Here is a 277,829-nt window from a genome sequence, read left to right on the forward strand (position 1 = left end):
TGCCTCCTGCGAGGAGGGATTAAGGGCCCCAAAGAAGTCTCCTCACCACCCAGCACTGAAACTTGCTTAGTCTGAGGCAGGACGTGGCCAGGCGATCCCAGCCCATCACACAACCACCCCTGGCTCTGGCTCACACCAAAGCACAGGGGTTGCGTGGTGCCAGGCCAAGCTCCTTCCTCTGGTGACTCAGGCTTGCTCTGCCTCCAGGCTAGCTGAGGGCAGAGCGCTTTGAAAGAGGCCTGGCACGGTGGCCGCCTCTAGCAAATCATTTACCACCTTCCCTCCTGGCCTTACAAAAGTAAAATCAGAACAAAGACCAGGAAAAGCCTTAATGGAGGAAGGAGTTCTCTGCTGCCTACTGCAATGTTTCTCTGCTTTAGCACTTGTATCACTCTCCAGATAAGTTCACTATGGCAGGGAAATCACTTTTGTATGCTCAGCTGAGGGTACAGATAACACCATTACCCAACACCAGGTGGGTGCCTTCGAAGGACGACTGTCTCCCCATCTGCAGCTCACGATTGTTCTGCCCCCCGTCACAAACCTTCTCTGTATTTGTGTATTTAGCTGCTGCTCGGCACCCTCGCAGGCCTCTGCTGATTAGGTGTCCTCTCCTTCTCAGCAGCAAGTGTCCAGCGTCTGGGAGGCAGTGCTAAGTAACGCGGGGGTCTCCCAGCTGAAGGACCAAGGTGGTCTGAGCAGACCATCGCATCCCCATCACCTACTTAAGGAGTAGCTTGTAAGCACTGGCACGACCCACCCATCCCCACCGCTTTCTGCTGTTCTCCGCAATGAACCGAGCTCTTGCCTCTGTAACTGAGTCAGCAGCGAAAGGGCTGCCGGCTGCTCGCTGTTCTTCTCGAGGAAGGAAACAGAGGCTACAGATAAACGCGCCGCAAAATTAAAATCTGTCGGAAGGCGCTGGCTGCCTTGCCCTCGTGGGTCGCCTGACACACTGCCCCGTCCCTGCCCCACTCCCGTGACGCAGGTTAGGTAGGAAACCGAAACCCACGCGGTTTCCCCGCACAGAGCCAACCCTGCTTGTCCGCGCCGCGGCGCTGCCCACAGCCAAAATGGCAGCGGCAGCGGCGCCTCCCGCCGGCCCTGCTCTGCCCACAGCCAAGATGGCAGCGGCCGCGCCTCCCGACGGCCTGACACTGCCCACAGCCAAGATGGCAGCGGCCGCGCCTCCCGACGGCCTGGCACTGCCCACGGCCAAGATGGCAGCGGCGGCGGCCGCGCCCCCCGGCGGCGCGGCTCTGCCCACAACCAAGATGGCAGCGGCGGCGGCCGGCGGCCGGCGCTGCCCGCGGAGCGACGGGGGCCGCGCGCCGCTGCCGCTGCTGCCGCTGCTGCCGCTGCTGCCGCTGCTGGCGCTGGCGCTGGCGACGGGGCGGGCGGGGGCCGTGCCCGCGGGCGGCATGCTCTACCCGCGGGAGACGCCGTCCCGCGAGCTGAAGGAGCTCGGCGGCCTCTGGAGCTTCCGCGCCGACTTCTCGGCGGGGCGCGCGGCCGGCTTCGCGCAGCGCTGGTACCGGCAGCCGCTGCGGCAGGTAGGGGCGGCGCGGGGCGGGGGGCGCCGGGGGCGGCGGCGGGTGGAGAGCAGCGGTGGCCTCGCACGGCGGTTACCGGCGCTCAGCGCGGTGAAGCGAGGACAGCGTTGCCCTGGAAGAGCGCCCTCGAGCTTCCAGCGAGTGAAATCCGCTATGTTCCGTCTATCCGCAGTAACTGAATGCTGCAAGAACAAACTAGTGTCGTTTTAAAATGCTGTCAAATTAACCCCATTTCCTAAAAGCAAGAAGTAAGATGCTCTGCATGCACATATATGTGTGTCCATCACTTCTCTGTTAGCTCCTGGGCCAGTTTTGCCGTATTGTGGAAGGAGATGAGTGCCAAGATACAAAGCTGCTAGAAATTTTGTGAAAATAGATGTGAAAGTAGGCAGAGAAGAGGGATCCTGGACATGTCCCCCACTAAAGGGAGGGCCGAGAAGTGTCAGCTCAACCTGCTTTAGACATCAGAGAATCTCCTTAAAGGAGACCCATGGTATGGGCATCCCAGTGTGAGATGCTAGAAAATCCACTTCATCAAAGATTCTTTGCTTTTAGGATTTTCTGGTGTCTAATAAAGGGGCTGAATTCTCTCTGCAGTGTCGGTGCAATTCGGTGCTGAGTCAGCCACGCACATGATGCTCATCCCGCGACACCCAGACTTTCCTAGTGCCACCGTTCGCGGAAAGACTTGCTTGAGAAAGGGGAAGTGTCCCAGATGCGAGCTGCTGCAGCGTTCCTTTGTGGAACATCACAAGCACTGAAGGTGCTAAAAATGGACAGCTAGATTTTGCAATAGCATGTGGTGACCAGAATTTTGTAATAGATTACAGCACTGCTGGCATATAATCCTTATGTTTAAAAAAGTAGCTGAATCAACACTGTTGGAAAGCAGTGAAAAAAAAAAAGCAGGAAATTTATGTTGCTTTCAGGGAATGAGAAAGCCAGAGCCATCCTGTGTAAATAGATGCAAACAGCCTCCGCAGACCTTATGGGGGGGTCTGGCCCAGAACATCCCCAGACTCTTGCCACCCTTCTCCTGCAACTTCAGCTGATGAGCAGCACCCCGTGCCGGTGAACTGACACGGCAACATGAGCATTACACTCTAAACAGCTAGAGCTGTGCAAGAGAAACTACATTTTGTGAGTAGTTTCAGACTGAACAATGACCTGGCTGTGTTTTCTCCAGTTCTCAGGTTCTCCAGCACCAAACCTATTAACTATATTTCCTTATTGCAAACCAGGAGGGGAAACAAAGATACTAGCGGCTTCACCTGGTAGGAGAAGGCATATACTCAGCATAGGACCTGTGACAGAATACGCCAGTTTCTGACCAGGTATTTCTAGGGAATTCCACTTTGCAGAGGACACTTTGATTTGTAAGGCTGAGTCAAGTGGAGAGAGACATGTCCAAGAAGTGTAGGTGGGACAGCCAACTCAGTAAAACTTCTGTCAAATTCAGCGTCTTAAAATTACCTGTTTCCTCCCTTTTTTTGCGATTTCCATCAGACCGGTCCTGTGATCGACATGCCGGTGCCTGCCAGCTTCAATGATATCACCCAAGACCCCAACTTGGAGAACTACATTGGCTGGGTTTGGTATGAGAAAGAGGTGCTGCTTCCTCGCCGTTGGCTTCAGGAGGATCTCAACACCAGAGTGGTGCTCCGCTTTGGTAGTGCCCATTACTACTCCATCGTGGTATGTTGCACCAGCAGTGGTGCAGGCATTTCCAGGATCATGCCACACTAAAATCTATCCCATGTTCAGCAAACATGGCTTTGCTCATGTTTTTATATCAGGTTGCTGTTTTCTTAATGCTCAGCCATTTTCCTCCTGGCCACTGCCAGTTGCAGCTGCTTTGAAAGGAGGAGCAGACCTTGTCCTTCTGAAGTGAGGAGAATTTGGGACAAGAGCTTGACCATGTTTCCTGGGTCTCTCTTTTATGATCCTCCAATACTGGGACTAGTAACTAAAACATTTTCTTGTTACACACCTGGAGAGGACAAGGTACTGAGCTGCCCAGAACACTTAGTTTCTCACAGTGATGCTTGTGTGTGACCCAGGCCTAGCTCCCAGTAAGGGAAGGGCTGCTGGACTGAGCCCTCAGAATTAAGAGTGCTGAACAAGGTTCAGCGTTACTGGGAATCCCAGCTGCCCTTTGCTGTGCTCCTTCCCCTCTCCCTGCTACGCTTTCCGCAGAGACCTAACCTTGCCGCTTGGACTCACAGGCCTCTTCTCTTGCAGTGGGTCAACGGAGTCCAAGTTGCAGAGCACGAAGGGGGCCACCTCCCTTTTGAAGCAGATATAAGCAGCATTGTCCAGGGCAGCCCGGGGATTCCCTGCCGCATCACTGTCGCGGTCAACAACACTCTGACACCTCATACTCTGCCTCCAGGGTCAATTCAGTACATGAATGACGTATCAAAGTGAGTTGGTAGAATGCTGTACTGCTGATGTGGTCAAAGGGATGGCAGAATGGGAATTTATTCAGCTGCTGTTTCTTAAGAGCCTCCGAGTAATTTACAAAAGCATGGGTTGTATTCATGACTGTGTTCATCAGTCAAGCAGGGAGGAGTTTAAGCTTCAATGTTATGAGAAATCTACACTGAATTATCGCATCTGTTTTATACATGGGGATCTGAAATTAAGTGATTTGCCAAGCTGAGTCAGTGGCAGATTAAGACACTTGAATTCAACTGGAGCTGCAGCTATCTGCTACTCTGAAGGATCCATCAGACCTATTCAGTGCATTAGATGTTCATTAACTGGTAATCACCATAGCATCAGTAGCACTGCTAAAAGATAAATCCATCCTGTTGTGAAGACTGTTTTACCAGCATGTTGCTAGCATCCATATGCTGCCTTCAGTTCTTGTGTAATGGAACATAATGTCTCCTGTCTTGCTCACTCAGGTACCCTAAGAACTATTTTGTACAGAACATCAAGTTTGATTTCTTTAACTATGCTGGAATCCATCGCCCGGTCATGCTTTACACCACTCCTTCTGTCTACATAGATGATATTACTGTGACAACTACTTCATCAGAGAACATTGGTAGGTCCAGAACAATTACCACAGCTACCTCAGGCTCCAAAATGGAGATGACAAGAGCAGTAGAGAAAATTTCCTGCAAAGGACTTTTCGATCAGATTGAACTTGTTTTGTAGCAGCTTTCTCTTTTAGCCTCAGCTGCTGTTTTGCCCAGCTCAGCAGTTTTAAGAATACAGTAAAGATTTCCAAAGCAGTGGGAAAAAGTATAAGTACTTGAAAGACACTACAGTTACATGAAAGCATGTTCAGGTGCTTCTGGAATTAGAATTTCCCACTAGGGACAGTCTTCCTGCCACTTAAAGCAGAATTATCTCTAAGTAGCAGAATTATGTGATGTGCAAATCCTCCTGGAAACTTCTGGACCTCAAGACAGACAGGTCATGCTTCATACAATCAATCTGTGCCTCTCTACTGTTGCGGTACCTCTCCCTCCCTTTTTAATGCCACTGTATATGAAAACCCTACAAGTGTTTATTTTCCCTTCATACCAGTTTCTGACCCTCTCTTGTTGTCTTTGAACTAGCCATGGTGCAGTATCAGGTATCGGTAGTCGGCAGCGCACTCTATTCCTTGTCCCTGAGTTTACGTGATCAAGAGGGCAAAGAGGTTGCTACAGGTGATGGGTCAGCTGGAGAGTTAAAAGTCCTGGATCCAAATCTTTGGTGGCCTTATCTGATGCATGAAAACCCTGGATACCGCTATTCTTTAGAGGTAACATGACATTTCTCCCTTTGTGTGCATTTCCTCCCACTGTCCTAACAGGATTAAGGAACTGCCATATGGCCCATCTTCCTTCCTCTCCCTCTCCCGTGGATGCTGTTCACATGACCAGAATGGCATTGCTGATCATGCCGTAACCAAATCAAGCTTTGCCAGTTTTGTGTGCTGAACTGAAAGATCAGTCAGTGAGAAGAAGAAGGGGTCACGCATGGGGTACATGAAAGCATGCATGCACTCTATCAGGTACTCGCCCGTCACATTTAGGGCCTGATCCATCTCTTGCAGAAGGACTGGTTGAGACTGTACATGGGAAGAGATATTGCAAAAGCTGAGAGCAGGGTCTCTGAGGAGCCCGCTGCTAATCTCTCTCACATACTCTGCCACGCAGCGAGCTTTCTTCCCACTCTGCAAGACACAGGTTCAGCTTCAGTAGCACAAGCCTGGAGAACTGTTGTGGGAGTCAGCGTTGAACAATGATGCTTAGATGCAGAAATTAGGGCAGATCACCTGCTGCGGGTTTCCAAAGGCTCAGGTCCATATCGCCTGTGAGTAGACGACTTTGCAGTTGCCTGGTATCAAGGTGCAGGGGAGAAGAGGAGGTGTAACCTTTGCCTTGCCAGCGGGGATGAAAGGGCCTGGATGAGAGAGATGAAGGGAGACCGCCACGCTTGGGACAAACAAGTCGCAGAAGGGTCGTCCAACTCTCATCCTTCACCCTCCAGTTCCCCAGCTTGGATTTCTACTTTCTATAACTGTTCTTGCTCCTTCCCTAACGAGTTACGTGGGGGCGAGAAGCAGCGAGGCGGCCGGCGCAGCAGTGAGGAGCAGGCAGTGTGCCGAGGCAGGGCCGGGAAACGGCAGGGAGGTCAGGGCAGCCCCGAGGTGTGAGCCCCAGGGAGGCCGAGGCACCCTCCGGGCTCGCGAAGGCCAACGTCTGCGTGTTTCCCTTGGGAACGCAGGTAAAGCTGCAGGCGCAGGTGAACGGGGCGCTGCTGGAGGACATCTACACGCTCCCCGTGGGCATCCGCACCGTCCACGTCACCAGCACGCAGTTCCTCATCAACGGGAAGCCCTTCTACTTCCACGGGGTCAACAAGCACGAGGACGCGGACGTAAGTGCGCGGGCGGCACCCGCTCTTGCCTCCCCTCTCCACCCCATGGGGCTGCTTCCTCACAGCCTTCTCCCAGGCTGGGAGCTGCCAGTGGGGCCCGGGTGAATTTTTACTAGCGTTGAGGGGATGCTAGGCTCAGGGGAGCCCTGCGGCAGCGGCGACGCCCCGTCAGGGCGTGTGGGTGATCCCTAGAGGTGTTGGCAGAGGAGCCATGGTTTCCAGTTGGGAGCTGCCCCAGGAAACATGGGGCCAGGTGAGGCCTCGGGCGCTGAGGCCGCCAGAGCGGGGAAGGGCCGGTGCCGGAGGGCTGCGAGGCCTGGCCTGGCCACAGGGAGGCCTCAGCCCCACGGAGGTGCGGGGCGGCCGGGCAGAGCGGCCCCCCTTCCCTCCCACCACGGCCACCTCCGGGTGCTTCTTCCCCAGGGCGTCACCGGTGTTTCCTGGCAGGGTGGCGCAGGGCCCCCCACCGCTCCCACCAGTCTGGGCCCCTCCGCCCCGTCCCAGCGCCAGTGGGCGACACCCGGGGCAGGGGAGCCGTGGGGCACCCGCCCCGCCCAGCCTGAGCCCACCACAAAATGGCTGACGCGCCTGAGGGAGCCGGGCCACAGCCCCCTTCCCCACTGCGGTGGTTCTCCCGCCGTCCTGGGTCTCAGTGCGTGTGTGGCCACGTACTGGTCTTTGATGCGCAGAAAGACAAATACCACACATAGCATTTGTGTGGCTGGAAAGGGCGCACTGGAAAGGCGCTGGGGGCGAGCGGGGAGAGGTGGTTTGCAGCTAACGCGTGATGGGAAGAAGCCCAAACCCTGGGGCTCGCGGGGGACTTTGCGACCTCGCGTCGGGGCAACAGGGTGCCATGGCCTTCTTCCCTCCCCAGATCCGTGGCAAAGGACTAGACTGGCCCCTGGTCATGAAGGACTTCAACCTGCTGCGCTGGCTGGGGGCGAATTCCTTCCGCACCAGCCACTACCCCTACGCTGAGGAGATCATGGATCTGTGCGATGCCTACGGCATCGTGGTGATCGATGAGTGCCCCGGAGTGGGGATTAAAACTGCGTAAGCACTTGCTGGAAAGACCCTTTCCCACCTTTCGCTATTCCCGTGAGCTGCTTCAGAAGACACTTTCTCTCCTTGTCCCTTCCACGCTTCCCTGCCTCCCTGCCTCCCTCCCATCCTGGGGCTCGCCTTGGCCTGATAGTGGAAGTACTTTGCTCTATTTAGAAATCAGCCCATTGCGTTTCAAAGCCTCTCTCAGTGCGACTGGTGAGATTGGGCAACCAGAGGGCGTTTTGCCACGTGTTCACAGCTTCGTTTGATCAAACTTGGTTAATGAGACCACAGTGTGGCCCTGAACTGTGTAGCAGGCTTTGGAGATACAGGGCAGAAACCTTGTTTTGTGTCACCTGCAACAAGGCTTGGCTGTGCCTATACACCCTGATACTCAGGTTACCACAAAGACAGGCCAAGGGGATGGATTTCATACACTGACATAGTGACCTGGTCTCAATTCCTTTTGTCTTTAAGGGAGAGCTTTGGGAACAAGTCGCTGCAACATCATCTAGTCGTGATGGAGGAGCTGGTCCGCAGGGATAAGAACAGGCCCTCAGTCGTGATGTGGTCAGTGGCCAACGAGCCGGCTTCGCAGCTGCCCGCAGCTGCTCATTACTTCAAGTAAGTGCACGTGCATGTACACAGATCTGAAACGTGAATCTTTGCAGATAATGTATCGTCTTTCTTTGGGGTGGTACAAAGTAGTAGTAAAAAGAAGGCAAGCAACTTTTGGGAACCCTGGAAAAAGTACCCATAGATAAAAATGAAAAGTGCAGCTGCTGCATATACTGAACATAGTTTGAGTTCAGAACCCCACAATGGTCTCAACTGGTTATTTTTGAACCAGTAAAGCTCTGCAGAATTACCACGAGTCTGTTTGGTGTGAGCGTTTCTTCTTGGGCTAAGGGTCAAGGAAAAGCACACCTCATGAGAACTGCTCATTCCTTGCTAGCTTATAGAAGCTGAGTGCTAAATTCTGTTTGCTGAAGTCTGAAAATTACAGCAAGGTTGTAAAAATGCCTGACCTTTAGTTCTGAAGATAAGTTTTGTTCAGTTAGATGCTACTTATTTGTTCCACAGGGGGCTAGTGACACTCAAAAACCACTGCTTAAAGTCCCTGCAGCCCCCTTGATTTTAAAGAGATTTAAGCTTTGGCTAGCCAATAGTAATCTCTGTCAAATGGGGGGTAGCAGACTGTCCCAGGTAGCTGTAGGCAAATTAAGAGCTAACTCTGAATTTTCATTCTTCAGAATCATCCATCCTACTTCAGTTTTGAGGTAGAAATAGAACTTGATCTTCCTGTAGTCTCTCATCTCCCTCATTTAAGGTTTCTCAGAAGCAGCAAATTTGTGATTGCCTTGCCTGCCAGTGGAGAGGGCTAGGGCCTAGTGGTTTTTGCAGGAACACTTCCTCAGAGCTGTTCAGAAGCTTCCCATTGCCCTTCTCATATTTTTATCTTCAAATTTTCAGCCCATTCTCCAACTTTCAAGCACTGGCTCTAGCAGACAAATTAATGGGCCTTTGGTATATTTCTGCTCTTGTCTTTTTTCAGTTTGGATAGCAAGCAACTTTGTGATGGATAAAGGTCTTATTGTCATATTTTTACTCCTACAGGGATGGCTAGAATTGCAGGCAGTTTAAAGGGTTGAGCACCCAGTGACTTGCAGTATTTGCTTTAAAAATACTCTGTTAAATCACAAGCAGCTCCAAATGCCTGAGGGGGTGGAAGAACAGGGAGCTTGAGGAAATGGGGTAGCATTTGGCGAAGTTGTTTCTCCTCACTGTTGTTGAACTCTTGTTTTACTGTTTGCAAACAGGACAGTGATAGCTCACACTAAAGCTCTTGATCCCTCCAGACCAGTAACCTTTGTGACAGAGGCTAATAACGCTCTTGATCATGGTGTAAGTTTAACTTATTTTCTAGCTTTTTTTTTTTAATTTATACATTAAATTTCTTCTTCTTGTCAATTGTTTTAAGTTCCTTTCCCCCACCTCCCCAAATTTACAGCAGATAAGAGGGAGAGGCAGAAGAAAACTTGTATTTCAATTTCAAGTACAAAGTACCTTATCCTGTAGTTGCAGTCTGGCAAAAATCTGTAAAAGAAGAACAGTTGCCTGTCTTAAGTATGCAGGATCAACCCCACTGGATTCTAGCAACATTGTCATGCTTTGCTGTTCTACTGTTTGTGGCTATTAACGCTTAGGCCTTTCACTTGCAATTAAACTAAAGCTTAAACCTCTTTAAAATGCCAACAGTCCTCATAGAAATCTAAAGAAGGAAGCTTTGCCTTAATTCCTGTTTTAAACTGTTCTAGATCCTCTTTGGCAGATGTCTGTTCAGTAATCTTAAAACCTCTTCTAGACTGAGTTCAGCTTCATAATTAAAGTCCTGGAGCTGTTTAATTAGGCCAACAGCAATTTTCTGGGCTGGCTGTGCTTTAAAACTGTCCATAGCATGAACCAAGAATCTTTAACACATCTCAGAATTTGTCTTTGGGGTAGTTCCTACATAATCTTTATTTTTCAAGTTGGTTTTTTTAACACTTTATCACCACTGTGCAACTAACATTCTTTTAGCAGGTGAGTTTGTAGGTTACATGTACATGATACCACTCCATGTACGAGGATATACTTCATGTTTCTCTCAAGCTGTCCTCCAGGAATGGCCTTTTAGTAACTCTAGGAGGTCCCCTTTCAATGAAGGGAAAACCTGATAGCCTTAATTTTTAAGGCATCATCCAGTAGGGATATGCTCCTGGATATTACTGTTGCTTCATGCATGCATGCAGACTGACATCCCATTCCCACTACCACGTGACTAGCCTAAGGAGACATGGGGCAGGGGGAAAATAATTAAAAAAAACCACAAAGAACAGGTCTTATACACTGATGTGATGTTAGAACTTTTTTCTTTTATTACAAAACATGTTAAGAGAACATTGAACAAGTTACATATAACATCACTTTGTCTTCAGTGGGCTTCATGCCCTTTTATCATATTGTCCATGTGGTAGAAATGGCATACAACTTGCAAAATGCTTACTCTTGTATTGCACCATCGATGCACAAATTTAGTTGCTAGTCAAAATATTTGAGTACTAACTTGATCATCACATTCCAATGCTCAGAACGTATGTCTAAATGTACCAGCAAGCCAGAGACATCTTGGAAACTCAAACTTTAACAAACCTGAGGCTGAAATGGGTTGATCTTGTTTAATTCTTTGCTGCAACTTCCTAAGTCTGTAAGAAAATGCCAAATTGACATGCCTTTACCTTGTTCATTTTATCCTGCTTTTTTTTCCCTAGAAAAGGAGTTACTTTGGGAGGGCCTGAGTTACAAGGAAAAAGGCTTTATTCTAGGTGTAATAAAACTGCATTCCTTGAAGTTAACCAAAAGGAGGATTTAGCTTTATGAATGGAGGTTGCCTACTTTGAACTCTATGACAAAACGCTCCCACCTTGTTTTTTGTAGGCTCCTTATGTGGATGTAATCTGTGTAAACAGTTACTTCTCCTGGTATCATGACCCAGGCCATCTGGAGGTTATTCCACTACAACTCATGACACAGTTTGAGAACTGGTATAAAACCTACCAAAAACCCATTATCCAGAGTGAATATGGAGCAGACTCAATTCCCGGACTTCACAGTGTAAGTGTTAGAGATGCACTAGATGAAAAAGCACTGTTCTTAAGTAGTCCGACTCATTTGTATTACTCTTCTAATTAAGTTTTGCTGACCCTTTAATTCTGAGATGCATTAGATATGCGTCCCAAAGACTCCAGGATTGTTATCCTGCTCCACTGAAATCAATAAGCTTTGCCACTGACTCTAACAAAGGTAAGATTCTACCTAAAGAGGAGTTTTTGGCTTTGAATAAGAAGCTGAAACTACCCTCTCCTAAACCTTGCTCTAGACATTTAGTTTTTGACACTTGCCAACTGCTGGTTTTAACTCCACTCATATACTGTTTAAAACATACCTAGTAACACTTCTGTACTTGGGTCTTAAACTGCAGTCCACTTTTTAACAATTAATCATTTTGACAATGAGGTTACAGCTGCTTGTTAATTTATACTTAAATGTGGTTAAACCTCTAAGAAGAGGCATTCTGAAATCATCTGTGCTTTGGTTTTTGTAGAAAATGCCTACTAGGAAGATATGACACTGGGAACAGGACATTCTTTTCACGATACAGTCCTGCATAGCAGAGGGCAGCACTCCTAATCCCATCATGAGAAAGCACCATCACCAATCAAAACTGAATTTCTGCCCCCAAAGTATAGCTAGCATAATGTTTGTATTTTGCATATGTTTCCCCCTGCACTTTCATTAGATGCTAATTGTCACTAAATGGCCACTGTTAATGCAGTTGCAATGAAAAGACCAAGCAATTGTAAAGCTCGTCTTCAGACAACTTTCCATTTACAGGAGACCTGTTAACATATGGAGCCTTTGATGAGATACACTGTCACATCCATTCAAGCTCATCTTTTTTCCTGGCTATAGGATCCACCTCTTATGTTCAGTGAGGAGTATCAGAAAGCTCTGCTAAAAGAGTACCATTCAGTATTTGACAAAAAAAGGAAGGAGTACGTGATTGGGGAGCTCATCTGGAATTTTGCTGATTTCATGACTAATCAAGGTAAGCTTATATTTATATTTCAAACAACTCTCCATCTTCCCTGTGACTTAAAATGGCGTATGATATAAAGAATATTTGTGCTGTAGGGCAGGGCAAAGGGACCCTCTGCTTACCGTGATGGAGCATAGCTGGTTTCTGTGACAAAGTCCAACATGACCAGAGCCAAGAGGAAAGGTTCTGCCTGTACTTAATGCATCCTCTTTCTCCAGCTTGAGCTCTCAGATGTCCCTTCTGCAAAGATGCTATCCCAGAACATGAAACAATGCATTAGGGCAGAAAGCAAGGGAAGCTTGCAATCAGACCCAGATCACTTCTCTCTTGGCAATCCTTAATCCAGAGCTTCGGTTAGCTTTTAGGAAAGTATCTCACTTGCTCCATATTTCACCTACAACTGCCCTTAATAACAGAGCACCTGAAATAATGTATTGATAACTTGCAGTAGAGCTTCAACAACACAGGACCAGATGCAGAAGGGTAGACAACTGTCTTATGACACTCAATCCACTGTTAATGAATAAGTGCATTCACAAAGCATGGGGCATTACTTACTCTACAGTGCAAACAGTCAGCTAGAAATTAAATTATTACAACTCAGAAGGAGACCTAGTAAGGAACAAGGTATGCATATAACACCTACAGCGAGTTAGGGCAGTCAACAGTCAGTGTTAATTTCAGGCAGGCAAACACCATTAAAAATAATCTGTAGAGCACCAATATAGGTATTAGAAAGGTAAGTTGTCATAGAGAAGCAGTTAGAAAAGTAGTATTAATTTCAAATAGTAGGATGGAAAAAAAAATTTAGATGAGTTACATATATACATAAATAAATACAGTTCTGGTCTCTCAACATGTTGTAGTTATCTTTTCTAATTTCCTATGAAGACTAAAATAGGCAAATAGGGTATGGATGCCACTAAAGAATAATACAGCCAAATAGAGAGGGGTTAATAATTGACATTTTCACCATCAAATTATAACATGAAGTAATAGCAGAAGGAACTTCTGCTTTAAAGACACTGTGATTCAGTTTATGGGTACACTTGAATTAAATGTCTTTGACTTATTGGTTGTAAATGCAATGAATTGCATCTATATTGCTCAGTTACAGCAATTAAAATCTTACCAAGATGATGCAACTTATATTTGCCAAGTTCCCTGTTGTACCTGACTTTCTGCAGAAGGTGCATAGGTCTTTTCCACCTAACCTGATTTATTTCATACATTGTAACAGTTTACAGTAAGGAATATAAGAGCATTTTTGCGTATACTTGCTTTATTTTATAACTTCTCTACAGGGACCACACGTGTTTTGGGGAACAAGAAAGGAATATTTACCCGCCAACGACAGCCAAAGTCAGCTGCATTTGTTCTTAGAGAGAGATACTGGAAGATTGCAAATGAATCAAGCTGTCTTCCTCCTGTAATAAAATCACATATCCACTTTCTGTAATGAAATCTAAAAGTATAATGGTTGGAGTCTGTGCTGAACTTGTTCATTAAATTTGTTTAAATAATATTTATGCTTGACTCAAGTCTTGCAAATTAATGCAATCTCTAGTCCATCTGAAGTAGTTATCAACTATGAAACACAAAGCAAGTCAGGAATACTAGTTTTCTATGCCTAGCCATCTCCGTAGGCTTCCTGTTTTTCAGGTACTAAAATGAATATTCAACATTCCAGGGAGCTGAAGTTAGAGATCCTGACTGAGGTATCCATTTATGACCCTCTCCCCACCCCCCCAAAAAAGCATGATACAAATGAATGCTGATGATTTCTGAATCCAAATTACTCTAAATGAGCATCACAACCCTCCAATGCTAGAGAGGTTTTCCAGTTCTACTCCTGTAACTGTTAAGCTACTAAGATCACAGCAAATTGTCCACAGGATTACTGAAGAGCAAAAACGTATACAGCTTCTCTTGTTAGAGCTGGATAGAACATACGTGGCTGGCTGAGAAATTCCGAGAGTCAACAGCCGTCAGGAAGAGTGTGAATCACTACTTCGGTAAGGATACCCAACATATTCCAATATGATATGGAATTCATACTATAGCAGCAAGGTAGAATATGTCAGATAGGTAGGTACCTACATCAACTGGAGTTTAAAACTATTTTATCACAGTACCAGAACTACCACTATACGATGCAGTTTTACCTTCCAGTATGGAAGAACGCTTCCTTCATATTAAATTGTCACTATGGAACTACAGTAATAGCATTCGAGAGGGTGAATTTGTCTGACTTAAGTCTTTCTGATGCTGACCTGGAGCATTCTGGGGTAGAATGACTTGTAGATTAGTGTGCACATACCACTTTAGACAGTAATGTAGTGTACTAACTTTCCCTTGCAGGCAGCACACCAGTCTTAGAGGCTCCTAAGGGCTAGGCTTTAGACTGCAATAGTTTGTGTCAATACCCACAGAAGAGCTCAGAACACTTCACCTGCAAACTTCTTGTTGCAAGCTCTCAAGGTTGTCCCAACAGCAGCATCACCCTTATCAGAACCACAAAATTGGAGGCTTCTTACTGAATTCTGGAAGTTAGGACAATTAACCAGTTTCATTACTCTGATTCACTGATACCACATAAAATAGTATTGCTATGACTATTTTTTCCACAGCTGGCTCTTCTGCCAGCACCCCAAGAAAGTGACCAAGACATCTGCCAGTATGAAGAAAAATGTTACTGTGTTGCATGATGGCCAAATTCCTTCCTTCAGAGGTGATACATTAGAAGCCAAGAAAAGTTTCCATTGCCACATGCAGAATAAGGATGTACACTTATTGCAGATTTCAGAACAATTTTTCCTTGAGTTTCTAAGGGAAAAGAAAAAATGTACTACTAAGATTCCTCATGGTTACACTGTATTAGGTTTACAGATTTTCTAGTTAACTAAAAACCCAGAATATAAATATCTACCCATATCGGAAAGACAGTCACTCAAATGTTACCTTGTACAAGAGTGGATACCATATATAAGCCCACTAACAGTGTTTGAAAATTGTTTCAACTTCTTGATCTCTAGACTTTAACTTTAAGCTATTTCATTCCCCATTTCAACACTGACAGCATGACATACCAACAGCAGCCACATAAAAACACAGATAAAGATTTGACATGGTTTACGCATTACAAACCAGGGCTCAGGTCCCTATGATATACACAGGACTTGCAGTTGCAGAAGAGAAAGCTATACTTTCATTCAGTCCAACAAGACAGATGCAAAGTTTAATATCCACATTTATGGTAAGCACACATTTCAGAGAGTCTCATTTCCTGCTTATGTTCTTAACAGCTCAGTGCAAGTGTAAGCCCAACCCGCCTATCTAACCCTTTCCCAAAGTACCCCCCGCCCCCTTCCCAAAATCCAGGAAAATATACAGCAGTTTTCAAATACTTTGTGATCTTGTCAGAGTGGAGCTAAAGCAGACCTATAGAACAACGGAAAGCAGGAAGTGATTAAAATAAAGCACTTAACATTTTTTGCATGTTGCTTAAAGAACTGTAAACAGTAAAGCCTCCAGTCAATGCTGCTCAACCTTTACGCACCCATGTGCACACAACATTCAGCAATACACAACAAAGCTGCAGAAATTCTACAAACCAGTATCTCTGGGGATCCAAGTGCTTTAACCCTTCTACTGCTAACATACAACTTCTTTGAAAAAGATCACAACAATACATTTCTAGGAACAGAATTACAGTACTGACTTTAAAAACAGTTTCTAAGGCTCAGACTGAGTCCAAAAAGGCCTCTGCTTGGGTTCATTCAAGCTCTTATGTTTGGACTGCATGAATGCAGCATAAGAATGATTGCAGCAAGACATCCACAGATAATTTCTACATTTATTTTTTATACCAAAAAGTTATGTGCAACAAATAAAATTCATACATATTTACATTGTTTCACCTGTTAGCAAAATTGTATCCTAACCCTCCAATAGAGAATCTCTCAACCTATATTGATAAAAGGAACATCTGCCCAATGACTCCACTTAAATGGATGTTTAATCTGGAGTTTAAAGCACTAGTAATAAATAGTTGATGGAACATACTATACAGAACAAACACCTAATATTTAGGCCATGCTTAATACAGTTTTATGATAACAGAATACTTCATCTTTTCTGGACCAGTTTTGTCTAGATCATATTTAAACATTGGCAGAACCAAAGTTACTAGATCTCTCTAACTTTAGCCCATATAAATTTGGAGTCACAAGTGCTGCCTGAAGCACCTCGCCAATCTTTCTGAACAATCAAGAGACTCTGTACAGCAGAAGACAAATACATACTACAGTATGCAGAAATCTCCTAATTAGAGAGATCTGTTCTCACCTTGGATATTGAAGGTGGTAGGGAATGTTTCATTGGCCTTAGAGTTGCAAATACTTTACAGTAAGAAACTTTCCAGAACATTCATTTTCTAAATGAGACTTGAATGCTTCGTTGGCCTTAAGAGTAGTAAGTACCTTACAGTAAGAGGATTTCAGGAATGTTTACTTCCTAAACAGGTTTTGGGATTTCATTCTTTTGCCTCTCCAACCAGCCCCTCCCTGCAGAACCTTTGAGAGCAAGGGAGGAGGGAAGTGTCCCAAATTCAGAACCACTGTTTGTATCTTTTTTCTGACTTTTTTCCCCCCAAGTTCTCATGAGTGTTGAAACCACAACTAGAATCTGTGTAATGATACTGCCCCCCTCGTCCCTCTTCCAAACCAGGTATTACTTACTAGCAGTTAGCCATACTCTTACATCCTCAAGATTTCCCAGGAAGCTTACCAGACATTACATTCTGTTTTGTAAAGGTCACATTAGCATCAAACATATATTTGCCATGACATTTGTTTTGTCTGGGGTATGCAGGGGGGCAGCTGCATGAAGCACTTGTCTGATTTCTGTCACATTCCTAATTGTAACCTGAGCCATTTTACTGGAAGAAATATGCTGTTTCTATCATTGGCAGCAATGAGGAAAGAGTCAAAGAACTGGAAGCAAAAAGGTCCAAATTTCCACTGCGAATATTATTTTGCCCTTTATTCATGCCAACTGCATTTCTAAAGCACAAAAGAGAAAGTAAAAGAATTAGGGCCACTTCTAGCAAATCACTTCCAGTAAAAAGTAACCGTAAGAAAAGCACACAAGACAGAAGTTCACAATTAAGGACCAGATCTGCAAGATCGTGCACAAAGTATAGCTGCAAGTTTTTTCCAGAAACCAAACTAATTTTGCATTTGATCCCTATGTGCACACAAACAAGGACTGCAGACACGAATGGCTGAAAATCTGGCCCTAAACGATTTTACTCAACAAACTGAATTAACAGACTATGCCCACACAGACAAGCACAAGACACAGTGAAGTTAGTCAACACCTATGCTTTCAGTTGATGGGGCTTTTTTCCTTTTTTGGTGTGCATTAAACCAGAAATTGGACCAAGTGATCATTGATTATACTTGTCTCCATTGCTGCTTGTTCTGAGGTATTAGCACTGCGACTAACCATTTCAGGCAGCACATGTTCACCTCTTCCTTGGATGAAAAGATGCCTTAGTGTAGATCATAGGAATGCATCAAAACAAATCTATACAACACATTAAACAGCGGTATTGCCTCAAGGCTTGTAAGAGGACAGAGTAAAGCCTTGAGGGACCAGTTTAACATCGTCCACTCCCCTCACATCAAAGTTCAAGGCATTTAAAAGACAGAACTAAACATCAAGACAAGCTTTAACTATACTCTGATCAATACAAAATGAATTGTTGTCTAAAGCTATTAGACAAGAGGGACAAGTAATTTAGTGTTACATGCAACAGATGTTACTCATACCACAGAACTTTATACATAAAGCAGTTTCCACCTACATCCTGGATACAAACTAGAAAGTTACCTCAGTAGTAATTTAGATACTATTTTGTGAATTCAGTCTAAAAATCCTATCTTCTCTACTGAACACTGCATGTTTCACAGTCAAGTTTATTCTCAGCAACGTAGTGTTTATAATCCACTCAGCAATACAACATAAGTGTCTCTTAGACATTCATGTTTAAGAAAAAACTAAACTAGTTAAACTAACTCTTTAAATAAATGGGTATGCAGTTGGAACTCTTCGTATTTAGAAGCTGACAAGGGCAAAAAGCAGCACAGCACCAATTACAGAAAGTAGCCGAACCTATTTGTTTTGGTGTCACGGAGTCTGAAACATAAGTATTTTACTTTTCTGGATCATGTCGTCAACCTTCCGTCACATCGATTTAAGTTAACTGAAACAATATTGCTACCACTTCTCAGTCTAAAAACTAAAATAGATATCTGAATACCTTTCTATGCCCAGCAATTTTGTTGGGGTTTTTTTTCCTCCTCTCTTTCTGTTCGTTCATTTTCCAAGCAAGGACACTTCTGCCTGCCAAGTTCAACACAAAATATTTGAATATTTGGTTTAAGATTTCAAGACAGAAGGCACTTTTAACATTCAGCCTTAGAATACTGAGTGCAGAAACAACATTTACAATTTTGTTCAGGTGCTTAAATCTGTAGTTTAATTTTTTTTTAAATTAGTTGTTAGAAAGAGCAATGATAGCACTATCACATTTTGTTTTCAGCAGCGCATTTACTTACTTATCCCACTAAACAGACTGCCCTTCCAAGGGACCTTGTGTGCATCTGTCCTAAAGTTCATTTCCCAATACAGCACAAACCAAAGATCCTGACCAAGATCAATTAAGTATCTGCTTATTCAGTGCACTACTTGGTTATTCCACTCAGCCAGTGGTTTCCACTGCAAATTGCAATCCTATACTGCAGCATTCATATAACATCAAACATTAGTAACACTGGCTGTCTGACAGCAGTTTAAAATGAAAACATAGCTCTGCATGGAAATTAAGCCATTACAAAGAGATCTCTTTGACACACCAACCCCCAATCTGTATATAATATCCCAATGGTAGCTTTCTATTGACCACATTTAGCTATTTTCATTCTGTACAGAAGTTAATGAAATTGTGGTTTAATGAGTATACTTCAGGTTTCAGTTTAATTCCATTTTCATTTGTGGAAAGGAAAAAAAAAAAAAAAAAAAAGGAACAAACCCCAACCATCATTTTTGTGAAAGCACTAGCAGAGAGTGCAGCAACAACATTTTCTCTATAGAAGTCACTCCTTCCATCGTCTCAGTCACCTCTCCGCTGAACACTCTAAGATCTCCTAGGCTAACAAAACTGATTGTACAGTGAGTTCTCCAGGGATGAAACCAGTATTTCTAGTTTTATTTACAGTATAAGTCCTAGTCAAATCTAAGTCCATCAGCTTAAAAAAATGTAATACACAGACTGTAAACATGGCAACATTAAATATGGTAATGCTATTCTAGAATATTTAATGTCATGATCACATCTTGTTATACCTGAAATTGAATTTATATACAGGATATTTTGTAGCAAGTGTTACCCACTTCACAAGTGGAGGGGGAAGAGGGAGAGTCTAGTTTTGCTGTGGCTAAAACTCCTTTAAAGTAAAGTTAAAGCTTGTCTTTGATTGTATTAGAGCTTTCTTTCATAACCACACTTAAACTGAATATTAGCACAAAAAATTATCTAGGGCCCCTTCCAATTTATAATTAAAAATTCAGTTATGATTCTCAGGGAAAGTGTCTGATATGAAGAATAAAAAATTACTGCAAAATAAACTTAATGGAAGTTGGGTCTTCAGACTGTCAGTCAAAAGTTCAAACAGGCGTTATTCCTGTTTGGGTTGGAGTTGCCGTTTCCAGGCCTCGTTCAAATAAACTAGTCGTTTGTAGTTGATGATAAAGAGAATGAAGTTCAGCAAATATGTGATGACGCAGACAATGCAAAATTCCTTCAGCACGAAGTACAGAATATATGCCAAGTACAAAGACCCTACTACAGACACTATGGAGGATGTCATGAGGATTAGAGCTGCTACTGCACTTGCTGTCATACCTGCAACAAGAGAGAGAAAGTTACTACCACAGCTCTCACTCCCCCATTTCACACACAGTAAAAAGCCTAAGAATTTGAATTCAACTCAAGGCTACTTGGCAAGATTGTATGACATACAAGTCTGTTCAAAGTACCATGACTTCAAGGTGATTGACAAATCACTATTTGGAGGGGAGCTTCTAGGTTCTCTATGACAATCCCTGGATAAGAGGTATGTGTAATATTTACCATCTTCCATATTCCTAAGTTATGGAAATATTATAGGTTGGTCAAGTTATGTCTACAAATATTAATAGCTTCATGGCAGACAGAGTTAGAGAAAAGAAATCTGCATACATTTTATTCACACACTACAGTTCATGCATTTGTTCATGCCTACTATACATATTGCTCCTACAGAACTTGTAAATACCATTTTTGTTTCCCCTCTTCTCTATCCTGTAATCTAATGTTATATATATTTAAGCAAAAGTGTCTTGATGCTTGCATTATTAATAGCATAGCAGGAGCAAATGAGATTGCTCTTGTTATCAGTTGGGTTTTTAAGCCCTTTGCACTGACGAACCATTCGACTGGTGCTAAAAAGACAATAAAGAAGTCACTTGCATTTTATCTGGTCTCTTGCAGACTCTGCAATGTGTAACACACTTTCATAACCACAGACCTCTTACACATTTTAGGCTATAAACTGAATACTTACCAAGTAACATTTGTAGTATATAAAACACGAGTCCAAAAACACTGTTTGGCTGATTTATTGCACTGTCCTTTCCAAAGATGGAACCCAAGAGACCAAATCCTCGACCCCATCTGTAAAACAGGGAAACTAATTAACTTGTATTTGGGCACCTATTGCTTTACATCAGTATTTTCAATTCATCATTTCAAGAGCTTGCAACAGAGGTGCACTAGATAACTTTCATCAGTGATGCACAGGATAAAGTTTTATTTGACACACTGGCAACTACCAAGTTCACACTATTGCAAGACTTTTCCCCAAATACTGCGTCAGCTTCCTCAGCTTGTAGTTCAAAGCTCTTTTGTCAAATAAATACTTTTTTCTTTGATGATAGCTTTCGCAGTTCTCTCCACTGCATTAAGAGCCTGACACATGCTCACTAAATACAGAGCTATGGGAAAATGGTAAAACTGGATAACTATTTGTTACCACCTCTCTTGCCAGCACATACCCACTTGCACCAGAGCAAGCACACCAGAACTTGTGTCTGTGCTTCAGCCGTTCTTCAGTCTAACACATTAGCAGAAAGCCAGATTTGTCAAGCAGAGAAGCTGGGAATGGTAACATCTTAAATTGCTGTAACAAGATTCACAGATCTCATTTGTTAGAGCTCTTGCACAACACAAAATGTTGAGCTAGCATCTTAACAACAAAGCAGCTTGAACTTGCTAGTGGTAAGGTAAGGGCTGTACAAGCCCTACAAAACTGCTCCTGTAATAAGGTGGATAAAAGATTAAATTAGCAAATATAGTCATGCTAAGAACCAATAATTCAATGTCCTAAAGTAGAAGACTTCGACATCTGTAAAAGCAAAGTGAGGACCACATTTATTAGTGTCACCTGAAAATAGGAAAAAAGTTAACACTACTTTAATATGAAACAATTCACTTACAAGAGAACATTTGGATATCTGCCTGCACATCTTTTGAGCACAAAGCCAAGGGCTACATAAATGTAAGGCTGGGTCTACATTACAGCTGCCACATAACTACCTAAAAAAAGTGCAGTCTCCCAATACCAGAGTAGTTCTGGCACAAGCATCTAGCATGCTACATTTATGCCAACAGAAGTGCAGTTTTAGAACAGCTTATTCTACTAGCAGCAATGGTTTTATTAAACTAAAACAAAGCATAGGTGTACTCTGTACACTGATATAATTCACCACAAATCTGAGACCAGTGAAGGGCTGCAACCATCCTAGGGACACTTCCTCATATGAGAAAGTTGCCACAGTAAGTACAATTTCATACTATCTCATAGGTACTTGAGCAACATTTTCAAAATGTATTCAAGCTAATCCTTTCTATTCAAGTTTAATAACTGGCTGCAAGTAACTATTACACCCAAGCCCTGTGCTGCTGCTCTTAAGAAACTGAACCGAGAATTATGCACCAATTCCCAGAAAATGTATTAACTGCATAAAAAGTAAAAACCATACAAAATTTGAGACTAAGCTAATGGAAAGTGAGTGACTGAAGTGAGACTCATGTAAACATAAAGCTTCAACGCAGCGTACACATCACATTTACTATGAGAGAGTTCGAAAGACTGACGCTTGCTTTACCGCGGCTACGCTGCCCCACATCCCAGCACTGTGGAAGGGTTAGAAAGATGCAACGTTAACCTCTACTTGGAAGAGCAGCGTAATACTCACTCTCTTTCATCACAGGGATCCTAGGGCAAATTTGGGGCTAATGCAAATCATGAGGACACAGCTGGTTACACACTGTCCCTGCAGCGTAAGGCAGCTTACAGCCCCTGCGGGCTTATAGGACGGTCGGTGGATGAATCAGCATTATAAAGCAGCACTGCAAGTTCAGAGGAATCCTTCTCAGCTAGGACCAGACTCCACCCACAGACAGTTATCTGGATTTTCAGTTAGAACTTTTTATTTTAAAACCTCACTTTGATGAAATGGTTACGACATGTTTGATAACTGTCATGTTGCCCAACCACCAAAGGCACTATCAGAGATCCAGATAAATGCATTAAAGGTATCACTGTTTCGCACTTAATAGGTGATTTTGAATTTGATATATTACATTCGGCTGGCTATCTACAAGTGCAATTAAAATATTCAAATTTCCAAGTAAGAATTTTTTGTAGGGTAATGTTAAACTCTGTTTAAACACGCACTCAGACTTTCCTTACTAAGGGACCGGAAGCATAACTCAAAGCGTGACTGAAGACTGGTTCCACATCAGCCAAGGTCAATCCAACTGCAGGATGCTGAAGTCCTACCCTCTCTCTGCCCTGGCTGAATGCTCTCACTTATTCTGATCCCGTGTTGAACCATTTCATCCACATGAGTCAGCAAAATACTAACAATAAAAATGAGTTATTTTCTGCCAGCTGAGCATGCTGAAACAGCTGAGCATAGGGCCTGAATACACACTCTTGCACCATCTCGGAGGATCAGTCTGCCACAGCTAGTAGCTGAACTGTCCAAGGGTGCTCTGGAACAAAAGCCCAAACCTTGCATCATTTTGAGATAGGCATTTACCCCGCACTCTTAAATTTGCAGTCTGGCACAACCTGATCAGAAGCCAACTCTGGCCCATTTTGAATTGCCTGAGACTCCTCACTGATCTGAATACTGAAGGGCACTTTCAGAAAACATGGTCTTGCAAGGACAGGAAACTAGCAGTTTTTCCTCAGGGAAAGCATTTCTAATCTTTAGAAGCCTGTTATTCTGTTATGTTTGAGAATGAATTCAAGTTTAAAACACCAGAAACTATGGACCACAGAATCTTATCCCATTGTTATCCTGAAAGTCAATGAAATGTTGCTAACGGAAAGATAATGAGTTCGAGCCCTTCGTGACAGCCGGTGCCCCCAAGTGATGAGTTCATAGCTGCAAGAAGCCGATGTGGTAAAACCATTTCCCCCCTGCAATAGTTCATTAAGTATCTTGTTGGCCTTGTAGCAGATTTAAGGACATCAGGTATTAATTTTCAGTCCCTGGAGAACAGCTCCAATCCTGCATTTTATTCCACACACTCAATTGTAGCAGAGAAGCCTGTCGTTCAAGACACAAAGCATTTTTTCAGCTTTAGAGGGTTTCATGTGTGAGGAAGTTTTCTACATCAAACTGAAATGCAAAGAGTTTAGACTTTGTACATTTCTATCTAATTTCTCTACGAAAGAGACTACTTCATCCCCTAATTCTATCAAGAAGGTCCCCAAAAAAACCACTGAAATGAACAAGCAACCAAGTACTTTTGCAAGCAATTGGGGTAGGGAAGAGGACTTTGAACATCATAAAAAATCTTCCTGCTCATACTTGACTTATGATAACTTTGAAAGTCTAAAAACATATGGCAAACAAACAGCAAAAAGAAAGATTGCAGTCCTAAGATTAGAATAAACTCCCGAAGGAATAAAAGGTCAGTACAAGCCTTATGAAGTGCAAGGACTATAAACTGCTTAGAAGTTCTTCAGGGAACTTGTCTTCGTTCTAAATAATATATTTTATAAGAACAGACTATTGTTAACTCCCATTAGTGTTTTTTGGATATAAAGTCAAATAAACTACATTTAATTAAAAGAACTGATTGCACAATAAGCTAAAAACAGACCAAAATCAACTTTTTCCTGCTCCTGGTTTGATGCCCCATCCCTGAAGCAGCCAAGTGTTCTGTTGTGAAAATAATGCCAAAATCATTCTGCATGATTCAGAGCAGAATTAAAAATATAAATATATTATACACACACACACACACACGTGGCACATCTACTTTTACCGCACCCAAGTTTCACTCCTATAAAGGGAAGGCTACCTGAACTAACTGCAAGGAAGTTTTAAAAGAAACCTCTGAGATGTCTAACTGTACGTTTCAACTAACTCAGACTCCCACCCCCTTCTGCTCAAGATGACATAGCCTGTTTCATTTCTCTTGTTTATAGTTACAACCTCTGATGTTCTTAAAGGAAAAAATTATGCCCTCAAAAAGATCTGCAAATTTTGTGAACACTGATTCAATTGCAAAAAAAGCCAAGACAAAGTGTTTAGAACCGTTCATATAGCTTCCTAACATCTATAACTCTGAATAATATTATGACTTTTATTCACAATATCCATCCCTTTTATCAAAAATAAGTCTTCAAGTTATCATCTACCCTCTAAACAGCACCCCTTTGGGTTTGTGGTATTTACCAAGGCTTAGAAACATTGCACTTTTAGGAGCGTAAAACAGTATTTGCACACACCTGACACTTCTTAACAGAGGAAGACACGAAGAACTGATGTTGCTTGATCCCCAAATGATGCATCTTCAACAAAAATATCAGATACTGTTAATCATTACCTCTTTTGCCCAATTATGAACATCCTTAATGTTCCAGAACAGCATGCTGTAGCAGCAGGCTTACACACTAGACATGTTACTGTAATTTAGCATAGAGACAGTACCACTGGCACAAAGGCAATGAAGAGAACTTCACGCAGGACACTAATACTGCATATCTTGGTCACTTTACAGAGGACAAATAAACAAGCTCCATGCTTTACAGGTTAAAAGCTGCAAGAGTTATCAGTGTTAACTAAATAAAGAGAGAACTCCAAGACTGCTGAACACAGCAAGTCAAGAAAACATATATATTTGGCCGGGGTAAGATTATTAACTCAGCCACTTTCTGTAGGAAATATTATACTGCTATTTCCAGCCAAGAGCTCCAGTTCTTACAGTTATAGTAGGAGACACTTTTGAGAGCTTTTACAGAGTTCATTCTCCAAGATGATCTCCCTGATTTCAATCATCAATAAAGAACTAGCTTAAAAAACTTCTGAAGTGGAGTTTCAGCTGGATCAACATATTTAGTAGCTTACCTTGAGGCTTTCCTCCATGAATGTACCTAGACACTGTCTGAACATATACTTTTGACCTCCACAACATCCTGTGTTGATGAGTTCCAGAATCATGTTGCTTCAGTCTCACTTGGTAACCTTTAGTTCTCATGTCAGGAAAGAAACCAATGATTGCACATTCGTCTTAAAATGAGAATAACCATACCGGATCAGGTTAAGTCCTGCTAGCTTCAGTACCGTGTCCCTGACATTAGCAAGTAGCAAATGCCTTGAACGAGGCAAGCGTACGACACTTCTCCAGTTCACGTTCTAGTCTCCTTAGTGTCTAGTTGAAAGTTCTACCAAATCCTTTAGGAGATCAGGTATCAAATGGCATGTGCGGGAACGCTGCGCATTTGTGCTGTGGCAGGTTTTCCACCACATTTCTCTCTTCCTTAATTTATAGGTTAGCTGTAATGAAAACACCAAACTATAATCAGCAAACCAATGATATTTTCAGAGAACTATCTGTAATAAACCCAAATTGTTTTCTGAATAGTACCACCTTTTTAAAGCCCATCATTTCAGGATTATTTTTCATGCCATAAGCATTATTTTGCTATCAACAGTAAGTAACCCTGAGGAAACAATGTATACTATTTCCTAAAAGAAGCCTGTACTTGACAAGTGATACGTAGACATTTCCTTGAATGGCATCCGACTTCTGAGATGAGTTACAGTATAGAATGAACGTTCTGATGCGGTGAGTAAAGCTGGCCTATGCTCACACATTGCCTTCAGTGAAAAGCTGATATAAATGTCAAAGGATCCAGAGCACATTAATACTCAGTAATGTTAAGAACTTTGGTTGCAGCTTCTGCGCAGCTTCACTAGAGGATTTTGGATTAAGCCTAGTTCATAGTTACAAGGGCACTTAGGCCACTCTACCAGTTTTACTAAATCAAGTAAAAGCTTTCAATTAGAAGCCAACAGAAAAAAAGGCGATTAAAAATCCCATTTGCGAGCTTGCCAAGAGTGCTCAAAGAATTTTGATACATTTACTTTCATTTTTAAATCTATTAGCAGTATTTGCCATTAACAACTAAGATTTTCTTCTCTATAACCACTGTGTGCTTGCGACTGAAGGATAACTACTTTATAGCAGACTTTAGGGAAGCACTGGTTATTTGAGCTACAAGTCAACAGCAAAGTATTCCTTCTACATAATCTCTTTTATTAAGCTTTCATAAACTCAGTCCAATGTGAATTACAATTGACAGGCACTTTGTTAAATTTACACAGCATCAAGCAAAATAATTCTCAGCACTACTACAGATTTCAGTCAAGTCAGAAATAATATATCTATGAAAAGAAAGAATACATGTGTTATAATTCAGATCACTGTAAAGTTAAAAAGCCTTATGTGGACATGGGATTTGTGTATCTTATGAAAGATGCAGCCTCAGCCAGTATGTATTAGATCAGTCTGAAGTATTAAGCCACCAATTTTCCCTTAAAGGAGGGGGGGGGGGAAAAAGAGAGAGAGAGAGAGAGAGAGAGAGAGAGAGAGAGAGAGAGAGAGAGAGAGAGAGAGAGAGAGAGAGAGAGAGAGAGAGAGAGAGAGAGAGAGAGAGAGAGAGAGAGAGAGAGAGAGAGAGAGAGAGAGAGAGAGAGAGAGAGAGAGAGAGAGAGAGAGAGAGAGATATCATTTGAATGATTAGCTTCTGCTGCTTTGGGAACAACTTGTTTTAGGACAAACTGGGTTTTCTCTAAGTGTTCCTATAACACCCTCCTTCCCCAGCACACACAACACCTCCAGATCGTCTCTCAGTTCGCATCCTCTAGCCTCTTTGCACCTTCCCTCCCTCAGTCAAGTCCATTATCTATCAGTTCTGTCCAAATCCTATTTACATGGGTGCTGACTGTCTGGCTGACAGACCAAATGGGACTGATAACCTGAGCTCACACTGTATTTTCCCCCTCTCAGAAGGGATACTACTTTGAGTCCCTCTCCCCTGCCCTTTGGCACTGAACGTGTTTCCACAGAACTTTAGAAAATTCTATTCCTTGTTAAGTTTTGCCATAAAACTTAGAGATTATTAGAGATAAGCAATGGATACACAACGCGGGGAATTTTTTTTCTAGAAACTAGGCTAAAAAAAGCAAAAAATAACATGACCTATTCTAGCCTGAAGTTGCTTGAACTTTTTTGGCTCAGTATCCTTAGCTGTAAAACTTCCACGGTACTCAGCTAGCTACAGTTATGCCAATTCACTGAAATTCCTCGTTGTATTTGATCTGCAGCACTCCGAAGCAGAGCGCTTGGCACATGAGACAAGACTGTGTCTACACTCATCTCCACCTGTACAATCAACACAATAAACTAGAGATCCTAAACACTTTCCTCAGAGAGCAAAAATGAACTTTTCCACAGAAAAACTGCAAAAGCATCCTTATAATGGCTATCTAGCAATCTGCAGACCTCAAAAATGCACAACAACCAATTTTAAGCCACAAAACAAATTTCAGCTCAGTCTCAAAAGGCCACATTTCCATTAAAAACTACTTTGACAGCTTAAGAACCCCAAATATGACTCATGTTGAATGACTACCAGGTGCTTCACATACCACTCTTCAGCCACTTAATCAAAGTTCTATGTTTTTCTGCGCAGAAACAAAGATGCCTGACAAATAACAGTAACTTGTCTCAGGTTAAAGAAATTGATGACCAGGGAAAAACAAAGACTTGTAAAATAAGTAAGATTTAAAAAAAGCACATGAACCTTATTTGCCTCTGCTCGTTCACAAGAAGCAACTACACAAGCTTCTCCCACTTTCTGTACAACAAACACTACCTTCACCATTTTTCACCTTACTTCAGTCACTAACAATTGCACTTATCAACCTCAAATCTATTTGCACACTTGCTATCAGGTACAACAATAGAAAAAAAATGCTAGGACATCAGGAACTTACCATTAAAATGAAAGATAACTGCTATATAATGTTCTTAACCTGGAATCAAGCAAACTTGACAGACATCAAGTTTACAGGAACTGCCCCACAACAGAACTGAATGGAAACCTGCAATATAAACATCAGGTTACGTATGAGGTCAGAGAGGTTTTGCTCCACCTCCCATTTGTTTAGATAATGGGGTTGTTCTTGTCAACTTGATCTTTGCTATGGTCTGCACTCTAAAGTTGCATCAGAACAATAGTGTGAACAAGGTGTGCTTCACTAAAGAGACAACACTGATAAAAGTTGTAACTTCAGTATGTTGTAATATAATTGCATCCCCCTTCTGCAGAGAAATAAGCTATCCGCCCATATAATCCCATGCTGTGTGAGTGAAGTACTATGTCACACAACCGAGCAGCTCAAACATAACATTTACAAAAGTCTAAACTCATTGTTTAAAATAATTTATGAAGGTAAGCAGAGCAATGCAGTTGTCACAGGCCATCCTTGGCAAATCCAGTACAACAGCTGTGCATCTGCACAAACCTGTCCACAACACAAGCAAAAGTTTACAGATACACATTTCCCAGAAGGACCAGCTTATTATGGTGGCACCACCACTAAAAAACAGGTATGCTTATTACACTTTTTCAGAATAGGCATTTTAGAGTGACTCAAGTAAAAGATGACAGGCAATCTAAGACCTTCTAGATTATCACACAGCTCAGCATAGGGAATCCCTAAAACACACTGTCCATCAAATCATATCCGAATGAACACTGATTCTTAAAACCCTATTGCTACTCTAGAACTTCTTCAGTAAGCCAGCTAGAGACGTTAACCTAGATAAATATTGACTATTTCCAAACCTCCCCACTTACGCAGTTGGCCGAGAGCTGCAAATATTGCTAAAGATATACAGTGACATCTGCCCTTTGGTCATTATGGTAGCTTATGATAGCTACCATAAGTCTGTCTTAAAGTTGTTACAACATTAACACACGCTGCGCCACACGTTTTCCTTCAATAAGAGCCATCCAACAGCCTGCTCTGCAGGAACATTTGATGAATCAAAACAGAAAGCAGGAACATGCCAGAAGACCTGAAAACCACCAGTGGCATGCAAAAGAACAAGACAGAACGCTCAGGGCCTCTGCATTACAACTTAAATTTCATTTTTTATTTTAAGCCATTCCACCATCAATAATACTTGAAACTTGTCTATTAGTTTAATTCCCTCTGCAAAACTATTATAACAGCCAAAGCAAAAAGATCTTATGGTAACTGCTATTTCATTATAAATAAAGCCATTCTTGCCACTTAATTATTTCTAAGTAGAAGACAGCAATTCACTTAAAACAACTACAGCAACTGCCAAATGAAAATATTATGTATTTCCCCTATGTCTTGCTTTGTTCTTGAAAAGTGATAGTGATCATTATATTGTTCTTAGTTGTTTTTCTTTTCAAACCACTTTGTGAACTTTTGCTAGGATTAACAGCTTGAAATACGCTGAACATTAATATTTTGAATAACAAGAGGTACTACGAAGGCAGTTCTCCAGTACAATCTTCTGGATGAGTCAGTCTCTGATACAAGATTTTCCATGGTCCTCCCTCTGCACACTGGTAATCTTTACAACATTTCTGCTCTCATCATTGTGCCAATACTAGATTTGGCTTAAGGGCAGGATTTGGGAACTCAAACAGCTTATTAGGGAAAAAACCCTCCCCAAAGACCAGAACTTAGTTACAAATTAACTCAGCTCTGAGAGCAATACACTAATTTAATCTATACGTTTAGGATTAATCCATACACCACGACGTGCTTTTTGAAGTATAATCCACTGTCGGAGTCAACACTCTAAGTGCAAAGGCACGAAAGGTTATTACATTGCAAATTCCATCAGCAAATTCAGACTAAATAAAAGGTCACACAACAGAATGAACGCTCTAGAAGCTGGTAAAAGCCAAAAAGTACAAGTTTGTCATGTTTAACTCTGTAGAAGCTGACTATACACAGCTAATCAAATAATTAATTTGAACTGTCAGTGTAATAGTTTAATCAGAAAAGAAATATCTGAAAGATAAATTTGCATTATATGCAAAAATGCTGGAACAACCTTTTTTTGAAATTCTACCGTCTCTGTGGAATTTAAATTATAGTTAAAAGTTCCTTTCAGAAATCAAGTTTCAAAGAAGCTTTGGACACATACCAGTAGCGAAGAGGACTATTAAGAGGGGGGAGAGGGGAGGGAGAATGAGTGAAGGATAGGAAACCGTGGCACCACAGAAAAAAGATGAATTCCTTTCAAAGTTAAATAGCTTGCCCTGTTGTCTTAGTTTTAAAGGAATATTCCTTTTTTGTCCATGTCCCATGCAGCACTGAAAGCACATTCTTCTCCAAATATGGTTTGACTGAACAGAACTCCTTTTCCAGACTCCTTTTACCCACCTGCTCCAGCTAGCATGAGCTATCTTGACATTTGCAATACTTCAATCTTTAGACAAGATTCTCCTAGCAACTGCTAGCTAGATTTTAGTTGATGTTATCCTTAAGTTACTATATTATGGGAATTCTATATCATAATACGAAATTCACAGGCCTTATCGTGGCATACTCAATATTTCAACTGCAGCAATACTAATGAATACTGTAATTACCAAGCATTATTCCATAAACAGAAATATCTAAAGATGTAATTGGAACTACTTTGCTTTTTCAAAGCTCTTGGTAAACATGTATTAAAACTATTACTTGAAATTCCTTGCCTCAAGAGCAGAATTTAAAATAATAATAAGGTAATGAAGACCCAACTCTATACAAGAACACATACTGATTTCCAGTCCAGAGGTTACTTAGGTGCTTAAAAACCTAAGATCACATCCTCATTTATTTATTATTTTAATTAAAACCACCTCTATAGCTGTGGTAAAAGTTAGATTACTAAGAATGCTTACATGGTTTATCTCAGTAACCTATGCATCATTCTAATGTATAAGCTTAAGTTACCAGACAATCATTTAAATATTCTCTTTAAATTGAAACTTCTAACTTTAAAACAATTCTTTAAAAGAGATGAGAACAAGCATTATCATAAACTAAAGATTATCTGATGAGAGATAGAAAAGCAGAGTTAAAACCCTCATTCAATCACAAGACCTCCTTTCAAAGAACTGTAGATACACATCTCCTTGTAATGTAACACAATACCAGCTCTATCACCACAGAACTAGTTTTAAGAATTAGAGCTCCCCACATGTTTTGTCTCAACAAATTAACTAGCTGCCACCTTCACAGATTATGGGTGTATTCTCCCATGTAATTTTATGATAATATAGCAAGTGCCTTTATAAGAACTATAACAGCTTATACATAGCTTAAATTAAAAAAAAAAAAAACTCAAGTATTCATTCAACTAAAGGTGCTATCATAAAAATTATCAAAATTCTCATTTTCCCAACGGAAAGAAGGTGTTTTGAGAGCTTACTAAACACATCTGCTGAAGTACCCAAACCCTTCCCCTCCCCAGCTCCTTACCTCTAGGTATCTTTCCATCTGTGTATGTGTGTCTATATACACACATATACATAAAAATGCACACACACACAGAGATCACTTTTGATATTGCTGGACAGAACTCTTATCCTTAAGTATTTCAACCAGAGAAATATGTTTTCAGGAGGCATTTCTCAACTTAATAACACCTGAAAGTATTTCATGTAGTATATTTATAATGATGATATCTGTATGCAAACAGCAAATACATTCTTCTCACTAATATGATTAAATAAACCAGCTGCTTCACAAGAAGTGAAGCCAGCAGCATATTAAGATTTATATTCTGGAGCTTCTAAAAGATGCATTAGGAGAACCACTGGCCTTTAGAGAAAAGAAAACAAAAAACCTCTGCCAAAACAGTTTTATTGCAGACAAGAAACCTGTAAAATAAACCAAGACTTGTACCGGGCTTTTACTGCCGAAGCATACAAGTCCTCCCTGAATTAAGCACTTCTTGCTTATCACAAAGGCAATCATATGCGCTGCTGGGAAAGGCTATAATGAAAAAGCAATTCACACATTCCTATTAAAATAGGAGAAAGTAAATCATTTATGATTGCACATGTTTATGTTAGCCTCAGCCCACAGTCACACCTACAGCATTTTATTCTAAGGTGTATTTTCCTCCTAAACTCCTGTCGCCCTAGCTCATTGCCGAGGATTGCCACACAGGCACTGCGGGTGCCTCGCCCTCCCGCCCGTAGCGATCTCGAGCAAAACAACTCCCACCCACCCCCTCCCCGGCCTGCCCCCCCGGGGCCCCCGCACAGCTCCGGCCGCCGGCACCCGCCTCGCCTCAGGGACCCCCAGCGGGAAGTGCAGCCCCAGCGGGAGGCTCCCGCCGCCCCGGCCGGCAGCGGGCCGCTCCGCCAGGCCCTGCCGCCGCCCCCTCAGAGAGCCGCGCCGGACCCCCGGCAGCCCCCGGGACGCCGGAGCCGCTGCTCTGCGGCGCGGCCCCGCCGCTCTGCCCGCCCGCCCGCCCGTCCGCCCGCAGCGCCGCCGGCCGCGCTCAGCCCCTCCTCCCGCTCCCCCCGCTGCGGCCTGAGGCGGCGGCGGCGGGTCCCAGCCCCGCTTCACCTGGAGGTGATGGCGGCGGAGCAGCGGACCCGCTCGCTGAGGTCGCACAGGGCCTGGTAGTGGAGGTCGCGGCCCTTCTCCCGCTCCAGGTGGCAGGCGTAGAGGGAGAGGAGGATGCCGGCCGCGCACACCGCGGAGCGGGCCACCCGCTCCCAGCGCGGCACCGACACTCGCAGCAGGACGGGCGCCGCCATCTTACCCCCTCCCTCCGCCTCAGCCCGCGACGCGCGCCCGGCGGCGCCCAGCCGCGCACGCGCGCCCCACGCCCATTGGCTCGCCGGCCGGCCACGCCCCCTTGCTTCCCACCCGCCGGCGCCGGCGCCGGACGTGGCGCTCCGCGACGACGTCACGTCAGCCGGGGAGGAGGGGAGGGAGGGGGCGTGCCGCTGGGGCGCCACGTCCAGGGCGGGGCGCGGCGCGCGGGCGGGCAGGGGGTGGCGGCGCCTGGCGGCGCGAGGCGCCTCTGCAGGGCGGGGCCGCGCCGCCCCCAACGGCTCCCCGCGACCCCCAACGGCTCCGCGCCTGACGGGGAGTCTGCCTCTTCCCTCCTTCCTCGCCTGTTGAGGGCCTGTGATGCCTCGCAGAGTCCACTGTGAGAGTTCGGGGTGTGCCTGTGCTCTGGAAAACCGGCAGAAAAGAATATTTAATTCTGTGGTTGGTTCTAGCACAGGCCTGGTGGTTCCAGAGGAGCTGGCACTGGATTTCCCCCAGGCTCTGTGAGGTTTTTATCTTCGAGAATGTGTTCTGCACTTGAGCAGCAGGATGTCATCATCTGTTTCACAGATCTAGGATCACATTCGCATCACACCTCTAAATATAGCCAGCAGAACTGTTAGTCAATAGCTCCAGTTAGCGTTAGACAGATACAACCGAAGGCAATCAGTGCTGTATCACGTTTCTGCCTTCTGTTTCTGGCTTCTCCCAGAAGTAACACCAGTACCTGTCTGGTTATAGCTTAAGAAATCATCTACTACCTCTGGTCTGCAAACACTGAGGTCATCCAGTAGCTGAGGAAGAGCAGGCTTTGCTTATCATAAATATCTACCGTAACCACTGTGTTTGCTTTATTTAGAGAATGGCCTCAGGCTATTCCTTCTCCTTCCCTTCGCCTTTTCCGAAGTATGCGCACGCTGCTCCTCATCAGCAGATGGAGGAGGGGGTCAGTACAGTGTGAACCTCCTTAAGTTTTCCCAGGGAACGCAGGACAACAAAACACAATGGCAGCATTCACACTGAATCGTGCCATTCATGCTTTCATTGTTCTCTAAAACAAAACTAACTCATGAAGAAGCATGACTTCAACAAAAAGAAGGAACCCTTTCCTCAACGGAAAAAAAGGGAAATGGATAATTATTAATAAAAAGTTAATAAAACTCAGAATAAAAAAAGAGTTGCTTGATCTCTAGTTAGCATATGAACTAAAATATCTCCTGCTCTCTAGGCTGCGCCTCCTATTAACGGGGACAAAGGGAGAGAGAATGGGAAAGGGGTGGGGATGACTGAGATAGGAGGGGCAACCGAAAAAAATTGCAACAGAGAGACTAAAGCTAAGAGAAAAGGGTGAGCTTGATCTCATATTTGTAGCTCAGCCCTAAAAGAAGACAGTCTAGTCAAAGCAGCCCTAAAACAAGACAGTCTAGTCAAAGCTTTTTTTTTTTTTAATAGCAAATAGGGAGCCAACTGTGTTAGAGTCCAGACAGCAACACAGTTTCCCTGGAGCTGTTTGGAAGCATCACTGCCACTGGCAGCACTGGATGGAGGTGCGGGACTGAGCTCTGATGCTTGCCCCAGGTGCAGCCCGCTGCCTCTCATGCTGGGGCAGCCTTGCAGGGAGTGAGCTGTTCTCCAGCATCACAGGCCAACTTCAGGAGAGAAAGTGCCAAATCTGAAGTAAATTACTGCCTGTCTGGAGTGTAAAACTCCTAATGCTTCACAGACATTTGACAAAACCAGAAACCAGAGCTGTTTAGGAGGAACTGTGTGCCAAAATGGAGGGAGGCCAAGAATATGAGAAACAGAAAGAAGATGCAGAGATCAGCTTCTGCAGTAATACTAACAGTCTGAACTTACACAGGTGCCCATGTTCCGAATCATGATGTATTATTTGTATTTATCTCCTAATTTTTGACATAAACAAACTGCTTTTCTGATTCAAGCTGTGCTTTGGATTACTGTTGCTGTATTACACTGACAATATCACTTTCTATATAAAACAAAGTCATTCTGATCAGACAGTTACATGCCCTTGCATACGAGATGTTGAAATGACTGGTCTTAATTACCTGCCTACCTTACACAATTGAAGAAATTGTGAACAAGTGATTTTTTTTATGTCTGAATAATGGCTTGATACTGGAGTGATGAGGTTGCAGTGCAGGAATCACATTTTGTGTATGAACTTCTATATGTACATTAAGGATAAAAGGAGAGGTCCTTGCTTATAATGGGAAACCGAGTTGTTTGAAATTTCACTTTCTGCTGATCCTCATTTGAGGGTATATTAGCTCACTAGGTCTAATCCTATATATATTAGTCAACTGGACTCCTTTCATTATTTTCATGATATTAACTGAATAAGTAGAGATCAGATTTCAGTGGAAAGTTTTAACTAAGGTGTATCTATACCCAGGTAGTAAGCTCTAGGGACTATATTTTAATTATATTCCTGTGATAGAACTGTTGACTTTTTCATTATTAAATGATTCATTCTTTTTTAAAGCTCTGCTAAGGTTCATAACTCATAACAGATTCCAAAAGTCATTTGTGTTTCATCTAAAAAATTCCCTCCTTTTATCAAAGTAAATGCAGTACATTTCATTTTATCATAATGACTCTAGATCTTGTCTTATGACTAACAGGATATGACTTTTATTTATTCCATTCCATTTATTTTCACGGTGATCCACTCCCTAGGTTGTACAATATCTCTGTTCAGGCTGTCCATCTGCCTTTCACTATCACTCTCCAAACTTCCTAGTTTTTGGGGGCTTTTTTGTTTTTTTGTTTTTTTTTTAAGAAAAGCAGCCATCTTCAAAGTGCCCAGACAAGCAATTCACACGTGCAGATCTGCTCCATCTGCTTGGGCAGCTGTGATGGAACCAGGCCTTGCTGGAGCAACTGACAAACCTGGTGGTGCCGTGACATATCCCATATTAGAGCTGCTGCTTACAAAAATGGTAATTTCAGTTGCTCTTTCTGCAGTATGTGACTCACCAGGAAAAAACAGAAAATCAAAAAAAGAGGAGATCCCTCAAAACAGGGACAGGGTGGCTTTATGCACAAACCCAAGCAGCGTGTGCTGCTGGCCTGTACAGCAGCCTCTTGTCCTCTACATCTCAGCGTAGGGCTGAGGCTGGCCAGAGGTGCCTGCTCCTTTTTGGGTGGTATCACAGGTCACCGCATCGCAGATGAGCCACGTCCCCGCTTGCAGGACCCCGGCCACCATCACTGCTGCTGCGACCTTCACGCGGACGGACAGGCTCCTGCGCGTGGTGAACCTTGTGAGCGAACCAGGATCAGCTGAAACTGGATTTTAGAAGAGAACTTGAACTAGCTTTACGCCAGTTGGAAGTGGCGGTAGGTGACACATCACAGAGCGAAGCTGCTTAGGGAGCAGGAGGGAGCTGAAGCCTTCCCGTTTCCCGGCATTGGCTAACTGCGTTTCTGTGAACGTTTTCGGTTTCGCTTCCGCGACAGACCGCAGGGGCAGCTACGGCCCGGGCTGGGCGAATCTTTACGCAACAGGTACCGCTTTCCCGGCCCGGCCCTTCAAGGCCTGGGCCGCCTGCGTGCCCGCAGGCCCTGCTCCCGCCGCAGGAAGAGGCAGTGGTTACACCGGCTTCCGTACCGGCTTCCATACCGCCCGCTCTCGCGATGGCGCCGCCTCAGCGCGGGCCGCGCGGCGGGGGCGGGGCGGGGCTAGGCACCGCCCCCTCCACGTGACCTGGCGGCGGTGACGCAGCGCGTGCGGGGCCGGGTGTCGGGTGACCTTCAGCGGCGGCGGTTGGTGACGGTTGCGGCCGTTGGCGGCGCGAGACCCGGGTTCTCCTCACACTCGCCGCGATGCCGAGGGGCAGCAGGAGCCGCACGTCTCGCGTGGCGCCGCCCGCCAGGTGAGGGCGGCGGGCGGACCTCTCTCCCCTCCCTCCCTCCCTCCCTTCAGGGCCCGGTAGGCCGCGGGCGGAAGAGGCCTCTGCGCCATGCCGGGGATGGCGCACGGGGGGAGGGTTAACGGGCACCGGAACGGGGCGCCTCGGCACGGCCTGGCTGCTTTGGGCCGAGTTAGTGGAGCGGGGATGGCGGCAGGGCCCCGTCGTCCAGCCTCTGAGCATTATATCTAGTTAATCCCTCCTTAATTAGTCTAATGCCTCGGAATAAGGCAGGCTCGGGGGGGGGGGGGATTGGTCTTTAAAACAAAGATCCCCAAAATAAAAATTCCGACCCGAAGCTGCTGTGTGTAGATCACTCACTGGAAGAATGAGTCCTTGCCATGGATGCACAGTGTCCCAAACCAAGGATCGCAAATACTCATTGCCTGCAGCCAGCAGGCTCTGCAGGTTTGAGCTTGGAGCGACGGTTTGAGTTTCTCCTTATGTCGTTGCAGTCGGGCACCGCAAATGAGAGCTGCACCCCCGGCGCCTGCTGCTCGGGCCCCTGTCCCAGCAGCGGCACCGCCTTCTGCTGTGGCTTCTCCTGCACCGAAGCAGCCCGGCCTCATGGCACAGATGGCCACAACTGCTGCAGGAGTTGCTGTAGGCTCTGCTGTAGGCCATACCATAGGTCATGCGCTTACAGGAGGATTTGGTGGAGGAAGTGGCTCTGAAGCTGCAAGGCCCGATATTACTTATCAGGTAAGAGAGAGTACATCTGAGGCCTAGCAAGGCACAGTTAACTCGAGAGATCAGTTATATATAGGTTAAGATAATTGCTGTAGATGTAATGACCACACAAGTTGCAGTGGAAAAAACTAGGTAACTCTAGAAAATTAATCTTCAGCTTAATTGCCACAGTCACCGTGTATCCCTCAGAAGTAGTTTGAAGGGATGCAAGTGATATGTGACTGTGGTAATGGGGGTATTAGTGGGTTTTTTTGTTTTTTTTTTTAACTCTAATACTCCTCTGATTCAGACAAGGATTTCTGTATTCTAGGTCTGATGACGGTAAGTCAAGATCAGTGTCTGAGATTACATTTTGTGCTGCTCAAGCATTAACATAATGGTGTTATATCTTGTCCAGATACTATGCAAAGTTACTTAAGTTTTTGTAATTTAGATTGTTTTCTATTCAGAAAGTAATACAACATTTTGACTAAAATGCATGGAAGAAACCCAGCAAGCAGTACTGGGGTTGTGCAGCTTCATGGCTCGGAACTTTCCAAAGTGTGCTTATGGAAATGTCTGCTGTTTCAGGAACCGCAGGCAGCTCAGCCTGCCTACCAGCAGCAGCAGCAGCAGCAGTTTGCCCCATGCCAGTATGAAATGAAGCAGTTCCTGGAGTGTGCGCAGAACCAGACTGACCTCAAGCTGTGTGAGGGATTCAGCGAAGTACTGAAGCAGTGCAGGTTTGCTAATGGTAAGCAGACAGCAGTACCAGACAGCAGCTAAACGAGCTGAATAGTAAAATTTATCTTGGGCATGTGTCTGGTATTTAAATCTGTTCTGTTAAGAGCATGGATGGGTACAGACCAGATACTCGCATGGAAACTCCTCTGCTTGCTTGTTTTGGTGCAGTACCTGCAGCTGGAGATGGCGGGGTGGGGAGAGAGTGAATTCCTGAAGCTTTTAGGGCTGGTGCACAGATTGCCGCTGACCGCTTGGGAGAGCGGAGGCAGCGTGCTTGGAGAAGAGAGACCTGTATCCATAGCCTTGCCAGCCCGTCTGCTGTCCTGGAGCAAGTGCCTGTTTGGCACAACTGCCAGACCTACTCCGGCTTGAGCGGAGAATGGGAGATTCCCAGTGCGTGTGTCTGGTGGACACTGCTAAAGTCTCCAGCTAAAAGTGTCCCAGCAAACAGATGAAGGGAGGAAGGGAACATCCTGGTTTACAGCTGCTTTCTAGCAAGGAAGGCTTATGGATTCAAATTTAAGTATGATTAATTGTGATACCTTTTTATCTTGCAGGTTTAGCTTAAGCCTTCAGAACATGGAAGCTGAGAACCATCTTGCAAGAACTGACTTAAGGAGAAAAGCTTCAGTAATAGTCTAAAGCTGTCTGATACTGTGTTAGTTCATATAGTCACACTTGTCCACCTCATGGCTTGATTTCTGCCATAGCTTCCACAGATGTGATACAACTCTCAGCAGCAGATTAAATCAGCACAAAATGGAAAAATGAACAATAAAGCAGAATGAGCTAATTGGGGTTAACTGGTTTACTGATCATTGCGTTGAATGTAAGTGTGATACGATGTCTAAATAAACTTCTGTCTCTTGGAGTGCCTTGCTTGAGGGGCTTTGGACTGGTGGTTGGGAATCGGAGCCTGAGGGCACGCGGGGGAGAACAGATCTTAGCAGGCTTCTGCGCTGACAGGAAAGGTGCCTGAAGAGGCTGGAGCTTCAGCAGTTCAGTCGCTGCCCTTCGGCGCAAGAGTTGGCTATACTTGCCCAACATTTCTTACAACATCTCTCCCCCTTAGCGTTTGAAGGGCACTGGCCACTTCTGTCTATTAAAAGGGGTGGTGACAAGATTGTCGTGGTTTACCGTGATGCTCTGTGTACATCAGTAGGCCTCAGTTTAACAAATTAGCATCCTATTATGTTTTTAAATACAACCTATTTCAGAGTCAAGAGGTTCTCAGAACCATCTTCCCTCTAACAAAGATTGCTGTGGTCAATGATTACATTACAGATCACATAATCTTAAAATTTACTGCATCACAGACTTAACGGTGCCTGATAAGCAGAGGCTGCGAGCTCCCTCCTGGGGGGAGGCTCGGTCTGAAGCTTTCGAGAAGGCGGCTGGAGGTGAGCTGGCCTTCTCCTGGCACCTTGTTTGCACAAGTGACACCGCCGCCGCTGTCACGTGAAGGAAAATCACCAGCTGTGGGCTCAAGCTGTTGCTGTGTCTTGCAGTGCAAAACCTCCCTCTCCCATCGGAGGGAGCAGCCAGTTCCTGTCCTGCTAAAGGAGCTGCAGCAGCAAAATACCCGGCCGTGCGCCAAGCTGTCATCGCCGGCCGTCCTGCAGCCGCTGGTGGGAGATTACAAATAACAGGAAAAGGGGATTCTTGCAGGGAAGGGGAAACAACCTTGCACTGAAAAGCTTACACGGAAAGGGAGGGAAGAACCGTAGCTTCCTTCTGAATTTCCTTCCTACTTTCCCCTTTGTTTTGCTCTCTTGTTCCCCTGGTACTAAAAGCATTTTAAAAATGCTTTCATAGTAATACCTGTCTTTCCTGAACTATGTTGTGCTGTTACGTATTCTGCCTGTTCCTAAAAGTGCTGGATCTCTGATCTACAGTTCTGGAGGCGAAAAGACACAGTCTTACTCCAAATACGGAGGGGTTACCCCAAAATTGGGGGTGGGGGGGGGGGAGCAAGGACAAAATACCAGATAACACAAGGGAAGTTACGTTTTTGATCACAACAACCACATCGCATCTGCCGGGCGGCCTGGTCACCCCGTTGCTGAAAACCACCAACTGCAGCGGAAGAAACAAAACAAGGCAGGAGGGAAACTGCGAAGCGCCCGGCTGCCGGGGCCGAGGCCGGGGGGGTGAGCAGAGTGGGGACGCCTCCCGCAGTGCCACCGGCTACTCAGGGAGAGCCACCGCGCCGGGCAAGGCCTGGGGAGCGCCGCTCCCTGCTCCCGTCCAGCCGGTTGCTGTAGCAGCCAACACAGAAGGGGTTAAACAGCTTCGGCGAGGAAGTGCCGCAAACCCTGCCTCGGCGGCCACCCGTGGCTCTTCCGCGCACGGCCGCTCCCGATTCCCGCAGCAAATGTCCCCTGCCCACCGGCCCCGCGCAGCGCCCACCCGAAACGCCTCTCTGGGCGCGGGCAGCGGGGCAGGCCGGGCTCCCCCGGCACCCGCGCCTGAACCGACATTAAAGGAAAGCGGCGGCGAAACCTGCCCGAGGCTTCGGGCCGCCGCCAAGCCGCGCTGCGGGTTATTTTTGGCCGCGGCCGCGCAGCGGCTTTGCTCCGCGCTGCCCGCGCAGCCCCGGCGCCGCCGCCCGCCCCATTTCCGATCAGTCTCCGGGAAAACGGGGGCTCACGGCGGACGGCTGAGCCCCTCTGCGGCGACGCGAGGTCAGTGGCGGGCGGCGGGGGGGTCCGGGCGGCGGGGGGGGCCCGGTCGCCGCGGGGGCTGCTCGGGCCGGCTGGTCGCGGCCGCCGCCGCCGGCATTTTTGGCAGGGCTTTAGCACGGGAACGCTCGCCTCTAGGGGCTGTTTTTTTTTAAAAACACCTATTTTTTCTCGCTTTGTAACCAAGCGGGGGGAGGGTGGTTCTGCAGGCAGGGCGACCCCCCCCCCCCCGGCGAGACGTTGCCGCGCGTGGGTTTTTCCCACGGGTCGGACGCGGCCCGGCCCTAGCGCCAAAGCGGACGGGGGCTGCCCCCCCCCCCCCCCCGGCCTCGGGGTTTCTCCCCCCCGGGGGTTTCTCGCCGTGCCGGGATATTCCCCGGCGCAAACGCCGTAACCTTAAAAAACCCCTTGGCTGAGCAGCGAGGGCCCGGCCGCAGTCCCAGCGCCCAGGCTCCGCTGCTCCGGCCCCGACTCTCCCTCTCGGTGTTTGTTTGCTGGGCGCTAGCACGGGCCCGGCCAGGAGAGCGGCTCGGGCAGCGGGGTGAAACCGGGCCGCCTCGCTGCTGTCAGCGCTTGCACCCGGCTCCCCGGGTAACCGCAGGGCGTTTCGACACTCTCGTGTCTGCTCACAGGCAGATTTGGTTTTTTCCTTCTTTTTCGGAGGAGAAGGAGCACAAATCTAGGGCTTCCCTTCACGGAGCTCCGTGGATGCTCCCCCCCGCCCCATTTCCAGTCCTCCCCCATGACAAAACCAACCTCCAAGACTTTGAGTTTGAGCTTCAAAGAATTTGAAGGGATTTTTTTTCTTTTTTTCTTTTCTTTTTTTCCACCCTCCTCGGCTGGAAATGCTCTTTTCTCTACTCCCTGATCCTGCCTCTCATTTAAATTGCCAGCCTTGACCTGGTTTGGCATTTAGTCTATATGAATAGCTCGGTCACAGTATTTCCTGCAGCTAAGCCTTGTAAGTTAACCCAGCTGCAACTGAGGGCAACTTGGAAACGCTTTTGTTAGACCTTCCTGCTCACCGGGACCTGAACCACAGCCCCAATCCTTAGCGCCGCGCCGGGCCAGGCGCGCTTTGATGATACGGTTTAAACGCACTCGAGATGTGCAGCCTGCCTGCGAGCGTCCCATCCCGGAGAGACGAGCAAGGCAAAACCTGCCGTACTGGGGATCCCCTGCCCGGCTCCCGTTTCTCCCGCAGGCAGCACACGCGGCACGCTGTCACCCCAAAGCTTTATAAAAAGCCACTTTTCACGCTAGATAGTCTTGGGCTGCACTTTGGGGGCAGCTGGATATATATAAACACTTTCTATATTTAAATTACATATAATGACAATGTTTTGACCTTGGGGAAAATATAAGTCATCCAACAGCAATATCAGCATTTGTCTCCATTAACAACAAAAAAGCATGCAAAAGCCTTCCAGCAGTTTTTGGGCACGCTTGGAAACGGCCAGCAGCAAGCTGAGCCCATGTGCAGCCGCCGGGGAAGCCGGCTTTTGCCGCTGCCCTGTCCAACGCGCGGGCACGGGGCAATTCAGAGATGCTCCGCACTCACCATCAGCCCCGTCCAACGCGGCAGCCCCGGGGCACCGCTGCCGTTTGCGCCGAGCAGCAGAATAACCCCCAGTGCTGCTCCGCACGGGCGCCTCCAGCTCAAAACTCATTCTCCTTCCTCGAGCCTTTTAACTCCATTTTAAACACTTTTTTTTTCCCTTCTCCTACTATTTCTTTCCTCAGCCAAAAAATCCAGACAGCTTTGATATATTAAAAATATTAATAATATAATAATGGCCAAGAGCCACGAAGGCCGTTCACGCCCCCAGAGCCTGCGTGATGCCCTGCTCCTTCGTGGGAGCCTCAGGCCTCCCTCTTGCCCGCGGCTCCGGCGGGATCTCCATGGCTCCAGTGAGATCTCCGTGGCGGTGCTTCCCCTTCCCCTTCCCCTTCCCCTTCCCCTTCCCCTCCCGTGTCCGGAGCCCCCCGCTCCCCTCCGCGCTCTGCTCCCCTTGCAGCTCCCTGCGGCCGGTGAAGGAGCTCTCCGCACGCCGCCGGGCGACACGCAGACATGACCAAGGAGGAAGAGCTGCCGGACTGGAATTCGTCCAAGGAGTTTTATGAAAAATATGAGCCGAAGGAAATTCTGGGCAGGTAAAGCATGGTTTCTGCAAACCGCCCTTTCATGCGCTTTAGGATCTGATCGGAAGAGCGTCCGAGACGCATCGGGTATGAACGGGGCCCTGAGCAGCCCGGCGGTTAGGGACGGTGTTTAGGAAGCGTTTTCCATCAGCCCAAAACCTTGCAGCCCAAGAGAGCGCGGCAGAGCGAGACGCACGAGCTCAGCTGGGGCACGAGGTCCAGCGCCCAAACGCCACTGCTTTGCCCCTGCTTAGGAAAGTCTTGCAGAAATATAAGGGGAAAATATAAGAGCAGCGAGCAGTGGCAAACATCAACACCCCAGGACACGGCCACATCACCCTCGCTGTAACTAGCTGTTAAAAAGCAACTAAAACACGTGCAAACGGGGAACGGAAACCGTGCCGTCTTTGCCGCGTTGGTCCCGCAGGGGGGTGAGCAGCGTCGTCCGCCGGTGCATCCACAAGGTCACCCGGCAGGAGTACGCCGTGAAGATCATCGACATCACGGCCGGCAACATCTCCCCCAAGGAGGTGCAGGAGCTGCGGGAAGCCACCTCCAAGGAGATCGACATTCTCCAGAAGGTCTCGGGCCACCCCAACGTCAGTAAGTCGGGCACCCAGGCGGGAGGTTTCCCTCCCCGTTTGCTCCTCGGGGCACGCCCGCGAAGCGTTTGGGGGCTGAAATCCCTGCAGGGGAGAGACTCCTTCCTCTCCCTGCTTCTCCCCGATGGCTGATAAAAGCCGCTTTCCCGCGGAGCAGAAATCTAGACGGGAGCCCCCAAACGAGGGGTTGGAGCAGCTCTGACAGCATCCCCTTCCTCAGGGCTGAGGGCGGAGGGCGGGAGCGTGCTGCACCGTGCCGCGTTGACCGTCGCTCTGCTCTCTTGCAGTCCAGCTGAAGGACAGCTACGAGTCCAACACCTTCTTCTTCCTGGTGTTCGACCTGTAAGTCCCGCGCACTCGCCCGGCCCCGCGGCCGCGATTTGCCTCCGGGCAGCCACAGCACCGCCCGCGCTGCTCAGGTTTCCCCTAACCTTTGGCGAGAGCCGTTACAGATCCCCGGGGCTATTTATACGCCCGGCCCTGCCGCCTGCCCAGCGCCTTTCCTCCTGCAGAGCCCACGAGCCCAACGCCCCGTTTATGCCTTTTACACCATTTTTAAGGCTCAGCTAGCGATTTTTGTTTGCATGGGGCACCGCGAGCCCAAGTGCGGCTCGCGCCCATCCTGCCCCGCGGGCAACCTCCGCTTTGCCCCGTGCGCAGGATGAAGAGGGGGGAGCTCTTCGACTACCTCACCGAGAAAGTCACCCTGAGCGAGAAGGAGACCAGGTAAGGCGGGACGGCGCGAGCGAGGGCCGCGGCGGGGCCCCGCACCTGGGAAAACACCCGGGGCCGCGCGTCGGGGCGGGCGAGGAGACGCGCTGTCCCCGTCCCCAGGAAGATCATGCGCGCGCTGCTGGAGGTGATCGAGTACCTGCACTCCATCAACATCGTCCACCGCGACCTCAAGCCGGAGAACATCCTGCTGGACGACAACATGAACATCAAGCTGACGGACTTCGGCTTCTCCTGCCAGCTGTGCGGCAACGAGAAGCTCAAAGGTGGGAGGCCGGCGGCTGTTCACCCGCGGCCGAGTCGCCTCCCCGGGCCGGTCTCGCGGCTGCGGGGTCTCGGGGACGGACGGACATCAGGGAAATCGCCCTATTTCCCACCCCTCCTGTCCTCCCTCGTTATAATCCACTGAGAAAATTCAATAACAAGATGCAACGAGTTGCGGTTATTACCAGCTCGCGCTGGCACTGCTAACGTCCCCTCCAGCACCTAGATGCCCTGCAACGGGGTAGCGGGAACCTTCTCCGGTCTGTTCACGCTCGTCCCCTTTCTCGCAGAGATCTGCGGCACGCCGGGCTACCTGGCGCCCGAAATACTGCAGTGCTCCATGGACGACGAGCACCCCGGGTACGGGAAGGAGGTCGACATGTAAGTGAGATGCGTCCGCGTGCCGACAGCCTTCCCTGGCCTCCCATCCCTCTGCCTGCCCTTTGGGAACAAACAGATCGCGGTTTAAGGCACAGGGACGACGGGAGCTGCCCAGTCCTCGCGAGCCAGTGGTGACAGCCTGGAAAACGGCTGGGGCAGACTGAGACCAATGGCTGCTCAGGAAAAACTAAAAGATGCACCAGAAAACCACCACTCTGGGATTAGGAGGGGCCCCAAAACATTTTCTGGATATTTAAGACACCCCGTCACGAAACGTGAGCCAGAGACAGCCCGGGGAGAGCAGCCGGCCACGAGAGCAATGCCCACCCTCATCCTCGCAGGCGTTTTGCCACTATCTCTGGTGGCTTAGGCTCAACCTTGCAGTGAGCAGAGCTGCAGACACTCAAGACACACATGGGCATTTCAGCCATTTTTCCAGCACTGTTTTTAGCTTAAACACCACCATTAAGACCAGCCTCTGAGATGGGAGGCCTCAGCCAGGTCCCACCATTTCACACCCATCCACAGCTTCTCCCTCCCCTAGGGAAAAGGAAAAAAAAACCCAAAATAACAAGAAAACCAAGCAAGGCAAATACCTCCAACCCACAGCTCCACACCTCCAGCTCAGCCCCAAACCCCCCACCCCTCCCCAAGAGCAGGCAGCACCCCTGCTCCCCATTACCTATCAAGCTAACGAGCCCCAGGAGGAAGCTCAGCCACCCTGATTAGAGGCTCAGCAGGGCAGTTTGGTCCTGGTTTTCTGGCACAGGGTGGGGGGTCATGGCCATCTGGCTGTGCCGTGGGGCTGGGGGTCTCGCTGGTGCCCGCAGGTGGAGCACGGGGGTGATCATGTACACGCTGCTGGCCGGCTCCCCGCCCTTCTGGCACCGCAAGCAGATGCTGATGCTGCGCATGATCATGAACGGGGACTACCAGTTCGGCTCCCCGGAGTGGGACGACCGCTCCGACACCGTCAAGGACCTGGTAGGCGCTTCCCAGTGGAGTGGGGCTGGAAAAACCCCGGGTGGGGGGGATAGCAAGTGCCTGGAGGAGATGTTGCCATTGATCCTCCGGGTGCCCATCAGGAGCTCGGGGTGACAACGAAGCCCCCGGGGCAGGGCATGGAGGGGGATGTGGGTGCACGGGGTGGCGGGGTCACGCTGGTGCCCTCCTGCAGATCTCGCGGTTCCTGGTAGTGGACCCGCAGCGGCGGTACACGGCCAGCGAGGCGCTGGCCCACCCCTTCTTCCAGCAGTACGACGTGGAGGAGGTCCGGCACTTCAGCCCCTTCCGGAAATTCAAGGTGAGGTTGGTGCTGGCCGCGGGGTCCTGGCGGGCGCAGGGTAACGTGGCATCGCCAGACCCCGGGACCGGCAGGAGCCCAACGGCAGGGCTGAATTTGCTGCGTTTTGGGGTTTTCGATGCACCCAGACTTTGGTGGGACTGTCCTTTGTCACCATTAAGTGCCAAAGTGGCCCTTCTTCAAGCAATATCTCGCTTACTTTCTGGCACGTGCTAAGGGTTTTTTCACAGCAAGGTTTCACAAAGGAAATCTAACTGCAAGAAAGGAGAATTAAATAAGAAAAGGGAAAAAATGCTCCCTCCCCCCCAAAAAGCTTTAAAAAGAAAAAAAAATCACTTCCAAGGGGAAAGCAATTAGCCTGACTGCACACAAGGTGCATCAAACATCCATAAAACAGAGGTGTCCTTTGCCATCTCTACAGCCTGCAGTTAAAGGCATCACCCACCACGTTAGCTCAGCCATTTGAGGCTGATGTGTAGTGATGAAATTAAGGGTGAACTTGGAGAAAGCTGGCGTCACTCACAAAATGTAAATATCTAAACATCCGTGCTAGGAGCTGGGCCTCCTCCGCGCTACAGCCGCAGCTCGGGACGCGCTAGGACAAGCCCCGTTAAGCTGAGGGACCTGCCGGCGTGTGCCGGGGGTTCCCGCTGCTGCGCTGAGAGGCCGGCTCCTCCTTTGCAGGTCATCGGCCTGACGGTCCTGGCCTCCGTCCGCATCTACTACCAGTACCGGCTCGTGAAGTCGGTCACCCGGGAGCTGGTGGTGCGCGACCCTTACGCCCTGAAGCCCCTCCGCAAGCTGATCGACGCCTGCGCCTTCAGGACCTACAAGCACTGGGTGAAGAAGGGGGAGGCGCAGAACCGGGCCGCCCTCTTCGAGAACACGTGCAAGGCCATCCTGCTGGCCCTGGCGGCAGAGGAGGAGCTCTTCTGACCGCCGCGCAAAGCTGTGCCTGCACCGCGTCGCGCGTGCGCGTGCGGTCAGAGATCAGGCAAGTAAAACCTTTGGAAATCAACCACCAGTTTCTTCCGCTTTGTCTTAGAGGAAAAGAGCACTGGCCTCACGTCGCTGCCGTTTGCTGGGGCCGCGTTTGCACGTGGTTGTCGTGTCAGGCTCTGATTTGTCTGTGGGTTATATCACTGTTTAAGCTTTCTCCAAAATCCCATAAAGGAACTGATTTGGAGATGCAGCCGCTAGTAGAGCTGTAACAAAAATGCAGTGATCTTGCAGCAAAGGCTCAGCTCCAGGCACCCAGCTCTGGACCTGACCTCTTTCTTGCTCTGAGGGAGTCACTGAAGGGCAAGAGAAAAGCAGCACCAGGAGCTGCTGTCCTGACCCACCAACGGGCCCAGGGCTGCTGTCAGATTTGGGGACAGAAGGATGGAATTGAGCAACTTCAGACCAGTGAGGAGCAGCCATCGCAGCGAGCCTGGAGAGCTCGCTTTCCAAATCGAGCCATTCCCCGTGATGACAGACATAGTTCTCTCGCTAGGACCCGTCGCAGTGCAGCCTCGAGCCGATAAGCTGCTGGTAGCAAACTGCAGGTACAGCGGGAAGGGGAGTTGCAGCGTGGAGCTTGTGGCAGGGAGCCTGCATGCCTGGCCGACAGCAGCCTGAGACCTGAACGTCATCGTCTCTCTTCTGGCTGCCAGCTAGTGCATCTGCTGGGCTGTGGTTCCTGAACGTGCTCCTTTCCCCCAAGTACCAGGGGACATCCCCTCTCCAAGCCCATTAAATGCGTGGGGCTGAGCAGCAAGCACTTAGTACATAGCAGAGCTTTCACTGAGCAGTAGATACCATAGTTCACATTGACCCATGCACCTCAGGCAGTTTTAAGACAAATTATAAACAGTCCACAGCTGGCCCGTAGACCTTACACGGTCATAATATCTGAGAGATTTAGTTTATTGATTTCTGCATCATCCACGCGCTTGGAAATGAACACAGGGCGTTGCTACTGTTCTAGGGCCAAAAAGGACACGCTGCTTGACTGAGCCCAGGATGCCAAGGGCTTGATGTGAAGCCTCGTGCTGGCGGTAACGACAGGCCTGGTGGTTTGGGCTGGCACTCATGCTCCAGCCCTGCAATTCAGCCTGCTGCTCGAGCAGCTCCTCGGAGCTGGTTTACACTCCCTCTGGCTAGTCCTACTGGGGCAGACAGAGGTGATGAGGGACCAGCACAGGCAGAGAGTGAGGCATTGCAAAGCCAGAGGGCATGGGTAGACACAGGAGCTCCTGGCTTAATGCTGTGCACTGGTGGTCTCACACACATGCACCCCTTTGCCTAGTTAAATGGATAGCGAAAGGAAAAATATGGTATTTAAAACATCAAGAGGACATTAAAGACAACCCGCTCCTGTCGGTCATTCCCAGCTCTTACTCAATGCCCAAATATCCCAGTGCAGAAATGAGTTTTAGCTGAAAGTATTTATTTTCAATTTTTAAAACTGGCAAGTTTAATGGAAGTTTGACTGCTGGAATTACTGTTCATCTCCACAGGAGAAAAAAAATGCCTCCAGGTCTTTCCAAGTGACCTACTCAGAGCTCAGTTTTGGTCCCACTTTTCTTAGCTTTGTGATTCTGTATGTCAGCAGCACAGCGGAAACTGAGGTTATCAGAGGCTGAATCTGGTGTGTTCCCCATTCTAGGATGGAAAAAGATATCAAAAATGACCAATTGCTCATAGTTAACATTTGAATCATTTTATGTGACCCTGCATAACAGACTATGAACATCTTCCATGTACCATGAATAGCTTCTAGCAAAGTACTAAATACTTGATGGAAAATGCACACAATTTGAGAAGCATTTAGGAATGTATTTATAGCAGTAAAATTTTTAGCAGTACTTACAGTATGTTTTCCTAAACGCTTCTCAAAAAGACTGAGTAGGAACTGACAGATGTCTTTAAAATAAAACACCTTCTTATATAACCAAGGAACAATGAATCACTGTGAAGCAGCACTTGGGCACTGTACAGACCTACCTTGTAGTAACACAAGCTTTATGATTCGCAGATCCATCTGCAGTGTCAATCCAAGAGGCACCTCTTAAGACATGCATTTTCTGAGCACGCTGCCTTGATGAAAGCCCACGAGTTAGGTATTCTGATGCAGTCCACTCCCAAGTGTTTCCTAGCAGATCATAAAGCCCTGAGACAGAAATGTTTTTGTATTAGGATTATGAGAGCACATACGCAAAGGCTGCAAAAGCACTTTGCTGTATGGAGTTTGTATGCAACACTCAAAGCGCCATAGGAAAAGTGTGGTTAATGGCAAGAGCATGGAGCCCCTGTTTACAACAGGGCCTTCCACAAATCTCAGCTTAAATGAGTCCCATCATTTCCCATCTGCATAATTGGAGAATGGCATCTGCTTCCCTCAAAAGAGCGCACTTGAGTTTTTCAGATAAATCATGTGCTATTTGTGATAACTCAAACAACAAAATAATTGACTGCTATTAAAAGCCTAGAATGGTCTGGTTCATTGAAGTACATCCGGTGTACTCCAGCCAACTTCAGTAACAACCACCAATGCTCTTGCAAGGCTCACTGTTACTCTCTCAAGATGCTGATATAATCCCATTTCATATTTTAAACTCTGCTTCACCTATAGGATTTTATAATTACTGTTGAATAGCTATTAGCAAGCAGATGCCAGTCTAAAAACCAAAACAGGGATGTCTATTCCACACCATAGTTGTTTTGAGGAGAGAACGCTGTCACTGGTGAAACACCATGATAACCATCTTCAGCTGTATCAACCCTCGGGAAACTGCCCTGTGGGAAGAAAGATCATTCTAAGTAAAGACCCACCACAGAGAAGATGATAAGTCTTGATCTTTAGAGAACTGTGTTGTACTTAAATAGTGGAAATAACTCTCTGTTGCAAATTAGCCCTACATAACCTTGTGTCCAAGACAGCAGATCAACCATTTAAAGTTCTCCTGAGGAAAAGACAATACACTTTCCTAAAAACTTTATGTCTGAATAGATTCATTCTTGAAGAAGCAAAATCCCAGTTTCCCCAGGGAAACTAAGGTGACACTGCTCCATTCTAAGGATACTCTGGTTAAAGTACCAGGAGATGATTTTCAGTACTTTGCAGGTAAGTCTATATTGCTTCTTAGCACCATGCAATGTGCTTTGACAGCCACACGAATTCTGTGATTGTGTTAAAAAAACACCATCAGAACAGCTCAACACAGACAGAATGGTTTTTAGGATCTTACCTGCCACAGGTTTGTACGGTTTGGCTGAAACTTATTTCCCCAGGGATATATTCTTTCTGTCAAAGAGGAAGAGAGACAACCAGTTATTCCCTACAAGTCAGTCCAGCTTCTGGATTTGTCTATTTTTAAATAGGCTTTTATTGCTGTCCTTTTCTGCTCAGCTTGGGACACCGAGAAGTTATATGAATGGTACCTACTGGTCTAATCACTACAAACATCACCAATGGGGCAGAGGGGAGAATGGGAGCCAGACACAACTTCTCATTTACAAACCATGCCAGGGAGTCCCATGGTAGCTACTGCACCCCGACTGCTCACAGGGGTTGCTGTATGCCAATACCAGCATGCACCCGCATAGTGGGTCGCTCCTTGCCCCAGCCTGTGAAATGGTATCTTTATCTGGATGAAGTGGTTCACTTAGGAAGACTGATTGAGAACATAGAGAAACCACTATTTAATTGACTCTCAGGCCAAAGGAGGCCATTCAGTCCCCCAGAACTAACATTACTTGATGAATTGGTTTGGTTTAAGAAAAAGGTTTGTCTTACATACGCTCTAGGCCTCCCCTAGCAGCAAATTCCCACTCCTCCTCGGTGGGAAGCCTCTTCCCTTTCCACTTGCAAAACGCCTGTGCATCATTCCAGCTCACATGCAACACTGGGTAATCGAGCCTGTCTTTTATACCGGAGCCAGGACCTGAGGGCTGGGAAGAATTGCATTGAACAGATTTTAATTGCTTTTACAAACTGTTCCATTAAAAAGGAAATAAAGGACAGTTCAGAGCAAGGTGGGGAACCTGCAGCAATGGAACTCAAGATGTGCTTTTTCCCTCTGTTTTTACGAGGTTCAGCATACATTAAACTTGTGTGCCCCTAGCACTGTTTGGTTCTTCCCTCAGCATGCAAAGGACTCTCCATGACTGATTTTGTGTTAGCAAAAGTTTCTACAATCCATTTAATTTAGCACCAAAATGGTTAGACTCTTGATCTAAGAGTGCTTTTGCCAATGGATTTTGAACAGCTTGTCTAAAGCTGCCAGAACTTCGAAATCTATAGTAGGGTTAGTGGTAACATTTCATGACATTCAGGACAACTTTTGAGTAAGAGAGAACAGTGAAACTAATAAGTATTCAGTTAATAAACTACTGTTTATTCTTAGCCAAATCTCCCATGCCCCAGGCTGGTCCTAGACTGCCCAACCCAACACAAAGGTGTAACCAGCCATCTCTGAAGGGTGGAAGGGTTGCAATGAAAAGCTCTACTCACCTGTCGCCAAAAAGCCTTGTCTATAGGCAGCCACCAAGGTGCAGACTGAGAAAAGAAATGACATCAGATTAATGCCAGAGCGGTGACCCCATCCAAAGCCATGCACACCTAAGTCATCCTATAGCAGCATGTGTAAAGAAGAGTACTTGTCAGTCTGGAAATGGTTAAATTCTATAGTTTGATCTGGTTTAGAGTAGGGAGTCGAGGCCCATCTGTTTTTAAAAGTAAAACAGATTAAAAAGCCCTCCGTGTTTATTTTTTTCTGTTTTAAGATTTGATGAATAGAATACTTTGAAACACGCTTTACTTTCTCTCGGCTCATTGGAATATCTAATAAATCAAATTTGACAAAGTTTGGAGAGAACATAAACAAAAGCGGGCCTTAAATCAGGCCAGGCTTAGTCCTGCTGTTTTCAAAAGCAAAACAACCAAATGTGAGAAAAGAACAGTGAGGAAGGCTAGAGTGTTAAGTGAGAGTTAGCTGTTACTAAGCAGAAAAACAATACCTATTGCAATCTGCAAGCTTTTTCACTCATGTTTTAATTTAAAACAAAGATGTCAGACAGGAATGCCATCTCCATCATCATGATTGAAAATCATCCCCTTGGGGTGCTGCCCATCTATTAAACCTTTCAAATTCCAGGTTGGATTTACCTCCAGTTTTTGGGTGACTTTTTTTTTCAGCTCTTCAGATACGAAATCCTCAAAGACAAAGCTCCAGCCAAATGCTTCTGCTTCTGTTTTGTATTTCTTTTCTCTAACAAACTCCCTGGCATAAATATAACATGCTCAGGTGTCTGGGTAAGAGTTCTTCAAGAGTAACACCACCAAATACAGCAATCTACATATGCAACGAGTTTAGAACACGGCAAACACATAAGAACGGCAGTCACCACAAATCTGTCAAGAGCCCCAGTTCCTCCCTAGTACAATCAGCTTGATAGATTGGGAGATGTAACTGGTCCAATTTGGATCTGTTCACAGATCTGCTCATCAGTTTTTATATTACTTTTGTTGGTAAAATCATCCTATACCTTGATCTTTTACAAAATGTAACAATTGCTCAGACCAAAAAACCCTTAAAGCCACTGAAACCTACAGCTGCTATTACAGCTAAATGTGCCCCCCAAATGTAGCAAATATCCCCATGCTCTTGTGTAATCTTGTCCTACTTATTCCATTTGTTTCCTCATAGTCTCAGAATGAGTTTTTGCTCTATGTTACTGGCCAGGCTACTGGCATGTGGAAAAGATGCTTTTAAACTGTCAAGGGCTCAGGTGGACAACTAGAGGCATTTCCCACAATACAGTTACTAGTGCTTTATACAAGAACTTCCAAAAAAATAAATTCCAAGGAGTGGCCCAGTATTTACAAATGGAAACTAGAATCTATAGTAATCTGTAACAGCACAGCCCTATTAATAAATGCATATTGGCAAGCTGCTCTGGTAAGACACTTTAGCCTGCAGCTGTAAAGGTGATTTATTATAGACAGGCCTATTTTTTTGTTCAAAAGGTAGCTGTCTGTTGCTGGGCTGGTTCCCAGGATCTGAAAGCCACAACACCCACATCCTTCCAGCAATGCCTGAGCTATTGCGACCCTGCAAACCTAGCAAATTCAAACCTTCAGCCTTACCTGAAATCCCTGTTTGTGATGGGGTATTTGTCAATAGCAAATGACTTCACAGTCACCTCCCTGACAGGCCCTTCTCCATTTTTATTCTCCAGGGAACTGGATCCCATTTGAAACTTCCCACCAGGCAGCTGCACCATGTTCGCATCCTTTCCAAAAGCTAAAAGTGAAGTAACTCAATATGAGAACATTCATTTTTAAATACAAAACCACAGGACAGCATACCTTCTTTGCCAGTCATTTTACACACTGGAAAAAGGGTGCAATAAAGTAGTTAGTAACAACGCTTAGCATTTATATAGATATTTGTTGTTTGTAAACAGCCTTTATTATAAGGTAACACTTTCTGTTTCTCTCTTGGAAAAGGAACAGCTCCAGGCAGACCAAATCAGCAAGGCAGTTCCTTTAAATAAATGCTTTGCTGCAACTGGGAGAAGAAAAAGAACCTGAACGGAGAGGCGTAACTGATTTTAAAGCTCAGCTGCAACAAGATGAACGAACCAAAGCAGAAGGATAGCAGAAGGATAGCAGAAAAAGCAGTACAAGCTCATTAACTCACCTTGCAGAGCATGGCTGCTGCCTAGCACACAGCAGCAAAAAGTAAGAGCTAGCCGCATTTTCCAGGGAGCAAAGCCAGGCAACATCAGGGACAGATGCCTTGCGAGAAGCAAAATGAATTAAGGAGGAACTGAAGAGCTTTGACCCAGAAGAACTCTAGCCCCAGGGAAGTGTTTCCGGGCTCTGCTCGGGGAGGGCAGCAAAGCACTTCCCTGCGCCAGACCCGCCTTCCCGCACAGTGCACAGCCCAGCCTCCATGTGCTGGCACCCACGTTACTCCTGGTGATGGCAAATGGATTTTAGACAGCCATCTAAAATTAGGGAAGGAAGTGAAAATAAAGCCAGCAAGGAATACTTGTAACAGGCAGAACAATTGACTCCAGCAAGCATGGCCTTAAGGGTACCTGTCTTAGGAACTACTTTACCCTTCTGTTTCCTTTTTTCACCCCCTAATAAAAAACCATGCAACTACAACAGCTCAGCCCACCTGCCCTAGTTATGCTGCTCGGCTTGGTTGGCACCAAATAACTTTATAATGTCCATCCTTGACAAAATAGCTCCAACTCAGTAACGAAAGGCATATGCTCCCATTTTCACTCACACCCCAGCCCTCCCTACTCCTCAGGCTGCTTGTCTAAGTGCCCTTTTGAGTCTGTTTTATAGTTCTTTTTCTACAATAAGAAACTCAACTCACATGGAAGTATTTGAGATCATGTATATACATGGAGAAAGTTTGCTTTTCAACTGTATCCAAAGAATAAGCCTAAAACACTGAAGAGTCAAAACGTAGGTGTATTAATACAAACACAAGCCCCATGCTGAAGTTCAGCTACCTCTTGTGGTAGGTTTGAGTGCAAAAAAATCTTTCATGGTGTTATTTGCAGAGCAAAGACAATAGCTTTTTAAATATGCATACCTTAACCATTTTAGAGCAAGTGAACTAACTCCGTTTCATGAGAAGCAAGTACAGAACTATGAAATAATTAGTTTAATTCAATAGGGGAAAAATTCCAGCTCTGAATCCTACCTACTCTGGAAGCATGCTGTTGTCCAAGGACATTAGAAAACTAGCAGTATTTTCACAACCCCATCAGACCAGGAACTCCACCATGGTGAGTTCTGGATCTATAATGAAATCCAGAATGCACAACTGAAAGCTAGAAAATGCAGTCAAGCCTTGGAGCCCACCACTGTTCACTAAGGTGATAAACTGAATGCTGAAGACTAGGCCTAAGGAATGCAAGGTATTAAGTAACTGACAAAAGTAAAGCACAGAACATAACAGTTTATTGGGTAAAAAGGACAGCAACTTCAGTTGTACACTTCAGTGAAATTAAAAATAAATAACTGATTTCAGAATCAAATATTTGAATAGTTGTTAATATTTTGAGTGGCCGTGTTTACCAAACGGGTGTTTCTAGTTACAGTAGAGTAACTTCCATTGCTGTGAAAATCCACTAGAGCTAAGAAAAGACTGCTTTCAGGTGGACTTCTTCAAAGTTATTCCATGGGGCAATACTACTCATGACGATCACCACTGATGGCAGCAGATCCGATTCAGCCTTTAAGGGACGACATTCCAGCTCGCATAATTTCATCAACCAAGAGAATATTGCTAGCAATCACCGTGCTAGAAATATTAAACAAAGACTGTTAGAACATCCATTTTGATACAGTTCCTCTAAAAAAAATAAAGTCAGCTTCCTCTCAACATAACTTGATCCCAAATTACTGCATCAGCTTTGATGATCAAACTCCCATTACTATTTGAAGTGAAATCATTGTAACATTTACCATGAATGAAGCAGTTGCTTTTTAACATTGTAATTATCCCAAATCCCAGCTGCTGCAGCTACCATTGGTTCACCTGGGGAAGAGACAAAACAATCTTTAAGTAATCAATAACTGGTTTACTTCAAACTATGACCTGCTAACATCTGATGTACTTGCTGCAAACATGAAGTGTCACTCTGTGCTTCATCTTCACACAAAAATTAAGCAGAATGCATAATATATATATATATAAATAATTACAGTACACACAGACTGACTGCAACAACAGTACATCCTACTGAAGTATTTTGCTTCATTTTTCATGCAGAAAGCTATGCCTGACTTTAATAACTGCAATTTTATGTTTCATTGAAAGCAGCAAGAATTACTTGTTGAACAGCTTCCAAATGATTACACGGAGCTGAACCAGACAGGTTTGCCTTCTTTGAACAACACTCGTGTCACTCAGAAGCATTATTTGCCCATTTTGGAGTTACTGCCAAACTGCTTTTACTAGACCATCCTATATTTTGGAAAGGTTCCTACCGGTGTTCAGATCAACTCCAGTAAGTTGCCCTGATTCTGCATGTTCTGTCTGAACCTTCACTAGTGTTTCTTGGGGATCGTAACCAGAGTTCTGAGCGAGAACCTTTGGGAGAACAAAGACATTACTTTATGTTGTTAATCTGAAGTGGACTCCTGCAGAGAAAGCTGTGTTTTAGAGTGCTTTAAAGCCACTTCATTCAGGAGTTCCTTATACCTTAGGAATGATGAGAAGAGCATCAGCAAAAGCTTGAACTCCGAGCTGGGCTCTTCCTTTGACATTAGGTTTATGCTTAACAAGAGCATTAGCTACTGCTACTTCTAGTGCACCTGCTCCTGGAACCACACATCCTGTAAGAGAAAAGATATAATTGAGAAACTTTACTATTTCTACAGTAGTTTGATCTCTTCCTTCATCCCCAAGAAGACACTGTGTAACTGATCAGCTACTTACTAAAACTATGTTATCAACCACTTAAAATATACCACTATTAAAGAACAGTAACTAACACTTCACATGGAAATATATATAGTTTGCTTTATGACTGTGTCAGCTACCAGTTAAGCCAATAAAAATTCAGCCATTTTGAGATGAATTTCAGCAGAACTCCAAGTCCTTAACATGGATAAGCAGAGTAGAGACTTACCATCCTCGATAGCATTTTTAACAGCACGTAGACCATCTCTTACTGCATCCTTGATTTGTGTGAGTGTATGCTTATTTGGTCCCCTGATCAACAGGGTAACAGAGCGAGGGTTGTCACATTTCTCAATAAAGGTATATTTCTCTTCACCCTACAGAGTCAGGTACTTGGTGTCATACATTTGCTTAATCAACATATGCACATAAAATTAAAAAATAAAAATAAAAAAAGAACAGACTTTCAGATTTAGTTCTGAAGCAACAGGTTTCCAAGAAGTGATGACAAACTAAGATACATGTATTTCTTTATCCACACAAAAGCTATGTACATTAAGTGCCTAAAAGCATAATATGGAAATAACAATAGGAAAGTTATGACAAGAGCAAATATCTAGGCAGATGTTTACATACAAGTGGACACTAGGATGCGAAATGCTGCTAGTCTTTATTCCTACTCCAGTATTTCTCTTAAAACACATAACAGAACAACTCCTTGCACAGACACGGCAAGACAAAAGAAGAGTAACACCAAGAGAGATCTACAACAGCATATTTAACTTGACTCCAGTTGAAAGTTCCCAGTCATACTTACCAATGTATACTCATAGACAAGCCCTGCGTGTCCCAGACATTCAGGAGTGAGATCCTCTACAGAGTTCATAGCAGTACCACCACATGCAAGGGTCAGTCTGAAAGTATTTATACAGGTTAACGTTTGTTTTAAACTAAGCAAAATCTCAAGTCACTGAAGTAGCCCATTATGAATAACCGCGTTTCAGCGCACGGAATATGATACTTGTTAGGCTTGGATCAGTTTGTTTCTATTTACTAAAGAGCTCTTCACAAAAATCAGCCTGTAGAATTAGACCTCTTCTACATGTGTCTAGATTTGAAGCTTATTGATAGCTCAAACTCCACTTAAGTGTGCTGAACAGATGTTTCCATGATTTATACTAAACTACCTGGTATTACTCTAGTAAGAGCTAATAGATTGAAGTAGACTCTTAAATTAGTGTGAGTCCTTAAAGGTGGATTCAAGCCAGACCTGATTCACTGTGTGAGTTTGGAACAGCAAGTTATTTACTCTCTCTCCCCAGGAACTGACCTTTCCATGTTTCTCCTTTTAGCTCTGCGCAAAGCAACTATTCCTTCTTTTGCAAGTGCATCCAAGGAAAATGGGTCAATTCCCTAGAAACAAGGCAAGTGACTGTCAGGAAGAAGAAAACGCTAAGAAAAAACACTCTCCCAGTCTGAAACTAACGGGTAAATTCTTTCTCAATGCTTCAAAAAACAACAAACAAACAAACAAAAAACCCAACCCCAAACCCAAACTCCTCCTCAAACTTGAATAGAGACTACATATATATATATTTTTTGTAAGTACATCAGCTGAAATTCAATTATTTTTGCCTGATGAACAGCACAAAAATGAATCGAACAGCATGCAGCTTCCCAAGAAGGCCAACATCTCAAATTCATTTTCTAGTTAGTTATTATACCTATTCATCTCACCTTCTGGTTGATCACAATAAATCCTTTATCTGAATCGCCACATACTCTTTTTTTCAAGTCTATGATTTTGTTCACTCTGTCTTCAATGAACTTTCTTTCTGCTTTTACAAGCTTCTCTCTTTCTTCTGCACTTTTATAGAAGAATCCAGAGCTCACCTCTCTGAGGGGTAGGGAGAATCAAAACAGTAACTACTTGTCCTCTGTGCTGCAGAAATAAACTTAAAAGCAGATTAAGGACTGCCTAAGGAATTCTTGCAGCAAGATTCTAACACGTTATATATAACATCCTCCCCCTCGCCCCATTCAGAGATTTTTCAGTGCAAAAAATAAGTAACACATTTGTAACAGAGAACTCCAAAGCACATTCCTATATTCACTCTACAGTATAACATTATACCCGAGGAAAGGACTTCCAACCATCTTTCAGTGAGACAACAAAAGAAACACTGTGGAGCTATGCCTCAAACTGACATTTACAGTCAGTTTTATCTGAGTCAGTTTTATCTGAGTCATCAGCTTTCCTCTTCCAGGAAAGGACTGCAGAGAGAGTATCAGTTCTTCCATTCCACCTTCTACACTACCTGCTGCCTTGCTCTAGAATAGATTCCATGCAGCGCTTCAATACTTATTTAAGTACACCTTAAAAAAAAAAGTTTTGAAAGACAGGAGTATTTTCTGCTCCTGGCCTTTCTGCTGTATACTTACGTTTTCTCATATTCTAGAGATACATTGCAAGTAAGAACATAAGCATCTTCCACTCTTTTCTTCATGTCAGGATGACGAGCACCATGATCCAAAACTAGTCCCCTAATCAGCCTGAGAAAGTAAAAGACATTTTGTATGTCAACACACAGAAAATATGCATTTCATGACAGTACAGACTAGTTGCAGACAATTGATGGTGCAACTAGTCAAACATGAATTGCCAATATACTCATGTTAGAGGTACACAGAGATCATGTATCCCACTTCCATGGGCATGCCCATTTTCATGCAAAAAGCATACCAATCAGAGTGTGAAAAAGGAATATGCTCTTGCATAGTGTCTGACTGCATTAGCTACTGAGGAAAGCTAAGGCAGAATTCGTCCATGCCACTGAGGTACAGTCAAGAACCTACAGATTTTTCAACTAAATTAACTACAATCCAGTTTTCATTTACCTAATGCATATTTTGTACTTGTAATGAACAAATATAAGACATAACCATGCCAGGAAAGCATTACTACTGAAAAAATAATATATAGCATTGTTATAAAGCAAATAAGCAGCGTCATCCACTGCTATTCAAGGAGTCTCTTGTCAGGGAATCAGGTTTAGTGACTGGGGAACTTCTGCCCTCTAGGATCAGCCCTGAGTTATCATCTTTTTGCCTTCCTTTCACCCCTTTTCTAACGATTTTAGGTGATGGTAGCTTTATCAAGACACCCAAGCTCTCCTTTGGGGGGGGGGGGGGGAGGGGAACATCCAAGCTATACAAATTTCAGGCAACCATTAAACTGAAGTTCAAGGATATTTGTTTCATTCTTACGTTGTGTCAGTTTCAGATTTGTGCTTCATCTCCATGATCTCTACCATGTAGAGATCAATGGGTTCATCTGGTTTCCTGATTGCCAAAATAGAATCTACTACAGCCTGCAATAAAACACACACATGCATTAGTCTTCCACAGGGTATGGTCATATCTTTCCATCCACCTTTCCCCCCAAGCAATAGTCAGAACAGTTTAAAGCCTGGACCTCTTCACACAAAAATGGACAGACAACACATGTGCACTTGCCTCTGTTAAGACATCAGCAAGCTCAGTGTGAACTTTAGTACGGAGGGATGTTCTGGCAACATCTATAAGGGTCTCCCTGTCCATTTCCTTGGTTACTTTGACTTGCTCCAAAACTTCAAGTGCTTTTTCCTTTGCAATCTCAAATCCTTCTGCTACTATTCTGGGGTGCAAGCCCTAATGCAAGAAAAGCAGATAAATCATTAGCCAGTAGAACACGAAATGGTATTTTTCACAAGTGGAACCTGTGATTTCAGCATTGCATCCAATGTTGATACACAGGAAATCTGCATACAGAGGCGAGAGAGTGTACTGTCCTTCTGAATACATATAAAAGGAATGTCAATCCTTCCAATGCAGAGGAAAAGCACAGATTATTCTAGCACAGAATTAAAACCAAGGGAACTACAAAGCACACTTGGGTGTTCACTGTGCAACAGGAATGCCTATTCTGCAGTTTATACTGTCCAATATATTAAGATCACAGAGGATCTCTCTGTTAACATGCAAGCAAGAAGACTATTTAAACTCAAACAGAATAGCCAGAAATAGCAGCAGGCATCAGATGTAACCTTATTAAAGGTGATAATATCCACAGTAAGTGGTTTTGATTTAGAACAAGTCTTAGGTCTTCAACTTTAGCTTGTCTTTGTTTTACAAATTCTGCAATGTACTCATTTTATAAGTAGAAACATACACTCACTTTCATGTTTGATTTATAAATATTACCATTAAACAAAGCAAAAGTTGAATGGTCTCAGATAAAGCTCTTCATTCATTACTATCTATGAAGGAATTATCGCATACATACCTCAGAAATATAGAGATCTGCCTGCTTTAGGAGTTCTCCAATGATCAACACATTTGAAGTGGTACCATCTCCAGTGACATCATCCTGTGCTGTTGCTACTTTTGCTATCAAGGAGGCTGTTGGGTGTTGTATTTGCTAAACAAAAGCAAGAAACTGAGTAATAAACCTTGCTATGGAAAGTAACTACTCTGAAATCAGCTAGAACAAAATATTTAAAGACTAGTTGAATTTTTGTGATTTATGTCAAATCAGAAGGATTCAAACAAGTTAAAAATAAAACAAACCAAAAAAAAACCCACTTTAAAAATAAGTCTCTTGTATCAATGCATGTAACACTAAATTTTCTACCCCCAGACTGTGCATCTAAACAGAACAATGCTGAATGCTTATATCCGAGCTAGTCCTGCCCTCATTATGAACAGTACTTCACTTGACAGAACCTTTTTTTCCATTAGAGACCAGATATACCACTGCAACCATACTGCTTCTGACATTTAGACTAGTATGTTTAGAGCTAATTTAGGGATCTCTGCGTGCAATGCTGCACTTATCTATTAAATGCCTGCTTTATCAGTCCTTGGACAGTTTATTCTTTCTTCTGAAACTGAAGAATAATATCAGCTAGTTTGTTTCTTGTCAGTTCCTCCACTGAAATATCATGCAGTAGTACACTAGTGTTTCAGCTATAAACACAGCAGGAATATCATTCCTATCTGGCCAAAGTTCACAACCACCACATATGACCTTACTTTACTTACACAAATAGGCCTATCAATTTAAGCAACACATATATCACTTAGCATCTCCAAATGCTGACTGGAGAGTATTTCAGCATAGGTTGAAGCCTACAAACCTACAGAGCAGCAGTATCCATATTAAATGAAATTTTTGTTTAGTAACTGTACTTAAAAAAAAAAAAAAGTGAGATAAGCAAAACATGAATGGACTCATCCATGCTATTATTCATTTTTTTTATCACTCTTCTTCTTATAGTGCTACTTGTAGTTTGAAGCAACTTATTTATAAAGTTTTTCCTGTCTGCTAAACAACTGTTTATATTAATTTGAATATTTTATGCAGAAGTACAGCAGACAGTTAATTAATGAGGTGGAATACTTCACAAGGGAGGCATGGGGCGCACACAACCTAACAGCATCAGGAAATACGTCCCACTCTGGACCAGGGACATGCAGCTGACCCAGCCCCGTGACGCGCACACAGGGCTAAGGGCGGGATGGCACCACCCTTCATATAATCTTCACCCACACAGTGGAGAAACTGTGATACAACTTCAGACTTGAAGGGAAAGTGATATGAATGAACTGCATCCATCACTCAGATTTAAACATCTTTTAAGCCATGAACCTATAAAAATCTCTGCTGTCTTAGGCCAGTTCAAGTACAATAAAGGTATGCTTTTCCATAAGTAAAATAAAAGTAGCAAAAATGGTAATTCCATTAAACACATCGTATCCTTTTTAACTGCCGAATTAACATGTAAACTTTATCCAGTATTTACCAAGCAGCATCTATTTCCTGATCTTCCCCCCAAGGGACATTTCCCCTCAATGCACAGGGCCAAATACCACAGAAATGCAGGCCGGGCTCAGCAGGGGACGGAGCCCCCTTCTGCCACAGGCACCCAAAGAGAAGAGGAGCAGGTTTCAGCTTCCCTAACACTCCCCCCGGCTCCCCGAGCTCCCATCCCCCCACACGCCGTAGACAAGAACCAGCTCACCATTTCCTGCAGCAGCACGTTGCCATCTTTGGTCAGCTTGATGTCTCCAGCCCCCGACACCAGCCTGCGGGGGACACAAGGCGGGTGAGCAGGCCCCCCGGGCCCAGCCACACGTGCCCGGCCTAGGCCCCACAGCGCTCCCTCTCCATTCATTCAACCCCACCCGCCCCGCGGCCTCCGCCTTTGTTCCGCGCCACATGGCGGCGGCAGGAGCCGGGGCCCGGCCCCACGCGAGCCGCCCTCGCCCTCCTCACGCGCCCCTCGGGCCGTAACGGCCGCCCCGCGCGCTAAGGCCCGTGCAGGAACGGGGGGGGGGCCCGAGGCGCGCGGATCCCCCCCCCCCCCCCTCCGGGGCGGGCTCCCTCACATCTTCATGGTGCCCTTGGGGCCCAGGTTGGTCCGCAGCACGTCCTGGAGCCCGCGCGCCGCGCTGATGTTCACCGCGAGCGCGGCCTGGGCCCGCGCCACCTCGGCCTTGGGGTTGAGCGCCTTCACCGCCATCGCTGCCGCTGCGCCGGGCCGGCCACGGCGAGGCGACCGAGGGGGAGGGGAAGAGCAGCGGCGGCGCGCGCAGCCACGGCGGAGCCTCTCCGCCCGCCCCTTCTAGAACACTCCGGCGCGCGCGCGCGACCATTGGCCCGGGGCGCACCAGCCGCGGTCCCATTGGCTCCGGGGCCTGTCGCTCTCTCGGCTCAGTCCCGCACCGGCGGGGCCGTTGGAAACGGCCGGTTCATATGCAAATGAGCGCGGGCGCGCCCGCCGCCGTCGGCGTTAGTGAGGAACGGGCTCCCCTCACGGGTGGCGGAGCAATTAGCTGGCCCGCTGGCCCGTCGCCGCAATTAATATGCAGTTAGCCTATGAATATGAAAATAAGGCTTTTGGACGGACATAGTTGGCCGGTCGTTCATCCTGCCCCTCTCATGTGACATAGGCATCAGCCAGGTTCCCAGAACCATGAGAATAAATAATTAAACTCATCGATTTAACATTAGATCAATAGAATTAATAGTTAAACGGGCTGGATTAATAATCAGAGTGGTTCTTGGTAAGAATCCAGAGTGTTGAGGTTAATCAAAACTCTTCTTTGGTACAGAAATCCCACCTAGGCTGCGGAGGCGGGCGAGTGCGCCCTGCTCCTCTGCAGCGCGGCCACCGTGGCCGTCGCGGCCCCAAAGCCACAGCACGAGGACTGGCCTTTCATGGCTTTGAACCCTTGGCGAGTCTTTCTGCCTAAGCGCAAGGGAATGTCTCTCCCAAGGCAACGCTGAGATTTCTTGGGAGGCCTGTGGAAGAAAAACACAAACACTGTTAAAGGCAGCGCAGCCTTGAGAGCCGGTTCTTGGTGGGGTGCTGTAGAAGCATCTGGCCTGCGCGGCCGGTCAGGGCACAGTCCTTGTGGCTGTGCAGCGTAGGCTTCCTACTGGCTTTTGGGCTCCCAAAAAGAGGACGGTACATAGTTTTCCTTGAGAGGAAAGCATTTTTCTAAGGAAGTCCCCCACTCCCAACATAATCATGGCCTGTGGCCACACAGGTGTGCAGGGAAGAGCCCGGCCAAGCGGCATCCAGCGTCGCGGCAGCCGGCCGCTCCTGAGGGTGCTCACCCCCGGCGAGCAGACACCCACCAGCTGGCTCAGGCCTGGCCCCGAGCGCAGGGCTTCGGCAGCCCACCGCGGAGGCAGCGAGCAGCAGCACCATGGGTTGTTTGTGTTTCCACATCACTTCCAGCAGTAAACGCTGTGTCCACTGTTGGGTACAGTTTTGTAGCACAAGAGTTTTGGGGGACCCTGACCAAAGCGGTCAGGGAGTGAAGTGTCAAGGCAGATTGCTAACCTCACTGATTTTGGCAGGGGCCTCTGGCACCTGCTGTTCCCCCGCTTTGGGTGATGATCTCTCAGGTTTCTGGGCAAAGTGCCACCCTCTGCAGAAGTTCTCCCATGCGTGTCCTGTCAGTATGACTTGGCAGGTTTGGAGGGGACAGCTGCTAACTAATTTGCTTGGGTTTCTGATTTTTAAATGTTTTAGACAGAGCTGATGTTTGAGCATCTGAGTGGACATATACCACAAGTATGGAGCCCTTCTGTTTAGCTGAGCAGGATATATTTCTTGTAAAATATTTTAATGTTGATTCCTCGGTATAGAGAGCCAGGCTGGGCTTTTTTTTTTTTCCTTTTCTGTTGCTGTAATCATTAAAAATAAACATTAAACATTGCAAAATGCAGGAAATAACACTTTTTATTTCATAATGGGGATCTGGAACTCTCCTGTTAATGTTTATTCTTCACTTTTGTAGGGATGCCATAGGCCTGCTGCAAGTAAAATGAAACAAAACAAGAAACGCCAGTCCTGAAAGGCTGCAGTGCCAATATTTAAGGTTTCAATGCCTAGCTGTAATGCACAGTTAAAATACCTACATCCCCAGCTGTCCTCAGATTCTGCCGCCCATGGGTCACACCCAGATACTTTGCCATTCTTGCTTCTCTGTTTTGTAATTTGTTGGTCTCACTCCTTTCTCTGGGCTATTCTCAGCAGAGGGCAGCCTCGTCAAGCTCATATACGTCCAAGCAGGCACACTGCATTTTATGTTTTACCTGCTGCTCCTCTGTGACCCGTCTGGGTAGCATCCCATGGCAAGGCAGGAATTATTCGTCCTAAACACGGACAGTGCGTGGGCCTGGCTACTGTGGCGGACAGATGAGTTAACTTTTGCCTTAAACATTTCTTGGTACATAAGGTGCAAGCAAACCATAACCCCGAACAGCTGCAGCCTTTTGGATTTGGCCATTCCCCAAGCAATTTAAAGTCTGTGAGGGGAATTATTACTGTAGGAAAATAAAGCAGTAATTTTGGCAAATTTTAGTTTGAATTTTCCTTTTTTTTTGCAGAAAAGGAAATCCATTTTCAAAGAAATTCCAGTCCTTCATATAGGTTATCTCCACTTCTTGTACAAATGGGGGAGTTTCTTAAATCATGTATGAGAGTTAGGTGATGTACTTGCATTGACAGTCACACAGTGAGACTTGTGCTTTGAACTCCTGAACATCCTCTTAAAATTTGTATGCACACTTCTCTGTGCTTCTTTCCTGGCTCATATGTTTGAGGATTGCTTTTTTTTTTTATTTTGCAGCACTTTTTAGATATCAGTACAAGCTTTTCTTTATTTTTTAGTATTTTAATTGTTGTTGTTGGAACTGTTCTGCATATCTGTTTTTAACGCATAGTAAAAATACAAGGCAGATGCTTACTTGGCCTCAATTGTCCATTGAAATCCATGAAGCTATGAGAAATTACACCAGATTAGAATCTGTAGCATAATACTTAACTGAATTAAAGCTAACATGTTTGTTAAACTAAGCCAAATATAGAAGATATCCTTCATGAAATATTAAACAACAATTCTCTTAGTAAAATCATGCAGTGCTTATTTTGGCAAAAAAACCCCGCAATTCTCAGTAGAAGCAGTCTTCTTTCATCGTTATCAAGATCTATTTTGATTAAACCTTATTTACAGAAATGATTTCTAAATCTCTTCTAAAGCATACTGTCCTGACATGATAAAACTAACAAACAGGACCAGATAGAACAGCGAACCATGTCACCAGTTCTGCAGCAAGGGGGCTTGGTACCAGGTTTTCCTGATACAAGAAGTTACTAATAGATGCTTATATTGACCAATGGTTATGCAAGTGTTGACAACATTTGGAAAACAAAAACAAAAACCAAAAAGGAAGACATGGAGGAGATGCACATAAGGCTTGCGATTTTAATTAATGCACATAATTTTGAGGAGTGATACTGCCGGAACTGCAAAAGAGATCATGCATAAAATGTGACTGGTGCATTCAGTGGTGCAGAACAAGCTTTCAAGACGGATAGCAGTCATAAGACTCCTATTACAAGCAAATAAAAGCAGCTAAATCAGCAATCTGGCTTTTTTGACTTTGAACCAAATAGCCAACTTTATAGTTCTGGGTTGGCTGCCTCTAGTTTACTAACTAATGCCCACGGTGAATGTTTGTGGAGGGAAGCTCTTCTGTGGGATGCCAAAACACTAGCACAGACATGTTTTGCAATTATCTGTTGCTTTTGACAACATTTCATTTGGGGAAACAAAACAGAACCTTCTCAAAAACAGAGGTTTTATTTTTGCTTTCAAAGCCTTTGAAGACTTTTGATCTGAGATTTATTCGGTGTAATATTACAACCTCTGATACACCACTGAATAGCAGTTTAAGCCAAAATGCAATAGTGCAAATTTAATGCACCAAAACTTTCACCTGATCCACACACACAAAAAAAGACTTTCCCTGTCTTGCCTCTGATTCCGTGCAAACAGAAACTCCAGACTGTCGCTTGTCGGAGTGCCTCCGCGGCTCTCGTCCCTCGCCCTGCCGTGCTGCGCTCTATGTGAAGGGCTCTGGGGGGCTTGCTCGGACCTGTCTGTGGTTTTCCATGCCTGTAGCACGGGCTGTCTCAGTGGGGAGCAAACTCCCCGTAGTCTTGTGCACAGCGTCTCCGGTGCCAAGCCATGCCTACCGAAGCGGGGAGCGCCCCAAACCGGGCCGAATGCTCCTCCCCTGACGCAGGCGAGGTTACACCTCTCTGTCCTACGCCTGTCAGCGAACAGCTGGACTTCTCTGGTTACATGTGTGCAACGATTTAAAAAAAAAAAATCCAGGCTGGCTTACTCAGCAGGTTATAAAGAGTGATTTACAAAATGCGGCTTTCTTCCAGATCAGCCCGTGCCTTTGTATTTATGTGACTGAAGGTCTCAGCTGATCCCTTCTTTTCTTGTACAGCCAAGAGGTTTGCAGCAGCAGCAACAGCCACGGGCAGTACAATACTGTAAGTCACTGGGAATGTTTTTTTTTTTTTTTTTTAGTTTGGAAGGGGTTGGCTTTCGGCATATTCAGATCCATAATGCTTACTGTATTTTTCTAGCATAGAAAGTAAAGAGTATCTTCTGCTGGGGCTGTGACTGCACTGTTCTACAAGATGTAGCAGCAGTGAGGCACCTATTTTATAACAGGAGCATGAATGAATGATGCAATCATGCAGGGGGAAAGCATCATCATTTTATCAGGGTAGGCAAAGGGGATTGGAGGGTTGGGTATGTCAACATCCATGAGGTTTCCTCTACCCTTTTTCACCTACTTTTTCAAAGATACTTAAAGAAATTTACAGCTAGGCACTGCTGTCACATATCTGTGTATAGTTGCAAACAATCCATCTATTGATTTGCATACAGGTTGATATTACTACCTTTAAAAAATGAACAGAAAACTAAGAAGTTTGAAGCAGGCTCAGTGAGCTAACTTAAGGACTGAATCTTTCTATTCTTACACCAGCAGCCACAGAAACTCCCAATTATGGATGGATGGACTGAGCTTTTAAAGAGTAGTATTGGCAGGAATATAAATAATCAATAGTAACAATTTACTTAAATTTAACTAATTTGCTTAAATGCATCATCTTTCCTCTAAAGTGGTGCTGTTCTTGCCCACCCCAGTGCAAACTGGCACTAACATCACCGATAGCAGTGAAATGACTCAAAGCAAATGAATTCAAAGTTGGGCTTCTTGTGCAGCCCACAGCTTTCAGTGAAGTGCTCAATCTCACGTTGTTCAATGGGAAAGTGAATCAGAGTCGGAAACGCCAGAGACTGTTTGCAAAGAGTAGGCTGAGTAATCTATTTAAAGAGCTATTTTTGGTAGTATTTCATTAAAATTCACTTAATCTTAATTTTTTTCACAGCAATAAATTTGAATATAATACAAAGTAGCAGGTGGCAGCACTTCTGAGAGCTGAAATGTGGTAGCAAGTAAAGTGTAATCACAATGATGATTTTGGGATCTCATCAAGATCTCATCAAAATATACATCAGTGACAGGACACCTGGGGTTCTGAGTATCATTTATTTTTGCCTTTTGCATGAGATGTAGAAAATATTGCAGATGTTTCAGTTTTTCACAGTATGGCAAGTGCCCTTCTTTGAAGGGTCAGCAAACAGAAAAGATTTCAGTTGTTTTCCTTAAACATGTGGCCTTACATAATTGCGAGGCTTGCTTCTGTGACTCCACCCTCTCTGTTACGAAACTGAACTCTCTTGTGGAAGTGCCAGATTTTTTTCTAAGTGGCCTGCTGGTCTGTGACATTGGATTGATGAAACGCATCATCGTCTGGAGGCAGGGAGATCTTTCGGGAATTCCACTTTCTCCTTGTAATTTCCTTTTTCTCCAAGTTTATCTTAAGTTTCACCCTCTCTCTCCTCTGTCACTCTCTTCTTACAAGTCTTCTCTGGTCTCTTCTTTGCTCTTGCTTTTCCTCTTTCACATTTTCTTCTTTTTGGCATTTCCCCACACTATTCTATTAATTTCTCTGACACGTTGGAATGTTTGCTGCTTGGACGCTTTTCCAGCATGGAAATAATAGAATAGGAAGTCTTCCTTCCTATCTCAGATCCAATGGAGAAAGAGCAGAGATTTTCTACCCAAGTTTTCCAAATGGAAACAGAACTCATAATTATTGGTTGTGGGAATTCCTATTTTCTTACCATCTCACACAAACGTTGATGCATCTGAGCAAGCAGATGCTTTGTGTTTCAAAGTAATTCAGCTATCAGAAATCAGTATGTTATATCAGTGTAACACACAGGGGAGACTGGAGCATGCTTCCTCCTGTGCCTTCTTTCTTCATGTGTGAGAGTGTGTGTGTGTGTGTGTGTGTGCATGCACACGCACACTTTACTATCTCACTATCTCTCAAAAGGTAGGACATGTCTCAGAGGTGAAGTTTCCTGGTGGGTGCTGTGCCAGGATGGCCTAGTGAGAATTCTGAAAACAAGGGAAGGAGCAGAACCTCTCCTTTTCTTGCTCACACCTCCTCCCATTCCTGTTGTCCATTACTCGACACTGGTAGCCTGGCCTTATGCTCTCACCTACATTCAGGACTGGGAAAAATTTCATAAGTCACAGAAATTGGCTCGTTATCCTTTGGAAGGGCATTTGCCAACCTCTAGAGCTGATGGTGACCCCTGGGGCTCTGCAGGCAAGCGCAGAACCTGATTTCACTCCAAGTCAAATCATTGAGCTTTAACCCCTAATATTTACTTTTCCCACCAGGAAAACCCCAGCAATAGCTAAAGCTTCCTTCATAGGTCCATCTCTTTGCTCCAATATGAGCTTCCCTACCTTACAGTTCATTACAAGTTCTCAAACACATCTAATCATATGTCAGCCAAAAATGAGTCCATTTTTTTCTAGGATTTAGTTCCCAGCCATAGCAGCAAGTGGGAAGATTTTGGCAGGGACCAAGGGAGATGAGGAACTACTGATCTGTTTTGCATTTCAAAACACAATTCTTCCATTACAACCTGTCATTTTTAGGCACTACAGACCATAGCCTGAAACTCTTTTGAAGGAATTATTGCATGGAACAAAGAGAAGAAAGAGTTAATGACAACCGTGGCTTTGCAGCTGGTATCCCTGAGTTTTCCTCTGATTTGTATATATGTTCTTCAAAGTGAAGTTGGCAGCAATGGTCTCATTGTTTTAAGGAATATCCAGAAGGGAAGGGAATAAGGAAACTGTGGATCTTAGGGCGAAGGAAAAGTTGATGTCTCTTCCTCCCTCCTCCCAAAGTGTGTTTCCAGCTATAACATTTTTCTCAGAGAGAATAAACTTGTATCCAGAAATATATTTCAGGTTGTCACCAAGAAATCACATAAAAGTGCTATGTAACCACACAGTGACATTGCATGATAATGCGGTGATGTTGCAGTGTAGCCTCAGGTTAGCATGAAGCAATGTGACATCTTTACCTATTGAGGAATCAGTGTTGGAACATCATGACGCAAATGTCGTGCCATGGTGATGCAACAAGTTTGTCCAGCAGAACAAATCTTTAAAATTGGCACCAAACCCATGACTGAATTTTTCATGGACTTTATAATTTCCAGTAGGCTAGAAAAAATTAACAGCTTGCTATTTAAAAAATGTTAGTGAATTTTTTTTTTTTAATTCCGCTGCACAAATATCTAGCAAATGGCTTTCAAGACTTGCCCTGGAATCAAAGCCCTCCGCTTAGAAAATCAAAACCTTCCAGAGAAAATACAAATACACCGTTGAGGAATCAATGTCAAGTCAAGGCTAATGCAAAGTAAACTTGGAATTCAGTCACAAGTCTGTACGCTGCTAAATCTTAGCTCAGAATCAGTCTCTCACTGTTAGAGGGAGGTTTTTATGTCCATGGCTGCTTGAGAGAGATGTTTCTTTTATGTGCTGTGCTGATAGTGTATGACTGTATTTCTTTTATGTATAGTGCTATAGTCTGTGATTTATAGGAAAATAGAGAAAAACACATGCTCTTTGCTACAAATAACTCTTTAGTGAAGCTCTTAAGGATAGATCACAGTTTTACAATATGTCCTAAGGACAGTGCAAGGAACAGCTCTGTTGCACCAGGAGTAGAGACCTTACAGATTATGATTCAGTCCTTGTTTCTTCATTTCTCAGAAGAGGAGTTTGTAAAAGCACTTTTCTGGAATATCTCCTCTTACTCCGTACCCACTCTCCTTTGCTTCCTGGCACACTGAGGAGGCTGAGCTCAGGCTCAGTCCTATCTCCTTACCCCTGAACTGAATGTTCAGGAGGGCGGTGTGAGCTGGGTGGTATCTGCTCTCCCATCCTCACCCACACCTGTGACACACATGATAAGCACTGAGGAAGCTCCTGTGTCACCTTTGTAGCCTGCTGCAAAAGCCATGAGCTCGCTTAGGTTATTATGGTCATACAAAACTCAAGAACAGATAGAACATCCCTCTCAGATAGTACTGTTTCACAGCTGCCTTGGAATAGTTTTGCCTTTAAAACACGTTACATGACTTTCCTTTCTCTGTTTCTTGGCATTTCATACTTAGTACTGATTTAGTACTGACCTGTTAAATGCAGACTAACATTTATAAATATGGTTCTCAGATGTTCACCTCAGGTTTCACTCTTTAGGCACAGCGTCTTCTCTATTTATGCAGACTTTTTCTCTTACCTTTCAATGAAGGACTGGAGTATTCTCTCATACTCTGTATACATGAACATTTACAAGATGAGTATGTATGCTCTGTGTTTTTTCAGCAACTATGATAATTTTTCATAAAAATCTTTTTATCCCAATACTCACCATTTGGTGTCAAAGCACTTCATTTAGTATGAGTGTAGGATATCTTGCATGGATGTAGTGTTTTAAGAAACTCAAGGCCATAACTCCAAGGGGTCTATCTCAGGCCAGTACACTAGCCATGATAATGGTTCACATGCATGGGCATAGAGAATGATTGTCAGATCTCTGTAGGGAACTTTAAGAGCAAGAAGTGAAAAACAACAACTAATTAAGAAGGTATTGGGACTACAGCTAGACTACTTGTATGAAAACTGTCCTGGACAGTTTGCCACTGCTTTTTCTAATGAGAAATGCATTCATTTCTGCTCTGGAACAGAAGAACCCAGTTCCCCAGATCAGTTGAAATTGTCTGCAGTTTGCTGAGTTTGATCCTAAGTTTCTATTCGGTTCTTAGTCAATCCTTAGTTAAGTAGAACTGCTGTCATGTTTTGTGAAACTAAGGACTGAATAGTAGGGAAATGAAACCTTTAGGATTTAGCTCAACAATAATGGTGCAGACTTGAATAGCAGCTTTCAGTCTGAACACCCTAAAACGTTTGGACAACCACTTCTACCCATCACATTGCACAGAAAATACCATAAACTATGGTGTGCAGTATTAGCAATAGGAACAAAAGTAGAGATTCCTGTTTCCTGCTTTGACCATTAACTATTAAGCTGTGGTCTCTGAGTGAGCAGACAGAAGTGACCTCATGAGACAGCACTGGTGCTGACTATGTGTGAACCTGGGATGTCTTCTGTCTGACAGTGAGTTAGTTCAGTACCAACTAGCCCCCGTGCTCTTCCATAGCAAGATACCTAATGATCAGTTCTCCATCTGCATTGGATGTCTTGTGTATCCAGGGCATGGGAAGTTTGTCCAAAAAAGAAATGGTTTGTGGGAAGCCGTGAGTGTAAGACCTTTTACTATCAAAATTCATATGATATATACAAGGAAAATAAATTACAGTTTAGTGAGGGGAAAACGAAAGATCAAGTATATGACATACTGCTTGAAGGTATTTTTACTTCTATCCCAGAAAAAGAGAAAACCTGCTGCCCAGATTAACTAAATGAAAGCTGTGCTGAATAAGTCTAGGAGATTAGAAGAAACAACCAATCAAAAACTTCTCAAAAATTCTGGGAAATAGGATAGATTTAAAACTGTAGTTGTACCTAAATGTACAGAGTGGTAAATAGTGAAGTCCACACTGAATTCCCTTATGAAAGGGTGAATCACAAGATGAGTAGTGTAGAGAGTAAGAAAATACCTGAATAAAAGCTTGTGCTCCTCATCTGCAGAAGAGGTGCTCAACGTACTCAAGTGGGCAGATATAAAAGGGAAGAAAACAAACTTTTGTCAGGCACTGTTATGGAAAAAGTTGTGCCATGATGTTGTGAAATCTTAAGGGGTTAGGCTCCCTAAGGCCAAGACTTCACTGAGATTTATAGAAGACTAATTCCCAATGTTAATGTCCAAATCTTTTATACATTCATAGATCATTCATAGGGATCTAAACCTTCTTGATTTAGGGACAACCACTCACTGATAGGTTTAAAACAACTATGTCTACCGTGATCAAGAAAATCCTTATGTGAAAGCCAGGGTTGGGTTTCTTTTACTTTCTGGAGCAACTAATTTCACACACCAGACTTGTTCTGGTAAGAAATCAAGATCCATTCGAGCTGTGAGGGCAAGACGAGACAGAGAATTACAAGTCCTTACCATAGCTGGCAGTCTGATAGTTGGCTTAGCAAATGCCAAGCACCAACCTTGAACCCCATGTGAACATCAATAGGCCGAGCCTGCAGAGAGCAAATCAGCAGCAGAACAAAGCTCCACTGCCCACCTGTAACGTAAATTGGACATCAGTAGGCAGCAAATCAGCAACTGAGCCAGACCTGCACCACCGCTAACTGTCATTGATAAAAGCTGGCTACCAGGCTGTGCTCGGCCCTACTTGCAAGGATCAGATCAGTCACTCCAATGGCTCAAGACGGAGTGCAATACTGTGACTCACAGAAAGACTGTATCTTACCCTCTTACAGTAAAAAGGTTCCTAAAAGGATGGCGTCTCTCCTGGAGATGAAAGAAATCTTCCGCAATGCTGATGCAGTATGCTTTGACGTGGACAGTACAGTCATCAGGGAAGAAGGCATTGATGAGCTTGCGAAGTTCTGTGGAGTTGGAGATGCTGTTGCAGAGATGTATGTATATTTTTTTGCTATTTACTTCATACGAACAGTAATAAAAAATAATCATGGATAAGGTTAATCTGTGACAATAGATTTACAACAGGGATTAATTCAACTCAGTGTTTTCGGAGATTATTATAGTTTAAAAAGGATTTTAGGAATAATATGTAGCATTAATGAATAATGAGGTAACTTACTTTTTTGGAATTGTGGAGCCACTCAACAAAATTATACTGAAATAAATACTGTGAAATAAATTTCTTTCATAGGCTAAGATCAGGTCTCATCATTAAATTTGGCAGAGCACTGGCAAAACCTGATCTCTTATTATGTGATGGAGGAGAGGGGACAAATCTGATGACAATTCTTTGAGGCTGATTTTGTTTCCATTGCAATTAGTAGCAAAAATTCCATTAACTTGAGAGAACATCATCTAGCCTGCAGTTTAGGAGTTCTGGTCCCACTGGCACAGATACACTCACAAAGGGAATGAAGCAGTTTTCTTTTGTCTTCCTGGTTCCTAAAATGCAGCAACTGTCTTAAGAAATATCAGCAGTCTTCCACTGAGTTCAAAAAAACTGACAGACTACAGGCATACAAGTACTTACTGGTCTCCAGGCTCAGTAATAGCTTTTCTTTGTTAGATCACATAAATCTTTCCACGTTTTTAGTCTTTTATTTCCCATTCTCTTTATTTCTTCCCGTAATACTGCTCAACTAAGTTGGAAAAAATCATAACAGAGCACTGTCCCTTTTTGCAATCACTAGAACTGGACCTGAACTAAGTTACTAAATCTGAATCTTTGCCCGTAGTTTGAGGGGGATTTGCAATTTCGATCTAAAGTGGATAGCTCCAATCTCTATCAACCTATAACTCTCCTACAGGTAATTGCTACCAACCTTCTCAGAGCACCAAATTCCTGTACAACACAGACATAGTGTAACCTAGAACCTATAGACTCTTAACTTGTTCCTTGATATTCCTCTTCAACTAACAGTTCTTGAGAGAAGCCACAGCTTCTTATGTCACTGATTTACTCTGTTTGGATCACTATTTAGGACCCGCAGAGCTATGGGTGGCACTGTGACATTCAAGGCAGCTTTAACAGCACGACTAGGTCTCATACGTCCTTCTTACGAGCAAGTGCAAAAATTAATATCTGACCATCCACCTCAGCTAACACCAGGAATAAGGTAAGAGAAATTTCAAATGATCTAATGAAAAAGCTTTCCAAAACTACATGGTATAAATAAACAAAGTTCTTTGGCATTAGTGAGGCTGCAAGACTGTGGAGCTGATTTAGAGTCTCTTCCTAGTTGATTTTCATGTTGCATACAAAGCTCAAGTCAGGAGCTTACTATGGTCTGAGTCCATGTCGAGTAGATAAGCATCCACGTAAAAGAAAATAGTCTTACATGATAACTGGCATTTTGGCTGGCAAGCTCACATTCCAGCTCAAAGAGTGAATGGGCATGGAAAATAATCTGTTCAATCACATCCGGAAGTGATTTTTCAAGGCCAATACAACTGGAAGGTTTAATATCCAGTGCTCTGGCTTGGTCTATTCTGCAATTACAATACCTATCTCTTGCTCTCCTGTGGGCATTTGTACCTCTGGACTCTGCTTAGGGTTCAAGAGCTACTTATTCGGTACTGAAGTCACTAACAGAGTATTAAAAAATCATCAAGGGTAAACACCCACCCATGCATATTTTTTATATACATATATATATGTATATTTACATACACACACACATATATATATTTGTTCATCTTTGGGTTTGGAATAAACATCAGCTATTTCAACTGAAAATATTTTTTCCTATTCAAATTGTTTCAAACAATTGAAAATTGTTTCTTTAATATGAAATTCAGCCACAGTTCTGAGTCTAAAATATTTTTACTTCATACAGCAGTTCTTGACAACTTATATTTTCTTACATTTTCCTATATTTTTGCTTATATTTGCTTACATTTTCTCCTTGAAATGAAGCACATGCTCAGCTTTTTCTGTGGAAGGCATAGCTAGATGTAACTACAAAGGGGGCATTGTTTCCTTGTTCAGAATCACATGATTTTCCTTTTCATTCCTTCCCTTTCTTCCTCCTTCTGTGTAGCCTGCTTTAAGCCTCTACTTTTCTTTTTTAGTATTTAGCATTTCTGCTTTTATTGCTACTACTTAGCTTTGCTGCATGTTGATCTTTCTGACTGTAGAGCCAAATCCTGTAAAACTTCTGACTGCCTTCAAGTCTCATTGACATTAACTGGGTCTGAAAACTTTTCACTTCTCCTTCCATGAATTCTTTTCTGTAGCTACTGCCATCTTCTAAAGATATTATTGCTGTCCAGTGTCTTCAGGGATCCGTCTCTGAGTTGGAAATTTTCTGCACTTTGCACACATTTCAGCCCACTCTTGTATTTTGGTGCGGTGGTTGTATCTCCCCTGCATTCCTTACACTTTCTGTATGATAGATACTTTTTCTTGCTTGTTTTATACCTAACTTCATTCTGAAAAAATTCTGAACTGGATCTGCTGTTATTTGTTCAAGGGAACTAATGTGAGCAAAATGAAAACATGAGGAAAACATTTCTAGGGAGCAGTTGTTCCTGAGCAACTAAATACCTATTTGTCTCTGGATATAAGGTGGTTTTGTTAAGCTCTTTTCAAGCAAACTGTATGCACAAATATGCAAAGGAAAGAAGGAAAAGCTTCGGGCAGCAGAAAAGGATGGAGCTGGAAAGCAGCAGACATCCCAAGTAAACCGGAGTAATGCAAAATATGGACAGCCTTGCTTAGGAAAGATGTATTTTAGCCTCCTTGTTATCCCTTCAGCACACCTTGATCCTGCTAGGCACTCATGCCTGGTGATTGTTCTTTCTTCCCAGGGAGCTGGTGAACAGGCTTCATCAGCGAGGGGTCCAAGTCTTCTTGATCTCTGGGGGGTTTCAGAGCATCGTGGAGCATGTGGCCTTGCAGCTGAACATTCCAACAGCAAACGTCTTTGCCAACAGGCTGAAGTTTTACTTTAATGGTGAGATTCGCCTACTGGCTCTTTTCTCTGCTAATTAATGCTACTTTTTGAGTGCAAACTGAAGTCGGATATCGGACTACAGTGGCCTTAAAGTCAGCCAGGATCTGTGGTTGGCCATCTGTCCAGGCTACATTACTTTGTTACCAATCCAGCTAGTTCTAAGTAGGGAAATTGCAAGCTCCCCAAAAATATGAGTTCAGATCACTTTGCAGACATAAGAAATACAGCTGTGGTTACTTTTTAATTGCGAGCTGTGCCAGAAAGTTATAAGTATTATAGTTGCTGACAGCAGAGATCAATTTTCTTTTGCTCTTTCAAGTTTAAAGAGTTTATTTTGCTAATCTGCTTTTAAAGGCAAACATCAGTTTCAATGACTGAGGAATGTACGTGGACCAATGGACTTAACTTTCATACAGAATCTCTGGACCTCATGCTAGTGCAATCAAACACAACTGTGTTTAGTGAAGTTGTTTCTTTCTTAATGTTTCATACATTTTTATACATTATATTGGATGCTGCTTTTGACAGGTTTAGACCAGAATGCCTGGGAATGGATTTGTCATACTACACATATGGGGTTTCTACTTTTACATTACCACTTCAGCTTTCTGAAAATACCTCCACTAGATAAAATCCTAGTTTTTGTTACCTTCTGATTGGTTCACTAGGATGCGCTGATTGTGAGGCTTACCTGACTGCATGTAATTAGCTGTCTTCTGAAGACAAGACCATAGGCATCTATCTATCTTCATTTCCAAGGAGTTTGTTGATATCATTCCCAATACCTGGGCTTTGCTATAAACCCTCTGAAGTAATTACACATGCTGTCTATGTCTAACTTATCCTTCCACTGTGTTCTAGGAGAATATGCAGGATTTGACGAGACACAACCAACAGCTGAATCAGGAGGGAAAGGAAAAGTTATTACTCATTTGAAGGAACAGTTCCACTTTAAAAATGTAGTTATGATTGGAGATGGAGCTACAGACATGGAAGCCTGTCCACCTGCTGTAAGTATTAAAGAACTGGAATTCCCTCTGAGCAAATGCTTTGGAAAAAAAAAAGCTGTTTGAATACTCCTTAGGATTTTAAGGAAGATCTTTAGCACTTTCAGCAACCTAAACAGATCTGTGTAGGCAATTTTCTCTAGAAAGGCTGTGTCATACAAATGTTGATTTCTCTCAGTTCAGATAATCTCAGCAAGCGTCTCACTCCCTCTGAGCCAGCTGACAGGGACTAGTAGCATCATCTAAAGATAAAATGAGGATGCAGGCCATTTGTCTTTCTCTTATGCATTCATTCTGGGATATCCACATAAATATGTTCTTGCTTTCTCTTTGTGCAATTCGCAGGCCAGCTAGGTATCTTGGCATTCTCTAGATACCAGATTCTTATATTTTTGTAAACAGTCTAGCAACCAGTCTCATATCAAGCTGTTATCATTGCCTGTCTGCCTTTCCTATCTATGCCCCCACTTCAAGCACTTGCTTCTGCGCAGAGGTCTTAAACTACCAAGATCCCAGTTCTGAACATTCATAAATGGTGCTTATAGCATGAAGATCCTGCACGGATTTGGTGCACACCTACCTGATGTCAGCAGAGCAAGAGGGTTCACTGCACTGTACAGCAATGACATCTTTGAACATGGCAGCCCTGACAGGGTGAAATAACTGAAAATAATGAATAGAAAGCTTTTAAAAATGGTCATTTCACAGAGGAAGAGATCTTAATTCCACCTAATCTTTAGTGCCTTTCTCTGTATAAAAGTACTCCAATGCCCCTGCTTCACCAGTGTTGGGGGACAGATATCCTATCACATGGATATGGATTTGCACAGGAGCAAATTCTAAGGGTTACTGTTGATGTGAGTTATGACAGCAAATCCCTTAACATTAATATGTGCACCACCAATACAGCTTAATATTTGATTAATGCTTTCTATCTGAAGGCAAAAAACAAGCAGTGGAAATTTAAACAATGCACTTTCACTGCAGCTCGTTTTCTAAAACCTAGAAGTGATGATTGTTCCTGGTTAATGATTGAAAACATGGTTAATGATTGCTTCCGGTATCTATCAAATGAGGTAAACAGGGTTAAGATAAACAGTATAAGGATAATTGTGAGATGTTGCATGGATGTTCAGATGTTAACTCATTCTTGAATATTAAAAATATTCAAGAATATTAATTTATTTGCATTACAGTTACATCAGATTTTCAGTAAAGTCTTGGATATGAACAATCTTGATGTTGCAAGGTACTGAGGGGCAACTTTGCTACTGAACAAAACTTCATTAGCCGAAGTGGTGCAAAATTGAGTGTTAATGAAATTCTTGGTAATAAATGTGAAAAATAAACATGCAAAGTAAAATAGATTTCTTTGGGAGGGGAGGAATGCCATAATTTTGAAGTTCAATCTTAAAGACAAACTTAATTGCAGAAAAGCTCCATTCCTTATACAGGACTGCAGTAATATATGTGCCCATTCTTTCTTTTTGCTAGGACTGCTTCATTGGATTTGGAGGGAATGTAATCAGGAAGCAAGTAAAGGAGAAAGCTAAATGGTACATTACTCACTTTGATGAACTGCTAAAGGAACTGGAAGAACGATAAATTATACAGTAAAATAATATATTTAACAACTATAAATACAATGCAATTAAACATATATTTGTTTGCAAAGGTGTGTTCTGGATTTTTTAAATGATTCTGGGTGATGATCATCTTCTCTTTCTGACCTGGAATTCGTGTTGCAAATGTTCCCATGCTACTCAAATATTTTGTAATGAAAGTGCTAAGTTTTTTTAAAAACATCTTTCTCAAGGTGGAAGAGGTCAGTTGATTATTCACTCACTAGTGAACACCCGAGGCAGGAATTCATCAATAAGTTATTAACCAGGGACCAATCCATTAATGTGTTATTAATAGATACCTATTGCTTCAAAATCATTGAAGCTAATACCCATATTTATTTGGGGTAGGAAAAGAAGAATAAGGGGACCATAGGAGAGAAGTTTGTGTAAGCAATCAAAATAATAATAATAAAGTCTTATGAAATAAAACAATATGGTAAGTGCTACTCCAAAGAATCTCAGAACTAGGTTAAACAGTGAATAGATAGGTAAGAAGTATACTTTTCCTTATTACTTAGCATCTCTGCTTTCATTAAAAGGGGGCTATAGGAGAACCTGAGATGTGATCTGTTACTCAACATCAGTGTTACTCAACCTGCAGTTTCAAAGACATGAGGTGCATGCAAACCTTTCATCATTCATCAGTATCCAGGAAGCATATTTTAAAGCTAGTGATATGGTGCTTCCAATATCTCATTAAAATATTTACAAGTCCCAAACTGTGATTTTGTAAAACAGTCACACTGTTTACTTAAGTGTTTTATTTATTTAACAATCCCTGCCCTGTCAACCTGTAACTCGATAGAAGCTGATTCATCTATCTTTACAAACAAATGGTCTACTGATTAAGAAAACATTGGGAAACACTAATGTAGTCTCTTTCTTTGCCTCAAGTGTGGGTCAATTACCCTTAAACTGTTTGTGCCAGAAATACGCCTAACCTGTTCTAAACAAGTATTTCTCTGAGCTCCAACTAACAAATCCTGGCTTCTTAATGGTTTCTCTTTTGTGGCTGCACTGTCTGATGCAAGAGAGACCTTACACAGCACTCACTTGGCAAATGCTGCCTCTTTGGCAGCAAGTCACTGAAAACGCTTTCGAGTGTGTTTTTTTAACCAGCTTTGCTGAAGTAATATGGTACTTCTATCAAGACTTTTATTACTCAGACATGCTTATAAGAATGTCACCTGAGATAATGTAAAAAGCTTTACTAACATCAAAGTTTGTCATCTCTTTCACGTCTTCCCATCTACATAACTTGTTACCATCATAGGAGAAAGATAGGTTTATATGACATAATTTGTCCTGGGGGGGAAAAAAAAAAAATCTATCCTGGCTCTTATCTTCTGGGTGCTTACAAATAGTTCCAGTATTTTTCTGGAAACTGAGGATTAGGTTGAGTGCTGTAATTCTCAGGTTCTTCTCTTCTGTCCCAACACACCTTTTACAGATAGGAAGAGAAAAAACTATATGCCTGTTTTCCAGAACTTCACAGTCTCCACAGGATAATCACTATTGGTTTACACAACTTGCACTTCATTTCCTTAATTTAGTAAGATTAAATCAAGGTGAAATGAAAGAACTCTTGTTCAACTGTTTGAGCATCACCAACAAGTAAAACAAATACTGCTTCTGTCCATTCTGCTAAATCATCAGAGAAGATATGGGTAAAACAAGCATTAACAATGCCTCACAGATAGTGATGAATGGCAGTTCTCAAGGAGGCCATCTAATGTTTTTGGCAGAAACAGAGACAATAATAATTTCTTGAAGTTACACCATCATAAAACTATTTAAATTCTAAGGAAGCAGAATGGTTAAAAGAAAACAAATTCAGACATAAACTTTTGATGGCTTCTTAGACAAATGCATACATATAAACAGTATCTGTAGAAAGAGATTAAGAAACTTCATGAAAGCCAGGAGGGACAATAGTTGGCAGACTGTTCACCAGAACTCTTCAGTATTAAACATGATCTCTTTTAAATTCTTCCTGAAAAAAATCTCAGCCAGCTACAAGGCAGCTCATGTACAATAAAGCTTTTGTTTAAGCAAGAGCGTATAAGTAGAACAAGTGTAAACTCTTTCTATTTTCATTCAGTGTGTTCCTCTGCACTCCTCCAAGATGCAACTCTACAGTTACAGAGCAAGTGCTTCTGTTTGCTGCAATTTTCTATCGAATTAAAAGGCCAATAAAAAAATTTAACATCCAGCTAATCAGCTATAGCTATGGGCCCTGATCCTACAAAAACTGAGACATGCTTCACTTTAAGTATATGTAATTTCACTAATGCAACAGTGAAAAGCCTATGCATGAGGCTTTGTGCCACAGAGATCTTAACATTCACCACAGTATCTTCTGTCAGTGTGACTGCTATGGAAACATGGCATCGTGCCAATGATTTCACAAGAGCTCTTTAGGTCTGACCGGTTCGAAAAAAATAACGTCCCTCTCCATTGGGCAAATATCAAGCCCTACCTTTGTCCAGGAGGTACCAAAAGGACTATTTAGCTTAGTGAGTGGCTGAACTCTTTAGTCTTTACAGTGCTGAAGACAGGAAAACAATAGGAGGAAATAAAGCGCGAGAGGGAAATTCTAATGTTAAAGCCAACCTACCAATTCATGTGAATGTACCACAACCGAGCAAAGCCTGGGGAGTAGTACACCTAATCAGGCAGGTAATCACCTGGTCTTCAAGTGGGTCTCCTGCTAAGAGCACAAGAAGGCATATTGTTTCACATAAGGTTTTTTTTACTGTAATGTAATCTATTCAGTGGGGAACTATTGCTTTAAGTTACATATTCAATCTGCCTGAGGGAACTTATTAAAAGAACAATTTGCAGTCTTTATAGGAAGACTACAGGACAACTCAAACCTGAGTTTTAATTATTTCTTCATTACAGTGCTATGAATTGCAACAGGAATCGACATATTACCAGACACCCTACCAGGCATCATTCCCTGCTTTCCAGTCACTAGAAAGTGACTTCAGTTCTGGACTCTCTGATTTTTACCCTAAGAAATGATGATGTATTGCTAACCAATGGAAGAAGGGAAACTTGGCCATGAAATCAAGAGGGGAAATCAACACAGAGTTCACAGCAGGGGAAAACAAACTTCAAAAAGGGCTCAGGCAAAGGGAAGTAAAAAAAGGATTGCCATCATTTACTTAGCTACCGTGACACGGCTTGTGATTTTACATAGTTATCTGTAAGTAAAATAACAGGAACCAGTGTCTCTCTGGTGATGGCCAGGGAACGACTTGGAGGCATATTCATAATGCATTGCAACAACACTACTGGGAGTACACAATTCAGCTCTTAGGTAGTGAAGAGACTTGTGCCGTGATGATGCTACCCCACAGAACATCCAGTTATACCTTAGATTTTTTATTCATGCAAAATTTCATAGACCTTAAAATAAGAGTTCTGCCTAACTGCATTTAATTCCTAGTGCTCATGGCTGAAGATAAGAAACATAGATTCAATGAGAACCCACAAAATCTTTCAATTCCAAAAATGCTTTTTGCCTTGCATTTCCAACTGAGATTGCTGGCAATGCAGGATAAGTTACCAGGAGAATTCTCTAGGAACAATAAACATGGGGGGATACTAGGAAAGAAGGACTGGAAGCTGATGCTGTTGTTTGTTCTTTCTTTTGCAGCTGAAGAGTAATCCAAAAAGTCTGGAAAAAGATAACCCTAAAGGATAGCACTGTTCATGTGGCTGATTTAAAGAAGGAACAGCTTAAATGATAAAATTAGCCCATTATATAAGCTGAGCTGAGAACTTTAAGCTAATATAATACAGAAATTTACTCAGTAAAATCCTATTATCAGTTGACAACATAAACAGTTAGGAGAAAAATATGAAAACAGACAAGAACCAGATCAAATGCTGACTTTGTTCAAGATGAAATTCAAATGAAGTTAAGAGTGTAGCGTACTTTACACGGGAGGAAAAGGAGAAGAAATCAGACCTGAACAATTAAGCATAATCTGTGGAGAAAAATCAAAAGAAAAATATTTTATATTTATCACTATAGCACTTAGGACCTCTAGAGCATTTAGCAACATGAAATGTTAGGGAGATACTGTAAACTCATTTTGGAGAAGCAGAGCAGAATATTGGGAAATGCTTTCCTTGACACAGAGCAGGTGACATTACCTAATTAAACTGAAATATTTTATGCAATTATTCAAATTTTTTTGTAATAAATACTGTGTAAAATGATATAAAACACAGATGGTGCAATACACATGTGGTGCCAGTAATATGTGAAAATTAAAAGGATTTTATTCACTGATATGTTCTTGCTGAAAACTCATTGAAATGTACAAACTGGACATTCAGTAATTGATTTGTACATTCTGTACGTTACACAGACTCTTGTAGCCACTTTGAAGAAAGAATATTACTTTCACTTACAGGATGTTCACATCATTGCAGACACTAAAAGTGTTGATATATTCTAGTCTAAAAGTGAAATCAAAATAGAACTGGACATAATGGTACACTGCTTTATGCCAATCCTATTGATTCAACATGCGCCGGTTTCACACATCAATTCATAAGTACCTACTGTATAGTTAGTGAAACACCTGACCAAGCATATGTCTGAAGGCATGACTGCTTATTAAATAAAACCCCTTTTCCTAGACTTCTATGCTATTTTTAGCAATACATGTATTTAACCGAACTCAAATGCCTGTAGAAGTTCAGACACCACTTGTTGTCAATGACTTTGAACACCGTAAGTCATACTCCCAGAAAGTCTGTAAATAATTTCACAAAATTAATTCCAGATGTAGACATCTAGACAAACGTTCAGTTACTTTCAAAAGGCTTCAGAGTCCTTGCAAAACGGAATGCACTATTCTCTGCCCGTAAACTATTACCTGACTGGCAGTATCATCCTCAATTAAAAACTGCCTACTTTTAAGTTTAGAGCTACTTACTGATTTCAGTCCCACTAAAACAGCTAGGTGTATTTCAGAATTACAGAGACATTGTCGCTGCCTGGGGGCATTAGAGCTCCTATTTTCAGAACTCCCCTTTCTGGTTTTTCAATCTGCAGTCATTGTAATGTTGCATGAAGGCCATAGCAAGTGTAATGTTCCCTTCCTTTGCTGTTACTGAGCAGTGGGCATTTACAATCACAAGACGCAATATGTATGTTGTATTTAACCTGAGAAGCCTGTCTCACAAAGGAACTTGTATATGTCTTTGAACTTGTTTATAGTTAAGCAACTTTGAAATTGCAGTCCTACATTTCTTTTCTAAGAGCAAAAGGTCATTAGATTCTGAAGAAAAGAGGTCTCTTTTATAAGCTCAGTACAGTACTTTTATATTTCTGACTATGATATACAATGTATACCATAAATTAATTTAAGACAAATACTTGTCACTTTAATCTATGTAGGCACAAGTAAATCAATGACGTTACTGAAGTGGAGAAATCTTCAACGGTATCATGATTCTGGACTCCATTTCCTGAATAAGGGGCACTGTAAAAAATTGAGATAGGGTTTAATTTCACTAATAAAGATCATAAGTAGTTCTGTACACGCAGTTTGAACAGGTATTATTGTCTTCAAATCACTCTCCTAGCTACAGCATGCCAAACCTTCAGTAACCATCAACAATCCCGTAACTGAAGCATAATAGTTTTGAGAACAAATGATTTTTTTAATATAATCTGCTTTGATCTTTTGAACCAAAACAGCTTTTGAAGACAAATATTTCTATTCTCACCACAATTAAAGCTATCTTACAATTATTCTGGTATACTTCCTCTGCAATCTACCCTATTTAACCAAAATCTGAAATTATTAGCAAACTTTTGTGATGGTTTTGTTATGAGAGCCATCTTTGATCTCAAAGATCTTGTGGCTCCTAGCCCCAAAGTCTAATTTGCCTTCTCAAAGAAATGTATTAAACAAAGCTCCAGTATTTCATGAAATATTACAGGTAAAAAAAATAATATAAATGTCACTATTTACGGCCTAAACTTTTGGATACAAACTTAAATACTTCACAGATCTGTTCCCTTACAGGACAAGTGTTTTTATAAACATTTACTATTAATGCAGCCCTTTTTTTTTAGCTACTGGGTAAGCTCTCTAAGATTATACAGTCAATTGCAAAGTTCACTTTACAGCTAAGTGAAATGTCCCTCCTTTCCCTTACAGTAGCAAAACTGACCCACAGACACACACCATATACAAAAATTCTTAAGATTGTGTGCAATGTACTGAGGAACAAAAACAATGGCATGCATAAAAGTCTGCCTCCACCATTCCAATTAAGTCAATCTGTTACCTGTGTAATAGACTAGTTCATCCCAGCCAGGTTTATGCCATGCGGCATTCCTTATATCTTCTCTGGTTTGAAGATCTTTGTAAGCTAGTGAGGGAAAATGACAAGCACAAAGTTTGTAACTCTTTTTCCTTCTACACAAGAATAGCCTCCTTAAAAGCATTGCAATACATAGCTGGGAAACAGCAAACACTGGGAAGGAAAAAAAGTCAGAAGTCCTCCATAAAAAGGAAAGGCTCCAAAACCAACGCAAATGGAAGGAACTGGGAAAGAGAGAAAAACATATTTTGCAGATGCGACACTATGCAAGTATTGCATGGTTGGAGCATTTTGGGCAGTGGTGGGCAAAGAGCCATCAAACAGTGCTCTGTGAAGCATTCATCTCTGACCATGAGTATTTCTGTAAAAACTGGCAAAAGCTATTAAGAGTCACAGTACCAATAAACTAATGCACCTACTGATTATAGGTTTTTAAGTGTGACAACGGATACAAATGGCAGCATGAGGAAGCCTAAACATGGTGGCAGGAGGTGCATTAGAAACAAGTAAGACAAATAATGCCACAGAACATAGTTCTATATAGGGGGTGTCAGATTATTAGTGCTGGAACCTAATATTCTGAGTTCTTGAGATCTGAAGATAATAATGTATGTCTTCCCTAAATAAATATTGGCCAATGAGCTCCTTCAAGTTGAAAATATCCTAACGTGTGGAAAGCAGCTGCACGTTGGTGGAGCCTAACATGAACAGAAAATCAAAACAGCGTAATGTACTAATGTCAGTAAATAGTTGACTTTCCTCTTGTAAGCGTGGTATGTGTGATGCTTGAAACTAAACTGTAAGAAGCTGACTTCAGCATGAATGTGGCTAGAAAAAAAGAGATGACAATTTGTCGTGCTTTTGTTATTGAAAGCAAACAACAAGTAGTCCCTAATAAGAAAGGGCTGTGAGAAACTATTGATGGAAACGATACAAGACAAGAAATGCTCAATTTTGTTTGCTTCAATTTGGAAGATAAAGTTGCCTACACAAAAATAAAGAAAAACAACATTGTTGATGTCAAAAAACACTGAAGACATTTCTTTGCCTTTGTAAGAACCTTGTTTCCCAGGCAAAGCCAACAGTCTGTTAGGGGCTGACTCAGTGAGAAAAAAGCAGTGAATGCAAACAAATTTACCCCAAAGGTGGTGAACCATATACAGCTGTCCAATCTGTGAGAAAAATCCTCCAACTGCTTCATTACTATCCTGCCGAAAACGAATTGCACGAGCCCTACAAAAGATCATAGCGACTCTTAAAAACAGCATATTTCTGGGTAGGAAATAGGTGATGATTGATAAGAAAGCAGAATTTAAAAGAAGCATGAATGTTAAACAGCACTTGCAGTAAGTACACTTTGGCAATTAAAAATGTGAAAAAACCCACAAGACATTGATTTGTTATCTGTTATTGCACTGAGCAATTAAAATATACCTATACATCTTGTTAGAATGGGTTAATTGGAGGCCTACTGTTTCATCAGACTGTGTGTTAGTAATTTGTTTCTTCAACGTTAGAGCCAGTATAATGATAATTACTGAAACAGCTTGAAGTGGCAGAATGTTTTTACAGCAGGTTCTTCCAAAACTAAATCTCTGAGTTTCTGTCATACCGTCCTTACCACATTCATTTACTATTTCATGGCAGTGGAATGCAGTGGAATGCACCTTTGTTACACAGCTGTACTACGCAACACTCCATGATTTGTTGTGTAAATATCTCTTGACTATAAATCTGCTGCATCTTCTAAAATAGAACTGCTACCACTGTAGATAGGCCTACTTTATAAAAATTATAAATCCAATTTACTGGCAAATTACTGTAATTAAATTATACTGATGACAATTACATGTCTAAAAATCCGAGTCCTCACCTTTGTGAAAATAATTAAAAATATTCCAAATGATTTAAGTATTAATCATTAGGATTTACAGAATGTAAACTGAAAGAAACTTACACTGGTTTTAAACAAGACAAAATCAGAAGCATATACTGAAGAGAAGACCGTCTTAAATGCTTTTAACCTATATATTAAAATACAAATGTGATGCTCAGTAGTTTCCAAGAAAAAGTTTGACTTTTAAATATTAAAAGAGCTAAGATTTAGGCCATTTAAACTAAAAGTAAGGAAGTGAGGAAGTGGTGAAAGACCAATATAGTCTTAAGGAATTGACTGTCTCCCTTTAGTGAGCAGTGAAAACAAAGGTTACCAAGGTTTCTGCTATATTACATCAAACTTAAAAGCGTTATGTAAAGGAAGGCCAAGCCAGAAAGCACACAGTATTGTTTGCACACAGGATTCCTCTTTCCTTCCTCAAAGGATATATTGAGGGCCAATGATTTTACAAGCTACGTAAGAACAGCAGCAGGCCATTAACTGGGTGACTGAAATGCTTTGGTACCATTCTGTCACTTCCACTTTATAGATTTTTAAACATACATCTCTTAAATAAGAGAACACAAGTGGTAAAGCAACACTTACCAGTAATTTCCCCACTCAATCATTGTTCCAGGCTACAAAAACAAAACAGACTCTTAAAATTTTAGTTGAAAGAAAGTTAAAATATTTGGACAGTTTTCACAGCATTTACATATGGAAAACACTATTTATTAACAAAATCACTTCCTTCAAAAGATAAGTACATTATAATAATCTACAGTTACTATGTTTATTTACTGTAGTACTTCTTAGTCATTTGCCTGAAGTTTACCTCAGATCAAAACACAAGGTATTTACCCCTTCATAGGAGATATTCAGTATCTTGTTGGAACCTGCCTTCATATTTCAACCCCACACTTTGAGAGCATCAACAACTCTGCCATCAACTTTGACAAGAATCCAAATTTTTAAGATGAGGTCTGTTTTCCATATATATTGTATGAACATGCTTTGAATATTTTACCACAGTATATTGCCTACAAAATAAGAATAAAAACTGAAACTTACTCTAAGTTGATAGGATCTTAGTTCATAAATGTTGGGCCCCTCCCTGGGAACAGGTTCATTCCAGAAACTAAACTCCAACAATAATTGGTTCTTCCGAGAGAGAAGCATGTTACCTCTTGCTTTGCGAAACTCTGTGAATTCCTTAAAAATAATGTGATCATTGTCAAACTTTATATTATATATCAACAACAAACAACACAATACCATACAGTGGTTGAGATTTTTCAGTGCTATCTTGGGGCTTTGGATATCCAAATCCTTTAAATTGTAAAGGCATCTAGATTCCCCCAGCATCTTTGCAAATTTCAACTGGCAAGCTTACACAGCACCTGAGAATCTCCAAGTATTTCATAAAATATTCATATATTAAACCTCAGTCTTTCTGAATCTGAGAATAATCCGCTTTCCAAACAGGCAGACTATCTAAGGTTGTTCAGCAAGTGATGAGATACAAAAGTAAAAACAGGTGTCCAAATGTGCAGTTTTTTGCTCTATGTTCTCTTTTAAGTAACTAACAAAATCTTCAAAAAAATCCCTGCGTTTTACCTTATTTTGCCGGAGTTTACTCATGACCTCATTGAGAGCTGGATAGCCCCCCTCATACCTCCAGAGATGAACTAAAACAGAAAAAGGAAGCCTCTTCAGAAATGTTGCATACTAGTGCTAAAACTTATGGAGTATCACAGTATAAAAGGCTCTTCATACTACAGAATCATACAAAAATAGAAGTCTGGTAACAGGTTCAAAAATGAATTTTCATTAAAGAAAGCACTTCACCTTTGTACACTTTAAGAAAAATGGAATCACTTGCTTTTTGAAAAGGTTCTCTCAGAAAATTTTGCAATCTACTCTTAACAGGAAGATTTCTGAAAGGAACTTTTGTTGCCATGCTAGTAAGATGTGATGACTTTACATGATTATACTTGAAATTGAGATTCAAATTAAGAGGGTGACTTAATCCCAAAGATGTGTTTTATACCAATTTCACGTGAGAGCAACAGACTGGCAGAATTTGTAGTTCAGTAAATTACTCAAGCAAAAAGAGCATAACATAATTTCTGTAAGACATGAAAAATGATGCAAATGTTATTTTTTAGGTAAACATTAAATTAAAGAAAGCAACCCAAAATATATCTACGCATGCTAGAATTGTTATATTTGCTCAGATTTTCCCCATTAAACAATCTCAAAACAGGTATCTACTTTTGATAGGCTTCTCAAAGCATTCTCTATAACAAGATTTATTTACAAGCACTTAATATAGCAAGGCAACAATATTTCATCTTCAAATCTCCTCCTTTCCTTTCCTTGAAGATTCTCAAAAGCTATTTCCTCCCATATAAAGGAGTTAATGCTGTCTTGTGCCTCTTCCAGGAGAGCGAACTGGAGACTAATGCAAGGCACTTTGTTATCAGAGCAGATTCATCCAGTGTGCCTGCTGCTGTCTAATCCTCAGGAGAAATTTGATGTATCCAGCTCCTATTAACCCAGCCTGGGCACAAGTACTGAACAAGTCAAAACCCCTTAATCTGCATTATTACACTGCTAGAACAGTTGCTATAGCATTTTCAAGGCACGCGATTGATGCAATTACAGATATGGTCTGTGTTAATATACTATGAAAACAATGAGTAAGGCTTGGCTAAGATATTTTCATTTCAACTGCCTTCATTCCCCAATTTCCCCTCAACTTTTAAGAACTGTTTCTCAAAGTTCTGTTTCTCCACTGTTATTTCCTCGCATTTGTCCAGTGTCAATATCACAATGTACTATGAATGCAGTAGAAATTAATGTGTACATGAGTATATTATTCAATAGTGAAGCAACGACCTTGATATTAGCAAAGCTCTAACAACAGAGCTCCTTCTATAGAACAAATATCAGCACTTCACTCAACGTTTGTGGCTGCCCTAGTCTACAATTTCCCACAGCCCTGAAATTTTTTTCAGGTTTTCTATCTACACTAGACACTCTGTAGTTACTTCTGTAGCAGCTTTTCAATAATTTCTAGTTCAATATATTTTCACTCTGGGTGATTAGGCAGTATCTCTATATGAACATGAACAGAAATACTTTACTTTCCACCAGTAAAGGCTTTAATTATTTCAAGGTTAGAGTGCAATCACTCTTTCAGATGGGGTGAATGATTTGCCTTTCATTATCATACAGCAATTACAGCATGAAAGTCTGAGTAAAGTTTTTATAGTGGCCAACACGAGTTAAACTGTCTTTGTAAGCCTTTGCCTTTGGCCTAAATATTCAGGAACACAATCTGCGCCTGCAAAATATTATAGGAACAAATTTTACAAGGGTTTCCAAAAACTGTTAATCTATCACAAGGAAGACATGAAAGTGTATTAACAATAGGACAATTTTCAGGAATTAATGATTTGCTGTCAAACTCAACAAGACAAAAAGCAAACACTGTAAATGTTAAAAGACTACCGGTAACTGATGCACACACATCCTCACTGTATACATTGCTAAAGGTTTACGATTTAAAGAGAAGAAACCTGCCAAGCACACGTTTCACTTGTATGGTTTTACATTCTGTTGTACTTCTATCTCCTACCAGCCTGATCTTGCTCTCCGTACCACGTGTTCCAAGTCCCCACCAGTGCACATGGGTAGTGTTTTTCTTCATGAATCTTTGGCAGCACCTCTTGACTTGAAAACAAGGAATACAGACACTATGTTGCATTTCCTTCAGGGAGGCTACAGTTGATATGTATAACAAATCACCACAGGTTCATCATTATGGTATGAAAATTCGCAAGTTCTACTTTCAGAAGAGAAAGCTGAAATACACAGATCTGCTATACACGGGAAAAGACAGCTATAACACTAGGTAAAATTAATGTAAGTGTAACCATTTCTTAGACTGTATGACAAATACACAGCATGGCACAATTCTTTTGATGCAATAAATTATGCAATGTCACCTAATAGGTATCTGATACATAAGAAAAATAAATAGTGGGATTTCTCATTTAGAGGAAGTGCAGCCTAACTACACTTGCTTTAGGAAAACATTTTCTTTATCAAGAGAGGCAAAATACACAAAAGCAGGAAAGGCCAGTCTTTTGTATCAGTTACAATGCTGTTAATTCTGTTGTGCCAAATGAATAAAAACAAGTATTTTGATGGACATGAATATGATCAAATGATGACTGTACTTCGTAGTATGCAGCCTTGTTGCTTTTTATCAGTTCAGCAAGCAGACCTAGTTTGAAGCAGCTCATCCATTAAAGAGTACAGTGAAACTGCCCTAAAAATACCTCCAACACAAAATTTCTGTACAACTATTTCTAATATTTCTAGTATTTTTTCAAACTTTAAAGGTGACCTACATTAACATTAGGAAATTAAGGTTTACCAATTGCTGACTTGGTTAAGACAGCTTTCACTGCACTGTACTTTGATGAGTAAGTCTGTTCGTCTGGTTGAACTTTGCCTTTTAATATTTTTCCCTCGATTATTACTACCCTTAATCATTTTGACTCATAGGCAGAGAGTCTTTGCATCAAATCAAATAATAGGAAGTAGGCTGGTCTTGTGCTTGGGAGTCAGAAGACAGGAATTCTCCTCTTGGTTCTGCCACTGACTTTCTAGACGACCTCGAGCAAATCTCATTATCAATTTGTACCTCAGTATTTCTCGCTATGCAGTGGAAATAATATGATAGAATGACTCTCCAAGGATATTTTCAGTCACCATGAGTTCGCTTTTGCAAAGCATAATGAGATCCTAGAAGAGTAGCCTTAACAGTAATGCTAAATTACTACAATAATCCTAAAATATAATTTGCTGTAAATGATATATTTAAAAAAACCAAACAAACAGAATACCTGATCATTCAGAGACATGAACACCACTGTTTTGCCTTTTAAAAACAACAGGTTCCTAATTCTTCAGAAGGGGCTCCTTAACTCAATTGATTCATGAATTACTTTCATAATAGTTTTTGTTACATTATTCCTTTATGGGTAGTGTTTTTCTTCATGAAAGCTAATTCTTATCCTGATTTGATGTAAAATAAGGAGTTCAACTCCTCATGTTTAATTTAGGGGGAGGAACGAGGGAAGTTTAGAGATGCTTCCATCTTTTTATTACTCCATTCCTAAGTTTTCTCCTTCCCTGGAATACTTTGGTTTGGCAAGAATAAATCAAATCCCACATATTTCATCTGACTGCTCTCACCAGTCTTTCTCTGTTACTGTCTTTTTCCCTGAAAGTAAAAGCCTCTGCTCTCACTCAGCATTTCACTAGCTCACAAGATACTGCTGAAAAGTCCTTCCCTGTTTTGTGTAATTGGACATGTTTATACTAAGCCTTTAAACAGAAAGCCAACTGAACACTAATTGCACTTCTCTGTGTATTTTTTTAAACAGGAAAGTTAAAAATAACTTGTGTCTGAAAATAATTCTAGTGAATTTTCTAAATTTGTATAGTAAGGGACATAGTTTTTGGTTATCCATTCCCATTTCAAAGTTGAGCATATGAAAGCACAGAGATATTAGACAACCTGCTCATGGCTGCACAATGAACCAATAACAGAGCTGAGAAATTAGCAGGTGTGAACTTCTTTCCCACCCTCCAGCCCAGCTGGTGTTGTAGTCAATACAACACTCTTAAAAAATTGATTGTAGTAGGATATCATTATGCTAAGAATGTTTAACTGACAACATGATCACTGTCAGTGGGACAGTGCTGTTTCGAAACACATGAGGCTCATTACATTTCCAAAATTAAACATTCAGTTCTTTAAAAAGGCAGTTGTTTGGCTCTAAAGAAGTGATTATGCAGCTAAATCAGGACTAATATTTCAGTAATCTGGTCTTTAAAATAGTAAATTTAAAATATTACTATTCATACGTTTTAAAAACCTGTAACTTTTCTGGAAATCCCATATAGCACCGCTCCCTTCGGAGGGTATCACCCCAATGCAAAGATCCTATCCAGTGAGCTGCATACCTCTTTAAGAGTAGATCTCAGTAACATAACTTTGTGGAAAGAAGATGTGGATGAGCTAAGCAAAAGTCAAATCCAGGGCTGTTAAAATCTCTTCCAAATTCTACTTTTATTTAATACTGGCATACAGTTTTACTTGCGAATGACCTATCCCTTTCCTTCCTGTATGCAGACAGTAACACCTGTCCCCCAAACAAATCCCTACATGTCGGTTGGAGGGGGGCATGCTAGCACACCAGCATCTACTCACGTGGAGCAGCAACTGATAGACAACTAAGGGATGGGAGAAAGGTGCTCCAGCAAACTCCACCTATGTTTTCACAAAAAGCAGCACCTCAAGTTGCAGCTTAGGAAAATGGCACTTCCAAGACGGAAGACAAAGAGTGAACTGAATAAAATATCTTTGCCATCTCTCTCCAAGAATAAAACTATTTACTATTGTAGCCTGTAAGTAGAGGCAGAATTTTTCCAGCTTCCCTCTGAACAGTTATGGTATCCATCAGTTTTTGGAACAGCTTGTGATCAAATCATCATGTCTAAAATGTGAAAACAAAACATGCACACTTACCAAAGCTTGTTGTAGGCATCTAGACATTCTGGTTTTACATTGTGAACTGAAACAACAACATTAGATGAGAAATGCAATAACAGGATAAAGAAATGAAAATGTTAAATATAAAAAGATCACTCACTCTGTAGTTTATACAGACTGCTGGTCTCCCTTTTGGCTAGAAGGTTGGAGTGAGCATCTTTCCTTGGATCAACTTTGCGAACAAATAGCGATTTTAACCAACTCTCTTCACGAGGTCTGCTAGCTGATGATACCAGCCCCCTACACATTAACAAGTACATTATACTGTCACCAAGTGTGTCTTGAAAATGCCCACAATGCAGGAAAGATAGGCAAAATCAAGTTTAATACAGAGTCATAACATACAGTTACATACAGAGTTGCTGCTAAATCTTTCCATTGATCCACTTGCTAGCAAGGCAAAGGCAGCTCTTTCCCCACTGAGATTTACCCTTTAGAAACCTTTTTATGCAAGAGAGAGCTGTAAAGTTAACCATACACTATCCGCTTTTATTCTTTGTGAGCATGCCAGGGAATGAATGGATGGCTGCTTTTTGCTGCCTATTTCTTTTCTTTTTAATCAAGTGTTTCTACTCAAGGAGGCTGGATCTGTCTTGATGTATACAGCCAAGAGTGAAAAAGAGCAAAAAGTGTGCAGAAGGAAATGTTTGTACAGTGTAAATAGGAAAATACCATATGTTCCTGTGTTTACTTAAATAAAGTTCTGGAAAGGAAAAGTTAAATAAGGCATCTTTCAAGAGAAAAAAAATATAACCAAAGCCTAATTTGGGAAAAATTACGAGTGGCAGGAAACAAACAGCCTGCAAATATTTTAATACCAAATTGTGGCAATTGTACTGTGTAGGGATACAGATCAACTTTCTTTGTACAATATTCAGTTTCCCCTATGTGAAATAGGCTTTCACTTACTTTTTTACCTATTCTTTATGCAGTTTCTGCAAGTACACTTTCAAAGCAATACCACTTTCCTCTAAACCACAAAGTATCCAAAACATTACAATTGATAACTGTGGTCTCTGTGTTAGAGGAATTATTCTTCCTTTTCTCAATTGGCAGAAATACCCTCAATTGCCAGAAGTTGTCCAGGCTGAAAAGAAAGCTAGTATATTAAATTGATTCTCTGTAATGCTTGACAGGGGACTCCAAACTCAAGTGTTCTTTCTCTTTCCTCATAAAAAACATTTCCTTCTATTTGCCTCTTTTTTGGTATAGGGATTCTGGTGAACCTCTGAAATTCTAAAAATATGGCATCAGAGCTAGAGCTTTAAACTGATTCCTGCCTCAGAAGTCAACTCTTCACCCTTAGTTTCTGCCTAGGAGTTCCAGAAGATAGGTATCAATCCCCAGCTATAAAGCTGTCGTTCAGATTATCGAAAGTTTGAGACAACCATTCAAAGGAAAAAAAAAAAAAAAAAAAAAAAAAGAAAATCTCAGCTTCCTTTGGGAAAAATACCTTTATGAACATACCTGTCTACACTATACAAAAACAGTTCACATTAACCATGTGTTTTAATAGTCAATCTTTTAGTCCCAATGTCTGGAAATAATATAATAAACTGGTTTACATTGAGAAAGCTGGATGGAGGAAAGAAAAGATACTTCATAGCAAAGAAATGAAAAGAACCAAAAAACCAAACACAGTTGAGATGACCTTCAAGGTTAAGAAATAATTGGTAAACATCTTATTGGCCTATTTACTGAAAATGAAAATTTCTTTGACCCCAGCCAAACCTACAGACATATTACTATGCTGAAAGCTAAGCAGTCTTTCCTGAACACAAGCATTTAAAAGGGTATTCTGTGACGAGGCTATTGCCAGAATGGAGGGCATGCAGTCGCTTGGAGTAGACACATCTCTGATCGGAGGTGGGGGAAGGAAAGAGGCCAGATGACTGCAGAGTTGTCCTGTCGCAACTGCATCAGAGGTCACAGGAACACATGTTGCCCCAGCTGATGCCAACTGGGGAGAGGATAAAGCTCACTATTAAATTACACACAATAAAGAATGGTAATAGCTGAAGTTTTTTAAAACAGAGACTCAGCATGCCCACTCTGAGGTGCTAGGGCCTTATTTTTAATCGCTATATCCTTTGAGAAGTCCTACACTAACGCTAAATCCACTTTTCTCAACTGCCCTTTGTAAGCATCATCCAGAAATTTGTGCACCCTTGTGCAAACAAAACAGCACATTCCAACATCCAGAGGACTCACTTTTAACTAACTTCTTACCACTATGCTTCACAATATCATGACACGTTCCAAGCAGACCAGGTATTGGAACCAAACTACGTGAATGTCGCTAATTTAAATACAAGTACACACACAGAACAAATGTAGACACACTATATGGAATCAACATCACACTTCACAATTTTTTTTATTTTCTGGGAACAATACTTATTAGAAGAGAGTTTTCATAGAATCTTCTAAGACACTGCATGACTTTGCTAGGAGGTTCTTATCCTACAAATGCGTAGCTATGGGCTTAGCTTTTATTATGTACACAAGCTTTTTCAGAATCAGGTCCTGTAGCTGCACCTGATAACGGCTGAAAAGGCATGTTTGTGAGGATGGTGCAGAGAAAAAGTAAATGATTGGGTGAAGTAAGTCCACATTTTAAAAAAGCTATTGTCAGCTCCTCTGTGTTATTTCAAAATGTAGAGAAAAAAGTCAATATTTAATTACTAGAAAAAACAATGAAAAGTTAAAAGCATTTTAAATAGCTGTTCCCTAATTATGTTCCGGTGACATTTTCAGCTACCGAAAGATGAACATCATGACTTTGAAAACCTAAGTTTACCCTTTTCTGCTTCTAATTCCTGTAGACTATTCACAAACTGATCCATTTCTCATAAGTTTCACCCCCAGAACCTAGCACAATGCTACAAAGATTAGCTTGTAAATACAAAAGGGGAACACTGAACAGTTTGCTTATGTTAGACTAAAAATGCTGGTGAAAACATTTCTATCCCACTTAACTTCTGCTTTAGCACAAAATATAAATTGGGTGGAGAGGGAGGTATCAGGTCAAATATTTAGATTTTGTAGTAACCCATGTCTGCCTGGAAGAGAAAGAAAAAGAACTTGTCTATAAATTGACAGTTTTTGATTTGTGGTCTAAACAAATATCAAAGTCTATTTCAAAGAAAAATACCCATACACATAAAATCTCACAACATACGCTCTCCACAATGCCTCCCCTTCCCACTCCAAACAGCTGCCTGCAGAGCTCATCCCTTTGGCCTTGCACAGGGGCTGCTGCCCATTCTGAGGCCTGAGGCAGCAGCTTCCCCTGTTTTTAAAAGAGGGAGGAAAAATGGGCGTAGCTTCATCCCAGCTTGGGCACTCCTGTGCTTCCAACAGCCAAGGAACATGTGTGTCTGCTTCCCCTATACCCAAGGGCCATCTGTATACATCCGTGCCCAGACACCTGGGGGTTGTGGATGTGTGTCTATGCCCTTGCCACCAAAGCGGTGTTCACGTGTCTGACTCTTCACACACCGTACGCACGGGTGTGTGAACATCTGCACCCCAACAGCCAAAGCATGTGCCTGTGTGTGCCCTGACACCCAGGGGATGCATGCACACCAACACCTGAAGGAAGTATGTATATACAGATGTGCAGCCTGACACACAGAGGCTGCACGCAAGTGCCTACCCCAGCACCAGGGATGCATAGGTGGGTGTGCACGTGTGCAGGACTGCACCCCAACCCCCAGAAACACCTCACACCTTTACACACGAGGGTAAGCGTGCTGTGACTTGACAAATGGTGTATGTGCAACTGTGCACCCTGACACCAGAGGGGTGTTGGTGTGTGTGGCCACGTGCCTGGCCCCATGGGATACACGAGCGAGGAATAGCTGTTGCGCCTTGAGGCAGGGGTGCAGGGAGGCTGTGCAACCTGACGTTGTGGGTGCACACCCTGATACCAGGGGGTGTCGGTGTGTGTGGCCACGCACCCCAACACCAGGGAACATGTGGTGCAGGGTTGCACCATTGCCTGGCAGGGGAGGGATGCAGAACAGCTGCACACCCGGACAGCAGGGGGACATCTGGGTGCAGCATGGCTGCACACCCTGACGGCAGGGAGTATGTGGGTGCGGGGTGGCTGCGCACCCTGACACCAGAGTGTGTGCGTCTGTGCACCCCGACACCAGGGGACACCCGGGTGTGTGTGTGTGTGTGTGGGGGGGGCACACTGTTACCTAGCAGGGTAGGGGCGCAGGCTGGCCGTGCACCCCGACACCAGGGGATGTGTGTGTAGGGCAGTCTGCACCCCGGCACCAGGGAATGCGGAGGGGCGGCCTGCACCCCGACACCAGGGGATGTGTGTGGGGGGCGGCCTGCGCCCCGACACCGCGGATTGGGGGGGGGGGGGCCGGCACCCCCACACGGGGGGACACCGGGGGGGGGGGCGGCCTGCACCCCGCCGCGGTGGCGCAGCGCTGCCGCGGCCTCGCCGAGGGGCCGGGCTGGCGGAGGGCAGGGCAGGGGGCTGGCCTTGCGGCCCGTGACCTTGAGGGACGGGCAGCGCTGCCGCCGGGCCCAGCGCTGCCCGCCCGCGGGGAGCGGGGCGCCATTTCCAGTCAGGAAGGGGGCGGGGGGCCGCGCGGCGGGCCGAGGGGGACACACGGGCGGCTGCGGCCGCCGCCTCCCGCCGCAACCCCGCCCCGGGGCTCACCTGAGGGCCAGGCCGCCGCCGGGCGGCAGGCGCGGCCCGGCGCTGGCTCCGGCCAGGCTCCGCCGCAGCAGCACTCGCGCCGCCATCTTGCTCCGGCCGCCTCCCTCCGCCGCCTGGCGGGAGGGGGGGGGACACTGCGCCGCCTCCGGCCGCTAGGGGCGCGCCGCCGCGGGGCGCAGCTGGTGCGCATGCGCGGGCCCCGCTGCCCGGGCCGCGCTCCGTCCGCGCCGCTTCTCCCTGCAGTCACTGCAGTCCGGTAGCACCAAGCGAGGCGGAACAGAGCACCGCTGCCGGGAGCCCCAGGCGGGCTGCCTTCTCCCTTACCTGCCAGGCACGCAAGGAACCGGTCATCTCTGACGTCCCTCAGCTGTAGTATCCAACCCCCCTGAAATCACTGGTTTAATCTGTTTCACTCCTGACCTCGCAGCAAGTTTTTGCAAGCTAAAAAGATACATTAAGTATTCTATAAGTTTTCATGTCCCATGAAAACCACTTACCAAGAAAGAATCCAGATGACATTTTCTGAATCACATGCAAAAATGAGTTTCTTATTCCTCAAATAAAATTTTCACCCCCATGCAGTTGAAGTGCTCATTCTTAATCTGTTCCAGCCAGAGCAGTACTTAGTTTAGCTAAAGCAGGCGGCGTGCTAATAACCAAATCTTCAAACACCACAAACTGTCTTAAACCAAGCAGTTATTTGAAGGACATTACTGAAGGAACACCAGTCAATTGACACAGCAAATAAGTTTTATGAACAAACCTTGAGTTTCTACACAGCACATCTAAATGACGTTTATAAAATTTCATTATGCAAATCCCATTGTCAGTCTTTATCAGCACGCACTGCAAGATGAGCAGACGCTAGCACATGCAGTGTTGACATCAGTAAAATACAAGAACAGGTGCTGCATCTTTAAAGACCCTTTTAACTTAATATGGGACAAACATTTTAAAAATTACTGCATGTATATTCAATCACATTTTGATCTGAAAGCATGTTAAGTCACAATTAGATGTAGATGCAACTCATTAACCAAGGAGAAAACTCCTATATTTTGTGTTGCTTAGTTAACAGGACACTCACTTGCATCCCAAGTACCAGGTTCAGATTCCTTTACTGACTGTGTGGATACAATTTAAGTCTGTATTTTCTGCCACCCAAGGCAGTGTTCTAGCCTGGGACTGATTTCTCTCAATCTCTCTGGGATGAAGTTCCACATAGTAGATTCACCTGAACAGGAATCAGAGCCTAGATTTTCTTCCACTTCAATGAAGGCCTTAATCAGCCAGCTACACTTAGAAAATAATTTACATAAACCATTTCAGCAAAGATCAACAAGAGTAACCTAAAGCCATACACTTAAGATGCCTCCTCAAAGCTGAAGGCCATGTTCACATTATTAAGTAGAGTAGTTTCAATCAAGGTCTCTGACACCCCCAGCTTATTGATCTCACAGAGACATTAGATATTACTTGAGGACTGTTAGAAAGAAAGTCTAGCATTCAAAAAAGGTAATATTTTGGTTCAGAAACATTGATGCTAACTTAAGTCTCTTATTCTTTCTATCCCAAATTATGTGAGTTCAATCTTTGACAGCAGTTTGGGGATAGCTGAAACTGCATGTGAAGGAAACATTTTGTGCATGTGAAGGAAACTGAAATAACTCACAGGGCTAGGACTTACAGCTAGGACAGTAAAAGAGAACTGATAGCTTACTAATGTAGAGTGGTTCATTTGCCCTCCCCCCCCCACAAAAAAAAAAAAAAAAAAAACCAAACCAAATACTTTAAGTGATCAGCAGAGGAATTCTATTCAGATATTCCTTGTTCAGCTTATCTTGAGCAAAGAGCAATGACATACATAAACACACACCTCTCCACACAGGATTCCTCATAGCTTTGATATGCCCGCTCTCCTCCATTCAGGAGCATGGTACTCCATCCCTGCAAATCCTGTGTTTTGATGGAGATTCCCTTTAGATCTGAATACAAAACCAGAGTCAGCTACACAAGGCTGCTGTAACAGTAGCACACTCTCAGTTTATGTCTGGGAAGACAGGACACACGATCCCCAGAGCTGCAGCAGGATAAAGTAATCTTTAATCATTAAGGGCCTTCCTGTTTTATATTACAGCATTCAGCAAATCACTACCTGTATCTCTCCCAATGTGTTGCATTCATTAGCTCTTCTGATGAGACTAAATCTAAGCGTATTTACTTTCACTTTTTAGCTTTGTATTCTCATCACCTTCTATTTCCTGCTGTCAGTTCAAAGTTCCACCTCTCCCCAAACTGAATACTCTTTGCACAAGTTACTCAGTTGCAAAGGAAACTTTTTTCTCCAGAAATAAGAACATTTATCCAGTAGCTTATGAGAGCTAATGACGTTAATGAAAGTTCTTAATTTCCCACCCCCAACTGGGGCAGCTTAGCAAATTCTGTATAGATTTCTTCCCACAAAGGGACCATGCTAAGCTACCCAAAGCTTGTAACAGCAGTAAAGTAAGAATATTTAAAGGCAAGTGATTGTGTTTTTCTTAGATATTCTGGAATTCTGGACTGTAAAATATAGCCATATGGTTTAAGTGACTAAGAGGAAATATGGACACATGTAGGTAGTTGGCTTTAAGATTTCTACACTTCCTCTCAAAACTTTTAATAGCGTTGTTTTAAGTATAGGCCTACGAACCAAAAGAAATTGTCTGAAATATAGAACAATCAAATATGGACCCTCCCACCACAACCTAAACATTATACAGTTATAGTCTTCTATTTCTTAAGACAGAAGAGCCATTCTAAGCAAACAGCTGGCTTCTGAAACTATCAAGAGCTTGAGCAAAACGACATGCAAGAAGAGGAAGTGTTAACACTTAACTGACATTTTCTCCATGTTTTCATTTAGAAACTTGAGGTGTTTAATCTGTAACATCCAGTTTTGGAAGCAACTATTTTTACTATTTATTGTGACTCTGAAGATCATTGAAACATTTTACATATGACAACAGGGCCCCAAACACCCCTCACAGATCACCTGAAAAGCCCTCCACGTAAATGTTTTCCTTCTATTTGTCTGTTGAACAAACTTTAAGTTCCTGGAGTTTTTCACTTAAATAGGTAGTATCTGCCTCTGTCAGATTTTCTGAATCTGACAGATTTTCAAGGAACCTGGTTCCTGCACAGGGCTTTCCTGTTATCGGATCTATGACGTTTCCAACCTTGAAAACAATTTCAGCCAGTTCGTGTTTCACATGCTTGCTCCTCCGCTCAGGCAAAGCTTTAAGAAGAACAATGTCTCCGACAACACACTGCTGCAATGGATCGTGGGCAAAATACGTTTTTCGCTTGTGAAAGAACTGCGGAAGGAAAAGTAAACCTTGGCATTAGGTTTCAAAATAAAGCAATGGTAAATATATTTTTAATACAAAATGAACTAAGATTCACTAACGGGGAGTAGTTTTGTATAATTATTTGCCTTTGGTTTTCTGATGAGCTCAAGTCTGGATTGTGAAGAGAAGTGCAACTGTGCACAGTATTGTTTTTTCAAAGAAAACACAGTATTACCTCCCTCTCCTGACTTGCATGTTATTGCCAGAGCAAAGGTACAAGAAGCTGCTGGTAGTGAATATGTGGATACAGGCAAAGATAAGCTCTTCTTCACTTAACATACACACCCTTTTTTAGCATCACCACTTTCCATTGGCCTTTCTCCTCTTAGAGAATTTCAGCCTTCTCTCTCCTTAGGATGCTCCACTTCCCCACTGCTTCAGCAAGATGCTGCATTGGGTCTTCCAAGCTCAATAATCTCACTTTCCTGAACAGTGTACACTTCAAGAACAAATAACAATTCTCACCCATTCTAACATTCTTAAAGCTCATCGGCCCTAGATCTGGTGTTGCAAAGTTTGCCTTTTTTTTTTTCCCACGTTTTCTTGCTCAATTCATTTTCTTTCAGGTAATAGTACAATATTTAGTCTTACTGATACTGCAGGATTCAGAATCTCTTCTTTAAGGAGAAAATCAACAGGTTCTTCTATCAGATAAAGTATTGGACTGGGATTCACAAGACCTATTATCCCAGGACCCACAAGAACCCCACTCCATCCCTAACCTTCTGGTCACCAAGGGCAAGTTATTTCACCTACCTGTGCCATAGTTTCCCCATCTAAAGTTGGAAAAATATTAATTTTAAACTCCCTACTTGAGATACACTGACAAGAAATTATAAGTGCAAGGCTCTTCTAGCACACCACAGCATAGATTCAGATACTAAGTATGCTCACAAGTATGCATACTGGAAAACAGCTACAGAAATATACTGGAAAAGTGTCTAGGTAATGTCAAGTTTCCAAGACAAAGCATACTCCAAATCAATATTAAAAAAATAATCAATCTAAGCATGAAACAAAGCCTACCTTCCCAGCTCAGACCAGAGTGCATTAAAAAGCACTTCAGAGAAACATTTAGCAGATAATCTGTATTGGAAGTGTCTGACAATACACTGCTTCTCATCTTTTACAGTCATCCCCACAGCCAAATCATTGCACAAGTCCCTCAAGGAGGTTACAGTAAAAGAGCTACTAAAAATGCTAGTAGTCAAATTAAACATTCTCCTCACACAGAATACAAAAAGTATCTTCTAAAACAAATTGTTAACCAGCTTTTACCTTTAATAAGTAAGGATCTAGCACCAGCCGTGTCACTCTCACTTTGGCAGTTTTCTGCATTTTAGTTCCTATTACTTTCCCTACTATCCATTTTGCATGGACAGCTCCACGTGGCACAGACATTGTTTAGGTATGGTCATCCAGTGCCTGGCAACAAGCAGACAGGTTATTTTAACAAAAAAATTAATCCGTTTCTAATCAATACCAAAGTTATAATTTTGATTTTAAACTAAGAACTTAATTATATTGTTTCTTGGGGGAAAAAAATAGATACAAACAGTGCAAACTTTCCAATATTGGAGTACCTTGGTCTTGCATTAATGATATTATGAGAAGGGATATGAACATGCTGCTATTATGAGGAAAAGTTACTTCAGGATGGCAATAACAATAGAAATAATAGTTTAAGGATGAGACCTCATCCCATGTAGTCCACAAGATTCCTTTAAACCACACAATTACCTACAAAAGACAAACATGTAGCTGTGGAAATCTTTACAAACTGAACTCGTATTCCAACAGCTGGTGCTGTCCATCAGCTCTGTGACTGGAGTTAACCAGAATGGAAAACAAGAGAGACTGGTAAAGCAGCCTATAGATTGACTCTGAGGAGTCATCTGCTTGTGTGTATACCATAATTACTAGTTTAGATGGTGAAACCTAAGGAAAGCAATAAAATTCTCAAAATGTACTTGAGATACCAGAGAGCTATTTCTCTGATCTGAAGTTTAGGTAGCTGCTTTTGAGTTAGCTCTTTCAGTACAAGTAATTATGAGAGTACCGCACTAATTCTGCCTAAATAGGGAGAGTTTTCTCTATCACGCTTGCAAGATTCACAGTCAAAATAGGCACCTGAAAGTTAAAAAAGGCTTAAGTAAATTAAAAGTATCAATGAACAGTGATCATCTCTTTCTCCCCCAGCTAGCTAGGCGCTGCCAACATCTATCGGCTTCTCCAAGCACGATGACACCTGTCTGTTTTGCGACACCAAAGCAGGAGCTCGAGTACAGAGCTGCCCGCAGGTGGGATGAAGTGCTTCACCCCGCAGGAACCAGGGCTGCGGTACCCGGGGCTGTGAGAAGCCCCTGGAAAAGGCCCCCCGCGCGACAGAGGAGGGTCACGGAGCAGCGCCCGAGCAGGGAGCCGGCACCCTCAGGAAAGGGAAACAAAACAGGATCGGGGCCTCCCCAGCCCTCCCGCCAGGCCCGGCCCGCCGCACCGTCCCCCCAGGCAGGGCCCCGCTCCCCAGGCCTCTCCCGGCCCTCAGGCCACCGAGAGGAGGGAGGACCCGACCCCCAGCGCCTCCCTCAGCCCCTCTCACCGCCGCCACTCGCCGCCGCGGCGCCTCAGGGGCCTTAAAGAAGCGGAGGCGGAAGGGGCGGAGCCCAGGGCGGAAGGGCCGCGCGGCGGAGGGGCGGGGCCAGCGGTGGGGAAGGGGGCGGTGTCATGGAGGGAGGGTTTAAAGGCGCAGGCACCCGCCTGGGGGTAATAAGTGTGTGAGGCAGCTGGAAATGCCGTGGCTTCTCCCTGCATCGGGGTGAGGGGCCCTGACTAGGCCCACAGCCAGGACATGGTGGGGAGCAGGGTGCTGGGCCCTTTTCCCTTAGGGCTGCATGGGGTGACTTCTCGGTGGCTGTGGCTCTCCCAGGAGGCTGAGGGCCTGAGCTGCCCTCCTCAGCCCCTCAGGGAGAGCCGCCATCCTTGGGGGAGGCCTGCTGGGCCTGGCGTGCAGGCAGCATGGCGCCTTCACCCCCTTTTTGGTATCAATAACTGGGCTGGTCCTTGGCTGGCCATGGGGCTCCCTCAAGGGGCACCCGATGGAGGTGAGGATGTGGAGGCGTGAGGAGGAAGGTGCTGTTTTTACCCTGTGAATCTGCGGCGGTAAAACTGTGTGGAAAGGGAACTCTTTTGTGGAGGGGTGAGCACAGGTCTGTTCTCACAGGAGTTAATTCTGTGCTCTTCTGCCCATAGTTAGATTAAAAATGGATAAATGGGCTGAATCTGGGGGGGTTTCATGTGACTCTACAGAAATTCTAATGTGTCAGAAATGGGAGGAGAGCTGGCCTATCATCCTCACTTACTCACACTCTGGTAGAAATTCAGTTTAAATCTGTGTCTAAAATCAATGCCTAGAGAAACTTCCAGATTGAGTAATGGTAAAGAGCGCCTTGGCTCTGCCATTGTGTTCAAGCTGGTGTGCTGCTGGCAGCTCCTGGCGGGGGCTGTCCCGCTTTGCTCCTGTGACTTCAGCCTGGGGCTAGCTTTGCATCTTTTTAAGTTGTGTTTGCTCACCTTTTTTCATGGGCAAATATTTTGGCCACTGCCCATTTTTCAGGCTCGTTTTCTTTAGGTGTTACTGTCCCATCGTCTGTCACCACAGGAAGAAGGCAGGTAGGGAATCATGTTTATTTAATAGGACAGCACTGTGCAACTTTGCTGTTTAAGGTGGCTGGGTGTGATGAAACAGACTACTCTGTACTGCTGGAGACACTGTTGAAATAGTTTATCAAATACTGCCAAAGAGATTGTTTGAAAGTTCACTATCAGTTCTTAGAAATATGCAAGTGAAGGCTCATGGGCTTGTTCCTGAAACCTGGGCTTCTTTTATTTTAGTGTCTTGTTGCTTGAATCGCAGTGGGGAGAAGTTGGGAGGAGTCTTGCTGGCACAGGCAGGAAATGGTTAAGAGCTCTTCGTATCACCTGGGGAAGCAATTCTTTGATTTTTCAGAGGGCGCTAACATGCTGCAGTTCATAGGAAACAAAGAGAAGGGGATCAACTCTAAAAGTTGTTCTTGACTTTTATTTTCAGTGGCAGAGCTTGTGAGGGCTGGACATTGATGTCTGCTGAAAAATATGGAATTTTGGTTCAAAAGGGATTTTTTTTCCTATCCTGGTTCAGAAAAGGATCTGGGAAGTAAGTCTGCTTCCAACTGGTGACTTTAAGTAACTTCTTTTTGGTTTGAGAGGTAAGAAAAATATTTATATCACTGACCCATTTTAAAACAATGAATTAATTGCTTAAATTGCTACTTAGGCAGGGCAGGGAACACAGGCAGAAGTGTGAGTCAACGACTGTGAAAAAGCTCACTTTTTTCCTTTATTGTCTGTATTCAGTTTACTTGCATTGACTTCTGAGCTTAAGTATAGAAACTCAGAGGAGACAGGAGAAACATGGTGAGGCAGGGGATCTTAGGAATAAGACTTGCAGTAAATATTTCAGTGATTAAAGGACTTTCAAATTGTGGCAGTATCTTTGCTAATGTACTTTGCACTTGGTGCATCACGCGTCTTCTATTGGTGCCTCTTAAAGTGCTTCCTAAACCTTGTTTCGTTAAACCACACTGCACCCGCAGGGGTTACAGGTTTCAGGTTGGGTAAGGATTTTTCTGGCAGATGGACACTGCCCCTGTGCATGTACCGAACAGTAACCTGGAAGGACAGACTGCTTTTTGGGCTATTAGAGAAGGGGCTCTGTTTCCATCACTTTCTAGCCTGTCCACTGCTGAGACGAAGGAGGTTCGCCTTGCGATGCTGGCTTTGTGCATGCGTGTCAGAGTGAGAGCAGAGATGCTTTTTTCACTTGTGTGGCTCACCAAAGTGTGATTGGATGGTAACACCTCATGTACAGTTGCTACTGAAAGCAATTGTCATGTAGAGGAAAACCTTTATATCCTATGCAGAGTCCTGCAAACCATCCATTTACCTTGGAAATGCTAAACTGGAAGAAAATAATACTCTTCCTCTTGGGAAGGTTAATTACAGCTTTCTAGTTGAGGTATTTCTGTGTCTCAGCCCCTGTAATGTACTGAAGTCTGGAGGATTTATTGAGCTTGTTGGGGGTGCTGTTTCTGTTTTCTTTCAAGTTGTACTTTTAAGCTACCAGTGGAAGTAAGTGGTGTCTAGTATATGGGTTGTTTCCCAGTTTGATCAGCTGTATGGTGCAGTGGTGTAGCACCACTGCCCATGTAGTGCTGTGATGTAGATAAGCATCAGTCCTTGCAAGAGTCGCCTTGCCAGTTGTTCTTGCTGTTGCCTGCTGTTCCTGGTTTCCTTAGCACCCCCACATTTTGCGCCGATGCTGGTTTCCCCTTGTCAGGAAGGGAGCAGATTGTAATCCAGCAGGAGCTGGAGAATGTTAGTTCTTTCATCTCAGTGTGAACACACAGAAAGGCAGTGTTAGTGCTGTTTAGTTCCTGCCAGTTATATCCCTCACTTCTGCATTCCTGTTCCCCCATCGAGCAAAGCGCTTACCTTTCGGTTAGTTCTCATTAGGCGCTGGGGAAGCCGTGGACGTTCACAGCTTCTAAACTATCAGTTCCCAGGTTCTGGCTGGACAGGAATCTCTTTTTACCCCGCCCTGTTTTGGCTTAATGTATTATTTGGTAAGGTTATGATGACATGCTGTGAGCTATCCCATTCTGCTGCTTCTGGATCTTGAGCTTATATCCCTCTGGCAACTGCATAAATAAATCATTGGAACTCAATGACAGAAACTGTATCTTGAAACAAGTTGCACGTGATTCACAGTTCAAAGCTGTTATTATTAGCAAGAGATCTTGATAGTGCATCACTTTGCATTTAAATCAAAGATTGCAAACCTGGATTGCCTTATTCTGCAAGAATTCTTATTTGAAGAGTTATTTTTCTAAACAGTTATGTGCTTTTGCTTATGTTATCAGTAGCTGACATTCATTTAAACTCAGTGTGAATCTTTTTTCTCTTCTATTTCTCTTCCAGTACTGCTGATTAAAATGGAGTTTACATTTCTTGGGAAAATATAATATTTGAAAGTGTCTTTTTACTGTGAGACAGAATGTACTTTTCCATGGAATGAAAATTCCGGAAAGGAGAAAAAGTGCTATTGGAAATCTTGAACAAATTATATTGTCATTTCAACTATGTTATACAAGGGGAAAAAAAGAACTTCAAAGTAAAAATGAAGGGCTTTGGAGTTTTTTTCTTATGGATACATTCTCTTGAAATAGTTCAATTTTATCTGTTCAGCATTTTCCATATGACACTCTGAGAACATTCTATACTGGCCCTAACTCCAAGTTCTTGTTTAATTGAATTGGCTGGTTCAAATTACATATTAAAAATGAACTCTGAAGATTTTTTTTCCTCCTTTTCCTCTTCAACCTTTGGTGTTTTTTCTGAAGAGAACTAACAGAAGGGTTTGTATCCTGTATTTCGTAGTGGTTCATGCTTCTAATACCTTAACTGCTGTGTCCAACGGCACACTTTCTTTCAGTAACACTGTGGATGTTGAGGAAAACTGGACAGGAAAGTCCTTGGAATGTAACAGGTGAAAATACAATTTTGCCATCAGCTCTGCAGCTTGCAGATCAGAGACTAAAAATTTACTGGAATAATTATGCTGCTGTTTTGGATACCTTCGCACGGTACTCTGACTTTCAAGATTATTGCAGTTACATTACAGCATACTACTACAGTGACTTGGATGCTTTCAAAATATTCCTTTACCTTTAATCGAAAACACCTTCATATGTAAATAGGACTTGAGCTCTGCCAAGTACTGTGCCCTGAAATGGTGTCTAAATTGCAGAGAAAAGGCACTCTGTGGGGAGATCTGTTTTGCACCTCCCTAAAAAATATTCCCAAGACAAGGGGGTCCTCTGGGGGTGAAGGTACTTGGTAGTGCCCTGGATATGCCTCCCTGAGTTAAATTTTGCTAGAGTCCCAGAAGTGCACTGATCCTCTGGAGCCTGAGCTGACTTCTAGTGCTGGCGGCAGGAGGCCCAGCACTCTCAGTGCTGGAGGATCAGGGTGAGGGGAGAGCTTTAGGGGAAGTACAGTTCCCTCCTGTCTCTGTGCAGGAGCAGATATCCTCACACCTTTCCTGATGGAAGTTTGTCAAACTTGTTCAGAAAGATGGAAACTGCATCCTCAGCTTTTCCAGCATCGTAGTTTCTTATTGTTAGAGAATTTTTCTCAGTGTGTAACCTTGCTGTGGTTTAAGCCCATTATTTCTTGACCTGACCATTGTGGTCATAGAGAGCAGACATTATCTTCATGTCTCATCACACTTGTCCCTTCTGTATACTAACCAGTTCTTTCATTTTACCTCACAGATTGGGTTTTCTAGCCCTTGAATCTCTCCTTTGGACTCACTCCAGTTAGCCTGCTATTTTTCTTGAAGTGTGTTGCCCCAAACTGGACACAAGACGTCAGCAGAAGCTTTACCAGGGACAGCTGGAGGGAGAGGACATCTCGACTGGTCTCAGTGCTGTCAGAAAGATGAATTTCCTCCTGAGCTTCTCCTCCTCACTCTGAATTGTCTCAAAATATTTGTTCCGATTTCCATGTGATTTGGTAACTAACTCATCTGTTCTCTGCCTCAACTTCCCTACAAGTCAAAAAAGAAAACTTTCATATATATTTTTCCTCTTATTAGCTATTTAGGATTTTTGGATGAGGGGCAAATGCAAAGTAAGTGGAAAATATTCAGTATGCTTGCATGCCAATTTAGAACTCAGCAGAAGAAAGACAAGATATTTTATAAAATATTGGAAGATCTGGACAAATGGAACTTTTCAATTTAAACTAGAGCTTTATTTTGGAATTTCTTAAGGAGAGATTGGAAGTCTGCCACATTATAATAGCCTTATTTTGTAGGAAACCAAGAATGCCTTAGTCTCCTCGTAGTCTTTATAGCTCACAGATATTAACTAGACTTTGCAAGTCTCAACTATTAATTTTATAAAATAAAAACAAAATTTTACAGATTGTTTTCCTATGATCAAAAGTAAGGATCTGAGAACTGCACAGTGCAAATTCACAGCACATCATTTAGCCCTAGCTTTCAGTGTTTGGTTTGACTGGTATCCTCAAAACCCTTTGGCAATGAAGTGAACATATGTTTTCATGCATTTTATTTTTGAAGGCATGCAGTCAATTGCATTTAAAATGTAAGCTTTTTGAAGGAGTATTCTGTAGCCTTATGCAAAATTTAATTTCACATCACAAGAAGTTCACTGGAGGAAAAATATCAGTGTTTCAAATAGCTTTCATCATTGTGAGTTAGTATGCCCAAGGGAACAGGGTAAATTCAGCTTAATTTCACTAGCATTTGTATTATTGCAGGGAGTTAAGATCTCGTGATGTGAATAAATGCAATAGATTAGTTGCTCAGGGAGCCATAACTGGTGGAAAAGGGTTGATACCATGTTTTTGCTATGTAATGCAGCTCTTTGCTATATGGTTTACAAAGAGAGCTTCTGCTGATGCATTCGTTGCAGAGAGACTGCAGGGAGAATTTTGCTTAGATGTGGGAAAGGGATGAGGAATGTCATATTTACGTTGCCATGACTCAAAATCCAAGTGTTACCTATGTGAAACTGCCCATTTATCCATTACAGGGTTTCAACGCAAGGGACTGCTGAACTGCATGGATGTCGATTGTATGGATCATGAGGGCTGGATTGGAGGATCCCTAGATGTCCTCAGCCGCAGTGAGAGGCAGACCTCGGGATCTTGCAATATAAGGTCTGAATGAGATTCATTCTAGTACTGTAGGATTCTGGTGCTTACACAGATCCGAGAGGAAAAACAATAATTAATTTTTTGGAACAATTGATTTTAAAGAGGTGATCCCCATGCTAAACTATAAAAAAAATTCTTTTAGCTCCCTTTTTGTGTATGGTCTGAGTATTTTTTTGGATGCTCTAACATGTATAGAGACAGCTCCTATTCAAAAGTGACTTTGTACAAGTTTGGACTCATCCTGCCTTGGAACCTAGCCAAGAAAATGTTACTGAATTTCCAGCCCTAAATTTAAGACATGTTCAATTTCAGGTGTGGCTATCATAAGCTAAAAAATATGTCCATCCGAGGCCTGAAGAAGAAACAACCGAAGACTTTTAAAGTCAAAATCATAACAGTGGATGCTGAAATGGAGTTCAGCTGTGAGGTAAGAAACCTCAGCAGAATGCTAGAAAGAGATGGAGACTGTCCTTTGTATTAGCAAGATATAAAAGGTGTTTCAAAGATATTTCAAAATTCTGTAAAAAGCCACAGGAGTTGAGGTGCTGGACAGTAGTTGTGAATAAAGGAATGGAATCACTGAAGAGATGGTAGTGGGCTAGAGCAATTCCTCGCTCTGCTCTAACTTCCATATCTAGCTACAAAGTCTGTGAAAAATATCACTTCAATTTGGTAGTACTAGCCTAAGTTATGTGAAGACAGTCCCACTATTTAAAAAAAAAACAAATTGAAGGCCTGCATCTCGAGATGGGTAAAAGTTCAAATTCTCAGTTCATGAATTGCCTTAAAATTGATTCATTATTTTTATAAACAACGTATCATACTGCATCACAGTATGTGATGCAGGGCTTCTTGTTTGTAAGTATGCCTATTTCCGCATACATTTCTTTAAGTGGCATGACTCCTTAAGACACTGTCAATGAGGAAATCTTATCAGAGTTCATCCAAAGATGTTGCTTGTAAAGTAATTTACCAAATGATACTTCCATGCTCGGTTGATCTGGGAATTTTTCTTCAAATGTGATTTTACCATTTGTAAACTCTAGTTTATTTGTTCAGCTAGAATGACTGTGGTTTTCATTTTCTCTGGGCAGAGGAGAAAAATGATCAATCTGCATGGAAAAGCTAGCTCGTCTTCTGTTAGTTATGTCTATTTAGTAAATTCATAGAGAAATGACTACAAAAAAATATGGAAGAGTACAAATATACCAACTGATCAATTGCTAAATGATTTGGGCTTTACTTTTGAGGGGACAGCTGTGTGGCTGATGAATTCCTAATCATTCCACAGAAGCAAAAAAGATGTACTGTTATTTTGAGAAGGGGAGCTAGAAAACTGAGGTCCACTGAGACTGACAATTCTAATGAGTTGACTGTCTTGTGAGGGGTTTAGTGTTTCATTGATTAAGTCCCTCAGTGACAGAATGTTAGTCACAGGCAGTGCATTTCTGTGCCTTATTGATCTAGAATACCTGAAGGCAGAGTCATGAAAATAAAGGATTTGGAAATATGTTTTAGAGCTCAGGGTCCTTGTTAACAAATCCAGTTTGATATATTCCTTCCTGTGCTATCCCTCCCTTCTCCCCAAATATTGCTGTTTTCCTGGGATGATTTCCTACTTTCCATCCAAATATTGCCCAGAAATTCATTTTTTTGCTATTAAGTTTCTCAGTGGCTGCCCATGCGATTAGACAAAATCATCTTTTAGCGTGTAGCCAAATAGGAGAAACAGATGTGCAGCCTCTTCAGTGAAAAATGAGACATCGTGTATGTGTGAAATTCAGGACCTTTAATCAAAATCTCTGTTCTCTACGGAGCTAGGCTAGTAAATTACTTTCATTCTGTATCTGTCCCATCAGATTAGATCACTATTTTTTTTTCTGGATACAGAAAAATTGATTGTACTGTACACTAAATTCTGCTCCTAGAAGACACACTCCTGTTCATTTAAATCAAAGTAGCATAAAGGCTTGGCTTAGCGCCACTTAAATAACTGAGGTATGCAAAAGATGGATTTGTTTTATGATTGTTTGGCATTTGTACTCCTCTGTGCCCTGGCACTCCTTTAATTTCCCCTGGCCTCCTCTCCAGTCTTTCCAATTTGTATAGACTTGAATAAGACTTTGAAAATATTAATAAAGCCTTGCCACGTACCTAGGAGATTACAGTCCTCATTGCCTGTGCTCATGAAGTGTCATGCTGTAGTTAAACGACTACAGCTGCTTTGTGAATGAGTGTGGAGGAGAGGAAGAGGAGGTAGAATGCTAACTATTGTTCCTTTGCTGTAGACAGCAGTGGGTATATTTCACTGAAAAGCTAAAGGTCAGATGAAGTAGTTCATAGGAGAAAGCCAAGTAGTAGCCTGTTTTGCTTGCCTGAAATGTAGAAAATTGATTCAAGACAAAATCCATTTTTTGCTTAGTTTTCTTTTTCTTCTAGATGAAGTGGAAAGGAAAGGACTTGTTTGATCTGGTGTGCCGAGCACTTGGTTTAAGGGAGACTTGGTTCTTTGGCTTGCAGTACACAATAAAAGGAATGTGCACCTGGTTAAAGATGGACAAAAAGGTATAGAAAATGAAGGGGGGGAAGAGCAACCTGGCAATTTCTACTTCTAAAAGAGTTACTTTTTTTTAGCTGAGGAGCTAAAGGAAAGTGTGTTAAGTGACAACCCATAATTCTAGATGGTATCTTTTTTAAGGCTAAAGAATTTCATTGTGTTACGCAGTCTGATCTCTTGTATAACATTTGGCCTGGAGTGTCACACTGATCACTATATGTACTGATTGTTATTGCATTAAAGCTCAGCATTGCCCTTTGTAATAAAATTTGAAGAGGCTGCCTTAAGTGAATTATCAGCTGCTTTCTGATTTTCCTCTGGAATATTATTTGGAGATATTTCTGTGTATTTTTCCTGCTGATTTTTTATTTTTCTTTAAACAGGTTTTAGATCAAGAAATCCCCAAAGAAGATCCCATTAGCTTTCATTTTTTGGCTAAATTCTACCCAGAGAAGGTAGAAGAGGAACTACTACAGGAGATTACCCAGCACTTATTCTTCCTTCAGGTCAGGAACAGGTTTTTTAACCATGAATTCCTTCTGTGTTCACCTCAGTCCCTTTGTATTGCCTTTGAGCTTGTTGGCAGTTCTAAGTCTCGGAATGACTCTGCCTGCTTTAGCCATGTGAGGTGTCCCTGTAGATATCTCACTTCTCTTCTGAAATACAAATATCTCCTCTCCTGAATACTGTGAGTTTATGTGATGTTAAGTTGAATATTCTTTAACTTCTGCAAGTTTTTGTTCTCTTGATTGCTGTTTGCTGTGTTTGTGGTAGGAATGGAAGTTAAATTGCTGGGACCTGTTGCTTCATGTAAAATGTCTTTTACACCTAGTAGTTTCGGTGCTAATTCCACATCTGGATATTTCGGACTTGTTTTGCTCTTAGTCTATATTAAAAAAAAAAAAAGCTCTCCACGCATTGCTTGAAGAACCTTCTATTCTGAAGCTAGTGGAAGAAGAAAAAGGCAGCAAAAATGAGTATTTTTGGAGATGTTCATTCTATGCCCTGGGCCTGACATTGATCGAAAGAGCAGATCTGTTAAGCAAATTCATTCTGTGGTCCCCTTTAAATCTGAAATATTTCTAAGTAAAAAAAAAAAAAAAACCCAAATTTTGCTCTGCTTCCTTAATTTTTAACATTTGACACTGAGAATGGAACACTCTTTTCCCTGGAACTGGTAACTTTTTATATCTAGGCACTTAAAATATGTTTTCAAAGTCTGGGGTAGCATGGTACAGCTTTTATGAATGCTACAGTGATTTTAGCACATAATTATTAAAGAGGGGAGCATTGATTATTAGATTACTTGAGTACAGGTGGATAGGCAGGGAGGCCTTAATTCACCAGGCTTCCCATTTTTTACTCAGGTTTGGAGTGTGAATCAGGGAGATGAGTCAGCAAGGCTGGTCATAATCCATTTTGAATTTTGGGATAAAACTTTATATAGGTTGAAACTGCTCTCCCACTTGAAATTAAACAGTCTACTTCTTATTGTGATGTATTTCTATGAGCTAACAGTTTCTTCTCCATAGCCTTGCTCCTTACTGGTCCTGTGAGACAATACAGTGCAGTATTTGTGGGAGATATTTTCATGCTTGGAGGATAAGAAATCTCAGACTGACCTGACTTATTCTTTCCTTTATTTCCACTGTTCCCCAGACACGAAGGCTTTTTCCTCAATGTAATTAGAATACTGCGATCTACTTCTACCTTTTGTATTTGTCACCAGCATTGCATTTTCTGATGTCTGAAAATTCCCCTCTTTTATGTTAGATTTTAGGCCATCAATATACCACTTCAGAGTTAACATAATGTGGTGTGGGTGGAGTTTTTTAACACCAAACTTCCTGGGTCATCAGTCTAGCCTCAGGCAGGTTCACTCACCCCAACTGCATCCTTTCTGCTAAACTTTACATATTTGCTCTTATTAGTCCTTCTCTGTCTGATAACTGGAGTAGCAGCAAATGTCTATAATCTTTCTGAAGCAATTTAAATGGAAGAGACTGAATTTCTCAAGATTTCTGCCCCAACTGATCCAGTGCTGAGATGTGTAAAAGTGAAGCCATCGTTGCATCAGCCTCAGGAGTTGTCCTGAGCCTTGGACAGCTGTCACCTGCTCTGTTCTGGCCTTAGTTAAGTTGGATGGAGAGGTCTCAAGAGCTTCTTGTCACTGTCCTCTTAGACCTGCTGGTGTAACCTCTTACGTAAGCATTCCCTAACCCAGTTCTGTCAAAATGAGCAGGATTAGAAAAGACCTGTTATTAGATGGGTGAACTGCGTGAAGGAGTGACTACACAAGCAATTATGGTGGCAGTTGTGAAGGCGGAGAAGAGGGAAGGAACAGTGATAAGCAGCTGGGGACAACAGTTTTTTTCCCATATCAGCTGCACCTGGAACAGGACTTGTGACTGCAGCCCAGCCCTGAAATTAAAACTCCCAAGCTCCTCAAAATAGTCCAGGTGGTCACTGGGAGATCTTGCTGTGTATGACTGTAGAAGGCACAGTCATTAGCAGACAAGGACTCCCTAACCTATTGCTCAGGGATCTGCATTTTGGATTGTAGGGATAAAAGAGCGTGTAGTTTGATATCTGTCCTGAAATGTAGATGTGTTCATCTAGCAAGTTCCAAAGGGGGGTTTGAATTGTCCCGCTGCCTGTTCCAACATCCATGCCAGTCCAGCTTCTTTCCTGAGTTGCTGCAGAGTCCCCTCTAGGTTACAGATTTGAGGGGTTGCTTCTTTCTGGTAGCTTTCAGCAGTACATGTCTGTGCAAGGAGCCTGGATGTACGGAGTAAAATTGATCTGCATCTGTAAATAAACATAATTAATACACTCCCTCCCTGAGGAGGGTGTTAGTGAAGTAATGGGAAAATGCTGTTGTTCCAAGGGTTAATATGAGCTAGAACTTCATCTAGAACCCTTAACCACTTGGCAATTTGTTTTTTAAGCTAATTTTGGAAAGGAATGAGAGGGGCAGAACTCTTTCCCTCATCTTTCTTTTAATCCTGATTTTTTTGCCTTTGCTTCTTTCTTTTATCCTTGAACCTGCCTTGACTGGCAGATATGCAATTAGCAAATTCTTCTCATTCCCAAGTTGAAAAACAAGACAGAAACAAATTTGAACTTGCAAAGTTTCCTGACTATAAGAACTTATGATCACACCTGGATGCTAATAGGAAAAACATGTACAGACATCTGGATGCTTACAGTTTTCAGCTCTACTGACTGTTCAGACCTTTACATATTAATGTGGCATAACAGCTTTTTGCCAAACATATGAATAAACTTAAGACTAAAAGTAAATTGTCTGTTTAAAGATTAAATAATTTGCTCTTTTATAAAGGAGCATAACAAAACATCCTTGTAAGATTTTGTTTGAAAAAACTCAGACACATTTATATGGGATTTATCTTAAGTTTTTCTCAATTCTGAAAGATATGATTTGTACCATGGAATATGAAAGCCACAGCTTTCCAATTTGGGAGAAAAATCTTTTCATTCTTTCCATTTTACAGCTCAGTTTTCCCTGCACTATAACTCAGGTTCATATACTGTGTTCACCAGAGGCTAAATTTAAAAGAAAAGCTCTTTTTTTGGTTCATTTCAGTTCACAGTGCTTACAGTTCCAACTTGTATTTGTAAAGATAGCTCAGTATTATCTCAAGTAAATTTTGTTCTATTTTGGAAGTGTTTAAGACTGTACATTATGCAAATCTTTCTTATCTTGTGGTTAATAGGCTAAATTCATTATATTTGAGGGGAGTTGTGAATATTTTTTCTCCTCTTAGTTTTTCAAGGTAAAAAAACCTAGCAGATATAAAATCAAGCAGCATCTCAAACTATTACACCTCTGATCATGGTAGCACCATAGATTATTAAAATTAAAAGAATGTTAAAAGACTCTTTACCATTTACCCTCTGCTTTTATTTTTAAGCCTCTACATTTTAGTTGTACTTGGACCACGACATTTGAATAGATTCAGTGCTCTATTAGGCAGTTTCCCTTTGTGGGCTCGCCTTCATTCTCCAATACCGCAACATTGGCTTGTGAACGTTGCAGGTCTGTTCTCATTGAGGGTTTATTTTCTGGAAAGCTTGCAAACATCCTATTAATGTTTTCAATATAATGTCTCTATCCTTGGAGATGTTCAAAACTCAGCTGGACAGGGCCCTGAGCAACCTGATCTGTTTGGACCTGCTTTGACTAGATGACCTCCAAAGGTTCCTTCCAACCTAAAAAAATCAGTATTTTACGTGTTGTAAAGGCAACTGTTTTCCAGCAAAACTACATTTTTTGTTGTACAGGCTTTTAGTACCCTTCTAAGTAGTAGGTCAGATCACTGTTTCGTGTAGCCCATTTAGCACCACTGAATACCAAGAAATTATGGTGACTTGCTGTAGCTGAGGAGCTCACCTGCCCTTTTTTAATGTCGAAGGCAAAATTACTATAGCTTCATTCTGGGATATGAGTTGGTAATAAAAGGGAGCATGAGAAAGGGTGTTTCATTATATTTGTATGAAGGTAGTATAAGGAAAAACTAACGATGCAAGATCAAAAGTTTTTTGCTGATTTATGGAAAAGACCTTTTCCTATTATTCTAAACCAGGAATAGTTTAATCGAAAATATAACAATTGTCTTATTTTCACTGCATTGTCTTATTGAAATTAAAATATTTCCTTAGCTCATGTGCTTATTTCTAGAACTATAATTTACAATCAGGATTTAGTATAAAGGGTCTATTTACACCCTTTGGCAGCATACAGAAGCCAGGAAATGCAGGTAAGTTTGTTTTGCCAGGCTGGAATAAAGATTCTTTCACCGTGAGCTAGAATGAAACCTCTGCTCTCTGCAAGGAGCATTTGCAGGAAAATTTCAGGAAAGTACTTGCAGTAGTTCTTGGGTAACATCTGATAATATTTTGTACTTATAAATCACCTTTATTCAAGGTGCAGTGCAAACATTAGGAAAACCTAACTATCATAAATTAGACATGAAGGGCTATTTCAAAGCAGGTGGAAAAGAAAATAGTGAAATGAAGTGCAGACAATAAAATTCATGTTCTGTAGTACATTCTTTTTCAGGATTCCATATATAAAGGCAAGGAGATAGCTGACTGGCATTTCTATGAACCTAGAATTAAGGCACTTTAGCTTTCAAAATTTTGGGTTTTCATTCGATGTAACCTTAAGTAAAGATTTCACGTGTTTCTAAATGCTGTTTTATTGTTGCTGTTGTTAATTCCTGATGATGTTTGGTGCCAAGTTATTAGTCTGGGCATGTCTAGTTTCATTTCAAGCCTGACATAAGTCCTGACTTTGAGCTCCTTCTGTAACTTGCTCCCTTTTTCTCTTAATTAAGGTTAAGAAACAGATACTGGATGAGGAAATTTATTGCTCTCCAGAGGCAACAGTTTTACTGGCTTCTTATGCTGTTCAGGCCAAGGTTTGTGAAGAACAGTGCTTTTTCTTTTTATTACTTTTTTTAGCAAACAGATTTACATGATGGTAAGTAAAATGTGCAGAAGTGCTAAACTTTGTTAAAGAGGTAGGTCATTCAGGGAGGTATAGGTACAGGAGGAAAAATAAGCATTACGAGCCATTACAAGGATTCTGGGAAGAAACTTGCTTGCTGTTTTACACAGTTTAGGAGACTTCTTTGGACCTACCCTTTTGATATGAGGTTTCTCCTGGTTGGTGCCCATACCTTGAGTTTGCGGTTAGTTGCCTGACCTCATAGTAAGACATGATGATTTTAGATATCTCTCCAAGATACAGTGAACTGATTGTCACCAAGAGCCAAACTCATACAGTGGCAGAAGGCGAACACAAATTCTTGGCAGGGATGGCCATCTGCAGCAGCCCTGCCAATATGCAGTAGAAGTAGATGAGCTTACATCCCTGAACTTAGTCCATAGCTCAGAGGGTGTGAGATGTCATGGGAGATTCCTTTATATCTGTAGCTACCAAGAGCATCATGCCAGGACTCAGCCTGAGGCCACAGGCCACTTTAGTGGCTACTGGAGCCAGAGGCGTAGCACAAAGGCTGGAAATATCTTCCTTGGCCAGTTCAGGTGAGGGGAGCCTGTTTGTGCTTTGCCCTGTATATGGGAGAACTGAAACAAAATCTGTCTTGGGCAATTGCATCCAACAAAAACTACACAGCCAGGAAATTCTTCAGCGTTCTGCATCTAGTAAGCTGAAGTATCTTTTCTTTTCTTGGGACAGTATGGTGACTACGATCCGAATTTTCATGAGCCAGGCTTTCTAGCCCATGATGAACTTTTACCCAAAAGGGTAAGTCTTTATTGTGTATAAAAACAAATCTTTGATTCAACTCTTTGATGCAGCACAGATACTGCTGTGGGACTAACCAGAGTATTACAAACTTTGTGTTTGCCCTGAACTTGGCAAAATGACTGAGCTGTGAACTGTATTGCTGCATTCACATTCCTTGGGAGAGGCAGCACATGTATTTGTGTGTTCAAAGCAAAACAAACTCCTTCCCTTCTCTGTAGGTCCTCAGGCAGTATCAGTTGACGGCAGAGATGTGGGAAGAAAAGATTACTGCTTGGTACGCTGAGCACAGGGGCATTGCCAGGTATTGAAATAATCTCAATCTTTGGAAAGCCCATATGTTTCAGTAACCAGTTATTTGCTGTCTTTGGTAAAATTTGGCTTTTGTAAGGGAGCAAAGAGATACTGGGCTCCAAGTCATGCTTCTAATAGATTCCTTTATTCCTAAGTGGGGGGGAAACCCCTCATTATTCTGGGTACAAAGTGTTGTCTTGTCTAGGGCACTGAGTGCTTGTAAGTTGGACTTGCTTTGAAGTGCACAGAAAAGCTGAGGGCTTGTGCTGAAGTTCATGACCTAGCATATCTAGAATAGGGAGTCCTGTACCACCAGATTCCTGGTACGCCAGCAGAAGGAAGTTCCTGCAGAAGGTTTGAGTGCTCTGTGTTGAGATCGTTAGCCCTGAGAGGTTAGTCTTTTAAGGGAATCAGTTAAGTTCCTGGAGTTGCTGGTGTCTGCCCTAAACAGTGGCTGCCTTTCTAGAACTGTCAGGCCTGTCTCCCTGTAGAACAAAGGAGGAATCTGACATTTTATACCTTATGAAAGTCATGGCTCAGCAAGGTGTCAGTGTACTTAGCAAGGAATCAAAACAGTAAAGACATGGCATAGTAGTTCCAGGACTATGAGTTTTGGTGCCTTCCCATGTGGACATTCAGCTACTTCTAGCACATTCAGCATGGCTGGAAATTCAATTAAACAAGAAATAGGAGTTGTTGGCACCCAGAGGCAGCCTTTCCCAATCCTTCAGTTCAGTTTGTCTTTGGCCGTTCTAGATGCTTCTTAGCACTGTTTTTCCTAAATATTTTTCTCAAGACTTGCTGATGTCTCACTTTGGAGGGAGAGCAACAGTGGGTGGGGAGGTTCTCACCTTCTTTTGGACTCTGCCCAAATCACTGTTTAGAACTTGTTCAAGATTTATTTCTCAATGAACTCTACTTCCTGAAGGAAATATCCTCATGTCATAGAAGGCAACAGGAGAGTAGGTTTCCAAGAGATGGTAATGATGGAGTGACAAAACTAACCCACAGGGTTAACATTGGACTTGAATTTTAATGAAGATTGCACTATACATGACTCAGATCAAAATAGGCAAAGGTGTGCTGTCTTTTTTCTGTAGAGATGCTGTTTTTATCACCCTGCTTATGTTGAGAGCAAATCAGCAAAATTAAAGAAAGTGCCAAGAACCGTATTGCCTGGTTTTTTTCTAAGTGGGGAATGTAGAGTTGGCTAGGAGGGGAAAGTTTGGATAAGAATTTCCAAGTGTAATCACAGCTTTATTCTCTAGGGATGAAGCCGAGATGAACTACCTGAAAATTGCCCAAGATTTGGAAATGTATGGTGTCAATTACTTTCCCATTGCTGTAAGTGTTTTATTTTAGCAATTTGCAACTGCTGTTGAGTATGATAGTGTCATTTTAAATTCCTCTAGGAAGCTTAGAGCCGGGACTCCTGGGTTCCACTTTTCTCTGCCACTGGTGGGCTGTGCAGTGATTGCCCCGACTCAGTTTACTTGCCTGCTAACTGGGTTGGTGAATAAAACAGTAATGATCTAAAATCTGTCAAAGCTCTTGGATGGCTCTGGGTATGTAATAGCAGGAAGGGGGAGAAATAAACTAAAAAGTTTGAGCTGTTTCAATCAATTTAGGGGACTGGGTTTGTTAGCTGGCAGTGAGCACATTCATAATCTGTTCTACAGAAACACCCGTGTTCTAAAAATACAAATACATATTAATATCTTAAAATAAGTGTAGTTCTTTTTTGTGGTTAAGTGTCACCGTGAATACTTTTTCCTGACACCTGTTGTGTGCTTTTTTGTTTAGCAAAATAAAAACCATACAGATCTCCTACTTGGAGTTGATGCCAAAGGTATTCATATCTACAGCATTAATAACAGGTTCTCTCCAAATAAGTCATTTGAGTGGAGCGCTATCAGAAACATTTCCTATAGTGAGAAAGAGGTATGATGAATCTGATATTATTATTTTTATATGGGCAGGGTGTGGACTGGGATTCTTGGAACAGGCTGATAGCTGTCTCTGTTTAAACAATTTTTTGGGGAAAAAAATCTAGGGAGGTTTGTTACAAAACTAAAACTAACAGACCTGCCTTTCAGATATGCTGTATAACCTCAGTTCACCTAGGAGCCAAAGGCTGCTCTGAGCTCTCCAGACTTGTGCTGTCCACTGTTCTGGCTTCTTCCCTGCTGTTTGACCTCTGCACAACAAGTGCATTGATCTCTTAGTAAAAGATATACTACAGATGCCACTATGGCTGGCTACAGTCCTCTCAGCAGGGATTAGATGGTCCATAAGAATTTCTGTTTAGCTTGCAGAAGCTATCCTTGTAGATGAAGTTTGAAGTACACCAGCAAGAGATATGCAGAGGAACGTCTCTGGCTTTGTCTGAATTCTGAGTGTCAGTGCATGGTTTCAATCTTCAGCACAGTCCCACCATTACAGTTTCACTCTGATTTGAGCCCATCTTCTACTTGTAGAAAGTACAGCAGGGAGTGGGTTAGGGAGTCATTTAAGATGAAAGGGATGTGGCTACATGGAAGGTTATAATCAGAAAAACAAAACCAGAAAAACTACATTGGTGCTGGAATACCTGGAAACTAGCAACCAAAGGACAGCACAGCCTGTTCCTTTCTTTCTGTGGGTCTTAAAAACCCCAATGAAACAAAAAAAGCCGCTCAACCAAACAAACCCCTTGAGAGTCAGATTTGCTGTCCAGAGTTAAGTGTGCGTACATTAAATTAGGGAGGGCAACCTACAGGAGAGTTCTACCTCCAAACAATTTTCTTTCCTTGCATAACATTGACCTTCCCTGCTGGTCTGTGAATAAACTGCTTTAATTCCCAATTGTTGGGAAGTTGCGCAGCCCTGTATTAAAGCTCCACTATTTTCAATGACGTATTCACAGCCCTGCCTCTTGCCAGGCAACACATTCAACTGATTGTTGCCTACAGGGTGAAATGAGCTGTAGTACGTTATGATCTTGGTGACTCAGATGGCCTGAAATTATACATTGCATTGCAAATGAATTATAGGAATAGAGTGCTAACCTGTGAGTCACAAAAACAGGATCTTAAAGAATAGAGGTATTTTTTGTTAGGCAGCTGAACTGAGCCTAACATAGGAAGCGAAACACTGAGTACTGACCTGACAGTGTGAAAGCCCATCATGTCCTCTAAAAACAGCTTGGGAGATGGGACTGAAAATCTGAGAAAATAGGAACTCCATGAGGCTATCTGATAGGAAGAGAGACTTTGGACCTTTATGATGCATTTTATTTATGCCTGAAATTATTTGAATTTAGAGAGGTATTTGACATCTCCCTGTCTTTAAGAATATGGCAACTTCTGGGGATTAATAACATATTCTGGTTTCCTAAAAAACAGTGATTGTACCAGTGTTTTCAGTATAGTATCCAATGCACAGATGGTAATATGAAAACCACCACCCAAACTGGTACGAGGTGTCGGTCTATGGGAAGCTTTGTCTTCTAACTTGACGTGCTACAGGAGCAGATGAGGAATGTGTGTAATAGAGAACAGCCCTGGTTCTGATTCTCTTGAGCTAAACACTTCTGCCTCACTCTAGCCATCTATGTGGCATAGATCTGTGCTTTTCTGGAGAGATGCAGAGATGGACTGAAGTTTGCATTAGTATTGATAGTTTCAGCTTTATTTTTTCTTCCTTTTTACTGTGCTTCATTTCTTCTTTCTTTTTTTCTCTTGTGTGTGCAGTTAACTATTAAACCTCTTGACAAAAAAGCAGAAGTCTTCAAGTTCTTTTCCTCACAACTCAAAGTAAATAAATTGGTAAGTGTGCTGCTTTCCTCCTTTAAGATGGAGCCTGGTTAATGCTGAGTGATATCTGAATGAGGAATCTAATTTGTCTGTGAAGCCCATGTAGAGGCCAGGAACGCTGAGTTTCAACACGCTTTCCTGTTCTGTCTGGGAATTCAGGGAACACTTGTTTGTCTTCTCTAATGATTGTTTGGGAAGATGAGTGGAAAGTGAAAGGTGAAAGAAGACCCAAGTTGCAAAGAGAAATCTGTATGCGGGAAGGTCGGGAGGTGGTAGCGTATGGAAAGGTACAAAGCCACTGCAGCATCTGCCTATCTGCTGTGGGTTCTAAACTAGCTACCACTTCCCATTTTCCAGGAGAAGCAACAAGGAAGGGACCTCATTGACTGAAGTGTCATCATTAACTGCTTCCTAACCCAGCCACTGGGGCTGGGTCGTTTCTCAGTGAGCTTACCATCACAGGTGACCATTCTCACAGCTACCTGCTGTGTATTTCTAGCTTAGATCCATTGCCTTTCCTTTCCCAGGAAGTTAGAACCAGAGAAGGATGAAGGACAGAAAGAAACCCTCTTCCTGTTGAGAACTTTTCAAAACTATTACGTACCAGGGTATGAGCCTGCCCTGAGCGTTGCTTTTCTCAGAAGGGGAATGACTGCCAGCACTTGTGCTGAAGTCAGTGTCAGCTTCTGTCCTGTGGGGCTTCTGTGGGGCTCTTAGCCCCCTGCCTGGGGTACAAGTATATCACAATCACATTTGCTTTATTTTTCCCATCTAGATTTTGCAGTTGTGCATTGGAAACCATGATCTATTTATGCGGAGAAGAAAAGTGGACTCAATAGAGATCCAGCAAATGAAAGCACAGGCCAGGGAAGAAAAAGCTAGAAAAAAGGTAGACTCCTGCTCCTCAACTGCTAAAAATACTGATTATTATTCCAGCTGGTGCCCTTGCTGTCCATGCATTCATCGGTACATGTGTGGGAGGTAAGAAAGCGCAGCAGGAGTGAGTGTGGGAAGAGCTCTAGTGTGTGTAGCATCTGAGGATGTAAGTGATGTTTGTGGAACTGAAGAGGTGATCACAAAGATCTGGGGTACATCGCAGACCAAGTATTTTCCCCAACAGTCTAAAATTACTAGTATTACCAGTTAGTGGAGTTCAGTACTGTCAAGTGCAGGTTGCTTCAGCATTATCTCTGGTGGATGTCAGTCTACCAGCCAGAGAGCAGTCCATTCCTCATTAGACTCATTTGCTGTGCTGCCTCAGGCCAAGTGGAGATTCTGCTGCAAACCCATGAACTCTGTATTGCTCATCCTCTTTCCAGATGGAGAATCAAAGGCTGGCCAGAGAGAAGCAGCTCCGAGAAGAAGCTGAGCGAGCCAAAGAAGAGCTGGAAAGGCGTCTTTTTCAGCTGGAAGATGAAGCCAGGCAAGCCAATGAAGCCCTGGTGAGTAGCATACTAGTCTGAATGTTCTTGTGCTTGAAGAGCTCTCTTGGTTTGGAAGCCTTTTTTTCTTATGGCTCCCATGAGACAGTAGAAGCTGTGGCTTAGGTAAGGCAGGAGAGTTTCTGGCAAGTGGGAGAGAGGGCATGTTGGAATACCTGGGAGAAGTCTGATCTGCCTAGCCTCCATTTGCTGTGAACGATTCTGCTCTCCCTGTGTTTGGTTCATAGTGCTTTCCTCAGGAAAAGAGGAAGGAATGCATGCAACATTGGGAGCTGAAGTTGGGAGAAAGGAGCATGGCACATATGGCACTGATAACTGAAGGGAGCAACTTCTGTCAGCATTTGGTTAATGTCTTTATTCAACACTGAGCAAATGTCTCTCCTTGCTTTATAGAAGTGAGAGGCAGGAAGGAAGTTAGGCAATTCAGCAGCAGAGGGGAAAGGACAACCCTATAATTATGTTTACTTTGATTTTTATTTTAAGGATTAACATTTTTATCCCTTGATCTGCTGGAGAAAGATGTCGTCATCTTGAATGACTGCAGGGGTGCCTTTGTAAATGCTAGACAGAGTAACTAAGAAAAACTTTTCTCTTAGCTCCGATCCCAGGAAGCAGCAGAGTTGCTGGCTGAGAAAGCTCAGATTGCAGAAGAAGAGGCCAAATTGCTGGCCCAGAATGCTGCAGAAGCTGAGCAAGAACGACAGAGGCTGGAGATTACAGCTCTGAAAACCAAGGAAGAGAAACGCCTGATGGAGCAAAAGATGAGGGAGGCAGAGCTGATAGCAGTGAAGCTGGTGAAGGAATCAGACCGGAGGTTGGACTTGCTTGGGTGGGGTTATTTGGGCCCTACTGGGATGCCTGGGTGGGAAAAGTGCTGCTCTTTGAAGAGCTCAGCCCAGGAGGGAGGGATTTTTCCCCCAAGTGATGCTTCGGAGTGACTAAGCTTTCTTGCGTATTGTTTGTTCCATCTTGTACTGGTGGCTGTGATTCAGGTCAATAAGAGTTTAGAGAGGATCAGACAGAGAGCTTTGGAGATCTTTGTCATTAATGATCCACAAATGTTGTGCAGAAGCATTTTCTTTTTAGCATTATCAAAAGAGAACCGACTACATAGCTAGCTAAACTTAACGGTCTCTGTACCCTGGGAGTTATGAGACTGTTTTCATTAGTACCAAGGTGTGTTCTCTTACAGCCTTTTCAAATCTTTGAAAAGTGTAAACCATGTATGCTCATGTGGAGTATAAGCTAGGTATAGACCATGTTGTAGGGGTTTGCATGTTCCATAATTCTGTGCTGCCTAAAGATGCAGAGCAGACCAGTGTCAACAGAGGATGTTTAACCTTGCTGTTGAGAGCCTTTTGCTTGTTTTAGGATAATGCCAAAGAACTTGCCAAAGTAAAGAGCAGATATATTGCACCTCTCCCCTTCCCAGGGAGGATCTCTGACAGCCTGGAGAATCTGTATCAGCAGGATATAGCTGAGTCCATGGAAATTAGGAGTAGGAAAAAAAACATTAATTCAGCCAGTTCATGCAGGATTGTCCTGGAGAGCCTGTCATGCTGTGTCCAGTTCGTTCCCCATGTGATCATCTTACCACAAATGTTGTTGGGGAAGGGACTCAGAGTAATGGATCTTGTTCTCCAGAAACTAGTGGGTGCATAGCTGAAATCCATGTGTTGCTTTATGCTCAGAATCTACCATCCATCAGGATATTTGTCTTACAGAGCCAAGGAAGCAGAACATCTTAAACAAGACCTGCATGAAGCCAGAGAGGCTGAACGGAAAGCAAAGCAGAAACTCTTAGACATAACCAGGCTTAATTATCCTGTAAGTTTCTCTTGCGGTGGGCACCGGTTCATCTCAGGGAATAACTGGCTGTTGATTTTTAGATATGTAGCCCTAGTCAGGCTGGGTAGTGGCATTCCCCAAGCTGTGGGACAAACACCTGTGAGACCAAATGGTGCTCGAGCACAGTGTAACCAGGTTGGAAGTTGTATTTGTTCATGTCAGTCTGCTAGGACCATAAGGAAGATAAAGGTTTTTTTTAAAAAAACAAAAAAACAACAACAAAACAAAAACAAACCCCAAACCCACACAGACTGGGACTGGTGTCAGGATTTAGGGGGCAGGGATTGTCTTCCCAGCATTTGTGGCTGGTGCTGACTCCATGTGGCTGTTTCAGTGGGGCAATACTTTATGGAGGGGGTTGTACTGAACCAGCTGTGTTGGTCTGGCATGTGAAAAGCCCATGAGTCTCCTCAGGCAAAAGAGATGAAGCATCTCCAGGAAGAAGGGGATGTCAAGGCTACATGCTCTGACTCCTGCTCCAGTCTTGCTGGGAATAGATGTCCATTCTCTGCTGCAATAGATAAGGAACATTGCAGCCAGGATATTTCTCTGCCCTCGGATCTGCGGGCTGTGGACTTCAGCAGTTCATCTGGGGCCACTCAGGTAGAGAGGGAGGACTGCAGTAGCCTCTGTGCAACTCAGAATCCATGGGGACCTTATGAAATGGCTCAACATGCCATTCTTGCAAAAGCTGGGGAAATAACCCTAAAAACAAGTAATCCAATCTTATTGTCAGTGCTCATGTTGCCTCTTTTAGCACATGGTGACCAAGTACCCGCAATACTCACCAACTGACATGAGAGATGCCAACTTTGACAAAGGGTCCATAAAGCTGGATTTGAAAGACATCGACCTCAAGAGACTGTCCTTTGAGATAGAAAGAGAGAGGTATCAGTATGCTCATGGTGTAAATAAATGAAAATATGTTAATGCTGGAAAGTACAGAAAGATTCTCTGGGATTTGCAGTTTACTCTTCTAACAATTCTGGATGGCCTCCTACTTGTACATATGGCTGGAGGCCTTTTACTGAGCTGACACAGTTTGTCTATGTAAGATTAGCTGTTTGCACAGAGAAAATGCATTCTCGTGGCATCAAGCCATAACAAGTCCAGACCCTTTTTGTTTTGGAAAGCGTTACATAGGGGGCAAAGTACTATGCTTGAGTAACAGCATGTGAGAGGATAGAAGCTTCCCTCTAGTGTTGAGGGATAGTATTGCTTTGCTGGTCTAGAAGGCAATTCTTGATAAAGAGTTGGAAAGTGTGTGAGTGCTGAGGGATGGGGCAGCAAATCCCCTTTTGAATGGGCCAGGGGAAGTCAGGCTGACATGTGCCAGATTTGATTTTGCCTATCAAAAAAGCAAAATGAAGCAAAGAATTACCTTTCTCCTCCTTCCCTGCATACCTGTTCTTGAGCTCTGTCATGTTAACAAGATTTTTGTCTCCAATGTATGGACTACAGGTTAGATTACATAGAAAAGAGCAAAAAATTTGAAGATCGATTGAAAGAACTGAAGTCTGAAATTCATGCTTTGAAATTAGAAGAAAAACAGTCTGGGCTTTACTGTCATTGGAATGAAGTGCTAGGATCCTTGGATCGCTCCTTAGGAAATGTATGTACCCTAAACACAGGTTTTATTATAAGGGTAATATAGAAGCAAAACCAGAAAACACGAGTTGATTGTATAAAAGAATGTGTCAGATTCTATTTGCAGCATGAACCATAAAAGAGAATAGAGTACATGAAATGTTTCTTGAATGTGTGTTTGCTAAAGGTACTTGCTATATTTCAGTTCAATGCACATTCTTTAGTACTTTTGATAGTAAAATATTAGAAGTATGAACAGAGACAACGAAAGCTCGCATGAAAATCTGAGAAGCTTTTCCTGGGTGGGATATGAGTGCCACAAGCAAAAAATAATCATCATGTTTTGCAAATTATAAAATCACAGTAAGGGTTTAAGGTCTCAGAACAAACTAAATTTTTGTAACTTAACACATTTAAATGTGGTTTCTCCTAGTTTGCTTTGCATTCTCATGCATGTGCTTCGTGGTTGTTATTCATTCACTGTAATAATCTTGTTCTTTTCAGGCAGTGAGGAACTAAACTGAGATTTTGTTCATAGGTTTCTTGCTATTCTGTATAAACACTCCAGCCTCTTCCTCAGTCAATGCAAGAATACAGTTGGCTTTGGTTTTCCAGATTGCTCCTAGCTAAAATGGCTCTGAGTAAACTCCTTTAGAGACAGAGAAGAGAAGCTTGGAAAAAAAGATGAGGGAAGATGGCCTTCATTCTCTGGCTATGCATTTGATGTTCTTCTTGGCTTAATGAGCGTTGATGTAGTGAGAGTATTTAAAGTTTGTGTTCTGTTCTCTTAAAGACCTCGTCACGGATGAAAACCTTTGAAACTAGAGATTCATTGGATATAAATCTTCAAAGACCTTTCCCTGCTTACTCGTTAAATACTACAAGCAGCTGGCCTTGTACCAACAAAATTCAACACACAGTGCCAGTGGAAAAGTCATCATTTCAAGCAAATTCCTTGATTGCCAACAGTGTGGGCACAGGAACCAGAAAACAGATTATAAAGGTAATGAGATTTATAGGTAAATTCCCAAATGTTGACTAAAAGTTTAGAGTTCAAAAAAGTAAAGAATGGCTGGCCTTAGGGAACTGTTTTGTTCAGCTCTATCACAGCCTCTCAAATGCCAATTTGCAAAGCATAGCTGTTATACGAGTCTGGAGACCATGCACTGGGTCACCATTCAGGGCTGTTTAGAACTTGAGGCTGCTGTTCCCCCCCCTCCACAAACACTTATGATCTAAGTTGCAATGCAAAGCTGTAAGCCTTGGTAAATGAAACAGATGCCCATGGGTAGTAGAAAGATTTGTGTTAAATTTTATTTGTATCAAGCAGGCTTGGAAAGGAGAATGTACTCTCAGGTATCAAGAGCTTAAAACAAATTGCGTCTAACTTCTGGTTTTGAGGGGTAGGAAATAAGGTAACAGTAAGTGCCTAGATTTCCTACTATTCAGTTCTTTTCTAAAGTAATGTGTGATCCCCATCAAAGAATCCTACAGAGCTGATGAACTGGGGCTTAAAAAAAATCTGCTTTTAAGCTTCACTAGTTAGAGTGGGGAATCAGGCATGTATTTGAGAGGGATCGCAAGGGCATGTAGCTCTTGAACCATTAGAAGGAAAAATCAGCTTTCTCTAGGCAGTGCTAATTGTGCAAGGTATTGGGCATAAAGGAAGCTTGATGTATTTGTTGCTATTCTATATGTGAACAGAATGGAGCTGTTCTCATCTGTATGACAAGGCTTTTCAGGAGCAATTAGAGGCTATAGGATGTAACTTTCAAGACTGGAACCTTCAGGGTTGTGGGCTCAGAACTAGAAGGGACACAGCTCAGTGCAACAGCAGGTGAAGAAGTAGCTCTTTGTAGTGCAGATAACAGAGGCAACTGTTTTAAGATCAACCTCGTCCAAATGGCAGAGGTGAGACAAATGTGTTTTTTTCAAGAAGGAGGGAAAAAATCCACACTCAAGCTATTGCAGGACATCTTGCAAAAGACCCCAGAATCAGAGGTAAAGGAAGAACTGGACAAAAGGGAGTCCCTTTAAGTAGGAGTTTAGGATGGAACTAATTTTTCCTATTTGATTTGCACATAGGTTCAGCAGCATGACTCGGATGTGATCTACATTTGAAGCCTCTCATTTCCTTACCGGACTGGTAGAACCTGGTGACAATCTGTTTGGCTGCTGCAAAATGCACCCATACGAGGACATTTGCACAGCTCCATGTGCTGGCAGGCATTCTCATTAAAAAGTGGTTCTGTAGATAGTATGGTGCCATTCAGCTTCCAAACAGGCAGCATAAGCTGGAAGCACTAAAATTGCCAGGGTAAAATGGCTAATGTCTTTGGGTATAATGGTAAACAAACCAACCTGGAGGAGCATTGTGTTTACTTTTTATGCACTTTTGAAGAAATGCTTTGTACTTAACTAAACCCTCCTCCCCTAAGTGTTTTTACGTGCGGACTATCAGTATGGTACTGTACTTGTATAGAAAGGAGGCTGGGCAACTAGTGTCCAGGGGGAGATATTTGGGATGAGAAAAAAAAACCATACATGAGCCTGGTGCTTATCCACATAATAGATGAATTTAGTTTTCAGTCCTGTCCGTGGGGTATGACTCTCACAGAGCTGCTGAACATTTTAGTGTTTGCCTGCCAAATATTTTCCTTTTTCTCCCCAAACATTTTTCTGTTCACTTAATTGATTTGTGTTTCTCTGCGAGAAATCTCAGCTTGTATTTCCAGATGTAGAGGTGGATGTCTTCAAATACCTCTCATATTCCTGGGGGAATCCTTTGTTTGGAATGCAAAGCTTCTGTTTCTCTCTACAGTTTGTCTATATCAAGTACTTTCTGTTGCTTGCTGCTCCAGCAAACTTTGCATACATTAACTTGTTTCCCAGTTCTGTGCAACGCAGCTCCCAGATTAGACAAAGACAAAAGATGCTATTGGTGTCTGCTAAAGTTTGACTTGTTTCTGATAGAGAGGTGCATGCAAGAAAATGTCTGCCTCATTAGTGAAACCTACTCATGTTTTCTGGTGTTATGTGTTAATTGTCTGTTTCACCAATAAATCTTCAGTCTGAGGACTTCTGGGGAAGCAGATGATACATGGCTGTAGCTAAAGTAGTAGCACAGTTGAGCATGAGTTGTGATGTAAAAATGGATGTGAATGTTCTTAAGTATCTAGTTCTAAAAGCTAAGATTAAAAAGAATGTTTAATAAAAAGCTTCAATTTCCACATCCTAGTAGCAGCCTTGAGCTGAATGGTGTGTGAATATCGCAACAACATTAACAAGGCAAGATCCAAGAGCAAACATGCAAATCTCCTGGGTACACATCTGCAGCAGACTGAGAACACATTGGGGGAGAGCATCTGTAGCCAGCTCTGTCCTCAGACTTTTAACTATCGTGACAGTTATGTGGCAAGATACACATCACAGCTGTCTGCTACGAGGTACTGTTGTGTTATCCCAGCCTTGAGAGTACTTGCCGCCTCTGGTGGGTGGAGGGAGGGGAGAGCGTTAATTCTGTTCATGGCTCTTTGTCTCATATATGACAGATTTGCAGACTATTGACCTTTCCGTGCATAATTTCTGATCTGTCTGGGAAGCGCCTCCTGTGTGAGGTGGAGACAAAGAGGGAAGAGGCCCAAAGCTGGGCTGGTGGCATTGACCAGAACTGGACAGTGGTGAGATAAGAAATGGTCTTAGAGGAGAAAAGCACACAGGAACTTGGCATCCTCAGATTTGGAGGGAGGGAGGGCAGAGAAGTGCTGGGCTTTCTCTGGTGTTCCCTTCCTGTTCCTTCTTTGTTGGTCTTGCCATAAATAACCAGGCCTGTGCCCTTGTTCTGCTGCATGTGCTGGGGCTTCCCCTCACTGTCACATCCTAAACTGAGTTGTGGACGGTGCAGAGGGGAAGAGAACTGCTCCACGTGTATGTTTGATTCATTTCCGTAGGGACATGCTGCCAGCTTAAAAACGAAACCTGTCTGCCCAAGTTGCCTTAGCTTGCTGGTTCAGAGGTGTTCTTGCTGTGCATTGCTCACCTGCAGCAGAGGACCATGCTCCTGCATCCCTGTGTGGGTGTGTTGTTTGAAAGGTGACATGGAGGCAGGAGGCACTGGGATCTGCTGGAGAAATGCTTGCAGAACTTCAGGGGCACAGGGGTGTTGCTGGAAGGGAGCCTGCAGAGAAGTGCACCCAGGCATTAGCTTGCTTAATACCTAAATAAATATTTGTAGCAATTATATTCCGCATGTCAGTGCTTCTGATGCTCACGCTTGTTCTTCCAGTACTTGCAGTGTTGACTACTTAAAACAGGCACTGCTGCTGTGCTAAGGAGAATGTGATACTGTCTAACTTCAGGTGAAGAAAGTATGAGAAGCATGAGCCATGAATTTGCCCGAAGCCAGAAGAACACAGATACATTATCCCAATCAATAATTGCAAGATTTGTCATCCTAAAGAGCGTGGTATTTGTATGTGAGGTATGTAAGGATGCTCTCGGCCTCTTCGTTGAACATTTGAGGCTCGACTTAGGGCACACTGTGGTGAAGGCCCGTGGACTTGCAGGCAGCAGTCGGCAGATGGTGCTGCAATGCAGCTCTGCTGCACAGGTCTGGCTGTGCTCACAGCAGCTCAGAAAGGCTCGGCTGGGAAAGCTGGGGTTACTCTTTGAGAATCCCTACCGATTTGTGTGCTTCCACACTAGCCTCAGCTTGCTGATGTCCTCTTCCTGGAGTTTAACCTGACACAGTTTTTGATAGGGATTCAAAATGTGTAAACTCTATAGTCTGAGAAGTGATTATTATATGAACAGCTTAGTCCCGTGGGTATGAGCTTGCTCTCAGTATTACAGAGAGAGCCTGTAATAGTCCTGACACATCATTGTCATCATCAGACTGTGAAAATAGCCCTCAGAGTGGATTTCATCAGTGGCTGCCAGAAGCATGTGAGACCCCACAGGTCTGGTGCTATTTGAGATTTTCATTAGTGCTGTCTGAATCAAGCGTAGGCCTGTTAAATTTGCAGAGGATGACAGGACTGTGGTGTGTAGCCTAAAGAGAAAGTAAGGGAGGCCTGAAAACAGTCTGCAACTACATAAACTGCTACTGCAAAGCAGAAAGGACAAATTCATCCTCTGTGTCCATGCAGGATAAGTCCTGATGTTCTGGTCTCAAGCTGCAGCAAAAATTGGAAGATAAAACATTGCAGCAGTGAGGAAGTACTGGCAGATCACCTGGAAAAGGGTGGAATTCTGGCCTTGGAGTGATACAGTGAATGTTGATCTTTTGGGGGAAGCTGAACTTTTCCCCAGCCCTGGTTTCTGTGTTTCTCTGAAAAACTACTTGCTCTAACCCATAGAGGCTCTCCCTCCCCTCCTAAACACCTTACAGGGCAACTGCATGTTCTTGCTCAGCCAGCTGTCCCTGATCTGAGCTGTAGGAGTGAGCAAAGGGAGTGTAATTTTAGCAAGGCTTTGCCTACCAGGTCTGTATCAGAGAACCTGTAGCCTGCTCCTGGCTGATATGCTAAAGTACTACTGTGCACCCAGTGCCACCTCTCTGCCTCCCCTCGTCCCACTGCCTGATCCTCTGAGACTGCCAAGCAGAGGCATCTCAGCATCCTCAGAGATGGCATCTCCTCTCCAGGGACCTGCTTGCTAGAGATCAGCTAGTCCCTGTTCACGTGGCCTGCATCCAGGATTAACCCTGAGTGGGGAGGTGGATGCTGCAGTGCGGGTGGTTGTCTCCTGAGTCATCTGCTCCCTTGACCTTTTCCTCCCTGCGCTGCTCTTTCTGAGGAGCCCAGTCACCAGCAGTGTGATGATTTCACATCCTGCCTTCACTGCTTGTGGCTGCAGAGCTGCTCTTGAGTGATCTGCTGCCTCTTCTTCCCTGCCAATGTGTTGCCATCCAGGCATCCCATTTCAGTGGTGGATGTTTTATTGCTACCCCACTTCTCTCTTGCGCCATGTGCTCTGAACCAGCAGGGTCTACCGTTGTCTCTTGTGGCCAGGATTTTTGTTCTGTCACTGGAGGCAGCCACCAGCTTCTGTGAGAACATCCCTGGCGCCTGTGTTCAAACTTCAGGAGGCAAAGGTGCCTGAGGCGCACTAGCCCTACGTGCACCCCTAAGTCACCCTTACCAAGTGAGCTCCCAGGCTGCTTCTCTTGGTGATGGGGAGTGTGTTGGGGACACAGTGCTGGTACGGGGACAGCTGGAATATGTTACTGGTGGCAAAAATCACAGATTAGATTGCAGCGGGGACCCAGACAGCCCAAAGTCTCGGCTCTTAGACCAGTGTTGTATTGTGGCAGCCCAGCCCCTCACACAGGTGCTTGATCTCAGGACATAAAACCCATGAAAGAGGGGCCTTGCAGACTGGGGTCTGCTTTGCACATACTTTCCCAGGGGCCCTGGGCTGGAGTGCACAGATGGGGCAACCCTACCCTAGGAAAAACCCACACAGTCACCTCTGCACAGCAATTGCAGGTGTCTCTCTGATGCCAAACTCACAAAGAGGTGGAAAGCTGGAGGAGTGGGCAAAAGACAGGTTCAGATACAAGGCCTAGCTATATGTTTTATATTTCTGGCTCTTTGGACTCCTCTGCATTTTCCTGCAAGGCATTTTCAGCGGTGGCAGGGGCAGCATTATGGAGGGGCTCTGGACAGGTAGGGGTGGATGGATCCCAGCCCTGAGACTGTGCTGAAACATCTAGATTGGAGTAGGAAGTAGTTTTGGAAACAAAGAACACCTTGAATCTAGAGAAACAGCTCTGTTAGGCAGAGAGGGCCTTGCCGTGTTATAACAGTAGGATTACACCCAGCAGGTGTATTTATGGCAAGATGCTCCCAGGAAGGAGTGGCCTTTTAAAAGGTTTACAAAGTGCCTGTGGTTGCCGTTGCTCCAGGCTTGGCCCCAAGAGCAAACCTCACATGTGACAGCTTCTTATCTGCCAGGCCATAAACCTCTGTGCTCTCACGTGGGGACTCATAGAAGAAAAAATCAGCTCCCTCAGCTGGGAAGCGTAAGAGACCGTCCAAAGAGGGAGGCTTCATGGCTGAGCTGAGCAGTGGGAGTGGGGGGATGCCGTGGCTGCGGTGGGTCATGGGCTGGGGGAGATAGACATGTGAGCCCCAGAAGGACCATTAAATAATCTTGCCTAAAGTGTGATTCAGTCCTGCATCCTGTGGCGGAAAGGAGTAAGGGGAAAGGACAGAAATTGGCCCCAGAAATAGTATTGTGTCAGTAAATTCAAAAGGGAGATTCCAGGAAAAAAAGAGGAAGTCAATAGAAAAAGCCTGAAAATTTCAGACAATGTTATAAAATTCTTCTGACTCAGCAGAGAGGCTGCCTACGAGGTTCTGAGGGACTCGCAGGAGATGAGCAGAGCCAGGTATGCAGTGGAAACTGAAAAGAGAGGAACAGACTTCCCCAGTGGACCCAGAGGAGATCTGATGCACCCATGTACTGCTGCAAAGGTGACCCTGCTCCCAGGACACTAGCAGCAAGGATGGTGAGCTGGGAAGTGTAAATACAGGGAACATCAAGAGCAAAAGGCCGCAAGATGAAATGCCCACCTTATGGGCAGCAGGAGCTGCAAGTAGTCATGAGAATTTAGGGGACAGAGGTGTCTGCACTGCAAGATGCCTTGCCTCAGCCCTGCACCTCCAGGGCAGGGAAAAGAGGAGCTGTTAGATATGGGAGTGTGCACAGAGGATATTCTGGAGGAAATCCGTAAGAAGAAGAGCTCTTACTCAGTCATTCCAAGGCAAACAGTTGAGCTGAGCAGGCCAGAGGGATTTCAGAGTGAAACAGTTAATTGCATACCAAAAACCCACAACCACTGAAACCATCTCCAGTCCTGGAGGGGAACAAGTGAATCCAGCATTTGCCCTGGCGACAACAGAGCAGGCAGCCACCTTCTGCGCAGATCAAATGCACGTGTACAGCATTGTGGAGCATTTCCTTCCGAAACAGTGTTATGATTAGTGACGCCTTTTAAAACAGGACTCTAAAATGTCTCTGTGAACAGGCTGTTATCAAGACAAACCAGCCCAAACTCAGAAGGAAATCACACCTTTAATCTGGAAAGCTTCTCAGGTGTGCTGGTTGGGCAGTAGGACTAAAGTCCATCTTAACAGTAGTTGTTTTCTATCTGCCCTGCTTGATCTGGAACCTGAATGAGAGAAACCCACTGCTTTCATGTGGAAATTTGATTTCCCACCTATTTGTATTCACAACCAGTTTCTAGCTATATATCCTTATACCAGCAGTAACCATTAGCTGAAATAGCTCTTTTCCACTCTTGGTGCTCAGCTCCATGATGTATACACACCGGTAAGTCATGGCCCCTCTCATTTTCCTAACCCCTGCAGAGCCGAGCTCTTTGCTGTTGCCTCCTGTCACGTTGTATGACACGGGGGGTCTCATCACAACCCTGTGATTTGTAGCACGGGTCTTTTTCTGCCCCAGACATTTCCAGCTGGTGAACTCCCACAGTACAACGGCTCCTCCTGTTACCTGTTGTCCCCAACAGTGCGGTCATGCTGTCTGCACTACTGGATCAAATCTCTTCTCCAGTCTCTGTTACTCCAGTCCTCAAGGTCATTATAATCTTTCTGTGTGATATTCCGGCCTCTTCTGGATTGATGATAGCATCTCATTTTGCATCGTCAGCCAATTTCCTTTGCATTCTCTTACTTTTTGTGCCAAGATCATTAATGTAAATGTTACGCCGAATCATTTTTGAGGCAGAAACTCAAGGAACTGTGCTGGTAGACCCCCCTCAGTCTCACGCTTCCTCTTTCAGCTGAAGCAATTACCATGCCCCTTTCAGGCAGCTCTTCACCCACTTTACATTTCATATGCCGGTCACATCTTCTCCCGCTTAGCTAATAATTTACTGTGTGGCACCATTTCAAATGTCTTACTGAAGCCTAGACAAGTGAGATCTACTGCATTTCCTTGGTCACAAATATCTGTGAACTTATAAAAGGAAGCTATTAGGTTAGTGCCGGTCTGCGTCAGGACTGATACTGCATGATGTACTGTGGATGTTCTGTATCTCGTGTGATGCCCTGAGGGCCTGGAGAGGGGCTCAGTGGGGGGCAAATGACTGTAAAATACAAGATCATTTAAATTAATCGGGACTGGAGGAGACTAGGGTTTAACCAAGTTAGATGACTGCGCAACATGCTAGCGGATGACATTCAGTGTTGGCAAATGCACTTACGAGTCATTTGAAATACTAATTTATATTTCTAGGGTCAAATGAACTACAGCTACTAGGGAAAGAAGGTGGCCTGGGGTAATATTTTCAATAGAGTTTAGGCCAGATTTTAAAGATATCTGGGCTCCTGAATATTTGGCCCATGTGACTTAGAAGTCTCTGTTTCATTCCTCTTCAGTGACATTCAAGTCCCCTAAATGTCATTTTCTTTGGAAAATGAAACTTAACGTCTCCTACTTATTTTTTAGAGCTGATCTTTGGCACTGCAAGTCCAAGGATTAAGCAGAATATTGGAGGGCATGAAGGATGGGACAGAAACTAATTCTTCAAATGCCATAATGTTTTTGTAGAAACCAGCAGGATGATCTCCTCCAGATGCCACATTCAGCTCTGATCATTTTGACTCAGAGAAGGTTAGAGCCGACACAGAAGACTTTGAGCCAGGTGATGAAAGTATTTAGCGACTTAGAGATGAAAGATTGAAAAGAGTTGGGCAAATCAGATGAAGGGAGCTTAAAAATAAACATTTGACATTGATTATTTACCCAGGAGAAGAACAAAGGGACATCCATGTGATTTAAAGATAGAATCCATCCATTTAAAGGGAGAAACCATTTACTAGAGAGAGAGATTTTGACACAAGGCATAATTAACATGTGAAACTCTGGCAGAAGGTCTCACCAAAGGCAAAAAGCGGAGGAGAAAGACACAAGCAATTGCATGGCTATGAGATAACTCCAGCTATGTAAGTTTAGATTTCTTTGTTTATTTATTTTTAGCCTGTCTTTATGGAAATGGGACTTACGCAATCTGCTGTCTGGTGCAGGAGGTAATGATGGTGTCTGCAAACTCAGAACTGAAATCACTGAGAGCAAGCAACTTTTTTTAAAGTCCCAATGAAGTATTCACATGGGCAGGCACAGATTTTGGCCGGGGCAGTAGCTGAGGCCTGCCAGCTCTGCCAAACTGTATGAAAGAGCTGTAAATCAGCACCTTGGGAGGCCAGAGTCTGTGTGTCCTTGCAAAGCCAAAGCAAGCCCTGATGAGAATTGGCCCTCAGGGATTTCTTCCGCCTGAGGGCTGGGTGGAGACAGGGCTGCAGGTGCAAGTGATGAGGCTTGGGAGGGAAACAGCAGGATCTGGGGGTGTGATGGGGGTGGTCACGGTGTGATGGTGGATGTGGGTGCTGACTGGGGAGCTGGGACACAGCAAAGTGGGGTTCACAGTGCGGCAGGAAGGTGCCCACAGGCTGGGTGGGTAGTACTGGCAAATGAGCTTCTGAACTGGGTTTTTTGCTGCATGTTGTGCTCTGAGCCCTGTTGTAGCTGGAGGGATATAGTTATACTTGCTATGTGAAGCGGAGTTCTTCTCATGCAAATGCTTACTTCTTGCATTTAGTGTTTCTCTTCCCTATTATTTTTTCTTCTTAAGCAATGTATCTGCTCGTCTTAGGGAGTAGGGGGTGCTTGAGGCCGGGGATTTGGAGCTGGTGTGGAGAGTCTGGGGACAAAAATCTTGTTGGAAGATTTGATAGTTATGAAGAGGAGATAGGGACTGCGTTGGGGCAGCCAAGGCTGCAGTGCTATCTGGGTGCTCCCAGGGGTGGTCTCCAAGCCCCTCAGATATGGAGCTGAAGGTAACCAGCTCTGTGAGTCCCCATGGTTTGGTGATGCTGTGCTGGATAGATGGGTGGTATTGGACACATCTGTCTGCAGGGTGAACTTACTCTTTTTTTGGACCTGACCTGATGTTTTTCCATAGGTGGGGGCCATTGTCTGCCAAGGGCGATTGCTCATGAATGCCTGCACTGTGCACGTGGGCATGCTGTAGTCCCCTGCCTGGGGAAGAGGTTATTTTTAACTCCTTCTGCTCTCTTTCCTTTCAGTCTATTGTCAAAGTCACTCAAGCTGGGGGAAAACAGGTCTATCGTTGGTTCAGGACCACAGGAAAATTTCTGCCTTTGGCTGTGTGTCTTTTTGCGAGACACAGGACAGGATCCTCTGAGGGTGAAGGGATGATCAGGGATCTGTATTAAAAAGGTATCATTGAGGCCTGGTGCAGGAATTCATCCTGAATGTTGAGTTGCCCCATTAAACAATGTACGCAAGGATTAGCAATAGCTTATGGCAGGGCTAGGCTATTTGTTTGGTCTGCTTTTCCCTTGCAACCTCTAGCCACGGGACCCCTTTGCATAATTTTTATCAATGATGAGTGTCATTTCCCGGAGGGATATTGCACAATGCCCTGTGGCTTTCTTTACAGTCGCATAGGAGCGTGGTGCTGGGGTTTTCTTCCATTTCTTTCTGCCTGCGGTTTCCTCTCTATTTCTGCGTTTCCTTCTGTCTCATGCTGGCACATGGCAAACAAAGAGGGGCAGTTGTGATACCTTTAGCATGGCAAAATGCAGAGCCCATGCGTTTGACACCAACTCCTGGATGAGGTGCTGACAGCGTCCCTCTACCCTGACCCTCAGCAAGAATCGCAGGCCGCTTCTGCCAGTGAGCAGGAATTTGCCCTCAGTGTAAAGTCCTGGCCGTTGGGGAGAATTTCCTGAAGTTGGCTGCTGCCTGAGGCGACTGTGTCTGTGATATGCTGTCTTTAGTGGGCTCGGGGACCGGAAGCGATGCTGTCCTCTTACAATGACCGAGGGCATCCTTCATCTCCTCTTTCAGTCTAAATGAACCCTGTGACACTGCCTGTCTTCCCCATCTAGGCTTGGGGCCTCCTTGCCGTTCTTCTCTCGCTCTTCTCCAGTTCATCACCCCTTTCTTGAGACATGAAGCCCGAAGAGGCAAGTTCTTCACCAGCTGCAGCCAGAGTGAGAGCGACCTTTCCTGCGGCAGTGCTGTATTTCCGACTGATGGTCGGGGTCTGCTCTGGCTGCATGTTGTCCCTGCTGTTGCTGGCTGCCTACGTGGGGCAGCACTTGGCATGTCTTTGCCAGGCTGCTGTGTCTTGGCTTGTCCCCTTCTGCCTTGCCAGTTGCATGCCGTCGGTAATGACGGTTCCTCTGCTCTTTTAACTGTGTTCACAGCCTCAGGGGGTAAAGTTTTTTAGACCATACTTTGCTTGTTTGCACAGGAGGATCATGCAGGGCAGTGCTGAAAGCCTTGGATAGTGCAAGACTAGTACCGTGTTTGCTCATCTGCGGCTTTCTGGTACCTCTCCCACCCCACGTGAGTTCGTGGTGTTAATCACCAGTGATTCAGAGGTGGCCATGAGCTGTTTCAGAAGGGTGCTAGGGCAATCTTTGGGGACTGCTCGTTTCACCACACCTGCCTTGTCTCCCTCTTCCTTCCCCCCTTTTTTTCCCCTGTTCTCACCTGTGCGCTTACCCTCTGGCACTGAATTTTGTCCCGAGTACCTGACCACAACGCATGTGTGAGGAGGGGCAGGGAGGAGGGTTGTTTTTGTCTGTTTTCTTTTTTCCCCAAAGAAAAGCCAAAAAGGTGCTGCATCTTTGGCTACTTGCTCACCTTCACCAGTAAGTAATGGGCTCTTACTGTCTTTTGTCTTTCAAATTTTCAACTGTAAAACTGTTATTTCTGGTCTCCCCTGCTGCTTACAGGACTGAAAACTTCACTGGGAATTGCTGCTCACAAACAGGCAATTCCCTCACATGCCTTTTGAATACCTCCTGTGTTTCTCTGCTGGATTAGAAAATCATCTGCTTGCCGAGGTCTTCTACCACAGGAGAATTAAAACCAGAAGTCATTTCTTCACTATCCCTTTATTTCAGTTCCTTATATTTAATTCCTTAAACATACTTGAACACAAACTATCTACTTTTACTGACCTGCAGTTTTTTGCAATTCATTGAAATAGCCTCCTCCATTCCAGTTAGAATGGAAAGTATTTCGTCAGCATCCAGTAAGCTGTCCCATCCGGCTCCACTCTAAATGAAGAACTGAAAGCTCAGCCAGCTACTTCTGCAATGAGGAGGAAATATTTTTGCATTTCCATCAAAAAAAAAATCTTTGCAACTGTGAGAGTTCCTGTGATTCCAACTAGATGACAAGTTTCTTTGGTTACTGCTAAAGCCGGTGCCCATAGATCATCACACTTGTCACTGTGATGATTGCTTATCTTTGCATCTCTCCGTTTCTGGTATCTGTGGGGGAATGGGATATTCCTTACTGCTGTCCTGGCATTTGCTGTTTCGTGTTGCTGCTCTCCTGGCCATCCCTCACTCGGCAGTTAGCATCAGGCCTCCTATTTACCTGGAAAAGTCAGGAGCCTCATGCAGGATTTCTATATGAAAAAACAGGGTGATTTTACTTTTTCAAGGCAGCAAATACTGCCTCCATTTCCCCGTGCATAGGATAATGCTAGTCATAGTGACTTCTCCATAAAGCACTTTGGGGTGGATAGATGAAAACAGTGTCTCTGCTGGCACTGATACAGGGACAGCCCATCACAGGTGGGGTCTGGCGTTTGTTTTTTAAAGGTGGCATGCAGTGGGGGATGTTTAAAGTCCCTCGTGTTTCTGCCAGATGGACAGTGAGGTAGGAGCAGAGCTGAGCCTACAGATGAGGAAGCGGCACGAGCAGGACAGCAGTTCTTGGACAGCTACATCTGAGTGGCGGTTTCATTATGTTGGATACCTGCTTTCCTCCAGAAAAGGAATGGCTTCAGTTTGAGGAAGTCCCAATCCTCTCTTCTCTCTGCTTGGGCAGGCAAAGGGCCCCCCTGCCAGCCACGGAGCCAGCATCCCCCACTGCCGTTGTTCAGACCTGGCTGTGTGCCCTGTGACTCGTCCCTCCTGCCTGAGCTCAGCTCGACCCTGGCTCGGGACTGCTTTCCCCGGAGGTACCCCTTGCTGGGGTTTGGGTAGCTCAGCATCTTGCTCCTGCATTGAACCCTGAGAGCAATTGCTTGTGGCCTTAATTGTAACAGCCTGTTGTGTACCAGTGTGCTCCCTCCCACTTCTCTTTGCTGAACTAAACCAGTCGAACCAGGGGCTGCAAGTTTCCCTGACTTGTGATCCTCCTTGCTGCTGCAGATCTCGCTTCCAAAGCTAAGCCTGGTGTTGCAGCTCTGGCTTTACTGGTTCCTAAGGAAACAAAAGCATCAGGTGCCTTACGCAATCTTATTTGTACATAGCAGAGGCAGATTTGCTTTTTCTCCCCAGCCAAGTGTCATCCCCTAGTTTACTCATGTTCAGGCTGCATCACTTTCAGTCTCCAGCCTTGCCTGCTGCTGACTCTCCCATTTTATCCTTGTGCTGACTGCGTTCTCCCCTAAAACTAGTGACTGTCCACTTGCCTTTTGGGTGACCAGCCCATCTGCAGGTGGTTGGTGGCTCCATTCCTGCCCTGAGCACTTGGAGCCTTCTCATGCCAGACCCGTAGCAGAGTCAGGAGCCCATTTGATGAGACAAAACTCAGCTTGGAGACCAGCTCTTGCTATTGCTGGGGCAGGCAAAGCCGGGTCTGATGAGGGCAGGGGAAATGCCAAAACAAGGTGGCTGGAGGGCAGAGGTCCCTGCCAGAGGCGATGGTGGTGCAGCAGTGGAGGTGGTGTAAGTGCTGGATCCCACCCGACCTGGCACCTGGAACAGGTCTCGGTGGGAGACACCAGGTATGTGAGCAGAGAGGTTTGTAAAAACACGTGATTTCTACTGGGTAATGTCCTGAACTTGAGCTTTGTTTGTACGCAGAGGATGTCTGAGGTTAGGAGAAACCTATTAGTGACTGTGTAATGGCATTGACAAAAAAAAACTCAGGCAGACCTTCAGTCTTCTGAGGAATTGAGCCCTTTCCTTCTGCTTTTCTCTGTTCAGAGACATTTGACTAGCAAGAGCATAGGATGGCTTAAACGGAAATAGTTTAATCAAAGACAGCAAAAGAAGGTTGGAGGGGTCACCTCTCTCCGTACCATCATTCTGAGGTCCCATCAGTGCCCTCTAGCTCCTCTTGATGGTCTCCAATGAGATGATCCACACCCATCGTCTCCTCTCCCCTTTTGTTCTTTTCAAAAAGAAACAATCACAAACTTTTCTCACAGCCCTACATCTCATATCAAACAAGTGCTATCTCTGAGGGACGCATCCTTTGGACCGGGACCTTTTGGCAGAGGAAAAGCTCTGCAGGTAAAAGGACGTTGCAGCCAATGTGAGGTCTATCCCTGTGTATGAAATGGGGAAGTGTGGGTGGGGGGTATCGCCCCTGCCCAGCTGTGGGGATGAGGAGGACGGGCACAGCTATTGCTCAGCAGCTGGGTGAGCCAAACCTTCCCCTTGAATCAGGGGTGGCAGGAGTTAGTCACGACTGAGGGAGGGTCAGAGGGCAGATGGTGGGAGGCCAGGAGTTTGTGTGGTGCCTTGGAGCTCAGCAACCGACCTTTTGTGGCACCCATGGGGCAATGTCAGGGCAAGGGCAGAAGAAAAAAAAAAAGAAAAAAAGGAGGAAGTTGCAAATTTTGGAGCTCTTTCTTACCAATGGGGATCTTTGGGAATTACCCTTTGGGACAGGAGGTGCAGCCCCTTTTCAGTCACGCTACAATCGCCTTGATGTTTCATCTGCAAGGCTGCTATGAGCTGATCTCAGCAGGCTCTGGCAAACCTTGTCCTCTCTCCAGCTCCCACCCTTATGGCCCTGTCTCTTCTCTTGTATCAGTGTATTTGCTTTTTTGGGCTAAGCTGGTCCAAGGAGCTAAACTGGAAGAAGTTATCGCTGCTTGAGGAGAAGTGGGCAAGCAGGAACAGCCATAGATTAGCTGTCAAGAGGCTGCAGACCAAGACAAAATAGAAGCCCATAGGTAAAGAGGTGAAAATCCTCTGTCCAGGCCCAGGAAGAGGAGGGTGACAGGACAGGCTGCAGCCTGAGCCCACCGGGACAACGGAGGAGTCCAGTCCCTACAGGGCATCCAGTCCTTGGCTTCTCTACAAGGTTTCCAGCATGAAAATATGCCTTATGGCAGGGTTTTCATCAAGCAAGGACAAGTGTGAGACCCCCAGGGACCTACCAGGCCTACCCAATCTAGTCCCTCCATTGCCTTTATTTTCTTAGATGACCAACAGACCATCACTGTTATGGAGATGAATGTATAGGCAATACATACTTTATAGATAATTCAGTATCACAGCTGTGATGGATACACTGGGTTGGAAAGGGGTTTTCATACCTAAACTATGGAAAAGTTATGGATTTTAATCGTGGCAATGTTTTCACTGCCAGCAATAACGGCAGTGCCCGGGAGCGACTGAACACAGCCGGCTCGGCGGCAGCAGAGCAGATCTGCGGTGACACAGCGATGCTGCACGGGGCTGTCGCGAGGCAAATCCCTGCCCGGGAGGTTGGTGGAAGCGCTTCGTGGTCGCCTGCCTTGGATTCCCACCAGGGCCCGGGATGGGAAGCTCTCCAGCCCATGGAGGGTCTCGGCCGGCCACCGAGGCGGCAGGTCGCGTTGCAGCAGTGGCGCGGGCAGGGCGAAGGGCTGGTGGCCGGGGCTGGGGCTGGGGCTGGGGCCGGTCCCTTCGGGGCAGGCAAACGGAATCTGAAAGTGGCGGAGCCGGGGCTGGCGCTTCCCCTTCTGCGGCTTCCTTCTGTTGTCCACCTCAGCAAAACGGGGCTCATCCTGATCTAATTTCCCCAGTATGATGTGCTCATCTTCTTTCTTTGAAACCCTGCGCCCCGCCCAGCGCTCCGGCTATAAGAGGGGAGCAGCGGCCCGGGGCCCAGCATCGGGCAGGAGAGCAGCTTGGCAGCACCGGTGCCGCTCCTGCAAGCCCTCAGCCCCAGCAGCACCATGAAGGTCTTGGTGGCCGCCCTGGCTGCTCTCCTGCTCGCTGCCCTCTGCTCCCCGGCGCAGGCCCATCTCGGTGAGTCGGCAGCGCTGCCTCCCTCCCTCCCTCCTCGGGGCCGGGGCCGGGGCCGGGGTGGGTGATGCCCTGCCGGGAGGTGCCGGGGCGGACGGGGGAGCCTTGTCCCCATCCATGGGGACCCTGGTGGCACGGGGAGGGCTGGGGTGGGTGATGCCCTGCCGGGAGGTGCCAGGGCGGACGGGGGAGCCTTGTCCCCATCCAGGGGGACCCTGGTGGCACGGGGAGGGCTGGGAGCGGGTTGATGGTCGGGCTGGGGTGGGGGTCTCCTGCTCGCGGTCTGCACGGGGCGTCCCCGCGGTGGGATGCGGGGTGGAAACGTCCGACGGCAGCGGTGGCCGGGCGCCCTGGCGAGGGCTGCGGGGCCCCGGCATGTGGCCGCCGAGCTGTCGGGGCTCACCGGGCGCTCCGCCCTCCCTGCCGCCCTCCCAGACGGCGTCCCCACGTCCTGCTGCTTCAGCTACCAGCTCCGGCCCATCCCGCGGGGCCTCATCGCCTCCGCCTACGTCACCAGCAGCAACTGCACCCGGCCGGGAGTGATGTGAGTACCGGGGCCGCCGCCGCCCCGGCCCCCTGCGCACGGGGGTCGGCCCGGAGCGGGGCTGGGGGCGGGCAGGGGGCCGGGGCACCCGCGTCCTCCCGGCAGAGCCTCCTGACGGCCTTTTGCTCCCCGCAGCTTCGTCACCAAGAAGCAGCGGGAGGTCTGCGCCGACCCCCAGGCCGCCTGGGTCCAGGCGCACCTCAGGCACTTCCAGGCCAAGCAGAACTGACCTGGCCCGGACGGCATCCCGGGGCGGCCGCCGGCCCCCGCCACGGCACGGCCGCTGCCCGCCCGGCCCTGCGCTCGCCATGGACCCCTTGCGCTGTGTCTTCTGGAGTGGAGCACTGTATTCTATTTAAGTTATTTGTGGTTAACTTAAGTTAAATATTTTTGCTAAAAAAACAGAAAAGGGAAAATGCAAAAAGAAGTTCAATAATTTAAGTAATTTATAATGTCTGCTGGTGAGGATCCAGGTGGCTGGTTCTACTGCCTCAATAAAGTGTTTGGATTAGAAAGCCCTGTGGTGTCTCTCTGAAATCCCTGCCGGAGCCCCCGGCCCAGAGACGGGGCAGGCGGGACCCCCAAACCCCCTGTGCCCCGGCTCACGCCCTTCCTTCCCGTGGGACGGCTCCACTCCTGGGGCCCCGGTGTGTCCCCGTGGAGGGGACACCGGCATCACGCTTGGGGGGTCTCGGTGCTGAACAAGTCCTGCCCGGGAACCCGGGGGCACCTCCGTCCCTGGCGCCCCACTGTGATGCGCGAGGGCGTTGCGCTGCCCAGGGCCACGTCCCCCCCCAGCCCGTGCCGTAGGGAGCCGGCGCTCCTCCGCCGCAATGAAGCGGCCGGCCCCGGAGGAGGAGGGTGAGCGCGGAGCATCCCGGCGGTGCCCGCCAGCGGGGACGGCGGAGGGAGCCGGGGAGGCCGGGTCCGGCTTTGCAAACGCGGCCCCCCGTGCGCCAGGAGCATCCCCTGTCCTTGCCGGGGGCCCTCGCGGCCCAGCGTGGCACTTGGGGGGTGACGGTGCCGCCGTCCCTCCCGGCAGCGTGCGGGCTGTGCCAGCGGGCGGACCGCGACCCCGAGGTCTTTGGGCAGACGTGCCGGCGGGACGGGCTGTGCGTCCACGAAAACTGCCTGGTGAGTCGCCGCCGCGGCTCGGGGCCCGGCCCGCACCCGCCGGCCCCCGCGGGCGCCCAGCCCCGGGGACGCGCGGCCGTTTCCCTCCCGCAGTACCACGCCAGCGGGCTGAGCCAGAGCGGGGCCGACGGCGAGGGCTTCTACGGCTTCCTCTTCGCCGACATCCGCCGGGAGCTGAAGCGGGCGGCCCAGAAGGTGAGGCTGGGTGCCCATGGCCCCGCGGCGGTCCCATAGCTCGGCTCCCACGCCGCCAGCTCTGCGCCGGCCCGCACGCTCCCGGGGATGCTCCGCAGGAGGCAGCGGGCTGCAGCCAGGTCCTCCACCGGGTCCTTGCGTGGCCAAAGAGGTCCATTTCTGCACAGAACGGCCATTTGGAGGGGAAAACGATCAAAATGCTTCCCTTCAGCCTCACGGTTTTCACGCCCGAGGTGTTACACTCAGCATCCCCGGGCCGGCAAAGATGCTCGGTGGTGGAGGTGGCAGCCGGGCTGCCCGCGGGCCCGCAGTGCTGACGCCGGCCGCCACCGTGCCGTCCCCAGACCTGCTGCGTCTGCCGGCGGCGGGGGGCCTCCGTCGCGTGCCGGGGCCGGAGGTGCCCCCGAAACTTCCACTTCCCCTGCGGCGGCGAGCGAGGCTGCGTCTCCCAGTTTTTCGGGGAGTTCAAGTGAGTCTGGAGGGTGCCGCGGAGGAGGAAGAGGAGGAGGAGGAGGGCTGGCGCGGGGCAGGGAGCTGAGCCACCATCTCCCATCGCATCCCGTCCCGCAGGTCCTTCTGCTGGCAGCACCGGCCGGTGCAGCGGGCGCGGGCGCCGCAGCGGGGCCAGACCCGCTGCCTCATCTGCCAGGAGGCGGTGGCGGGGCGGCCCCGCTTCGGCACCTTGGTGTGTCCCGCCTGCCGCAGCGCCTGGTTCCACCGCGGCTGCATCCAGGTACGCGCTGCCCGCCATCTCCCCCGCTCCCCTCGCCCGGCCCCCGCCGGACGCCCGCGGGACGGGGGCTCCCGGGCGGCCGCCTCTCCCCGCAGGGCCAGGCGCTGCGCTCTGCCCTGCACCACTTCCGCTGCCCGCTCTGCCAGGACGTGGCGACCTTCCAGGCCGAGATGTTTCGCCTCGGCATCAAAATCCCCGACAGGTCGGCGCCCGGCTCCGCGCGGGGCTGCTCCGGCCGGGGCCCTGCCGGGACGCGGGGGCCCTGGCTCACCCCCCTGCCTGTCCCCCCCCCCAGGGACGCCGCCTGGGAAGAGGAGGGGGCCTTCGACGACCACTACCGGCGGCACAGCTCCTGCGACGCCAGCGCCTGCCTGTGCCCGGCGGGCCGGGAGCTGGCGGAGGAGGAGGGGTGAGGCCGGCGCGGAGGGTCCCGGGGGAGGCCGAGGCCGCATGCTCGTCCCAGGCCCTCACCGGCCCCGTCGCCCCCGCAGACCCTGGCGCTTGCTGCTCTGCGACTCGTGCGGCTCCCGCGGCACCCACCAGCGCTGCAGTGGCCTCGCGGAGGCCACCGGGACCTGGGAATGCGGCGACTGCGCCGGCCCGGGCACCGGTGAGGGGCACGGCGGGGGACAGGGGCCCAGGGCTGTGCTGGGGGGCGGCCGCGCTCACCTCCGCGCTCCCCCCCGCAGCCCCCCGCTAGCTGCCGTCCCCACGGCGCAGGCACCCCGCCGCAGCACCCTCCCCACGGGGACGACGGCGCCAGGAGAGGAGGCCGGGATGCTCCAAGGCCACCCTGCTGCCCCAGGGAAGCCCCTCGGCTGCCCCCCAGCCTGCGGCAGGTCCCTAATAAACGGCGAAAAAAACCACGCGTGGGTCTGTGCTGGTGGCGGAGCCGCCGGGGAGGCTCCTGGGGTTGTGCCGGGCCTCGGGAACGGAGCTGTCCCGCAGGAAGGAAGGGAGCGAGCCGGGGTGCAGGGGGTGCGGGGGGCACGGGGGTCCCGCCTGCCCCGTCTCTGGGCCGGGGGCTCCGGCAGGGATTTCAGAGAGACACCACAGGGCTTTCTAATCCAAACACTTTATTGAGGCAGTAGAACCAGCCACCTGGATCCTCACCAGCAGACATTATAAATTACTTAAATTATTGAACTTCTTTTTGCATTTTCCCTTTTCTGTTTTTTTAGCAAAAATATTTAACTTAAGTTAACCACAAATAACTTAAATAGAATACAGTGCTCCACTCCAGAAGACACAGCGCAAGGGGTCCATGGCGAGCGCAGGGCCGGGCGGGCAGCGGCCGTGCCGTGGCGGGGGCCGGCGGCCGCCCCGGGATGCCGTCGGGGCCGGGTCAGTTCTGCTTGGCCTGGAAGTGCCTGAGGTGCGCCTGGACCCAGGCGGCCTGGGGGTCGGCGCAGACCTCCCGCTGCTTCTTGGTGACGAAGCTGCGGGGAGCAAAAGGCCGTCAGGAGGCTCTGCCGGGAGGACGCGGGTGCCCCGGCCCCCTGCCCGCCCCCAGCCCCGCTCCGGGCCGACCCCCGTGCGCAGGGGGCCGGGGCGGCGGCGGCCCCGGTACTCACATCACTCCCGGCCGGGTGCAGTTGCTGCTGGTGACGTAGGCGGAGGCGATGAGGCCCCGCGGGATGGGCCGGAGCTGGTAGCTGAAGCAGCAGGACGTGGGGACGCCGTCTGGGAGGGCGGCAGGGAGGGCGGAGCGCCCGGTGAGCCCCGACAGCTCGGCGGCCACATGCCGGGGCCCCGCAGCCCTCGCCGGGGCGCCCGGCCGCCGCCGTCGGACGTTTCCACCCCGCATCCCACCCCGGGGACGCCCCGTGCAGACCGCGAGCAGGAGACCCCCACCCCAGCCCGACCATCAACCCGCTCCCAGCCCTCCCCGTGCCACCAGGGTCCCCCTGGATGGGGACAAGGCTCCCCCGTCCGCCCCGGCACCTCCCAGCAGGGCATCACCCACCCCAGCCCAACCATCAACCCGCTCCCAGCCCTCCCCGTGCCACCAGGGTCCCCATGGATGGGGACAAGGCTCCCCCGTCCGCCCTGGCACCTCCCGGCAGGGCATCACCCACCCCAGCCCGACCATCAACCCCCACCCCAGCCCTCCCCGTGCCACCAGGGTCCCCATGGATGGGGACAAGGCTCCCCCGTCCGCCCCGGCACCTCCCGGCAGGGCATCACCCACCCCAGCCCCGGCCCCGGCCCCGAGGAGGGAGGGAGGGAGGCAGCGCTGCCGACTCACCGAGATGGGCCTGCGCCGGGGAGCAGAGGGCAGCGAGCAGGAGAGCAGCCAGGGCGGCCACCAAGACCTTCATGGTGCTGCTGGGGCTGAGGGCTTGCAGGAGCGGCACCGGTGCTGCCAAGCTGCTCTCCTGCCCGATGCTGGGCCCCGGGCCGCTGCTCCCCTCTTATAGCCGGAGCGCTGGGCGGGGCGCAGGGTTTCAAAGAAAGAAGATGAGCACATCATACTGGGGAAATTAGATCAGGATGAGCCCCGTTTTGCTGAGGTGGACAACAGAAGGAAGCCGCAGAAGGGGAAGCGCCATCCCCGGCTCCGCCACTTTCAGATTCCGTTTGCCTGCCCCGAAGGGACCGGCCCCAGCCCCAGCCCCAGCCCCGGCCACCAGCCCTTCGCCCTGCCCGCGCCACTGCTGCAACGCGACCCCCCGCCTCGGTGGCCGGCCGAGACCCGCCGTGGGCTGGAGAGCTTCCCATCCCGGGCCCTGGTGGGAATCCAAGGCAGGCGACCACGAAGCGCTTCCACCAACCTCCCGGGCAGGGATTTGCCTCGCGACAGCCCCGTGCAGCATCGCTGCGTCGCCGCAGATCTGCTCTGCTGCCGCCGAGCCGGCTGTGTTCAGTCGCTCCCGGGCACTGCCGTTCTTGCTGGCAGTGAAAGCATTGCCACGATTAAAATCCATAACTTTTCCATCCCTTTCCACCGCCTGGGAGCAAAACAGCCCCTAAAGGCGGGCTGAGAGGCAGAGCCAGTGGAGCAGGGTTTCCTTGGCCAGGATGCTACCAGCCTTGAAGGGCAACCGGCCAACGAGTATCACCAGGCCGATGGTGTCCTCTGTTAAAGCCATGCCCCAGGACGGCTGCTCAGTCCTGACCATGCTCCTTGGAAACCGGCTCAATGCAGCTCTTTCTTTTCACCAGACCACAGGCATAGACATGAAAAAGCCTCCTGCGAAACCACAGAATTTACTGCTTCTTGTCAAAGCAGCCCAGGAAACCTGTCTGCCCACGGCTTGACACCCTCGGGCAAGGCAGGGGATGCTCCTCGAGGTTTCGGGAAATGGCACCATGGTGTGAAGGCCACACTCAGCCACCACTGCTGAAATGTAAGCCACCACTGCAAGGGATGTGAAAGGGTGGTGGTTAGGTGCTGGATGACTATTTTTCAGAGAGAGGAGCCAGATGCCCACAGGGTCGATCTGTGATGACCAACCAGGGCTTTCCCCAGCACCCCCGAGGCCTGGAGGGGGAGCGATCCTGCAGGAAAGGCCAGCCTGGGCGGAAACCTTGGGGCTGAGCTCCCCCCGCACCCCAAAGGCAGATGTGTGTGGGAACCCCATTGCCCGCGGGAACGCTTTGCGTTACATCTTTTCTGAGGACAAAGTGTGGATTTTGGCTTTCTGCTCCTCTCCTGCGGTTGTTCCTGGGTTTCAGCCCATCCGAGGGCAGCACGTTCATGGTCTCCAGAAGCCGCGAAGCAGGCTCTCAAATGAGATGGCTTTTGAAACAGTCTTGTGACATGTGTCCTGCTTCCTGAGAGGGTCTGAGTCACTTGAAACTACTGGTGCGGGCTGACCCGCACTCACAGGAGCCCGGGGCTGGAGCTTCAACGAGCAGCGGCGGCGATGGGGAGCTCTGAAACGAATCTGCAAGGGTCAGCAGCTGGGGCTGCGTCGTGGGAAGCTTTTTCCGCAGGCGATGTTCAACGTTCAACATTTGTGAGATGGGATCTGGATTCAGGTTGCAAATTTGCACAGAGATTAATCTGATTTTCCAGGGCCCTCTGTGTATTTATTTCCAGAGCACCACAGACCTTCGGGTACAGGATGTGGGGAGAGATTGGTGGCTCTGGAAAAAAACCTCCACACCCCGGGGACGCAGCAGTGTTGCTGTTACTAATATTATCGCTCCCGTGCTCTAGCTGGCCGGGCTGTTGCTGGGGCCATGCCCACATGGCGCAAAGAGCTTTCCCGCTCCGCAGCGATGCCGGTGGCTTTGCTGAGGTTCACCACCGCCATGGGCAACCTTTGGAAAGCATCGGTGGAGGCCCTGCTGGGGATGGCGCTGCCCACCAGACCCTGGGGCTGCTGCCGGAGCTGCCCCAGCAGCGGTGGGGGGAGGAAACGCGGAGAAAGCCAAAGCGTGCATTTCCAAATACTTCCTTATTTTAGGGAAATCATTGAGATAAGTGACATCACGATCCCGTTTCCTTCGCCTTTGCCAAAAAGCTGCTATTTTGGCTGTCCCGGCCCGAGGCAGGCTCTGATGTAAGCTGCATGGGAAGTGAGAAAGTCCCTGGTTACTTCCGCCTGGAGCGGTCCCGCTTGGACACGTGCTGCCCTTCCTCCACGTGCCTGGCCGGAGACATCCCTCCCACGGGGCTCGGACGGAGCTGGGGCCATGCCCTCGGCCAAAGGATGGTGCTAAGCCCGGGGCAAGAGCTCACTCCGCTGCTCCGTGTCCAAACATGGAGTGACTCATACCCTCGGCTCTCCGGGGCCGTCCTCACCCCTGGGAATGGAGAGCAGCCATCGCCCTGGGGCTTTGGCATTTTGCAGGGATTTTCCTTGCTCACTGGGGACCGGGCTGTCACTGCAGGATCCCTGAGCCCCCCCGGTGTCCTTGCCCTGCTCCTTGCCCGCAGCGCTGCAGAGCATCGAGCTGCATCCCTAAACCTCCATCCCCAGCAGCCAGCGTTTAACGCCCGGCTCCCCTCCAGGACGCCCAGCTGCAAGGCAGCTGCCCCCTTCCAGCTGCGCTGCTCCCTCGGCGGCTCCAGCAGAGAGATTAAAAAACAGAAAAGCAACCCCGCCCAAAACCTAAGGAAGTGTAGATAAGAAAAAACCCACAACCCCCAACGCCTGCACCTGGCTGCCCCTGCCTCCATCAGCACCCAAGGGCTGGCAGCTGTGTGGGGCCTCCTTAACCCCCTTGCCCGGGGTGGGGGCTGCTCTGTCTGCGGGGGAGCTGGGGGGCTGCTCTCAGCCTTAGCCCTGAGCCTGATGCCCTGGGTTTGCAGAGCATCTCTGGGTCTGTCTTTCCCTCCTCTGGTAGCACAACGCTCCTAAGGTCTCCTGGACTATTTCTAGGTCCCCATAGCAAGGAGAAACCCTGACATGAGTCCTCCTTCCCCAGGAGGGACATGCACCTTCTCACTTCAGCGACACGGATGTGCAGGTCAGAGCAGGGCGTTTTATTAGATCGGTAGAGGACAGCACAGTAGTGTTGAGCAACGGACGCGATGCGACTGTGGGGGATGAGGAGAGCGGATGGGGCTTGCTCCGTACGTTAGCAAGACAAGACCAAACACTGGAAAACACAGATAATTCAGGGCTATAAATAAATAGCATGTATGTCAGCTGCTGCTTAAAGTCTAGATGATGTCTGATTCTTTCTCTGTAGGTACTTCTGGAACCATGCTGCTTTGGGGTCCACGCAGACTTTCTTCCCCCTCTGTAGCTCGACACTGGGAAGAGAGGGAGGTTTTTGTTAGTTTGTCACTTGCCGGCACTGAGATGTGCCCGGAGGTCCTCTGTGGTGGCCCTGCCAGCGGGGTGTGAGGCCACGCAGCCCCGGCGGCACCTTGGGGGCCTCCAGCGTGAGTCTTGCACCAGCAGCACCCCCCTCTGACAGCTCCCCAAATTGCTGGCTTTTAGCAACCTCCAGCCCTCTTTCAGCAATCTCTAACATCTGCTTCTTTCCCAGTTGGCAACTTAAAAATCAGATTTATTGGAATATTTGGCATAAATCGGGAAGGAGGGTGTTTTGTAGTGGGGCCACCGCAGCCACCTTCGAGGGCGGCTCGTTCCAGGGGCTCAGCCGTAACGGGATAACTAGCAGGGACATGGCGGGCGTGACATGCCGGGTGAGGAGGAGCGCGGCGCTGGGGAGGAAGGCCGTGGCCGGTGGGATGCAGCCGCCGGGAGATACTCACAGCACGGCTTTGCGGGTGCAGTTGGGCAACGTCTGCCTGTAGCTTTTGATGAAGAAGGCAGGGATTGCGTCTTGGATGAACATCTCCGGGTAGCAGCACGTGGTGTAGGGGCTGCGGACTGAGAGGGAGCGATGGAGGTTGGTGCTGTCCCATGTGAGTCACGACCTGAGTCAGTTCTCTACCCACCCTCCTTGCCGATGGTGGCAACAGCCGGGGCAGTGAAAAGCCAGGGTCTGGCCCTGCTGGAACCATGCCAAAGTCTGGTTCCCCCCACTGTTAATGGGATCGGGGCAACCCAGGCAGCTTTGGATACCCTTCAGCAACCAAAACCCACAGCCAGAAGCAGGATTTCAGGCAGTTCCCTCCTCCCTGACTTCCCCAACCCCAGGCTGGAGGAGTCTGGGACGGGACTGGGCAGCCCACAAGGGATGAGAAAAGGCTCCGAGTTGGTACTTACAGGACCTGCCCTGGGTTTCAGCCCACAGAGCAGCGAGAAGCAGAGAAACCAGGGCTGAGGAGAAGAGCTTCATGTCCAGGCTGGGTCTTGGTTGGCTTCAGCAGCAGCCTAGCTCTTGCTGGTTTGAGGTTGCTTAGACCAACCTGCTCCTCCTTGCTGTGCCTCTGCATTATATAGCCCACGGCAAGGATTTCCATGACTGCTCTGGACTCGCCCCAGTGGAAGAACCACTTGAAGTTATTTATAAATGCCAATCGATAAATGGAAATTTTCTGCGGTCGGGGCCTCTCCAGCCCCTCCATACTGCAACCCTGTGGCTGGAAGCAGGATGCTGAAAGCTCTGGTAACAACCCAGCAGCTCTGCACCAGGGTGATGCTCGGGGGCCTGCAGTCTATTTTGGGTTCAGCTGTTGTCACTCTCAAACCACACAGGATGATGCTTGCGTCCTCGCTCGCGCTTGCTGAAGCCCCACGCGAGTCTATTTGCAAAAACCACCTGCTGACAGCCCCTCCGTGATGCCCATCCTGCTCGCCCCAGCCCCGCCACCCCAGCGCCCATGCCCCTCGCGGTGCCCGTGCTCGTCTCCTTCGTCTCCTCCCCAGGCAGCCCTGCAGCCAGGGCTGTGTCCCGGGGGGGCCTGGCAAGGTATCGCTGTGTGTGTGGGGGGCTGTGACTGCATTTTGGCCAGGGATGGATGGCAGGGTTGGCAGGGATGGATGGAGAAAGGTGGGAAGCCGCCTCTTTGCAGGCTTGGCACCAACCCGGGGCTGGTCCCGCCTCCGAAGCCCCCAGGAACAGGGTCTGGTCCCATACCCCACATCGGGCCCCCGCCATGGGGACAGGACGGGAATGGTCAGGGCTTCGTCTCCTCCCAGCTCCCTGTTGACCTCAGCACCGACAGACGCGGCCATAACTAACGCTCGGGCAAGGAGAGGCAGCCGCAGCACCCCAGCTGCTCCCGCGGCCCAGAGACTCGTCCAGCCAGATGTTCGTACATGACATGATGTTTAATTCTATTCGTTGTGCCGTACAAAAAGTGACCACACAGACATTTCTCCTTAACCCCCGCGCGTGCGAGACTCCTTGGGGCGTGAAGCACAAGCCGACGGTGCTGCTGCACGAAGCGATGAGTCTGCGGGCCGGCTGGGAAGGCGGCGGGGAAGGCGGCTGATCCCCGGCTAAGAAACGGTCCTGCCTCGGCCCCGGGGTGGGGGAAAGCGAGGGAGCTGCGGCGCCCGCAGGACGGCCAACGGCAGCCAGCACCCCGAGGGGTCGGCCCGTCCCGCCCAGTCCCGGGGCACCGAAAGCACCCCTCCGCTCCGGGGAGGTGAGCGAGGGGCCCGAGGAGCCGCGAGCCCGGTGCTGCTGGCGGCTGCTCCTGGCGTCCCCCCGGGCGAGGGGCTTGCGCGGTGGGGGCCCCGCGCTGCCTCCCCGCGGCCCCCCTAGCTGGGGATGGAGAAGGAGCTGACTTTGAAGGTCTCCTGGTAGTGCTTCACCCAGGCCTTGCTGGCTTGGGCGCAGATCTCTTTGCCGTTTTTCACCTTGAATCTGGCGGCGGAGGGAGGAGAGGGGGGTTAGCGGGTGGCCGGAGCGGAGCCCGGCGCGGACGCGTCTGCACCCGGTTCCCAGGGCTCCGGAAGGGCAGCGTGACCTCCGGCAGCCGGGCTGGGGACGGGACGGGACGGGAGGAGGCTCCGGGTCCCGGCGGGACGCCGGCGCTGGGCGGGGGACGCAGGTACTCACATCACGGCCCGGTGCGGGCACTCGGGGCTGGTGGCGTAGCAATCCACTATGTTGTCCTTCTTGATCCTCCTCATCTGGAAGTTGAAGCAGCACTTGTCCGGCATGGCCGGGGCTCCTAGGGGACAGCGAGAGCTCGGCTTGGCCTGGAGGCACCCGGCTGCCACCCGGACACCCTGCGCGAAGCCAACCCGCCCCGGGGCCCCCCGCACCCCCGCGTCTCCCCCATCCCCGCGGCCGGGGCTCTCCGGGCAGAGCGGGGCCGGCGGTGCTCACTCTGGGCCAGGCTCCGGCAGCACAGCGCGGCGAGGAGGAAGAGGAGGAGGAAGGCACAGACGGCCCCGGCCGCCTTCGCCATGCCGAGGTGCAGCTGGGCGACGGAGCCGGTGGGAGAAGTCTCCTGGCGGGGCTGCCGGGCTGCTTTTATCGGGGAGCGTCGGGTGGCGATCGCGTGGGAAAGGGGAGGACCTGGTCCCTGGCCACGTCCCAAAGCACAGAGGGTGGGGGATGTTCTTCCCCTCCCAGAATAACTCCAGGAAGGAAAAATCCTGGCTCTCAGCTGGTGCTTTTGGCCCACCGAGGAGCTCAGGCTCTTCCTGCACTCCTGGCTCCAGCGTCACAGCCGGTGGCCGGGTGGTGCTTGGGGTCCGGCTCTGCACCCCGGCACCCGGGGAAGGAGTGTGCCCCACGGCAGGGCGTTCGGGGCAGGAGCAGGCAGCCCTGATGCCGGGGTGAGGCGGCCCCGATGCAGTCGCTCTGGTGGGACCAGGGCCGGGTCCCTGATGGAGGGAGCAGGTGGCATCGGCAGCTCCCAGCCCATGGCCTCCCTCGGCGCAGCGAAGGCCCGGCTTGGTGTGCCTGGCCCCGGTGGGGTGCAAATGGCTGAGCCCAGCCCTGACACCCCCTTCTAAAAAGCCCTGGAGAAACAGCTGCTGTTTGGGTGGAAAAATCGCTTTGCCAGGATGAAAATTTCCACCGGAAACACCGCTTTGCACTGCTTCGTGCACGTGTTTGGGGAGCTTCGGGTGCCGGGAGAGGCCGGGGGCCGGGACCTCCGTTTACCCCTGAGACTGGGGTGGGCGGCAGCTCAGGTTCGCGGCTGCGCTGGGCTGGGAAATGCGGAGGCCAGTTTGGAGCTTTTCCGGTGGATTCGGTCTGTCCGCAGTTGGCCATCGAGCGGCCTCTCCCCGCTCGCAGACGCCTGCCGGGGCGCACGTCGCCGGTGCTGATGGCCGGTGGGTGGTGGGAAGCGGCTCGGCGCTGGGCCCTGGGGACACGCGATGGCCCTTCCCCGACAGCCCAGCTGGCCCGGCGAATCACACCCCGGGGAGCGCGTGGGAGCCGCGTCCAGCGACGGCCTCTTCCCTCCTTCCGTTATCGCAACTACCTCCCCGAGCCCGTCCACAGGCTGCTCGGGGGCTTCGCTGCCGGCAAGAGGGCTGCGATGGTCCCTCCGCCTTGGTTTGTGCTCCCGGCTACATGCCAGGAAACGTTCTGCCCCAGGGTGGCCTCTTCATCACCTCCCGCTTCCATCCGGCGGCCGAACCGGGGAGTCCCCGCCGGACCTCGGGTGGAGGAGGATGAGGGGGCCGGCGGATGGGGCCGGCGCTGCCTCCGCAGCGGGGTTGTGCAAGCGCTCGCCTGTCCCTCCGTTTGCTCTTCTGCAAAGGCGTTTCCCAGAAAACAGTCTCGGCTTCTGGCTGCAGAAGGCTCCCTGGCTCCCGTGCTGGGACACGAGTGCGGAGAGGGGACGGTGCCGGCAGCGTGCCGAGGCTGCCGGGGAGGTGCCCAGGGGCGAGGGGGGCGGCTGCCTCTCCCCTGTGCGGGCTCGTTTGGGTGCCAGGCTGGCCAAACCACGAAAGCAGGCTCAGGGAGGCCAAAATCAGCTGCCTTGGGTTGTGTTGTGTTATTTTTCCCGAAGAAGAGCATGGCACAACGGTGCCCTGAGGATCACCCGCTCCTGCTTCTCCCTCCAGACAGCGCGGCACGCTTGCTTTCCCTAGGGGTGATCCCAAAAAGGGTTCAGCGGGGCTTGCTGAAACCCATCCCAACAGAAACAAGCTGGGGAAAATATAGCCCCGGACCTTTCCCTGCATCATCCCAAAGCTAATTTAATTTCTCCTCTTCCCAGCCCAGGCTGGTCCCCGGGGAGCGGAGGAAAGTGGATGCTTCCAGGACACGCAGCTGTCTGGCTCTCGCCCGCCGCATCAGCCCTTCCGCTCGGCGCTGCCGGCGCGGCTCCCACGCGGCTGCCCGCCCTGCCGACGTCCCTCGCCCCGGCCGGGGCCCGTCCCCCCTCCAGCAGCTGCCGGGGGCTCCTCGCCCACCACCCCGCATTTGGGCGCTGGGGACTGAACGTGCCCCGTCTTTTTTCCCCCGAGGAAGACTACGGCAGCGCTTTGCCCTGAGGCTCACGCGTCCCTGCTTCTCCCTCCGGGCAGCCCGGCACGCTCGCTTTCCCCAGATGTGGTCTCTAAAAAGCTTCAGCAGGGCTCGCTGAACCCTAAAACAGAAACAGCCTCAGGCTGGCGGAAATTTAGCCCCAGAACGACAGCTATTTTCCTCGCGGTGAGAAACAGACCCGCAACCTAAAGAATGAGGATTTTTGGCACTGGGAAAGAGCCCCCGTAAAGGTTCCCATGAAAAACGCCTGGATGCGTCGAGCTGGGGAAATCCAGGGATGATGTTACCAGCACCTGCTGCATCCATCCCTGCCGCGGCCCCCGCGCCGCAGAGCCGTGACGAGCCGCTGCACGGGACGGCCCCCGGCTGCCGTGTGAGCTGGGCTGCCCCGGTGCCGGTCCCCCTTTTCCTCCCCCGTTTCCTAGTGGAACGGGGCACCCGTGGCACTCGCAGCTCTGGCCCCCAGCGGCCACCGGCGGTTCGGGGTCCCTGGGGCTTTTAGCACCCGCGCCGGGGCTTTCCCACGCTCCCCGGGGGCGGCGGGATGCGGAGGCTGCCGGGCGCAAAGGCGGGCGAGTGACCGCGTGGAAACTCTGCCCCGTCCTGACACCTCTCGTGCCGCCCCCAGGCTGGGTGCGACGGGTGCAAATCGGGGTGTCGGACCCGGACGGTGCTGCGCCCTCCCCGGGAAGGGGCCGCGCTCGAGCCGGGGCGCTGGGGTTCAGCCCTGGCCTTGCTGCCGGCCGGGCCGGCTCTGGCAGCCCGGACACCCGCGCGGGGCTGACTTGAGCATCGCTGGCGGAGCCGGGAGGCAGCTCGTCTCGCTCTGAAGTCATCGAACAATGGGAAACCACCACTTCCGCGGGGCGTTTGTGTCAGTGGTTCAGCACACTCAATTTTTTTAAAAGAAGACACATCCTCAGCACTCGCAGCACCGCGTTTCTTTGGCTGCCAGGATCGCTTCTCACCGTGCTTTTCTCCACTGGATTAAAGCACATATTTCGGTGCATCTGTTTTCAGGGGAGCCAGACACCCCGAGCTCTTGCCGTCCCTCCTCGCAGCATTTCCCCCTGCACCTCTGGCACACGCAGGGTCCCCTTCTCCCCCCGCAGCCGCTTCCCACCGCACTCACGCTGCTCTGGCAGCCAGTCCCCCGCCTCGCTCGGCGCTGCGTTTCCGTCGGCGGGGCCGCGTCGCGGCCAGGGGTCTCCTCCCTGCGCCCTGGGCCTTGGCTGCCCACGCCGCCCCGCTAAAGCACGCCTGGACCTCGGGCTGAACAAAGTCTGGCTTTTTTAAGCATAAGGCGGACGGGCTCGCTGGGGTCTGGAGCGATGCGGCAGCGGCACAGATCTGCGTCCTCACCCAGGGGTGAAAAGAGCAGCCAGGCGCCCCGGGGCGCCGGATCCGGAGGCAATCCCTGCGGAGCCCCTCTGGAAGAGCCCCTCTCTTTGGCCACATCCGCTCAGTGACAGCTGCTTTTTTGGATGTGTCACGCAGATGGTTTGCACGTGCTTTATGGAGGCCGCGGCGCGCTCCTCGTTTCGGCTGATCGATACCCCCAGGAGACAGAGACCTAAGTGCTCTGCCTCCGGGACAGCAGGGCTGGTACAGCTGGTGCATCCAAGACAATAAATGTAATCTGATGAGCATGGCCAGGTCAGCTCCGATTTCCATAAAGCCATAAGGATTTGCTTGATTTATTCCTCTAGCTTTTAATTCCTTATCTATATCTTGGGCGGAACTGAGATCAGCTTTTCCGTTGTCTTGCCTCAGCTGATGACAAGATAACCGCTTAATAAAAGCCCTAGCTGGGCTGTTTCCTCTCCGAGTGCTGGGGCGATCCTTGCCCTTTCCTGGCCACCCGGGATTTCCCCTGCTGTTGGAGGACATGGGCTAGGCTCGACCGGAGGCTGCCGCGGCCAGGGCCACCCTCGCCGTCCCCAGGAGCTGGCTGATCTTAGTCACCTGGCGCCGCGGCCCACACCTCCGCGGAGCCCGCCGGGAAGCTGCGGCGGTGCAGCCCACGGGCGAGCACCTTCCCCAAAGAGCAGCGCAGACTTTTTCCAGGGCTGGAAAACCCCGCGGGGATCTGAGATCTCGCCCCGAAACCTGCTTGCTCAGGGCTGCTCCAAGGGGCAGGAAAGCTCTTCCCAACCTGCGTTCGCGGCTCGCCCGAGGTTTCGTCCACCGTGTGTGCGCATGCCGGGCGAGAGCGGCAGCTTCCTGCCGGAGAGAACAGGCTTTCCCCATCTCCCACTTCCAAATGTTGCTGGAAATTGAAAACGCACAGGAATGACATGGAACAGATGGTTTAATCCACGTTTGGGGGAGACTCCACCAACAACGTCGCAGCCAAGTCCCACTTTAATGAACATTCATCACAAGTGAGTGATGCTGAACATGTTGCTGGGCTGCAGCCTCATCGCCGGGCTCGGGAGCGCCAGCGGCGGGACCCTTCTTCCCCCGGCGTTTCTCATTTCGGGATGTCCTCGGCCGCGCTCTGCTGTGCCCGGGGAGTCCCCGCCGCCCCGGGCCGTGACTCATTTCCCGCGGCCTTTGGGCCCCCGGCATCCTGGCAGGCGCTGAGCGGGCAGCGCAGCCCCGGCTGAAAAGCTGACTTGGCACCAAACTCCCCTGCTTGCGATTAGGATCAGCACTGGGCTTTTTAAAGTCAAGCGTTTTCTTCCTCCCTCCCCTGCCGCCCCAGCCACGAGGCTGCCTTTGCAAGCCTCGAGATTCAAGCTGAAATAGCCCCCAGCATCCTCCGCCTCCCGACGCGCACCCTGATTCCCGAGCCGGCGGGTCGCACGGGCTTCATGATTCCCCTGCAGCCAAAAAAAGCAAGAAGCAGCCTTTATTGGCGAAAGACAAATAAAGGTGGGGAGAGAAAATAGGACCCTGCTGGCGTCTCCCCGGGAAGGTGGGGGCTGCTGCCTCCAGCCGCGCGCTGGGCTGCTCCTCGCGGCCGGGACTGCCGGGCCGTCAGCCTCGCTGCCTGTCTGCTCCGACTGATCCGTTTAATTCAATTTGCGACCTGGACATCTGTTGACATATGTTTTCCTGTTCCCAACTGGTGTCTCAGCTGGAGACATCTGTGAGTCCTGACCTTCGAGGCCGAGCTGCGACTTAAGCCCTTCTCGCTTCCCTTTGCCGTCTCTTTCAGTCTCCCCGGCACCAATTTTGGGTGGGCTTGAAGGGGCCGAGCGAGCCGCATGACGCCTGCCCCTCGCTGAGCTGCTCCTTCAGGTTCTAGTGATTTCTCATGATGTCACCAGTGCCTGCTAAGCCAAAAGAGAAACCCCTTTTTCCGCCTCCACAGCTGTTAGGAAAGAGCGAACTGGGGTGAGGGGTTTGGCAGAGGCCACAGACACCAGTCCCAGAGCACGGGGGCTGCTCAGGGGTTGTGTCCCGGACTCAGACCTCGAACTTGAGCCTTCTTCAGGGAGAAAATCACAGCCTGGCACTGCCGAAGGGGCGAGAGGACCGACCTGCCAAAGCAACAGCCCCGGGGAAGCGTGCAACAGCGGCGAGGAGATGGGTTTTGAGCTGGGCTTGCCCACCCCAGGGCTGCGTGGCCGTGAGTCGTGCCGGCATCTCGGAGCAGCAGCCGTCGGCACGGGAGAGCCGAGCGCCCGTCCCCCAAAATATCAGCTGGGCTGAAAGTAAAGGATTCAGGCCATTTCACGGGGAGCTGCTGGGCATTTGAGGCAAGGGGACACACGGCCGTCACGGTGTTCCCCTGTCCCTGCTGGGGCACAGAGCACGTGCCGCAGGGGACATTAAAAGCCCTGATGTTTTTCCTCCATTTGGCACAAGATGTCAGTGCTGCCCCAGGAACGCGTGGCCTGGACCGCCGGTGCCTCCTTCTGCTGCCCGCTCCCGGGGTCTCCCTCCCTCCGGATGCTCCCGGCTCCCCTCCCCGAGGGTCCCGGGCTCCGGGTGTCCCTCGGCCTGGCGTGGAGCCCAGCAGGCAGGGCCCGAGGGGGCTTTTCTGGACAGAGGAGCTTTGGGTGCGCGGAGAGCGGCGGGTCCCCCCAACCCCACGTCCTCCTTATCCCTCTGCCACAGCACGGACGCTGGCTGTGCCGCTGCGGCACCTCGACACCCCGCTCGGCGAGGAGTAAAGCGCTTCAGCCAACAGCGAACCCCATTTCTCCCTTTATTGGGAGAAAGAAGATGTGTCATCTCCGGAGCGCGGTGCACATGCGCTGGAAGGGAGCCCGGACACCAGCTCCCAAGGAAAGCTGCCAAGGGAGACGGCAGCGGAGCTGCCCCTCGGGAAGCCAAAGCTGCTCACGCCGAGGCAGAAAACTTGGCTCCCCTCGGAGGACGCGTGAAAGCCGGCATCGGGTCAGCGCCCGTGAACGGGCCGAGCGCAGGGCCTGGAGCCTGCGGAGAGGGCAGGGCATGGCCTGAGGGGCCTCTGGGGACTCCCGCGCGTGGCCGCATCTGGTGCGGGCTCCTCCGGACCACGCAGACGAGCCCTGCCCGGAGCAGAGTGAGGGAGCGACCCTCTGGGGACAGCGCTGCCCCGACGTGACTGGTGACCTGCTTTTCTGGAGACCATCGTTGGACACAGCAGCCCCCGTGGGACTTGTGCAGACAAGAGTCTGGGACCCCTGACTATGCTCAGGAAGATGGGAGAGGGGCTGAGGATCATCTCCTGGCCACGTAATCTGCTCCACAGCATCTCCTGCTACCAGCCACCCCTGGGAGAGCCTCCACCAGCTCTGCTCTGCCCGTTCTCTTCAGCCGGCTCCTCGGCAGGTCTGCTCACCACCTTCTCCTTAATGCTGGTCTCTCTCTTTCCCTTCTGGGAGGACACACAGATAGGTCCAAATCAGAGCTGCCCCATTATGTACACTGCGAGATGACCTCCTGGAGCTCCCGAGGGTCTACACGCGGCTCACGCGTGATGGGTAGGAGCAGAGGCAACAAGCTCGGCCAGGACTTCGAGTCATCGCACCACCAGGACACTGCATTTCCCAGCTCCTCTATACCCACTCCTCACTTCCCGTGGCACCTTCATCGCGACGTTGACCTTCACACCTCTTGCCATCAGCGTTGCCCAGGGGAGCCTGTCGAGTTCCAGCGCTCCGCTCCCGGCGTACCTAATTAGGTTTGCTTCCCACCGAGGGAATGCGAAGCAGCCAGGATTGCTAATGGCAGGCATCTCCGATGTTCAATATTCCTGGATGGCAATCAACATAAAAGAGATGGAGAGCATCTCTCTTTGGAGTTGGCGACCTTCAGCTGTGTTCTTCAGCGCAGGGAGGATCAGACATGAAACGCTGGGCTCTGTGTATGGGGGAGGAAGAGATTAGATACTGAGCACTGGAGATAAAAAAGAAAAGGGACAAAGGGGAAAAAGAAGCAAAGAATCAAAAATGAAATCTAAAAGCCACACGTGGAAAGGAAAAAAAAAAAACCCGCAAAATAGTGTTGACAAGTCTGGAGGCTTCTGGGACCTTGGATGACCAGAAAAATAACACATCAAAGACCTCACGTATGCTCGAAGACAGATAAAAACTCTGAGCCAAAATGTTCTATGAATATTTAACTACCATCAATATTTAATTAGCAGACAGAGAGAGATTAAGAGCAAAGATATCTATACTCAGCATGCACTCCATCGCTACCCCGCGCATACTCCGTCATGTCACCGCAGGGCTCGCGGGGGCTCGTTCCCGCGGCGGGGGACAGCGCTGCCGCCTGGGTTTTGTGGCTCAGTCTCTTGTTTGTGTTTGCTGGAGGGCGGAAAATGCCCCGGCACAACAGGAATCCCGGCTCCCGGCTCCCGGCTTCACCTGATGACTGCCGACAGCCCGCGAAGCCAGGAGAGAGAGAGACTGAGGTTTGAAAAATGGATGGATAAGCAAAGTATGTGGAAGGAGACGCAGGCAAAGAGGCAAGAGCCGGGGCTGGACCGGGGCTGAGGATGCCAGACGGGCGAGCAGGTCCCCAGGGCCCGGCGGGAGAGCCCAGCCGGGCTTTGGCCCATCGTCTGGAGAAGCTGGTGCTCCCACGAGGAGACAAGCCCTCGCTTTCCTCGGCTTTGGGGAGAGCCGCTGGGAAGAGCCGGGATGCTCTTTAAATGAATCCCTCCATGAAAAAGAAAAAAACCCTAACCCACAAAACACCACTCCACAAAGGGCTGCGATGCCTCTGCAGCACACGCCTGTCTGTTAAGCTGCTCTAATTTAATAACAACCGCTGTTCAATCAGAGATCTGCGAGGTTTGAGTCCCTGGGTGTCATGGAGGAATTCAAAGCAGCGGAGGGGGGAAGCAGGAGATACTGCTCTGATGCCAGGGAAGATACCTCTCCGCAGCGCCCCGGGGAGGACACGGGGCCTTGGAGCCTTCCTCCAGCAGCCGCTTCCCTCCTCCCCAAAGCTCTGGCTCTTTGAAGGCTCCTGCACATGATTAAAACAGGATCTTCAAAAAAGAAAGGAGATAAACTGCAATAAAAATCAAGGGAAGGAGTAAAGGGTGGAAGGAAGGAGGGGGAAACGACTTCAAAAAGTAGGACCTTCTAATCCGCCCTGCAGCCGGGAGCAGCCCCACGACCAATTTCCATGGGAATCAAAGAGGCAGCGAAGCCCTTTAATCAGCCGTTTGATGGAGGTTTTGGGAGCAGGGAGGAGGCAGCTGGCCAGGGAGGATGGACTGGGCAAGTGAGGGGATGGCGGGGTGGCGATGCGAGTCCCCAAGGAGGTCCCGGAGAAGCTCCCAGAGAAGCTCCCGGAGGAGGTCTGCAAGGAGGTCCTGGAGCAGATGCGTGGGTCCAGCGGGTTCTGGTGACTTCGCAGCTGGGTGCTGTGAATGTGGCTCATGTCCTGTGTCCCTCTCGCTGGCCCGTCCTTCCTCGCCCCAGCATCCCTCTCCTTCGGAAGAGATCCCGGCTGAAATCCCAGCTGTGGGGCCCTCACAGGCCCTGGGCAACCCTCTAGGATTGGGGCTCGGTGCTGGGGGCGATGCAGGGAATGGAGAAACCTCCGGGGCCAAGTGCAGGAGCTGAGTTTGGAGGTAAGGCGCTGGAGAGCCCCAGCCTGGGAGCCGTCCAGGGCGCCCGTCAAGCAACTCATTGAGCGATGAAGGATTTACGGAGACAGCAATCTGCTCGTGGATATTTTGCCGGGCAGCAAGGGGGAGGGAGGCTGCATGCCTGGAATAAACGGCTCCCTGCGTGTAGCGCGGGGAGATCTAATGGGGCTGTCAATCATTTTAGCTTGCCAATGCCGATCTGCTGAAGAGGAGCCCGCGCAAGTGCCGCTCGCTGGCAGCGGGGGAGCCGGGCACAGAGCAAAGTGACCCGTTGTGCTCCTGGCCGCAGGCTCCCAAAGCAGGAGGAACCGAGTTTGGTTCATCTGAAAAGCACAGAGCGGAAAAGCACGGGGACCCTGCTCGCAGCCAGGAGAGTCCTCCCCCGCCCCCAGGTCCCCAGGCTTGGCAAAGACAGCATCAAACCACCTTGGATCTGAGGCTTTTTCATTGCAATGAGCTGATTTTTTTGCCCGGAGATGTCCCCCCTCCATCCCGAAGGCAGGACACACGGACAGGGCCGGCCCTGGGAATGGGGGTGAGCAGCGGCGATCCCGAGGGACCCTCGAAGTGCTGCCTCCCGCAGCGGCTCGGGGAGCTCGCGGCCTGCCAGACAAACCACCCCATCAGCACCAGAAAGGGGGGGATGATAAGCCTGATATTTGTGTGTACGCCAGGCCAGGAGATGTGGGCACCAGCTGAATCTGCTGCTGCATCTGCGTTTTCTCCTCCTCTCATCTTCAGTTGAGGGAAAGGCAGGGATGCCCAGCCAGGAAGGATGTGCTGAAGAGGGTGACCCCAAAAGCCTCATTTCCAGAAGAAACCACCAGAAAATAAAGATAAAAATCTGCTGTCTCCCTGGCTGGGCATGCTAGTGTTTGCAAGGGGGACGTGCCGCTACCTGAGCCTGCAGGCAGCCCCATCCGAGAGCCCCGGGAGGTGCGAGGTGCCCTTGGGGGCACCGCCGGTCCCCTGCCCCTGCCTCCTCCGCCGTTATCCCAGCAGCTCCCCGGCCTCCAGCCCGCCATTCCCAGCATGGGAGGTTCGTCCTGGGCCAGAGACAGTGATGGGCACTGGGAGAGGGTTTCGGATGGGGATAGTTCCTCCGTGCATCCGTCCCGGCCCCCTGCGAGGACTCCAGGCACTCCCTGGGCCACGGTGCCGGGAGAACTGGGGTCCCACCACGGCTCAGCGCGGGGCCCGCCTGTCCCCTCTCTCCCCTGTTTTGGGTTATTTCTCTCCCAAGGAGCTGCCTTAGCTGGAGGGGGACTGGAGAGGGCAGTAAAAGCCAAGCCAAGCCGCGTTTTCCCTGCCCGCTGGGCTCGAGCCATCTCCTCCGCGTGTCAGCAGCCCCCCAAAGTCCCCGCAGCTCGTCCCGGCCTCGCTGGCGGGTGCAAACGAAGCACCGTGGAGGCGATGTGAGAGGCCGGGAGGGTTTCTGTGCTCCTGGGCTGGGCGTTCGGGCCAACTTTTGCCTTCATTTTTTGCATCTCATCGGCAGTTCTGCCAGCTGGGTCGGTCCTCGCGGCCGTATTCTCCCAACCGGGATTTGAGCATCGCCCAGCGCTGGGGCAGCTCCGGAGCTGCGAGCCTCGCGCAGCGTGGCCCCGTTCCACGCACGCCGATCGCGCCGAGCAACCAGTTAGTCAGACGCTTCCCTGCCAGCCGCGGAGGAGGTTTATTTCCCTCTCCTCTTTTAGATGCATCTAAAGAAAAAGCTGGGGATCCCTTCCCTTCCCTGCCGCCCCAGCCGGGCGCGAGGGGTGGGCGAAGGCGAGCCGCCGGAGGGGCTCGTGCTCTGCGATGGTGCATGCGGACCCAGCTTGGGCTTTTCCCAGCGCAGCGGGGAGCCGGCATCTCCTGGGGCCCGGGGAAACCGCGGCCGTCAGCGCGGCGGGGCGGCAGGCTGCAAGCTGCGCGGGAGGCACCTGGGGAGCAGGTTGTATCTGGAGCGTGAGAATTCGCGGCCACGCGGGCCCAGCTGCACGGCGCCGACCGCGGGTCGGGTCTAACGGGTCAGACCTAACCCGGCAGCACCAACCCCCTGAAAACCCCAGCTCCTCCGGGCTCTCCATCCTTTCCTGGCAGCGATGCGGGAGCCGGAGCCCCAGCGGTCCCCAGAGCCGGCTGCATGAGGAGCAGGGGCTGCAAAAGCCAGCAGCATATCTGCAACCAGTATCTTTAACCGGTGTCTCTAACCGGGCTGAGCCCATCGGGCCGCTCCGCTGCCTGCCCGGCCGCCTCCGAGCACCACGGAGCCGGAGCGGAGCACGTCGCCCGCCGAGCTCCGGCCCCGGCGAGGAGCAGGATTATGCAAGAGCACTCGCGTATAAAATTGCTTCTCGCGCCGCGAGCGGCCCGTGAGCAGGGGAATCGGCAATCAGCTCTCGCTGGCGCTGCGGCGGTGGCGAGCGGAGACCTGCTAGGCCCCCGTGCCGCGCGGCGCGGCGGTGACGGCTGCAGTTTCCGTATCTGGGCCATTCACCACTCGAGACTTTTAGCGCCCCGAGCAACGGCATGTACTGCTGATGAGTTCTTTCTGCTCCAGTAATTACAGTGAGGAATTTGTCAGAACGAGCTTTCTAAAACCTTCTTGTCTTGTTCTGATTTTACCTGGAGTGTAAAAAGTCATTAGTATGGTAAAACGGAGGCCGTGCAAAGCCAGCAAGCTGTCCAGATAACACGGTTTACATCCACTCCACGCTCAATATGCAAAAAAATGCTGGCTTTATTTTTTTACCAAAATGGGAGTTTTCCACAACTGAAAGCCTCCAGGAGAAGGTGGCAGGGCTCGCGGTGCTTGGACCCATTTTTCTTGGCTGGCACGTGGGGTGGCACGAGGTTGGGGTCTGAGATACGGCTCCCCTCTGCCCCGGAGAGGGGCTGCTCCGGGATGAGCCGGGCAATGGGGAGATCCCTCCGGGGCCGTCCAACGCGTCCTGGCCGCGCGGGTCTGGGGCTGTCTGTGCCACCCGGACTGTGCCTGGGCAATGCTGTCCCCATCCTCCACGGACTTTGTTTCAGCCAGACCCCAAAATACAGCTCCTACGGCGCTGAGATGAGCAGAAACCCCTCCGCTCCACTAACCCGCCCTTCCCGAGCCAACGCTTCCCGCTGGATAACGCCGCGGGAAAAGCCTGGGAGGGTCTCTCCAAAAGCTGGCTGGATTTCTGTCTCCCTGGTGATGCCTGCTCCAGGGTTACTAGCTCCAGGTGTGAACGCAGTGGTGGAAAACGTGGGCGGATAACTCTGCGCACGCCACCGGGAATCTGTCCGAGCATGTGCGTCCCACTGCGAGGGAATCGAAATCCCCATGCTGGGAATTTGCCCCCGCCACGGCGGTTGCTTTGGTGCAGGGCAGGAAAGAACAGCTCTCGATCACCTCCCGGGGGTGCAGCCTTAGGGCAGCTGCGGTTTCGGCTCATCCAGGTCCCTCCGGGCTCCCCCGTTTGAGCGGGCTCCGGTTTAAGGGACATTAGCCGACGGAGAGGAGCGCCTGGGGAACTCAGGCTTGAAATGAGCTGGGGAAAAAAACTATTTCAATCAGTAAAGAAAAGCAGCTGAGGTCAGAAGACGTTGTGAAGCATGTGTTGGCACCGTCCTCGCTGTTCTGGCGCGGAGCTGGCATCCCGCATTCGGTATTCAGCCGCATCGCCGCAGCGCAACACGTGCGACAGGCGCTCGGGGCCGGGGAGCCCGCGCGGGGATTGCCGACGGGGCTCGCGGCTTCGCCCGCCGACGGCAGCCGACGGAGCACGGAGGGAAATGGATGAGCGTAATAAGAGCCAGCGCTCGTTTTTAAACTTTATGGCCAAAAAGTAATAATAGAAATTTAGCAAAATGTAAAATGTGGCAAAGAGGATTTCACTGAGCAGGGCATTAGCGGGGAGAATGAATTGGATTTATGAGCCAGCGCCGCTTGCACGTTGCTTGCAGCCCCGACGCGAGCTCCGGCGGGTGACCCCGGGCTCTGCCCCCCCGGGGCCGGGGAATAGCTCTCGCAGTCCGGCCACGTGACATCCTCAGAGGTCCCCGTGGGGCTGGGGACCCCCGAAGCTGTCCCCATCACTATGCTGGGCCCTGGCAGGTGGCTGCAAGGGATACGGTGGCAAAAAGCTGCCGGGGAACAGGGATGTCCGCAGGACACACCACCCTTCCCTCCTGACTTCCCCCGTTCTCCTTTTTTCGAGGGGCAAATTGGAGTGTTTGAAAAAAAAAGAAATACTTCTGTCTGGAGGAAATAGTCGCACTGGGCTCCAATAAAAGCATTTTGGTTCAGATTTAAGCAAACGCTAATTTTTTGGAGGGCCGGTGGGGGTTGTTTGGGATTCAGAGCATTTCCAGCATTTTCTCAGGCTCAGGGGAACATCCCCGAAGGCCACTTCAAAGAGAAGAAGTGATTTCAAGGCAGAACGTTTCTTTCTGGAGATGCAATATTCAAGCATTTAGATTTCCTCTGATTTTCTTCTTTTTAATGAACTTAGCAAAATTAGATCAAATGTGTGTATGTTTTTGGCATCACCGGGTCTGTCCTTCTGGGCCAGAAAACTTGGGGAAGGGGAGGTTTAATAGGCAGCGTTATCTCCTGGAGACACGGCGGTGACGCAGGCCGCACGCCACGCGGGCAGGTGACAGGCAGGGATCTCCGTGCCCAGATGGGTATCTGGGTAATGATGTTTGTAAGCTGGGAAACACTGATCCGCGCACACCACGGAGCTGCTGGTTACAGCACTGCGGCAGCGGCGCCTCCGAAGCCTCCCCCTCCACAGCTGGACCCAACATCTGCCCGGCCGGCAGCGGTGGCCCGGCCAGGTCCCCGGTGAGGTGGCGGGGAAGGGTCACCCTGCGTGCCACCACCCGCGCCTCGATCCCAAGGTGCTGCAGTGTCCGGGATGCACTTTTCCCTCTTTTTTCCGGCCTGGCCGGGGCACTACGGGCGCAGGGCTCCCAGAGCCGCCTCCCGCCGGCTCCCTGGCTCCCGTTTGTGTCGGGCTGGAAAAGTGCAGTTGCAGGTTTGCAGGAGGGGAACAGGGCACCAATTCAAGGTCAAACGCCAGTGGGGTTGGCCAAAAAAAGGAAAAATAACCCCATTCTGAGGAGCTGAAGCATCTGATCATGCATTCCCCAAGGGGGATTTTATTTCGGATCTTGCTCAAGTCTGACAGCAAGAGCCTGCCTTAAAACACACGGAGAAAGAAGAGCCCCCAGACGGGAGCGTCTCAGCCGCCCACAGCCCCGTCCGCAGGTCTGGGAGGTGCTTTTATAATAGCATAATATAATGCAATAATAAATGCATAATAGCATTATAAACGTATTTAGCTGTGCAGCCCGGGGGTGGAGGCAGAGCATCTGCTGGGGACGCCCCGCTCGGCCGCGGTGACGCGGCCCCTTGCACCCCCTTCTCCGGCAGGTTGGTGTCAAAATGAGGCAAAAAGGGTGGGAAAAGGAGCAGCCCCTGCATGGGTCCCCTCTCCGTCACCACCCCTTCGTCAGCCCGTCACGCCATGACGAACCGCCGCTAAGTGCTGAGCGGAGGCACCTGCAGCGCCCGGCTCCAGGTGCTCGGCAGCGGCTCCCACCGCTGTGACTCATCCTGCAGCAGCTGGGTGTGATTTATTAGCAGCTAACGCAGCCTTTAATCTCCGTGAGTGCAAACTGTGCTGCTGCTGCTCCCTGCACAGCTCGTCTCTTTGGTGGCTCTCCCTGGGGCACTGTGCAGCCGGCTGAGCCTGCGGGAAGGGGATGCCTTTTCCCCCTCCCTCCTTGAAACCCAACCAGGTGCAAATCACAGCTTTCCTTTGGTGAGGAGTGCGTGGAGATGGGCCAGAACACCACCGAGGTATTAACTTCTGGCATTTCTGCCTCTCGCCGTGCCCCATCCGTTCCCTGCCTGGGGGAGGGCGGCTGAAGGGTGCCAGCACCGGGGAGCCCAGTTTGCACGCGCTTCCATGGGGATGGGAAATGTTCCTGGTGCTTCCATGGCACGTAGCTGCGCTCCTGGCCCGGAGCGGGCACGTCCTACCCACCCGGGGAGAGCTGCCGCGTTTAGGTGTTTAGCCCCGTCCCGGCGGGGATGGAGGTGGCTGTTCTGGTGCTTTGGGCCTCCGCCTGCAGCACGCGGGATCGTCGGTGCCCGGCCCCGCGGAGGCCGTGTTACACGGCCCTTGCACGCGTGAAGGCGAGTCCCTGGGCGGACCTTGGAGCCAGCTCTCCTCCGCGGCTGGGACGAGGTTTCTGCAGCTCCGTGTCCCTCGCCGTAGCCCTGCCTCAGCCCCGGCGAAGCGTCGGGTGCTTCCCGAGTGGAGGCAGGAGAAGAGCGTTGAAGTGGCTGGAAAATGCTTTTAACAAGCTGCAAAGACGCTTTGTGTTCTCATATTGTTTCCAGTAATAAAGTCAGGTTATTACAGAAATCTATTACCATCAAAAGACTCTGATAAACCCGCGATCCTTCTGCGGCGAGGTTTAATATTCCTTTTGGAGAGCTTTGTTTGCCACGGCACCGAGCCGGTATCTCCCATCAGCCCACCTGAAAGAGCCGCGGCGCTATCAGATTCTACTTGCCATTTGTTGGGGTTTATTTATATATTTTTATTATTTTTAATCTTTCAGGTTGATTTCTTTTTTAACATTCCCTTTTAAAGAAGCCGCTGCCGAGACTCCAGCAGCCCCGCGCACGCTGCCGAGGACGGCCCAGGCACCCCGGCCCTGCCCTCGCCGGGAGCAGAGGGATCCCGGCTCCACCGCTGCAGCCGGGGTCTCGGCCCATGGACAGAGACTGGTCATTAGATGCAGATTTTTATTAGCAGTGAGATGATCTGCTGGGAAGTCTTGCTGGGATGAGGCACGTGCAAGCTCTCCAGCGGGGCTCGCGGCACCCTCGAGCTGCGGATGGAGCTGTGGGGAAAGGGGATTTTCTCACTGGTCTTTGGATATTTTGGAAAGGGGAGAAAAGGAATCTGCTGTGGGATGGGTGGAAACTGCCACCCCTTCCTTGCCTCCATGTCCCCAAATTAGCAGCAGACTGAAAAGCAGAGGGAAAGGGGTTCAGCTGCTTGTCTGGAAATGTTCTCGCGCATGCAGAGCTCAGCGGGTCTGCAGGGATCAGCGGGACAAGCTCATCCCCCCCCCCCCCCCCCCAAATTTCCTGACTCCAGATCCAAAAGCTCGCACTTGGAGGAAGACGGGCTCCTTTCCCCCCCAGCGCAATCCTAACGCCCGCAGCCACTCCTGCCCCATCCCCGTGCGCCAGCAGCACCCCAGCCCGCCCTGCCAATCCCACCGGCGCGGGAGCGGATCCAGCTGGGGGGAACCAAAACCGACCTTCCCGCGGCGCTGGAGCCAGGACGCCGGCGCTCTCCTCTCGGGGGCTGTCGAAACCCACCACCTGCCCGGCTCTGGCACGAGGCGCAGCATCCGGGCGAGCCAGCAAAAGCCTTCCTGGGTCGGCAGCCGCAATGCTGCCGCGTTGCAACCATCGCTGGCAATAGCCGTGCTGCGGAGGAGCCGGGGCCGGGGTCACCCGGCTCCCGCAGGGCTACGGGCTCGTGGGCCCGGCAGCACCAACCCCTGGCCACAGCTGGATCCCGCCGGCGCTGGCAGTGAGCTACCCTGCTCCTCTGCAGCAGCGCGCGCTGCGTGCTCGTGTTCGCCTGTAAAACCTCGCCGTCCCCGTCGGAGAGGAGGGCTCCAACGGCAACGCGCGGAAAGAGGCGGCTTGTGCTTTGTGTCGCGAGCTTGGGATTATAAATCGCATCAATTATAAATAATGGTGTAAATTATAAATTAAACATATGTGCAAGTGCTGTAAACTCCTCCAGCCTCCAGCTCCAATTGCTTGTGCGTATATATTTATATAATGTGTGTGTATGTATATATATATGTACACACACATATATGTATATTTGTTGCTTCCGCACCACGTTTCTCCCCGCGGAGGCCCTCGCCGATGGGTGTGCACGTGGCTGAGCCGCGGGAGGAGCGCTGCTGGGTGCCCGGCTCACCCGAATGCACGAACTCCTAGAGGCCCTGAGATTGCAAGGCTCTGCTTGGTGGGAGGGGGAAAAACATTTCTTTTTGAAGTGAAGCCATCTCTCCTTCCAGAAGGAGAAGCGCTCGTGGGCACGATGTTAGGATGCGCTAGTAGGAGATGGGGCAGCCCAGGCGGGAGGAGCTGGGCCAGAGCAGGATCCACCAGGTCATTTTCTGATGTAGGAGGGCAAAAAAAAAAAGCAAATGTATTCCATCTGTGTTATGAAAATCTATGAAACCCGCAGGCCATCAGCGCTGCCTCGAAGCCGAACGGGAGCGCAGCGCCAGACAGGGACGTGTTAATGCACTTGGTATTTTTTTTCCTTTTAATGCTCTCTCCGCCTCCCCCTCGCCACGAGCATCCCTGCAGCAACCCCCTAATGCGATCAGGCTCCGGCGCTGCCGGGAAAGGTTTCACCTCGCTGCCCGGTGCCCTGCGGAGAGGTGCAGGAAGGGGCGTTTTCCTGCCAAACCTGGGTTAGACCAGGGTTGTTGCTGGTTTCCCTAGATATGGGAGTCCAGATCCGACCGGGGGCAAAGAGCCCTTCTAGGAACATCACCTCTTTATGAAAAGCCCTTTGAAACTGCTTTTAACTAATAGAATATATATAAAATATATTATAATATATAGAATACATACATATTATATGTATTATATCTATATAAATTTTTTTCTCCTGCTTCTGGCCAGGCTCAAGTACCTCCATGTGCAGAATAACAGGAATAAAGAATCAGGCAGCACATCCCGGGCGTCCAGCTATTCCCCTTCCGCCGGGGTCTGAGGCCGCCTGGGTCCGGGCGGTTTAATGCCGCAGCCGGTCATCTCCAATCTGTGCAAGCACAAGGCTGGAACGGAGGCTCCAGGCTTAAGTGAAAAATTGTCTGCTTTTTAGTGGGATTAAAAATAGCTCGCTAACTCCCGGGCTGGCGCTCGGGGCTTGCGGCTGAGCTGATAACGCCAGCGCCAGAGCCTGTTTGCCGGCCCCTGCGCGATGGGGAAGGGGGAGCGGGAGTAGGAGAAGGAGAGGGGCCGTCTCGCAGCCCCAGCCGCAAACGGGGCTCGTCGCGGCAGGGAAGCCAGGGGAAGGCGGGCGGCAGAGCCTGCTCGCGGTAACGGTGCCCAAGCAACTGAGTTGCTCCAAAGATATTGCCTTTTCCTGCTGGAAAAGCTGAGACAGGGACAGCCAGGTCTCGCATACTTCTGGGAAGCACCTCAGACCCTTCTTTTTAATATTAAATTAAAATTAAAGTATTGCCATGGCTGGCGTGAGCCACAGCACGGCCTCCAGCACAGCTTGCCACCCTCCCGGCTAGACGCCCGGGTTTAGCAAGCCTAGTCGTTGCAAAGCTGCTGGGGTCCTGGTGCAGACCGCCCGCTTTACACCGCCCTCCCTGATCTTTCGGCCGTGATTGCTCCGGCTCCGTGACCCTCGCCGGCCCGGGGAGCTCTTGCTGGGCCCGCCAGAGACTTTAAGGTGGGGAAATGTTCCTAGCTGTAGCTTTGTGGGGGGAGAAACAGTTTTATGCCTGTTTCTTGCAATACCAATAAAAGCCTTTTTTTGTTTAGAAAGAGGGTTTTCTCCTTTCTTTTTTTTTGGCGAGGACAGGTTCAGAATTGCTTCGTGTCCCCACCAAACCGATCTTCCCTAGAAACCCAGTGGTTTCCCACGGTGTGAGGAACGTGCTGCTTTTGCTTCGCTTTGAAAGTGAAAAACTTTGTATTTCCTTTCTCGAAGAGCAAGAAAGGAAAAACCACACGCTGCGATGCTTGACACCGAAGGGGGATCCCTGGCCTTGCCCTGCCACTGGGGAGAAAGTGGCTCGGAGGAGGCAGAAGAGGACAGGATCTCCCCCAACCCTTTTCTTCCTGTTCCCTTGAGAGTCACCAACTGCAGAAACACTGCTCCAAAACCTCTCCCACAGCTGCAGCAGCTTTTCTGGGCCATTTATTTGGTCCTGGGGAATAAAAACACCTGTGTTTCCATGGCCTGGGCAGTTGTTAGAGACTTGGGTCTGTGCCCCTGTGGGATGCTCCTGTCCATGGGCAGAGGTGCTCAGCAGTGCTGAGGTTTTAGGTGAGTTCTTTTCTTTTTTTTTTTTCCCCCACTGGCCCTGAAATGGGAATTTAATTTAACTTAATTTAGGCAGTGCCAAAAGTCCCATGCTGTGGATGCCCCTTGGTGAGGAGGGTGATGCTCCTGCCTTTCCCATGCTGGCTTGGCTCTGGGGCCAGCCAGCTGCCCCCCAAACCCCCCCCCCCCCCGGTGCTGTGTCCCGGGGCTGTAGGGGCAGCCCAGTGGCACTGGCCTTGCAGGGGGAGCTGCATGTAGCAGGGCAGCGAGGGGCTGGTGGTGTTTGCTTTGGGGCAGGTCCTTTCTGCTCTCTTTTGGGGCTAGGAAAGCTTTTTCCCTCACTTTCCCTGAAACAGCACACACCTCAGGGCCCAGAGCTCAATCACTGCTCTGCACTGATGGGGGCTCGGTGGCCTCAGCTGGGGCAGAGAGGCAGAAAACTGCAAGAGGGTAGTGCTGCGGTGATGGCTAATTGAGATAATTGATTAAGGGAAGAGGGCTGGGTGCTTGGAGGAAGGCTGGGTGCTCGCAGCCCTGCCAGACCAGCTTTCCACTGGGGAATAATCCCCAAGAGGAGGTTTCTGTCCTGGTGCCGTGGCTGAGCTCGGCAGCCTTGCTGCACCCTGCTCCGGCGAGGGCAGATGGTTCCCTGCTCCGGGGAGCCTGTTCAGGGCCTGCTCTGGTGCTGAGTGCTTCATGCAAGCCCGCATAGTGCCTCTTGCTGGCTTCTGGGCTGGGGTGGGGAACACAAATCTTTCAAGGCTGCAAATGTCTTCCCCCCCCCCCCCCCGCCTTCTGGGTGAGGAAAATGGATTTTTTTTGCAACTCTCTTCAGTGTCACCGGTATAAAGATCCCAGCGCAGCCACTGTTCGTGCACTGCAGACCCCTCCCTGCCCGGCCAAGCAGAAATGTGCTCCATCGCCTCGCGTGGCCTTTGCGTGCTTGTTTTCCTGCTGACTCTTTCTTTTTGGAGAGTTTGCCCTTTTGCTCCCTGCCGTGCGGTTCCCCTTGCCCTGTCCCTGGAGCCCCTTTCCCTCCCTGCTCCTGGCCCAGCTGTGACTCCCGGTGCTCCCTGCACCTGCGAAGGCTCTTTCGTGGCCAGGTGTCTGGGTGGGAGGAGGAGAAGGATGGCAGTGAGGATGCAGCGTGGCAGCATCGATGCCTGGTGATGCAGGTGCCGAAACACTGTTCACCCCGCTCCATCCCCTCTCCTCCGCCGGGGCACGGAGGCGAGCCGGCTTGCCAGGGATCGATGGCCATAAAAGCTCCTGGGGCGGCCGGCTGGCGGATGTCGATGCCATTACCGGGGAGGGGATAAACGCGCGGCAGATGTATCAGCCTGGCAGGGTTATCAGCTAAACCCCTCGCCCGGGGCTGCGGGCTTTTTGCAGGCGCCTGCTGCTCCCTGGCCAGACCCTGATGCCATTTTTCACGGCAGCACTGGCTCCGGGAGGGAAAGCGAAAGAAGGGAAAGGGCGTGGAGCCAGCTCCCGGCGGGAGGACGGGGCACGGGCCATGGGACTGAGGCATCGTGTGAAGGCACGTTTGCACCCCTGGGTGCCAGTGGCCGGCTTGCAGAGACCGCCAAGGCTGTGTGACTTTGCAAAGCGGAGCCTCGGGCACGCTGGGACGGGGCAAACGGCGTCGGAGAAGCCGGGTAGCAGGAAGCGTAGCCAGGATGCAGGAGTTGTGGTGGTGCTAAGTGCAGCCAAAGCCTGTGGTCTTAAACTGAGTTATGGCAACCCGTAAAGAGAGCTTTTATTTTAAAGCTCTGGATCAGGCTGCATTTTTCCCCCCCTTGGCCTGTAGCTCTGCAACGCAGTGAAATGCAGATATTAATTCGTCTGTCTCTAGCAAATGTGAAACGTGAGGGTTTGGGGTGCGTCGCAGGAGCCGGACCCGCGAGGATGGCGGCTGGCTTCGCCTCCAGCCCCCTGGGAGGGTTTGCCTTTAATTTGCTTTTAAAGCCCCAAGCTCCCTGAGTCTGGGCATTGAGAGAGCGTCTCAGCGCTCGGCATCTTCCCACTGCTCCTATTAATAATTCCCCATGGGATTTCTCTTGCACGGGGCTCTCCCAGCCCAGCTTGGAGATCCACCAGTCTCGAGGGGAAACGCTCTGTGTCTTTTTATTAAAAAGACCCATCACCACCCTCACAGCCATGTTTAGTTTTTTTTAATGGTAACATCACATCCCTCCTGCGTTTCTCCATTTCAGCCTTGCAGGCTGGGCTCCGATTTTCCCTGTCTCCGAGATTAAGTGGCAACCAATATGTCCACAGCTATTTTCTAACTGGGCTGGAAAATACTGGGGTCCCCTCTGGCCTCCTGCAGCAGGTATCAGAAAAACAAAACCAAGCCCAGCCACGTTTTCAGGGTCGATACGAAGGAGGCATCAGACGCGGCACCAAAGATATCTGGGAGATGTCTTAATTGAGATGTGGACACCTTTTAGCCAAATACTGAATCATCCTTGGTCAGATACTGTCAAGGTCAGAAATGTTTCATTCACAAAATGCTGAGTGCTAAAAAAATTATTGCCAGAAGCCTTAAATGCCATGAAACCGCCAACCTAGCCCTTCCCTCTCTGTCCCCCAGAGAGCCGGACGCTCCATGACCTTTCCTAGTAGGAAATTTTCAGTCTTTCCTGATTATTCCCCATCCTCTCCCTCTGTCTGGGTTTTCTGGGGGGTTTATTTTATTTTGGATGGCTGCTGCGGGTGGAGCAGGGGGCTCTTTTGACCTGGGCACTATCGTTATCCCATGGTCCTGGGCTGCTCTGGCTTGGGTACATCATTAATGGACGTGGCAGCGGCACACGTGTCCCCAAACCCTTCGTGTGGGCTTTAACGCATGTTTTTGCAGCGAGGGAGCCCGGATCACCTTCCGATGGGTGCTTTAGGGTGGCTCCTTCCCTGGACCAAGGTCCTGGAGGAAAACGAGCATCTTTTTTACTGCTTCCTGATATGCTTTGGGCAAGACCCAAATCCTGCTGCCTCCCGCGTTGCCCCTGCCCGCGCGGGGGCTCGCGCTGGATGCTGGGATGGCTCCCGTTCGCAGCCCAGACCCCGAGGCTGAGCCTCCTCTGGGCTTGGAGAAGCCGCATGGCATCGAGGGAGCGCCAGCCAGGCTGGGCCGCGTCCTGGCCAGGGAAGGGATGTGGTGAGAGATCGATGCTGTCTGCAGTGCCGACGTGTACAGGGATGCTTTTCCCTCGGATGGGGCCCCCGGGAGAGCTGTCTGCCTCCCTGCGCTGGAAAGGTGCCTGGGCTGGGGCCGGGTGCCCTGCGCCTTGTCGGGGAGCACTGGCTTGGCTTAATGTCATTATCTGGGAGGTGCCCAGGGATGGGAATGTGTGGTCAAGCAGGACAAGGGGGGAATGCTCATCCCGGTGCATGGAGGGACCCTGTGCCCAGCATGAGTGACCCTGGGCTGGGGCCAGGATGAGGCCCGGTGTCGTGGGACAGACTGAGGGCAGCTGGGATGTGCCCTCTCCCTTCCTCTGCCTGCTCCCACTCTTGCATGCAGGCAGGAGGAGGCAGGAAACCTGCCTTTCCTCTGCGTCCCCCTCCCAAATCACAGCAGCCCACTGCTGCCCCAGGGCTGCCTCCCTGGCGGAGCTGAAGGGGTTAATCAGCCTTGCACAGAAGCTGGTAGAGGCCAAACATCTCCCTCCAACACTACACCCCGCTGCTAAATGAGCTCCTGAAAAATGCATGGCCCGAAATTGTTTTCCGGGGGTTGTTTCCCCCAGGGGAGGGCAGGGGCAGCCTGGAGAAGGGCTGGAGCTGCCCGAATCCCCGGCGGGAGCTACTAATGGCACGAAGCAAAGGGCTTCGCTTGCCTCGGCTCCAGATGGGACCCCTCAGGGCTCCCCTGGGATGAGCTGCCCCCGTCATTGCTGGGGTGGCCGCTGGGCTGGAGCGGAGCGGGTGCTGCCTGGGGGAGCTGGCAGCCCCGTCGGCCTGATCCTGCCTGCACGCGACAGCCCGGGCAGGTGCTGGGGACGGGAGGCTGTTAGGCAGCAAGATCCCACCTCTGCCTTTGGGGAGCCCTAAGCAACAAGTCACGGCCGTGCCAGCCCTCGTCTTCACCCTCCTCTTCTGCCAACATCGGTGGCAGCGGCTACATCTTGCAGCCCGTTTGCAGGGCGAGTGACCCGGGGTAAAATCCAGACGGCAGCTTTTCAGTCACTTTTCCTGCCCTTAAATCACCCAAGAACGAGCCAGAGAGCCTGCAGCTGGTCTCGGGTTGCTGCTGCTGTGGCCGGCCGTGGGGACGCCGGGAGCCCTCGGGGCCGGGATGCAGGGCGCTGCGGGTGCGAGAGCCCGGCCTCGGGCCGCGACTGCGTGATGGCGCTTGGCTTTGGGGACCCGAAGCGGCCTGGGTGTGTGTCATCCCCGCAAAGCCGGCTTTTACCCCAGGCGGAGCATCACGCGGCAGAGGGGCTGCTGCGCGAGGCCGGTGGCTGTACGCCCACCCTGGGTGCAGCATTTGGGAGCCGCGGGGCTGCGCGGTGCTGAGGACCTGCAGCTCGGTGCATGCCGAGGAGCGTCTCTGGCCTGATTTGGGCAATCCAAGTCGCTGCTGCTTGTACCTGGGCTGTGATGGAGGCGGCCTGGGAAGGGCTTTGGGGCAAAATGCGGGGCGATTTGGCCCAAATTCCTGCTGCAAGGGGACACCCTCACTTGCTGTTTCTGCCTCAAAAGGAGCTGCCTGCGCCGGTTCCCGAGCAAAGCGGAGGTGGTTTTTGCCCTAAGCTTTTCGGCGTGGGGCTGCATGTTTTTGCAGCGCCCGTCTCGCGAGCAGGGGGGACGCTGGGGACGGAGCGGGGGGCAGCCACCACTGCTGCCGCGGGGAGCCCCAGGTGAGCTCATCCCTGCAGCACCCTCCGGGGCTGCGCATGGCCCCTTATCTGATTAGGGACCGGGGGAGGCCTAAAAGCCTCCGGAAAATTAAACTGCCGGAGCCGAGCCGGGGGCTATTGGGAAACCAAAGCAAATGGGCTTTTCTCCTCCTCTTAAGTGCTTTTTGCTGTCTGTCTTTCCTTCTTGGCCGAAGAGGCAGGGAGGGGGGAGGGAGATGGGGCAGCGAGCGGCGATGTTGCCTTTGATTTCCTGGCGTCTGCTTGTTCCTAACTCAGCTCTCGTTCTTTAAAGGCTTTTATCTGCTTTGGGTGATGCACATCCCCTTTCCCCACCAAAATGACTCCCAAAGGACCCAAAACACAGGCTGCCCCTCGCCAGGCTCTGCAACACGGTGCTCCTGGGGAAATCTTCCTGCAGCTACCACTGCCCAGGGCTGCCCCGCCGTGAGCAGACAGAGGGTACAAAATTATTCCCCAGAATCTACACAGCGTTTTTGTCTTAAAAAAGAAAGAAAGAAAAAAAAAGAAAACAGAAAGGAAAGAAAAGAAATGCTATTGCGAGCCTTCCTGGATGCCAAGATAACCACCCCCTGCTAAATAGCAGCTGTAATTAGGTTCCTTGAATTCCCGGCGCTGGAGAAATGTGGCATTCATGAATTTTCTGCGAGGATGCTGGACTGATCCTTTTTAATATGTTATTTAATTGTGCGATGATTGCTCTCCCGCGCGCTGCATGCAAATGGCCCCGGATGGCCCTGGGCAGCCTGGCAGCGAGTGCGGCGTGGGGACGCGGCCTCGGCCCCTGTCCGGAGGGCTTCGCGCTGCCTTTCCTGCCCCTGCGAGGCCGATCCCAAGCCTTGGAGCTGGGGTTTTTGCTTGGAATTGAAACAAAGGATGAGAACGTCGAAATTTCCCCCGGGGTAAAAAATTTTGGAAGAGAGGGGGGGAAAAAATCACTGCTGTAGACTGAAATGTTTCCTTCCAAACCCTTCACTCTTTAATAGATCTGTAGGGTTTAATGCTCACGCGGCCATTTCATTTCACCCATTCCCTTGTGCTGAGGCCCAACAACTTTAGTAATGTTGACTTGTTATATCAGATAAAATATTAAAGGCACATAATATAGCCTGAAATGAATATTTTAACAGAACGTAGAAGTCGAGGCAAAGATGAATCCAAACAGTAAAATTGAAATGAGACATTTTTTTCCTCTCTCGCAAGAGTGAAATGGTTTGGCACGATGGCTTTGATTCGCCCTTCCGTTACTTTTATACGCTATTAAAATATTCATTTTAATATTATAAATATTACATTTAATAACTGCTGCGCTGCTAAAATGTTTGGGGCACCAGAAAGTCAAAACAATTAGGCGGTTTGCCCGCCGGCCGCGGGGGCTGCCAGCCCGGCTGGGGAGAGCGGGACGAGCCCCCCGCGGTCCCGCACCCCTCCGGGGGCCGGTGCACCGGCACAGACCCAGCTGGGCAGTTACCTGGAATAAGGGTCTTTTGGGCTTTAGAAATAACAACCTCAAATTAATTTATGGCAATTATGGGATTTCTATATTTGTGTCACTATTGGAACTGTATCAGGGCAAGTTGGATGATAGAGAGGTGTTTTGGGTGCTGCTTTGAAAGGGAGGGAGTCGATATATATTTTTAATCGTGCTCCGGGCTTGTCAATCCAACACCCGCGGGGAGCTGGGCTGGGGCACGAGTGCTCCCGCCGCTAGCAAGGCGGCCGATGGCGCGGAGACCTTTTCCATGAGGAACTTGGCTGCCCGCGTTGATCTTTACCGAAAAATAGCTGGAATCTGCCCCCCCGCGCCACGCGTCCGCTGGGGTGGCACTGCCCCGGCAGCGTCCCAGGGCTCGGTGCCAGCGCCCCGGCAGTGCCGATGCGCTGAAGGAGACGTCTCTTCCTTCTCCCCCTGTTCGACAAGAACCTTTCCAAACATTTACAGGATTGCGCGTTTGCTCGGGGAAGCGGGGGCTGATGCGCGAGGTCTGATTAGACCCCGCGGCTGGCGCGGGAGGGCTGGGGACAGCCCAGTCCCTTACGTCGTTTCTGCTGTAGGTGCTAAAGGGGCTGTCGGGGCCGGCGCGGTGCCGTCGGGCGTCAAGTTAATGTCTCCCGCTCGCCGGGGCCGTCACCGCCGCTGCTCGCTGTCCCGCCGGCTGGAGCAGCCTCGGCTGCCGGGAACGGCCGGGCTTCGCTTTCCCTCTAAGCGATGCAACGCGCGCTCATCCATCGGCACCGGCGGAGGCTGGGTGTGAAGCAGGGCTGGGGAAGATGGAGGTTTGGTGACCTGTCGATGGTGGCAGGGCGCGTGTGCGTGCACTGGGTAATGCACACCCTTGCATTAAGAGGCTTAAAGAGGAAAATAATAAGCCCTTGCTACAAAACAGGGGGAAATAGAGCTAATTGCTTTTCTTCCTCAACAAGCTGGGGAGAAGGGAAAAAAAGAGGGAAATGCAGTGTGGAAGGCTGTTATCCCACCTGGCCATGCCCGGGTTTGCTTTCTCTGCTGTATCCCAGCCGCTTTGGTGTGATGCTGCTGAGCACCGGGGGCATCTGCGCGGCTGCAGCCCCCCATGACCAGTGCAGCCTTCCCGGCCTCCCGCTCGGGGCTCCTGCAAGTCCAGCCCAGCCCTGTTCAACCCCCCCCCCCCCAGGTTGTAGCTCCCAGCAAAATCGCTGTGTGCCGAGCCGTGCTGCTGGGCTGGCTCCTGCATTGCCCCATCCCGGACGGTTTCCCTTTCCTCCTCTGCTGGTGGGATGCGACTTTGACAAGCTGCGACCTTTCAGATAAATCACCTGTAGCAGGGCACGGATGCTGCAGCTGGAGCTCAAACGAGGCGGCTTATTCTGACCTTGCTTGCACTGGTTTTGGCTTAAAACTCCCAGGATTTAGCTGCGGCGTCTCCCCGGCCCGGTGGGACGAGCGGCAGCCCCTGGTGCCGGCTGGCCGGGCACCCGGCAGCGCCCGCCCCGCGCCTCGGCCCTCGCTCGGGGAAGCGAGACTGCAGCCGCCTGCCAAAGCCAGAGCCATAAATAAAATCCAGCCGGGGTAAAAATACTTATTTCTGTAACAGTAGAAAAATATCCCAGCGGTGGTGCCAAGAAACTGCCAGGAACGCTGTGGAAACGCAGGAGGGAGCGCACCCAAACACCCCGCTGTAAAAGCTCCCGTCGAGTGGGAGGGAAAGGCTCCCGTGCCGGGGCAGAGCGGTGCCCTCGCGGGCCACCCCGGCTGCACGGGGACCCCGGGACCCCGCGTTGGCTCTTGGGGTGCCACACCGGCCGGGGCCGAATCGGCGTTGGGGCTGCCGCTCTCGTGCATCTGCCGCTTTGCCCTCCCCCAAAAGCAATCAGGAGATTGGCTTATAAATCAGGATTTTATGAAAACAAGTGCCGTACGTGGCTGTCGCCCGGCGCTGGGCTGGTTGAGTGCGTCTCCGCGATAGCCGCCTCCGAGAGCGACGGGTCCCCTTTTCCCGGGACTGCAGGCGCTGTGGCTTTGCCAGCCCCCGTTGTGCCACCGAGGACCGAGGGGGGACCTTGGCCACAGCCTTGTGCCGGGGTGATGGTGGGATTTTGGGTGTGCTGGGCCCTGCTGCACCAGTGCCCGTCCTCCATCCTCGTCCCTGGCCAGCACCAGGCTGCACGAGGAGGGAGAGCATGGGAAAGCCCTGCTGAGCCTTCCTCCACCCTTCTCCTCCTCCTCCTCCTCCTCCCAGGCTGCTGGTGTCCAGGACAGACCTTGTCTCCTTCCACCTCCTCTCTCTAGCTCTGGGGATCTCCCTCTCCCTCTCCCCTTCCCGAGCACCGTTTGGGAGGCGGCTCCCCGCTGCGCCCCGTCCCGCGACGCCCGAAGGTGCTGGGGTGCGGGGGGGGGGGGGGGCTCGGCTTGGGGCGCCCCCTCCCCTGGGCCCGAGCCGGCCCTTCGCGGGGCGTCTCCGGCTCCCGTCGCCGCTCAAGGTCAACGACGTTGATTGCCGTGAGTGACGCTGGCCTTAATGGAGACGTCGCACGCGCTTCCAGCGTCACGAGGCTCCGGGACGAACGCGCGGGACGACGTTTCCCGGTGCAGGGAGATGGGGAACAGCCCCCAACGCGCGGACGCGGCCCGGCGCGATGTCTGCAGCTCCGGAGGGGTGTAGCGGCTGCCCACCCCGGGAAGGGGGAGGAAATTATGGGGCTTCCCACCGCCGCGGTCTCAGCCTTCGCCTTCGGCCGATGCTCCCGGGTGAGCGGGGGCCCCGCGCGGGGTGCGGGGAGCTGCTCCCCGGCTCTCCGTAGCCTCCCGTGCAGCCGGGACGCGGCCCCCCCGGTGCCCCCCAGGAGTGCGGGCGGTGAGGCCGAGCCAAAGCCGAGGCCGTGCCCAGCCGCGCTGCCGAGCATCTCCCGGCCCTGCCGAAACCGCTTCCCAGCCGCTGCGAGGCCGAGGGGGGACGGCAGCCCCCAGGGGACCGGGGTGAGGGGCTGGTGGCTCCTCCGGCTGGAGGTGCCGTGCTGGCTGGGGGGGTCCCCGGCCTGCGGGGGGGCTGCTGCCCGGCCCTGCCGGCGTGCACGGTGCTGCAGGGCGCCCGGGCTGCAAGGCAGCGGGGGCCGAGGGGGCCGGGGATGGAGGGGGCAGTGCTGGGGGGGGGTCGGCTGGGACCCTGCGTGGGGGGGGGGAAGGGGGCTGCATTGCCTTGCCTTGCATTGCCTTGCATTGCACTGCACCGGCGGGCAGCGCGGCTCTCCTCTGCTTCCTCCTCCTCCTCCTCCTCCTCGCCCAAGAAGGAGGAGGAGGAGGAAGGCGCCTCCCCCTCCCGCCCTCCCCGCGCTGGCGCCCACCGGAGCCCGATGCGGCTCCGGCCGGGCGAGCGGCCACGGGAGCGGCCAGCGGCGGGGCCCCCCCGCGACGGGCAGGGCCGGCCCGGCTGCAGGCGGGGGGGGGGGCGGAAAGGGGCAGAGCCCCCCCAGACTTGCCGCTTTCCCCAGGGCTTTTGCACCCCCCCCCGCCTTTATTTTTCTCTGCGAGCGGGAGGAGGGGGCACCCCGCTCCCTCACCTGGGGGGGTGGCAGCGAGCCCCCCCCCCCCGCCTTTGCATGCCGACGGCTGCCGCCGCCCGCTCTGAGCCCTCGCACCCGGCCGGGGGCTGAGCGCCCCCCCGCCTGGAAAGGCCCCCCCGGCCCGGGGCGCTCCGCCGCCCCGCGCCCCCAAACTTTGCCTTGGATGCAGGGACTCGTCCGCTCTCCTCCGCCGAGGGTTTCTTGCCGCTGATTAATTGCATCTGCCTGGGATTAATTACTCACCCTCCTGCTTTTGTGTGTTTTTTTCTGTTGTGCTTTCTTCTTCTTTCTTTCTTTCTTTTTTTTTTTAAATTGTGGGGAGTGCTTTCATTCTTATTTTTTTGGAAGAAGCTGCTTGGAGATATTATTATTATTATTTTTTGTGCATGGGGGGGCTGGCGACCTGCTAGCCCTGCAGCATCATCCTTGATCAGCACATCCTTTTTTTTCCCTTCTTATTTTTAGGGGGGGTTACACGTGCTCTTCTCCCCCCTGGATCCCTGAGGAGGAGGAGGGGAACCCAGCCCCCCCCGCCGCCTCGGAGCACCCCAGATGCTGTAGTTCGCCTGCAGGCGCTGGGGGGGTTGCGGCAGGCTTGGGGTGCGGGCTGGGGAGGGGTGGGGGGCCGGCGATGGGGTGCCGTGCTCGCTGAGCTGGGGGGGGCCGAGAGCCGAGCCCCCTAACCCGAGCCGGGTCCCCCCCCCTCCCGCCCCCAAATTCTGCCTGTGGCTGCTGCTCCCGGCTTGCACGTGGTTGGATTTAGGGGATTTTTGCGGGTTTTTTTTTTTTTTTTTGGTGCTCGGTTTGGATTTTTCTCCCTGCCGGGGGGTGGCCCCGGGCCTCGCCCGCCCCCCCCCCCCGCGGCCCCCCCGGCCCTGCGCGCCCCGCACCGCAATGGCCTCGCCGGAGAGGATGCGCCCGGGACCGGCCGCGCTGCTCTGCTGCCTCTGCTCCCTGCTCGTCCCCGGTAAGCGCGGGGGGGGGAACGGGGGGGGACGCGTCGGTGTGTGCCTGGGGGCTCTGCCCCCCCCGACCCCTGCAGCCCCCCGGCCCTGCAGCCGCCACCCGCCCGCGGCTCCCGCCCGCCGCCTCCCCCTGCCCCGGCGCCCCCGCTGCAGCGAAACGGGCGAAGATTAGAGTTTATTCCAGGCTTAATAAAACGCCAGATTGTGCTTCTGCGCGCTCCTAATGGGCTGTTTCCGCGGGCAGGGAGAGGGGACGGAGGGAGCAAGACGGGCTGGGGGGCGGCGATGCTGCCGGCCCTCCCCTCCTCAACCCAAACTGCCCCTGTCTCTTGCTTTCTTAATGCAGAGATGGATTTAGCGTAAGGATCAAAGTCTTTATCTGCTATTATCCACCGGCTTATCCCCCGGCCAGGGATGCTCTCGGAGCCTGGGATGAGTTGTGCCAGCAGAGCTGGCGTGGTGGCTTCGTTTTGGGGTGCGTGGGGGGGGGTGCAGCCTGCTTGAGTCCCGTGTTTCTTCTTGACCCCCCCGGTGCCTTTTGGGGAGGGGGTTTCTCGCTCGCGGTGCTGCCCGCCGCCCCCCGGCTCGGCGCGGTCTGGGAAGGAGGGGGGGCCCCGCGCTCCTGCGCTCGCTTTCCCTGAGTTGCATTCAAATCACTGCCTTAACCCTACGCCGCGGCGGAGACACCCCGCTCGCCCCCGGTGACACCCCCGGCGAGGCCGGAGCGGGACAGGGCCCGGGAATCGGCAGCCGTCGGGTGCTTCTGGCGTGCAAGCGACCCCCGCGAACCCCCCGGCCCCGCGGCTTTCCCAGGTGGCTGACAAGTGCCGCAACTTTATTGAGCATCTTTCGGCGCGGCGGATGCTCCGGCTGCGTTATCCTTGGGATGAGTCGCGTATGCCCGGGCAGGACGGTGCTCGTTCGGCAGAGCTCGCCCCGGCGAACAACAGGTAACCGGGCTCCCGGCCCGCGGTCCGAAGCAGGATCCCGCTGGCGCTCCCTCGCATTCGCCTTTCTGAGATCCAGGCGTCCGGGCCGCCGCTTCCCGGCGCGGCTGAGCTCCCGGAGGCGTCTGTCAGCGCGGCTGGCGGAGACGGGAAATCTCTGTATGCAAACGATTAATCAGGAATCGCCTGCCTGCGCTGCCAGGCTGTGGGCGGAGGGGATGGAGGGGACAGATCCCCTCCCGGGGGTCTCCACGCAACCAGCATCCACGGGTGCTGCCATCTGGCCCCTGGGCAGTGGCACGTGATGAGTTGGTCCCTGTCTCTGCGGTGCCGGCTGGGACGGGGGAGCCGAGGGCTGCTCGCGGGGTTTCGGGGAGCCGTGTCCGGCTGGGCTGCGACAGTGGGGGACGTGCCGGGGCTGGCAAGGCCGGAGCGGGGGGTTTTGCCGGCAGGATGCTGCAGCCGGCGGCGGGGCTGGCCTAAGGGGAGGCCCCAAAGCCCAGACCTGGCCCTCGGTGCCTGGCGCCGGTGCCCAGCGGGGAGCAAACCTGCCCTTGCACTGGGGCGCAGCGAGGGACCGGGCGGCTCCCCGATCCGAGGACTGGCTCCGCTTGGGCTGCTGCGGGAGCTGGCCGGCATCTCGGGGGCAAAGAGGCTTTGCCAGGAGTTTTGGGCTCTTTTTGTGATGCAAAGCTGCCCTCGCGGCCACTTTGGCCTTTCCTGGGCAAACGGAGGTCTCGGGTGAGCCGGAGAATGAGGCTGGAAGCTCCTAATTCATCCGGCCTTTCTTACGGATTGCTTGGGCCGGCCGCTGAGGTCGGCTCGCGGCTAATCGCTGCCCGTCTCTCCCGGTCGGGTGGTATTTTTTCCCTTTCTTTCTTTCTTTTTTTTTTTTTAATAGCAATCCTCAGTAGCGACTTCGCACCCTTTGTGTTTTCCTGCCGGCTCCGGGAGCCCCGGGAGCTGCTTGGCTGCCTTCCCCGAATCAGCTGCTTTCAGAAAGGGGCTTTTTGGCATCTCCGGCTGGAAGAGGAGCCCCGGGGTGGGGCCGGCCCCGGGGCTGCACAAGGCCTTTCCGGAGTGACGTCGCATGGGAACGGACGGGCCCCGGCGTCCGGGGCAGCGGCTCGGCGGCGGTTGGCGGATGCCGCGCGCTCAGTGCGGTTGCGCCGGGCGGCTGAAAGGGCCTTTTCGGGATGCGGTGCCGCCGCGCTGGGGGGGGGGGGGTTCACCCGTGCGCCGTGGTGGCGGAGCCCGGACTCCTGGGCCCCTCGCTGCTGTCTGTTAAGCCTCTCCCAGCAGCTGTGCCTCAGTTTCCCCCCTGCTTGAGGCAGCTCCCGCCGTGGGGAGGTGGTTCGGGGGATGCTGGGGGTGGGAGCGCTGTTATCCAGCGCGTGCCCCGCCGGCGCGAGGCTGCCCTGCGTTTCCCTCGTGTTTGGTGCTGCCCGCTCCCCCCCTCGAAAGCAAATAACTGCCAAAAAGGAAAGAAATGAAGGTCGCGGCATGGGAAGGTGCTAATTCGAGCAAAGTGAGTGCGTGTGGGGCTGGAGGTTGGAGCATCCCGCCACGATGCCGGCGGGCATCCCGCGTCTCCGCTCCGGCTCAGAGCATCTCCGGGCTGGGAGGACCACGGCAGCCGTCCGTGGGCACCGGCTGCCCCCGCGCTGGCCGGCCCGGCACGCAGCGAGCCTCCGGGCTGCGGGGCTCTGACCGCAGGTTGTTTGGGGGAAAATCGGCGGGGGAAATCGCCGTCCCTGCCGGGCGAGCGCAGCGGCGCTGGGGATTTTTTTTCAGGCCAGCAGGTGGAGATAGGCTATAAACTTGGCGGCCGGGCGGCGAAACCCGCGGGTGAAAATAAAATGCACCGGGTGTTTATTCATTTAGCAGCAGCCATCCCGGGCACGCCGGAGCAGCCCGGGGCGGGGAGGGCAGAGCATCCCCTGGCCCATCCCGGCGGAGGCAGGAGCCACGTCGGACGGGATCTGGCCTCCTCCTTGCCGTCGTGGCTGCGTGTGGTCCGCGGTGCCGTGGGGGTCCGGGTGTCCTTGGGTGTCCCCAGGGCCGTGCTGGGTCCGGATGGATGGATGGGACAGCGGAGCAGTGGGTCAACCCGTGCAGCACCCGCTGCTCCTGCCTCCAGCTGCGTGTCCTTGTCCCCCCCAAATCCAAGGAGCAGCGGATGGGAAGGGGGTCACGCAAGGGCACCCCGGAGCCGAAAGCCGGAGGCCTCCGGCTTTCGGCTCCGGGGTGCCCTTGCGTGACCCCAGCTCTTTCCTGCATCACCCCTAGCAGGATGGTTGGGCTGCGATGCGACGATGCCGTGCTGGAAATGCCACCAGGGCACCACCTTTTTCTTTCCCCTTTTTGCGTTTAATTTGGCCTCCCTGGGACGCTGGATGCGCTCAGCAAAGCGTAGCCTTGCTCCGCTCACCCGCGGCGGAGGAATCGGGCGGGAGAAGGTCAGTCCCCCTGTCACCAGCAGGGAAACGTCGCAGGAGAGGGAGAAAAAGATGAGGGACATTACTGGCAGCGCAGTAGAAATTCTCCAAGCGATAATTTTTGTCCGGGGAGCCTTGAATTTCTAATGTGAGTTTAAATTCGAGGTTGAATAGTTGCCTGCCTTCGTGTTCATTTTTGCAGCCTAGCAACAAGTTGGTCCTTTTAAAGATAAAGTGAACGTTAGAGTCATGGGTTTCATTCCTGTGTATTTAAAGATGTGTTAGGCACCTTGATACCCTCTGCAGGAGCTGCGTTCTTGCGCGTGCATGTCTGTGCGTGCACATCTGTATGTGTGTTGTATGCACATCTGTGCATGCGCATGGTTGTGTGTGCACGTCTGCTTGTGCATGCATGTGGTTGTGTGCACATCTGTGCATGCATGTGGTTGTGTGTGCACATCTGTGTGGGCACATCTGTGCCTGCATGTGGCTGGGCACATCTGTGTGTGTGTCAGAGTCCTTTCTCCAAGGAGCAGGTGACCGTCTCGCGGCCACACGCACGCCTGCATCGCTTTCCCCCTTGGACTCTGCGCCTTGTTTTTAGCAAAGAAGGTTTTTTACTAGGCTGTCTTTGGTGTTTGAGTCCAACCAGTGTCGGCAAACCCAGCCATCATCTCTGGGTGGGTTTGCAACGCTCCCCTCTGAGTCTGGCTCTGCCAAAACTAGCCCCAGCGCCGTGCTGCTCCGTCTCCCTCGTGCAATGATGCTCTGGATGGGGACGGGGCAGGGACGGTGGGTGCCGCAGGGGCTGCCAGCGCCGTGTGCCACCTCTGATAAGACCATGCATCTTGCAGGGTCAACAGATGCCCCTGTCGCTGATGGGTCCTGGCCTGGTTCATCCCACCTGATGCCAAACTCTCCGGCCTTCCTGGTCCTGCGGGACCTGGCGTCCCCTCGCGTCTCTGGGGTGAAAATAGCAGGAGCTGGGTGCCGGCCATCGCCTCCTTGCAGCCTCCCTGAGCGCTGCTCGCCTTGGTGACCTTTCCCAGCTCCGGGGGGAAGCTGGTCCGTGCCGCTTCCCCGGAGGTGCCGGCTGGGCCTGCCGGGGAGCAGCCGCGTGGCTGGAAGGGTTTGGACCGGGCTCAAACCAGCCAGCCCGGCAGGCCCGTGGGAGCGTCGTCTGGCAGGGCAGGGAGACGGAGGAAGGGTCCCGTGGGAAGCCACAGCAATTCCCCCCAGGGTGCTGGATGGTTTTTGGAAACCTGGCCTGTTTTTAGTACTGCTCTTATTATTCATCCCACCGTGACCAAATGCTAAGTTCCCTCCTCGCTCTGGCTCTCTGCAGGAGGCTGTTAAAAAACAGGAGGAAATGGAAAAACAGCCTGATCCCTGCAGAAGACAGACGTTGCAAGGAAGCATCTCGGCACCCTTGGGGGACCCGGCTTCTCCCTTGGCGTCTGCCTCCCTCCAGTCCCCCCTGGAACAGGGCACTCAGCATCGCAAGCGGGGTTAAACGGGGGGACCGGATGGATGTGGCCCATTCCTGGCAAATCCAAGGAGACAAATGGTGAGGGAAAGATTGTTTTCATGACATAACCTGATTTTCAGCTCCTGTAATTGCATCACCAAAATAGCATGAAATTGGAGGGTGGAGGAATCTGTTAGCGGCTGGTGTATTCCCCTCCCGCGCACGCGGCGCTTGTCGCTGCCGCCGTACCAACATCCCATCCATCTGGAAAAGGTCACTCTTGCTAATCTAATCGGAGGCTTTTATTATTAAATACATGGCTCCACTAACGAGCGACCACCCAGAGAGCGGGGGAGACGGGCTGGGGAGACGGGCGCCAGCGGCGACTTCCCAAACGGCGGTGGGGTCTCTTGGCCAATTCCCGTCAAATTTAGCGGTGGGTTGCAGGCCCCCGCTGCCGGTGGGGTACAAGCTGGGTTTCTCAACCATCACGTCTTCCCCAAAACCATCCGGCTTTTGGGATACAGATGCCGCTTTCCCCGCGCTGCTGCTTTCCCCGCGACCGGTGCCTTGATTTTATTAAGCTGTTGCTCGACTTGTTGCTGCCGGCAGCTGGGCTCTTACTGCTCACAACGTACCGGGTTTGCAGCGCAGCCCCTGGTTCCTGCCTCACCTGTCCCTGTTAGGATAAAACCCTTAACTATCTGGTATCTTCTCCCTGGGGAGACACTGTAATCAAGGCAATTCTCGATTTTCTTCCTTGATGAAGTTACTGGCTCCTGCTGGTGAGCATTTTCCCACCGCTTGGACAATATTTGCCATCTTTGATTTTTCAATAGCTCTTCTAGAAATGCAGTGCGGCTCCTGCCAGGGCTCCAGGCATCAGGGAAAGGTCCCGGCTTGCTGGTCCTCACCCCTGGGCCATCTCCGAGCTAGGAGAGGGGGAGACGGGGACATTTCTCACGCTCAGGATGCTGAAAACAGGACTGGATTGCGTGGGGGCAGCGGGGGATGCTCTGCAGACGCTGCAGGTCTTCAGGCTCCTCTCTGCTGTTAGGTCTAGCAGAGCCCCGAGTCCCTTGCAGGAGTGGCAAAAGTTGAGAAATAATTCCTTAAAAAAAAAAAAAGCTACTTTTTCCTTCTTAAAAATTAATAAGATTGAAAATGCAATAACCTCTGCTGACGGCTATGCTGCGGCTGCTGGATACGCTCCTCTCCGGGTGCCAGCTAAATTAAAAAAAGAGAGGGAATGTATTCAAGTCATGCATGTTTGATGCCGCGGCGGCTTTAACAGGCAGCGAACTGCTGAGCTGGCAGGAGCCACCGGCTAAGCGCGCGTCCCCGGAGCGGGCACGGGGGCTCAGGGGCTCCGGGTGGCCGGCCGTGCGCGGCTCGCGGCTGGCATGGGAAGCTAAAATCCTGTTCACGGCCTGGCAGAGCGGTTGCAAGGAGAGGTTCAGAAATGGCAGCGCTTTCGCCCTCGTGCTGCAGGGCTCGGCGCCGCTCGGGTTTGTCCTGCCCGGGGCTCCCCCGGGGCTCCCGCGGTGGTTTTGCGCCTCTCCCGTTGAATCCCGCTCCCTGTCCAGGCGCAGCCTGACGCGTGTCACCAGGGGGAAAATTAACCATCGTCTAATAAGTGGGAAACGTGCTGCTCGGCGTTTTCCAGCCGAGCATGAGCTGGTGGCAGGGGACAAGCGCAGGCTGAGCGCACGGCCGGGGCGGCCGCGATTGCAGCAAAGCCGCCTTGGCGGCGCGGAGAGGTGGCCGAGCCCGGGCAAAGCCGGCGCGTCGGAGACCCAAGGAAGGGGCTCAGGGTCTTCTGCGCCGCTGGGATTTGCAGGGGTGCTGCAAAGCTGCTTGCAAGCAGCTCTCCCTGCCCTCTGCGTGCTGTGCCGTGGCGGGGGCCGTGGGACGTGGCGGAGAGGGGCCGGGGTGCCCCGAGCCGGGCACTGGCACGTGGCCGGGCGCCTCGTTCCGCAGCATCACCCCTAAAAGCCTATAGACATTCGTGGTCGGGCACTTTCTCATCTTTTTTTTTTCCACTTTCAATTCATTTCTTCATTTTTTTTCCCTTCTCCTAAAAGGCCCTTTCCTCCTCGTCCCCCCGACCTGTCCCTTGGCGTGATTTGTGGAAATTGCTCTAAAGTAGCTGCCGAATAAAAGCCTTGCCGGCTCCGGGAATTTATGGCAGGCTGCGCCTGTGCGCAGCACATCCCATTTGGGCCTTATTTATTTATTCCTTTAGGTTTCTGTCTTTTTTTCTTTTTTTTCACCCCCTTTTAATAATTTCCCGGGGGAAACGCAGACCTCGGCACCGCAGGCCTGACGTGCCTGGGCGGCGCGGGGACGTTTCCCTCCGCCGGCCGCTGCCAGCGTGGAAAGCCGGGCTTCGAGCCCGTCCTGGCGCCGAGTCCAGCCCGTGCTGCTGCGTCTCCCCGTGAGGCCGGGCTGCACCCGTGGGTGCTGCCCTCGGTGCCGAGGGCTCTTGTGCCGTTACCTGGCGGCGGTGGGCGAGGACCGGGCGGGCGCGCGGAGCCGGCGGTTCCCGCAGCCCCGGGGCTCTCAGATGCAATTAGGGGTCGCGCAGCTCTGCCCGGGCGGCAGTGAAGAGGGGGCTGTGTGTGTCCCCCCCCACCTCGCTCGCCCGGCAGCGGGAGCTGGCAGCAGCTGTCTGTGCTCTGAGAGCAGCCACCGGGCCGGCGCGGGAGCAACTGTGGCCCCAGGGCCTCCCGCTGTGCCGTGGTCCCAACACGCTGCTGCAGCTGCTGGCGTCCCCCGTCCCCCCCCCCCCGGGCACAGCCGTCGCTCCCTCCCCCGCCAGAGCTGGTGGAGGTGGGGAGGTCTCGGGGGGGCCAGAAGAAAGGGAGAGTCTAGCAGTGCCTGCAAGGCGGGTGCACAACCCTATATTAGACACCAGAGAATCCACTCTGTGCCAGCGCTGCTGCCCACAGGAAGCGTTAATTCCCTTTTCCTGGCCAGCACCAGCTCAGTTCCTGCCCTGGGATGGTTTGGGAAGCCCCAGCCAGGTCGCCTGTCCGGGGTGGGTGTTACAGCCCTTTGTGGGGGGCGCGGGTGAAGCCCGGGGGGGGGTCCTGCTGCCACCGCTCCGGGGCCGGCAGTGTCACCACGTCCCGCCTGATCCCCGCAGCCTCCTCGCAGTCGCAGCCGGGGTGTCTCGTCGCCGTGAGCTGGTGGAAGGTAATTTTACATTTGTAACAATTATTCACTTAATTGAGTTCCAATTAGCTAGGGCTGGAGACGGAGGCGCTCGCGCGGCGGAGGCAACGCGGAGCTTGTTGTCTTTTATGTTGCTGAAAACAATTTCCGAGTGCGTGGCTGTTGGGAAACATTCAGAGGTTGCCACAAGGGGCCCTGCTTTTATTTTCCAATTTCAGCTCGTGCTGTATTCCTGGGTGTTTTTTCTTTTTTTCCCTTTTCCCCCCCGGCTGCGGTTAACTGCAGGGAGGAGGCAGAGATGCGCTGCGGCGTCGTGGCTGTGCACCACGTTAGACGCTTCGCTAGCGAGGCCGGGGGGCTTTTTTGGTTACGTGGGAAGGGATCGCCCAAAACCTCCTCCTAACCTGTCATTAAAGGCTCGGGAGATGCCCCTCAGCAGGGTGAAATCGGGGAGAAAACGGCTCTGCCTGGGTGCTCCCCCCTGCTGTGACCCGGGGTGAGATCCGGAGGGGCCAGAGCGAGGGCGATCAGCAGCTGAGGGCTTGGGATCACCAGCCCGGAGGAGCTGGGCGGATGAGGCTGAAGGTGATGGAGAGGAGACGCGGCAGAGTTGGGCAGGGTCCGGCCTCACGGCGGGGATGCACCGGCAGAACGGCTCCGGTGGCGAGGGAAAACTAGGAAAGCGCTGGGGTGGAGGGATGGGGATTTCCTTCCCCATGATATCCCGTGGATTCCCTTCCCCAGAAATATATTGAGCTCAAGTAATTGCTTTCCGGACAACTTTTACAGCTTGCCTGGCCCGGGGCAGCTGCTTGCCGGGGGAGAGATGCTCTTGCCTGCCGGGAGATGCCGGGTGCACGCGGCGGTGCCCCGAAGGTGTTTTCACGGATTTGCTTCTCTCCGCGGTCAGGAAGCCTCCAAGCCCGGCCGGCTGCGGAGCTGGAAGCGGCTGCTTTCTCGGTGCCTTTCTTAGAGATAGGATCGTTTATAAATATTTCGGCATCTCCTCGGAGCTGAGTTGGGTCTGGCGGCGGACTTTCCCCACGGAGCTGAGGCGGGCCGACGTCTCGGCGTTTCCCCTGGGCACGCGGATGCCGGGGCTCCCTTGGAGGGCGCCTGGCCGAAGCCCTTGGGAAACGTGCCCGGTGGCCACCCGGCTGCCTCCGGTGGGGCCGGGATCCGGCGATGCCTCGGGTCTCCCCGCCACAGCATCCAGCCGCTCGCTCGGCTCCGGGCTGGTAAGCGGCTTGGGAAGGTTTTGAACATCTTGCGGAGACCCCAGAGGCTCCCTGCTCCCTCCCCTCTCATCCCTCCCCTCGCTCATCTGATTTTCTAGCGCTTTGCTAGCTGATCTTTGGGATGGCAGCCTGGGATAAGTGGGGATATACGCTGTGGGAGCCCCTCGCCACATCCCATGGGGTAAGCCGGGATAAAGATCCCCCCTGGAGCGCGGCTGAAGTGATCCCTATGGCAAACAGCTGGGGCCACGGATCAGCTAGAGCTCGGGGCTGCTGATCGCTGCCGGTAACGGGGAAGAGGGAAGGAGAGGAGGCGGCGGGGGCGCGTTGTGGCCTCCGAGAGCGGGATGGATACGTCGGGAACGGCCAGAGAGGATGACGGGAGCACGTGGATGGGCGGGAGGTGACGAGACAGCAGCCGGCGGGCTGGATGGACGGATGGATGGTGGGAGAGGCGGATGCCGCTGGTGGGGCCGACACTGCGGGCTCCCGCGATGCCCCTGTTTTCTGGGTATTTGGGGAAGAAGGGAAGGTGGCCGGGAGCGTGGCAGCATGGGGGTGCCCTCCTTGGGGGCTGGGAAAAAGCAACTGAAACCCCTGATTTCAGAGAAGGAAGAGGGGTTGCTCCTACCTTAGGGACACGTTTGGTCTCCTGGTGCTAGTGAAATATCGAGGTGAAACAGAATAGTGAAATTGGGTGCTAGAAATAGCAAGAGATGGAAAGAAAAAGGCATAAAGAAGCCCCTCGGCTCTTGGCAGAGCGCATGTGGCCATGCACTAGTGTGACTAGTGCTGTCAGTCCTCAGTGGGGAGAGGGGCAGGCGTGTGGGGTGCTGCGGTGCCCGAGCCGCTGCCCCTGCCTTGTGACTTGTGTGTGTCATCTCAGCCTCGGGGGTCTTTTTTGGTCCAGCCTTGATTTCCAGACGAGGGGCGAAGGCTCCTGCCCGACCCGGCCGGCTTCCTTGCTCGCCCTGTCCCCGCGTGCCCCTGGCCCAGCAGCCCGCGCCGGGCTCAGCGGCTCGGTTGGAGGCGAGAGGCTCAGCCCCATCTGGCTGAGCGGCTGCAGCCGGCGCGGGGTCACATCTGGCTCGGCAGATGTGGCTGGCCCGGGGGGCCCTCGCAGCCCGTTGTGTGTCTCTGCCTCCTCTGCTGCCCTCTCGCCCCGCGGGCTGCGCGCGGCCCCGACGTGTGCCGGCTCCCCGGGGGTGCGGAGGGAGCCGAGGGGCGTTAGCAAGGATGGGGAGATGCGGAAATCCCATCCTGCCTCGCTGCTGCGGTGGGTCCTCACCCGCGGGGGGTTCGGGGAGCCCCCAGAGGGGCCGGAGCAGGGCCGAGCACGGAGAGCTGCTTCTCGCTGCCGGTGCCCAGCTGCGGAGGGTGGACGGGCCATATGGTCCTCCCTGCGCCGGCCTAATAAACCCCGGGAATGCGGGTCAGGCGCCTGCAAATCCCATTCGCATCCATGGGCCGATGCAGGCAAGACCCAACAGCCAGGACTTAACCCGTCTCTCCCCCCAGCCGGGCCAGATGTGGGGGGGAACAAGAGCTGTGCTCCCTCCCCGGGTTGGCTGGAAACCGGGCTAGGGGCTGGTGGCTGTGCGTCAGGCCTGCAGTCTCTTGAGCTGTTGTGCTACCCCTCCATCCACCCACTCCTCCATCTACCCCTCCATCCATCCCCTCTTCTTCCACTGCCTCTAGCTTTCCTCTTGCTGCTCTGCTCTTTCTGTCTAGCTGCTTATATCCATCCTTCCACCCATCCATGCCGCCATGCATGCTTCTGTCCATGCATCCGTCCATCCGTGCATCCATCCATCCATGTATCTATGTATCCATCCTCCACTCTGTCTGCTGGTTTATCTATTCTTATCCACCCTGTCTTTCTTTCTTACCAGCTAGCTATCCATGCATCCATCCGTGCATCCATCCATGTATCTATGTATCCATCCTCCATTCTGTCTGCTGGTTTATCTGTTCTTATCTACCCTGTCTTTCTTTCTTACCAGCTAGCTATCCATGCATCCATCCGTGCATCCATCCATGTATCTATGTATCCATCCTCCATCCTATCTGCTGGTTTATCTATCCTTATCCACCCTGTCTTTGTCATAGATATATCCATGCATCCATCCATGTATCTCCATCCATGCATCTATCCATCTATCTTCTTCCTCTCTCTTTTCCTCCCTCTGTCCCTCTGCCTGCCAGCTGGACGTGGCAGTCTCACCGCGCTCCCCGATGCGGACGACCTCGCGGGGCCCCGTGGCAGTGAGGGGTTTGCAGGTCTCCCCCCAAACCGTGCGCCCAAGCCCCGGCACGTCCCTCCCTCCGCGGCGGAGAGGCTCGGGCTCCATCCCGGAGCCGCTGCCGGGAAGACGGCGCCAGGCTGCGACGCTGGCAGCTGCTCCGTCCGCTGGCACCCGCAGGGCTGCAGGCTGCTGCGTTAGCCCCTCTCCCGGCAGGATCGGTTTATGGCCGAGGAGCGGAGGCGCCTGTCCTGTTCCCCCCTCCGGGCGACAGATTAGACCATCATTTAAATGCGTTTTGTCTGCGAAAGGAAATAGCCTCTCTGGGTGCCGGCAATCCAGCTCGCGCTGAACTGATCTTGACCGTCTCATTAATCTCCAGCCCCGGCTCGTCCCTGCTGCCTCCTCTCTCCCGATCCGGCAGCGCCGGCGGGGCAGGCCTGTCCGTGCTCCTTACGGCTCGGTGCCGGGGCCGCATCCTGCGCGGGGGGGACCACGCGTCCCCGTGTCCCAGCACCGCCAGCGGCTCGAGCCCCGCAAGGAGGGTGCCCGCACCCAACGGCACCGGCACCAGCGCCCGCTTGTTGAATGCTGCGGTGCTGCCCGAGTCACGCGGGGCCCCGGCGTCCGGCTCGGAGCCCTGCCCGCGGCACCGGGCTGCGGCGGCGCCAACCAGCCGTGCAGATGCGGGGCCACATGAGCAACGTGTGTCCTCTGCTCCGCGGTGGGGTCTAAATTGTGCTCGGCTGGCTCGAAGGCAGAGGCAAATGGGAACGGGGAGAAGGAGAAAAATGACCGTAAAATAGAAATCTGCTGCCTCCCGTGTCTTTTCAGCTTGGTTTGCAAAAGCGAGGGGCCCATGCTGCTAGCTGGTCTGTGCATGGGGTGCAGCTATCTCTTCGCATCTGCTTGTTTCTCCCTCCACTGATTTTTCTACTTGATGGACAAACGCAGCCACAGCCGGCAGAGGCCTGGCAGATTCAAACCCCTCAGTGTCCTGTGGAAATTACTGGCTGCAGAGAGCGGAGAGAGGGATTGCTATTTCCCCTCCGTGCACAACCCTTATTTGCCATCAGAGAATCCACAGGGCAAAGAGGAAGAAGCAGGTCACTCGGGGCTCGGGGCTGGGTGGTAAATCGTGGAGTAAAACCCAGGTGCTTTTGCCCTTTGCAGCCCGGCGCCGCGGGCCGGCAGGGAGCCGCGGGAGCCTCCGCGGGGAGATGGTGCTCGCCGAGGCCGGGCGCCGAGGCTCGAAATGCCTGTCTCCGCTCGAAGGGACGGGCTGTGACACGCTGTGGCACGTGTGAAACCATCCCCAGGGTGGTTTTAACTCCGGGCCCCGCTGGGCTGCAGGATGTGAGTCAGGGATCCGTGTGCAGCAGAGCTAATCCGGGGAGGAAACATCTCTCGGAGCTGAGCGAATAACCCGTGGAGTGGGTAACTTTGGGCAGATTTTCGTCTTCCCCCTCCCAAACACATGAGATTTTAGGAGGAAAAAAAAATCCCACTGTTTCAGTGATTTGATGCCAAACCTAACCTTTTCGTTTGCTCCCCGTGCATCGTTCTTCCTTGCTGGGATTTCATCCAAGTGGTTAGTTGGGTTTGTGAATCTTTTCACAGCTCTGCTTTTCAGTGAATAAACGCATGTCCAGGAAAAAAATCCCCCCCCCCTTCTCATTACTGGGAGCGGCAGGAGCAGCCGCGGTTGCATAAACCAGGCCGGGCACGCAGGAAGGACATAAACCTTCATGCTTCGTGGCAGAAAGCAATCTCCGAGAGCCGGAGGTGAGGAAAAACCTTCTCTCTCTGGCCATTATTCTTGAAACCTCCAGTTGGCAGTTTCGGGCATCTTGCCGTGCAAGGGACCCTCCGGCACGGTCCTAGTACCGCGCGAGAAGGGCAGTTTTGGCCCCAAACCGGCTCCCCTGAAACCTCCCCGCTGCCCTCCTCGCTCCGTTTCCAGCCCCCTCGGAGCAGCGGGGCCGTGGCGGTAAGGAATCGCAAGTGGGGCCGAGCGCAGACGCTGCCCAGGTTTGCTCTGCCTGCGGATGCTGTAGGTTTAGGTGACGAGGACTTCTCCGGTACCGGCGTTTTGTGGTTTCCTGGTGGATATTTCCACCCTGGCTTGGTTCCTGCACGGGGTCCGAGTCCTTCCCGGGGTCTCCGTCTCCTGGTGCGCTTCCTGCAAACCGTTCTGGGCCAAGAGGGGATGCACTTGGCAGTCCTTAGGTTGTGTTTCCGGATGCTCTGTCTCGGGGCAACTGCTCCGCGTGCCGGCAGGGCGCTGTGCTGTGAGTGCTGCTGTCCCCTTCCTTCCTCCTCGCACGCATCCTTCATGCAGGCAAAGAGCCAAAAGCAATGCGGTGTAAAGCTCCGTGTGCACGCTGGGGAGGACAGCAACAGCCTTTCCGAGTGGCGCAGGGGGGCTGCGAACCAGAGCGTTGCGACCGTCCCGGCCGCAGAGCCAGTGCAGGAAGGGGCTGCACCCATGGGTGCCTTTCGGTGCCCAGAGCCTCTCCCATAGCTCCTGGCTCTCCGGGAAAAATGAGATGGGAAGTGGGATGGGGTCAGCAGGCAGTGGATGCTCCTTGCCCGGGGGACGTCTGGCAGGCGGCGGCAGCCGGAGGAGGTGCCCACGGCGGAGGAGGTGCCGGGTGGCCTCACCGGGATGCCGGCAGCGCTGTGCCGTGGGTGCCTGGCCCCGGGGAATTTGCCTGCCTGGTTCTCCAACAAGTTTTATCCCAGGCAGCGTAACTGCAGATGCTGTTGGTGCTCGTATCGGCTGCTAATCCTTTTATGAGCCTTTCTAAGCCGCTTACGTGCCCCGTGTCCTGCAGCAGTACGTTCCCCTGGTGGATCACGGGGTCCCCCGTTCCCGAACGCTCATTCGGCCGCGAGCAGTGTACTTCCCCGGCGCTGAAAGTGGGAGCCCGTTTGGATGCAAACCAGGGGCTGCGAAGTATGATTTTTCCTGGCTTGGGAAATCCCTAAGCCCCAAATCCCTAGTGGGTGCGAGGGAAGGAGTCCCCGTCCGGCTGTTTGCGCTTTTGTGTCTCTGGGTGGGAAATCCCGGGGCGCCCGTGGGGTCAGAGGGGATGGACGGTCTTGGAAGCGGTCCTGGCTCTGCTCCTTGGGGCCGTAAATCCCTGCTCTCTCCTCCCCGTGGCGGCACCGTGTCTCTGCTGCGGATCGAGTTGCGGGGCGGCACAGGGGACACGGTCTGTGCCCCGAACCCGTGGGGTGAGCACCCCGTTCAGGCTTGCTTTGGAGGAAGGACTTTCGCAGTGGGGCAGGGCTGCGGGGGGACTCAGGCATCCGGAGCGCCTCACTGCTGCGGGAACTGTGGCCTCCCTGGGGGAAGTGGGGGGGCAGGAATATTTTAGGTTCACTGGGGGTCCAAGAGGATGGACCCCACCTCGGGGATGCTGGAATTGTTTTCCCACCCCCAGTTACATCTCGGCCCCGTTCTCCAGCCAGGCCCCTGCTGTGTAGCATCGCCGTGGGGCAAGCCAGGCTCTGCGGACAGCCAACACCCCGTTGGAGAGACCAGCTCCCCCCAGTCTGGCCAGACGCCTTGCCCGTGTGGCTGCGAGGGAGCCCATGCCGTGGGGGGGCCGGGCTGGTGGCTGGTTTCTCTCCGTTGGCTCTTGGGGCTGGACCGCCCCACGCTGTGGGAGGGGGAGGGCAAGGGACGGTGGCTTTGGAGCAGGTGGGGGACGCTCGGGGACACTCGTCCTCTCTGGTCCACGCAGCGAGGGCCCCCGACCCTCTCAAGGGGCTCCCGGCACCCTCCTCCCCGCCATCCGTCTGGCCCTGCTGACGCTTCGAGACAGGCACCTGGGAGGGGGCAGAGCCGGTCCCGGGGGGCCGAGCCATCACATCAGCGTCTTTCTCCGCCGCTTGACACGTGTAATTTGGGATGCTGCAGCTCCTGTTGGGAAGCAGCTGTCAAAGCCGCTTGGGACCGTTCTGCAATCAGTGTTGGGAAACGAAGAGGCAGGGGCTCCTCGTTGCGCTGGTGTGCGGAGATGGAAGCAGAGGGAGGGGGGCAGAGGGGACCCAGGCGTCCTGGGAATTACTTGCAGTCACATCAGCTGCAAAGACCTTGAAATGTCTTACAGGTGCCTGGAATAGCAGTTCGATGTTTAGATTGGGGCCCAATTCAGCGGGGTGTTCGCTGCTCTAACCTGCTTCCAGCCGAAATAGCCGTGGGACCGGGTGGGTGCAGGCACGGGCGGCTCAGCTGCTTTGCTTGAGGTCACTCAGGAGGATTGGTGTCAGCGGTGGGATTAGTGTGTCCCAGATCCCTGCCGGGTGTCCCCAGCTCGGGGTGAGGCTGCCTCCCGCCCTCCTTGGCCTCCGCCAGCCTCCAGCTGCTTCGCTTGGATTTCTTGCAACAAGGTGGGACCGGCCACGGGCATCCGCCCGGGCAAGGAATAGGCTCCTGCTATTGCACTTGCTGGATTTTCTTCCCTCATGCCGAAATAGGAGCAAACCTCAAAGATGTGCAATAACAAACCCAAAGCGATGTTGCTTTGGTTTCTATCAGGCCTGCAGCAGGGAAGAGGGAGGGAGCAGCCTGCCTGCGGCGCCTCGGCTGCCCCATCGCTCTGGGTGCCGTGTTCCTCGGCGCAGGAGTCGTGTGCTGGCTCCCACCCCCCAGGGATGGTTGCTGCGTTTGCGAGGAATCGGCCTGTTTCATTTTGCAGGAAAACAGCTGGTTCCCGCTGTAGCACAGCGATGCTTGTTGTAGCAGCTCTCAGCGTGCGTCTTCCGGAGCCCATCCTTCCACTGCGGTCGTACAGCACCTAGCACTTAGCATCGGAGACCAGCGTTTCCCAGCTGCCAGCACAACATGTGCAGTCATTCAGCCCTGCATGAACTGCACTGCACAGCATCTGCTTTAGCAGAAGTGTTTTCATGGGTCTTTATTTCTGTTTCCCCTAAATGGCTGCAGTCAGGTCCTGCTTGGTCCTGCTGCGTTTGCAACCAGAGCGTTGGGGCGATGGGGCTGGAGCAGGAGGTGGCGGAGAGGGAGAGCCAGGGAAAGGGGACCAGCCCTGCGGTGGAGGGATTTATCGGGGTTGCGTGAATGCAGGGCTTGGAGGGGCGAGGGTTCGGGGCAGCGCTTGCCCCCGGGAGCTCGTAGCCAGCAAACTGTCTGTAGGAGAACTGGCCTCTCTGGCTTGGTGGGCTTTTATTAATAAGGGATAATGATCAAAATGAGGGACAAAAGGGAGGCCTGGATTTCCTACGGGCTCCCAGATCTTGGCGCTGCTGGCGTTTGCACAAGGCAGTGCATGCCCTGTGGCTGGGGGCATCTCTGTGCCAAAACGACCCAGTTGCTCCACGGCGTTTGGCCGTACCAGCAGGTCTCTGTTGCAGAGCTCTGGGACCAGACCTGCTCTCTGCGTGGGGAGCGAGCAGAGGTTGCCCTTGCAAAACGCTTTGCCAGATGCAGGGGAGATCCTGCTGGTGCAGGCGAGAGGACACGGGTGTGGAGGAAGGGATGAAAGGGGTGCAAAGAGCTTGCAAAAAAAGCAAAATAAGTGCCCTTCAAATGGAGAGAGGACTCCTGCAAGATCTACCCATTTTTTCCTCTTGCTGGGGAGAGGGAAGGGCTGTCTCTGTTTCTGTGCCTGGGAAACTGAGGCAAAGAGCTTGGGGGAGGAAGCCAGGACCTGACTGAATGTTCCTGGTCCTTGCCGGAGTTTTTTCCCTACGCGATAACGCTTCAGCCTTTTACAGGTTTCCTTTCTACAGCAAATTGCAGTGGCTTTAGCTCTGCTCACCTCCCTGGGGCTGCATCAATATCATCCTCATCAATTTGACACAGGGCTGTGTCCGTGCCTGGAAAACCCGGGGCTTGGCAGCTTCGGCTGGAGGAGCTGGTGGGTGGACGGCGGGAGCAGGCTGGACGGGGCTGGGAGCTCGGGGTGGCCCGGAGCGAGTGGCCGTGACACCCGCGGTTACAGGCAGCCCGCGGGGACCGAGCAGGTCTCAGCCCATCAGTCTGCCTGGATTTTGGTATTGCAAACTTCGTTGCTGCTTGTTTGCCCTCATTAGGAAGGCTTGCGAGGGGGTTAACAGATCTCGTGAAGCGAGCTGAAGGGATGCTAATTCTTGCTGTTTAACTTTGAGGCCTAATGGATAGCGGAGAGAAAGGATATCCGCGTTAAAAATCCTCTCCCTTAGAAGGGGACCTTCTCCCGGGAAAATCTCCGAGCCCTCGAGGCAGCACCACTCCCTTCCCGTACTGGAAACTCATAGAGGTAGGAAAGGGTTGTTTTACTTACAGACTGGATCTTTCGGGGCTGCCGGCCTCCCTCGCCATGCCTGCTTGCAGGCAAGATAAATGACTCGGTGTCCAGCCCGGCGGGATGTGCCCGTGCTAATTGCTGGTGAGGAGCCGCGGATGAATGGCTCCAGCCTGCCGGAGGGATCTGGCCTCCTCCTCCCTGGGCATCCCGCTCCGGCTGGGCTTGTGGGGGGGCTGAGCCCCTCGTCGCCCGGCCGTGGGGCTCGGAGCCTCCAGGGGATGCAGCCGGGCGTTGGGGCAGGACGGTGCCTGCCTCGAAATCCCCGCTCCTGGCAGCCCCCGCGCTCCCTGCACCCAGCCACGGGTGGGGGAAACCCGCCTGGGTGAATCTGGGAGCGGGGTGGTGGCACCCGGGACGGAGAGGGCTTCGGGGACAGGTCTGCGGCGCTGAACTCGGGCAGCCGTTTTTGTACCTTTATTTATTTCCTCGGCGAGGACGAAGCAGATTTGCGCTCTGGGAGGACTAGAGGCAGAGAAACCAAGCCCAGCGCTTTATGCTTGAAAAAGCAAGCCTGGAGGGCTTCTGTTCCTGCGGGTTTTTGTTTTTCTTCCTTTCCTCAGGCTTTCCGACTTAAAAAGAGGCCGCGTTTGAAGTGTTCAACACTCAGCGCACGTGTAACGCGCGGCAAGGGGGGTGGCTTTGCCTTGGCTGGAAGGTGCCAGGCTTGGCGGGCAGAGCGGGACGCGCGGCTTGCGGCCCGGTGGCTTGGCCGGCCCCGGGTGTCAGCGCGCCATCGGTGCGTCCCGCCACATACATGCTGTTTTGGGCAGGATCCAGCCAAGAAATCTGCCTGCACGTTGGAAAAGGGTTGGCTGAAGCGGTGATTTAGCCAGTTATGGCCTATTTCAAACCACCCTCTCTTGACTTGCCTTGGTCCTTGCAAACCTGTTACCCAGCGTGAGATCGCGGGGAGGGTTTTTTGCAGGAGACAAACCCAGCCAGACTCCCCGGAGGGCCCTTGCCATCCTTGCAGGCTGTCTGTGGGCTCATACTGCCGGCTCGTCTTTTTGGAGGGTGGCGTTTGGGCTGGACCCGCTTCCCTACTCCCTGCTTGTCCAGCAGAAGCAGCAAGCAGCTGGGAGTAACCAGCATGGTCAGACGGACGCCCCAGGGAGAAGGAGCTGCAGGGAGAGGTTAAAACACCCCAAACTTGCTACGGGGCAGGCTGGGATCGATCTGGGAGGTAGCTGCAAGGGTACGTCCGGGGCCGGGGAGATGCCCCGGAGATGCCCTGTGCTGACCCCTGCTCTCCATCCCCTCTGCAGCCCAGACCAAGGGGGCAGCGCCCAGCCCGGAGCCTGCTGAGCCCCTCAGCGCTGCGACGCTGCCCGTGAGCTACCGCCTGTCCAACACCCGCCTGGCTTTCTTCCTGAAGGAGGTGGGAGCCGGCCCGGCCGGCAACGCCAGCGCCCTGCTGCAGCGCGCCGAGCCCTTCGTCGTCTTCCAGACCAAGGAGCTGCCTGTACTCAACGTCACCCTGGGGCCCTTCAGCACGGGGCTGGTGCTGCCCAAGGAGCAGCTCCAACCCTCCAGCACCCTGGAGATCCCCGACCGCCTTACGGTCAACTGGAAGGTGCGCGCCTTCATCATCCAGCCTCGGGTGGTGGCCAGCCAGCCCGTGGTTCAAGTGCTCTTCTACATCGCCGGCCGGGACTGGGATGACTTTGACGTCACCGACCGCCTGCCCTGCGTGCAGCTGCACGCCTTCCGCGACGCCCGCGAGATCAAGAGCTCCTGCCGCCTCCGGGGCAGCCTGGCGACGTGTTTGGTGCAGGCCGAGCTGCCCCACGCGTGGTTTGGCCCTTCAGCCATGCCGCTGGGCAGGAGGAAGAGCCCGGAGAGCCTGGATGTGCCAGGCGAGAGCCAGCAAGCGGAGCTTTATTACACCCTGCACGTGCCCACCGGTGCCGGCGAGTGCCTCGGCGAGACGTCGCCGCGCCGCGGGGCTGGGGCGGCCAGGACCGAGGGCCCCACGCAGCACCCCTTGCTGCGCATCGGCAGCATCAGCCTGCTGCAGCCGCCTGCTTCCCAGCTGATGCAGGAGCACCGGCTGGACGGCAACATCTTCATTCGCTTGCCCGACAAGCCCCTGAAGCCAGGGGAAGTGCTGAGCATCTTCCTCTACCTGATGGCCAACTCCACGGTGGAGCATTTTACACTCAGGTAAGGCCCAGCCCCACCGACGTGGAGCTGGCAGCTAGGAGATGCCACGGTCCTCTTGTCCTGCTGCAACCCTTCTCTGTCCCCAGAGCAGCCACATTTTGGGGTGATGGTTGCTTTGGCCCAGTGCAAAGGCTTGTTCCCATGGTTGGTATCTCCCTGGGTTGCGAGAAAGGGAGAGAGAGGACAGAGATAGCATATTGTGCCTTAGAGCTCAGGCTATCAGGGCTGCTTATTGCCAATCATACCTATGAAACCAAAGCAGTCATGGCCTGGTGCTGACCGTCGCTCTCTGCAGGGTGAAGGCCAAGAAAGGCGTCAACCTGCTCACCACCAAGTCGAGGAGCCTGCAGTGGCTGGTGACCTCGGAGCTGCTGACAGGTGGCAAGCACTCCACCGCCACCGTTGACGTGGCCCGCGTGGATGGCGCTGGGCCCAGGTAAGGCCTGCTGAGGATGCTTGCCCCTGTGCCGGCGATCCTGAGCCCTCGCGGAGCCACGAGCACCAGGGGAGAGGGTGGCTGGGAGGAGACGCGCTTTTGCTTTGGCGCTAGGATTTGAGACCCCCCAGACAGTCTGGTGGCCTCCTTCAGCCTGGCCTTGGGACGGGATGCTGTTTTCAGCAGCGTTGGGGTTAAACCTCTTCAGTCTGGCTAATGTGGATGTTTTTAAGCTGAAAATCAGCTTCTGATCTCTGTTTAGGCAGGAATGCTTGGATATGCCATGCCCCGGGGCTTGTTGCCTGGAGGCCAGCAGTGCAGGGATGGAGATGTCTGCACTGAGTACCCCAAGTCCAGCTGTGGTTTCTGCAGGCGACAGCTGATGGTTTCACTACCACAGTTGGCCAGCTCACAATCCGCCCCACCAGATGCTTGGCCACACTCTGGGAGCCCAAAATGGGGTCGAGCCCTCCTGGGAGACCCCAGGACATCTCCAAAAAGGGTTCTCCAGGCTGTGTTGCTTGCTGGGAAGCCCCGTCCTGTCAGCACTGAGAACCTCAGCCCCTGGAGACGCGGTAGAGCATTTCCCCTTGCCGGGAGGGTGACAAGGGCCTGCGACAGATGGGGTGAAGCATCATGCTCTAACCCCTTTCCTGGCTGTGGGGAGCCGCCTCTCCCCCTCCATCCACCCCTCTCGGGCAGCGAGCAGCAGCCGCGAGCGTGGCTGCCAGGGGACCCGCTTTGTTCAGCTTCCTTGCCCCAGGCGCGCTCCCTGGGAACGGCTGATAAGCTGCCATTGGTGGAGATTTTATTTTCCTTTTAATTGAAAGCTGATCACAGGGGTTCCTGAGGGAAGGGGATGGCCAGGTGCCGGCAAGAGATTGCACAGCCTCAAACGCGGACTCATGGCCAAGCCAGGAGTGGGGCAAGGCCAGGGGTCGGTCCCACACCAGCCTGGGACAGGAGCACAGTTTTGTATGTGCTTTTTATCTTGGTCAGCACCTCCAGCTGGCTAAAGGGCACACAGCGAGAGGAATTTCTGGGCCAGAGCTGGGCAGGATTTGCGGTCGGTCGGGCAGGCTGGGCAGTGTGTGGCGGTGTTGTTGGGTGCCATCTGCTCTGTGCACCCAGCTGGGACACCAGCAACACGTTGGGTAAGGCAGTGGTGCTGTCCTTGCAGATGTGCCTGGTCCATGAGCTGGTGCTGCATGGCCATGCTGGATGCCTGTGGGCACATCCTGTGGATTTGGGGGTGAATTATAAAGCTGCAAAGGATCACCCAGTCTGGGATGGAAGTATATTGATTTAAAAAAATGTTTAATACCATGCAAGGCAGCGACTTTTCCCCGACTCTCCTGGCCTCTCCTGGCATTCCCTCTGGGAAGGAACAGGAGCAGTCCCCAGGCAAGATCCCCCTTGGGCCTTACGGTCACAAAAACTGAAATTCATGTTGAGTCAAGACAATCAGGCTTCTGTGGGGAGGATGAGCATCCCACGGGCAGTGCAAACCAAGGCACCACCTGTAAGACGTGCTGAGCCGGCTCTCCTGCTCTGCTCACACCAGGGCAAAGCCCAATTTTGGCACTTCGGGAAGGGCTTGGGTCGGTTGAGAAGGGTCCAGAGGATGGAGATGAGAATGATCTAAGGGAAAGAAGACCCACAAAAACAGGTTAAAAACCTGGAGATTCATTAGCCTGTGGAAGTGGAGGATGAGGATGGTCTTCAAGCACAGGGCAGCTGCGTAGGAGAGGGGAACCTCCGCTCTGTGCATCCATGGGGACAGGACACAGTGAGCAAAGAGGACGTGGGTGCGTCACTGGGTCAAATCGTGAACAGGAAGGACTCTGACATACTGGAAAAAGTTGTTCCCAGGCTGTGACATCTCCGTCACTAGACGTCTTTGGGGAGTGGGGAGATGAACGTCTCCAGGAGCTGGGTTAAAGTGAGTTGATTCTGCCTGTTGAGACATGGAGCTGCCAAAGCTGCTCCCACGCACGGCAGGGCGAGACGGCGTCCCCGTTGCCTGAGGGAGAGCAGCTCTCTGCATGCAAGGGAAAAGGCTTTATGGCTGTGAAATATTCCTGTGACGAGGTGAGGGCTGGCCCGGGGAGGAGGAGGAGGCACCTGCCTTTTTCCTTTCTCCTTTCCCTTCCCCCTTTCTGCGTCTGCTGCAGATTAAAATCAGCCTTGAAAGGTTAGAGACGGCAGATGAATTTAAAGTGATTACAATCACCTTTTAGACAAACAACTCAATCAAATATTAACGTAATGCAAAGTATGAATGACTCAAACCCATGTTGCCCTCCGGGCCTTGCAGCACGAGGAATTTGCCTCGCCGTGGCCCTTCGGGCTTCTGGCAGTGCTGGCTGCACTGGGAGATGATGCTCCCATTATATTCTTGCAGCCTCTGGCTATTCCCCGCCTGAGGCCGGCATGCTGGAGGCCATTTTCGTGTCTGTAGCAGGGCTGCCGTGACTACCCCGGACTCGCCTGGAGTCCGTGCAGGCTTGCCGCATCCTGCTGCGAGGAGTCCCAGGGCTGAACCGCCTCCTGCGTGAAGCAGCAGCTCTGCTTCACCTTCGAACCCGGCTCTTCCCAGCTGCTTTTCATGCTCTTGTGTTGGAAGGGCAACCCAACCCCCTTCTCCAAACCGCATGGTTTCCCTTGTACCCCCTTAGCTGTCTCCTTTGCAGGACAGCCACCGTGAGCTCAGTCCTCGCCCATGCGGCAGCAATCCCGCGCACCCCGTCGTCCTTGCCTGCCCTTCCCCATCCCTCGCCTCCAGTAGACCTTTCTCTCCCCTGCCTGGTACCCCTTTCCACGCAGGGCAGCAGTGATCAATGCTTGCCATGTCCTGGAGCAGGCACTGAATTGTTGCTCTCCTTTTTTCTTCTCCTTTTCACTCATTATATATTTATAAGGGATAAACTGGCTGTATCCAGCGTCCCTGGATCGATGGAACCTTCTCGATGGCTGTTACGTGATGTGACAAGAGCAGGCTCCAGTTCCTCCTTCCCAGCCCCAGCAGTGTTCGTCTTTTCCTTGCCTTCCTCATTCCTCCTGCTCCAGGGAGCCTTTTGCTGGCTGTGCCCAGGGCTGCGCTTCGTTTTTGTCCCCCCGAGGACATTCGGTTTTCAGGGAGGGCACTGGGACTGTCTGTCTCGGTGGGGAGGGCCCTGAATGCCCTGCGGGATTTGCAATTTGCACAAAGATATGTGAGGGCAGGATCGCTTCTGGGGAGTGGAGCATCATGCTCGCGGGGACCAGCCGCCAGCGGGGGGTTAACCCCACTGCTGCTCTCCGCCGCAGCATGGCTCTGGCTCTCGGAGGGGCGGGCATGTGCCTGGGCTGTCTTGTGGCTGTCGTCTTCAGGGATTTGGATTTACTAAAGGGATGGGGTGTAAGAGCATGTCCTGGACTGGCTGGGAAATGCACAGCTTGGAGAGAGTTTCCCTGTGAGAAACATGTCTGGAGTTGGCTGGTGGGCTCTGGTGTTATCTGGGGTGCCTGCAGGGAGCCTCCTGTCCCTTGTCTTTCTTTAAGGAAAGCCACCACCCTGCTGCCACTGCAGCAAGGAGACTGCATAAAAGCAGTGCTCTGTGCTTCCCCACGCTGATGTCCCAAAATGCCTCCAGTCCTGCCCCTGCAGATGAACATGTGGCTCATGGTTTAGCTGCGAGCTTGCTCGTGTGGTCCGTTTCTCCCTGTGCATTGCTGGCAATGTGCTGGTGCTCCTGCAGCCGGGGAGCTGCCACTGTGGCTGGAAGGGGACCACGAGCTGCAGTGGGGATGGACAGGCCATGGATGCTGCAGGGCAAAACCTCTTAGGGTTTGGACAAAGAAATGGGAAAGTTTGGGTGTTTCCAGCTGAGCAAGTGATCACACATGGCAGCGTCTTGCCAGCAGCCCCAGGGAACTATTTGGGGTCGGGGCGGGGGGTCAACTTGTGCCCTGCTGTGGGAATATGGCATTGAGAAGCTGGGATCCAAGCAGGGTCCCTGGTTTCGGCTGCCAGGCTCCACGTGCGCTGCCCTCCCTCGGTCTGGGAAGGTTCAACTTGCGGGAGACAACCGAGGAAGCACCACTGCGGGAGCAGCTTGGTGGTGGTAAATCCAGCCACGCTGCTGGGAAGACGCTGACCAGGAGACAAGGGCAGCACCCAGCTCGCCCCTGCAGCCAGGCTGCCCGTCCCCCGGGGCCAACTGCCATGCGGCCACGGTACAATTAACAGTGTTGGTCAGGTCCAACACATGGTGCTAATATATCCCTGAGCAGCCTTTGGAAAGAGCACGCTTTAGCTGGCCAGATTTTTCTTCTGCTGGGGAGAGGCATGAAAAAACAGGGTCTTTCTTCCTCTCTTCCACTTCTGGTTTCCATTGGAGTGGTCCCCAGTGGAGGGCAGAGGTAAAGGTCAGGCTTGGCGTGTTTAGGAGCAATGATCAGTGGTGGATTTGCTTTCCCTCTGTCCTGGGTGTGGGTTTTGGGGCTGTGCCATTTCTGGGGTGCGAAGGACGTGCTTGCATTGCAGCGGTGGTGGCAGCACGGGCCCTGGTTCCTCTTGCTGGCTGAGACAGGCACCCCGATCCGGCGCAGCTCGGACCTGCTGGAGATGCTCTGCCCTGCATCGCTAGACGGGACTGTCCGTGTGTCCTGCAGGCTGGCTCTGATCCTGGGGCGCCTGCGGGACCTGCCCCGGCAGGCGCCTAGCTGAGAGCGTGCCCCTCCTGTCCCCCTTGCCCAGGGATGGGGACTCCTCTGCTGAGATAATGCAGCTGGATTTCGAGATGGAGAACTTCACCAGCCAGTCGGTGACACGCCGCATCATGTGGCATATTGACTACCGGGGCCGCAACCCACCGCCCGACCTAGAGAAGGTGGTGACAGAGCTGACGGTCATCCAGAGGGACATCCGGGCCATCGTGCCTCTGGCCATGGTGAGTGGATTAGGGGGTGCCTGCATGCTCCCCTCCTGCCGGAGGCATCGCCCAGGCTTTGTGTGCCCTCCAATATCCCCCATGCTCCTTCCCAGCTCTTTGCCATTCCCCACGTAGAAGCGGCTGCCAGCTTTGCTTTTCTTTTGTGGTGCTCATGGAGGCCAACCCCTCCCCACCCACCGTGGCAATAGGTGTCTATGTCTGTGTGTCGCCACTTGCCCATGGGACCCTTCTCTGCCTGCAGGGCTTGGGTAGGAGATGGGCTGGCCAGGACCTGTCTCCTGGGGGAGGTAGGCTGCCCATTAGACTGACGTTCTGCTTTGCACCCTGTCCCCAGGACACAGAAATCATCAACACGGCCATCCTGACGGGCCGGACGGTGGCCATTCCCGTGAAGGTCATTGCGATTGAGCTGAGCGGCGTCATCGTGGACGTCTCAGCTATGGTTGAGTGCAAGTCCAACAATGAAGACATCATCAAGGTGGGTGCAGGAGTGGGGCTGGGGCTGGGACTGGGCTCTTCTTGGCGCTAGCGAGGGACTGAGTTTTCCCAGTGCCATCAGTGTAAATAGCAACAGTGGGACTGGTGGCCAGACTGGGTGTTGGTGCTGGGATGGGGGGACCTGCCTTGCTCTGGGTGCAGGGAGAGGCTCTGCACCTTGGGGACGGGTACGGCTGGGGGCAGCCTGCTGTGGGGGAAGGCAGGAGGGTGCTTGTCTCTATACACGTTGCCCTGAGCATCTTCCTCCACACCCCACAAGCCCACCCTCTCCCAGGCATAGTCCCATCTAACGTGGGGGTGCTAATGTGGGGACCCCCTCACCCTGGGGTGACCCCTCCTCTCACACCCCAGGAGCAGGTCCGAGCTGAGCGCTGGCCTCTCCTGCAGCTTCAGTCCAGTTTTGCCTTTCCCTGGGCTCTAAGGGGAGGAAGAAAAGACACTCGGTCACTGTCTCCAGAGAGGGTGTGGGATGCTCCAGCGCTGAGCATGCTGCCACTAGGCAGTGGCAATAACTATGGGTTATCAAGGCACTTATTACTGATAAGGCAAAATATTGTCGTCTTGCAGGGTAAACAGCACGTTCTCATTAGCTGCTTCACTTGCGCCTCTGAGTGTCATTTATTTCCCATTAGGACTGGACGCTGGGCTCAGCTCTGGCTGGCCGACATGCCGGCACCGCGGCTCTCTCCAGGCGCTTGGGGAGCAGCTGCTGGATGGCAGGGCCCCAGTGCCGCTGGCGAAGGGCAGGGCTGGCTGCGCGGGGCCGGGACCAGGGGCGACCGGAGGCGTGGGGGGCTGAGCTGTGTGACTGGGGAGGGTGGGAGGCTGGGGGAGCAAAAGGGGGCCTGGGGCTGGGGAGAGGAGCAGGAGGGCTGCATGGGACGTCCTTGCTGGATGAATGTGAAGGTGTAGCTGTCTCCATAGGGAGCATCTGCCCAGTCACCCATCTCAGGTGAGGAGCATCAGTCTTTCCATCTGTCCATCCATATATATTTTTCTATCACCATTTGTATCCATATGTCCATCCACCCATCTAGCACTATATCCACCCATCCATCCCCATACATTCTTCCCTGATTCCCACCACACCGATTCCCCCCCTTCCCATATGCATCCAGACAGTCAACAATCTCTTCATCTCCATATCCGTCTCTCTCTTTTGTTTCCCTCCTCTCCTTTCCCCTCGTTACACTGGAAGCTGGGGATCCTCTGGTGTCCTTCCGCCCCCTCCTCCCCTTCCCCATCCACAGCTGCCGTGGGTGCCCTCTGAGCTGCCGTGGGGGGCTGCGGGTCTGTGGGGCGGTGCACAGAGCCTGCATGGCTGCGGCCCCACGGCCCATGCCCGTGCCCAGCACTGCAGCCGCTCTTGCGCTCGGGGTTCTCTCTCCTGCGTGCCCGGAGAGCCCTGCGTGGGCCTGCAGGGAGCTGGGGGGCCCATGAGCACCGGGCGCACAGGGGAGGACAGCTGGTGTCACAAACTGTTTATCCGAGTTGTGACTACAGCTCCAATCTGTGCGATTTACAGTGCCAGGGTCTAATTTATGGAGACCGGTCCTCCGCAGCATGATTAAACACTGGAGCAATAATACACTTCAGGATGGACTCCAAGACACTTAAACTATTTAATGGGCTGCCTTTCTGCTCATAAATCTATTTACACGCTGTCCCCAGACCTGGGGGGAGCAGACACATGCACACAAGCGGGGATGAATAATACATGGAGCAGCCCTCCAGCCCCACGGCTCCCTCGCCTCCTGCTTTCCATTTGGAGCCCCTTGCAATTTCTTGCTGAGTTATTTTGTGTTTGTGCTGGAGATTCGTTTCCGAGGGAGCTTTCAGTTACCTGCTGAGATTAGGGGGTATGATTACAGTGTCAGGGCTATAAACCTGTGACATAAATCAAAGCTTACATAGTGGGATCTGGTATCTGTTACTGTAAATAATTTACCATTAGGGAGAGCTGGGGAGCGGGAAATGGCTGCTTCTCCCCACCCCGTCTGTAGCTCGGTAGGCATGCAGTAGTTGCTCCTCCGTATAACATGGAGAGGAAACATCCAGGACCTGCTGGAGAAAGAGCAACATGGATGCGAGGGCCATGGATGAAGGATGGAGGGAGAGCATGGATGCGAATTGTGACCCTCGTCCCTTCCATGGTGGCACGTGGTGACTCATCCCAGAGAGGACGACCTGGTCGTTCAAGGAAGCGTAGAAATAATAACCTTTCCCTGCCTGCGCTGTGGCCTTGCGGACTGCATATGTGCCCAGGGGACCTGCAGGGAGAGGATGGCCACCTCCACCTCCAGCGATACTCAGTGGGGAGATGCTCAACCTTACCTGCTATTTGAGCCTTGCTTAGGAGCCGACCATCACCCTCACGCATCTGTTTGAAGACCTGCTACAACCACGTCAGCTCGGTGGCCTGGCTGCAGCCTTGGGGTCCCTTATCATCCCCTGGCCACTGCTGGGAACCCCTGGTGAGCAAACATGGGATCCCACCAGCTGTGGTGGCTCTTCCCACCCCTGAGGGCTTTGGAGAGGATGAATCACCTCGGTACTGCCCTTGAGTCTGTAGACCATGCTGGTGGGGAGCTTGGAGCAGCTCCTGGCCACAGGAAAGGAGCTCTTGGTGCCTTGGCTCAGTGCCCAGGGAGACCTCAGCCTCTTGCTTACCGATGCCTTGCTGCGAATCCGGGAAGTATCTCTGAACAAGCGCTCACTTCATTTAAAAGCTAATCTGCAGTCACTCCATCATCAGGACAGGCCTGATGTGCTGGTATTTTTTGTTGTCGTATTTTTTCCCCCAGCCAATTGAAAAGCAAGTGGCCCCCTGAACAAGACTGCTGGGGGGATTTATTAGCTAAGGTAATGCAAGCAGCAGCCCATCATATTTATTGTGATAAATGGCACAATATCCAGAGTACTCCTTTGCTGGGGGATTCGCCCAAGAGCTCATCTTTATTCAAAGGCCGCCCTGCCAGAGCTGAGATCGTCTTTTCAGACATGCTGAGCTGGTATCTATCTGATATGGAGGCAACGAACAAACCCTTCTGCATTGCACTTCCCTCCTGTCCTCCGGCGAGTGGAGACTTTCCGAAGAGCTCCAGTCTGTGGGCTCAGTGTCCTTGGCTGCTCCTGTGCTCCTGACAGCTCTGTCACCCCAGGGAAGGCTGGCAGGTGCTTTTGGCCCCAAGGGACCACGAATGCACTGCAGAGGAGCCCCACAGCCCTGAGCTCTTGTAGAAATCAGGCCCTGCTCAAAAGCTCTAAAATACAAAGTTTCTGCAGATGAATGAATACAGGTCCCCAAGGAGGAGGTGGAGAGAGAAAGTGATACTATCACCTTCACTGTCAGCTAGTGTACGGCATGGACTCAACCCTTTATCAGCCATCAGAGAATCCATATGGGAGAGCAGCTCACTGCAAACAAGAAATGTTGCTGGTGAGACACTCAGTACAACTGAGAAAGAGAGCAACTGTGCTGCTGGCTGAGGAAACTGATTTTTTTCTCAGCTGTGAACAATTCAGACACAATTCTTGACAGTGCAGAGGGGAGAGGAGGGTCAGAGTTAGGCCTGGGGCTGCTCCAGATGAGAGGTTTAAGCCCCGCCTGGACTGAGTCTCCTTTCAGTCTTGCTGGGAAGGAAGAGGTGCTGTTGACTCTGGTGCCCTAAGATGAAACACAAGTGATACTTTAGTCGCTTCCTCTTATCTCCTTAATTGGCTTGGATCAGTCAGTAATAAGTGGCCCCCGCAGGACATATTTGTTTTATAGCAAATTTAACTAACAGCATTTGCATAAAGGGGAATTAAAAAAAAAAAAAAAAAGAGGGAGAAACAGAGAAAATGAACAATGGGACTCAGAAGGAAGCCCTTCCTGGCATGAGCATGAATGATAGGGATGGGGCCACGGCCCCCCCCCCCCATGACGCCCAGGCATGTGGCTGGTTTGCGCTCATTGCCTGTGTTTGCTGGGTGGTGGTGGAGGAGCTTTTTGGGCTGATGTCCAAGACGAGCAATTTGCAAGTCCTGTGCTCCGGGCTGAGCCAGAAAGGCACCCATGAGTGCTTCTAACTTGAGCTTTGCAACAGAGTGCAGTTATGTGCAGGAGTCAAAGAAGCTGAAGCTCCAAATGAAGGTGCCTGGAGGAGCTGAAAGCGGTCCAGGGCCTGCAGAGCAGCAGGATCAGAGAGAGATATCTGTTGCAGACCTTGTTTATGAGGATCCACTCCTCTGAGCAAGGAGAGGAGGCATCCCCTCTCCTGAGGTGGTCTTTAACCGAGTACATGCCTGGTTCAGTCCTACTCCTCCAGGATTTTTCATCCCTCTGGACAACTCCTTTCCAGGATCTGTGTGATTTCTGCAGGCATTTTTCAACCCCCCTTTTCTCTCTGCCCCTCTCCCCCAGGTCTCCAGCAGCTGCGACTACGTCTTTGTCAGTGGGAAGGAGTCACGGGGCTCCATGAGCGCCCGGGTCACCTTCACCTATGAGCACCTCTCAGCCCCGCTGGAGATGACGGTGTGGGTGCCCAAACTGCCACTGCACATTGAGCTCTCGGACGCCCGGCTGAGCCAAGTGAAGGGCTGGAGGGTGCCCATCCTGCCAGACAGGAGGTGGGTGCTGCAGGGGGGCACGTGTAGGAGGCTACGTCAGGGTTCCGGCTCCGGTTCGGTGCCCCAGTGCAAGGGAGGTGTGGACAAGCTGGAAGAAGTCCCGGGGAGGACCATGGAGATGGTGAGGGTGCTGGGGCATGGGACACAAGGAGATGCTGAGCCAGTGGGGTCTGTTTAGCCTGGAGAAGGGGAAGTGGGGAGGTGGTTAATTGCCCTGTTCTGCTGGTTAGTGGGCATAGATTCAGGCTACCCACTTTGCCATGTGCCGATAAAGCCCTCAGAGACCTCATAGGCAACAGGTAGCTTTTTGGCCAGGAGCAACCAGGTTTTTTTCCTGCTTTGGGAGACCTTGCATTTCTCTGCAGCATCTTACCCCTCTCTGCTCAGTCACCCCTGTCCTCTACCTGGGGGCTGAAGAGCCACAGAGGGGGCTGGCAGCGCTCCCCACCTGCTCCCATGTCCCGCAGGTCAGTGCGGGACAGCGACCACGAGGAAGATGAAGAGGAGAGGAAGCAGAGCCGAGGCTGTGCCCTCCAGTACCAGCACACCACGCTGCAGGTCTTCACCCAGTTCCACACCACGTCGGCGGAGGGCACGGGCCAGGTTGTCACCATGCTGGGACCAGACTGGCTGGTGGAAGTCACTGACCTGGTCAGCGACTTCATGCGTGTCGACGACCCGCGGGTGGCCCACATGGTGGACAGCTTCACGCTGGCTGGGAGGGAGCCGGGCACCACCCTCTTCAAGGTACACCTGGGCCACCTTCTCGGTGGCTGTGTGCATCTCGCTGGCATGGGGCAAGGAGAGCACCAGGGAGGGGGGCTCAGGCAGTGACGGGCACCCTCGTCCCCTCTAGGTCGTGTCACCGCTCATGGAGGCGGTGCTGGGTGAGACACTGGTGACGGTGGCAGACGAGAAGGTCAGCATCACAGACCTGAAGGCTCAAGTGGTCTCCAGCCTCTCCCTCTCCCTCCACCCCAGCCCCGGCAATAGCCACACCATCATTGCCAAGACGGCTGCACAACAGACCCTCAGCTTCTTCAAGCAGGTGAGGCAAGGGCGGGGGCTGGCCCCGGGGCGGAGGGGTCCCACTGTGTGCGCTGGTGCTTGGGGGAGCCCAGCATAGCGCTCGGTGTGGGGTGGGGACTCCATTTGCAAACCCCCTTTCCCAAATCCTGCCCATAGCTTCAGAGCCTTGAAGCTCCCCTTCCTTGATCCCTGAGCCTTTGCTCCACACTGAGCCCCTGGCAGTGATGGTGGGAGGAAGCAGAGCTCAGGAAACTGCCATTTAATTTAGCGGAGAAGGGACTGAGTGTCTGGACCATCTGACGCCGGGAGGAAGGGACCCAGAAACCTGCCTGTGCCCTGTCCCAAATCCTTGGCAGGCTCTTGGTAAGAGAAGGCATTCAGAGGCATGATCCTGCTTGAGGGAGCATGCGGATAATGGGAGGGAAAAGTGGGAGAAAAGGAAAAACCAGGTCAAGGTTGGAAGGAGGAAGATGAATTGATAGGTGGATGGAGGGAAAGGAAGGGAGAGGGATAAAGGATGAATTGCATGGATGGAAGGATGAAAAGGAGGGATGGATGGATGGATGCAGGTGGACTTGCATCCTGCTGGGCAACTGTTGCCTGTATTGGTCCTGCAGGAAGCACTCCTCAGCCTGTGGATTTCCTACAGCGATGGCACCACAGCTCCCCTCTCCCTTTACGACCCCAAGGATTACAACCTGGTGGTGACCAGCCTGGATGAGAAAGTGGTCTCAGTAACCCAGGACCGGGCCTTCCCCTTGGTGGTGGCAGAGAATGAGGGGTCGGGGGAGCTGCTCCGGGCTGAGCTGGTCATCTGTGAGAGCTGCCAGAAGACCAAACGGAAGAGCGTGCTCTTCACAGCCTTGGCCAGCGTGCGGGTCCACTTTGGCTCTGAGGAGGACCCTACCTACGACTACGACCATGTGCCGAGCAAGCCGGGGCTGGCGGGGCGGGAGGAGACGGCAGCAAGTACCACCCTGCGGGCAGAGGTGGAGAGAAAAGCGGAGCCAAGTGAGGACAGTAGGATGTCTAGCGCATCTCACCCCACCGAGGACTTCCCCACCATCCCCACCGGCTTTGTCCAGGTGACCAGGGGGCTGACAGACCTGGAGATAGGCATGTATGCCCTCCTGGGTGTCTTCTGTCTGGCCATCTTGGTCTTCCTCATCAACTGCATTGTCTTTGTGCTGAAATACCGGCACAAACGCATCCCGCCTGAAGGTCAGACCAACATGGACCATTCCCACCACTGGGTCTTCTTGGGCAACGGGCAGCCCTTGCGGGCTCACAATGACCTCTCCCCCCAGCCCGAGAGTCCCGGGAACCCCTTGGAAAATGTCCAGACTTGCTGCCACGGGGACCACCACAGCAGTGGGAGCTCGCAGACCAGTGTGCAGAGCCAGGTCCATGGCCGTGGGGACGGTTCCTCAGGGGGCTCCACGCGGGACCAGAGCGAGGACCCACTCAACTCGCCCACCTCCAAACGGAAGCGGGTGAAGTTCACCACTTTTGCCACACTGCCCTCCGATGAGCTGGCCTACAACTCCATCCCCATCGCCGATGAGGAGGACTTGGAGTGGGTCTGCCAGGACATGGGGCTCCAAGACCCCGAAGAGCTTCACAACTACATTCGCAGAATCAAAGAGATCGCTTAACGCAGGGGCAGAGGGGACGGGGGGAGGGAGGGTGCCGCCACGCCACGCCATGCCATGCCACGCCATGCCGCACCGGCTGCTTCCTGGGGGGGCCAGAGACCCAAATTTGGCCCTCGTGTGTGTTCTCTCTTTCGCACATGTCACGTCCTCTTCACCTCGTTCAAATGCACCCCCCAGCTCTTTTTTCTATACTTGCCCTTTACGGTTTTATTTTTCCCAAGAGGAAGCACTGAATTTATGCACGGGTAACGAAGCCCGTCAGGCCGTGGGAAGCAGAGGCAGCGTGGGGGCCAAGCTGGGAGCGGAAAACCGGTGCAGATGAAACTTCTGCGCGTGTCCAGTGGCGAACGGCTGTGGGCCCGGGCCAGAAGGACGCTGCCGTGGGTCCTGCGGTGGGGTGTGGAAGAGGGGAGGTGTCACGGCCCCGCCAGGAGCCCTGCAGGAGAGGAACCAGTTGGTCTGGGCTTGGAGGAGCCGGGCCTTGCACCAGCTGAGCACTGGGATGTGGTCCGGGGGCGTGGCTTCCCCCTTGGGGGAGTGGCTTCCCATTGGGGCGTGGCTTCTCCAGTAAGGGGTGTGGCTTACCCCAGGGGGCGTGGCCTACCCGTTGGGGGCGTGGCCTCTGTCCCTGCCCGCGTGCAGCCTGAGGGGCCAGCCTGGGCTCCCGGGCTCGGTGCAGCGCCGTGTTCCCAGTGGCCTCTGCCGCGGCGCAGCATCTCCCTGGCCAGCCGCGCGTGGCCCCCAGAGGCAAACCGCGACTGTCTTTGCTTTACTTTGTTGCACAATTTAGGAATTCAATATACGTTCAGGGATTCGCCGCCCCGCCGCCCTCCTTGGCTCAGCTGCTGTGGCGGAGGGGCTGGGGACGGAGCCTGGCCCCCCAGCTGCCCCCCAGCTGCCCCCCAGCTTGCATGCTGACCCTCCCTGGGCAGCTGGCCCAGCCCTGCCGTGGGGTTCGCCTGGAGAGAGCGCGGTCCAGGCTGCTGGCCTCACGGCTTCTGGGTGGCACTGGGGGTGCCCGGCCGTGCGGGGAGGGAAGGCGGCGAGCGGCGGTGCTGGGGCATCCTGCCGCCCCAGGGAGCCGAGCCTTAGTCCTGGCCAGGACCAGATCTGTCCCAGTTCTCCCAGCACCAGCCCAGTGGGGCTGCCTGAAGCCAGGCGCAGCCGCCCCGGTGCCTTCTGCCTGCCGTGAACCACTGCCTCCCTGCTCACCTCGCTCCTGCGGCAACTCCCCACCCTCCGTCTCCCTCCTGCCTGAGACCCTGGGGCTGCCAGGCTGGTCCCACAGCCAGCCCTGAGCCCAGCCCCGCTCGGAGCATCCTCACCCAGGCGTCACCCTGCAGGTACCGCTGGCACCTGGGTGCTGGGCAGATGTGGGGACAGGAGAGCCCCCTGCGTCACCCGGGGTGGGGGGAGGCAGAGGCTGGCAGCGGCTTATTTCTGGAATGGAAGTTACCCACCACTGTGTCTAATTTTTTTTTTTCCTTTCTTAAATAAAATACTAGAAAAGAAAAAAAACCCAACAAAACAGAAAGCCAAACCGAACGGCATTGCAGCACTGTGATGGGCTGTATCTCTTTGTCTCCAGGCCCAGGCTTTGGATGCTCCAAGTGGGCACGGCGGTGGCTGGCGCCGTCCGCCAGGCTTGTCCCTGGGGTCTGCCGGGGGGACAACGAGAGGCTGGGGTCTGGCTCAGTGCAACCCCCCATTCCGGGTGCTGCCACCACCCTGAGCCCCACGGGCATCGCTGGGTCTGACCCCGCATAAGCGCACACATTGGCATCACCAGTGCCAGCTGAGCCCTTGGGGCCGGGCGTTTTGGACCCCCCCAGGATCCTTTTCCCCCCTGGCAACCTGAGGCTGAGCAGAGGCCGGTGCCGTGGAAGAGGCGATGGCACAGCCACCTCTCGCGCTGGTCCCGTGCCTCAGTTTCCTTTGCTGGAAAGCAGCAGCCTGCGGCAGTATGTGGTGGTGTGAAAGGCTCTTTAAAGGGTTTATCATTTTCAGGCTATGAGAATTTCTCCCCCAGCGGCCTTAAAACTTACCAGTTAGCTCTGTGCTGATTTTATATATACATATACATATATATATATGGGGGAATTGAGATATGCTCAAAGACCAGTTACATTTTACTGTGCCCTGTTATCTAAAGGACCCAGGTACGACTGAATGAGCCACTGATCTAATAATAATTCTGAGCAGTAAAATTAATACAGCCGAATTCCCTGCTTGGAACTTCTAAACCTCATCGTTAAATTAACATATATGAATATTTGTTAAAAAAAAAAAAAGAAGAAGAAGAAGAAAAGGAGGGGGAAAGGTAAGAAAAGTGTATAATAAAATTTTATAATTGTAATAAGACATGCCAGCGCCCGACTCCTGGTACCTGAGCGTGTCCCTGGGGCTGCGGAGGAGAGCAGGGGGCAGCCCCGGCTCGCGGCGGGGTCGAGCACCGGCTGGGATGTGCGGGCTGGTGCCTCTGTTGTGCCGTCCAGCACGGCTCCAGCCCCACATAACCCCGCGGCTCAGTCTCCACCAGATTGTGCCCCCTCCCTTTTTCTTTGCCTGTGTGATTTTTCGGGGGCTGGATCCCTGAGCCATCCCCTCCCCGAGCGGCGCTGGCTGCTCTCCCGCTGCCTTCTCCAGGGGCTGCAGCCCGGCCCAGGATCTGACACCGAGCATCAGCAGCAGTTTTCCAGCCCATCAGTTCCCATTTCAGCTGATAGATAAAGTTCAGGGCTCCAAGAGCCCTTGGGAAACGGGTGCCAATGCGTCGGGGAACTGAAGCTGCTTGCAAGGGCTGACGCCCAGCGTCTCTCCCGCCGGGGACGTGCGGCCGTCGTCAGCTGGGCTCCGTCAGCGCCGCTCGAGCCGTGCGGTGCCGCGCCACTCGCGATGCCAGTGGGGATGGGGTGACGGGCCGGTGAGGGGGGCCAGATGCTGGAAACGGCGTGGAGAGGTGCCTGGGAGAGAGGCTGGCTCGGAGACAGGGGCTTTGCTTTTGAAAGATGAGAGCATAAGCTTCTCCACGTCTATATAACTATCCGTTTATCTATATATAAATGTGTGTGTGTATGTATGCATCTATCTATCTATATATATATACACACACACACACATATATCTATATTTGTGTGTATATGTATGCCTATACATACACACATATATCTGTATTTCTAAGTGCGTGTGTGTGTGTGTGTGTGTGTGTGCGCGCACATGCATATACACACGCAGACACAGGCACAGAGGTCTTTGCCCCTGAGCAACGCCCTTTACAGCAATCCTTAAAATAAAACCCTGGGCATCAGGACCACGAGGTGAAGTAGCTAGCCAAAAGTTTATTTGGGCCCCTAACTCCTCCTAAGTTTCTCAGGGAGGAACCAGTCAAAATTTTGGGGAACGACACCCAGGAAAATGAGGTGGGTTTTGCATTGACATGGTAAAGTGCTTGCTTTGGACATCGCCCCCCCCCACCCCTGCTCGACCCCTGCTCCCAGGGTGCCCCCTCCCCAGGGACCTGCTAGGTCCCTTCCCCTCCCATATTCCTTTGGCTCCCCTAAAAAAAAAAATCCCCTCGTCCTACAATGGCCAAAAGTCACTTAAGGAAAAAGAAAGGGGAAAAATAATTAAAAAGAAGCCTCTATTTCAACTCCTCTCTCACTGTGCCCTCTGTTTATTCTACGCTGCCTCTTTCCTGTTTAGCGTTTTACTATCTGCTCCCAGCAGGCAGGGACAAATTTGCATTTTAATGCGGCGTTGTAAGGCTACACAAAACACCTGTGACTAGGCAGTGCCCGGGGATGCACGCTCCCTTCTCCTTATTTATCAGCTCAGGCGTTTGCCTTTTAAGCAGATGCTTGGTTCACCCCCCTCCAATCCTGCCACCTTCCCATGAGCTCAATATTTTGCTTAAAAAAACTGATACACTAATTAAAAAAAAAAAAAACCCCTCATAAAGCATCCAACCCCCTCACATGAAAACGTGAGAGCAGGGAGGAAGGAAAAGAAATAGAAATATACCTCCGCCAGCTTTGGAAAAAAGCCACCCAACTCTCCTCTCCTTGCTGGGTGCGTGTCCCTGGGGGCGGCTGCGCCCACGGGCTCCCCTTCACAGCAGGAGGCACCAGGCCTGATGCCAGGATAAGGGGCTCTGCACCAGGCTGGGTGCATTACGCAAGGCCCTGCATGTAGCCAGTGAAGGATGCCTTCCCTAGGATGCTCCCAGCCTAAATTTGGCCCCAGGAAGGCATTTGGTACCAGCATCCCTTCCCGCCCCCCCGCCTCCCAGCCGGCAGCCGTGGCCCTTTCCTCCTCCAGGCTCTCCTCTGACCTGCCTCAGGCCTGGGGTTTGGCAGAGGTGTGGGAAGGGGATGTCCCCATGCCACGCACAGGGCTGTCCTGCGTCCTGCTGGGGATGGTGTGAGGCTAGCCGGGTCCCACAGCTCCCCGCCACGGGAGAGGCTTATCTGCTGGGAACGGGAGTGAGCGGTGTCTCTCCAAATGGCTATTTGCTCTGCTTGTGTGGGGAATTAAAGCAGGACCTGTGCATAGCTGCCCCTCTTCACTGTTGACATTAACAGTGCAGGATTTGCACAGGAGCCGGGATAATGACTTTGGTAATTGCACCATTATTTCTGGGGTCCATTGCCTGCATTTTTGCCTGGCTCAGCAAGGAGGGACGAAGGGGCTGGGAGAGCTGCAGGCTGCTATGAATCTCACAGGGCCCCGTGTTATTTTGATAAAGGAGATCTCAATGGAGAAAGAGGAAGGATGCCGAGGCCCAGTCGTGCTGTCCGGAGACTATCTGGTGAACTGAAGCCTGGTGCTGCTTCAGGTAGGGCCAGCAGCAGTGGGAAACTTGGAATTCTCTTAGCCAGGTTTTAGGTCCATGAAAAGCAAGGCGAAATGCCCAGGGATGAGGGATTCCTAGGTCTAGAGCCTTGCTTTGAGTTTTCCAGTGTTTTGTAGGAATTTCCTGGGACTTTCTAGGGGCTGCAGGATCTGGAGCCCTTCTAGGAGATTTCCGGGGCTTTCAGGGACACCTCGATCTGGAACCTTGCTAGAAAATTTGCTGCTTTCCAGTGTCCCCTGATGTTTTGTCAGAACTTCATGATCCAGAGCCTTTTTGGGATTTCCCTGTGCTTTCTAGGAATTTCCTGTAGCTTTCTCTAAGTTCCAGGATCTAGAGCTGGTTTCCAACCCTTGGCTGCCAAAGTTGAATAACAAACTTCAGCAGATCAATAGCTGATTAAGTGGTGCTTTGAAACACTGCAGCTCTACAAGCCAGTGGAGACAACTTGGGGCACAAAAATTTGATTAACACTTGGGGAAAAGGTTTTGATTTTTCCAGGGAATAGCTGCAGAAGGAGATCTGCATGCCGATGGGCACACGGACAGAGATCCTATCCCCGCCTCTGCCTGTAGGAGTGGGATTAGCCAGCCCTTTTCAAAGTGTCCCAGCTAACGTTCCCCAAGGGCTTTCATCCTGCCTAGCTGCAACCTGCAAATGGGAGGATTTGCCTTGTTTAGATTTTAATATCTGGCAGCTCATTTTAAGCTGTCTTCAGTGAGGAATAAAGGCCTCCAAAACTTTGCCTGCCAGGACAATGCACAACGTTGTGGACATCCTGCAAAATGTCAAGTGCATCTACAGGCCTGGTCCCCAAAGCACAGGGACCCACCGGGGCACCCTGTCCCCCAGGCCTGAGCACGTGCATGCAACACAGCTCCTCTTGCACACGGGGCTGGTCTCAGCTTGGATTCCTTCAAGCCAATGACTCAGTTCTAACATGAAAGTAGACTTGATGTTAATTAAAAAAAGTAGCCATTAAGAATAATAAAACCCCAGCAAGCCACAGAGGGGATCTGTTTTCCCTTTGCTTTGAACCTGGTCCAGGCACAGTAAGGAAAGTAGTTTGGGAATAGCTGAATTCCTGGTGCTGCACACTGACCTACTCAAGGATCACCTGTGGGTCTCCATGCCTCAGTTTCCCCAAATGTCTACTGGACAGCTGGGCACCAGGTTCTTCTCAGAGGCTATTGCCAAGGAGTCTTGTAGGATGCTGTTCTTGCATATGAGCTGGCAAAGGTGCTGGGAAGCTGGCTTTGGGTTTGGTCCCATTTTTCTGGTCATACACGCCCTTCGGGTAGCTGGAAAGCTCTCCCAAGCTACAGGGCAGCAACGAATCCACTGCCTGGTTGCAGGAGTGATTTTTCTGCTGCCTCTGGAAGGAAGCTGGTCTGTGAGTAGAGAGATCTCAAGCTCTGAAGGAAACCCCAGCACATCCTCCAGCTTCCCATCTCCTCCCCTGCACAGCAGCTGCGGTGGCTGCAGTAGCTGTGGGTGGTGGGGAGAAGAAGACAGAGCTGGCTGGGCAGCGCTGGGTAGTCCAGCCCTGCTGGCCCTGTGGCACCCACATTTGGCTGCGGAGCATCCCTCCATGCCCATGCTGAGCACGGACAGCTGCTCTCAGCTAAAGCATCTAGTTCAGAAAATCATCTGACCTGCGTTTGCAGCTGTCAGGAAATGGGGAATCCATCACTCCTTGGGTCCGTCTGTTCCCATGGCAAACTGCCCTGCCAGCTAATAAATTGCACCTAATTTCTCATTTGAATTGCTCTGGCTTCAGGTTGCAGGCAGCGGCTCTTGTCGTCTTTCTCTGGGAGGTGAAAGAGGCCCTGGTCCTTGCTTCTGCTTCACGCGAGAAGGCAAAGAGCAGCAAGCCCTTTCTGTCCCCCACCGGCAACAATAGTTTCCAGCCTGCAGATCATCGCTGAGCATCTTTTCTGCCTTTCTTTGCTGGTTTTCCAGCATCTTGAAAACACTGCTGCAGGCACACGCAGCCCAGCAGCCTGTGGCCTCCAGCACCGCGTGTTTCGGGCTCACCTTTCCTCTCCTCCTTTGCCCTCCGGGTGCCCTGCACTGCCTTCGTGCTCTGCAATTCATCTTTGTTGCTTTCCAGGAGCAGCCCCTTCATCCCCCCTTCTTCAGTCTCGCTTTTCTTCCCATGGCCCCAGACCTCCCCGTGCACTTGCATTTATACGTGCACTTAATATCCGCCTTTTATGCTCTTTCCCTATGATCTGCTCCCAGGCTTTATTGCAAACGGGACCCTGGGAGGACCCAGTGCAGCTGCTTTACACCATGAAAAGCAGCCCTATCACTGAAACACTCTTTCAAAGCTTTAGTAGTCCAAAAATCTCCATCTCTGACCTCCCTCCTTTCAGCTCCTCCAGCACAAAGTGGCTTTTAAACCAGACTGGGGTCAGGTCTGGATATGTGCAGCATCCCAGGGCTGAGCCCTTGGCCTGCTCAGCACCCGCAGCAGCCCAGCGCCCTCGGGACAAAGACAGCTTTGCCAGATTTCACCTCAAACACCTTGCAATTTTTCATGAAAAACACCAATTTGCCCGATTTTGCATTTCCATTTTCTAGCTTTTCCACCCCTCCTCAAACAACACTTCCTTCCTCCCTGCACTATTTCACCCATGGTTCCCCCAGTGCGGAAAGAGGAAGGGTTGGGATGTGTCCTCAGCCTTTTTTTGAAGTCTGTGACTTTCCTGCAAGACAGGGCATGGGGCGAGGCAGCCGCAGCAGAAACCTGGAGACAGAGAGCAGCGGGACACTGCAGCGCGGGGCCATCCCACCATTCCCGCTGCGGTCCCCGAGACCCTTCCTGGGACAGCATCTCTGGGGCAGGAAACATCTGCCCGTGAGCTGGTGCCTGCCAGAGGAGGCAGCTCTCCCGTCCCCGTGCTCCCATCACTGCACTGGCCATGCGCCCAGCTGCCGTTTCTGCTCCTCGAAACCCTGAGGTGAGGCTTCGACTTTCATTAAACTGCCTTGGTAACCATTTTAAAGATATTATCAAGATGTCATTATGAGAGGCAGATCCATTTGAAACGCCGTTGCATTTTAAATAAGCCTCATTGCTTCCCGTAATGTAAAACATTCCTTTTCATTTCACTGAATCAGCACTGGGTGGAATAATTTCCCTGCTGTTAACTCCTGCAGCGCTCGCCCTGCCCACTCTCCACGCCAGCGTGCTTACGCCAGGCAGGGCCAAGTACGGCTGGAGTGGCCGAGGAGCTCATCCGAGCTCTATGGCACTGCTGGAGGTGCAGCACCAACTATGCCTTGGGATATCTGCAGCCAAGGGGGAGAGCCCTGGGACATCCCTGCCGGGACAGGCTCCTTGTGTTGCAATGCACCCAAGAACAGTCGCCTTCAGAAGAGACCCCAGTCCAGCTTAGGTGGACCCGGGCTATAGGCATCCTGCTCCTGGAGGAAATGCACCCTGTGCGTTTGATGTTGCATACGGCCCCAGCAATGGCTCATTCATTATCACTTAGGAAACCCAAGCACATGGTACTGATGCAATAGTTGTGGATTGAAACTCAGGGATATGAATCAGGACCAAGGTGTATTTTTTTCCAGCAGATTGACTCAAAACACTCATTTAGCCCATTTTCCTATACTCGACGGCTGGAGAATTTAACCTGCTGTCCGCTGCAATGTACTACTGGTTTTCTAACACAATGAACCCGTGTCAAGGGCAATCTCTATCCTTTCAAGCACAGCAGTGGATAAATCACACTGACCAAACCAATCAGTCAAACCACAGGATGTGCCTCATTCGGCAGAGCCAGATGGGGACCGCTGAGATTTCAGAGCCGACCTTTGGTGGATGGTGAACTTTGGATAACAGGAAAAATTTGGCAGCGCTCAGGTCCTGGTGTGCCAGGTGGTGAGAATGACTACAGAGGCCAACAGGGATCCAGTGGCCGTCAGAGTAAATGGTTTGCTCTGGGTTAGAGCAAAGTCTCTGCCCCCTTGGACATCCCCGAGGCTCTTCGCAAGCAGCTGAGGGTGCTGCCTCCCGTTGCTGCTTGTCACCGTCCTTGGCCACTACTGAGAGGGCTTGGGTGGTCTTCCTCCAGCAGGACCGTGGCCATTTCACTGGTGGAAAACCTTGAAAGCACAGATCAGTTCCAGTGATTGGCCTGATGCCTTTGGACATTATAGCTACTATGTCACAATCCCGCAAAAAGGGCACAGTGCTCAGAGCCCCAGCCTGTCAAAGCTCCCAGGAAATGGCTTCATCCGTCTCTCTGTGCCTCAGTTTACCTTGACCCTAATATGTCTTTCCCCTACCAAGTTGCTGGGTGACTGTGCCTTAGCAGTAGGCTCAGGGCTGTGGTGTCAGGTGCAGCCTTCAGTGCTAATTAATTAATCAAGTACTTAAAAGGTCAGCTTGAGCATCCATGACCTCTAAATGTGACATAGTTCAGGGCAAAGGCCATCAGGTCTGTGTAGGTGGTTTCCTTTTGCCTCAGCAGTGGGATTTTTCCCACGGGACCCCTCCAGCTCACCCTCCTACCACTCACTCTCTGTGCCGTTCCTGCCTCCTGGGCACCCTACCTCAGCCCAGAAGGACTGCTGAGTTTTGTACCCTCCCATGGGTTTAAAGGGTCTAATTCTCTCTAATTCTGTCCCTTGCAAGATGCCTTTCAGGATGGTTAAAGCTACAGCCCACCCTGCATTGAAGGAAATCCTTCATGGGCACAAACTTGTGCACAGCTCTAGCTCCAGCTTTGTCGGGTTTGTTTACCAGGGAGCTGATGTCTCTGCATGCCAGGACGCTATTGCTCCCCTCGACCCTGCAGGGATTTGGGCCTTTCAGCTCCTGGTCTCCCTGGAAAGCCACCAGTACCCTGCGGGGCTGTGCAGTCGCTGGGGGCAGCATAGCTCACAACAGCAACTGCAAATCCAATTATCCAAGGGTTAAGCACTCCGCTGATGAAAACGAAGGGTTCAAACTGCTGAGCCAGCAAAGGCTCCGCACCGATCAATGCCCTGTAAATAATCAGGCTTGTTCTCGGGAGCCTATTTCTTTCTGTTTCGATAGCAAAATACATTCAGCCTGGCAGGACCCCACTGAGCAGATTAATAAACACTGCCTCAGTTTATGCCTCTGTGTGGGTGTGCGCGTGTACAGGTACTGCCCTCCCCGGGTCTCTCACATAAACACTTAAACAAAATGAGGAATAATTGCTGCTCACGTTGTGCTTGTAGCCGATATTGAATGATCCTGGGACTACCTGGTAAACGAGGAGTATTCTCAGCATTGTAGCAGATGAAAAATCCCGCTGTTTCTAGTTCGGTGTAATGCGATCATTGGTTTATGGACTGGGAGTCCTCCGGGGAATGTCAGAGATTCCGCAGATGTCCCCAAGTTCTGGATTCTGCCACTGGATCAAGACAAAAGACGAGTAAAATCACCCCAACAGCTCTATCGTCTACAGGGAGGGACCTGGAGCACAGAGGCCAGGGCAGCGCTGGGTGCAGCTGCCACGATGCCAGGGCTGGCCTGCACCTGCGGCCAGCGTCTCGCCCCTGCAAAGCCCACGAGAGGGGCTGACACGCACAAAGCACCTCAAAATGGTCCAGAGCAGGTCCAAGCGACGGGGTACGGGCTGGGCGGTGCAGGGCCAAGTCAGTGAGTGCAGGAAGAGCCTGTATCTTCTCTACATGCCCACCCATTTTTCCTCAAATTGCTAGAGCTTCCTCCCAGTAAAACCTCAGCCACTGTGTTCAATCTGACCAAAGTTGATGTGTAGGTTCAAAAACTACTAAAAACAGAGGCAGCCCAGTTGGAAGACAGCACATTCCCCTAAACTAACTCTCCCTTCCCAAATGACTACAAGAACCTGTAAAATGCAGCTTGCTTCACCGGATTAGGCTTGGAAAACATTGCCAAATGAATAAGCAGGGAAAAAACGCCCAAACCCAAATGTAGGCAGAAGTGACAGTGGAAGAAAAGAGTATCCTAATGGGCATCTTGTTCACAGCTGCTCAAAAAGTCCTTCTGCAGCTTTGGAAGGATTCCTCGCCACTCACGATCAATCACTGGATGCAGTTCCTGTTGGTGACATTCAAATCCAAAAGAGTAAATGCTTCCAAGTGGATAGAGTGATGCAGAAAACAGATTTGGAGGTGCTTGGAGCAGAAAGTGGGCCAAGCAAAAGCTCCCTGGTGGGAGGAAAGGGAGGGAGGCACTACCTGCTTTATGTCATCCCATGTTGCAGGTGATCGGGGACCCCATGGGAGTTGTGCAGGGTGGCACAGGCAGAGGCTGAGCTCCAGGAAAATTTAGCCAAGGCTTGCATGAGGCTTCCCTGTCCAAATGAGTTTCCCCTTTGTCTCCCATCTGCGAGATGCCCTCCTCATGGGGCGTTCCCATCTCATCCCACGGTGACTGCCGAGGAGAGCCAAGCTGGGGCTGCTCCCGGCTCCACTCCCCAAGTCCCGCTGGACGCTGCCAACCTACCTATTTGCTGCCTAAATAAGCACTAATACCCAACAGCTCCGATGAGGCTTTTCATTAGAGCTCCCAGACGGCCATTTAATTTCAGCTTAATAGGACACATATTGTATCATTAGATAAATAGGTAGGACTGGCCGGCAGGAGAAGCGTGTGCTGCTGGGAGCCAGGCCAGAGGGAGAGGATCCTTGGTTGTTTAGGGGACAACAGGCTTTTGGGGGTCCCTGGAGTTTGCACCCTGTGCAAAGCCCTGTGCAAGCTGCTTGGCTTCATTCCTGCTTTGCTTGATTGCTTGTGTCGAAAAAACCAAGACATTTCAGGAGACAAAGGACAGAAAAAAACACATTCAAAAATAAAAATATTTCCCTTTGACGTGTTTTCTTGGCTCGCAATAAGGTGCTTTAGTCTTTTGATCTGAAGTTTCCTCCCCCTCGACATGTCCTTTGATTGCATTTATTTACTTCTTGTCTTAAAAAGCTGGAAATCAACCCAAGCCCTTTTAATTTTGATTGGAACAGAGCAGAAACACAGATGATGTCTCTGGGAAGTGATTTTTTTTTTCTGAACTGCTCCAGAACTAGGAAGGCTTTTGGCCTCAGCTCAGCTATACCACCAGCTACAGATGCCGAACAACATCCTAGGGAAGCGGAGGCCCTGGCTGTGGGCTGGCTTGTGGGTGCCCAGGGTTTTTGGCAGGGGAGCGACTCTACGTTGCTTCTCTGCTGGCTCATCAAGAAATAATGTTGGCACTGATTTATCTTTTTCCTCCCTAATCAGCTCCCCTCGTCAGCAACGTGACGGCTGGGGCCCCGCAGAGTGTGGCGTGCCTGTCCTGCCGCCAGTCACAGGGAAGGAACTGACTCCTAACAGGAGAGGAAATGTGTCTCCCTCTGTCACATCCATTTTGGGGGCCAACAAAGGCCCCCAAACAGGCAAGCAGCTAATTTGCAGATGCAGCCAGGCACCTGCCCTCTGAAAAAAAGGACCTTGGGGTATCTTTTTAAGTCATAGGCTTATTTTTGCTGAGCTGTTTTCTTAGTATATTGCGCTGGTTTTCAGCTTGGACTTGGAATTGCCAAAAGTGCAAGCAGATGCGTTTGTTTCTCTTCCATGCCAGTCTGGCCTTCAGGACTAAAAATGAGGATTTCCCAGCCCTCCTTCCATCAGGCTGACAAGCCAAGGCCTGGCTGATCTAAGGCACTTATGCAGTTTTGCATTGGCTGCACATCTGTGCTCAGGATTGCTCGTCAGGATGGGTCTGACCTGCTCACACTGGTTCCCCTGAACAGGCCAACACATGCCAATTGGACCCTATACCACATCATGTCACCCTAGGAGGCCACCTAGGACTTCACCTAGCTCAAATCTGCTGGCATCAAGATAACCAAGTGACATTCTTCAGAAATAAATTTAAACCAGTGGGGTGAGCCAGTGCTGGATCAGAACTTTGTGCGATGGGATCACAGTGGTTTTGAAACCCGAAAGCTGGATACAGTCTGGTGGGACTCCAGAACCAGGCTTGGAGGCTGCCTTTCATCCCTGTGAGTGGGCAGTGCCACGCTTGGATGTAGATTCACCAGTCTCTGGGAGGGATTTCTAAATGGAATTGGGGGATTTCATTCCCCTTTCCATCAGTGGGAGTTAGGTGACTAGACACACTCTAAATAACATAAGTCCGGGACAACCACACATTTCCTTTGGTATGCTCCTTAAAGTCCCACTCCAGGTGGGGCATGAGATTTGATTTCTCTCCTAACCCAGATGCTAACCTCAGAAGTTTCCTGAACCTGAAGCCATAAGCCCCATTCAAAGGCCCGAGGCACACACTGAGCTGGCAGAAATCTTGGGGCAGCCCTGCATTTCCTTTGCCATGCCCTTTGCAGCCCCACTCCACACAAGACTCTTGGCTTTGTTTCTCTCCTACAGTACTCCTAACAGAATCACAGAAGCGGTGCAGCTGGAAGGCACCTCTGGAGATCATCTGGTCCAACCGCCCTGCTCAAGCACCATCACTGAGAGCAGGCTCATCCATGGACTCCAGGAAGATGAGACATGTTGTTCCTGCCTCGGTCTTGCCAACAGCCGCCACCAACACAGCCCCACCACTCCCCTCCCCAAACCAGCCCCTGCAGAAAGGCAACGCAGGAGCAAGCCAAGGAAAAACGAGATCAACCCGGGAACCCCCCAAGCTCCCCCCGCCTCCCCCGGCTAACCTAAAATGGCTGCCCGCCGCCATTACCCGGAGGCGGGCGCAGCACGGCCTGCACCTATCGGCGAGCCGAGGAAACGGCCCAGAAGCCCCAGCGCCGCCATAAAAGGCCTCCTCGTGCTCCGACGGTTGGAGCAGTTTGCCAGAGTCCTTGCGAGTGCGAAGCTGCTGAGCGGGCTGAGGAAAGCAGGGGTGCCCCACTGGAATCGGGGTGGAGGCAAGGAAAGGGGACCCCCAAAATCGGAGGAAAGGAGGTACCTTGTGCTTATGGATTAGGTAGCTGAGCCAGGATTCCTCTGCGCAGTGGTCGCTTAGTCTGGGTGCGTCAAATAACCTTCATGCTTTGGCTCAGAGTCATGTTCCCTGAGGAGCCTTTCAAACTCAAATAAAACACCCTTCCTGAGGTGACAGAAAGCACCTGTGGAGATCACCTAGTCCAGCCGCCCTGCTCAAGCACCGTCACCGGGAACAGGCTGCCCAGGACCCTGGCCAGACGCCTTTGGAGTGTCTCCAAGGACAGAGACTCCACAGCCTCCCCGGGCAACCCGCTCCAGTGCTCTGTCACCCACGCAGAAAACAAGTTTTGCCTTATGTTCACATGGAGCTTCCTGTGCTTCCCCTTGGGCCCGCTGCCTCTCGTCCTGTTGCCGGGCACCACTGTGAAGAGTTGAGCCCCGGCCTCCCTCACATATTCACATGCTCTGCTAAGATGCCCCCTGGGCCTTCTCTTCTCCAGGCTCCACAGGCCCGGCTCTCTCAGCCTTTCCTCAGATGAGAGATGCGCCAGCGCCTTCGTCGTCTTGGGAGCCCTTTGAGGATTCCCTCCAGCAGCTCCGTAGCTCACCCGGCCTGGGCAGCGCGGCTCTGGACACAGCTCTGCGGGGTGGCCTCACCAGGGCTGAGGAGAGGGCAAGATCACCTCCCTTCATGTGGTGGCACTGCTCTTCCTCGTGCGCTCCAGATTTGCCACCGGGGCACCTTGCTGGCTCATGGTGCACTTGTTGTCCTCCAGCCCTCCCAGGGCCTTCCGTGCAGAGCTGCTCTCCAGCAGGTCAGTTCCCGGCCTGTTCTGGGGACAGGCAGAGGCTTCTTGCTCAGCAGGGGCAGGACTCTGCCCTTCTCCTCAGGAGGTTCCTCTCTGCCCATCCCTGCAGCCTGTCGAGGGCCCTCTGAAGGGCAGCACAACCCTCTGGTGCATCAGCCACTCCTCCCAGTTTTCGGCCATCAGCAAACTTGATGAGGGTGCACTCTGTCCCGTCATCGAGGTCACTGATGAGTACTCCTGGACAGGATTGGCGCCAGTATTGAGGCCTGGGCTACACCACTAGCTACAGGCCTCCAGCGAGACCTTGCACCACTGGTCACAGCCCTCTGAGCTCTATCATTCAGGCAATTTTCAGTGCACCTCACCGACTCTGCCCTTCTCCTCGGGAGGTTCCTCTCTGCCCCAGCCAGGCTGCAGGGAATCCCAGAAGTTGTGCAGCTGGAAGGCACCTCTGGAGATCATCTAGTCCAACTGCTCTCCTCACGGATGGTCATCTAGAGCATGCTGCTCCAGACTTTCTCCCTCATCTCCAGGGCTTTGGATTCCCAAGGGTCATTCTTAACAGTAAAGAATGAGGCAATGATGTCATCCCGTACCTCTGCCTTTTCTGTGTGCTTTGTCACCAGGGCTCCTGCCCCATTCAGCCGCAGGCCTGCATTTCCTTTTGTTTTCCTTTTGTTACTGAAGTATCTAAAGAAGCCCTTCGTGTTGTCCTTGCTATTCCTTTGCAGATTGAACTCCAAGATGTGTTTGGCCGTCCTAGCCCCATCCCTGCATACTTAGACAACATCCCTGCATTCCTCCCAGGTTATCTGTCCCTGCTTTCACCTCCTGCACACTTCCTTCTTCTGTTTGAGTTTTCCAGGAGCTTGTTGTTCTTCCAAACACATCTCCTGCCCTCTTGGCTTGACTTCTTGCTCACTGGGATGGACTGTTCTTGAGCTTGGAGAAGTGATCCTTGAATATCAATGAGCTATCCTGTGCCCCTCTTCCTTCTAGGGCCCTATCCCATAGGATTCTTCCAAGGAGGTCCCTGAAGAGGCCAAAGTTTGCTCTCTTGAAGTCCAAGGTTGTGATCCTGCTTTTTGTCCTCTTCCCTCCACACAGGATTCTTAACTCCACCATCTCATGGTCACTGCAGCCAAGTTTGCCTCCAACCTTCCCATCTCCAACCAGCTTGTAAGTTCAAGGTCCAGCAGAGCATGTCTCCTTTTTGGCTCCTCTATCACCTGTATCAGGAAGTCATCATTGAGGCTCTCCGGGAACTTCCCAGATTACTTGTGCATTGCTGTGTTGTCCCTCCAGCACGTATCAGGGTGGTTAAAGTCCCTCATGAGGACCAGGCATGTGATTGTGAGGCTACTGCCAGCTGTCTGTAGAAGGCCTCATCTACTTCTTCCTGATCACTGTAGCGAACACCCACAACAGAGCCACCCATGTTAGTCTGACCCTTAATCCTTACCCATAAGCTCTCAGCTAGCCCATCATCCACCTCTAGGCAGAGCCCCATACATTCCAGTTGCTCTCTCACATACAGGGCAACTCCTCCTCCTCGCCTTCCTCACCTGTCCTTCCTAAAGAGCCTGTATCCATCCATTACAGCATTCCAGTCATGTGAGCTATCCTACCACATCCCTGTAAATGCAAGAGACCATACCCCTGCAACTGCACAGAGATTTCTCATTCCTCCGGTTTATTCCCCATGCTGCATGCATGTGTGTTCAGGCACTTCAGAGAGGCATCTGAACATGCCAATTTCCCAGAAGGGGTGCAAGAGGTTTCCCCGTAGTCTCATCTTGTAGGCAGCTCATTGCCAGCACGAAAATGCTTGCTACACCCCCAGTTAAGCTCTGTTTTGTTGATTATATGGTCCCTGTAATTCTCCCCTTTCCCCAATTTTCCTAGTTTAAAGCCCTCCTTACCAGGTTGGCCAGCCTGCTGGCAAAGACATGTGCCACGCTTAGTGAGGTGGATCCCATCTCTCCCAAGCAGATGGAGATCTTCAAGCAGGGTCCCATGGTCATAGAAACCAAAACCCTATTGCCAACACCAGCTGCACAACCAATTGTTGACTCTCAGTATTCGTCTGCTCCTCCTCCCATACCAGCAGGGCCCCCACATCCCTGACCAGTCCCCAGCGCTCGGTAGTCACGTTTGATACTTTCTAAGTTGCCTTTGGCAGTATCATTGGTGCCCACATGGAGGAGCAGCAGGAGGTAACAGTCAGAAGGGCAGACAAGCTTCAGCAATCTCTCCACAACATCCCAAATCTGAGCCCTCAGCAAGTAGCTGACCTCTCCAGACAGGAGGTCAGGTCAGCAGGTGGGTGCCTGTATCCCCTGCAGCAGGGAGTCACCCACTGCTATCACTCACCGCTTCCTCTGGGTGCTCGTGCAGTATAGGGTGCATTAGCCCAGACGCTTCACTTAAAAGCACACCCAGCTCCTCCTCAGCTTCGAGGACAGTGAACCTGTTCATCAGCTGCGAGCCTTCAGGAGGAGCAGGAGCCTTCCTTCTCATGCAAGAGACACCAGCTTCCAGCCTTCACCTTCCTTGGAGCTACCACTCACAGTCCTGTAAGGCACAAACTCCATGTGCATCTCCACTGCCATCGGGGGTTGGGGCTCTTGAAGCTGTAGGGTCTCTGAGAATATCCTATCTCTCTCTTGCTCATCCTCTCAGATGCTACACAGCTTGCTGACTTCCTCCCACAACCCCTTGACCTGGTAACACAACTTGTCAACAACAGCATGCCTTCTGCAGGAGGGATGGCTGTCAACCCCAGCCTCACGGAGAGGCCCCAGGCACTGCCTACAGCCTGAGACCTGCATCCTCTGTCAGGAGGTCTGTCTGGGTGAAAACCTCCGACACAGCAACTCCAAAGGGAACACACCCTGTGGCATATCACAAACATATCTCAGAAAGTGTTTGCTACTATGAATAAGATAAGGAGCCCTCTTTGCACCCTGCTGAACAAATGGCTGTGCCTGTTAACTGCCTCTGTCAGCTCTGTTCTTAGGCCTAGCTCTTATATAGGCCTCTAAGAGGGTGCTTGACCCTTCCTAAATGAGGATCTGCTGGAATGAAGACCTCAATGCCCTTTGATGAAGGACAGCTGACAGAGCTTGTTAGCAGCAGCTACACCTTGCTAGAGCTTCCTGGGAGAAGGCCTCCTGTAGCTATCCTTACCTAGCTCTCCTTAGCTGCCAGCAGCAAGCACCCTCTAGTTCCTCAGAGAGTTCCCAAAAAATCTCCACAACCTCCAACATGGTTTTCAGAAGACCTAAGCAGAGCCCAGAAAATTCTGCGCAAAATCCTGCATCTGTTGGCTGCCTCTGCTAGCTGCTCTAACCCTGTCCCTAATCTGAGGAGTTGCCTGAACAGGAGCCCACCAGCCCCATTCTTGGCCCAGATGCAGAAGTTGCCCTAGGAGAAATGTTGGTGTGGCCTTGCATTTCCTTTGCCTTGCCCTTTGCAGTCCCACTCCATTCTACCCACTTTGTATCTTGCTCTTGTAAGACAGATGGAGTCTGGAGCTGTCTTCCCAACCCTCCTGGCAAGCCCAGATAATGCTCGATAGGGTAATGTGATGTTACATAATAACAATACAGATAGCAGAGCATTTTACTTTGGTATTTGTGAGTAAATATTATGAGCACTTCAGCTCATCTCAGTTTCACTTAGGCTAAGCAGAAGTTATGGGATTGCAAAGTATTGGAGATATGAGAGAGAGACAAGTCAGGGCTTTCCAAGGGGTAGAAGGTTAGAAGAAACAATTTCAGGGCCATTTTTCCAAAAAACGCCCTTTTCCTCTTAATTAGACTGAAATAAGCTGATCTGACCACACTGGACTGCATTGTCTTACCTAGATTAAGATATTGAACCTTGTGAATATACCAAAGGGACAAGCATCCTCCTTGCATTTCTCTGCCCTCCATACAGCAGTTCCCAAACTCTCTTGAAAAGCAGTTGTTGACTCAAAGTAAGCACGGCAAGATCTCTGCCCTAAATGATCACTTCCCTATTAGTGTGTCTTTTTTAATCATCTTTACTGTTGATTTCAGGTATCTGTTTTACACCTGGTTTTATTTACTTTATATACTCACCACAGTCAGAAATGTTTTAAATCATTGCAGCACACATTTGCCATGTCATCTCTGTATTGTATTGTTTTTTATTTTGGCCTTGTGGCCTTGTACGCAGATTGAAGTGATAAGTAGAAATCTTTTCATCTGTTAGTGTGGAAGCTTAGTCTGTCTGGGGCAGCTTCCCTGAACTCTTGTGACTTCCCAGCTAAGGTCTGCAGTCGAAAAGATGCTGGTATCTTAAAAGCCATGTTTTCAAACCCCACAGAAGTCGATTCCTATTGCAAGAACTCCAGAAAAGCCTTCCTCGTGCTTTTGGGACAGCTGTATTTCTAATTCTGAAGGCTTGAGTGCCTTTCTGGGAATTTATAAAGTTAAAAAACCTACTGCTAAACACTACAGCCCAGAGCACACGGCACCGGGATGCTTTATCATCCTTCCCTATGGCTGTGCAAGTAGCCATCCTCCTAACATCCTCAGGGAATGTTTTGTTTCACAGCTCATTGATGCAGAGATAGAAATCTCAGCCCGATTATAGATGAAATTTCCTTTTTCCTTCTCCAAAAACTCAGTATATCAAAAAAGGCATTTTCCCCAATCTCAAGACTCGGTTATGGCAGAAGACACAAATCCAGGGAGACTTTGCAGCTACTGAAAGAGCTCGGAGAGGAAATAGCACCTTGGGGTTACAAATCTTTGACCCGTCCAACTCCCACTTCAGACCATGTCAGCACAAAGAGGAAAACTCTCTGAACCAGAAATGAAAATGAAATGAAAGAAGCATTTAGCTTCAGGTCAGCCAAAACTTTTTGCTTTGACAATTCCTAAATGTTTGCATTTCGACCTTCTATAACTCCGGGCTGGGAGGACCTGGGTTTTTCAAGACTCCCAGTGAAATGTCATGTAGCACCAAAAGGTGAGTTTTCACTCACCTCTTTCACTCAAAGAAAACCTTGCAACAAAGTTTTGCAACATTTTAAAGAATACACATTTTTATAACCAGGGTCCCTCCGAGGGCCCTGGGCTCACTACAGGAATCACCTCCACTTGGGTGTTTCACCTCTGGAGGAGAGACCTGATGGCTGGTGCTGGCATGTCTCTGCTGCGTTCCCCATCAGCTGCTCCACAACCCTTTGTGTCCATGATGTGCGATCATTGCTATTCAGTGTTGGAAAAATCAAGATCCCATCCCTTTCTTTCCCTTGGGATCCACCCTGGGGTCTTCTCCTGTCTCACAGGAGCTGCTGTACCCTGGCAAGGCCCCTGGGTCTCAGCCTGATCTCCTGCTCTCTGCTCCATTAAATTTGGGTTAATTCCAGCCAAAGGGAACAAAGACCCTCTTCCCCCTCCCTAGATCATACCACACAAATCACAGCCAGGCCTCCACAGGGGTTAGACACATGCAATATGATGAGTGATGGATCCAGGAGAGCTCCAGCCATTTCTCTTTAGTTTTCCTCTCCTTCCCTCCCTTCCACACCACTCCCAGCACCATGTGATCTATTGCAAGATAACAGCTTCAATTGCTCCAAATTGCTTATTGAGGACTCTGTGGTAAATCAATGATTTTAAATGGAATCACAGAATAGCAATCCTAACAACAGCAAAATAAAAAATAAATAAATGGAGCTCACCAGCACAAAGGGGAGGAAAAGTGGCCAGGCTGATTTCATTCATTCTCTGCTGCCAGCAGGGAGCTGGTGGAAGGTCTGGGGCAGCGATGGACACTGGAGGAGCTGTGAGTGTGGGTTAAACAAAAGTGTTCTCCAGCTCCAGGCTGGAGTTCGCAGCAATGTCCTGACTGCCTGGGTGTTGCAGAGCCGGCCCTTGCAGCAGCTCACTGGGCAGGGAAACTGAGGCATGGATAATGGCGCGTGCCTGATCCAGCTGTGTGGACCTCTGGGCTCTGCCTGTTATGCTCTGTGATGGGAAACTAGACTAAAACCCCAGCGCTGCAGGGGTCTGTGCACGAGGGCACACATAGCGGTACCTGTCCCCGTGTGTATCTGCGGACAAGATGTAGATGAGGCCAAGTTCAAATGCAAGCTGCTGCTCATCTCCTCTGAATTTAGTTTTTGGGTGAAAATGTCCCCATTCACTCAGAACAAACAGCTTGTCGCTAGCTACTGAGGAACATATGAGTTATCGTGTCCTTAAATAGTCATTTTCTTACTTTTAAGAGTTTAGGTTCTCAGAGTGTGTTAGTGGAGCGCAGAACTGCTGTCACTTAGCAACCTCCCAAGTTTTGAGGATGTGAAAGGTTATTTTTTTCTTTCTGGTGCTGGAATTTCCAATTTGTCTTGGTCTTGAAATTTCTATGGGCACGTCCGCGAGGAGAGACAAAATGAAGATGATACCAAACAAAAGCACCATTTAAAATGTCCATAAATGGATGAATGAACACTTCAAGTTGTTCTCTCCCCTCTGATTAATGCATCTCATTTCCTGCATGAACAACCATACCTGCATCTGCATGTTTAAGGCAAGAAGTGGCTCTGCCTCAGTGCAGGCCAAATAGCCAGCAGGGGACATGCTGGCTGGCTGGCTGGATGGAAGGGACAGATGGGCTTTTTGGTGATTGTGCCATGCCCATCCTTCCTCTGCCCGTCCAGCTTTGTGGGTACCAGGCCATGGCCTGCTGCAGCATGGGGCTGAAAGGAGGCCTAGGAGATCACAGGAGAAGTTTCTGTTGCTCTCCATAGTCATTTCTTATCTTCGCCACCCAAATCTGGAGCTTTTCCCTCCATGCAAGGCTGTTGCAAAGTGACTGGAGGAGGGAGACTTGGGACCAACACATCAAAATCGAGGAGCAGGCTCTGGAAAAGGCTGTGTTAGTTCTGGAGTGGCTGGGGCTGGGTGAGTAAATTAGCTCCAATTCACTGCTAAGTGGGATGAAAAGTGAATTACAAACTGCATTGAGATCCCAGAGCAGAGAGTCTCATGTGGGCACAGAGCGACGTCAGGATGGGTTTCACCCAAGGAAGAGAGAAGCTGGATGGACTTCAAGACGTTTGCTCTGGAATGAGCTATTTCACGTCAGGGCTTCAGGTGGTCCAGGTCAAAAGTGAATGGAGATGAACCTCTCCATGTTCCCCCAGAGACAAGGCCGTGTCTGCCGTCTCCAAGCCAAAGCGCACACAGGGAGAAGCAGTATCTAAGCACATGCAACGCTGGTGAAACTGCCCCCGTGGGACATGTGGGTAAGGGGGAGACGGCAGGGACAGGAGAGCTCCAGCAAGGACCTCACAGCCGTGGGTCAATCAGTGCTACCCTCCCAGCTCGCACCTCCCTTCAGCTTTCTGCCTGCTGTGTCGGTCCCGCTCTGATACATCCAAGCAGAAGATGAATCAGACCCACGCCAAATGAAGTGTCTGAAATACAGACCTCATTCTGCTTTAATAGGCCACTTATTAGATTGAACAAAATGCTAACCGACCTTTCCAAATATAGATGGAATGGGCCTTGCTATTGAATGCGATCGGTATCTATTATGTATTGCTAAAGAATGTTCCTAATAATTAATTGTTAGTTATTTAGGAGGCAAGATCTTGCCCATTACACACAATGTGCAATTAGCTATATTTAAAAAGCTCTCTGCAGGGCTAGATTTAGCAAACTCATCCCACCCTGAACAGCAGTTAACTGCATGCTTAACTTTAAGCAGATCCTATTGTCTCATTGACTCCAGATTAAGCATACGCTTAAGTGTGTTGCTTACTTTGCATTTGATTTATTGACTGAATTAGTTAAAAACGCGGCATAGCTCTGCTGACAGTTTAAGCTTTGGAGACCTGTCCAAGAATAATTTTTGTAAACAGAGACTGAGGCAAAATGTAACTTAGTTATAAACCGACACTAAAAAGCCATCAGCGCTGTGGTTTTCATGTGGTGGCAGCATGTGGAAATCGCAGCATGGGCATGCAAGCGCCTTCTCGTGCAAACTCACAGCCTGACTCTGCAGGTTTCCCTCATCTCCCCTTCTGGGAGCCTGAAGCCAAACCTTAAAGATGGGATTTGAGGAGGCAAAGGAGGTTAGCGAAGACCAGAAACCATCCTTGTGAGGTGTTGCGCACACACAAAATTCAGTTCCTCTCCCAAAGAGCTGGGCTGGGAGCTTTTAAGGACCACCAAATGCCATGTTTCCTACCAACGCCGGAGGCTCTGCTAGTGTTTCTGGCCTGGCTGAAATGGGCATTTTGCCCGTGGCGGTGAGGGGGACGGGTCCCTGCCTGGGTCCCTCTGAACAGCACTGAGAAAACCCACCTTGGGCAACTCCTCGAGCTGCTGCCAACAGCCTGGACAAACTTAGCAAAGTCTCTTCTTCTCACTTTGCTGCTCTCCCTGTCTGTAAATACTCAGATAGTAGCTGTAAAAGTACCTCAGAGAGAAGGGAGCAGTAAAATTACATCAAGCCTAGGGGCTTAAACTGATTGAAGGATACGTTTTCCAAGCTGATATAGCTAAAGCGGCAGCAAAGCTTCTGTGCGCTGAGCAGCCTGCAGAGCTGGACCATTCTTTGCCCTTCTAGCTGGTCAGACAGTTGAAAAAAGCCCAAAGAATATTTTGTGAATATGCCCACGAGGAAAAGCAACAAGGCTTTGTGAACACCCAGAGACAGGGGAAGGTACTAGCCAGAGGCAAAAGTCTCTGGGAATTTCAGCGCAAACAATGGAAAAACAGCGACAGTGCTCACCTCTGTGGTGGGGCCATCTGTGCCCCGTTGCTCTGACACACTCGCGGTGTCAATGCCAGGCTCACAGAAGTGACAGCGAGCCGGGTGACACGGCGCTGGCACCAATCCCGTCGGGATGGACAGGGAAAGGGAGAAAGCAGCTAGCGCTGCAAGGTCGTGGGCTGCTTTTGGGAGCCGAAGGCATGACGCAGATATAAACATTATCTTTAAAATAAAAAACCAATGTCTTCTGTCTGTCCATCCACCTACCTAACACATGGCATGGCTTTCCAGGGCTAGGGGCAGCCGTCTTCCCCCATTAATTTCCACCCCCCCATTCAGCACTGAGCAGCAGAAAACAGGGAGCAGAGGAGCTTGGCCCTATGCGCCTTTGATTCGAAGGCTGAGACGAGCCTGGGTATATTTACCCTGACCCGCCCTGGCACCTCTAATTATTATTAATGGCTGTGATCGTTATCTGTTTGACTTTTATCCTGCGTGGGGGCCAGTGCTGGCAGCACGGAGCGCTGCCCTGTGCCCGGCGCGCTGTGGGCCAGCGCTGACACTGATAATCGATCACGGCTGCCGCTGCTATTCACTTGCCGGCAGCAGGAAAGATAAAGTGCAAGGAGGGGAGGGAGGGCTTGCTTTGCTGCAAAGTGGGAATTTCCCAGAGGAAACAAATAAATGTGCCAAAAGGATCCTGAAGCCCGTTACGTTGCCCCATTGTGTCTTGTCTGTGCTTCCCAGAGGGGCCGGAGGGCAGGTGAAGGGGCAGGGACAGGGGATCTTTTGACCCAAACACACAGAGTTAAAGGCCAAAATCTTGAGTGATTTGTGTCTTAAGGCCTCTAAACTTTCTCAGCTTCCCTGGCCACAGAAATCAGGATGTCAAAGGGATTAAACATCTACTTTCGCCCATGAGAGATTGCAAGCAGGAGGGAGAGGGACAAAGTATCACGTCAAGCGTTCGGCCGAATCAGACTCCAAATCCCTGTCCCCCCCCGAGCAGAGCTGCCACAATCCTTCTCCTTTTCAAGACCCTCCTTCCCTCCAGCCCTTCACACGGACAGAGCTGGATGGTGTTTAAGCTGCTTTATACTTAGCTCCAGTAGATGGGCTCAGGGACAAGGTCGGAATAAAAAGCGCTTGAGCATCTTAGTGTCTGCCAGGCTCTCCCGTCTGCACCCCTGGCTTCCCAGCCCCGAGGCCCCCTTGGGAAAGCGCAGAGCCTAAATACACTGGCATTCCTGAGTGCGAGGCTGGGAAGGCTGCAAAGTTCACCTGGGAGGCAGGGAAAGCTGGTCCCAAAGATTTCTGGCTCCTCTTGCTTGGGAGCGCTGTGCCCGCTTTCTCTGCCCATGGCGGGGAGGCACCAGGGCTGCGCTTTGCACAGAGGATTTGTGCAGCTGCACGCGGCTACCTCTGCTCTAATGTGAAAATGAAAATTCTGGGATTTTTTTTTCCCCCAGGTTAGTTTTCAGCTGGATCAGCTCCCTGACCGCTGGCTCACACCTTCGCTGGCACAAGGGAATGGGGGGCAAGAAGAGAGCAGGGGCAGGCGGTGGGAAGGGCAGAATCGCCCCTGTCGGCAGCGGGGTATTAAACCAGCACAAGCCAGTCCCTGCTTGTCTTATGGGGTTGCCTTCTCTGGCAGTCCCTGGGGATGGGAAGCCTGGAGCACGCTGCACCGCGTCTGCTGGCACCTGGGTGCTGCTGAGCAGGATCGCAGAGGTGCCCCACGCTCGCACTGGGCTGGCGAAGAGGAGCCGCTTGTAGCAGGTCCAGGGAAAGCTGGCAGGACCACCACCCCAGGCGAGCCAGATGCAGGAGGCTGCGCTGCCCTCACCGAGGTGATTTTTGCTCTGCAGACACGCACGGTTGAAGAACATGGCCTATGAAGTTGGCTGGCAGCTGAGGAGTTTTATTGTGGGCACGGTGCTGGCAAGATGCTATTGCAGTGCCTAGAAGGGCCCTAATGATCAGGGAGGAAATAAAGGCAGGTGTCCTGAGCGCAGCCCGAACGGCTCTCGAACATTTGAGCTCATTTCTAAAATACTTTCTGGGTTCATAATGAAGTGCAAGGTTATGCCGGACCTTAATAACAACATAGCTGTGGTAATATGCTAATAAATGCTGATTAAAGTTTGACGAAAGCCAGGAAGAATTATACCCGAATGTATTAATTAATGTGATTAGGAGGCATTTGAAAAATGAAAATGCAAAGTAGAACATAGAAGTAGCAAAGACATTTAAGGCGGGAGAGTCTTTGAAGCTCTTCCCAGGGAGATGTGTCTGGATTCTTAAACCAGCCTATTTCCACCAGGTTGCATCAAGGCAGAGCAGGGAAATAACTGATTTGATGTTAGCACTCAAGAACAGCCTCTCACTCCTCATTTCTGCTCAGAGCAGTCAGGGGCTAACTTCGTAATGATCATCCTGAAAGGAGCCTCGCGAAGAGAAAACACAAGTTAATTGGGCCTGCCTGGTCCCAGTCCGGTCTGCAGTGATGGATGGGGATGGGAGTGATGTGAATTCAGAGCTGTGAATCAGAGCAAGCCCCTGAGCCTGGCTCCCTCGCAGTCCTGGGGAGCAACAGGATCCCCCTCCTTTAAGCGTGTTTCTTCCTCCAGGGGATGGGGCAATATTTCTGCAGAAGCTTTTACTGGAGGTGGTTCCCTCCGCAGAGTAGTTTGGGTTGAACAACCTATGTTTTCCACCTTCCCTTCCAAAAAACAGTGTCACGCCCAAAGTCCTGCCCCATCACGGGCGCGTGGAGACCTGGCACGCAGCATCTCAGTCAAAGCCTGCCACAGCTGAGACCTCCGACCATGACCAAGCCTGTCGGGGTGAGAGGGCTGGAGCCCCTGTGGGGACAGCGAGGGGCTGTGGCCAGCGTGATGGGGGTTTCATAGCCACCCACACCACTGCCAGCCCCAGCACCGAGGAGGAAGGCGCAGGGGCTCTGCTGCAGGAGACAGCACAGTGCACCACTGAGCGTTTTGTCAGGCTCCCTGCACGGAGAGCTGCTAATTGCTGTGTGCTTAACACAAAGCTGCAGAGCAAACTTCAGCCCTGCACTTCAATTTGTCAAGGTGTGATCCGACTGCCTGACTGGGAATTTGCAGCCGAACTCCTCTCCCCAAGTGACTCAGCACTGGAAAACTCAGGTTTATTGTAAATACACTAGCAGCTCTTGAAATCACTTACTGCACTGTCCAAATGCATCTCCTCCAGGGAGTAATAAGATGCCTCTCCCTGAGAAGTGCATCAGGGCTGGCTCTCAGTGCAGGGAGGCATGTTTCCCCCAGGAGAGGAATAGCTTTTCACGGTGGATCTCAAATCAGTGAGCTGATGGCCAGGCCTGCCTGATCTCCTTCTTGCTCTCTTTCCATTATTGATGTTATTTTACCCCCAAATGCTCCAAGCCAACGTTTCCTCCGCCCCCCTCTCCAATTCTCCAAATCATGCACTGTGCATCAGACTCATTCTTCAGCTGCTGAATTGTGGCTGATTCTTCTTTTCTGACGTGGGAACCTTTTGTACTGACATTTGCAACCTGAGATGTAGACTGTGTCACCACTTATTTTTTAAACAAAACATGATACTTGCCCCTAATCGCCTGCCTCCGGCAGCTGGAGGTTCAAGAGAGCATTGCCTAGCGGCTCCAGCCCCTTTGCAGATTGTGAGGGATAGACACACTGCCCGTTCATCCGGGGGGGTCCTCACCGATACAGCACCTGTGCCTTGAGTCTTGTGATTAGATGAAAACGCTTTGAATCTTGAGGCTCCTTACAGATGTGAGCTAAGAAAGGATGCTTGAAACTGCCTGCAACAAAAGACCCATATGGGCAATCTTGCAAGATTTCAAGCTCCTGTTCTGTCTTATTGATCTGGGTGTTGCCTTCCTCTTGTCTTTGAGAACTCTCAATTAGAAATTAGGGTATCAAATGGGCAATTGCAGATACCATGACCAGGCATGGCCCCTGCCTGGCCTTTTGAGTGAGCTCCAGCTACAAAAACACGGTGCCAAGGACACAAGTCAGTAGGATAAGCCTCAGGGAGCAAAGATCCCTCTGCAGCAAAACTAGCGTTTTGCCACCTTGATGTGGCCTGCAGGTGACTGCTCAAGCAGCCTTGCTTGGACAATTTCAGACCAGTTTCGCTGGTGTTTGCAATTAGCAGCCCTCATTGGGTGGTGGCAGGTCATACCCATGCTTCATGAAAGGTTTCCTTCTCCCATGACAGCAAAGGTTTCTCCTAGCCTACTTTTCCTCATCAAAGGAGACATGTGCTCTGAAGCATCTCTCTGCTGACAGCCCTCCTGTGCACCGGCACGGGCAGGCACCGAATGGAGATGGGGAGCAGGGACAGGATTTCCCTGAGCTGCTTTCAACTGCTCCTCGCTCGGGCGCCCAGGCACCCACTCCCTGCACGGGCGCACATCGATGGGAGCAACCCCATTTAGCATCGGCATGACTGCTCCTCACAGCTGCTGAGGCAGCATCGTGGCTGTGATCCTTCCGTCTTCCCCATCAAAGCCCAGGGCTGAGCCTCGGCTGATAACATAAAGAGCCTCCTGATGCCAATTGCCCTCTTTCTTTGCTGTGATAAATGCTGAGCAATATCCCGGGCTGTCACAGCTCCAGACTGAAGTGTGGAGAAAAAGACCCTGAAGCCACATCCCTTGATCTGTCAAGGCAGGATTTTAGCTAATGGGCTATAATCATTATTCAGCAGTTTGTCCTCTTACATCTGTCTCTGCTCTCTCACCTCCCTCTTTCCTGCTCCCGGTGGCGGAGCAGAACGGAAAGCTGTTTGCCCCAGGACGGCTGACACCTATCCCCAGCGGGAGCAAGAAGTGCTGGTAACAGCACCAGCAGCTTTTGGCATATATTAAAAGCTCCCAGTACAAACACAAGCACTTTAACTTGCCATTCCCCCGTTATCTTGATGAGGAAGAGGCTAGGTGTGATTTAGGGGAGTCTGGGAGATCAGGGCATATCTTGGCTGGCCTCGTCCTTTCTTCACCCCTCCTGCAGCACTGACTACCCTCCTTTTGGTGGGCAATGGTGGGCTAAAGTCTGGACTAAGGCCGTGAGGGCATCAGGGTGAGAGCTGAGAACTGAAATAACTTTCCATGATGGACATGACCACCGGGCATCCTCTCCCCAGCCCCACGTGGGGACCATCAGAGCTGTCCGGGGGCTCTAGGTCTGCATGTCTCTTGTATCAACTCTAGTGCTCAAATCTTGCCTGTATTTGGACAAGCAGAGGTGATGAATTGTCCTGTTCTCTACTCCCTAGAGAAGGTATTTGCCTGAAAAGAGGCTGTTCTTGCTCTTTGCACGTAAAACATGGATCAACACACATTCCTCAAATCGCCTTCTTTGCCCCCAAAGCCACAACCCGGCCTGCGGGACCACTGCCATCCCCAGCAGCGGGAGTGCAGGGCTTGGGGGATCAAGGTGAGAAGAAAGGTGGAACAAAACAACATCGGTTCAGTAAAGTGCCCTGCAAAGTCATCCCACTTCATCCAAGTCACGTCCTGGAAAAGTTCAAAAAGAAATGGAAAAATCTCCCCAAACTGCATGGACCCATTTCTAAGGGAAAGATTTTGATTCAAAGTGACTGCTCCTTTGGAAATTTCCTCCTGCTGTAGGAGGAAAATGAACAAAAATGCTTTTCTAAAGAAAAAACACAGAAACAAAGCTCAGATCAGACCCAAAACACGTAATGGAAGCAGACACTGTCCCCCCGCCACGGCTGAACTGACCACAGACAAATCGTTTCAGGTCACTGCAAAACAACACAAGCTCTTCTCGGGGAGTGCATGGAGAAGGAGAGTTGGCAACGAAAAAGAAATGGATCAATTAATTTCATCGTTTTCATTAGGCCAGCCCTTCCGTGCTCAGCCGGGCCGCAAAGGCCAGTTCAGCCCGCGGCGTGGCAGAGCTGAGCGGCTCGTGCACAGCTCCGGGATGCTTTGGGAGCTGAGCTTCCAGTGTGCAGCTCGCTTCTCGACAACTCGCCTGGCTGCGTGTGGCTGAACCCCCTCGTGGCTTCGTTTTTTGGTTAAACTGGGCATCTCCAGGGCTACACGCAAGGGCGCGGGAGGCCGTGCAGGTCCGCGGGCATACCTGGAACCCTGCATCTGCTCCAGCGTGCTCCCCACCCCAGCCGCATGATGAGGATGGTGCTGAAGGGGATGAAGCTCCTCCAAAGCTGCTGTCTGGTTCTGGTGGTGTCAGCCTAGTGAGACCGTGCCCGGCAGAGGCCAGACCAGGACTCCGGCTCAGTCCTCAGCAGTGATGCACAGCCAGCAGGGTTGAGAGCAAGCAAAGGGTGGCCAAGAGGTTGCTGCATCCACCTGGCTGAGCATCCCCCAAGCAACCCGTGGGCCATCAGAGGTGCTTGAGGGTTTCGGATTGGGCCCAAAGTCCTCTCCTGTGGACTCTCGTCATTAGGGGTGGAGGAGGGAGAGAAACACAGGCAGTATAGTGAGAAGAAAGGGAGGGAGGTGTGCTCTTGAAGCTGCTGGAGCAGTGTCAGAGCATTAGTAGTCACATCATCTTTTGCAGCCCAGTATGCTAACTCTGGATTTGGCAAGCTAAAACCTTTTTTTTTTTTTTGGTTCATCTCCAAAGCAACCCCCTCCTGCAGACTACAGGGCCCACCTGGTCCTCCGTCGTCCCCTTTGGCATGCTGGTAGGTAGAGCGTGGGAGTGCAGAGAGTTTGTGGTGGGATTACATAGCTACTGGGAGACAGAGCTTGCCTCCTGCCAAAGCCCCATCAGGGACTGAGTCGTGCGGTGTTTGGCCGAGGAGTGCGGTCCATCATGTGCTCCCTGTTGGCACTTGAATCCTGTTCAATTGGGAAGTTCCCTTGAATTCAGCTAGAAACCCTGTCCAGTGCAGTGCATCCAAAGAAAAGCAGTAAAAAAGTCTAAAATCCCCTTCTTGCAGCCACAAAAAAACGCTTCAGGGTTATGTTTAAGGAGCGACTGTGGTTCAGAGATCACAAAAAACAGAGCGAGCAGGCATCCATTCACCCCTCCATCCATCCCTCCATCCCTCCCTCTGTGTCCGTCTCCCCACCTTCACACCCAGCTGTAAATCTATTTCTCCATCTTAAGGCAGGCACAGAGTTGATGCTCATCAGTGACAGGAAAATGATCTCTCTGTAGACGGTACGTAATGAAGTTGTCAGGAAGGCTTTAAAACCAGCGGAGGAGACACCTTCCCGGTGCGTGGGATTACACCGCGGCACTCATCAGAGGACGCAGCAGGGCCAGAGGCACGAATTCCTCGGAGAGGGGCAAGACGGTGTCATGGAGGACTGGCCTGCGAACGACTATTAAACGCGGTGTTTCACGTGCAACGGCTCCCTCTGTAAATGCCGACTGCAGGAAGCTGCAAACACAGACCGGGGCACCATCTCTTTATACATGCACTCATTAGGATGCTCATTTTGCAGCGACCAGCAAGGCAAACTGGGAATGCTGGGGAAAGCGCGGCTGCTCCGTCCGGCTCTCAGGTAGGTGCGTGAGGGTGGCCAGTGCTGGATGTGCTGGGCCATCGAGCGGACACACACTGGCTCATTGCCTGGCCAAGCCGAGGAGAGAGCTGAATCTGGAGGTGGTGAATTCAATAATCTATCAGTCATCCCAGCACAGTCTCTGCAGCAAGACTTTAATAGACTTATCTTTACCACAATAATGTATTTTATTTTTCCAGTGCACATTCATTATTCACACACTTATTTCCCCAAGGATTATGTATCTTGCTAGAGCTCTGTTCTCTTGCCTTATTTTCACTATGTCGGCTCTGGTATCTACTGATTTTTACAGCATTGTCACCTGCAAACAGGCTTCTATTTAATCGCCAAAACTAATAATACAGCTCAGTGGAGATGTCACAGGCAGGATGCTAGTTTGCTTCCCAAGTCCATCAGCTGAAAAAGATCAGCTGCTGGCACATGAGCATCCTGCATGCAATGAGCTGGGGGGGTCTCAAAGCAGGGGGGCAGAGGAGCAGCTGCCTCGCCAGCTCCTTCACTCCCGGGCACATCGCTTTAGTCCAGCTCTTCACCAGCGAGCCTTAACTGCGCGTTCAGGTGATGCTGAGGACTTTTGCCAGGCTTCCCCAAACCCACCACCCAATCAGTTACCAGACACCGGCTGTGCCTCAGTTTCCCGATTCTGCATGGGCAGCAGCAAAATCCCTCGATTTGTAAGCGTGCTGCATGTGATTTGTGAATGTTTCTGAACCGCTCGAGTACTCCAGAGAAAAGCACAGCAAAGCAACCCGGGAGGAAATCAGTGGTTCTGCCCTCAGAGCCAACTTCGAGCAGGGAGCAGGAAATCAGAGCTGGGATGACTCACGGCACGAGGGCAAAAATTAGTGAGTAGCTGCTCGTTAACTGGGGACTTTCATGTGAGCGAGGTGAGTGCTGCTGTAGCGGGATGAGTAACATCTGCTCCGCAGCATCAAGATGGGTTGGCAAGGCTGATTTCTGCACAGCGGGGCTGCATTACGGTGACTCCGGTAGCCTTATTTCTGGCATTTCCCCATTTCCAAGTTCTTGGCTTGTTAAAGTGAATAGTGTTCCCTTAACGTGGGTTTACTGTGAGTCGACTATTCACACACAGTTACCCCAGCACACACAAGCATTTACAGAAACATCCAAACCCTCATACACACAAAATACTGCTCTGTGCCTTCCCCCACATGTGAACACACACGCACGCTGACAGAGGCATCAAGCCGCTGCACTCCTCAACGGTCTATTTTTGAGCTGGATCTTGGCTGTTTTCGGAATTCCAGTTCTTGTGAAGGATGATGATTTAATCGTATTGCTTTATTTCACTGGGAGAGGGGGGATATTTTACACCAAGGATGTGAGGATTCATGTTTGTATGCAAGCCTTCCCATGTCAGAATGAAGTAACACAAACACTACTTCTGCAAGCTGCGAAATGGCCCGAAAGCAAAGAGAGACGCTTCTATTTTTTCCCCAAAATGTTTTCTAGGGCTGAGATTAGTTGCACGCTGGATTCAGGGCTGGATCTTCCTGCAGCTGAGGGGAACGTGGCCCCTTTATCAATTCCATCCTCTTTTCCATTCTCCAAACTTCTGCCTTGCAATCTGGACAGCGACGATGGGCTGAGAAAAGTGGAGCCTCCAAGCACTCAGGAAGAAAGTTTTCCTCACAGCTGATGTAGGTTTTCTCCCCCCATTCCCAGGGGGGCTCTGTCCAGGCATCTCGGTTGCATCCAGGGGGTCCTGCCCTGTCCGCTCTCAGTCGTCATCAAGAACCAGAGTCACAGTCCTCAAACGCCACCTGGTTCCTCTTTTCTCTTTTTTATGATTACTCCTAAGCCAGGCTTCACCCTGAGCCTTCATCCCCCAAACGCCTTGCTCTGCACCCGCCACCAGTCCCTTTGGCCGGGTGCTGCTCCCCAGCGCACTTCTGCTCGGCCGCAGCAAGCGATGCTCACACGAAATCCCTCGTCCATGCATTATTCTCCCCACGTCCCTGCGCTTGCTCCCCGTCTTCAATGAGTCTCATAAATAAGGCATAAGGCCCACTAAAAAGGGAGAGAAAACATTTAATCTTTTTGCTCATTTGCTGCAAAGTCGGCATGGATCTGGCTGCTTCGAATTCCTCCTCCAGCCTCTGCCAGCCCCGGATGGAGGGAGCAGGGCAAGAAAGGACGGGGCACCACAGAGCCTGGGAAGGGTCCGTGCACAGGTGGCCCGGCCACTTGTGTCAGCCGCTGTTCCCGTGGGGTTAACACCACAAAGCAGTTTCTCTTCTGACCCCTCCAAAAAACGTGGTCTCCTCGCAGCTGTCCCGGGGGGCTCCACAGCATCCGCGGGACAGCACTGAAATGCCTCATCAGACAGCTCAAGAGCCCTCTAGAAGTGGGTGCTGCCTGGGCTCTGCATGTTGCAGAGGTTATTTGGGAGCAAAAAAAGATAGTTTTTTCTAGTTAAAACCCATTTTACCCCCGAGTGAGAAATCCCGACGCGGAGGGCATCTCCCACCTACCACGTGTTGCAGCTGAGCAAAGCTTGGGGGCCTGGGGGGTCCGGCCGGGAGGCTCTCGCGTGGCTCGGCGACCGCTCACGTTTCGTGCCAAGGCCCAGGGCTCCCGCGGGAAGGTGTGTTCAGTGGCGTTAGCAGACTCGGAGCCGCGCACGAGTATCCCCGGGAGAGAGCAGTCTTTAGATGCTGTTCTCTTCTGGAGAGCTGCTGGAGCGGGCTGCGTCGTTAGTGTCCCTTGGCGGCTCCCGACTTAATTTGTTGAACTCCACATAAACAAAAAAGTGTATTTTGTTTCCTTTAAGCCTCGCTTCTGAGGAAAAGAGGTTTATGCAATCATACTCTGCATGCCTCAGACAGTTGTCGTTTCTTCCCGCATAATTTTATAGCTTATCAGCCAATTTCAACCAAATTTGACAGTAATAATAGGAATCTGAAAAGAATTACGTTCCTACGGGCTTGGTGAGACTCTGCAGCCTGGCAGAGGAATGAGAGATGTAATTAGTGGCCCCGCTGAGGAAAAGGCTGTGCGCGAATGTTATCCTGACCAGGCATCAGAGAAGCTACAGGAGATTAAGCCTGGGACCCCGTGGGGAAAGCCCGAGTCAGCATCACGCCTGGTTAAACACCCAGGAATCCGCCAGGAAGGCAACGCCAGCTGGGAAACGGGCACTCCGGTGTCTAACAAGGCAGGTTCAGAAAAGGCAGCTTTTTTGCCTGCCTGGGATAGTCAGATCATTGCTCTCCTGCGTGGATTCTCTGGTGCCTCGTACGTGCTTGTGCCAAGTTGGCAGCCCTGCCGCAGCTCAGCTGCGCCGCCAGCCAGCCGCGGGAGGGGAGCCCAGGGGAAAGCCGGCTTTGTCGGAGCTGCCGCTCGAGCCACGGCCTGCTGTTATTGTCCCGCTTTTTAATTTTCACTTCTGAAAACAACCCCCCTAACACACGGTGGTCTCAAAGTTACCTCCGGGGCTTGTGGCTTTGCAAAGCACTGGCAGGAGCAACAACTCCGCCTCGAGTACACCCGCACGGGCCAAAGGTTTCTGTCTGAATGAAATGACCTAAATAAGCCTTGCTTATACTGCAAAAAACACCCTGAAATGCAGGTCGCAGCCCTGGCACGGCACTGGCTGCCCCGCGGGCACCGAGGCAGCTCGGCTCCTAGCCCCCGCGGGGCTTCGGGCACAGGGGGGTGACGCCTTCCTAGCACAGGCACCACCGTGCCCACACTTAGGGGCCCAACGCGCTTCTCCTGCCATTTTCATTTAGTTCTGACTGGGGACATTGATGTGTTTTACATATATTTAATCTTAAGATATCACTTCTTACACCTGGAATCCGAATGAACATTGCTATTACAGCCAAGCACTTCACTCCAACCCCACGACGTAAATACCAATTTGAATCCTTAGGAGATTTAATAGAAGGGCTTATTTCAAACCTAAACTTTAATCTGCCTGACAGGTTTTTTCCCTTATAAAAAAAATTATTTGTCCTAAGCAGAGAGCACGAGAGCTCCTGTTTCTGAGTGAGGTTAAAGAGGTTTTCCCCCCCCCCCATCAAGCAAAAGCAGGGGGGCAGGACACTTCTCCGGCCAGCATATCTGTGCCGCGGGCTGCCTGCGCGCCGTGGGCTCGGGACGCGGGGTCCGGGCACCTGCTTTCCAGATGGGCTCTGCAGGGCAGAGACGACCCCGCAGCAGCCGATGGGGCGAGATTTTGGCAGCGCGGGGGGGAGGCCATGCCCTCATTTCAGCTTTCCTGCCCAATATTTCCAACAGAAATGTATTTTAATAGTATCTTCACCTGGCAGCTGGTAGTGTTTTTTCTCCCACTTGCTCCAATGCCAAACACTTGCTTCGCAAACTCCTCCCTGGGGAGGTTTCTTCTCTGCCGCTTGCCCCCGAGCGGTGGCAGCTCTCCAGGGCCAGCATGTGAGTTTGGCGAGAGCATTTTAAGATGGGGACACGCAAACCAGAGCGCTCAGGCCAGCAGAAGCCAAAGGCAGGCAGAGGACTGGGAGCTGCACTTCGCCGGCAGTGGATTTGGTGTTCAGTTAAAAAAATACACTAAAAAAAATTTCTGACCATCTCCTAATTCACTCCTGTAATATCCATAATATCAGCTCAAGAGAAAGGTTTTGTTTGCCTCCAAGATTAAAAGTTTCCTTTCCCTTTCCCCTCGTGCCACTTATTTCAATATTTGTAAGTGAAACTCTTCTGCCCTGACACATTTTGTCTCATTCAGTTTCTCTTGCGTCAATATGAAATAATTTGTCAGAGTTGATGGCTAGTCCCCGGGCAGCTTTGACCGACCCCAGAAGCACATTTTTGCAACAAGGAAACTTTGCTGCCACCAAGACGACAAGGAGCATCACAGCACGGGGACGGAGCAAGGACCACAGCGGGGTTGCCAAAGCAAAGATGATGCTGGTGAATCCTGTGATGAAGGGCAGGATACCCTGGCTGGATGCCTTCCCCCCCCCCCCCCCCCCAATAACCATTTTCTTTAGCAAAAGAAAAGAGAGGGGATGAACCCAAACATGAACGGGACAAATTCAACAGTTTTCGCCGCAAGGCCCCTTCCCTGCCCAGCTCCATCGCTCCAGCTTCCCCAGTGCTCTCCAAGGAGGGGGCACTGGGATGGAGCTGGGGGGGCCAGGCACAGCCAAAGCCTCGGGATCCTCGGGGCCACCGCTTGTGCTTTACCCTCCCAAATAAACAGAATAAAACACCCAACAGAAGAAAGTCACAAGAAAAATAAATCAAAGTCCTGGTGCTGGAAGGCAGGCAGAGCATGTGGAAGTTGGCACAGCAGAGAAATGGGTGAGAATGAAATAAATAAAGGCAGAAAGAGTCAATGTTAGAGGAATTATTTAAGAAGCAGAAGAAAGCCATAAAAAAGGGGGGGAGGAAATCAACCCTCTCTTAGGGGGATGTTAGAGAAAAAGTAGGCCATTTGCTAAACAATAAAAGGGATGAAGCAGATGACGACTCTAAAATGGCTGAGATGCTGAACTGCTTTTAAAAATCTGCCTTTATCAAGAGAAACAGGGAAAAGTGGTTTGGACAATTAGGAAGTAACAAAGGCCTCATAAAAATAGCTCCGGGGAAAAGAAACATTGGGGAAGCAGGAGCGTCTCGGGAATCGTGATGGAGAGCGCATTAAGGGATTAACTCATCCAGGGGCGGCCTCGCCGCCGGGGACGGGGCGCAGCGATGACACGGGAGCGGGGAGAGGCGCGCGCCCACGGGGTCCGATCCTGCCCCGCCGGCACGGCCCACCCATGGGTGCTCAGCCCCAGCCCCACTCACCTCCTGGGGGCTCTGCAATTGTTTTGCAGGTGCAGAGGTTTCGGGTTTGGCCCCAGCCCGGGAAGAAGTGGTAACGCAGCACGGGGGGAGATGGGGGGAAGAGGAGAGGCCGGCAGACCCACGCGAGCAGCACCTCGTCTTCGGCCTTTCAATAGAACCACCAAATTAAAGACAGCAAGGCAAATCCTCTCCAGATTTCAGGATGCGATATTGCTTCCCAGGGGGGCGTGAAATGGAGGAATGATGGAATTAAATTACGAAAGAGGAAGTTAAAATTGAATGTTTGAAAGGAAACATTGCTCAGTAATTTGCTGCTTAGCTGGGAAGCGGCGCCCCGGAGGGCGACTGCAGATGACATCCAATGGTACCTGCCTCCCCATGCCGGAAAGGCCGAAGCAGGGGCTTTGCCGGTGCCGGACACGTAAAACCCCAGGAGCTTAACGGGGCCAGACACTCTCCGAGGGTGGCTCGGACAGGAATCAGGCGCGTTGGACGGCTTTGGAGGGGAGCAGCTGCTGTGGGGGGAGAAAAAGAAAAAGAAAAGGAGGGGGATTGCTACACAGCGTAGATTTTTCCCAAGGGTTTTGCTCTGCATTATGGCCACCTGGGCTGTTTCCTTGTGGAGAAAAGCAACAGTGAGCAGGAGGAGATGGTTTGCAGCCCCAAGGGACCTGGCAAACATGCAACAATTCAGGGCTCCCCTATCTTGTGCCTCAGTTTCCCCACAGAGGATGCAGAGGAGAGAGGCCAGTGCCTTCCTGCTCACCTTAGCCTTTGGTCTATTCTGCTCCAGTGAAACAACACTGCCTTAACAGATCAGTCCAAAGGTCTGTCCTTCCCCAAATCCTCTCTCTGACTGCAAGCAACCCCAGAGGAGGGGAGCTGGGGCCAGCCCACCCCAAGCCCTGCAGCCAAAGCCCCTGTTCAAGAGGGGGGAAGCACCTGGCAGCCCCCTCGCACAGGGGAAAAACAACCGGGAAACAAAGGCAGGGGAGAGCTCAGCCCGACGCAAGTCTGGGGGCAGCACCCCAGCATTTCAGAAGCACATTTAGCACTGAGATTTGAGCAAAAGAAGCAACCACACAAACCCCGGCAGCAAGACAGGCCCACTCATATTTCCTCTGTGCTTTTTCTTAAATCACCATGTCCCCAAATCACACAATTTGCAGTAAGACCAAAGCGTCACCAGCATCCCAGAAAAAGCTTGCCCCCACCCCCCACAGCCCCAGAAGGCTGACAAAAATAAGCCTCTGCCACCAGAAGAGATGCTGTGGCTGCTTTTCCTGCCCCAGATAAGTGAGCACACAGGCTCAGCAGCTTGGAAGCACTATGTTCTTGGGAACACAGCCCCCCAGAGAAGGATCTGCACTATCAAATTAACCTACCTCCACCGAAGAGCCCAAACCCAGCTACTGGCCCCGGGACCCCTTTCATAGGGAGCTACGGGCCAGCCCAGGAGGGCCCTGATCCGGCTGCAGCCCATCACCTGGGAGGCAGCTAAACACATCCAGGTGAGGCTCAACCCGGCCTCACACTTAAAGGACCAGTTTTTCTTGGAACAACCCTCGTCCTATGTGAATACAGTGATTTAAACCAAGTTCATTCTTGAGACTGAGCAGGTCTTTCCTTTAAGTTCTGCCACGTCCTGGCTTTGCACTGGGCTTGGGGAGAGGGGAGGAGAAATCTGGCTTCATGTTAGAGCTGGGAAGTGAAGCCTCACTCATGGCTGCTTGGAGACCTTTGGTTAGCGAAGAACCGATGGTCTCTGACTTCAGCCTCTGATATCCCCCCAGAAGGGAAGGAGCAGGAAAAAAAGTGACAAAGAGGGCAATAAATGAGGGAAAGGGCTCTCCAAGGCTTTCTGAGCAATTGGCAGTGAGGCAGAAGGGAGAAGAGCGAGCGCTGGCTTTCTCCTGTGCCTCTTTGAATGCTGCTAGTTTCGAAGCCACGTGGTCCCTGTCACCCCCTCTGCCCTTGAGATGAGACAGAAATATCCCCAACTCCGGAGCAGCTGCTCCAGGTACCTCCTGCCCACTATTCCCCCGCTGGGGGCCAGCGAGCTGGGGGAGATCCCTGGGACCTCTAACAAATCTTTTGGTGACCCAACCTGGGTCATCAAGGGGAAAAATAGGGAACATGGCTCCCAAGCTCATCCTTCCTCTCCCACTGCAACGGCAATAGCATAGGTTCCCTCCACTGCCGCGTGCTCCGGAGTAGTGTCATGGGGGGGATAAGATTCGTTGCTCCCGAGCCCTTCTCCTGGATGAGCTGGTCCAACACTGAGACCAAGCAGGAGGAAAAGGAGGGACAGTGGTTCCTGCTGGCGAGGCCACTGCAGGCACTGACCTGCTGCTAGTCCTGTTCAAATGTGGGATAGGGAGAAAAGCAAACACACGCCCTAAGGCTGCTCGGATGGGAAAGAGGCAGAGAAGGGCTCCGATTTAAACTGCAGGAACCCAGGTTCGAACCCCCTCCACTCCTCAGTCAGCACCCCAGCTCTCCTGCCAAGGGCCCAGGCTGTTGGAGGACAGGTCTTCTGTGATTGCACTGGCCAGAAAGTCCATCAGGGACACAAGTTGAGTCTCATTCCTGCAAAGAGTCAGGAGCCAGGGTTTTTTTGCTAGAAAACTCTTGATCTTTTACATGTTCTGCCGCCAAGGTATTCAGCAGTCTGTACGGAGTAAGGGATCGCCACAAAAGCCAACCATGAGGATGCAGAATTAGGACCATGAGAAGATATAAATAGTGGTCCAGGAAAGACAGACTGGGCTGTATCAGCTCTAATAATGCAAAAACTTTGAGGAGAAAACTCTCTGGTCTGGCTGGGAGAAACAGATGAAGGACTTGGACAGACCTCTTCAGTCCATCTCTCACACTGCTGCAGAACATACTGCCAGGGAAGAAGCAGGCATCCAGGCTTGCCACAAGCCCTGGCATGGGGCTCTCCATCCATCGGTTGTCTGAGCCGGGCCAGTCCATAGACGCAGATGTGGCTTCATGCAGAGGGAAAGAGAAGGCCCCCAGCTCTCACGGAAGGACTGCTGGGACGACAGCTCTCTTTACACCTTGATCCCAGCACAGATCTCTAGCCTACTCAGGACTACATGAAGCAAAGAGGATCCAGAGCTGTCATCCTGTGGTAGGATTCCTTGGCTGCAGATGCACCTCTTGGCGAGGAAGAGGGAAGCTGCTGGCCACAAGTCACGCAAGCACAGATCGGTGTCTAGTACCAAATGCCATTGCTCCATGAGGAAAAAATGATACATTCAGATAGAACAGGGGAAATGGGCAAAAAAGCAAAAACTGAGGCACTCAGCACAGTAAAACGCTGGCACCGTGAGTAACTTGCCAGAAGAGATAGTATTATGGTTGGCCTGGCAGAGTATTTGAGTGTCTAGTGGAGCAACCTGTCTCAGCATAAGACACGGTGATGCTGAGCTGAAGGGCTGATGTTCAGAGGAGTCAAAGGTGCTTTTTACTTAAATCTGGGCAGCTGAACATAAATGCAGGCTGGCTACTGGGCATGTGATTACTGGTAGCAGCGTAAATGTGATGCTTTGGGGGAAAGCTAAACAGACTACAGAGTAAGGAACCAAAACTCAGCCTTCCCAACCTTCCCAGTTGGTTCTTAAGAGAAATATATGCCATGAACTCTGTCTGCTCTCCACACACCAGGATGAAGGGTAGGTCTTTACTGTTTAAGTCACACCACCCATGTAGACAAAACAGTGGTAGGATGAGGTTTAAATGGAGATTAGACTTTTCTTAAGTCAGAAAAACAGGGATAGAAGTGGGAGACAAGTAAAGGTCTCCATTCACACCTTTTCCACAGAAGGCCTCCCCAGACACACCAATAAAAGATGCATTTGAGTTTGTAAATAGGTAAAAAGAAGGATACTTGTTTCACACTGAATTTCTTCTGGAGTTTAAGTTTTTTCTGTAAGAAATGGCACTCGTGTCATTCAGTGGTTTGGGGCAGTTTGCAACAGCCAGGTCTCAACTCAGAGCTAAGGCTTTTGGTGGGGGACAATCTCATGGTCTCTAAGCTGCAGAGTTGGAGGCGATGCTGAGAGAGGCCATGGGAAAGGACAGAGATGAAGATGGTGCCGAGACGCCGCATTGGCGGGTATGTGCTGTTTCTGCTGATCCCACTCTAGAGCCCATGGGCTTTTCCTGCCATGAAAAGGTGTCCGATCAGACCCCTGCCACCACTGCTTTCTTATTTCTGATGGAACTTGACCAGGAACATCTCAGGCCCTGCACTTTGTTCATTTAAACAGAGGCTGAGGAGAGCAATGAAAGGAGTGTGCTACTTCCCCTCTCCTGTCAAGGAGAGATTGAATCTAAGAATCAGCCCTTGTACTTTCCCTTTGTTGGACCATTGTGAATGAGGACTTGCAAACTGCTTTTTAATTTGCTTTGATGTAGCAGTGCAAGGCTGGGACCATGGGTTGTGGGACTCATTCCTGTGGGAATCACTCTTGTGATTTTTCAAAGTGAGCTCTGTTTGCTCTTGCGTGAAAAGGCCATGCTTGAAAAGTCTGATTTTGCCTCAGAAGAAGGTGCTCTGTTAAAAAAAAAGAAAAAGAAAAAAAAATAAAGGACCCAGACAGCTTCTAAATTTGGTAAAATGTTCCAGGAGCACTCAAAAATCAGTGAGAATAAAATAGCAGGGGTGGTGTTCACAGACTGCAAAGTGCACTGGGAAGGACTGAAGAGGGTCTTTCATACCTGGCTGGAGATTTAACATATTTTGATTTTTTTTATCTCATACTAATAGGGACTGAAAAGGAATTGTGAAGAAGCTGATTATTCACCAAGGGGAAAATTCAGTCCTTTTAGTCAGTGCTGGTAATTGGAGTCCGTTCAAGAGCATGGAGTAATAACACTGTGTATAAGAGCAACCCGAAAAAAACAAAACTGTAGCAACATTTCTTCCCTACATGTTTGATGGCAAATTTCCTTCCAGCTCCATGAGATAACAGAACACATGCATTTGCATAGGGAAGAGAATCATGGCCATAACCCAATCTGTAAAGAAGATTTCCAAGAGCTACAAAACAAAGAGGAGCAAATGGAGATGTCAGCCCTGCTCCTAGCACCATTTATCACATGGCATGTGGCAGAAGACGCCTCCCAGAACGCCCTAGCTTGGCAGATGCTGACTGGCTTCTGACATCGCTCTTCCACCCATCTCTCCCTCACCATATGGCTCTCGTACGCTGGGTCCCAGGAGGCCCTTTCCAACAGCTGCTCTGCTAATGACTCCTTATTAATAGCAAGACTCTGGAAGGACACCAATGATGCCCCTCTTGAAGGTGAACCTTTCAGGAGTGGATTTGGCTTAGGATCTTCACCTTTACACAGCCCAAATGACCTCTGCTGCCAGCAGCAATGGTTTGGGCTGCATCATTCAACATGTGCTGAACGGCTGGCATTTAGTAGCCAATGAATATGTCATTTTCCAGCTTTCCTGGGCCTCGTATATCTTGGTTGCCGATATCCCAATGAAACTGGAGCTAGCCTGAAGAAGGCTAGCCACCAACCAGGAGTAACATTCTGGTGTCATCTCCTTCCACACCACCAGCCTGCATCCCTGCATTGTCTCCTGCTGGGAGAGAGCTTGGGATGAAAATTGCTGGGACTGTTCACTTTGCCAAGTCATTGGCTCAGGTCTCAGACTTTACAAAATGCTGCTATATCTGTACAACATCTTCCTTTGCTCACAGAGATATATAGACAGAGCTGGGATGGGGAATCATATTCCTGTCCAAAGAATGTGTTGTGTGGGCAATGGGTCAAAGTGAAAGAAGCGCTGGGCAATACTTGACTGTGTCCAGGACAGAGCAGGGAGAAGCCATCATGGAGTGGTCAAAAGGACCATTCACAAAGCTTTAGTGCTCAGCTGCTCTCAGAAGATCCCAGCTGAAAAGAACCAGCACCGTGCTCAGCAAGCCCCAAGCAGCATGGGCTAATCATAGCCCCCACACTCAGAGAAGGAGGCGTGGGAAGCCGTGCTATAATGAACTTGCCCCATAGTATTGATTAAATCCCCAGGCAGCCGCGGATAGGCACAAGCAGACTGCAAAGTGATGAAAAAGCCCACTGTTGTCTCAAGAGATGCTGTGTACGGTACCTACAGCACTGGCAGTTTTGCAAGCCCAGGATTTGGGGGATACTTCGGCATTTTTGGAGGACTGTTGGGAGAACATTCCCAAGGCTTACAGGATTGACTGGTGCCAAGGTCAGAGGGGCAGGGGATGAAGGAAGGGAAGCTGAACCAACATCAGGGATTCAGTTAACCCTTACACAAGCAGATCCCAGCAGCTGGGCAGAGGTGGGACAGCATCACGGGACAGGGTCCCACCAGTCTGGACCGGGATGCAGAGAATGGCAGTAATGTCCTTTGAGAGCCCTGGCAATCAGAGCACCCCGGAGGGAGCATCTCTCCTCCTAGTGTCTTCCCATGGGGTGGTGGCCCACCTGGGCACCTTTGCCGCCCGCCCACCCTGTCCTCGCTCACCTGTGGTGGCCCGCAGTGGCCACGCCAACCTGCTTCCCGCATGGCCTCGCTGCAGACAGACAGCGTGGAGGAGAGAACGGCGCGTAGGTGTGTGGGGGAGGGAAACGTGTCTCCATGAGAAACACTAGCATATGGTGACTCTGTTCCTGGAGGCACCAAGAGCCACAGCCATTAATCTCTATAAATAATTTTAGCCGTGAAGCCTTCAACGGCTGTTCCCCGCTACCCTGCGCAAAAAGAAAAAAGAAAAAAAAAAAAAAGCTTTGTAAAACATTAGCGTTCGTGAAACAGCGGAACAGCCCTCCCTCATCTCAAAGAGACCAGAGGACTGGAGAGCAATTAAGTGAAGCAGCTAATTGCTAACGAGCAATAGTGTTTCTCTGATGGGGCCATGGGGGCTCTCTCTGCAGAAGGAGTGCTGCCAGCAAGCTGGCTAGCTGACAAACTGGGGATCTCAACCTGGGCCTCCTTCCCTGCGGATGGGGTTGGGCACCGCGGGTATGCCGTTCCTTGGGGAGGGGCTCACAGAAGCATCCTGCCCTTGCGGGCAAAAGGAGGGTGGAGGTGGTTGTCCATCTGGTGGGGTTGGGAGAGCGAGTTGGAGAAGGTCTGGAAATGCCCGGATTGGGGGGCAGTCACCCCAGGTTGTCAAGGGGACCGTCTCTCAAGGGAATGGAGGCAGGAGGCAATGATGTGCTCTCTTTTGGGAAGCAAGGTCTCAGAGCTCGTGTATCTTCAAAACAGCACCTTACTCACCTTAGAGCACGTGTACTGCGCTGTTACACCGCTACAGCCCATGCTCGACCTTGCCATTCCCCAGGGACGTCCAGAGTGACGGTCAGGCCCAGCTCTTCCCTCACAGTGGCTGGGCTGGCCCCTCACCAGAGGCTTTGGCTCATGTCCTCTGCCCATGTCTCTGGGGATGGCCACCACTCCAAGATTGCCCCTTTGGGACACTAGTGGCTGGCAGTGCCTTGAGGCGGATCAAGCCGCAGCAGGACCAGCCCCTTCCTCCACTGCAACCTTTGCTCTGCCTGCTCCAGGAGGACATGGGCCATTATCCAGTGATCCCTTCCCTCATTGCTGGGTGCCCATCCCTGCTAAGTGACCATCACATTGTCACCTGAGCAGAGCAAGGGAGGACAGGGTATGTACCCCTCTGGGAGGGATGCTCGGAGAGCAAGCTGGGAGTGGAGATGGCAGTATCTATCATGCACAACACCCTTTCCAAACTGGGGACACCCACAAGTACCCACTCAGCGAATGTCTGGGTTGCAGACACCTTTCTGCACGGCTAACAGCAGAGGTAAGCACTGGAGAGAGGATGAGTGGGAATACAGGTGATGCACACGCGACGCAGCCGGCCCAGCATGCAGCCAGGAAGGGAGGTCAGTATGGCTGTGTGGGCCTCTGGGGACATGGTGACAAGGTCATTAAGCACAGAGAAAGGTGTGGGTATTTTTGGAAGACAATTGACTGATTTTTCTTTTTTCACCCCTCCTCTCTTTGGTGGCTTCTGACAACTGCAAGGCAAAACTGAACACCCTGATTGAGGCAGCCCCGGGGCTGCGTGGGAGCAGGCCTGGCACAGTGGGGGCCAGGAGATCTCCAGGCTCTGCCCCAAGCAACATCTGAGCAGACAGCGAGGGTCCCTTGTCCAGATGCGGTGGGGACAGTCCCCAGCAGACCCAGCCACCCCAGGCATGACAGATGCACTCTGGCCTTTCAGAGCTGCGTTGCAAGCTTGGACCCTTTAGTGCCCAACCAGAGAGGGCACGAGGAAGCACCCATAAATAAATGCCAGCTGAGCGACCCGTGCCCTTGCACATGGAGCTGTTAAATATCACACACGGGGAGGGAAAGAGGGAGAGGGAATGCATCACCCTTATCACTTCCCCAGTCAATTACTGCCTCTGCCTTTGCCCGGCTCTGTCATTCCTCTTGTCAAGACTGACTGCAAGAGAGGAGAAGTGTTTGAGTTAATCACGACTCTTCTCCATGCATAGATCAAGGCAACAGCGAGTGCTAACAGCACTTGTCTGTGGTGCGTCCCAACCCCTGCCTTGATAGGGAAGTAGGATGGCAGGTTCTGGCCCTGCTCCGTGTCTCGACGACACTCCCTGAAGGCAGCAAGAGGGGCCGAGCTGGCCCCTGGCATGGGCAGGAGGTTGCTGGATTTGTACAGCACCTGGCATGGTCCTGACCCCAGCTGCCAATTTGCACCTGTCTAAGCCAACATATACCTGTTAAAATCGATGGTGCGGAGCTAATCCACCTTAGCAGAAAACGTGGTGCAGCATCTCCAGGATAATTGGGAAAATGCATCTGTAGCACCAGACCTCGGTGCCAAGCATCCCTTGCACACCCGAGACCAGGATCCCTGGACGACGCCTCTCTCACCCACCCCAGCGCAGGTACAGCGTTGCTCCAGGAGCAGCTCTCCCCTCAAAGGGTTAACACAGGAGCCACCCGGGGTGATGGAGTAACAAATTTCACTTTGCTCCTATCTGTAGTTAAAAAAAGCACTAATTCATTCTAAATCTGCCTGGAAGAGCCTTAAGTGGTAATACGCCGATAAGACGACTTTATTTGGCTTAGCATTTAGGAAGTTTTATGTGTGTAAATGGGTGAGGATATCACAAAGGCTCATTTTCTCTCTCTCTCTTTTAAAGCAGGGAGCTGTCTGACTTCCCTTCTGCTCTGCTGCCGCCAGCATTTATATAATATCCCACCATTTTCCCAGACACCGGCACTACCGTTTCCTCTCTGGCGAGGGTTTATTGCTCAGTTCAGGACAGGCACCTGGCGTGGGTGCCAGACAGGCTCACGTCTCAGGTCACATACGTCTCAGGCCAAAATGAGAAAGGGTTTTTCTTCCTTCCCCGCAGGAAAGGTGCTGCCCAGATGTAATAAAAGGTGAAGGGCCAGGCTGAGTGCGAATTTCGGGACCGGAATAGTGCTGCTTGGTGACATTTGGGAAATAACAAGCTGCTCTGTGCCTATGTGTGTCTTTGTGTGCACATGTCCCTGAGAATGAACAGGATGGACCAACGTCCTGCTGGGATGCGGGTAGTGAAGGGGTACCAGCTTTGCGAGTGTGCCCCAGGCAGGGTGTACAACCGCGAGCCGCACAACCATCACCCCCCAAGCTGCCCCTGCGGCACAGGTTCCTGCGTGCCACCCCCATAGCCCTGGGAAGAGGCGCCCCTTCGGCATCCCCATCCCCATCCTCATCCCTAGGCCTCCACCTGAAGGATGCACTTGCCGTCTAGTTCTCCACGGCATCGCCAGCCTTTGGCCTTTAATTAGTGCTAATGACCTTGATGGGGCTGGGGATCTGATTTCATCTGGCTTGAGTCACCAGAAAGCCCTCCGACAGCAGCACCTTTACCAACCCGGCCATGCTCTCCTGCTTCTTCCAGGCAAACTTTTCACACCAGAGCCAAATCTCATGCAAAATTACCCATTACGCACAGAGATTTCTCCTCCTGCTCCCTTCGTTCACTTACTGGGGAATGGTCTAACTTCCCAGCAGCTAATAAGGCTCATGAAGTGCTCTTGTCAAAGGTTAGCACGGCTGTGAAGAGACTGATCATTAGGAATAGGAAGCCAGCTAAAGGAGAATAAACACTGCCGAGTGGTACTTGGGCCTTGCAAGATTTGGCACATTTCAGAAAGGTCAGTTATCAAATAAATGAGAGGAGATGAGAAATTTCAGCAAAATGTCCCCGCTTCTTGGAAACGTCTGATTGAGCAAAAGGCTCGATGGGTTCTAAAATGGGCTCCGTTATCTTTTGTCTGTCAGCGTCTGCAGTTAATTTTTGCTCTCTGAATATGAACATGCCGGCAGAATTGAAAGCATACGCCTTCAGTCTAGGGCTTTGCCAACACACAGACGTTATTGTGCAGCCTTAACGCTTACTTCCATGGAGTTCATTCAGCAGGTAACAATAGTAATGATTTGTAGTTAACCGGAGTCAGTTAAATTGGTGCAAACAGCTGTCTGAATGCTTGTATCAATGCGAGAGTCATTTATTCCAGTATTAAATAGTATTAACTGCTGAATGTCCAACAGAGGTGACAATTAGGGCAGTTCAGCTCCAGCAAGTTTCACTAGAAATGCACAGCAATGTTTCTGGGAGAAGCTGAAATGTTTCATTCTGATGCTTTCAAAATAAGATCTTTCACTTCAGGACACTCAGACTGTTCCCGCTGGATCATTTTTAAGTGAATTGTTTTGACTTCTTCTTAACGGAAGGGAGTTTTTTTTAAATAAAAATTGTCTGACTTTAAAGAAAAAAAGGATAAATGCGCCTAAAAATGATGTTTACTGGGGGGGGTAAAAAAAGAAAAACTTTCCCACTGATCCGCAGTGACATTTTTCATGCTCTTCCCTTCGCATACTTCCCAGACACCCCACACCTTGGAAAACTGCTATTTCGGGTTGACATCAGCCAAATAAAACAGACCAGCTGAGCACGTCTTTATTCCTACAGCAACCCAAAGAGACGACAGACGTACGTGAGGAGAACGAAGCTGGAGCGTTTGCCGCGAGATGCCTCTGGGACATCATGTGGCATAAACCGCGCGGGGCTGAAGCGTCCCGAGCAGGAGCACCTCCGTCTGCAGGTGACCCGGCCCTGACGTGGCTGCTGGTCCGGCCACTCCGGCGGCATGGAGCAGCTTAGTTTATAGGGAATTACTTCTAAAACACGTAGTCATCCCATCCGACCCTGAAAAATTTGGGTAAAGCTCCCCGTGGATGCTAGCGTGTTAGCTAACGCTTGGGGAGTGAACGTACTTCCAGGCTGCCATCAGGGATTTCCTTAAACTGCTTTATTGGGATTGCAAGCACGATCCCATGGGCATACTCGCAGCTTGAAGGGTCCGTCAGTCTTGGGATGAGCTGACCAGAGCATCCAAGTGAGCTGGGGGCTTAATAAAACGCACAAAATGCAAAACAGAGCTGAGCTGAGACACGGCGAGCGGAGTTTCATGCCTTCCCTGCACAAGGTCTGACAGCCCAGGAGGAATTTGGATGGCTACGGTTTGGTTTGAGCATTATTCCTATTCCATTTAGCTAAATAAATACAAGCCCGGTTTAAACTATTTTAATCATGTGCATGCAGCCAACTTGCACAGCCTACAGCAAATCATAATTTTTACTGAACTGGTGCAACTGTCTGCTATAGGATGAATTTTCAGAGGGCTTTCTACCCCTTTCCAAAGGGCCGGTGACTAATGACCTAACGCAGGGAAATGACAGGAAGGACCAGAAAAGAAGGGCAGCAGGGCAGCCAGTTTTCCAAGAGCTACCTAAATCCACAAGTGTCTTGGGCTGGCATTAGTGTCTTTTCAATAGACTCGTTGGATTTGTCTGCCTTTGGGATTTTTCTAAAAATGTTCAAAATAAAAAAGCAGATAATCATTTAAATGGCAGCAATGTGTCACTATTAGACAGATAACTAAACAGATCAATATACAGGAGTGACTGAATATTTGTATTTGCTGAAATTCCCCTGCTCCCACGCTCAAGGACCCCCCAAGGCAGACACCTGGCAGGGAAACCTTCACCCTGAGCGGTTCAGGTTTGGTGAGGATGCAAGCGGCCGGTCCCTGCTCCGGCAGCGCAAGCAGGCAGCCCACGAAGCCACGGCGTGGCCGCCGGCACTCGCTGTAATAACCCAGCGCTAACTTGATTACTTGCCACACTGTTACTCATGTTTGTTTACTGCGGGAAATTCGTCTTTCCGGCTCATGCTGGGGATTAATTAATGGTTATGGCTTCTGTGACCCTGTGATTAACTCATTTTCACGTAATTGCTTTAAGACAAAACGATGTATTTGTAGCTTTTCTCCCCCCCACCATTCCCACTTGCTATAGCCGCAGTCAGTGAGAACTTGGGTTTTTCTTCCCCATTTTCTGCTTTTCCCTACCTTTTGCACATCCAACATGGACCCAGAAGAAGAAAGTTGATGAGAACTGGGGTTGAGAGCGAAGCCCAGGTGGCCTTTGGCTGGGCACAGAGATCACAAGGCTCTCCATGCCGAAAGCTGGCCAGATTTTTAAGGTTTTCTATCAAAGGATCTTGCTGCCTAAAGGAAAAGGGTTGGCATTGCCATGACTGCTGCAACCCGGAGCAAGACTGCAGATCTGCAAGACACCTTTGCACTCTCCTGATGACAGGGAGTGCTGTTGCCCTCCGTGTTTCGGTCACCTGCAAGCCAGGTCACCTGCACAAGGCAAGGACGAAACCTTCCTCGTTCATCACGGGGCAGCACCTTAGCCACTGGGTGCAGGGGCTGAGAAAGCTTGGTGGCAGAGAGATGGGGAGGCGGAGGGGTGGTGTGCCCATGGGATTCACCTCCCCTTGCATTAGCTTTCTACTGGACACCTTCCCTGAAATGAGGAAATGCCAGGGAGCAATTCCACACATCCATCTCACGTAGCTCTCTCACAAGGACCCAAAGCCCCTCTGCGTGCCCCCCTTTCCCCCCCTGGGCACACCAGGGAGCCTGGGGTCATTACCTTGGTTTTCCCCCCATCCAGACCCCTGTGTCTATGGTCCAAGATGAAGAAGAATGCAAACCCCACCCGGGATGCAGGGCTGGAGCCCGGGCTGTGCGCGGGGGAGAAGATGGATGGATGTAGGCAGCGCTGCTGACACTGTCACTCCACTCACCACCCGTTTGAAGGGAAAAGCAGCACAGACAGAAGGAGAAGTTGCAGGGGGACCTGCTCTTGCTAACAAGCCTGGGCTGTAGGCGAGGGGACTGTGCCTGAGTCCTCCCTCGGGGAGCGTTTTGAGATAGCACGTCATGCTTAGAAACCACTCTTAATCAAAACCAGGACAGAAAAACTGCTTTGGTGTCAGGACACAGTTTATTGCTGTGCACAGAGGAGCGGGGTAACCCCTTCTTGCCTATCCAGCGAGACAAATAAGCCCTGCTGAGATCACTCACCCTTGTGCCAGGGTCCTCAGCAACACAGAGAAGGCTCCCGGCTGGGCTACAGTGTGAACCCCCACTGCCAGGGGATTTAGTGCAGGACCTACAGAAACCCTGCTGCCCCTGAGCCCACCCCACCGCTCACAGCCCCATTGCAGAGGCCGGGGGCTGCCGTGGTCCTCGTGCCTGCCGGATCGGGTTTCAAAAGCCATCGAGAGGCTGAGATTCGTGGACTCTTGGCCTAATCCAAGCTCCTGCGGGAGCAGCCGCCTCGCCTCTCGCCGCTCCCTCCTCTCCTGTAAAACCATTTCAATCTGAGATTACCGAGTTAAAACACTCAGCTGACAGAAATAATAAGCACTGTGCAGGCAGCCAGGAGCTCGGCTGGGCTTCCCTCTTCCCACGCCCTTAATCTATTTTTCAGAGAGAGTCTTCCAGCAATTTAAGCCTTCCCTTCAAAGCTGAGGAGCTTTAAACTTGGACACCAGAGTTGTCCCCGTTCGTGCCCCGTCCCTCTGGCTCTCGGCTCTGCTCCGCTCCTGCTCCCCGGCTCGGGAGAGCCAGGGCAGGAGGGAGAGACGGTGCGGGAGGGAGGAGCTGCGATTTCGTTCCTGAGCAAGGTGGGACAGTCGGAGAGAAGGAAGTAGGGGTCGGACTGCGAGAGAAGCAGACGGCGGCAGTGCACACACGGAAAACGCGACTGTGAGGATTAGGGGTCTAAATCCCAGCTTCCTGCAGCAAGAACGGCTGCTGGACATGGAACCGCAGCAGACTAAGGAAAAGGCTCCTCGCGCTGGGGGAAACGGCCCTGACGGCTCCCCAAACCCTGCTGTGTCAGACTGCAGAGCAGGAAAGCCAGATTAAACCACAGGCAGAGACTTATCTGCCTCCTCTGATGGAAGGCAAGAGCACTGGAGATGTGGTTTCAGTCCGCAGAGCCACCATACGTGGGCCCAGCACACATGAGGAGAGAGAATAAAGAAATGTGCGAAATGAGATTAAAGAAAGCAGAAATGAGAATAAAGTTTAAACCAAGCAATTATTTCCTAATTTCTCTTAAGCTTCAAATGGCTCAAATTGCCAGAGGGTTTGGGGGGGTTTGTTTTTGTTCTGTTTTTTTTCCCTTTTTTTTTCCTCCTGCTTTTCCTCTCCCTCTTTACTGGTTCTAATTGTGTCATTAGTAATTAATGACTTTGGAGGGAGACATTTTAATTAAAGGAAGAAAAGAGGAAAGCTCTAGCAATACGCACACATCATTCCACCTCTTGACATGGCCAGGATTTTACTGAAGCAGTTTTTCTCTTTGGCAGCCATAAGAGCCAGGGAAGGGGCCGGGACCAGCCTGGAGACGTCTCCACCACGCCAACACACTGCAGTTGGAGAGCTTGTTTCCCCCTTCCTCCTCTTCCGTGGCAGGGAGCTCTTCTGTGCTTTGGTCAAAGTAAGCTGGAGGGTAAATTTTAGCTCCAGGAGAGAGATGTGTGCAGGTTCACACACAGAAGCCAGGCTGGATGGTGCAAAACCTGCTCCAGATCTGGCTTTTCCCCATGGAGACCACAGGGAAGACTGCAGGCTCACTGGGTCCCCTCCAAACATAAGGAGAACTTTCTGGGAGCTCATCCCTCCTCCCATCCCACCAAGGAGCCACTACTTGGACCACAGCAACGCCACGATGTCCCCACGGCTGGTGGTGGACCCCTTCCCCAGCCGCAGCAGAGGAACGTGGCTACCCTGGAGCCCCCCTAAGCATCGCCTGTGGAGGCATCCTCAGTGGGGTTGGCCCCTCATGTCTCATGGTGGGGGTCGTGTCTGCCTCCGCTCCCCACTGATGTGAGCTGCCCTGGGAAGGAGGTGCATGAAGAAACACGTCCTATCTCATCTGGCAAATGGGTAATTATTCCTGCTGCTGATTCTTGCTGCTCCGTCCAAGTCGATGCAGTGCTCCATTTGTCATTGTTTGCGAGAGCAGCGAGGGAGGCCACGGCGCTGAATGGGAATTGATTGCTTGGATGCCGGCCGGGCTGGGCAGGCAGCCTGGGCTCCCGGTAATTGCAAATTATTCCTTTAGCTTTAGTAGGTGGGAGAGGCGTGCGCCGGGGTCCTGACCGGCCTGCCTCTGTGTTGAGCAGCTCCAGAGCCCCTGGGAGGAGCTGGGAGGAGCTCTGCCTGCATCCTAGCACCTTACAAGATCAGGCTATTCCTTAGGGAAAAATGTCCCAGTGATTGTAGGGACTGACTCACCCTCCAGGATCTCCCCACACCTTCTCGCACCATCGCCAGGCTACGGTGTTGTGGAGAAAGCTGAGGAGAAGCTTTGCTCACGCAGCATAGCCAGTGCCCCAGCTCCTCTGGAGCGGCACCTTGCAGAGCTCATGTTCTCGATAAACCAATTTTCTACCGGATCAGGAAGGCCACATCCTGCTGGTGTGATTCCCCTTGCCTCCCTTCCACCTCTCTTTCCTTTCTGCCCATTTTTTATTTTTGAAGCTCTCCGGGAACCTCACATTAACTGCAGCTTGGAGAAAGTAATCAAGCTATTTCTAGGCAGAGAACTAATTTAATGCATGGATGACTTTAGCTCAAAAGAAGAAATAAGGACAATCAGGCATCCTAAGGGAGCAGAATAATAGGGTAATTTGCACAAGATGAGGAGAAAGGGGGAAAAAAGGGCCACTAGTTCTTTTGCATAATCTTCTTAATAAATCTTCTTTTTTCCCCTTTTTGTTGGTTACCACTACAGAATTTCCCAGGCTTTTAGCACTCAGGTGTGCTGTGTCACGAATGGTGACAGAGTTTTGCGCTTTCGTAAGGCTGAGAGCTGAATTTAGCAAAACGCAATTTGTGACAGTTCTCACCTGGGTAGGAGGTGGCTGAGAACCAACGTGGTTTGTAGCTATCCTGGGGTGCGAGCGCAGCGATGCTCCTGCCCACCCCGGAGGCAAGGCAGAGGGAAGGGAGGTGGAAAGGGAAGGGAAAGGAAGGGAGGACTCAGCTCAGTCAAAATGTTTGCTTCTGACGGTGAGACTCTCTAATATTTGGAACTGTCTGATTAGATGGAACAAAAGAAATGTCAGGATAAAAATCATTTGGAAGTGAAAAATTGAAGCTTTCCCTTCCAAACATGTGGGAACAAGGATGTTTTCATGTTACCAAAATGTGACATATTCTTCCCTTCCCTTCACCCTCTCAAGCAAAATTTGATTGAAAGCAATGCTTTCCCGTGGGAAGTTTCCATTTTGAGAGAACAGCCATTCCTGTCAATAATATTGTTTCCACTGAGGATTTTCAAGGAGCATGTGAATCTGTGGGGATGGTCAAGTGTGGTGAACACTGAAACCAGCGTGGCAGGGGCATGTGGGGAAACAAGCCCCTCTTACTGGGCTGGACAGTGGCCTGGGAAGGCATGGACCCATCCAACCCTGCTGGAGCTGGAGACCCTGGTGCACCAGGAGACACCAGCCCGAGCTGACCCATGGTGCATGGCGAAACGTGATGCTCCAATGACTATGGGAGACAATTTCACCTCTAGCTTGGACGTGACAAGTTCTTCTATGAAAGGAGATGATATTCCCCCCCCCCCCCCCCCCCCCCCCGTCCTTACTTTTCTGCTGGATCCGTTCCGTTCTCAGAGCAGGTTCCTGGTCTGCTACAACTTTTGGCAGCCCTATGTATATGGCACACCTGTGCCTGGAGGATGCTGGCTGATGCAGAGTCTTTCTTGTCTTTCTCTTGGCAACCTTAACCTGAAAGGGACTCGTTCCCTTTGCCAACAACCGCAGTCTCAGGATGGCATGAAAATCATTGCCAGACTTCTCTCAGGCAGTGCAAGCCTGGCCAGCGGACTGTGCAGAGCAAATATCACAGTGTTCGGGGATTTCCTGCACCGGTGGCAGGACACATCTCCTCTTGATGCCTATCTGAAGTGCCAAAGAGCCCTCCTGATCCCAGCTAGCACGTCGGGGTGGCAGAGCTCAGTGAGCAGGAGTTTCAGGGCGGCTCTTGTAGTTGCTCGTAGCCTGTGCAGGATCCACTGCAAGGAGGAAACAGCCCGTCTGCCCCCTGCTCCAAGGAGCTCCACGGAGCCAGGCCCAGGCTCTTGCTATTGACCTGTCTCCCTGCACCTCTGCCTTGCCATCCGCGTGGGGCCTGCCCTGCTCCATCTGCACTGCATTGACTGAAAAAAAATAAGTAGGTCAGAGCCCCATTTGTCGGTTATTCTGCACTGGGTGGAGTGACTGGAACCGGCAGCTTAATGGATAGATCGCACTTGTGAAATTATCCGGCACAGAAACATGTGTACCTGCAGGGCAGAGGCTTGGTCACACAGGGAAGAGAGGAGTTTCGATCCCTTCACCACCAAAGAATGAAAGAAAAGAACATATTTCTTTCCTCCTCGCTCCTGTTTTCCTCTCCTCTGCATCCAGGGCCATGTGCTGCACAGGGAAAGCTCTCTGGCTGTATTTCCAGACACGCTTTCTCCTCTCTGACTGTGCCGTAGGAAGCAGGGGACAGCCCAGGCACACCCAGGGATGGGACTGAGTCTTCCAAGCTTTACTCCGCTGGGCCGGCGGCTGGATTTACAGCCAGCCGGGGGATGCTCTCTCTAGCGGCAGCCACAGCTATTTGGACTGGGGGGCTGTGTGTGTGCGATGACAGTTTATTCATTAATTAATTTCTTGCCCCTTTATCAAAGGAAGTGGGGGGGGGAGAGGGAGTGCATACAGGGGAAGCATCTTTACTGTCTGTGAGCTCAGCCCACGCCGGGGCAGCAGGGTTTTCAGGGCTGCTGGGGATGAACGCAAGAGCCGGCGTTGGTGCCGGTGCTGCAGGATGGTGCGAGTGGCCGTTGTTTGCCTTCAACTCCGTCCAGCGACCGTGAGCGCCTGCAGGACGCTGTTCCCAGGCTGAGCTTCCCTGGATGAGATGCACAGGGAATTCATGGGGCTACTGATGGCAGTGGTCCTGTTGCAGCCCCATCCTTCTCCAGATCCCTCTCCGTAGCATGGGCAAAGACGTGAGCCGGGGAATCTTCCCCATCTCGGGTGAGGAACCACAACTACAGATGGGACAATCCCAACCTGGCCTCTCCGAGCTGACCAAAGAGCCTGGAGGGAGGTGACACCAACGGCCAGGACCTCAGGGGCCTGGAGAAGGGAGCATCCAAACACAGGGCTTGTAACAAGCCCTGCTAACGCGGGCTGGGGAAAGGCCCCCATGGATGGAAAGTGAGAATGCAGCAAAATAAATGTAGCATCTTATTAGTAAAGGACATCTGAGCCTCTAATTAAAATTTGCCTAATGACCTGGCTTCTTCGTCATTTTCACTATCAGAGACATTAATTTAAAGTGACAGGTACTTAGGCAAAGACAAAATTAATTTCTCCTTTAACAAAAATTAAAGGGGCAGAGCATCCGCTTGGCGGTACCCCCAACCGAGCATCCAGCTGAGGGAGGAGGTCGATGCCGGCGCTGCAGTGGGCACAGCCCTGTTGGGCTGGTGCTTACAAAAGGCCCTTGCAGGTGGCTGAGGAGGAACGGAAGGGCGAGATGAATGGGCCTGGGGGCCACACGGATGCAGCCCCTGGGGGCACCAAGAGGGATGGAAGCACCTCACCTTGCATTTCAGTGAAGGCAAGAGGAGGAGGAAGAGGAGGGAAGAGTCTTTAAAAAGGGCCCCAAAGGGGCCCAGATGATGGGGCAGTATTTCCATGGAGATAGAGCAGAGGGTCCAGCCCCACCTTGATGGGTCTGCTGATGTCTGGATAAGGTTTGTCCTAGTGTTGCCTGTGAAATGACCCCTCCAGCAAAACACACAGAGATAGCAGTGTTTTTTCTTAGTGGGTTTTTCTTAGGGGAAAAAATAATGACCCACAATCTTTTCCCCAAACCCCTCGCACCTGGCTCTGCTCCTATTCTCTACCTTTCCACTCCAAACTGGACATTTCAGGTTTTTCAACTACAGCCCTCTTGCCCAATGTCTCGACAAACCCCAAGCCAGTTACCCTTCTCTCCTTGCCACCAGTTTCACTTGCAAACAGAACCTCATTTTAAACAACCAAGCCCTGCTCAGCAAGCTTCATTTCCACTCCCTTGTGTTCCCCAGCCTGATCTGCACTGGCAGAAAGATATCCG

General features: G+C 50.1%; 14 protein-coding genes and 2 non-coding genes across 23 annotated transcripts; 8 read left to right on the plus strand and 8 right to left on the minus strand.

Moving 5' to 3' along the window:
* Positions 1–1,109: 1,109 nt before the first annotated feature.
* On the plus strand, positions 1,110–13,645 carry GUSB (glucuronidase beta). The gene is made up of 12 exons (XM_026107268.2): positions 1,110–1,553; positions 3,060–3,248; positions 3,795–3,976; positions 4,463–4,605; positions 5,126–5,313; positions 6,282–6,434; positions 7,312–7,490; positions 7,959–8,105; positions 9,302–9,386; positions 10,959–11,135; positions 11,994–12,129; positions 13,425–13,645. Exons 1-12 carry the CDS (start codon positions 1,125–1,127, stop codon positions 13,577–13,579), a joined length of 2,163 nt encoding a protein of 720 aa, XP_025963053.2. The 5' UTR covers positions 1,110–1,124; the 3' UTR covers positions 13,580–13,645.
* Positions 13,646–15,958: 2,313 nt separating this feature from the next.
* Positions 15,959–33,489, minus strand: VKORC1L1 (vitamin K epoxide reductase complex subunit 1 like 1). The gene is made up of 3 exons (XM_064523347.1): positions 33,214–33,489; positions 20,790–20,899; positions 15,959–20,089 (listed from the first exon to the last, which is right to left on the minus strand). Exons 1-3 carry the CDS (start codon positions 33,405–33,407, stop codon positions 19,863–19,865), a joined length of 531 nt encoding a protein of 176 aa, XP_064379417.1. The 5' UTR covers positions 33,408–33,489; the 3' UTR covers positions 15,959–19,862.
* A 3,641-nt stretch (positions 33,490–37,130) lies between these two features.
* On the plus strand, positions 37,131–39,645 carry CHCHD2 (coiled-coil-helix-coiled-coil-helix domain containing 2). Its single transcript, XM_026107304.2, has 4 exons — positions 37,131–37,325; positions 37,817–38,063; positions 38,622–38,784; positions 39,332–39,645. The coding sequence occupies exons 1-4, from the start codon at positions 37,276–37,278 to the stop codon at positions 39,340–39,342; spliced, it is 471 nt and encodes a 156-aa protein (XP_025963089.2). The 5' UTR covers positions 37,131–37,275; the 3' UTR covers positions 39,343–39,645.
* Positions 39,646–40,803: 1,158 nt separating this feature from the next.
* PHKG1 (phosphorylase kinase catalytic subunit gamma 1) lies at positions 40,804–47,897 on the plus strand. 2 transcript variants are annotated; one of them, XM_064523349.1, is made up of 10 exons: positions 40,804–41,458; positions 43,474–43,609; positions 44,025–44,200; positions 44,487–44,541; positions 44,860–44,925; positions 45,034–45,197; positions 45,486–45,576; positions 46,407–46,560; positions 46,754–46,879; positions 47,564–47,897. In XM_064523349.1, exons 2-10 carry the CDS (start codon positions 43,527–43,529, stop codon positions 47,813–47,815), a joined length of 1,167 nt encoding a protein of 388 aa, XP_064379419.1. In that variant the 5' UTR covers positions 40,804–41,458; positions 43,474–43,526; the 3' UTR covers positions 47,816–47,897. The 2 variants fall into 2 exon arrangements, with proteins under 2 accessions (XP_064379419.1, XP_025963079.1); XM_026107294.2 differs by lacking the exon at positions 40,804–41,458 and adding an exon at positions 41,797–42,416.
* A 1,392-nt stretch (positions 47,898–49,289) lies between these two features.
* On the minus strand, positions 49,290–55,706 carry SUMF2 (sulfatase modifying factor 2). Its single transcript, XM_026107179.2, has 9 exons — positions 54,568–55,706; positions 54,012–54,168; positions 53,031–53,145; positions 52,377–52,421; positions 51,664–51,814; positions 51,112–51,167; positions 50,575–50,659; positions 49,868–50,033; positions 49,290–49,525 (listed from the first exon to the last, which is right to left on the minus strand). The coding sequence occupies exons 1-9, from the start codon at positions 54,650–54,652 to the stop codon at positions 49,420–49,422; spliced, it is 966 nt and encodes a 321-aa protein (XP_025962964.1). The 5' UTR covers positions 54,653–55,706; the 3' UTR covers positions 49,290–49,419.
* A 125-nt stretch (positions 55,707–55,831) lies between these two features.
* Positions 55,832–63,966, minus strand: LOC112987328 (T-complex protein 1 subunit zeta). Its single transcript, XM_026107178.2, has 14 exons — positions 63,730–63,966; positions 63,363–63,426; positions 61,625–61,759; positions 60,817–60,990; positions 60,568–60,671; positions 59,743–59,853; positions 59,038–59,197; positions 58,631–58,713; positions 58,118–58,214; positions 57,530–57,677; positions 57,100–57,233; positions 56,886–56,988; positions 56,361–56,433; positions 55,832–56,196 (listed from the first exon to the last, which is right to left on the minus strand). The coding sequence occupies exons 1-14, from the start codon at positions 63,861–63,863 to the stop codon at positions 56,124–56,126; spliced, it is 1,593 nt and encodes a 530-aa protein (XP_025962963.1). The 5' UTR covers positions 63,864–63,966; the 3' UTR covers positions 55,832–56,123.
* LOC112987432 (small nucleolar RNA SNORA15) lies at positions 59,996–60,131 on the minus strand. Its single transcript, XR_003260268.2, has one exon. It is a non-coding gene; the product is annotated as a small nucleolar RNA SNORA15 (small nucleolar RNA).
* On the minus strand, positions 61,119–61,250 carry LOC112987433 (small nucleolar RNA SNORA22). Its single transcript, XR_003260269.1, has one exon. It is a non-coding gene; the product is annotated as a small nucleolar RNA SNORA22 (small nucleolar RNA).
* PSPH (phosphoserine phosphatase) lies at positions 63,370–80,422 on the plus strand. 3 transcript variants are annotated; one of them, XM_026107183.2, is made up of 6 exons: positions 63,370–63,446; positions 74,562–74,720; positions 75,768–75,902; positions 77,596–77,741; positions 78,603–78,751; positions 80,243–80,422. In XM_026107183.2, exons 1-6 carry the CDS (start codon positions 63,403–63,405, stop codon positions 80,351–80,353), a joined length of 744 nt encoding a protein of 247 aa, XP_025962968.1. In that variant the 5' UTR covers positions 63,370–63,402; the 3' UTR covers positions 80,354–80,422. The 3 variants fall into 3 exon arrangements, with proteins under 3 accessions (XP_025962968.1, XP_025962969.1, XP_025962966.2); XM_026107184.2 differs by lacking the exon at positions 63,370–63,446 and adding an exon at positions 67,926–68,204; XM_026107181.2 differs by lacking the exon at positions 63,370–63,446 and having other exon boundaries at positions 74,481–74,720.
* Positions 80,423–84,647: 4,225 nt separating this feature from the next.
* On the minus strand, positions 84,648–100,073 carry NIPSNAP2 (nipsnap homolog 2). 2 transcript variants are annotated; one of them, XM_064523350.1, is made up of 10 exons: positions 99,925–100,073; positions 95,341–95,480; positions 95,217–95,262; positions 92,250–92,344; positions 90,224–90,294; positions 89,678–89,818; positions 89,213–89,244; positions 87,869–87,963; positions 86,695–86,778; positions 84,648–85,880 (listed from the first exon to the last, which is right to left on the minus strand). In XM_064523350.1, the coding sequence occupies exons 1-10, from the start codon at positions 100,008–100,010 to the stop codon at positions 85,816–85,818; spliced, it is 855 nt and encodes a 284-aa protein (XP_064379420.1). In that variant the 5' UTR covers positions 100,011–100,073; the 3' UTR covers positions 84,648–85,815. The 2 variants fall into 2 exon arrangements, with proteins under 2 accessions (XP_064379420.1, XP_064379422.1); XM_064523352.1 differs by lacking the exons at positions 84,648–85,880; positions 86,695–86,778 and having other exon boundaries at positions 87,922–88,754.
* A 7,243-nt stretch (positions 100,074–107,316) lies between these two features.
* On the plus strand, positions 107,317–133,148 carry LOC112987350 (merlin-like). 4 transcript variants are annotated; one of them, XM_026107217.2, is made up of 20 exons: positions 107,317–107,557; positions 110,684–111,041; positions 111,971–112,097; positions 112,407–112,521; positions 114,534–114,659; positions 115,035–115,157; positions 120,012–120,095; positions 120,878–120,946; positions 121,168–121,250; positions 122,509–122,584; positions 123,044–123,181; positions 124,972–125,046; positions 125,810–125,923; positions 126,354–126,476; positions 127,073–127,290; positions 128,201–128,303; positions 129,082–129,212; positions 129,786–129,936; positions 130,705–130,914; positions 131,997–133,148. In XM_026107217.2, exons 2-20 carry the CDS (start codon positions 111,035–111,037, stop codon positions 132,030–132,032), a joined length of 2,109 nt encoding a protein of 702 aa, XP_025963002.2. In that variant the 5' UTR covers positions 107,317–107,557; positions 110,684–111,034; the 3' UTR covers positions 132,033–133,148. The 4 variants fall into 4 exon arrangements, with proteins under 4 accessions (XP_025963002.2, XP_025963004.2, XP_025963003.2 ...); XM_026107218.2 differs by having other exon boundaries at positions 107,318–107,557; positions 110,684–110,924; XM_026107219.2 differs by lacking the exon at positions 120,878–120,946.
* Positions 133,149–146,626: 13,478 nt separating this feature from the next.
* LOC112987368 (C-C motif chemokine 3-like) lies at positions 146,627–148,018 on the plus strand. Its single transcript, XM_026107256.2, has 3 exons — positions 146,627–146,962; positions 147,395–147,503; positions 147,639–148,018. The coding sequence occupies exons 1-3, from the start codon at positions 146,890–146,892 to the stop codon at positions 147,730–147,732; spliced, it is 276 nt and encodes a 91-aa protein (XP_025963041.2). The 5' UTR covers positions 146,627–146,889; the 3' UTR covers positions 147,733–148,018.
* A 318-nt stretch (positions 148,019–148,336) lies between these two features.
* LOC112987419 (PHD finger protein 7-like) lies at positions 148,337–150,769 on the plus strand. The gene is made up of 9 exons (XM_026107327.2): positions 148,337–148,364; positions 148,546–148,637; positions 148,731–148,832; positions 149,177–149,301; positions 149,403–149,565; positions 149,661–149,767; positions 149,861–149,974; positions 150,057–150,175; positions 150,747–150,769. The coding sequence occupies exons 1-9, from the start codon at positions 148,337–148,339 to the stop codon at positions 150,767–150,769; spliced, it is 873 nt and encodes a 290-aa protein (XP_025963112.2).
* Positions 150,625–152,140, minus strand: LOC112987351 (C-C motif chemokine 3-like). Its single transcript, XM_026107220.2, has 3 exons — positions 151,814–152,140; positions 151,140–151,248; positions 150,625–151,004 (listed from the first exon to the last, which is right to left on the minus strand). The coding sequence occupies exons 1-3, from the start codon at positions 151,884–151,886 to the stop codon at positions 150,911–150,913; spliced, it is 276 nt and encodes a 91-aa protein (XP_025963005.2). The 5' UTR covers positions 151,887–152,140; the 3' UTR covers positions 150,625–150,910.
* A 5,049-nt stretch (positions 152,141–157,189) lies between these two features.
* LOC112987372 (C-C motif chemokine 4-like) lies at positions 157,190–158,339 on the minus strand. Its single transcript, XM_026107260.2, has 3 exons — positions 158,218–158,339; positions 157,945–158,059; positions 157,190–157,749 (listed from the first exon to the last, which is right to left on the minus strand). The coding sequence occupies exons 1-3, from the start codon at positions 158,297–158,299 to the stop codon at positions 157,644–157,646; spliced, it is 303 nt and encodes a 100-aa protein (XP_025963045.2). The 5' UTR covers positions 158,300–158,339; the 3' UTR covers positions 157,190–157,643.
* A 28,945-nt stretch (positions 158,340–187,284) lies between these two features.
* TMEM132E (transmembrane protein 132E) lies at positions 187,285–223,895 on the plus strand. The gene is made up of 9 exons (XM_064523354.1): positions 187,285–188,376; positions 207,471–208,368; positions 208,664–208,804; positions 213,546–213,738; positions 214,076–214,219; positions 218,645–218,850; positions 219,318–219,597; positions 219,707–219,898; positions 220,497–223,895. Exons 1-9 carry the CDS (start codon positions 188,304–188,306, stop codon positions 221,532–221,534), a joined length of 3,165 nt encoding a protein of 1,054 aa, XP_064379424.1. The 5' UTR covers positions 187,285–188,303; the 3' UTR covers positions 221,535–223,895.
* Positions 223,896–277,829: the final 53,934 nt, after the last annotated feature.

This window comes from Dromaius novaehollandiae, chromosome 19 (genome assembly GCF_036370855.1).
Source record: "Dromaius novaehollandiae isolate bDroNov1 chromosome 19, bDroNov1.hap1, whole genome shotgun sequence".
Classification (NCBI taxonomy): Eukaryota; Metazoa; Chordata; class Aves; order Casuariiformes; family Dromaiidae; genus Dromaius; species Dromaius novaehollandiae.

What these genes read in the sequence shown, in the direction of transcription:
- GUSB (XM_026107268.2), top strand. Translation starts at nt 1,125, where the DNA reads ATGGCAGCGGCCGCGCCTCCCGACGGCCTGACACTGCCCACAGCCAAG. An exon ending in ACAAGCACGAGGACGCGGAC is followed by an intron (nt 6,435 to 7,311) that starts GTAAGTGCGCGG and finishes TTCCCTCCCCAG; the next exon opens with ATCCGTGGCAAAGGACTAGA. An exon ending in TGATTTCATGACTAATCAAG is followed by an intron (nt 12,130 to 13,424) that starts GTAAGCTTATAT and finishes ACTTCTCTACAG; the next exon opens with GGACCACACGTGTTTTGGGG.
- VKORC1L1 (XM_064523347.1), bottom strand. Translation starts at nt 33,407, where the DNA reads ATGGCGGCGCCCGTCCTGCTGCGAGTGTCGGTGCCGCGCTGGGAGCGG. An exon ending in TCCGCCGCCATCACCTCCAG is followed by an intron (nt 20,900 to 33,213) that starts GTGAAGCGGGGC and finishes CCTGTTTTACAG; the next exon opens with ATGGGGTCGAGGATTTGGTC. An exon ending in TATACTACAAATGTTACTTG is followed by an intron (nt 20,090 to 20,789) that starts GTAAGTATTCAG and finishes CTCTTGTTGCAG; the next exon opens with GTATGACAGCAAGTGCAGTA.
- CHCHD2 (XM_026107304.2), top strand. Translation starts at nt 37,276, where the DNA reads ATGCCGAGGGGCAGCAGGAGCCGCACGTCTCGCGTGGCGCCGCCCGCC. An exon ending in CGCGTGGCGCCGCCCGCCAG is followed by an intron (nt 37,326 to 37,816) that starts GTGAGGGCGGCG and finishes ATGTCGTTGCAG; the next exon opens with TCGGGCACCGCAAATGAGAG. An exon ending in GGCCCGATATTACTTATCAG is followed by an intron (nt 38,064 to 38,621) that starts GTAAGAGAGAGT and finishes CTGCTGTTTCAG; the next exon opens with GAACCGCAGGCAGCTCAGCC.
- PHKG1 (XM_064523349.1), top strand. Translation starts at nt 43,527, where the DNA reads ATGACCAAGGAGGAAGAGCTGCCGGACTGGAATTCGTCCAAGGAGTTT. An exon ending in CCGAAGGAAATTCTGGGCAG is followed by an intron (nt 43,610 to 44,024) that starts GTAAAGCATGGT and finishes TTGGTCCCGCAG; the next exon opens with GGGGGTGAGCAGCGTCGTCC. An exon ending in CGGCAACGAGAAGCTCAAAG is followed by an intron (nt 45,198 to 45,485) that starts GTGGGAGGCCGG and finishes CCTTTCTCGCAG; the next exon opens with AGATCTGCGGCACGCCGGGC.
- SUMF2 (XM_026107179.2), bottom strand. Translation starts at nt 54,652, where the DNA reads ATGTTGCCTGGCTTTGCTCCCTGGAAAATGCGGCTAGCTCTTACTTTT. An exon ending in CAGCAGCCATGCTCTGCAAG is followed by an intron (nt 54,169 to 54,567) that starts GTGAGTTAATGA and finishes CTTCACTTTTAG; the next exon opens with CTTTTGGAAAGGATGCGAAC. An exon ending in CTCTCCTCAAAACAACTATG is followed by an intron (nt 50,034 to 50,574) that starts GTGTGGAATAGA and finishes TTTCTGTCTCAG; the next exon opens with GGCTTTATGATCTGCTAGGA.
- LOC112987328 (XM_026107178.2), bottom strand. Translation starts at nt 63,863, where the DNA reads ATGGCGGTGAAGGCGCTCAACCCCAAGGCCGAGGTGGCGCGGGCCCAG. An exon ending in TCTCTAGAATATGAGAAAAC is followed by an intron (nt 59,198 to 59,742) that starts GTAAGTATACAG and finishes CCTACCCCTCAG; the next exon opens with AGAGGTGAGCTCTGGATTCT. An exon ending in AAAAGGAGAAACATGGAAAG is followed by an intron (nt 58,215 to 58,630) that starts GTCAGTTCCTGG and finishes AAATACTTTCAG; the next exon opens with ACTGACCCTTGCATGTGGTG.
- PSPH (XM_026107181.2), top strand. Translation starts at nt 74,500, where the DNA reads ATGGCTCAAGACGGAGTGCAATACTGTGACTCACAGAAAGACTGTATC. An exon ending in GGAGATGCTGTTGCAGAGAT is followed by an intron (nt 74,721 to 75,767) that starts GTATGTATATTT and finishes ATCACTATTTAG; the next exon opens with GACCCGCAGAGCTATGGGTG. An exon ending in TGGAAGCCTGTCCACCTGCT is followed by an intron (nt 78,752 to 80,242) that starts GTAAGTATTAAA and finishes TCTTTTTGCTAG; the next exon opens with GACTGCTTCATTGGATTTGG.
- NIPSNAP2 (XM_064523350.1), bottom strand. Translation starts at nt 100,010, where the DNA reads ATGGCGGCGCGAGTGCTGCTGCGGCGGAGCCTGGCCGGAGCCAGCGCC. An exon ending in TATGGTTCACCACCTTTGGG is followed by an intron (nt 86,779 to 87,868) that starts GTAAATTTGTTT and finishes TTCCCTCACTAG; the next exon opens with CTTACAAAGATCTTCAAACC. An exon ending in TGAACTAGTCTATTACACAG is followed by an intron (nt 85,881 to 86,694) that starts GTAACAGATTGA and finishes AATTTTTTACAG; the next exon opens with TGCCCCTTATTCAGGAAATG.
- LOC112987350 (XM_026107217.2), top strand. An exon ending in GAGCACAGGGGCATTGCCAG is followed by an intron (nt 121,251 to 122,508) that starts GTATTGAAATAA and finishes TTTATTCTCTAG; the next exon opens with GGATGAAGCCGAGATGAACT. An exon ending in TAACCAGGCTTAATTATCCT is followed by an intron (nt 128,304 to 129,081) that starts GTAAGTTTCTCT and finishes TGCCTCTTTTAG; the next exon opens with CACATGGTGACCAAGTACCC.
- LOC112987368 (XM_026107256.2), top strand. Translation starts at nt 146,890, where the DNA reads ATGAAGGTCTTGGTGGCCGCCCTGGCTGCTCTCCTGCTCGCTGCCCTC. An exon ending in CCCGGCGCAGGCCCATCTCG is followed by an intron (nt 146,963 to 147,394) that starts GTGAGTCGGCAG and finishes CCGCCCTCCCAG; the next exon opens with ACGGCGTCCCCACGTCCTGC. An exon ending in TGCACCCGGCCGGGAGTGAT is followed by an intron (nt 147,504 to 147,638) that starts GTGAGTACCGGG and finishes TGCTCCCCGCAG; the next exon opens with CTTCGTCACCAAGAAGCAGC.
- LOC112987419 (XM_026107327.2), top strand. Translation starts at nt 148,337, where the DNA reads ATGAAGCGGCCGGCCCCGGAGGAGGAGG. An exon ending in TCCACCGCGGCTGCATCCAG is followed by an intron (nt 149,566 to 149,660) that starts GTACGCGCTGCC and finishes CTCTCCCCGCAG; the next exon opens with GGCCAGGCGCTGCGCTCTGC. An exon ending in CTGCGCCGGCCCGGGCACCG is followed by an intron (nt 150,176 to 150,746) that starts GTGAGGGGCACG and finishes CTGTTTTTTTAG; the next exon opens with CAAAAATATTTAACTTAAGT.
- LOC112987351 (XM_026107220.2), bottom strand. Translation starts at nt 151,886, where the DNA reads ATGAAGGTCTTGGTGGCCGCCCTGGCTGCTCTCCTGCTCGCTGCCCTC. An exon ending in CCCGGCGCAGGCCCATCTCG is followed by an intron (nt 151,249 to 151,813) that starts GTGAGTCGGCAG and finishes CCGCCCTCCCAG; the next exon opens with ACGGCGTCCCCACGTCCTGC. An exon ending in TGCACCCGGCCGGGAGTGAT is followed by an intron (nt 151,005 to 151,139) that starts GTGAGTACCGGG and finishes TGCTCCCCGCAG; the next exon opens with CTTCGTCACCAAGAAGCAGC.
- LOC112987372 (XM_026107260.2), bottom strand. Translation starts at nt 158,299, where the DNA reads ATGGCGAAGGCGGCCGGGGCCGTCTGTGCCTTCCTCCTCCTCTTCCTC. An exon ending in CTGCCGGAGCCTGGCCCAGA is followed by an intron (nt 158,060 to 158,217) that starts GTGAGCACCGCC and finishes GCTGTCCCCTAG; the next exon opens with GAGCCCCGGCCATGCCGGAC. An exon ending in TGCCCGCACCGGGCCGTGAT is followed by an intron (nt 157,750 to 157,944) that starts GTGAGTACCTGC and finishes CTCCGCCGCCAG; the next exon opens with ATTCAAGGTGAAAAACGGCA.
- TMEM132E (XM_064523354.1), top strand. Translation starts at nt 188,304, where the DNA reads ATGGCCTCGCCGGAGAGGATGCGCCCGGGACCGGCCGCGCTGCTCTGC. An exon ending in CTGCTCCCTGCTCGTCCCCG is followed by an intron (nt 188,377 to 207,470) that starts GTAAGCGCGGGG and finishes TCCCCTCTGCAG; the next exon opens with CCCAGACCAAGGGGGCAGCG. An exon ending in CCCTCAGCTTCTTCAAGCAG is followed by an intron (nt 219,899 to 220,496) that starts GTGAGGCAAGGG and finishes TTGGTCCTGCAG; the next exon opens with GAAGCACTCCTCAGCCTGTG.